At 43.1% G+C, this 288,358-nt stretch overlaps 3 protein-coding genes across 16 annotated transcripts; all 3 read left to right on the top strand.

Moving 5' to 3' along the window:
• Window positions 1–56,427: 56,427 nt before the first annotated feature.
• OPN4 (opsin 4) lies at window positions 56,428–66,547 on the top strand. Of its 2 annotated transcripts, XM_059053935.2 has the most exons (11): window positions 56,428–56,632; window positions 57,859–58,004; window positions 58,572–58,607; window positions 59,087–59,220; window positions 59,542–59,745; window positions 60,406–60,577; window positions 61,020–61,184; window positions 62,110–62,217; window positions 63,066–63,246; window positions 64,487–64,630; window positions 66,509–66,547. In XM_059053935.2, the coding sequence occupies exons 1-11, from the start codon at window positions 56,489–56,491 to the stop codon at window positions 66,545–66,547; spliced, it is 1,473 nt and encodes a 490-aa protein (XP_058909918.1). In that variant the 5' UTR covers window positions 56,428–56,488. The 2 variants fall into 2 exon arrangements, with proteins under 2 accessions (XP_058909918.1, XP_058909917.1); XM_059053934.2 differs by lacking the exon at window positions 58,572–58,607.
• A 2,538-nt stretch (window positions 66,548–69,085) lies between these two features.
• LDB3 (LIM domain binding 3) lies at window positions 69,086–129,071 on the top strand. Of its 8 annotated transcripts, none has more exons than XM_059053923.2 (15): window positions 69,086–69,245; window positions 69,372–69,487; window positions 79,417–79,568; window positions 80,048–80,123; window positions 85,676–85,698; window positions 86,775–86,978; window positions 91,437–91,606; window positions 92,105–92,141; window positions 104,468–104,650; window positions 107,847–107,989; window positions 113,390–113,804; window positions 115,446–115,626; window positions 116,242–116,362; window positions 121,881–121,996; window positions 127,330–129,071. In XM_059053923.2, exons 2-15 carry the CDS (start codon window positions 69,395–69,397, stop codon window positions 127,417–127,419), a joined length of 2,004 nt encoding a protein of 667 aa, XP_058909906.1. In that variant the 5' UTR covers window positions 69,086–69,245; window positions 69,372–69,394; the 3' UTR covers window positions 127,420–129,071. The 8 variants fall into 8 exon arrangements, with proteins under 8 accessions (XP_058909906.1, XP_058909908.1, XP_058909909.1 ...); XM_059053925.2 differs by lacking the exon at window positions 104,468–104,650 and adding an exon at window positions 88,954–88,968; XM_059053926.2 differs by lacking the exon at window positions 104,468–104,650.
• Window positions 129,072–148,589: 19,518 nt separating this feature from the next.
• Window positions 148,590–286,948, top strand: BMPR1A (bone morphogenetic protein receptor type 1A). 6 transcript variants are annotated; one of them, XM_067025217.1, is made up of 16 exons: window positions 148,596–148,866; window positions 205,497–205,564; window positions 219,148–219,212; window positions 224,663–224,777; window positions 252,084–252,302; window positions 256,733–256,895; window positions 259,480–259,582; window positions 265,971–266,067; window positions 266,231–266,330; window positions 271,148–271,292; window positions 276,054–276,246; window positions 278,880–279,177; window positions 280,807–280,982; window positions 281,921–282,051; window positions 282,139–286,174; window positions 286,812–286,948. In XM_067025217.1, exons 5-15 carry the CDS (start codon window positions 252,236–252,238, stop codon window positions 282,262–282,264), a joined length of 1,599 nt encoding a protein of 532 aa, XP_066881318.1. In that variant the 5' UTR covers window positions 148,596–148,866; window positions 205,497–205,564; window positions 219,148–219,212; window positions 224,663–224,777; window positions 252,084–252,235; the 3' UTR covers window positions 282,265–286,174; window positions 286,812–286,948. The 6 variants fall into 6 exon arrangements, with proteins under 6 accessions (XP_058909915.1, XP_066881318.1, XP_066881319.1 ...); XM_067025218.1 differs by lacking the exon at window positions 205,497–205,564; XM_059053931.2 differs by lacking the exon at window positions 219,148–219,212.
• Window positions 286,949–288,358: the final 1,410 nt, after the last annotated feature.

Genomic DNA, 288,358 nt, shown 5'->3' with positions numbered 1-288,358 from the left:
CCAAGACGACCCCTGGGATTATAGAAAAGGAATGAGTTGTCAGTTTCGGTTAAATGAAAACAATAATACCAGTCCCCCTTCCCCCGGCAGAAAGGGTTTTAGGAGGCCCCAGTGAGTTAAGGGCCACTGTACTTCAGGCAGTGTTGATAAACTGTAAGGTCCGATCCTAGGCAGCTTCCGAGTTTTATCTCACTCTGCCCAGAAGCAACAGTGGCTCTCAACCTCTGAGAAAATGCTGTGAGCTCTGTTAACCCTGTGCCCTGGAAGACGCACGTGATCTCTCAGCTTTGCATCCAGGTTCAGTCTCCAGGCCATGAAATTTGTCTGGGCCCGGATATAAGAATCCTATTCTAAAACCTTCCCAGCCTCCACTTCCCTGCTTATTCCCTTACTCCTGTCAAGATGGCTTACTTGTTATTCCCTAGTAGGTACCTGGACTGTCCAACTTCAGTGTCTGTTAGCAGTGTTGCCTACAGGAATGCCACCCCTTGCAACTCTCCCACCCCTCCCACCCTCCACTGCAGCCAGGGGTCATCACCTCAGAACTGCCACAGCAACTGACTGAACCTTCTGACCTGGAGCCAGCTGCCCCCTAGCCTTTGTCTTCATTGGGTTTGTCTCAGTTCCCATGACGGGCACACTCCTGGGACAGGGCCTTTACTTCGCTCTTCTCTGTTCCCTCTCCACCCACCTTAGTCCAGAGCTGACTGGAGGACCCCTTTGATAACTTCACTGTAGAGGTAACCTCCCAAATGCTGCTTTCAGCGGAGATGTCACCAAGGATGGTTCAGAAATCCCCAAACGGCACACAGAAAAAATTCAGAAACTTGGCAGAATTCTTCTGCCTAGGACAAGCAGCAGGGCTGGAGAACTACTTTGGGGCTTCCCACATTGAGGGCTCTGCTAATATTCTGTGGGCTACTCTGAGCTCAGTGGGGGGGGACCATCAGCAGGATGCTGATGGAGGACTGCTGTGGGCCAGGCAGCGGGTCAGGTTAGGGGTACCAAGAGCATGGTATTTAAAAGATGACAGCTACTGTGTCTGCACTCAAGCAGCACATCCTGAGCTACTCTCAAGGCTTGAAATTTCTTCCAGCTCCACCCCACTGCGTTAGTTTCTCCTTCTCTGCACCTTTACTTTCCTCTCCTTGAGTACTTACTACACTATCATTTGTTAGTTTTATCAATGCCCACCAGAGCCAGGCTGGTGCCCACCTGAAGGAAGGTCACCAAACAGATGATGGTCAGGATGACCTCCAACCCCAACTCTCAAAGGAAGCCGGGAAAGGGATTCCAAGGTTGGCCCTGGGAACTCAGGGTTGTGTTTGTTTGTTTGTTTAATTTGTGGGGGTTTTTTTGTTTTAGTGTAGCAGGATATAAAAATTACACAGAGCACTCAGCTCTTGGTTTCAAATACCATTCTCCAATAAAAGGAACATATGACTCATTCTAGGACTGGGGTTACAAATGTACAAGAAAAACCTGGAGCATCTTGTAGTGCCAGAAAGTAAGGGAGTGCTGAAAAACAAAGCCTCACAATTCTGGGAGTGTTAAGGGGACACAGACATCAATTGAAAGAGCTCCCAATGGCTAAAGCTGGAGCAATTTGATAAATAAAAGTAGTATGAGTGATAACCCAAAATATAAAATAAATATCCATGAGTCCATGCTGATATAAATGATTGAAATAAATAAATGGGAAAGAAAAGACAAATCTCCCATGCACAAGAATTTCAAATAATGCATGCTGCTGATGTGAGTTAGTTAAATCTTGAAATTATTTTCCATAAAAGGCTGCTCCTGTGTTTTATGTTGCAATCTGACCTCGGGACAAGCTGGGTCTGATCTCTATAGTCCAGTAGTTCTCAGTCTTGGCTGCAAGTTAGAAGGTCTGAGAGCTGCTAAAACCCCAATTAAATTGGACCCCAGAAAAATTTTTAAAAATTTTCTAGGCATAAAAGCCAGAGACAGTGTTTTCTAAGGTGATTCCAATGTGTAGCCAAGGTTGAGAACCATAGTTCTCATAGTAGGTCTAGCTACAGCACCAGGTAGGATTGGCCTTCTCTTGCATGTAACTTGCTCCAGAGTCTCTAACGGGTCTTCAAGCAAGGTGACTCCAGACAAAGGAGGCTGAGTATGGTTAGAAGTGTGAACCTCATTTCACTTTTGAGAATCCTCATCACTGCCTTGACTTTCAGCTAAAAAACAGTGAGGCTGGGGTTTCCCTGGTGGCACAGTGGTTAAAACCTGCCTGCCAATGCAGGGGACACACGTTCGAGCCCTGGTCTGGGAAGATCCCACATGCCGCAGAGCAACTAAGCCTGTGCACCACAACTACTGTGCCTGCGCTCTAGAGCCCATGAGCCACAACTACTGAGCCCACGTGCCACAACTACTGAAGCCCATGCTCCTAGAGCCCGTGCTCTGCAACAAAGAGTAGCTTCAGCTCGCCACAACTAGAGAAAAGCCCACGCTAAGCAATGAAGACCCAATGCAGCCAAAAATAAATAAATAATTTAAATAAATTAAAACAAAAACAAAACAGTGAGGCTGTGAATTCAACTGATCATGTAATTTATCAGATTACTGCTCAAACTTTGAGTCTGAATTTTGGTTACCTCAGCCAGTGGCTACAAGAGGTGAGAGATTCTTTTAGCACAGTCCCAGGTTATATGATTTCATTCCTCAAAGAATTCTCAGTCACTTTGAGCAAGTGGTTTTCCTACTGTATTCTCTGAATGGAGGCAATTTTTCTCTGACTTCGTTTTTATTAAATAAATGTCTTCACCATTAGGTGAGGTGGGTAGAAGTAAAACCATACATAACTTGAAATTTCTGAGCTAGCTATTAACTTATGGAACGAAAACAGTGGGCAGAGGGTTCAAGGGAAATTTGATGTGGTTTTTCTTCCTCAATCTATTTGCCCTGACCCTCTTGTAACAGTAATAATTGGTTTGGATATTCCAGCTGTCATCAATTTCTCCTTGATTTTATCAGAATTTCACTTTGTTTCCTGTGATTTTATTATATTTAATCCAAACCATTTTCCTGTATACATTTTTTAAGGAATACAATATTTGTAAATAAAGGTTTTTATCTTGTCTAATGTCAAAAAAATAATTAAGACATTTTCTTTCTTTCCTTTAACCTCGAAACAATCTCAGATTATTTTCTTTTTTCCCAGAACAATTTGAGAGTAAGTTGCTGACATGATCATCCTATAATATTAAAGTGCAGCGTTTCTCAACCAGGGTTCCTCAACTGAATGACAGAAGAGGAGGAAATTATTTGAGTGACTATTTATTCCAGTTCTCTCAAGGAGGCACATAATTCATATCATTATGCTCAGGAGAGAGTTAATTCATACTACATTATGGGTGCTTAGGATATTAGAGCTTACGTCTTTCATAGAACACTAAGTTAGGGTGTATTTCCTACGAAAAAGCAACCTACATCAAAGTCAGGAAATTAATATTACTACCATCTAATTCTCAGATCCCATTCAACGTTTGCCAAATGTCTGCATAAAATCCTTTAGAACAATAGGATCCAGTGAAGATTGGTACATTGCTTTTATTTTATTTATTTTTTACTTTTTTATACAGCAGGTTCTTATTAATCATCCATTTTATACACATAAGTGTATGTATGTCAATCCCAATCTCCCAATTCATCACACCACCATTCCCATCCCCCTACCATTTTCCCCCCTTGGTGTCCATACATTTGTTCTCTACATCTGTGTCTCAATTTCTGCCCTGCAAATCAGTTCATCTGTACCATTTTTCTAGGTTCCACATATATGCGTTAATATATGATATTTGTTTTTCTCTTTCTGACTTATTTCACTCTGTATGACAGTCTCTAGATCCATCTATGTCTCAACAAATGACCTAATTTCGTTCCTTTTTATGGCTGAATAATATTCCATTGTATATATGTACCACATCTTCTTTATCCATTCGTCTGTCGATGGGCATTTAAGTTGCTTCCATGACCTGGCTATTGTAAATAGTGCTGCAATGAACATTGGGGTGCATGTGTCTTTTTGAATTATGGTTTTCTCTGGGTATATGCCCAGTAGTGGGATTGCTGGATCATATGGTAATTCTATTTTTAGATTTTTAAGGAACCTCAGTACTGTTCTCCATAGTGGCTGTATCAATTTACATTCCCACCAACAGGGCAAGAGGGTTCCCTTTTCTCCACACCCTCTCCAGCATTTGTTGTTTGTAGATTTTCTGATGATGCCTATTCTAACTGGAGTGAGGTGATACCTCATTGTAGTTTTGATTTGCATTTCTCTAATAATTAGTGATGTTGAGCAGCTTTTCATGTGCTACTTGGCCATCTGTATGTCTTCTTTGGAGAAATGTCTATTTAGGTCTTCTGCCCACTTTTGGATTGGGTTGTTTGTTTTTTTAATATTGAGCTGCATGACCTGTTTATATATTTTGGAGATTAACCCTTTGTCCGTTGATTCATCTGCAAATATTTTCTCCCATTCTGAGGGTTGTCTTTTGGTCTTGTTTATGGTTTCCTTTGCTGTGCAAAAGCTTTGAAGTTTCACTAGGTCCCATTTGTTTATTTTTGTTTTTATTTCCATTACTCTAGGAGGTGGATCAAAAAAGATCTTGCTGTGATTTATGTCAAAGAGTGTTCTTCCTATGTTTTCCTCTAAGAGTTTTATAGTGTCCGGTCTTACATTTAGGTCTCGAATCCATTTTGAGTTTATTTTTGTGTATGGTGTTAGGGAGTGTTCTAATTTCATTCTTTTACATGTAGCTGTCCAGTTTTCCCAGCACCACTTATTGAAGAGACTGTCTTTTCTCCATTGGATATCCTTGCCTCCTTTGTCATAGATTACTTGACCATAGGTGTGTGGGTTTATCTCTGGGCTTTCTATCTTGTTCCATTGATCTATGTTTCTGTTTTTGTGCCAGTACCATATTATCTTGATTAGTGTAGCTTTATAGTATAGTCTGAAGTCAGGGAGCCTGAGTCCTCCAGCTCCATTTTTTTCCCTCAAGACCACTTTGGCTATTCGGGGTCTTTTGTGTCTCCATACAAATTTTAAGATGTTTTGTTCTAGCTCTGCAAAAAATGCCATTGGTAATTTGATAGGGATTGCATTGAATCTGTAGATTGCTTTGGGTAGTATTGTCATTTTCACAATATTGATTCTTCCAATCCAAGAACATGGTATATCTCTCCATCTGTTGGTATCATCTTTAATTTCTTTCATCAGTGTCTTATAGTTTTCTGCATACAGGTCTTTTGTCTCTCTAGGTAGGTTTATTCCTAGGTATTTTATTCTTTTCGTTGCAATGGTAAATGGGAGTGTTTCCTTAATTTCTCTTTCAGATTTTTCATCATTAGTGTATAGGAATGCAAGAGATTTCTGTGCATTAATTTTGTATCCTGAAACTTTACCAAATTCATTAATTAGTTCTAGTAGTTTTCTGGTGGCATCTTTAGGATTCTCTATGTATAGTATCATGTCATCTGCAAACAGTGACAGTTTTACTTCTTCTTTTCCAATTTGGATTCCTTTTATTTCTTTTTCTTCTCTGATTGCTGTGGCTAGGACTTCCAAAACTATGTTGAATAATAGTGGTGAGAGTGGACATCCTTGTCTTGTTACTGATCTTAGAGGAAATGCTTTCAGTTTTTCACCATTGAGAATGATGCTTGCTATGGGTTTGTCGTATATGGCCTTTATTATGTTGAGGTAGGTTCCCTCTATGCCCACTTTCTGTAGAGTTTTCATCATAAACGGGTGTTGAATTTTGTTTAAAGTTTTTATGCATCTATTGAGATGATCATATGGTTTTTCTACAATTTGTTAATATGGTGTATCACATTGATTGATTTCCGTATATTGAAGAAACCTTGCATCCCTGGGATAAATCCCAATTGGTCATGGTGTATGATCCTTTTATTGTGTTGTTGGATTGTGTTTGCTAGTATTTTGTTGAGGATTTTTGCATCTATATTCATCAATGATATTGGTCTGTAATTTTCTTTTTTTGTAGTATCTTTGTCTGGTTTTGGTATTAGGGTGATGGTGGCCTCATAGAATGTGTTTGGGAGTGTTCCTTCCTCTGCAATTTTTTGGAAGAGTTTGAGAAGGAAGGATGGGTGTTAGCTCTTCTCTAAATGTGTGACAGAATTCACCTGTGAAGCCATCTGCTCCTGGACTTTTGTTTGTTGGAAGATTTTTAATCACAGTTTCAATTTCATTGATTGTGATTGGTCTGTTCAAATTTTCTATTTCTTCCTCATTCAGTCTTGGACTGAACAGTTATACCTTTCTGAGAATTTGTCCATTTCTTCCAGGGTGTCCATTTTATTGGCATACAGTTGCTTGTAGTAGTCCCTTAGGATGCTTTGTGTTTCTGTGGTGTCTGTTGTAACTTCTCCTTTTTCATTTTTAATTTTATTGATTTGAGTCCTCTCCCTCTTTTTCTTGATGAGTCTGGCTAATGGTTTATCAATTTTGTTTATCTTCTCAAAGAACCAGCTTTTAGTTTTATTGATCTTTGCTATTGTTTACTTTGTTTCTATTTCATTTATTTCTTCTCTGACCTTTATGATTTCTCTCCTTCTGCTAACTTTAGGTTTTGTTTGTTCTTCTTTCTCTACTTCTTTTATGTGTAAGGTTAGATTGTTTATTTGAGATTTTTCTTGTTTCTTGAGGTAGGCTTGTATAGGTATAAACTTCCCTCTTAGAACTGCTTTTGCTGCATCCCATAGGTTTTGGATCATCGTGTTTTCATTGTCATTTGTCTCTAGGTATTTTTTGATTTCCTCTTTGATTTCTTCAGTGATCTCTTGGTTATTTAGTAACGTATTGTTTAGCCTCCATGTGTTTGTGTCTTTTACGTTTTTATCCCTGTAATTCATTGCTAATCTCATAGCATTGTGGTCAGAACAGATGCTTGATATGATTTCAATTTTCTTAAATTTACTGAGGCTTGATTTGTGACCCAAGATGTGATCTATCCTGGAGAATGTTCTGCATGCACTTGAGAAGAAAGTGTAATCTGCTGTTTTTGGATGGAATGTCCTATAAATATCAATTAAATCTATCTGCTCTATTGTGTCATTTAAAGCTTGTGTTTCCTTATTTATTTTCATTTTGGATGATCTGTTCATTGGTGTAAGTGAGGTGTTAAAGTCCCCTACTATTATTGTGTTAGTGTCTATTTCCTCTTTTATAGCTGTTAGTTGTTGCCTTATGTATTGAGGTACTCCTATGTTGGGTGCATATATATTTATAATTGTTCTATCTTCATCTTGGATTGATCCCCTGATCATTATGTAGTGTCCTTCCTTGTCTCTTGTAACATTCTTTATTTTAAAGTCTATTTTATCTGACATGAGTATTGCTACTCCAGCTTTCTTTTGATTTCCATTTGCATGGAATATCTTTTTCCATCCCCTCAGTTTCAATCTGAATGTGTCCCTAGGTCTGAAGTGGGTCTCTTATAGACAGCATATATATGGGTCTTGTTTTTGTATCCATTCAGCAAGCCTGTGTCTTTGGTTGGAGCATTTAATCCATTCACGTTTAAGGTAATTATCAATGTGTATGTTCCTATGACCAATTTCTTAATTGTTTTGGGTTTGTTTTTGTAGGTCCTTTTTTTCTCTTGTGTTTCCTGCCTAGAGAAGTTCCTTTAGCATTTGTTGTAGATCTGATTTGGTGGTGCTGAGTTCTCTTAGCTCTTGTTTGTCTGTCGAATTTTTGATTTCTCCATTGAATCTGAATGAGATCCTTGCCAGGTAGAGTAATCTTGGTTGTAGGTTCTTCCCTTTCATCACTTTAAGTATACCATGCCACTCCCTTCTGCCTTGTAGAGTTTCTGCTGAGAAATCAGCTGTTAACCTTATGGGAGTTCCCTAGTATTTGTTGTTTTTCCCTTGCTGCCTTTAACAATTTTTTCTTTGTCTTTAATTTTTGCTAGTTTGATTACTATGTGTCTCGGCGTGTTTCTCCTTGGGTTTATCCTGTATGGGACTCTCTGTGCTTCCTGGACTTGGGTGGCTATTTCCTTTCCCATGTTAGGGAAATTTTCGACTATAATCTCTTCAAATATTTTCTCTGGTCCTTTCTCTCTCTCTTCTCCTTCTGGGACCCCTATAATGTGAATATTGTTGTGGTTTAATGTTGTCCCAGAGGTCTCTTAGGCTGTCTTCATTTCTTTTCATTCTTTTTTCTTTATTCTGTTCCACAGCAGTGAATTCCACCATTGTGTCTTGCAGGTCACTTACCCATTCTTCTGCCTCAGTTATTCTGCTATTGATTCCTTCTAGTGTAGTTTTCATTTCAGTTATTTTATTGTTCATCTCTGTTTGTTTGTTCTTTAATTCTTCTAGGTCTTTGTTAAACATTTCTTGCATCTTCTCGATCTTTGCCTCCATTCTTTCTCCAAGGTCCTGGATCATCTTCACTACCATTATTCTGAATTCATTTTCTGGAAGGTTGCCTATCTCCACTTCATTTAGTTGTTTTTCTGGGGTTTTATCTCATTCCTTCATCTGGTACATAGCCCTCTGCCTTTTCATCTTGTCTATCTTTCTGTGAATGTGGTTCTTGTTCCACAGGCTGCAGGATTGTAGTTCTTCTTGCTTCTGCTGTCTGCCCTCTGGTACATTGCTTTTAGTTTTCACGTCCTTTTAATCTCCTTCACTCTGGAACAATTCTTCAGTCTTTCCCTAACCTTTATATGCTTGATATTTTGGGAGATTACAGTTCAGTTATTTTTATTTTAGCTCCCAATTTAGATTTGTCTGCTATTTCCTCATGATTAGATTTGGGTTATCACCAAAGTGATATTGTTTCCTTCTATTTTCATCCAGTCAGATGGTGCATGATTTTGATTTGTCACATTGCTGGTGATGTCCACTTTTTTTTTTAATAGGTTGGTTTTTTTGGCCTCACCACATGGCACATGGTATCTTAGTTCTCCAGCCAGGGTTCAAACCCATGCGCCCTTTAGTGGAAGCTCAGAGCCCTAACTGCTGGACTGCCATTTTGACCACTTAAGTAAGAAAGTGTCTGCCGGGTCTCACCACTGTAAAGTCACCTTTTTCTCCTTGAAATTAAGAAGTATTTTGTGGATGTTTTGAAACTCTGTAAATATCCCATTCATAATTAATTAATTTGTTTATTAATACATATAGACTCATGCTTTCCTATTTTATTTTAATGAGTTGTACTTTCTTAATGTCATTTCTTTAGACTGGCTCAAATTGTCCTAGATTTGGCCAGCAGGAACCCCTTCATGCTGGCTCACAGGTCCTTTTGACATGTCTCCAACATTCTTTGAGCAATCCTTGCCTTCTGGTACAAAAAGATGTTTTGCGCTCATCTTGTGTATTTCCTGTTCTAAGCCTGGAATCTGCCATTTCTCTAAGGAACACTTGTTGTTTTTTAGGAAAAATGGTATTTCTGACTGCTAGGTATGCTCATTGCTATTAGGATTCTCCTCTTCCAGGCCCCCTAGACAGCAATAGGAAACACACACACACACACAACACACACACACACACATCTATCTATCTATCTAGAAAACCATGAGTTAACATTCATACTTCCAACACCACAGGATTTATGTTATTTTTATCCCTTTCTATATTTGTAACTCAGTCTTCTGACAGTGAGAAACTCCAGTTATCCTTAATACACTTACTCATGTGCTCAATCCCCTGTATGCAAACTCTCTTCCGCCACTGCTCCCACCCCCACACAGACACAGATGACTTCCTCAAACACAGTTGGGCTCTAACTCCCCACACCAGTCTGTCTCTCCACATGGATGTCTTCTTCACCCTGCTTGGTCTCTGGAAACCCAGGCCAGCTTCCCCTTTGTGTGTATGCCCTTCTCACCCTGCTCAGACTGTGAGAGCCCATACTAGGCTGTCCGTCCATGGCTTCTATAGTGGTTTTAAAATATGTCTGTGAATTCTGATACTCCTGCCTTCAAAAGGTGGAACCTAATTCCTTGGCTGTGGGCTGGATTTAGCAACTTACTTCTAATGAATAGAACATGAAGGAAATGACGCCATATGACTTTTTAGGCTAGGTCATAAAAAGGATCACTTTGTCCTGACTCTCTCTGGGATCACTGGCTCTCCGGAAAGATAGTTGTCGTGTTGTGAAGACACTCAACAGCCCTGTGGAGGGCGCCACATCTGGATTGGCCCACATGGAGAGAAACCAACTCTTTACCACTGGCTTTCCAAGTCTGAAGTGAGCCACCTTAGAAGCAGATCCCACCAGCCTCAGCTGAGACTTCAGATGATTTCAGTTCTCCACCTATCAAGTGTGTCACCCAGGGCTCCAGATGTCATAGAACAAAGACAAGCCATTCCTGCTGTGCCCTGTCTCAGTGCTTGACCCACAGAAACTGTGAGATAGTAAAAGTTTATTGTTCTAATGTACTAAATGTGGAGGTAATTTCCTATGCAGCAAGAGGTAATTAATATACTTTCAGTGTCATGCTCAGGCTATGACGCCCTCACTGAGCATCTCCTTTTCAGGGCTGTCCTACTCACCCTTCTTGGGCTCTAATACCTATGCTAGGCCACCCTCCTGTGCCCTCCACAACCAACTCAAGTTCAGACTCTCTATGCCAGGCCACCCTCCTATACAAATGCTCTCCTTACCCAATTCAGACACCAATACCCGCTCTGTGCCTCCACAGTTCCTTTCACTCCAGGCACAAATGCCTTCCTTGCTCTGTCCTACCTAATGCCTTTAGGACTGAATTTTTCAGGAAGGTAAGGGAAAAGAAGAAAAGGGAAAAGTAAAAGTAAAAAGAAGTAGAAGAGAAACAAGAATTTATGAACTTGTGCTTATCAATCTCTTTCCTTAAATTGTGCAGCAGAGTTCAAAGCAATGGCATCACCCATAGCTCTTAAATTCCTTGCTTCTGGGCTTCCCTGGTGGCGCAGTGGTTGAGAATCCGCCTGCTGATGCAGGGGACACTGGTTCGTGCCCCGGTCCAGGAAGATCCCACATGCCATGGAGCGGCTGGGCCCGTGAGCCATGGCTGCTGAGCCTGTGCGTCCGGAGCCTGTGCTCCGCAGTGGGAGAGGCCACAATGGTGAGAGGCCCGCGTACCACAAAAAAAGAAAAAAAGAAAAAAAAAAATTCCTTGCTTCCTATACGCTGGTTTTTGGTGTCAGCCCTCCGGTCCCCCAGAGCCTTTCTCAATGGATACTTCATTGTAGGCAACCCTAAGCAATAGTTAAATTACTTATTTCATCACCACATGCCATAACTTGCAAGTTCCCATCCCTAAATAGTTACTGTTAGTTACCTTTGGTACATAACAAATTACTCTGCCATTTAGGGGCTTAAAATAACACACACTTATTATTTCACAGTGTCTGTGGGTCAGGAATCTGGGCACAGTCTATATGCATCATCTATGTCAAGGTCTCTCACAGGGTGGCAATCAACGTATTAGTTGAGTCTGTGATCTCACCTTGATGGAGAAGGATACATATTCAAGCGCTCTCACATATTTGTTCAGAAGATTCAGTTCCTCATGAACTATTGGACAGAAATCCCCATCAGTTCCTTGTCATTTGGACCTCTCCAACATGCCAGTGTGCTTCACTAAGGAGTGCAGACATATGGTAGGAATGTAAATTGGCGCAGCTACTATGGAAAACAGTATGTAGGCTCCTTAAAAAACTAAAAATAGAGTTACCATATGATCCAGCAATCCCACTCCTGGGCATATATCTGGAAAAGATGAAAACACTTAATTCAAAAAGGTACACGCACCCCAATGTTCATAGCAGCACTGTTTACAATAGCTAAGATATGGAAGCAACCTAAATGTCCACTGACGGATGAATGGAAAAAGAAAATGTGGTATATATACATACATATATATATATACATGCAATGGAACATTACTTACAATGGAACATTACAATGGAACATTGCTCAGCCATAAAAAGAATAAAATAATGCCATTTGCAGCAACATGGGTGGCCCTAGAGACTATCATACTAAGTGAAGTAAGTCAGAAAGAGAAAGACAAATATCATATGATATCACTTACATGTGGAATCTTAAAAAATGATACAAATGAACTAATTTACAAAACAGAAAAAAACTCACATAGAAAACAAACTTACAGTTATAACCCAAAGGGGATAGCAAGGTGGGGGTGAAGACGTAAATTATGAGTTTGGGATTAACATATATACACTACTATATATAAAATAAATGAGGATTTACTGTATAGCACAGGGAACTATATTCAATATCTTAAGCTATAATGGAAAATAACCTGAAAAAGAATATATGTATATGTATAACTGAATCACTTTGCTGTACACCTGAAACACTGTAAATCAACAATACTTCAATTAAAAAAAAAGAATGCAAACATAGAAGGCAATAGAGCAAGATAGAAATCATGGTCTTTTGTAAACTGATCTCGGAAGTGATATCCCATTATTTTGCCACACTCTATTTGTTAGAAGTGAGTCACTAGGTCCAGATTACAAAATAGCATGACTAGCAGGAGGCAGGGATCTTTGGGAGCCATCTTAAAGACCGCCTACCACAATTATCTTAACCCCAATAAGGGAAGATACCAGACTCAGATTCTCTCCATTTCCCTGAGAGTCTATTGCTTATACCTCACACCTCGTATGAATTGCTGTTACATTCAGGGTTCTTCATGGCAAAATAAAAAACCAACTCTGGTTAGCTTAAGCAAAAATGGTCTCTATAAAATTAGGGTTAGTGTTTTAAAAAGTTCTTGATATTCTCAAAACTACCATTAGGTATACAGCGAACACTTTGTGGTTTTTTGAATAAGCTAGTGAGAGAATGAATGTATAAATGAAAGAATTAATAAATTCTCCAGTAGTGGGTGGATGTTATCTGGTGGCATATTTAGCTTGGGAAAACTCTTTAAAAACTAAGCTTATTACCGTGAAGCTACTTTCTAAAAAGCATGATATCTATAATTACTCACTTGGGAAGTTGTCTACAATATATTTCTTGATGAAAAAAGCAAGTCCTAGAACATGAACTTGTTCTGAACAAAATTCAGCTACATTTAATCCCAAGAAGTTATCCAGGACAATCATGGTGAAACTAAAAATCAGAGCTTTGGAGATTTTTTAAAAGGATTAGAGAAGAGTAGTCTTCCAGAATACATTGGACACTCCAATCAATATTGGTGACTCCACCACACCGATGCAGAAAGGAGTTTGTAAATTCTCTATTGCCATGTCACACATCATCCCAAAGCTTGGTGACTTAAAACAAAGGCAATCATTTTATTTTATTTTACTTTTCTTGGTCACCGCCTAGCTCAGCTCAGCAGTTCTCGATGGTATCTCTCCCGTAGTAGCCAAACCACGGCTGGAACCTGAAGGCTTTCTCATGGTTAGAACCTCAGCTGGGGTTTCAGCTGGAAAACCTGCCTGTGGCCTTTCCCTGTGGCCTAGGTCTCCTCACAGCTAGATTCCATGAAGGAGTGTCCCAAGAGGACACAGGCAATCGGAAGCTGATCTACTTTTATGACCTAGCCTTGGAAGTCACACCATATCACTTCTTCTGTATTCTATTTGTTAGAAGCAAATTACTAGGGACAACCCATATGCAAGGGAAGGGGAATTAGACTCCGCTCCCGATGGTGAGAATCTCCAAGAATTTGTGGCCATGTATTTAAAACCACCACAGGAACCATTAGGGAGATTGCTCTGGGCTCTGCAAGCAAAGGCTTCCTGGACAAATGCAGTGTTTGAATCATGAGAAGGGCACACACCAACTTCAGGAAATACAGAGGGGGAAAGGGCTCAGGATTATGCAGCAGCCTAGGGCATGGAGGAGGAGGAGAGTCCATTCTCCATGCTCAGTGCTGGACCTCATCCCTGGTGCCCAACTTGCCCACTCCTCGAGTCAGCTCCTTCCTGGGCAGTGTACTCTGGCTTGGCAAAGGATGCAGACCAACCTGTTTCCCGGTGTGGTTCTGCCACCTACGAACCCTTAAACTTGGGTGAGTTACTCCTTATCTCTTTAGGGATTATATCGGTCAGGGTCCTGGCAGAAAACAGATGACACACTCTATGGGGTAATTTGAGGAGAGTTTACTAAAGGGACTATTTACAAAGGTGTGAATAAGGTGTAGAATAACCACCAGGGATAGTGTGGTCCTCTGGGAGCAGAGACTAGGGACTAGGAACAATAGGGCTGTCATCTCCCGTGGGCCTGAAAGACAAAAACTGGAGACAGAGAGGCTGTGAGGAGGGCTACCCTATGGGTGGTGGGGCCCTCGGTGGCTGGACGTAGCCAGCCAGTAGGGGTTCTTCAGAGGAAACTGGGGAACGAACACCTCAGGTGCTCTCTCCTCTGTGAGCCACCTCCTGCGGGTGCTCCCCATTGGGCAAACCCAAGGGGAAGCCAGACGCAGGAAGGAGCTGGCTGATGCTGTCTCAACAGCTCAGCCTCTGGGGGCAGAGGGTGGGTGGAGAGGGGTGGGGAGCGGATGAGGGGTGTTGTGGTGCAGATATTAAATGGAACATGAGTGAAGAGTGCCTGCCCGGCCCAGAGAAGACACTCAATAGTCCTTAGTTCCGACTCACTGCTCAAAAGATGTAGAAAAAATTATGCTTCCAATTTGCAGGTCTTTACTTGGCATAAAAATGCATACAGGTGTGTCCTAACACAAAACATTTAAATGCATGCTTGTCATTTCCCCACAGGAAAGAGGAAAGGCAAACACTGCCTGTCTGGGAAGCATATCACAGCCTACAGCAGCATCTAGTGGTTGTTTAATACATGGGGAAATGTGAGGATCAGGATATTCCCATCAAACCAACTGCCATAAACCTTAGTGATGGTTTGCATCCAAATGTGACAAATTTTTCTAGGACTCCTAGAATTTGGACACCATGTTTTTAGTCACACCTTTCCTGGAACCCATCTAAGGATGTAACTAGGCAAAAAATGCCAGCAGATGATTCAGAATAAATTTCAAAATCATAGTGAGATGGGCTGCCTAACAAAAATGAAAACTGATGTTGAAGAGAGATCTGCACTCCCCCATTCACTGTGGCATTATTGACAACAGCCAAGATACAGAAACCACCTAAGTGTCTTTCAACGGACGAATGGTTAAAGAAGATAACATTCATATATATAACAATACATAATAAAAAATAATACATAATATACATAATTCTATTATATATAGAATACTAATCTATTTTATTCTATAATATTCTAATATATGTAAATATATATACATGTATATGTGTATTAGTATTTTATATATATATATATATATTAGAATACTATTCTGCCATGAGAAAAAAGGATGTCCTGCCATTTGCTACAACATGGATGGACCTTGAGGATATTATGCTAAGTCAGTCAGAGAAAGACAAATATGGTATGATATCTCTTACATGTGGAATCTAAAAAACCTAGATTTGAAGAAAGAGTGGAATGGTGGTTACCAGGGGCTGGGGGGTAGAGGAGTTGGAAGAGATATTACATAAGGGTTCATACTTACAACTAATAGATAAGTGAGTCCTGGAGACTTACTTGTACAGTGATTATAGACCACAATATCATAGCATAAACATGTACAGAGTACAGTGATTATAGACAAAAATACCATTTTATAAACATCAAACTTGCTGATACTAAAGTTTTAATTGTTCCCATCACTTTGAAAAATGGTACTTATATGAGGTGAGGAACAGTCAGCTAATGCTACAATAGCAATTGTATTGCAATATAAATGTATCAAATCAACACATTGTACACCTTAAACTTACACAATGTTTTATGTTAATTGCATTTCAATTTTAGAAAGTGAGACCTGATATTCGGTTGTCACTCATCAGCCAACTCAGTGAAGTGTCTGGTTCACTTTGTCCTTCCCTTTTCTTACTGGAAATGCAATAAAAGACATGAGTGATGTTTTTTAAAAAGAAAATCACCTATAATCCCACACCCTAACATAGCAACTTTTTTTTGGAGTATGCTTTCTGGTCTTTGTTCATGTAACTTCATATTATTTTACTACAGCTATAGATCATTTTCTCCACTTAAGTGTTTTTCAGTGGTGCAATGGTTCAACAAAGACTTCATAATTATCATTCTTTAATCACTGCATAATATTCATTGAAAAGATACACTGTAATTTATTTGACCTGTTGTACATTTATATTATTCTAGGGGGTTTTTTCACTTTTATAAGAGAATAATGTCATGGACACTTTTATACATCAAAGTTAGTCCTTCTTGAGGCTTATTTTCCCACAGTTCCCGAAACAGGATTCCAGGGTATGGGGTTAAAGATGAGATACATGGCATCAGCACCAAACACTGCATGTCTAAGCTAAGTCCTGCAATGTTGGGAAACCTTCTGCTTTGTTAAAACAAACGTGTTTGTTTTAACAAAGGGCCAGGATTTGTAATGGAAAGATCAGTCAGGCACGCTTGGGTGTACATCCCTGGCTTTGTGAGGCTATGCATTAAAAAACAGTATACCACACTGAGATACCACTTGGGGATGGCTGTTATTTTTTTTTTAATGAAAAATAAGTGTGAGTAAGGATGTGAAGAACTTGGAACCCTCATACATTGCTGATAGAAATATAAAACAATGCAGTCACTGTGGAGAACAGCAGGGCAGTTCCTCAAAAAGTGAAATGTAGAATTACAATATGATCCAGACATCCCACTTCTGGGCACATACCCAAAAGAACTTAGAGCAGGAACTTGAACACATATCTGCACACTAACGTTCACAGCAGCATTATTCACAACAGCCAAAACATGGAAACACCCAAGTGTCCATCAACAGATGAATGAGTAAACAAAAGGTGGTACATCTATATAATGGAATATTATTTGGCCTTAAAAAGGAAGGAGGTTCTGACACATGCTACAACATGGTTGAGCCTTGAAAACATTATGCTAAGTTAAATGAGCCAGACACAAAGGGTCAAACATTGTATGATGCCATTTTATGAGGTACATAGAATAGGCAAATTCATAGAGACCGAAAACAGAACAGAGACACCAGGGTTGGAGGGAGGAAAGAACATGGAGTTACTGTGTAATGGGTGTGGAGTTTCTGTTTCAAATGATGAAATGGATAGTGTTGATGGTTGAACAACATTAGGAATGTACTTAACGCCACTGAATTGTATGTGTAAAAATGGTTAAAATTATAAAATTTATATTATGTATATTTTACCACAATAAAAAAGATAGATCCAAATGAAGAAAAAAGTAATTATAAATTCCTTTATTGTCACTTTATCGGGGTTTCCAGAGTCGTAAAATTAGATGCACATGTTTGGGCTTCCCTGGTGGCGCAGTGGTTGAGAATCTGCCTGCCAATGCAGGGGGCACGGGTTCGAGCCCTGGTCTGTGAAGATCCCACATGCCGCAGAGCAACTAGGCCCACAAGCCAAAACTACTGAGCCTGCATGTCTGGAGCCTGTGCTCCGCAACAAGAGAAGCTGCGACAGTGAGAGGCCCGCGCACCACGATGAAGAGTGGCCCCCGCTCGCCTCAACTAGAGAAAGCCCTCGCACAGAAACGAAGACCCAACACACCCCAAAATAATAAAATTAATTAATTAATTTTTAAAAAGAATATATAGATGCACATGTTTAATTCACTTTTTTATCTGCTCAGTGAATATGTATTAAATGAATAAATGAATCAGATCTAATGGAAGTGTTGTATATATACAGAGGAGCAATCACACAAACCTTCACAGCTGAATCCCTTTTTCCCGTCTGTCTTTTAAATTTCAAGAGCAATATATGAATTCATGGTTATTATTAAAAATTATACACGCTCAAACAGTAACTATGTGACAGTTCACTTTCACATATTCTCTAACCTACCCCCACTCTCAAGTTTTTACTTCCAATGATAATTGACTGAAATTAACACCCATGTGTACCTGTCAAAGCTTGCCTTCCAGCTTAAGCCAGGCCCCTGTTCCAGCAGCCTCTTCTCAGGAAAGCCTCTTGTGTTCTCATGTTCGACTCCTACCCCCACTGCTGTCCTATGAGACACACACACACACACACACACACACAATTTTAAGACTGAGGGGACTTCTGTAGCCTCTTTTTCTTTTCCACCAGCAGTACAGGCCTGGAGATCCCTGCTAGGTTGTGGGTTCCCTTATTTGCTCTGATTTCTATCTAGAGAAACCCTGACAAAATCCAGATACCTGAATCAGGGTTATTAGTTGCAAACAACAGAAGCCAACTCTGACAGATTTAAGGAAAATGGAAAGTATAGAATGAATAGGGGGAGACTTGGAGACCCAGGCCTGGAAAGTAAACAGGTCCAAGGGAAGCTGTGTAGCTAGAGCCACAGCAAATATTATGCTGTAAAGCGAAACCAGTGATATAAAATGAGGCCGCTGCGGCATCTACTTGGTCTGTCAACATGGAATATGGGACATCACCACTGGACCCACTGTCAGCCCTGGACTCTCTACTACCATTGTTTCTGGGATTCCTACACTGTCCCAGGACCTGAGTGGTACCCTTGTTGCAGCTGATGACCCTAGAAAGGATTCTTCACACCACTGGCTCTCACTTCAGGCTCTAAGGAGGATGCAGCTGATTGACTAAGCCTGTGTCATACGTGTCCATGCCCTGTCTGTAAAGGAAGCTAGAAAAGTGGGTATCTGGCCCTTATGGCTTCCATAGTGGAAAATGATAATCTTTGCCTCCGTTCATGCTTGGCAGCTTTATAAGAAAGTTAAAGCTCCATTTTACTCATTTTCAGCTAGATTTTTCCAAGCCTCCTGTGCCACTGTGCTAATCACTGCCCAGACATCACATTACTCTGTAGTGCAGAGCAGTTACTGAAGATTTAAAGAAAAATGAGGGAATTCCCTGGCGGTCCAGTGGTTAAGACTCTGCGCCTTCACTGCCGAGGGCCCGGTTGGATCCCTGATCTGGGAACTAAGATCCCACAAACTGTGCGGTGCAGTCAAAAAAAAAAAAAAAAAAATCAACTGAAAAATGATCTCTGATGCTGGCAATGAATGAATGATGCTTGCTTGGATGCAGATGGGGTTTGTGTGTGTGCATATGTGTGCATGTATAAAATAATTTTATTACATTCTTCCTAGATTTGATGATATCATTCTTGTTGGGTTTTTCTTAAATTTTTAAAAATATTAGTAATACATTTACCTGGTTCAAATACAAAAACAGTATATAAATGTTCATGCTCAGAAGTGTTGCTTGCACTCACATCTCCATCACCCCATTACCTCCCTATCTGTTCTCTGCAGAGAACCACATTTATTCATTTATTGTGAATACTTAGTGTTTATTTATGCAAATAAAAGAAAATACAGGTAAGTGTATATTACTCATCAAGTTGTATCATTAAATATGTACAGTTTTTTGTATGTCAATCACACCTCAATAAAGTAGTTTATTTATACACATGTTTTCTCTCTTTCTTACAAAAACAGGTAGTACATTATTTACACTGTTTTGTGCCCTGCTTTTTCATTTAACAATATTTTCTAGAGAAATTTCCATATCACTATATAAAGAACTTATTCTTTTTAAAAAATACCTGCCACTATATGGATGAAACATGGTTTATTTAATCAAAAACCCACAGAGAGACACTTGAGGAGTTTCCAATATTTACTATTAAAAGCTATCTTATAAGTAAGTAAACTTGTATACACATCTTTCTGTCCATATGTAGGAATATCTGTCAGATACATTCTCAAAAGTGATATTTCTGGGTCAAATGTATGTGCATTTGTAATTTGGTGGATATTGCCAAATTTCCTTCTTTGGGGAAGGTGCCATTCTGCATCTGGACCAGCTATGCACGAGCTGCATACACATGTGACTGTCTCATGCATGAGTGCTTTCCTACAGTCTCAGCGGGTGTGTTGGCAGTCTTTTGAATTTTTGCCAATCTGATAGGTGAGAACGCAACCCCATTGTGGTTTATGTTTGCATTCTCTTTTTATAAGTGAAGTTAAACATCTTTTTCATATGTGTATTGCTTTTTCTGAAAACTATATTCATGCCTTTCTACATTTTTCTGCATAAATGTTCTGCATAAATTGTTGGTCCTTGACTTCTTGATTTTTAGAAGTTCTTTATTATTAGAGAGATTGGCCTTTGTGATCTGAACTGCATACATATATATAACCACACCGTGAGGCTTGCAGGATCTTAGTTCCTTAACCAGGGATCAAACCCGGGCCCCCAGCAGTGAAAGCATGAGTCCTAACCACTGGATTGCCAGGGAACTCCCTGAATTGCATATATATATATATTTTTTTTTTCACTGCACTGAGTCTTCTTTGCTGCGTGCGGGCTTCCTCTAGTTGCGGTTAGCAGGGGCTACTCTTTGTTGCGGTGTGCAGTCTTCTCAATGCGGTGGCTTCTCTTGTTGCGGAGCATGGGCTCTAGGCGCGCGGGCTTCAGTAGTTGCAGCATGCAGGCTCTAGAGCATGCAGGCTTCAGTAGTTGCAGCGCATGGGCTTAGTTGCTTCACGGCATGTGGGATCTTCCCAGACCACGGATCAAACCTGTGTTCCCTGCATTGGCAGGCAGATTCTTAACCACTGCTCCACCAGGGAAGTCCCTGAATTGCATATATTTTAAAAACCAATTTGAAATTTTAAAAATCAGATTAGTTGAAGCATAATTTACATATAATAAAATGTTCCCATTTTGAGTACAATTTGATGAGTTTAGAAAAACATACACACAACATGTAACCAGTACCACAATCAAGATATAGAATATTTTTATCATCCCTAAATGTTCCCTTGTGCCCATTCCCAGGTGATCTACATGCAGCACTCTCAGATCCAAAATATCAAGTATCTTCTTTCTCTAACTATAGATTTGTTTTTCCTATATTTTGTATAAATGGAATGTACAGTATGTACCGTTTTCTGTCTGGCTGCTTTTGCTCAGCAGATTGTTTCTGAGACTTAACCATGTTGTGTGTATCAACAGTTCATTCTTTTTTTTTCTTCCTTTTCCTGCATAATATACCACTGTATGGATATGCAATCATTTATTTATCCATTTACCTGTTGATGGACATTTATACTGTTTCCAGGTTCTGGCTATTATGGATAAGGCTACTATGAATATTCATGTACAAGTCTTTATGTAAATATATATTTCCTTTCTCTAGGGAGTACAATTGCTGTATCTTATGGTAAGAATATGTTTCATTTCATTTTTTAAAAAAACTACCAAACTGTTTTCCTAATTGGTTTTAACATTTCATACTCCTACCAGAAATATATGAGAGTTCTAGTTTACCTTTATAATCATAAATACTTGCCAGTCTTTTTAGTTTTAGTTGATCTAGTGGGTGTGTAGTGGTATCTGATCATGGTTTTACTAGGAATTTCTCTGATGATTACAGATGATGAGCATCTTTTTCTGTTTTCTGGCCACTCATATGGTGAGATTTTTGTTCCTATTTCACCAGGCTTTTCTCTTTCTCCTTAATTGAAGGAGTTCTTTATATATATTGGAAATAAGTCCTTTGTCAGTTTTGTGTATTGCAGATATTTCCCCAGTCTGTGGCTTGCTTTTTCATTTTCTTCATGATGTCTTTCAAGCAGCAGTTTTACATTTTTGAAATTTATTTAATCATTTTTCCTTTTATGATTTGTGCTCTTTGTGTCCTATCTAAAATGTATTTGTTTACTCAAGGTTACAAAGATTTTCTCTTATGTTTTCCTCCAAGTGTTTCATAATTTTAGCTTTTTACATTTAGTCTATGACCCATTTTTTAATTATAGCTTTATCAAGATATAATTCACATACCATAAATGTCACCCTTTAAGTGTACAATTCAGTAATTTTAGTATATTCAAAGAGTATATTATAAAATTTTTGAACATTTTTATCATCCTTCAGAATAAACTCCATATGCAGTTGCTACCAATAAATACCAGTTACTCCCAATTCCCCCTCCCCAGGTCCTGCCATCACTAACCTACTTTCTCTGTTTTGGATTTTCCTATTCCAGGAAAGTCATATAAATGGAATCATACAATATGTGGCTTTTTGAGACTGGCTTTTAAAATTTAGCGTAATGTTTTTGATGTTTAGCCATGTTGTAACATGTATCAGTACTTCACTCCTTTTTATTCCTGAATAACAGTCCATTGTAGGGGAAGTTCCCTGGTGGCCTAGTGTTTAGGATTCCAGGCTTTCACTGCTGGGGCTGGGGTTCAGTCTCTGGCTGGGGAACTGAGATCCTGTAAGCTGCTCGGTGTCACCAAAAAAAAAAAAAAAGTCCATTGTAGGTATATACGACATCTTGTTTATCCATTCATCAGTTGATGGACATTTGAGTTGTTTCTACCTTTGACAATTATGAATAATGCTATGAAACAGTCATGTTCAAGTTTTTGTATGAACATGTTTTCAGTTCTTTTGAGTATATACTTAGGAGTAGTATCATCAAATGGTCAAATGGTACTCTGTTTACCTTTTTGAGGAACTGCCAAACTGTTTTCCACAGTGGCTGCACCATTTACATTCCCATCAGTGATGTATGAGGGTCCTCTACATTCTTTTCAACACTTGTCATTTTCTATTAAAAAAATTAAAGCCATCATAGTAGATATGAAGTGGTATCTCATTGTGGTTTTGACTTGCATTTCCCTACAGGCTAATGATGTTGAACAACTTTTCATGTACTTATTGGCCATTTGTATATCTTTTGTTTTTTTGGAAAAATGTACTGTGCTGAAGTTTAAATTGGATTTTTTAAATTGTTAAGTTGTAAGAGTTCTTTATAAATTCTGGATATAATCAGTCCTTTATCAGACATATAATTTGCAATTATCTTCTCCTATTCTATGGTTGTCGTTTCACATTCTTGGTGCCCTTTGAATCCCCAAAGTGTTTAATTTTGATGATGTCTAATTTATTTATTCCCCCCCCTTTGTTTTCTTGTGCTTCTGGGGTCATATCTAGCTTAAGGTCATGAAGATTTCATTCTACGTTTTCTTCTAAATGTTTATAGTTTTAGCTCCAACAGTTAGGTATATGATCCATTCTGAGTTAGTTTTTTTCCATATGATGTGAGCTAGTTCACTTTGGCATGTGGATATCCAGCTATCCCAGCACCATTTGTTGAAAACACTATTCTTTCCCTTTGAATTGTCTTGTCATCTTGTCTCTCAATTGACCATAAATGTAAGGGCTTATTCTTGGACTCTCAGTTCTACTTTATTTCTCTATGTAGCTATTCTTATGCCAGTACTACACTCTCTTGATTCCTGTAGCTCTACAGTGAGTTTTAAAATTGAGAAGTGGGACTTCCCTGGTGGCACAGTGGTTAAGAATCCACCTGCCAGTGCAGGGGACACAGGTTTGAGCCCTTGTCCGGGAAGATCCCACATGCCACGGAGCAACTAAGCCCGTGTGCCACAACTACTAAGCCCATGTGCCACAACTACTGAGCCCGTGTGCCACAACTACTGAAGCCCGCATGCCTACAGCCACAACAAGAGAAGCCACCAGAATGAGAAGCCTGTGCACCACAACAAAGAGTAGCCCCACTCACTGCAACTAGAAAAAGACTATGTGCAACAACAAAGACACAGCTCAGCCATAAATAAATAAATTTATTTTTTAAAAAATAAATAAATAAAATAGAGAAGTGTAAGCCTTCCAACTTTGTTCATCTTTTTCAGGACTTTTTGGCTATTCTGAGTCTCATTCATTTCCATATGAGTTTTAGAATCATCTTCTAAATTACTGCAAAAAAGTGGGGGCACCTGAGACTTTGATAGAGATTGTTTTGAATCTTTAGAACAATTTGGAGAGTACTGCCATCTTAATATTGTTTTCCAATCCATGAGAGTGCAATGTCTTTCCATTGATTTAGATCTTCTTTAACTACCTTAAACTACTGTTTTGTAGTTCTCCATGTACAAACCAGGCTCTTCTGTGAAATTTATTCCTGATATTTTATTCTTATTGCTGGTACTGTAAATGGTATTGTTTTCTTTTTCTTTCTTTCTTTTTTAAAAATAAATTTTATTAATTAATTAATTTATTTATTCATCTATTCATTCATTCATTTATGGCTACATTGGGTCTTTGTTGCGGGGCCCAGGCTTCTCATTGTGGTGGCTCTAGGCATGCAGGCTTCAGTAGTTGTAGCACACAGGTTTAGTTGCTCTGCAGCATGTGAGATGTTCCCGGACCAGGACTCGAACCCGTGTCCCCTGCATTGGCACACAGATTCTTAATCACTGTGCCACATGGGAAGTCCCGGGATTATTTTCTTAATTTCACTTTCAGATTATTCATTAGGAGTGTATAGAAATATAATTGATTTTTGTATATTGACCTTACATCCTGCAACTTTGCTTAACATGTTTATTATTTACCAGTTTTTTAGTGCAATTTTTAGGATTTTCTATGTAAAAGATCATGTCATCTACACATAAATATAGTTTAATTTCTTCCTTTCCAATCTGAATGACTCATTTCTTTATGTTACCTAATTACCCTGGCTAGAACCTCCAATACAATGTTGAATATAAGTGGGGAGAGAGAACATTCTTGTTTCTGATCTTAGGGAAAAATAGTCTTTCACTATTAAGTATGTTTGTTACCTGTGGGGTTTTGATAAATGCCCTTTATAGCTTGAGGAAATCTTCCATTCCTAATTTGTTGAGTGCTTTTGTCACAAAAGGGTGTTCAATTTTGTCAACTGCTTTTCTGCATCTATTCATGTGACTGTGTGGTTTTGTCCTTTATTCTATTAAATATGTATTCAGGAATTCACTGGCGGTCCTGTGGTTAGGACTCTGTGCTTTCACTGCCGAGGGCCCTGGTTCAATCCCTGGTCAGGGAACTAAGATCCTGCAAGCTGTGTGGCAAGGCCAGAAAAAAAAAGAAAAAAGGTGTATTAGTGTTTATAGTATTCCCTTAAAATACTTTTTATTTTTGTAAGGTTGGTAGTGATATCTCTTCCTTCTTCTTTTTTTTTTTTTTTTTTTTTGCGGTACGCGGGCCTCTCACTGTTGTGGACTCTCCCATTGCGGAGCACAGGCTCCAGATGCGCAGGCTCAGTGGCCATGGCTCACGGGCCTAGCCGCTCTGTGGCATGTGGGATCTTCCCGGACCGGGGCACGAACCTGTGTCCCCTGCATCGGCAGGCGGACTCTCAACCACTGAGCCACCAGGGAAGCCCATCTTCCTTCATTTTTGATCTTAGTAATTTTAGTCTTCTCTATTTCTTGTTCATTTTACCTAAAGATTTGTCAATTTTGATAATATTTTCAAAGAACCAATTTTTGGTTTTGTTGAGTCTCTCCATTTTTAAAAAAAAATTCTCTATCTCATTAGTTTCTGCTTTGATCTATATTATTTCCTTCCTTCTGCTTGCCTTGGGATTAGTTTCCTCTTCTTTTTCTATTTTCTTTTTCCCAGCTGTATTATGATATAATTGACATATAACATTGTGTAAGTTTAAGATGTACAAGGTGTTGATTTGATACACTTATCTATTGCAAAATGATTAACACTACAGCTTTAGTTAACACCTCCATCATGTCACATAATGACCATTTCTTTTTTGTGATGAGAACGCTTAAGATTTACTCTCTTAGCAACTTTCAAGTATATAACAGAGTATTATTAACTATAATCCTGAGACATGCTGTGTATTAGGTCCCCAGAACTTATTTATCTTTTACTGTAACTGGAAGTTTGTACTCTTTGACAACATCTCCACATTTCTTCCACCTCTGGGCCCCTGGTAACCACCATTCTACTCTTTGTTTCTATGAGTTCAGCTTTTTAAGATCCTACATATAAATGATATCACACACTATTTGTCTTTTTTTTTTTAAATGAGCTAGGTATCAGAATCTACATTGCTGTCCCACATTTTTGGTGGAGTTATTTCTGTTTTAATTTTTAAAATTTTTTTAAAGAAGATGTTGGGGGTAGGAGTTTATTAAGTAATTAATTAACTTTTGCTGTGTTTGGTCTTCGTTTCTGTGCAAGGACTTTCTCTAGTCGTGGCAAGTGGGGGCCACTCTTCATCGTGGTGCACGGGCCTCTCACTATCGCGGCCTCTCTTGTTGTGGAGCACAGGCTCCAGACACGCAGGCTCAGTAGTTGTGGCTCACGGGCCTAGTTGCTCCGCGGCATGTGGGATCCTCCCAGACCAGGGCTCGAACCCGTGTCCCCTGCATTAGCAGGCAGATTCTCAACCACTGCGCCACCAGGGAAGCCCCACTATTTGTCTTTTACTGTCTGATTTATTTCACTTAGCACAATGCCCTCAGGTTCTATCCACATTGTTGCAAATGGCAGTATTTTCTTCTTTCTCATTGCTGAATAATATTCCATTGTGTGTGTGTACATACATATATACATACATATATATATATGTACACCACATCTTTTATTTTTAACATCTTTGTTGGAGTATAATTGCTTTACAATGTTGTGTTAGTTTCTGCTGTATAACAAAGTGAATCAGCTATACGTATACATATATCCCCATATCCCCTCCCTCTTGTGTCTCCCTCCCACCCTCCCTATCCCACCCCTCTAGGTGGTCACAAAGCACCAAGCTGATGTCCGTGTGCTATGCGGCTGCTTCCCATTAGCTATCTATTTTACGTTTGGTAGTGTATATGTGTCAAGGCCACTCTCTCACTTTGTCCCAGCTTACCCTTCCCCCTCCCCACATCCTCAAGTCCATTCTCTACGTCTGCATCTTTATTCCTGTCCTGCCCCAAGGTTCTTCAGAACCATTTTTTTTTTAGATTCCACATATATGTGTTAGCGTACAGTATTTGTTTTTCTCTTTCTGACTTACTTCACTCTGTATGACAGACTCTAGGTCCATCCACCTCACTACAAATAACTCAATGTTGTTCCTTTTTATGGCTGAGTAATATTCCATTATACATATATGCCACATCTTCTTTATCCATTCATCCATTGACAGACACTTAGGTTGTTTCTGTATCTTGGCTATTGTGAATAATGCTGCAATAAACATGGGAATGTAGATATCTCTTCAATATTCTGTTTTTGTTTCCTTTAAATATATACCCAGAAATAGAATTGCTGAATCATATGGTAGTCTTATTTTTAATTTTTTGAGAAACCAGCATACTGTTTGGCTGTACCAATTTATATTCCCATCAACAGTGCACAAGAGTTTCCTTTACTCCACATCCTCCAACACTTGCTATCTCTTGTGTTTTTGATGACAGCCATTCTACCAAGTGTGAAGTAATATCTCATTGTGGTTTTTCATTTTTTAATTTTTGGCCACACCATGCAGCATGTGGGATCTTAGTTCCCTAACCAGGGATTGAACCTACGCCCCCTGCATTGGAAGAGCAGAGTCTTAACCACTGGACCGCCAGGGTAGTCCCTCTCATTGTGGTTTGGATTTGTATTTCCCTGATGGTTGCTGATGTCAAGCATCATGTACCTGTTGGCCATTTGCATGTCTTCTTTGGAAACATATCTGTTCTGTTCCTCTATTTTGTAATTGGATTGTTTGAATCTTTTGTGGTTTTTTTTGCTGTTGCGTTGTATGAGTTCTTTATATATTTTGGATATTAGCCCCTTATCTTTATTTTTTTCCTTTCATGTACTTATTTTAGATTTAATTTGTTGTTTTCCTAGCTTCTTAATGTACTAAATTGGATTTTTGATATTAGACCTTTCTTCTTTATGTTTTATTTATTTAGTTTTTGGCTGCGTTGGGTCTGTTTCTGTGCGCAAGCTTTCTCTAGTTGCAACAAGCGGGGGCTACTTTTCGTTGTGGTTCGTGCGCTTCTCATTGTGGTGGCTTCTCTTGTTGCGGAGCAAGGGCTCTAGGCACATGGGCTTCAGTAGTTGTGGCACACAGGCTCAGTCGTTGTGGCTCACTAGCTCTAGAGTGCAGGCTCAGTAGTTGTGGTGCATGGGCTTAGTTGCTCTGCAGCATGTGGGATCTTCCTAGACCAGGGCTGGAACCCATGTCTCCTGCATTGGCAGGAGGATTCTTAACCACTGTGCCACCAGGGAAGCCCCTTTCTTCTTTTTAAATATAAACATTTGAAGTTATAATATTCCCTGTAAGCACTGCTTTAGCTTCATCCCACAAATTTTGAATGTTGTGTCTTCATTTTCAATCGGTTCAATGTATTTTCTGATTTTCCTTGTGATTTTCTCTCTGATTAATGGGTTATATAGAAGTGTTGTTTAACCTCTAAATATTTGGAGATTTTTCTAGATTCATTTCTAATATTGATTTCTCTTTTAATTCAATTCAACTACTAATTCTTAATTTAATCTCATTCATACAAATGTTAGACTACTTGATACTGTCACATAGCTCATTGAGTACTATTCACTTTTTTCAGTCTTTCTTTTGCTCATTTTGCTTCATTTTGTATTTGTGTAATTTCAAACCTTTTAATATTATTGAGGCTTGTTTTATGGCATTTGGCATATTTTAATAAATGTGCATGTGAAAATTATATATTGAGTAGAGTGTTCTATGAATTTAAATTAAGCTGTTGATAATGTTTTTAGGTTTTCTACATTCTTACTGATTTTCTTCCTATTTATTGAATCAATGACCGAAAGAGGCATGTTTGTATTTCCAAATATAATTGTCGATTTATTCATTTATTTTACCTTTTCTGTTTATTTTTTCATGTATTTTGAAGCTTTGTTATTGGGTATGTACGTACTTAGTATTTTTGTCTTTGTAATGTCCCTCTTTATTTCTTGTAATATTCTTTGGGTGATATTAATTTAGCCATTCTAGCTTTCTTATGATTGGTGCCTCCATAGTATATCTTTCTACATTCTTTTACTTTATTTTGTCTGTGTCTTTATGTTTAAAGTGGGTTTCTTGTATACAGCACATTATAAAGTATTGCTTTTCTATCCAGTCTGATACTTCTGCCCTTTAACTGGAATGTTTAGACCATGTATATTTATTGTACTTATTGTTATGATTGGGTTTAAGTCTACTATCTTCTATTTGTTTTCTACTTGTGCCAACTGTTCTTTTTTTACTGCTTATTTTGGATTTTTTTTTTTTTTTTTTTTTTTTTTTTTTGCCATGCACATGGCTTGCAGGATCTTAGTTCCCAAACCAGGGATTGAACCTGGGCCCTTGGCAATGAAAGTGCAGAGTCCTAACCACTGGACTGCCAGGGAATTCCCTTGATTAATTTTTTATGCTTCCATTTTACATCTTCTATTGGCTTACTAGCTCTACCTCTTTGTTTTATTAGTTTTAGTGGTTGCTGTAGCACATACAATATATACCTTTAACTTTTCACAGTCTACCTTCAAATAATACTATATAACCTAATATAAATTGTAAGAATCTTACAACAGCACACTTCCATTTTCCTTGTTCCACCCACTTTCGCACATTTTACTTCTGCATTTGTCATGGCCCCCAACCATTTATGGTGCCATTCCTTCTTGTCTATAGATCAGGGTTTCCATGTGTTTCATTTTCCTTACATCCAAAGAACTTCCTTTAATATTTCTTGTGGTACAGGCCAACTGGTGACAAATTTACTCAGCTTTTGTTATTGTTATCTGAAAAGATTTTTATTTTATGTTCTTTTGTAAACAATATTTGATACATATGTATTCCAGGTTGATCATTTTTTTAGCACATTAATAATGTACCATGGCTTTATGACTTACATAGTTTCTGAAAAGTCTTCATTAATTTTTATCTTTATTCCTTTGTTTCTTTTTTCCTCTGGCTAATTTCAAGATTTTTATTTTATATTTGATTTATATTTGATTATATATTTATATTTGATTATAATGTGTCTTGATTCTGGTGCTGGTGCCGGTGGTGATGTGCATGTGTGTAGTCATCCTGTTTCGTGTTTGTTGATATTTCTGGATATTATTTATCACCTATGGAAAAACTTTTGACCACTATTTCTTCAAATATTTTTTTCTGTATTATTATCTCTCCTTTCTTTCTGGGTTTCCAATTAGAACTGTGTTAGACCATTGGATACTGTCCCACAAGTCACTAGGCTCTGTTCACTTTTTAAATTCTTTCTTTTTCTCTCATTATTTCATTCTGAATAGAATCTATTCCTGTATCTTCAGGTTTACTGATTGTTTTCTTCATTTTAATCCTGTCCAGTGATTTTTTTTTTCATCATAGGTATTGTTTTTCACCTCTAGGAGTTTCATTTTGTTCTTTTTTCCCTATCTTTCATCTCTTTCTTTATTGTGTTCATGCTTCCTCTCCTTATTATGTTCATGTTTTCTTTTAAATACATGAAATAGCTATAATAGCTGTTTTAATATTCTTATTTGCTAGTTCTATCAAATCTATCATTGAGTCTATTTGTATTGACTGATTTTTCTCCTAGTTATAGATCACATTTTCTGGCTTCTTCCGTGTCTAGTAAATTTGGATGTTAACCATTGTTTTACATTGTTGTGTGTCTTATTTTTGTTTTCTTCCTCTATAGGATGTTGGGCTTTGTTCTCATAGTCAATGAGAACAGCTTGTTCCTTTAATTCAACTTGATCCTTTGGGGGCTCCTCTACAGTGTAATTAAAGTGTGTTTAGAGAGGCCTATATTCTAGGGATAGTTGAGCCTTTTTACTAAGGCATGGCCCACTTAGGGCCCCAAGTGATCAATTAGATCTCTCTATTCTGGCTTGTCAGAACTCAGATGTGTTCCAGTTTTTTGTGAGTTTGGGGAACCATTCAGCTCATAGCTTCCCAGTTGGTCTCCATCCAGCCTCATGAAGTTTTATCCCATACATTCACATGTTAGTATTCAGCAAAGATTCATGGAGGTATCTATGGAGATTTCTGGAATTTTTTTTTTTTTTTTTTTTTTTTTTTTGTGGTACGCGGGCCTCTCACTGTTGTGACCTCTCCCGTTGCGGAGCACAGGCTCCGGACGCGCAGGCTCAGCGGCCATGGCTCACGGGCCCAGCAGCTCCGCGGCATGTGGGATCTTCCCGGAGCGGGGCACCAACCCACGTCCCCTGCATCGGCAGGCGGATTCTCAACCGCTGCGCCACCAGGGAAGCCCTGGGATTCTTTTTCTGCATAATCCACTCCTCTCTGAACTCTGCCCTGCAATTTCCAGCCACCTCAGATAATCCTGAACTCTGGCTCTTCATCTAAGCAAGATTGTTGGACTATGTTTGGACTCCTCTTCCATACTCTATAGTTTGAAATACGCCTCCAGGCAGAAAGCTGTGGTGATCATAGGGCTCAACTCATTTGTTTCCTTTCTCTCAAGCATCACAGTTGTGGGACTTCTCTGGTAGCACAGTGGTTAAGAATCTGCTTGCCAATGCAGGGGACACAGGTTCGAGCCCTGGTCCAGGAGGATCTCACATGCCACAGAGCAGCTAAGCCATGCACCACAATTACTGAGGCTGTGCTCTAGAGCCTGCGAGCCACAGCTACTGAGCCCACGTGCCACAACTACTGAAGCCTGCACGCCTAGAGCCTGTGCTCCACAACAAGAGAAGCCACCACAATGAGAAACCCATGCACTGCAACAAGAGTAGCCACCGCTTGCCGCAACTAGAGAAAGCCAGCGCACAGCAATGAAGACCCAATGCAGCCAAAAATAAGTAAAAACAATAGATAAATTTTTTTTAAAAGTATCACAGTGTGTGTTCCCTGTTATTTGATGTCTGAGATCAATTTCACATATTCTGTCCAGTATTTTGTTTAATTTGTCTTTTGGCAGAATGCTAAATCTGGTCCTTTTTATTCCATTACAGCCTGAAGTGAAAGCCTTTCATTTTTTTTGACAATTTGTTTCTAGAGTTTTTGTTTTGTTATTAATTTTTTTCCATGCAGAAATGTCTAGATTTTATGTAATCAAATTGATTGAATTTTAGTATATGACTTCTGAATTTTGAAGAACTTTGAAATTAAAAAGGGTGTCCCCACTCCAAGTTTAGGAAGGCATTCTAGGCCATTTCTTCACGCTGATTCTAATCTTGTTTTCCATGCAATTCATGTCCCTGTAACCTTGACTTGAACACTTCTAATCTCTTTGCCAGGTCATATTTGTCCTGCTTGTCCCCAGGGAAGTGGAAATTTTATCTCAAATGTGTGAAGTGGGGTTAATTTGGCATTTTACTTACAGTTCCCCAAATCAGTTATTTATGGCATAAGTTAGATGCCCTGAGTTCTTTGGGGCTTTATTTTTGACATCCTCGGCAATGGAAAGCTTTGGGAATTCTAAAACCCTTTCTATCAAAGTGGTGTCTTTGTCACAAATTCTAAAAACCTATTTTAGAACTCAAAGAGTTCTTTGATACCTATGCCCATTTGAAGTAATTGACCTCTCTTGAGACAGGATTGGGAGATGGGCCTGGCTGATTGGTCTGGGGAGCGCCACAAGGCACTAGGCATTGAAAAGGGAAAAGCACAAAGATTAATATATCAAAATATGTTTCTACCACACCCTCTGTCTTCTGCACTTTCTGATGCACCAGCAGAGTAACACCATCAAAAGAGCAAATGAAGTTAGCCTGATACTGTCTCTTCTTCATTCTGGGGTTCACTGCCTTTTAGGTCAGCTCATAAACCAACCTCTCCAAAAACTCAGTCTACAATATGACCTTGGGTCTGCAGGAAGTTCACTATGGAGAATTCTTTTTTGGAAACTGGAAATGGTAACCAATTAGTTTTGTTAGCTTATTTGCAAGTTTTCCAGAATGTAAGTCATCAGAGCAGGAGACCTGTATTATTTAGAACAGTTTTCTTATTAATGCCGTCACCCATCTTTGGATCAACTCCCTTTTGGTGAACTTGGTTCTGTACTTTTCAGTACCATAAACAAGGCCTTTCTCGCAGTCATCTATCAATATTGTGTCTTTAGCTTCCAACAGAAGACTCCATTTCTTGCTCCGTAAATTATTTGCAACCAAATTTTGTATTCCCTGTCTTATTTGAAACATCAGTTGAATTTACCATTTTATATGCCTTTTAAAATATTAAGCTGGGCTTCCCTGGTGGCGCAGTGGTTGAGAATCCGCCTGCCGATGCAGGGGACACGGGTTCGTGCCCCGGTCTGGGAGGATCCCACATGCCGCGGAGCGGCTGGGCCCATGAGCCATGGCCGCTGAGCCTGTGCCCCGCAATGGGAGAGGCCACAGCAGTGAGAGGCCCGTGTATCACAAAAAAAAAAAAAAAAAAAAAAAAAAAAAAAAAAAAAAAAAGAAATATTAAGCTGCTTTTCCTTCTGGTGGGGGGGCTGGATTTTTTTTTTTCTAGTGGGCAGGACTCTTCCCATTAGGAAAAGTGACCTATTAGCATAAAAGTGAAGCAGCTTGGAAAGTAAGACACTGAGTGCCCCACTGTCGACAGAGCTGTAGGAGTATTTCCGGACTTGGCAGCATAGCCATGGGACTCTCAGGCAGAGAGCCCTGCTGCTGGATTCATAGAGTCCAAGGCAGGAACGGGTTTCACCTCCCACCCAGCGCCCCATTCTGGCCAGCTGATTGCCCAGCCTCTCTTTGTTGTCCTGGAACAAGGGTCAGGAAACTCAGCCTGTGGGCCAAATCTGGCCTGCTGCCTTTTTGCAAATAGAGTGTTATTGGAACACAGCCGTATCCATTTCTTGCTGTATTATTTATGACTACTTTCATACCACAGTGGCAGGGCTGGGCAACTGCAACATAGACCATATAGTCCACAAAGACTAAAATATTTGATTACTGGCCCTTTACAGAAAAAGCTGGCCAAGCCTGTCCTGGCACACTGGAACTGTGAGGGAATTTTGGTATTCTCCTTTTTCTAGGTTATTCCAGAGCCCTAACTTGGCATCAAGGAGTGATTATTGCCCTCAAACCCCTTGGCTCCTCCATCCTGGCTGATTCCCATTTCCTGCTTGCTAACAAAGCAGAGCAGCTTAGTTTGAGTAGACCCAAGAGGAGATTCTGACATAAGGATTTAAATGAAAGTAACTTATTTGGGAAAGGCTCCCTGGAAACCCCATTAAGGGTGTGGGAAAGTAAGCTAGGGAAGGAAGTCAATATACTATGTTATCAAGCAAATTACCATTGTGGGCAACAGGAGGTCAGTCTGGTATGGAACTCTGGAAGTCAGTGTAGAACAGCTGGCTCAGTGTTCTGCCAGTTGAGGAGTGAGGGAGCTGGAGTGTTTATACACCAACTCCTGCCTATGATTAAGTAGAGGGCTGCCACCAGGAGGGATGAACTCTCTGTCACTTCTGGACTGTTTCTGAAGGCAGAGTGGGCTCTAGAGAATGGTCTCAGGCAATTAGATGCACATGCCAGCATTCAGAAGTCAGGCCAGCATACAATGAAATGATAAAGTTAAGAGGGTACAGGTAAGGTAGCATCTGCTACAGGAAAGTACAGAATACCAAGGTGACTGCCAGAAGATCCTCAGGGCAAAGGGGCTGGCTCTCAGAAAAAGAAAAACGAAAAGTTCCTTGTGAAACATCTCGTTGAAGAGAAGTGAGTGCTCACTTCTGACTGTGTGATCCTGGCCAAGCTCCCTACCTCCTGAGGGTTCAAGGGGCCCACCTGTAAGACTGAGGTGAACTGACTGACCTCCTCCCTGACCTGGTGAGGGGCAGTTTTGTTTTGGCAAAATTTATGCACAGCAATTTATTTAACAGAGGTTCACTGTGGGAATTTCACAAGCTAAGAGCATACAGGATAATGTCTCTTAATAAGCCAGTAATCCACTGACAGGTTAATCACACTATTGTTCCAGGCAAGGGGAGAGGAAAGGAATAAAGTCCAAATTCAGCATGAGGTGTACCTTTATACAAGCTGGCAGGGGACAGATGCCTTAGCCAACTACAAGCTGATGTCCAGCTGCCAGCACAAAAGTCAAAGTCCCTTGTTGCTAGAGCACGTTGCTAGGGAACGAAGGCACTGCTGTTGATGGGCAAGATGGCCTCCTTGGAAGAGCCGCTGAGAGGCTTTCCCTACTGCCAGTAAAAGACTCACCCTTATCTCACAGGAGCTAATGTCTAACAGTCCCCCAGACTATTTAGATCAGCAAAGGGCTGCCTGCCTAGACGCTCAGATAGCCCTACAAACACTCTGTATTTACAGGCATACCTCGTTTTATTGCATTCCACTTTATTGCGTTTTTCACTAATTGAAGGTTTGTGGCAACCTTTTGTTGTCAAATGATAATTAGCATTTTTTAGCTATAGAGTACTTTTAAGTTAAGGTATGTACATTTTTAAGAAATAATGCTATTGCACACTTAATAGACTACAGTTTAGTGTAAACGTAACTTTCATATGCACTGGGAAACCAAAAAAAAAGTATGACTCGCTTTATTGCAATGGTCTGGAACTGAATCTGCAACACCGTCTCTGGGGTATGCCTGTGTCAGTTCTTCACATGTTCTTATCAATAAGCTCCCAGTGGGGTCCCTCAGCAGCTGAGCTGCTGAGTGCTTACCAGTGACAACAGACCAGATGATGACTTCCTGACACTACTTACTTCATTCTTATATCAAAACAATTTTACCTCTAAAAACAACTTTTTTTTGGTCTTTGCCATAAACAAGTAGGTTAAAACAACTTCACTTCAGTTATAAACAAGTGGGTTTGAAATCATATCAAACCCATTCACAACAGGCAGATAACTCATGTAACATCCAAAGATATAAGGATTAAAGTGTTGGAATATTTGTTTTCTCCCCAGATGGAAACTCTTATTATTTTTACTGACCATAATACTAACAAATACTACAAAAGGTTTTTTTAAAATTTTAGGGGCTTCCCTGGTGGTGCAGTTGTTGAGAGTCCGCCTGCCGATGCAGGGGACACAGGTTCGTGCCCCGGTCTGGGAAGATCCCACATGCTGCCGAGCGGCTGGGCCCGTGAGCCATGGCTGCTGAGCCTGCGCGTCCGGAGCAAAAGGAGAAAGTTTGGGTAGAATTTCATTAAAAAAAATATATATATATAATAAAATTGTATTTATTTATTTATTTGCATTACGCGGGCTTCTCACTGTTGTGGCCTCTCCCATTGCAGAGCACAGGCTCTGGACGCGCAGGCTCAGCAGCCATGGCTCACGGGCCCAGCCGCTCGGCGGCATGTGGGATCTTCCCAGACCGGGGCACGAACCTGTGTCCCCTGCATCGGCAGGCGGACTCTCAACAACTGCACCACCAGGGAAGCCCCAAAAGGTGTTTTTTTTTTTAATGCAAAAGAGTAGAAATAGGAAATTTTAAATCTTTCCCAAAGCTAGCTACTTGCAAAAGTTTAATGTGCTCTATAACTTTCCAGATTTTCTATGTATATATAGATTTCTATTTTTACATAGAAGAACTCACAGGAACATACTAGTTTTTAAAATGCTTTTTTTAAACTTGATAATATATTGAAGATCTATTGGCATACATTAAGAGGTATGGATCTGGGCTTCCCTGGGCTTCCCTGGTGGCACAGTAGTTAAGAATCTGCCTGCCAATGCAGGGGACACGGGTTCGAGCCCTGGTCTGGAAAGATTCCACATGCCATGGAGCAACTAAGCTCGTGCGCCACAACTACTGAGCCCATGTGCTGCAACTACTGAAACCAGCGCCTAGAGCCTGTGCTCCACAACAAGAGAAGCCACTGCAATGAGAAGCCCGCACACCACATCAAAGAGTAGCCTCCACTCGCCACAACTAGAGAAAGTCCGTGTGCAGCAACAAAGACCCAACACAGCCAAAAATTTTAAAAAATTAAAAAAAAACAGGTATGGATCTACTGTATCCTTTTTAATAGTTATATGGTATTCCACTGTGTGCTTATACCATAGTTTAACCAATACAGTCTTTTTTTTAAAACCAATCTACTCTTGATGGACTTTTATGATTTTTCCAATTTGCCTATAAAGAAAATAGTACTCCAAGGAAAATCCTTGTATATATGTCTCTGCTTAGTTGGGCAGGGGTTTCTACAGGATGAATTTCTAGAATTGGAACTGCTTGATCAAAGAGCATACACATTGGGACTTCACTGGTGGCACAGTGGTTAAGAATCAGCCTTCCAGGGCTTCCCTGGTGGCGCAGTGGTTGAGAGTCTGCCTGCCGATGCAGGGGACATGGGTTCGTGCCCCAGTCCGGGAAGATCCCACATGCTGCGTAGCGGCTGGGCCCGTGAGCCATGGCTGCTGAGCCTGTGCGTCCGGAGCCTGTGCTCCGCAACGGGAGAGGCCACAGCAGTGAGAGGCCCATGTACCGCAAAAAAAAAAAAAAAAAAAAAGAAAAAGGAAAGAACAACTAATCTGCCTGCCAATGTAGGGGACACGGGTTCGATCCCTGGTCTGGGAAGATCCCACATGCCGCAGAGCAACTAAGCCCGTGCACCACAACTACTGGGCCTGTGATCTAGAGCCTGCAAGCCACAACTACTGAGCCCACATGTCACAACCACTGAAACCCGCGTGCCTAGAGCCCGTGCTCTGCGACAAGAGAAGCCACCACAATGAGAAGCCCACATGCCACAATGAAGAGTAGACCCCACTCGCCACAACTAGAGAAAGCCTGCGTGCAGCAACTAAGACCCAACACAGCCAAAAATAAAAATAAAAAAATTAACTGATTTTAAAAAAAAGAGTATACACATTCAACAATTTTTAAACTATTCTCAATTGAAAGACTGTATAAAATTACACACCTAGTCATAGAAAGTGAGGGCCAGTTTCATCTAAAACTGGGCATTTTAAACCTTTTGTCAATTGTATTTTTCATCCCTTTTGCCTATGTTTCAATTGGGGTTCTCATTTTTTATTTGATTTATATGAGCTCTTTATGTATTAAGGATAATACACCGCCAAGATACTGACAAAGTCAATAGTAAGCTCTTACTGATGAAATGACCAGACACAACATCAGTTGCTTAAATTTACATATCTAAAATGTATAAAAAGAGCTCAGTGGTGCCAGGATACCCCACAAAGGGATTAGAAGCATTCTGCAGAAGAGGTGAGGAATAAGATAAATTCCCAGCTTCCCCAAATCCTCTCCTGGAATCCACAGTTGCAGAAAACAAAATCTGTGCCTGGGGGTTGCATCATGCCTCTGGAAACTCAGTTGCCCCTCCTCCAAGGCCAGCTTCTGTGCTGAAGCATTTCTGCACCTAGTCCAGTCTGACCTTGAAGGCTCCTCATCAATTTGGGGATGAAATTACATACAATCTGACTACAGAGTGTGGTACCACAAAGCCTGGGCCAAGTGCATTTCTTGACCTTCTTGCTGCATGACTCTTTGTAACATTAAAAGGTAATTGTTTAGGAGCAAGCAGGCAAAGGCAGAGGAGAGGACCGGACCAGAGGGCTTTATCTCCCTTAACCCCCATCAGCTCCCCTCAGGCCATCCTCCTCCCCTCCCCTCATTACTCAAATAGATAGTTGCAATATATAAATTTTCTGTTGCTTTGCAGAACAACAGAAATGTGTAATTAAAAGCAACTTTGGAAAACTGCAATTTGTATTGATCTGTAATACACTATTTAAATGAAAAGGTTGTGCAGCCCTATACACATGTTGCTTGCAGCAAAGCCCCTTGTGCCTCTTCTGGAGTCTCTAAAAGGTGGCCTGGGCTCCCCAGCTGGGGTGGGCAAGTCTGGCTCTGGGGCTGGAAACTGGTGGAGGGGAGTGTGAGGAAGAGCCCTCCCTGGCAAACCCTGGGCACCTTCAAGCACCCTTATCACCTCTCACCAGCGTCACTTGTAAATGACAAAAAGAGGCGCAGAGTATCTGCTCGAAATGATACAGTGGGTCCTGGCCTGCAGCCTCCGACCCACCCTGTCCCTCCTGTGCCTGTAGGATTGGGGGCAAAAACAGGCGCCCCCTTCAAGTGATGGGTGTGCGTGGTAAGAGCCCACCAACCCCGAAGCTGACCACCTGCGATGCATGGGTTTGAAGTCTCCAATCACTAACCTCCGCCAGTCCATCTTCACTTGTATTTCTCTTTAGGAAGTCGATTTTAGTTCAGCCTTTGGAATGTGGGTTTCAACATCATGATGCATTAATTTCTGAATAGAAAATTTGAAACAGAGAGTCTTCGTTCCATCTTTAAAAACTTGATGAAAATATATCTAGTAGATATTAAACCATTTATTTCCCTGATGCAAAGCTGGGCCTATCAAATTTTACAGATTCTGTGGAGATGAACTGTGCTCCAAGAGCAAAGACATATTCTGGTTTTCCAGTGGGCCCTGGCCAGTCCTGAAGTGAACACAGGGAGTCTGCTGCCCCACCTCCCAAAAGAAGACTGGGGCGCACCTTCAGGTCAGCAGGAAACCATATGGGCTGTTCTGTTGCTATTTGACTTATTTTCCCCCACCCTGTGGCTTCTGACTAACATTTTGCATTTTCAACATATTTGTACACATGAAAGACCCATTTTACGGATGCAGTCACTGAGCCCCAAGAGCTGCGGCATCTGGGCCCAGGTCCTGCAGCAAGGTGGCACCAGAGCTGGGACTGGAGGCTGAGCTCCAGGAGGGTCAGGAAGCGAGAGGACAGGAGGCCACTTGTCTTCCATCCCTTCCAGGGGTTTCCAATATTGTCTAGTCGTCCTAACACCAGGGCCCTCTCCATGTCCTTGAATTAAGTGCTTCACGGAGGTAAAGAGCATCCCAGAGTGGGAGGGGGGTATGGGGTTGTGGCACTGAGGCTCCTGTGTACAGAGGTGCACCGCTGCTGATGGAGGCCTCCCGCCGCCAGCTGCCCTCCTAAGCGCCCTGCAGAATCCTCTCCCCCCCATACCACGTCAGCACACTGTGCCATGGGAGCCAGCACCATCACAGCCATCCTGTCCCAGAATGGCCTACAAGGAATCCTGTATCAGCATTCAAACACCTCCTCCTCCCTCGGGCCCTTCAGTTGGAACCACTCGTCAGAACAATTAATTAGTTATCCGTGTGTCTCTCTGTCTCACCATGGGCTCCTGGAAGGCAGGAACTATTTCTTGTCCCTCTTGTAACCCCAGTGCCCAGCACAGGAGGGCCCAGCATTGCTCCCACTCCTTTTTGTGGCTAGTATCCCTGCGGGCCTTTATCTTTCTTGAGGAGCCGCAACGCCACCCAGTGGCGGGCTGGCTGTACTGAGGATGCCGGCCGAGGGCTCTTCCGCTCCACCCCCTGCTGGTGGAGGCCGGTTACTGCAGGAGTTGAAGGTGATCGATGGGTCACCTTCTCGGCAGGGCCCTCCAGCGCTCCACAGCCAAAGTTAAAATGGGGGTGGAATGTCAGAGAATAGCAGGCCCAGTGCCTTTGGGATCCTTGGACACAGAGACTCAGCTCTAGGTTGCTGTATCTGCCTGAGGCTAACGTTGTTCTTCCCTTCCTGCTGTCCTTCCTCCCTTCCCACTCTACCAAAATGCACTTCCAGGCTCAGCTCAGACACCGCCTTCTTCCTTTGCCCCTCGTATGCATGCAACCACAAGAATCTAGCTTATTCAGCCTAGATTCACATCCCAGCTTTGCCCATTATCTGTTGTGAGACTACAAGCAAGTTACTTAATTTCACTGGCTTCAGTTTTTTTATCTACAAAATGGAGAATAATAATAGTACTGGCCCTGCTGGACTGTAAGGAATAAATGAGTCCTTACAGGTACAGTATGTGCAAGTGTTGTGCCTGTTTAGTTGGTGCTACTATTCCTCAGTCAGTTTCACTGCCTGGAGACAAGGACCAGGTCTAATCCATTGCATCCTCACAGGGCTGGCATGGCATATGGCAGGAACTCAAGAGCTGCTGCACCTGCCAAATGCATGGGAGCAGTCAGCCTTTGACTTTGGTCATAGTGAGCAGTGGAGATGCGGGAAGACCTTCATCCTAGTCCTGGCTGTGACACTTTATCATTGTGTATCCTTGGACATGCCACGCCCCTCCCTGGGCCTCAGTTTCCTTATGAATAAGTTAGGATATACTGAAGGAGGGACTATGCCATGGTGTGAATACTAGGAGCAGGGATCATAGGGGTCATTTGGGAGGCCGCCTACCACACAGACTCCTTAAAAATAGATAGAAAAATATTCTTATAATCTTGGTAGCTAAGCATGTCAATAAATCCAGAAGGCAAAAAAGAAATATTGATCATTTTATCTACTATATGGTAAAAGACATGACCGATACTTCATTTCTCTTTTTAAATATATATATAGCTTCCTGGTTTTCTTTTGTGAAATTGTTTCTCTCCCATTGTGTGCAGTTTTGGTGGCTGTGATAGTCTGGGTATGCTAACCACTGTAAAAACAACCTCCAAAACCGAGTCTCAACCCAGCAAAGGTCTCTTTCTGATTCACGCCAGAGGTGTCCAGTTAGGTGACTTTCCTGCAAGCAGACAGGGAGCTGATGTGTAATGGGGGAACGTGGAGGTTTGCATGAGAAGTTTAAGGGCCAGCCCTGGAAAAGGCACACATCACGTCTACCCACATTTCGTTGGCCAGAATTAGATATCTTGATGCCAGGGGCTTGGAAAATGTAGCTTTTTTTACTGTGTGCCCAGGAGAAAAACAAATCAGTTTGGTGAGCATGTGATTTTGTGTCTGCCATGTGGACCTGGAAGTCAGGATTTCTATTCTTCACCAGCCCAGGCTTGGCTGTCCAATGGAAGGACTCATTTTTTTCAGGACTTTGAACAATGAGCCAAGTGACTCCAGGACTGAATCAACTGGGAGAATTACTGGAACTCAGCACCTGAGCCTGCAAGGTCTCTGGGTTGGTCACGTGTTACTGACCCCTCATCTCCTCTTTTCCCAGGGAAGTCCTGCCTTGTATAAAGAAGTGCTAAGTTACATTCCATGCACAGTTTCAACGTCGTTAGAACCTTCTAAAATGCTACCCAAGGGAATTTTGCTGAATATCCTTCAATTTGCCTCCCCAGATGGACCTTTGACACTTCACCTTGCTCTGTTTCTCAGAAGCAGATCCAAATGCACTGCATCACGAATGCCCTGGCCCTCTAACTTCCAGCTGGGTTCGGCCAACAGGAAGTACCAGCAGGAGATCCAGAAAGTGGAGTCCCTGGAGGATGTCATACTTAAAAGCAAAGAGAATAGTGTAATCATCCCCCAAGTACTCAGCAACCAATTATCAATTGTGGCTAATCTTGTTTCCTCTTCACTTTCCCCTTCAACACACACACACACACACACACACACACACACACACACACACACACACACACACACACTTCCTCTCTGTCTCCTCCCCAACCTCTGCTGCTGGGTTATTTTAAAGTAAATTCCAGATATTACGTATCTTTAAGAAAAGTACTCAAGAATTCCCTGGTGGTCCAGTGGTTAGGACTCCACACTTTCACTGCCGAGGGCCGGGTTCGATCCCTGGTCAGGGAACTAAGATTCCCACAAGCCATGCGGCACAGCCAAAAAAAAAAAAAAAAAGACTCTTTTAACGTAAACACCATTCCATTACTTCATCTTTAAAGCAAATAATCATTTCTTAAAAACGTCTAATATCCAGTCACAGATAAAATTTCCCTGATTGTCTCCAAATGTCGGTTTGAGTCACACACTGCATTCTGTTGACATGACTTATATTTCCTTTAATCTATTGAAGTTCCCCCTCCTTTTTTTTTTAATCTAAGGAACCCTTTTAGATCCTTTGTTCATAACCTAACCTGCTGTGCCCATGTCACAAGTCCCAGGGTCATTTGCTTTTCCCACCCTTTAGTAGACAGTGCTTTGGGTGTTCCTTTGGTGTTACACCAGTCTCACACCTCCACAGAGTGGTCAAGTGGGTCCCCATTTCCACCTACAATAAGTGCACCATCTGAAAACTTATTTCCTTGAGACCTTTTTGATGGTAAGTGGGGAGCTGGAATTCTCAGGTTTTTTGGTTTTCTGTTCTCAAGAAATGACTTTTTCAAGAAACCTGTTGGATGACTCACCAGGAGGCTCTCGGGTGATAAAGACACTGGGTTGTTTCACAAAATGTGGAATGGAACAAAGAAACATTTATAGATTGAAGTATCACTTTAAAATATGGTTTAAAACATGAGTAACTAAATTAATAAACTAGATGAATGCAGACATAACTATTTCCTTTATATTTCAAAAGTTTTATATATTCATGATGAACAAAAATTGGAAAAATTGAGGTATTTTGATGAAGAGTTGTCATGCGTTGGGTTGTATAAGGTGCTTTTCCAGTTACAGAAGGACAGACTCATTTCCTAAGACTGCCTCCCCTTGTCCCTCTACATTTTTAAATTTTAAGTTACTTCTTCTTCCACTGCCCTTGATCAAGTGTCTCACTTCCTCTACACAAAGAACTCTGAATATGCTCTGGATGTGGTCCCTAGTTATTGGCCATCCTTGGATACCACGAGCTCTGTCCCCTTTTATCTGAGTCTCTGCTGGGTTCTCACCGATTCACTTCCCCTAGCTGCACACACCCTTCATGCCAGCTGGTAGCAATCGCTCAAGTTCAGGAGACAAGAGAAACACAGTCTCAACAACCTCAAGCCTTAGGAAGCAGGAGTTAACTTCCTTTTTGTTTCCTCTGTGGCCAGGAGGGATGCTCCAGCGGCTTCTACTTGGCTTTTCCTGTTACAGTAGACCTACTCTTTAAGTCAGGGAGCAGTTCCATGGCAATCAGGCCATCTGACCATTCAGAAACTGGGGAGGGCTTCCCTGGTGGCGCAGTGGTTGAGAAAACGCCTGCCGATGCAGGGGACGCGGGTTCGTGCCCCGGTCCGGGAGGATCCCACATGCCGCGGAGCGGCTGGGCCCGTGAGCCGTGGCCGCTGAGCCTGCGCGGCCGGAGCCTGTGCTCCGCAACGGGAGAGGCCACAACAGTGAGAGGCCCGCGTACCACAAAAAAAAAAAAAAAAAAAAAAAAAAAAGAAACTGGGGAAATGACTCTGATGATTGCTGCTTCATAGGGACTGCTGTTGACTCTAGCCAAAATTTCAGTTATCCTCTGATGCTCTTAAAGCCCTGAGTGGTGGACCAAGCTGGTGGCCTACGTATCAAGGAATTGGTTTTATCTCAGAGCCCGGGTCAATTGTAACTGAAAGTTTGGCAGGGGAGGTTCCTCTTTACCTGGTAGACTTACCTGGCAAAATCATCACAGGTTCCTCAGTGGAAGACTAGGAAAAAGTGCATAGTATGTGCTTGTGCTGTTAAAGCTGGTCAGGGGCCCCTTAAGTCTGGAAATGGGCTCATGAGGGGCTGCAACTCGAGTAAAATTGGGCCTCTATTCCCCAGACCCAGAGTACATTCAATTATACAGTTCATCTGCAGCTGAATTATGCTGTTGACCGAATATTTCCTGCTCTCCACCTTCGGGGGTCCTGGTGGTTTGCGCTTCCCTGCCACCTTGTGGCTGGTGGGGTACTACATGACTAGTTCTGGCCAATCTGCTCTGAGCAGATGTGCGTCACTTCAGGGACAGAACATCTAACGGCTGACTTGTCACCCTCTAGAACAATCCCTCTGTTTTTGAGTCTGGCAACATTCAAGATCATGACTGCTCCATCAGCCTATATCCTAGAGTGAGAAGGCGTAAAGTGAAGAGGACCTAGCAACTGGCAATAGATATATAGCATGAACAAGAAATAAACCTTTGTAGGGACTTTCCTGGAGGTCCAGTGGTTAAGACTTTGCCTTCCAGTGCGGGGGTGTGGGCTCAATCCCTGGTCGGGAAGCTAAGATCCCACCTGCCTCGCAGCCAAAAACCCAAAATATAAGACAGAAGCAATATTGTAACAAATTTAATAAAGACTTTAAAAACGGTCCGCATCAAAAAAAATCTTTAAAAAAAGTAAATAAATAAACTTTCATTATTTTATGTCATTCAGATTTTGACATAATCTAGCATACTTTGATTGATACAAAAATTGATGCTGCAAGACTGAGGGTGTCTTAACAAAATCTGACTTTTGTGACATTGATTAATGGGGCAAGGAAGGTGATTTTGGAAGCTATTTTACATGGGTACATTTGACAAAAGCATCACCTACAATAACTTGGAAGGTAAGACAATGAACCTAGTAAGCTTGTAGCTCCAGAAGAGGGAGACTAGCAAACAAAACGTTAATAGCAGGTGTTGGTCAGTGTTGGCTGCAGCCTGACACACCCACATCCCTGAGGCACAGGGAATGCTTGGAACCTCATTGGAGGGAGCTTCCTGAGCTGGGCACAGCCCTGTGGTACAGGCTGTGTCTGCCTAGTGTCCCCCTGTCCAGCCACCTGAGCCTGCAGCACACCTGCCCCCCCCCCCGCCACAATTCATGCTGCATGTCTCTTCCTCCTGTCCTGAAGCTTGTTCCCAGAGAGACACAAGCAGCTGAAGGCCCACTTGGCACCTCTGCACGCTTATTGGCCTTCCAGGCAGCCTGCGGAGTTTCGGGCTACAGGACGGCAGGTGGGGAGTGTCATTGGCTCCTGCCTACTGCCTGGCTTACCCCACAAGCTGTAGCCGGTGTTGAAGGTGCACCACCATGGCCTTGGGATACAGCTCTTCCAATGCCTGCTGGGGCCGCAGGGGGCACACACAAGCGCAGGGCTGGAGAGCTCCTGGCAAGGCCACCCAGTAAACACAGCAACCAGAGGATGGGAGTTCGTGGGTCAATTCTTCTCCCCCGCCCCAAACCCCGAGGCAGACTTTTTGGCATCGTGGTGGTTCCTATGGCCCCTCTGAAGATGGCTTACACAGCTGAGTGGTTGCTGTGCTTATCACAGTGCTGTGGCCAATTCAGTCATGGCTTCCCTCCCTCTTTGCCTGCCTCACTCCTGCTTCCCTGGGATTCGCTCCCTGCAAGAAGGGTTAACATCTCAACTTTTGCCTCAGACTTTTCCAGGGAATCAAGGCTGAGGCAAAGCTCATTCTTCGCACTTTGTTTTACAAAAATCGCTCTGTGACATCAGTTCTGCTCAACACACAGGCACTTAGCACCTCCTCCTGTTTTCTGGGCACCAGGAGAGACCTCGGTGAACACAACAGGTACAGTCCTTCCCCCAGAGCCTTTGGTGGGAGGCGCCAAGGGAGATGAGGGGGACAAATTTCCCATTATGTAGGAAGCAGGAAAAGCCAATTCTAGAAGCCTTTACACTTATTGCTGGTCAGTTCTAAAACCTGTGAGCATGGAGAAAGGGAGCAGTGGCTAGATTTATAGGAAGTCTGCATGCCAGATAATGGCTTTCCTGAAAGTCGACTAGAGTGGATGGGCAGGGGGGCTGGCGAGGTGAGCACTTGGGTCCTGGTAGTCGTCTGAGAAAACACTGGCCAAAGGCTCTTCCAGCAGCTTATGGTTCAGTTCGACCACACAGGCTGGAGGACAGGACACTCTGGTGGACTCAAGAGAAGATGACAAATCTGGAATGTTAAAGCTTCAAGAGGAAGGAACTATCCTCCAGAGAGGGTAGAGCAGAAGCTGGGAGTCTACCTGTGATGATCTCTGGCCCTCCTTCGCACTCTAGGATCCTGTGCTTCACTAAGCACCAGTTGTCTTTCGGAGAATTTCATTCCAATTACTTGCCCAACGTAGCAGAAAGTTTTGGTGCTCTGCCCAGGTCCTGTGGCCCAAATTCTCCGGTCCTGTGAACCCACCCCCTTCTAAAGACTGGCATCTGGGTTTCCTCGTCCCTGGGGCTCTGGAGTGAGCTGGGAGTGCTTGAGAGTTTATGTCCCTCCAGGGTAGCCTATAGCCAAGAACTGCTATTGAAGGAATACTAAACTTCCTTGCCTTGAGGCTGGGTCAACTCTCAAAGGTAATTTACACACCAGAATTCCCAAAAGAATCAGGCAGAGTCTAGGACTTTGCCTGAAATGGCACCTTTTTTATTTTATTTTATTTTATTTCTGCAGTACGCGGGCCTCTCACTGTCTTGGCCTCTCCCGTTGCGGAGCACAGACTCCAGACGCTCAGGCTCAGCGGCCATGGCTCACGGGCCCAGCCGCTCCGCGGCATGTGGGATCTTCCTGGACCGGGGCACGAACCCATGTCCCCTGCATTGGCAGGCGGACTCTCAACCACTGCGCCACCAGGGAAGCCCCTGAAATGGCACCTTTGACTGCCATTCTGCTGACCCTACTCCCAGGTCTGGTTGAGCCCTTTCCACCCTGATATTTCAGTGTTCTTGAATCTGAAGTACCAAAAATTTCAAATCAAAAGAGGCAATAGGGTTTTCTGGGTAGGCCCTTGAGAGCTGGCCAAGAAGAATGCCCCTGCCCCTGGGGCTCCATGCAAATGAGCAGGGAGCAGGTCCTAATGGCTGGCAGGGTGCAGTCAGGGCCTGCAGAGCTCCAGCCACAGTCCCTCACCTTGTAAAGCTGGAGGGACACAGGCAGGAAGTCTTTCCTGGGCCTCTCTGAGGTCAGCCCCAATCAAACAGCACCGGTGCATGGTCTGGTTGGGAGCCAGCTCTGAGCACAGGATGGGAGGTCAGGTGCAAGAGCAGGGCAGAGGGAGAGGCAGGGAGCTGTCCTGGGTGGGATATACTCCTGCTGATGTGGCCTTCAGTGAGGCACATATGTGCTCAGATGGGTGTCTCCACCCTTCTTAGGGGCGCAAGAGGCCCCCTTCCAAGGGGAGGCTTTGTCACCCCTGGTGCCAGTTTCCTCCTCAAGACCTAGCCCTGCCCCCACCTCCTGCAAACATCTGTCTTTTTGTTCAGCAGGTGCTGAACCCAGGATGGAGCTTTGACTATGCCAGGGGGCTCAGAGGTATCCGAAGCCTCACACCCAGGGCCCCTGGATTCTGGCCTCTTCAGGGACACTAACCAGAGGCAGGGGTAGCAAAACCTGTGATGGAGAGAAATGCAGCTCAACTTTCTTCCGTGATTTTGAAAACAATATACTCAGGGATCCTCATGCCTGGATTCTTTCTCATGGGGAAACATCATTTCTGTGCAACAGGTCCTCATGTTCACAGAACATGAGGAAATGCTAATTCAGGGCTGGGCTGTTTGGGGGTGGGGTGGGGCGATCTGCAGCTCTGATGGTGCTTTTTCATTAGACCTGGGTCTTGAGGAGGGAGTCGGGGGCGGGGAGAGGGTGGGTGTGCTTAAAAAACTTTTAGGTTTTTATGCTTAGGGTTCTATAAAATGTAAGTAATGTTTCCCCATCCTTCTGAACAAGATTCAGCACATAAGCCTTTTATTTATTAATATGGAGATAAATAACAGCAAAAAAAAATACTAAAGGGTTGAAAATGGTTGCTTCCAGGAAGTAGAACAGGGGTGTAGGAGCGACTGGACTGGACACTATTTTTGTACAAGCCTCTCAGTAAGATTTCATTTTTTTGTTTTTTTAGTATGATTTCAGTTCTAAAGGAAGTGCTGGTATTAATTAGATCACACAAATAAAAACTACAAAACAAGTCTAGGAATTTGCTTGCCCTGGCCCATTCTCGGGGATTCATGGGGGCCGGGGAGGGGTGGGGGTGGTGGGAGGAGGCCGTGAGCTCTCACTCTTTAATCCCATCACTTGGTTACTCACCCCTGCCCGCTGCTGCAGATGCCGAGTCCTGGAGCAGGAACTGCTGGGCAGGGTGTTGGGGTCAGCTGCCCTTCATGCTGGTGTGAAATCATAGCCTTTACAGTCCTGTGGGAGAAAGTTTTGCTCTTAGAACTAGGATTCCAAGAAGCTTTTAGATGATTAGGAAAAGGCTGAGGCTCTTGGTGGAGATGACAGCCTCTCGGAGTGAAAAGAGCAGAGGTGCAGGCCTGGCTGGAGGGTCAAATCTATGGGGCGTGAGTGGGAGCCTCTTTTTTTTTTCAAGTTTTAAAATTCTCCAATTTTATTTTATTTTTTTAACATCTTTATTGGAGTATAATTGCTTTACAATGGTGTGTTAGTTTCTGCTGTATAACAAAGTGAATCAGCTATACGTATACATATATCCCCATGTCTCCTCCCTCTTGCGTCTCCCTCCCACCCTCCCTTTCCCACCCCTCTAGGTGGTCACAAAGCACTGAGCTGATCTCCCTGTGCTATGCAGCTGCTTCCCACTAGCTATCTGTTTTACATTTGGTAGTGTATATCTGTCCATGCTGTGAGTGGAAGCCTCTTTTGTGTCAAATGGCAAGGGATAGGGGAGCCCCAGGCACTGGAAGTCAGCCCTGCACCTGGTTCCCACTTCTTGGCCTCTGTCTCCAACTCCACGCTCTGTCCAGCCCTCCCTGGAAGGCCCGGCAGCTCCTGTCTCTCCAGTGAGGTGCTGCCCTGAGTGCAGCTCACCTGCTCAGACTCTGTCTCGGGGCAACTGGCACACCCTGAGGCTCTGGGTGGCCCAGGCCTCCTGCAGACTCTGCACCCTCACAGTGTTCGTCAGCTCTGCTGGCTGCAAGGACTGCAGTTTATCGGAGGAAAGGGGAAGGCAGGCCCTGCAGCCAGGCGCCAGGGCTCAGGGGTTGGGATGGATAATGGGGGCTCAAGGCCAAGAGGTTCTTGTCAGACTCCGGCTGGCTCGGCTGGCTCAGGGGACCCAGGCAAAGCTAAACAACCGGGCCTGGCACAGACCAAGTCTCCCAGCAGAATGGCTAGTTCTTAAGACTCCCAGGCAGCCCTTGTGGGGGGTGACCCAAGGGAGGCCACTTCCAGCCCCCGGAATTATGGCTCCCATCTCCTGGTCTCTGAATACCCCCTGCCTCATCTTCTACTCCACTTCTACTTTACTGTGCCAGGGACCCCTTTGGGGTTCTGTGCAGCCTTAAAAGGAGCCCTCTTCCAGAATTTTTTTTTTATTGGCCGTGCTTCATGGCTTGCAGTATCTTAGTTCCAGGACCGGGGAATGAACCCGGGACACGGCAGTGAAAGCGCCAAATCCTAACCCCTGGACCGCCAGGGAGTTCCCCAGAATGTTTTCAATGCATGAAATAAAATACACAGAATTACAAAAGAAACCGATTACAGTGAAATACTGTTACTAAAATATTAAATAATAAACTTGTGATGGAGTTATATGCGTGCTTCTTAACGAATCATCCAAAAGACCTGGTGGGGGCTTTAAGCAGACCCATAATTAGGAAGTAGTGATGAGCAAGACCAATATCACGCCATTGTCTGCAACAACGCTAAGATCATAGAAAAGGAGTAGTGATTTCCAATGGTGACAAAGTCATGGGCACTACTACTTGGGGTTTTGTCCACATTCGTAATGAAGGGAACTGCTAGATTTCAGCTAGAGGTTAGTGCAAACAACAGCATCCTTTTCTTCTCACCCGAGTTCATGGGTGCCCTGAACGCTACCCGCAGACCCTGGGCTCAGAACCCTGCCTCCTCCTCCTGGCCCCGACCTCATAGCTACTACTCCTAACGCCCCTTGCCGCCAGACTCCTCTCCTGGGCTCCTCTGCCCCTCAGCGCCAGGCACTGGATGCCCCCGCACCACCTCTTTTCCCCACTTTTCGGGGGCTCAGACAGGCAGCTGAGGTCTGAATCCAGACCTTGCCCTGAGCAGTTGCAGGTTGGAGAGTGTTGGGCTGCACCCCTTGTAAGCCTGCACTTGCCCATCTTTAAGACCAAAGAAAGAGCCTGGGGTCAGCAACAGAGACATCAGTGGTTTAACGGATGGGGAGATCTTACATGTCTGAAGCAAGGTCCTGGAGCAACACCCCACCAAGTGCAGCAGACAGTGGGCAAGACATGGTGGCAGTCTTCACTCCTAGCGGGGAAGGGGAGATCACCAGTTACAGGGGAATTGAGGTCAGCTGGGCTCACTAGTTACCAGAGAAACAAGCACAGGGGCACGCCCCTCACTGCCCCTTTGATGAGAACAATCACCAGCTGGGGCCTGGGGTGAGTACTGAGAAGGTCAGCCGTATGCGTAAAATATAGGTGAAGCAGGCACTGGTCGGGCAGGGGAAGGACAGAGAGCAAGAGAACAGCCATCTTGAGTGGCCTGACCATACAGAGAGTTTGCAAAGCAGCAGCAACGTGCAGAGCAGACAGAGCAGAGAGCCAAGGTGGGTGGGAAGGCTAGGGTGGGGCCCACCTGTGTGTGAGTCCAGGTGTGTGCATGGATGGCACTGGCATAAAGATGTGAGTCAGTGCCTACCACTCTGTGTTCGGCAACGTTTTTAAAAATCCCAATGCCTAGACCCCACCCCGGGCCAGCTAACCCAGTCCCTGGAGTTGGGCTCCAGGTGTCACAATTTGTTAAACAACTCCCAAGTGACTCCAGTGTGCCTTGGGGGCTGGATGGGAAGGCAGAGGACAGGGTAGTGAGCAGGAGGAGAGGAGAGAGGCCTCAAAGGGCTCCCAGATGTACATCTGTGTGCTGATGGGGAGCTCATCCTGGAGCCAGAACTGGCCCGAGTAGGGAAGGAAAGACAGGACAGAGGACTGGGGCTCCCTGAAGCTTTCTGCCGAGTTTGCCATCCCTAACATGGAGGGAGCCAGCTATCACCAGCCACTAACTTTGGCTGCCTGGAAACTGCTAGCAGCTCCTGGAATTAGCTGGTCTTCCAAAAGGAGGGAGTGAGCACCTTTCCTACCAATCCGGTCACCTTCCTGAAAATAACTAACTCCTGTGGCCCCTGAAGGTGGGGAAGCTGGGAGCTCTGGATGCCGTGGGGCTGGCCGTGCTTGGCCATGAACTCCCATTCATGCCAGCTCACTTCCCGTCTCTGGGAAAAGGGCTGTGGCCCACATACCTGCCTTACCTCCTGCTGCTTCTCTGCCCCCTCCTAGAGGGTCTGGGTAGGGGCTCCCTCTGCCACAAAATGGCCCACGACAAGAGCTGCCTGGGCCCCAGAGGGAGAAGGGAAGGCCCCGTAACCACCCCCAGCCTCAGCAACCAGGCGAAAGACCTGGGGGCTGACACTGCCGAAGACTGCCGTGTTCCAGGCACTGTGCCAGGTGATTCAAGTTTCTTGTCAAATTTAATCGTTGCCACCATTGAGGCTGCCATTGCAATCTCCATTTTATAGGCAAGAAAGGAGGCTCAGAGGGCAAGAGTCAGCCAAGGTCACGTGGTTCCACACGGTGGTGCAGGCCGGGCTGACCCCAGTGTCCTCTGGTGATGATGCAGACATCAGTGCTGTACAGAATTTGCCCCCCACCCCAGGCAAGGCAGCCCCTGCGAGAGCCTCGGGGAGGCACGCTGGTGTGCTCTACGCACTTTCTTACGAATGAAGCAGTTTTAGTACCTCAATCTATGGGTGAGGAAACAAAGTCTCAGAGATGTTCCTTGTCACTTCCCAGACCCTCACGGCAGATAGGGGCAGCGCTGGGCTGGTGTGAGAGGGAATTCACAGTGTTTACAGCTTTGGGATTCTGCCGGCAAAGCTGACATGCCTATAGTCACATCAAAAGACAAAGCCGATTCCACTGCAAGGTTTTCGTTCAGAAATCTTCCAGTGCCACTCATGCCATGCTCAGATAAACGAGGGCTTGTGGGGGGGGGGGTCACTGGGAACACACCCAGACACACATTATATGCCAGAATCGCTCTTCACCAAGAACATCTTTGTGTTTCGTGTAGATTTCCATTCTGCCCTATGTATCTTCTATACCTGTGCTCTCTGAGCAGTCAGAAATTGCTCCAGGATGTCATAAATCAAAGTGGGTACCTTCCTCCCTTCCTCTCTCCCTCAGACAAATGCTCCACTTCATGGGAAACTAACTGCTAAGGAACATGGCTAAGATCAGCTAGAATATTTTAAAGAAGAAAGTTGTTTCTCCTGCCGTTCCAGCATATCACCAAAAGGTCAGAAAAAGTATATAGTAATTCCTAGGGTAGATCGAGCCTCTCTGTGTGCCCCAATTAGAGTGTTCTGTGTGCCAACTAGGGAATGTCAAAGGCACTAAGGAATGAATTTCATGTTTCTTTTAAATTGAGATACAATTGGCATATAACATTATATTATTCTCAAGTACACGACATAGTTCAGTATTTGTATATATATTGCAGAATGATCACCACAATAAATCTAGTTAACATCCATCAACACACGTACTTACAGAAACTTTTTTCTTGTGATGAGAACTTTTAAGATCTAGTTTCTTGGGCTTCCCTGGTGGCGCAGTGGTTGAGAGTCCGCCTGCCGATGCAGGGGACGCGCGTTCGTGCCCCGGTCTGGGAAGATCCCACGTGCCGCGGAGCGGCTGGGCCCGTGAGCCATGGCCGCTGAGCCTGCGCGTCCGGAGCCTGTGCTCCAGAGCGGGAGAGGCCACAACAGTGAGAGGCCCACGTAGCGCAAAAAAGAAAACAACAAAAAGATCTAGTTTCTTAGCGACTTCCATATACAATACAGTATTATCAACTATGCTGAACACTACATCTTAGGAATTAGTTATTTTATTACTGGAAGTTTGTATTTTTCAACTGCCTTCACCACGTCGCTCACTCTAAATTTCGTTTTTTAAGTCCAGTAGCAAATTCTTGCTTTTGATGGGCTGCTGGGTGTGCCCAAGGTAGGTGAAATACAAGACCTCCCACTCCATGGGTTTTTTTTACACCAACATGCCCCTCTAGGGTATGTTATCAGTTCTCTACTTAAAAGTTTATTCTTTTGGTCTTACTCATGTAAGACCCCCTCAACAGAAGCCTCCAGCTAAGGTGGCGGGGGAAGAGTCCACTTTCTGAGGAGTGACTATTACATAGCAAGCTCGCCGGGGACAGCCTCTGTGATGGATGCCACCCTAGGGCATGGCCCTCTGCTATAGTTGTTTGATGAATGCATGGCACTTGGATGGGTATGAAGTTGAAGTCCACCAGGATGGACTCGCTGAAACGACACACATGGACCAGTAGGAATGGCATAGGGGACAGCTCTAAGTGCCTGGGTCAGGACCCTAGGCCAGGAGTGTGAGCACCGAGTGGTGTCAAGCCCAGGAGCCAGCCACAGGATACAGTGCCACAGTGCTATGTAGACCCTGCCCCATGACTCTCCCCCTGCCTGCCCTCCTTTGGCTAGCATAGGCTGCGTAGGAGAGAACTCAGTGGGAGCACCCCAGAAGGGGAGTAAGGGTGGAAAGAGCAACAGAGAGAGAGGCTGGCCACAGAGACATTAACAGGACCACTGGGTCAATTGGTTGGCTCCCGATGGGCACGTGTGCACTTAGTTGGGGAGGGAGGGAATGGATGGCACTTCTAAGCCCAGGGCAGGTAAAAGGGCAGAGCTACACCTGCTGCTATACGACGTAAGGCAGCAGAAAAGCAAGGATTTTCTCAGTTTCTGCTTTTATGGTCCCTCCCTCAGGCCACAGGAAGAAGGAAGGGCCCTATTCTGAGAGAGTTTGCCTAGAGCCCAGCAGGATCCAGGTGAGGGAGGGTCCAGTTGAGCTGCTCGCCAGGTGCCTACAGGAACACATTCACTGAGACATTTAATATTCCCCTGGCAACAGCTCCAGGGAGTTTCCCAGGAGTCTCTGGGTAACCAGATAGCCCTGGCCAGCCCCAGGTTGAGGAAATTGATCCCCAGGAGTGGACAGGGTGGGAATGGCATTACTGTGCTGCCTGCTAGGCCATGCTGGAGGCCAGGAAGACCTGCCTCCCTCCCCAGATGCTGGGTGCTACCACCAGAAAACAGAAATGCAGGGCCCAGGGGCTTTTCTTACAAGGACTATCACGACTTCTCTACAAAGGACAGGAATTCTGGGGCTCAGGAGACCTGTATGTAAAGTCAGCATTGGGGGCCTGTGGACAGTGTCATGATGCTGGTTGATCACAGTCCCTCAACAAGTGTGGTTACATGTCTGCTGAGGGCCCACTGATTTAACATCAAACAAAAGCTGCCTCCCTAGCCCCCCCACTGTGCAGATGCCCAGGCCTTCTACATCCCCCCAGGGCAGCTTTCAGGCCTCCCCCTTCCTATGCCCCTGGTACTCCCCTGTGGGTGAGGGACCTGGAAAGCTTTTCCCAACTCCAGCCATGCCAGAAAAGCGTGAAGAGCAGACAGTGAGTCAGTGCAGAGCTGTGGGCGAGGGCTCCGGGTACCACAAGGCACACTTGACATCTTCGGATCTCCCTGGCATGGCAAGTGGGATGGTGGGGGGCATGGGTGTGATCACCTGTAAACCCCTAGGCCAGGCTGAGCAGAAGGGTGGCTCGGGCTGGTCCAGGGAAGCTATGGAGACTCACCAGGCAGACAGCTGGCACCACTGCCCACCCAGTGCATAGGACATTTCTCCATGAGCAACCCCTGGGGTGGGGTGAGAAAATTAAAGAGCAAGAACATCCACAGGTGAAGTGGGAGGGCTGATCTCCTGGCCAGTAGTGGGAGTGGAGGGGACCCACACTGTCTATTGGCAACAGTGGCGGGGTGGGGGTGGTGTGGAGGAATGATGCAGGCGGACTCCGTAACCCTTCCCTGCTCTGCTCTCTGTCAGAGGGAACCACATCTCTCATGCCCCCCTACCTCTGGCTTCCAGGTAGGTTTGGCCATTGCAAGGCACCTGAGAAGGACAGGAGATCAGAAAGAGAGTGGTGGGCGTTCATAACCCGCTTTCTGCTCACTGTGGCACTTCTGCCAGCAGTTGCATCCCCACTCAGCCTCCCGCTCCCACCTGAGAGCACCCTCCCTCTGTGACACCCTGCTGTGCAGCCCCAGCCCCTGGAATCCCACCTTCCTCCTGCTGTCCTCCCCCAAGAGGTAGGCGTGGCCTGGGGGTCCCCTCCACCTCTCTGATACTCAACTCACTCCAGGCTTGCAGGTCTCTACCAGCTTTGTGGGGTTTTTCTTTTCTTTTTTTTCAATCTTTCTATTTCATTAAAAAGTTTATGATCCAAAACCAACAAACAAAAGATGCCTCGTGATCTGCTCTCCCCCCTGATTGTGCTATATCCTGGTGTATCCTCTTAGCTTCTACATCTGTGACATGGGGGGACCAGCCTTGGTTCTGGATGGGATGGTTGTGAAGGTGTGATGGGTTATGTGGGCGGACACGAGGGGAGGGCGCCCCATGGAAAGGCTGCGTCTGGGCTCCACAGAGCCCTGGAAGTGGGGGGGGGAGCAGAGGCTGTTCTTGATGAGCTCAGGGAAGAAAGAGAGCCTGGCCAGAGGGGAGGACAAAGTGCAAGGGCCGGAGACTGGCAATCTCTTCTGAAATATACACATACACACACATTCACATGGACACACACTCTCATACTCACACACACACACACACACACGCACACTTACTCGCCCACACATTCACACATGCGTGCCGCCATCATCAGGGACCTGTGTCTGCGGGAGCCGAGGCGCCAAGTGATTGGGCATGTACACTCCCAACTCCTCTACTTAAAGGTGGGAACAGACCCTGTGACTGTGAGTCACCATAACTGTGACACTCTCTCCTTTGTGCTTCACTGGACACAGAGCAGCCACCAGCCGGACACAGGAGCAGGCAGCCGCTGGACCGCGAAGGGGTGCTGAGGATGGAGGAACGTTGGGAGGCTGGGCACAGCTAATATCCTGAGCTCCCCGTGCCCTTGACTTCTCTGTGGGCTTGAGAAGGGCCACCCCACATCAGGATGAACTCTCCTTCAGGGACAAGAGCCCCACCGGACCCGACCCAGGAATCCAATGGCATAGCCACCCCAGCTTCCCGCAGCAGGTGGAACAGCTCCTGGAGCAGCACCTCCAGCCTGGACCACCCTCCGCCCGTCAGCCCCACGGTAAGCCTGGGGCGAGCGAGTGCACGCCGAGCCTCCCTCCTGCGCCCTGGTGCTCTTCCTAGGGGCACACAGGGGCTTTGACAAGGTTCCACAGCTGTGCTGTGGGACCTTGGGCATGTTACTGAACTTCTCTGAGCCTGTCCTATGCGAAGAGACCAATAGAGGGGAGCGTGGGAAGTTTTCCTTCCTCATGGAGAGCATCCAAGGAACAAAAAGGCCAGCCCTGTGGGACAAAGGGCTGGAATGGCATGTCCATTTCTTTCTGAGGGTAGTAGGCTGCCCCCCAGAGCCTTCCTGAGAGGAAGGCCTGCCCTGGGCCTCTGGGTTTGTCCCAACCCAGAGTGAGGTACTTGGTGTCTTCTGCTGCTTCCATCATCCTAGCCAGGGCCCAGGGCCATACCCCAGCGACCCCACCATTAACTGGGGAGGGATGAGGGTACCCTCAAGACTGTGGGGTGCTGGCCTAGGTTCTGGACAGGATGGGAAGGCTCCAGTAGCTACAGGAGCCAGGGCAGGACAGAAATTAAACCACTCCCTTCCCTGGCAAGGAGCTGGGGTAGGAGGAGTCTTTAAAGCCTTTTGTACTGGCCTCATAGGATCATGACCTCCCTACAGTGACCGAGGAGGCCTGAATTTTCTTTTTAAAAGACAATTCTTTTTCTCACGCTCACACCAGGTGTCAAAGTCAGCCCTACCCAGTTATATAGTGGGAGAATACAACCTCCTTCTTTGAGGCTGGGAAGGGTGTGGGACTCCTGAGGAGAGGGGCTCCACCCCACTCTACGTCCCCAGAGTGCAAGGGGACTGGAATACCATTGCTGACTGTCTCAGGCACTTGGGATGGGGCCCATACAGAGGAGAGGAACGCACCCAGGAGATGGCTCTGCCTTCTCCCCAGGGAAAGATTAAGTCACTCCAGCCATGTCCTTGCTTGCCAAAGATGTGTCTGTCTGTCCTACCAGCCTCCAAAGGTGATCTGAGCACACTTCTAGAAGACTTTTGCACCTGGGCCGTGGTATAGGAACTTGGGCTCAACTTTAGGAGACCTGTGTTTCCATTCCAATTCAGCCACTTGCTAGATGTGTGGGCAAACGGCTTTGCCACTCTGAGCCTGCCCCCCTGCGGCAGGTTTTTACCTGCCCCATTGGGAACCCCAACTCTTCTTCTCAGGACTATTTGAAGGTGATGGAGTCATGTGACACCCTTGTTTCTCTGTCTCTTCACAGGCAGCCAGGGCTCAGGCTGCTGCCTGGGTCCCCTTTCCCACGGTCGATGTTCCAGCCTATGCCCACTACACCCTGGGCACGGTGATCCTGCTGGTGGGGCTCACAGGGATGCTGGGAAATCTGACGGTCATCTATACCTTCTGCAGGTGCCTGGTTGGCAGGATGGGGGCCTGGGCACTGAGGGTAGCCAGCCATGCAGAGACAGGGCAGAACACAGGGTGGATATTCTGGTGCCAGCTCTGCCAGGGCACTGTTGAGCCTGGGTGGGGAGGCCAGGGCCAATGGTCTCAGGCTCAGGCCTCCATCTTCAAACCCAGGAAAGGGGCCCAAATGTAATCCAGGGCAGCTTGAATGGCACATTTAATTGGGCCCCAGGCACACCATCTGTGTAGGGTATGTGTCCCTATGACACACACATCTCCGCCTATTCTGCCCTGCTCTCGGCTCACCTCCACCATCACCTGTCCCAGTGGGCATCCTCCCTCTGCCTCAAAGAGCAGCCCTGGTACCAGGGTCTTGAGTCCTCAAGCCCTTCAGCAACCAGCCCTGGCCACCACCCTTGGCTTTCTTCCCTACCTTCCCCACTAGCCGCCTGAATGGCTGAGACAGGCACGTGGAGAAGTGAACTCCTGGCTCTACCACGTATTAGCTGAAACGACCTGAGCAGGTTACTTATCTTCTTTGAGTCCCCTTTTCTTGTCTGCAAAATGAAGTTGTGATTTACTTCATGGAGTCAATGTGATGATTAAGTAAGTTTTTGTATGTGCGGTGCCCAGCACATGAGTGAATCCTGGCTGTGCCACTTACTGAGTCTTGTGACCGCAAGCCACTTCATGGGTAGGAGCCTCGCTGTTCTTATCTGCAAAATGAAATGGCGTGAGGGGGTAGATGTGAAGATGGATGGCTGTGGGAGATGAGGTTTGTGAAAGTACCCGGCCTGTGGGCACCATCGTCCACTCCTCTCCCCTTTGCCAGCCCCGAAGGTGAGGACTGCAGGAACACTGGGAGAAGGGGGACGGGAGAGGCATGAGTTGCTGCCTTGAGGGGGTCTCACTTCTTAGCCCACAATGCCAGGCTCCAGAGCTGTTTGGCTGGTACTTGCTGGGCAGCAGGATGGGCCTGTGGGCCAGCGGCTCGTGCCTGTGTGCAAGCATACATGTGTGTGCACATGTGTTGGAGGGAAGCTCCCCGGCAGAAGCGCCTCCTGACAGTTTCTGACCCCCCACAGGAGCAGAGGTCTCAGGACACCTGCCAACGTGTTCATCATCAACCTCGCAGTCAGCGACTTCCTCATGTCCTTCACCCAGGCCCCCGTCTTCTTCGCCAGCAGCGTCTATAAGCAGTGGCTCTTTGGAGAGGCAGGTAGACACTTGGGACTCCCTTGTGCTGGAGGGAGGAGGAGGGTTGGGACAGGGGATGCCCACAGTGGAGGGTGGCCCAGATGAGAAGGCGATGTGCTCTTCCTGGGCAAAGAGTGGGTAGTCACCCTCAGTCTCATGAGTTAGCAAGAGGTTTCCGTGAGCCTCTGTCAGATGCATGTAGGCGGGGTGGAGAGGAGCTGGGCCTGCTTTCCTTGAGAGGCGAGTGTAGGAGCTGAGTACACGCACTCCACAGACCCTCCTTCCCCTGGGGTATCTGATGGGCTCCCTGCCAAGGACTGAGGTCAGGGAGCTGTGCCCACAGGCTGTGAATTCTATGCCTTCTGTGGGGCTCTCTTTGGCATCACCTCCATGATTACCCTGACGGCCATCGCCCTGGACCGCTACCTGGTGATCACACGCCCACTGGCCACGGTCGGGATGGCGTCCAAGAGGCGGGCGGCGCTTGTCCTGCTGGGCGTCTGGCTCTATGCCCTGGCTTGGAGTCTGCCGCCCTTCTTTGGCTGGAGTAAGTGGGCTCAGGGAATCAGGGGAAGGGAAGATAGGCTGGGAGGGGTACGTTCAAGGGGCAGGTAGGTGGACTTGGGTTGACCAGCTGGCAGGAGGGGCCAAGGGACTGCTTAAGTCGCAGAGCAAGTGGACATTCAGGGGGCAGGGCTAGCAGCAGGGGAAACTGAGGCTGTACCATCAACAATCAGAGGGTAACCTGGGCTCCCATCTCCACGTACAGAGGGGAAGACCACGTGGTTCCTGGCTGGCGGGAAGTGACGGGTGCATCTGATGCCGAGTTTGCAATGAGTCAGACAGGCAGGAGTTGGGGTGTGAGGCCTCAGCAGGTAGGAGGGTTAGCAGCAAGGCACCCATCCTTCTGAGGCAGGACCAGGAAGCTGGCTGAAGTCTTGGGGGAGTAAGACCCTGGGGCTATGGTGAGGTATCTCTTCCAAACTGGCAAGACTGGGCAGCAGTGGACTTTGCCAGCTGTCTCCTGCTAGATAGAACCAGCTTGGAAAGCTCCCCTCCACGTGCCCCGGCTTCCTCACTCCACTGGGCAGGGCTGGGGCCGGGGCCAGTGTTTGAGAAGCTCAGAGCCCACATCCAAAGCCCCTGCTGGATGAGGAGCCTGAGTCAGCGCTGCCCTGAAGGCTGAGCACCTGCCCCTGACTCCCAGGTGCCTATGTGCCCGAGGGGCTGCTGACCTCTTGCTCCTGGGACTACATGAGTTTCATGCCATCGGTCCGCGCCTACACCATGCTGCTCTTCTGCTTTGTGTTCTTCTTACCCCTGCTCATCATCATCTACTGCTACATCTTCATCTTCAAGGCCATCCGGGAGACGGGCCAGTAAGAGCCGGGCATGAAGGAGGGGCTCCATGGGAGGGGGGCTGTGCCCCTTGGCCAGGGCTGCCCGTGACTCACATCTGTACCCACACCCCAGGGCACCCCCAGCCCCAAATGGGCAAAGACCAGCTCAGTACCTGTGCTTACGGGATGGGGTGCCGAAAGGCCAGTACAACCTGGGGGCTTAGAAAAGTCTCAGGAGACACGGTCTTCTGAAGCGTGGGCCTTCAGCCTGGGTCAGGGGGTGTGGGGGAAAGAGAAGACACGACAGGTAGAAGCGCAGGGAGGCAGCTTAGGCTGCATATATTGGGGAACTTTCTGGGAGTCGGGGCTGCCCGCACTGGAAGGGATGGCCGGGTCCAGGAAGGCTCCCTGACAGTAGCCATGACCCTGGCACTCACTGCAACCCGAGTGAGGTCAGACCCAGGCTCTGCATGCTTCCTAGAGCTCTCCAGACTTTCGGGGCCAGCGAGGGTGCTGGTGAGTGCCCCTGGCAACGGCAGCGTCTGCAGAACGAGTGGAAAATGGCCAAGATCGAGCTGTTGGTCATCCTTCTCTTTGTGCTCTCCTGGGCCCCCTACTCCACCGTGGCCCTGATGGGCTTTGCTGGGTGAGCTGTGGCTGAGGGGCTGGTGCAGGGTCTGGAAGGGTGGGAGGAGGGTAAGCGGACCCTGGGGCAGCCTCTCCCTCCCCAGCCCAAGCCCAAGCCGGCCGTCCCTACACCCTCAGTCTCTGCCGAGCATAAGCCTCACAGGCTTATTCTCTCCCTGCTATGAGATGTCCCACGGGAGCCGGGCCCGTCTCATTCCTGGAGACATGCCGGGGGAGTTCTGGGCCACACTGGGTTTGGTTTGAGGGCCTGCAAGGGCTGCCAGGTCCTGCCAGATCCCTTGGGACTATGCAACTTTCCCTGAGGTTCTGGTTTCCTCTTCACCCAGACTGTGGGCACACAGCCAGGGTGCTACTCCCCTCCCGCCCTCTAGTCCTTTGTGGCTAGAGTCTGCGGACTTTGATATCTGCAGCAGCATGGAGGCAGGCCAGACTTCAGGAGCACTTTGAGTCCTTGCAGGTGCTTGGGTATGAGACCTTCTCCTTGTGCAGCAACGGCCTGGTCCCCTCTGGGGCCCTCCTGTGCAGTTACTCTCAAGGAGCCAGGGGAGCAGCAGGCATCAGGGTTCGGCAGGGCATGGGGAGAGCTGGGCAGAGGGCCAGAGTCATTGGAGGTGGGGAGGGTTTACTGCCAGCAGCACAGGCTCCAAGGGACAGTGGGACCTGGCGAAACCCCCAACCTGGCACATCTTCTCAGCACCCCTTCCTCAGCTGCTCCCTGGGTTCCCACTCACCTCAGATCAGGATTCTCCCTGGCATTGAAGTCCCTCCCCCGGGGATGACTTGGTTATGCTGGTTTGGACCAGGCTGGGCTGTGCCCTGGCAGGGCTTGGCTGGCCTATGAAGAAGCTTCCTGAGAGGGCTGGTGGGTTGTGGAGTCCCCGGGGGGGGCAGCCGGCAGAGGGGCCACAGCTTCTCTGTCCTAGGTACGCGCATGTCCTGACGCCCTACATGACCTCCGTGCCGGCTGTCATCGCCAAGGCCTCTGCCATCTACAACCCCGTCATTTATGCCATCACCCACCCCAAATACAGGTGTGGCCCTCTGCCAGAACCCAGCCCCAGATCCCCAGTCCTACCCTCATGGGCATAGAGGGCCTGAGCCTATAAATGGGGGCAGAGGCCAGCCATCTTTCCTGTCCCTTGTGTACCTGCATTGGGTGGGGAACTCTAGCAGCTGAGAGCAGCCAGTGACACAGGATGGGATCTGGAGCTGGTGTGACCCTCTCTGCTGTCCCAGCTTCCTAGGAGGCTCAGCTTGGAGGGACTTCAGAGTTCCCTGGTCAGTGTCCAATACTAACTGGGATTTTCAGAACTGAGGCCAAAAGGCAGCCAGTATGGCTGATCAGCAGTGCTGCTTTTGCTACAAAGAGTGGCAGCCTGGAGAGATCACAGCAGGGAGAGCTCTACTCCACTTCAGGGGCCCTGGCAGAGGCCTGGGGCTTGTTCTGGCTCAGAGTGCTCTCTGCTGATAGAATCCCAGCACGGCTGGCCTCTTCCACGAGGGGGCCTTCAGTGCTTCCTTTTGCCTGGTGGTGTCAGTAATTCAGCACCCTGCGGAGGCCAGCCGTAGGCCTTAGCCCATCCAGCTCAGAGGCGGCTCAGGAGCATTCTTGGTCCCCATTTGCAGAAATGTGGCTTAGGTCAGCCACTCGAGAACTGAAAGCAAGCATCTGGCTGAACCTGCCACCCTAAGGCTCTCCCTCCATGCCCATGGACCCAGTGTCTGTCTGCCCATCCTCATAACCCCAATGTCTACACATCCCCAATTCCCCAAGTAGCTCTTTGTCCACTCCGATTAGCCCAGTATCAGTCTGTCCATTCCTCCTCATCTCCTCAAGTCTGTCTGTCCATCCCCCTAACCCTATGTGCTCTCCTTGCAGAATGGCCATCGCCCAGCACCTGCCCTGCCTCGGGGTGCTGCTGGGCGTGTCAGGCCAGCGCACTGGCCTGTACACCAGCTACCGCTCCACCCACCTCTCCACACTGAACAGCCAGGCCTCGGACCTCAGCTGGATCTCTGGACGGAGGTGCCAGGTGTCCCTGGGCTCTGAGACCGAGGTGGTAAGGAGGCTGGGCCCTCACTGACTGGCATCTCGCCATCCTTTCCTCTAGGCGGGGCTGCCTCTGAGACTCAGGGACCCTCAGGAACCTGGGATGCTGGCAGGAAGAGACCCTCACCACCAACCCCACAGCCTTCCCACACACCATCCTCCCTGCCAGACAGGGGCACTGGCGTCAGAGAGGCGACATGTTGGCCCAAGGTCACCCAGCAGCAGGGCCAGGACTAAACATGGGTCTTCCAACTCCAGGCTACCTCTTTTCCATGCCAGCACTATCCCAGGGCCTTAGAGCCTCAGATTGAAAAGACTAGCATTTCTGACCCTAGATGGGCCTCTAGAGAGACAGGCAGGAGCTAGCTCAGGACCCTTCATCCTCAGCGTTAAGCGCCCTCCTCCTGGAGCTCACAGGATACAGTGGAAGGAGCTCACAGGATACAGTGGAAGGAGCTCACAGGATACAGTGGAAGGAGCACTGGCTCTGGAGTCAGGGGAACCTGTGTTCAAGCCTGAGTTCAAGTCCTTATTGTGTGAGTTTGTGCAGGTCACTCACCCTCTCTGAGCCTCTGTGTCCTCCTCTGAAAGGGAAAATCATCATGTCTACATCTAAGACTAGATAGGGTGCCCATGGATGCTGACCCCACCGTTGTGGTCAGCCATGGGAGCTACCAGTCTGCCAGCCCCTACTTGGGGCCTGGAGCTCTGATGCCCCCTGATGTCACCAGGAGAGTTCCCTGTGACCTGAGCCCCTGTCCTCAGCTCCTCCATCAATGTGCCTACAGGGCCCACTCTGGGCCTCACCAAGTGCTTCCACTTACCTCCTCCCACTCTGCCCCCATCCCTGAGGGTCTCAGGTGAGGGGCTGAGGGAGGAGCTGTCAGAGGACCCAATCCCTGGACGAATGCAGTAAACATCAAGGAGTGAGTCTTATCCATTAAGAGGGCCTAGGTCCTCATGAAGACATACCCATCCTAAATGCTTAAGAAAGCACACAAGCATACACACACACACACACACACACACACACACACACACACACACACACACACACACACACACACATCCCAGCACATGCACGTACAGTTTGCAAGGGTTTGATGACCAGCAACCCTGCAAACAGTGTTGTGGGCTTCACCCTAGTGAATAAGTATAGAGAGGATGGAGAAAGGCCTGGTCAGGGAGGGAGCAGAAGCAGGGATGCAGAATGGCCCCCTCACCTCACAGGGACTCTCCCACTCCCCCAGGGCTGGACAGACACGGAGGCAACAGCTGCTTGGGGAACTGCCCAGCAAGTGAGTGGATGGTACCCCTGTGGTCAGGGCCCCGAGGATATAGAAGCCAAGGCCCCTCCCAAGTCCCAGGGACAGGAAGCAGAGGCTCCCGGAAAGGTAACTGGGCCCGGCACCTGCCAATCTATAAAAGGGTGGGGATAAGGAGCAAGTAGCCCAGGGAGCGGCCAGGAAAGGGGAGCAGGCCCAATGCCCTCTGGGAATCACCCCCTCCCTGCACCTCCCAGCTTTCCCTTGCTCACCTGGGGGTCCTGGGGGTCTCCGTGACTCCAAGGTGTTCTGAGCAGGCCTGAGTGTGACTGTGCCTGAGAATGTCTGTGTGTGTTTGTCTGACCTTGACTGTGCATGTACACAGCAGGTGGTGGTGGCTCTACTGTACTATGATGAATGTACGTCATGTATGTAAATGTGTGTGACCGTGTGCCTGGCACACGCATTCTGTCCCTGTGGCACTGTGGGGCATGGGATTGAGTGTGCCCTAACGTGTCTGCTCTAAGCTGTGCATGTGACCAAGTGTGGGTGGCACGTACCTCTCTGTGTTTGGAAACTGGGTGTACCTGGGGGTGTGGGGCTGCAATCGGTGTATGTGCTCACTGAGAATGCCCTGAGATTAGGGTATCGCCCAGAATACTTGTGGCTATTAAAAGAAGGCCAGCTGTCAGCCCGAGTGCCTATGGAACGGAATGTTGATGGTGATTAGAGAAGGCCATATTCTGGAACGCTGGAGACGCCGTGCGCACAGGTCCTGAGGCTGCCCTGCCACTCAGCTGACAGCCCCCCACCCTGCCCCTCCACTCACACCCACACCACACCCCCAGCTCCCGCGCTGTCTCGGGCAGCGAGACGAAGGCCAGAGGTGCTCTCCTGCCTTCCTTCCCCCAGGCTGTTCCCCTGCCTGTCCCAGAGAGGGGGAGCCCTGGGCTGCTCCCTGCAGTTGTGGGGCCCCTGCCTCTTCCAGCGTTCCCACCCCAGGGAGCACCACTCCCCAGGTGCCCCAGCCCTGAGCCCGGGAACTGTTCATGACCACAGAGGCCAGGGCAGAGGCCGTCAGCATCTCCCAGGCTGGCCGGGCAATGAGGAAAGGCACTGTGCCTCTCCTGGAGAGAATACTGGGCTGGGCTGGGGCGCTGGGCAGATAGGGACAGCACATCAGCAGTCACCTAACGTGTGTGATAAGCACTGCCAACGAGGTATCAGCACACAGGGTGCTGAAATCAGAGGCAAGTCCCCGAGGGCTCCCAGGAAAGGTGGAGGTAAAGCAGGGATTGCCAGGCAGGATGGGGCCGAGGAGCGGGGACTGGGCGGTTCAGGCTGAGGAAACAGCCTGTACAAACATAGCAGGGTGTCCCAGAACAGAATGTCTCTCTGTGACCCCAGGAGCAGCCAAGGGGCTCTGGGGGCTGGCGGTGGGGATGGAGGAAGGAAGGGGGCAGGAGGTGGTAGGAGCCATGGGGAGGCCCACTAGGTGTTGTCATGAGGGGTCTCCAGTTACGAGCCTGGGGGACAGGGAGCCCTTGGAGGGCTTCACAGGGCACTGAGCGGCTTGGTCAACTTAGCAGATTAGCCGGGCCTCCCCGTAGTGGCTGGGGAAGGACAGGTTGAGTGGAATGAGCCGGCAGAGAGAAGATGGGAGGAAGTCGGTAGGACAGGCAAGGAATGAGGCATTTAAGACCACAGGGAGAGAGGAGACACCGGAGCATGTGGAAGGGGACTGCAGGGAAGGGGGGAATTGGATGGTGGGGGTGAGGAGAGCTCAGTCCCGACCCCAGGAGTCCAAGAGCCTGGGGACATCCCAGAGGGACGGCCTGAAGGTGTCCTCGGACATCGCCTGGAGAAGGCCCAGCCCCCAGCCAGGACAAAACCTTGCCACACAACCCTCCTCTGTCACGTGGTGCCCCTAAACACAGAGGGTCTCTGGGAGCCTACTCCCAGTGGGATACTCCTCGAGCTAAACAAATGTCTGCTGTTTGCTTTCAGACCAAAGGGCTGCTCCCCAGCCTGGACCCCAGGATGTAGGGTACCCATCGGTTTGTCTTTCTTCTGGGACATGTCCAACCCCTTCACCTCCCCCTCACGCACACAGACCCAGGATTACCTTGTGGGCCTGCGGGCTTTGGAAGTGGCCCTGTCACCCAAGCTGTGCTGGATTAGCGGCCCTGTACTGCAAAACTCCTGCTCTGCAAAGTGGTCTGCACCCACTTCTCAGCTCAAGAGCCTGCGTCCCAGGCTCAGCCTGAAGAGTGGGCACCCAGGCCCTCCCGCGGCCCGGAACACAGACCTTCACTCGCTGGAACCCGTTACTCACCTCTGGCTTTCCCCCCAGAGTGCTATTTCCACCATGGCCCACCCTCTTCTGCACATGTGCATTTTCGGGCACACTCTCCTGTGTGTACATATTTGCATATGCACACCAAGTGCACGAGTGCACACACTGCACCTGTGGTTTGTTTCAAATCAGTGGTCTAATTCATCCCAGGCTGTGTGGCTCTGGCAAGATGTAGAAAAATAAAAAGCGGAGAAGGTCTCCAACAAGCAACAGTCTCTACCTATTGCTGCCACCGTGGGAGAGAGACCCAAGGCCTGGCCTCTAATGCCGACAGCAGCCTCTCTTCCTCCTCTCCCTCTGTCCCCCACCACGTGACTTTCACTCCTAAAACCCCATCTCAAACTGCAGGGAGCAGAGAGGAGGAGGGGCAAAGACCAGGCTTGCCCCCATCCCTACTCCCCGATGAGCTGCTGTTACTGGGAAGCAGCTCACGCCCCTGGCTTGTGAGTACCAGCTGCTCTCTGGCTGGTTTCTGATCTCCCAGGGGAGGCAGATGGAGGGAGGCTGGCCTTCCCCTTTAAGAGAGCATCCTTCTTGCTACCCCTCCCTTTCCCCAGAGGCAGCATCAGGCGGGTGCTTGAGTCCAGAGAAAGAGCCTGCAGCTCCAGGTATGGCCTAGCCCAGAGTTCCCCATCCCTGTGCAGGATCAGCTCCTTCCTTTCCCCACACTGGTCATGCACTGCTGCTGGATCCTCACCAGCCTGGCAGGGCAAACACCCTCCTCCCCTGGAGAGGAGATAAAGCTGGAGTCAGGGATGGATGGATGGGGCCTGGGGGAGGGGCAGGGGATGGGATGGGGGAGGTCGGGGTGCTGGCCATGAGCTGCTGGCCTCCTGGGCCAGACCTAGGCAGGCAGGACAGCTGGGCTGAATGACACAGAGCAGAGGAGGTGGTGAAGTGGGGGAAGGAACACAGGTCCCTCCCTGGCTTTTCCACTTGATATTTCTATGACCTTGGGCAAGTTACCAAATGCCCCTGTGAAGTGGGGACTCCTTCTTGTCATTCATGTTGTATGTGCTAGGCCCAGAGTTTGAGGTGGGGTGTTGGCAGCTGGGAAATTTCTCACACCCAGGCCAGCACTGAGTCCTCAGGGCCCAACTCGGGCCAGAGCCCTCCAGGAGGGCAGAGAACAGAGGGCCCAGTTGCCTTTCCTGAGCCTCAGTTTCCTGAGCAGGGTGGGTCTTGATCTACCTCCAGACCACACAGAGCCTGAGGTCTCTTCTGAGAAAGGGCTTCTGGAGGTATTTTGGCTCAAAGAGCACACTGGCAGGAGTCCTGAGGGGCCTAGGCCCCCATCCAGAACATACTGTCTCTGGGTTATGGACTGACCACAACACACACATTTTCCCCTCTCAGCCCCTTCTGGCCCCTTGTCCCAGCAGCTGAGCAAATGGCCTCTCCTCCTCTCCTCCCTGCCCCCTGCCATTCCGGTGCAAAGGGCACGGGGGCCTGGCATGCAACACTGGCAGCTGGAGCTTTCCATGCTGCTGTCAAGTTTTCAGAGCACAAATGAGACAGGAGAGCCAGGAATAACTGCTGGGCCCCAGAGGGTCTGGAGGGTGGGGGCCTGCCCCAGACCTGCTTTCAGACCTTGTGCTGAGGGTGCAGGCAGGGGTCCCCCACTGCCAGCTTTGGGTATCAGGAGGTGCCTGCCACCACCGGCAGCCCGTTATCTGGCACGAGTCCCCATAGGAATGAGCTCAGACTCCAGTATGGCTTGGGTCTACTACCTGTGTGACCTTGGGGAAGTTACTTAACCTCTCGGAGCAGAACAAGTGACAGCCTCTCAGGATCTGAGTAGATAATGGCGTGAAGGGTCCAGAGCTGAGCTTGGCCATGCCCAGAGCTCCTGCTATTATTATGATTGTTTTTATGGTTGGACAAAACTAGGCCCTGAAGTTGTCCCTTATCTTGGGCCACCATGAGGCTAAGAGGCAACTTCAGGGTCCTCACCAGGGAACACAGGGCAGCAAAGACCCAAGTCACAAAGCCCCTGGCCAAGGGAGCTCAACCACAGTCTTCTGGGCAAGGGGGTGGGTACAGCCAGGCAGAGAGGGCAGCTGGGCAGTCTGGGCTCTCCAGAGGGTGGAGGGAACAAGGAGAGGAGAGCAGGGGGGCAGAGCATTATCACTAACCTGGCCAGGCCCCTCTCCTGCCCCCTGGGGGGTGCTGGGTGCCGGACACCCCTCCCCAGGGGCTATATTAGCCTTGTGAGTCACAGTGGACCCGCTGGGAGGCTGAGGGCGGGCGGGCACAGTGTAGGGTTACAGTCCATTTATGGACGCAGCAGAGGGCAGATATCAGTGTCGATGGCATTCGTTCCCAGCTATTCTTAGGAGCCTCTCAGGAGCTGCACACAGCCCGGCCAGGCAGAAAGGGACGGAGCAGGCAAGGCCGAGGGGTTGGGGGCAGGGGCTGAGGTGCGGGCTGGGGAGGCAGGGTGCGTGAGGGCCCTCTCCCTCTACTCTTCTCTTCTTCCTTCTACTCACTCTACTCTTCTCCCTTCATCCGCAGAGGCCGCCGCTGTCAGCACCGGCATGTCTTACAGCGTGACCCTGACCGGGCCTGGGCCCTGGGGCTTCCGTCTGCAGGGGGGCAAGGACTTCAACATGCCACTCACCATATCCCGGGTGAGTGTGCACGGCCCACAGCCTAGAACCCGCAGGGGCGGGGCACGCTCAAAGGAGGGTGTGTGCGTCCATCCGTCCATCTGTCTGTCCTCCCTGAGGCTCTTGGAAAGCAGAGCACACTCTCCTGGTCTGGGGGTGAGACTGGACCCAGCTGGATACTGCCGGCCACAGGCCCCTGGTCTTGGCCACAGCTGTTGCCCACCCTCGTTGGCTGGCCTATAATGAGTATGAAACATGGGCAAGCGGCTGGTGTTTTGAGCAGAGAAAGAAATGCCAGATTTGCAGGCCAGGCAGGCAGGTGGACAGAAAGTACACAGCCTTCCTAAGCCTTTCTCTGGGAGGGTGGGCTCAGGGTACCCCCCAAGCCTGGAAGTGGGCAGCTTCTTTGGGGAAAGAGCACTCCTAGCATGGAGAGGTCAGGTGACAGGCAGGCAGATGGTTAGATGTACAGACTGCTGACCTTGGCTGCCCTGCTATCAGGGCTCAGAGCTGGGCTGGGCTGGTAACCGGGCTCCTGCATCCACTCCATCCCAGACCTGAGATAACAGCCCCTTTCTACCCCTGCTCTCCTGGGGCTGCTGTGGGACCTCACACTGGCTGGTTTCGTGGAGCTGGGCCTTCCTCTCTTGCTGGAGGCCCTAGCCATTCACCTACAGCTGCTCTGCCTGCCTGTCTCAAGTCTGGTTCGCCATGCTCACCTGGGGAAATGGCCTGTGTGTTCTGCAGTGTCTGTGATCAGGGAATGGCACTGTCTGATGGGAATGTCACAGATCTTTGGAGACTATCTGAGTAACTCTGTTGCCCAGCTGGAGACACTGAAGTCCAGAGAAGCAAGAAGCTAGATCTGCTTGAGAGGAAGTGGTCTGTGAGAAGGGACTTTGTTTTAAACACTGCTGTGTCCCTGGCACCTAGACCAGTACCTAGGACATAGTAGGCGCTCAGGCAACACTTCTCAAGTAAAGGGAAGTCCAGCAGAGGGGCACTGAAGGCCCCAAGGCTCAGGGTGGACTGTGAAAGGTGCCAGGGCGAAGACAAGCCCTACCTGGTGGGGTATGCTGAGACTGAGCCCCAGCAGTGCTGGTGTGGGCACAGGGGGACAGGCTGAGGCCCCAGGCTGTCATGGGAGGGTGATGGATAGGCAGGGATGTCTGGGTCACTGCTCACCTGGAGACAGGGAGACAGTTTCTTCTACAGGGCATGGAGACTTGCCTTGGGCCTGAGGGTGGGATGGGGTGGGTGGTGGGGAGGCACTGAGGTGGGCAGCTAGGTGCTTGGCAGAGGGGGCAGGGAGCCAATGTCCCCACTGGAGGCACAGTCCTGGCTGTGCAACCAAATGTGGACACCTGGGGGGACCCTAAGATGGAAAGCCCCACTCAGGGGTGTTATGGGAGCCTCATGACAGCAATAGCCTCACAACAGCCTCACAACTCCTCTGGGGTGCTGACCTGGCTCTAGTCCAGGGAGAAGGCCTTGGCTGCCATCCTGCTGGAGGTCTGGCTTATTCCAACCTGAGTCTCCAGACCCACTGCCCTGGAGACCCCAGGGTCCCATATTATAAGGGCACCCAGAGACTTACACACTCAGTTTGATGATATGGTGACACAGGGGCATTTGAGCCCCAGCAGACACACCCCCTCTGCCCTCAGGACCCTGCACCGCTCCCCACACCCCTGGTTACAGGTCTCCTCCCTGTACAAGGCAGGACCCTCCACCGTCACTCTCATGGGTCCACCAGCTTCCCACGCCTGGGACTGAGCCTAGATCTCCCCCAGCCCCACTATCCTCAAGGCCTCCTCCTGCTGCCCCCAGCCCCATCCCTGCTGGTGGGAATTAGCCTCCTGGCTCCATGGCACCCAGGATAGCCAATGACCTCATCCGGGGTCTATGCGCCACCTGGCCCCAGCCAGCCCAGGGCTTAAATTGCAGCACAGAGGCCTTAAGCTAGACAGCAGGAAGAGTGTCCTCACTGTAGGCAGGGGGTGTATTGGGATGTTCTAGAGCCAACGACCAGGGGGAACTTTTAAAAATAGAACCCACAGCTCAGGCAGGGCATCAGGGGATGGTTCTCTCAACTCCCTTCAGGGGCATGCCCCCTAATCACTGAGGCCATGGAACCAGCTGGACTGGGTGCTGGGGCCTTCCCAGGGCTTGGAGCCTCTTGATAAGTCCTCTGGTGTGCTGCTGATACCCTGGGCTCGGGCGTCCCAGGCTCAGCATTGCTGGCCAGGCAAGCCTCTGGACACTAGCCCTGCCCTCCCAACAGGGCTGGGGTATTTCCTGCTGGGGCGCTCGAGGTCCTTCTGTACCAGGAACTTCTCCCCTAAGGGGATGCAAGGCCAGAGCTCCCTGGAAGAATCCTATTTCCACTGCAGCCCTGACCTGCTTCCCACAGAGGGCCAGTAGATGTCCTGGCCCGAGTCTTTGTGATAGGGCAGTAGTGGCGTATTGCGGTGGGGGGGACTAGCAAAGGCGGGGCCGGCTCGTTCTCAGCAGGGACCGGCACCCCTGGGCACACGCACTGTAACCCTGAGGCAGATGGTCAGGCAGGCAGGTCTGGGATTGGCATCTCACTTCAGAGCCGGGCAAACTGAGTCTCCAACTTACTCATGTGCTCCTGTAACCTTGGTAACCACATGTCTGCTTCCTCACCCTCTGGCTAGGGGCTAGTAGAAAAGCACTGCGTGGGGCCCGTCCCCTGTGTGCTGCAGCTCCTCCTGTAAGAAGGCTGGCCACGTGCAGCCTGGGTGGTAGCCCCTGTACCCACCCCACCCTGCCCATCAGCCCCACAGAATCAACCTTGGGGCAGTTACAGCCCCTCAAGTCCTCCCGTCGGGTCTCAGCCTGAAGACCCACAGAGAAGTGGGTTGAGGAGGGAGACTCGGAGGGTGGAGGGGAAATGCCTTTATTTATCCTGGACAGGTGTGGCTGGGCCTGCAACATGAGCTGCCCGCCCACCCCCACCCTCCCCCAATCCCAGCCAGTCCTCCAGGAAGTGGGGGAGGGGTGGGAGCAGCCGAAGAGGGAACAGTTCCAAAGGCCCAGTCCCCACTCCTGTCGGGGCAGCTAGGCCTGAGGCCAGGGCCATGGTCTGGGGCCTTGCCTCTTGGCGCACAAGTTGCAGCCCTTGACTTTATGGCAGCAACGTATGTTTTTGTTTGGCTATGCTACTCACAGCTGTGTCACCTTAGAAAAGTTCACCTGCTCAGCCTCAGTTTTCTCATCTGTAAAATGGGGATGGTACGTCGGTAAAAGTACACGTGAGCGTTCTTTCTAATGTGCACTTATGAAAATACACTTATTTTTCCACATGGGCTGCTTGTGAGGATGGGGGAGTGGTGGAACTCAGCCTGAGCCCAGGGGGGTCCTGCCTTTCTGCTCCAAAGCCTCCACTCCTTACGGCCTTACCCACAGGCCCAGCAGGCTCACCTCTGCCCCTTTGCTGTTCTCGGTTCCAGTATTTGTCAGACTCTCCTGGCTATGGTGGCGACGCCGAGGACAGAGGGTCCCTGAGAGGGGAAGGGGGACAGGCTGAGATTATTCTGAGGCAGCTGCACCGGCGATTCCTGGAATTTTGAGGCCATGGTGCTGTTTCTTGAGCAGCGCCTAGCAGTGCTGACAGCAAGTGCTGTTTATAGCCATGCTCAAGGTCAGGCAAGCCTCTGGAAGGCTGCTGCAGGGCTGGCTCCCGAATGAACGAATGGGGAAGATAACCAGACAGTGGCCCACCGCTGGGGAATACATCCTTAGAGGTTCCCAGGCCAGGCCCTCTCCCAGCATGCTTCTTCTCCCTGGTGCACAGAGCTGTTCCTGACCCCGGGAGGTCCCTGAAGTGACTGGGCATGAGGCTGGCTGGGTCCTGGGGAGCAGACCTTCTGAGGTCCTGGGCTGGGACATAGGACAAGGGCAACTTCACTGGCAGGCCCCGGGGGCTCCTTGGGCTTAAGGTGTTGTGAGACAGCAGCAAGTGTGAGGAGGGCAGGGCTTCCTGGGTGATGTCTGCTGGGCCTGCTGGGGCAGCTGATCTGCCTGGGAGATATCTCCCCAGTTCCCTGAATCTCCCTCTTGTCCAGGGGCTAGCCATGATTGAAAGGCCCCCACCCAGGGCCCTTCCATTCCCAAACACAGCTTCTCCACCCCTTTGAAGCCAGGATCCACCTCTTCCCAGGAACCATTGTAAGTGGCATGAAGCAGACTTTGCCATCCAGGACCTAGAACTGGGAGACAAGAGGAGAAGAAAGAGACCCAGAAGGCCAGGGAAGGGTGTGGTCAGCTAGAGAGGGGGCCAGTGACCCCTGGCTTTGGCACAGGGAAGTCACTGGTATGTGTGGAGTGGTGGGGGCCAAAGTCAGATGGCTGATGTCAGAGCGATGGGAGATTGTAGAGGCCAGACCTGCTGGTCACTTCTTGGAAATGCCTGGTGGTGAAGAAAGGGAGAGAAACATGGCAGATGCCGGTTGGAGCAGCTAAGGCTTTTTTTTTTAAGACAACTTTTTGAGAGCAGTTTTAGGTTCACAGCAACGTTGAGAGGAAGATAAGGGGATTTCTCATAACCCCCTGCCCCCATGCATGCACAGCCTCCCGCATTACCAACGTCCGCCTCCAGAGTGTACATTTGTTATAACTGATGAAACTACACTGACACATCCTTATTACCCAGAGCCCATAGTTTACATTAGCGTTCATGCTTGGTGTGTACGTTCTATGGTTTTGAACCAATGTATTATGACATGTATCCACCATTATAGTATCACAGAGAGTATTTTCACTGCCCTAAAAGTCCTCTGTGTAAGGAGAGGCTTTTTGAGCATAGATAAGAATCTGGCTTTTTTATCAGCCAGGGTGGGGTTGGAGAGAGGGGCCATGGGAAGACAGAAGCTTCCAGTGAGAGGGCGAGGGATGGAGCAAGGCCCCAGGGGAGGCCAGATGGGAAAGGAACAGAGCATGGCATGACAGTAATTTAATCACACAATGTAAAATGCACTTAGGGCTCCCTGGAAATCTCCTGGGATGTCAGCCTGGGAAGGTCAGGAGAAGATGCTGGAAGCTGCACAGTCCCCAGCACCCACTGCCTGCCCTTGCCTCCCATCCCTTGCCACACCTACATTGGCAGGTCTAGAGGGAAAGGAAGTCAGGGGCCTGTCTGGCTTTAAGCACTAGGAGTGATGGCCGGGACCTTTTGCGGAGCCCAGTGGCCCCCTCTGCTGCCAGGGAGCTGGGGAAATAGGAGCCAAGGGCATGGGTGTGCCTGAGCCCCAGCCAGTGCCTTGCTTCCCTGGGACCCTGGACAGAACTTCTCTCCCCTCCAGCTGATGCTCAGGCCCCTCTAGGGACAGGAGGCTGGCTCAGGACTGATCAGTCAGGGCTGGCCCTTCGCACACCACCCTCTGCCAGCTCCCAATCTTGTTTCCTCTAGAGGCAGGGGCTGCAGCCTCCCAGACTCCAACCCCTGGCACCTCCCAGGGGAAGGGGTCAGGAACAGCACTTGCACCTCCTCGGTTGGGAGCTTCCCTGAAATTGTCTCAGCTCTGCACTGTCTTTGTATAATGCCCTATTTATTTACTTATTTATTTATTTTTATTTTTTTTATTTTTTATTATTATTATTTATTTATTTTGCGGTACGTGGGCCTCTCACTGTTGTGGCCTCTCCCGTTGCGGAGCACAGGCTCCCGACGCACAGGCTCAGCGGCCATGGCTCACGGGCCCAGCCGCTCCGCGGCATGTGGGATCTTCCTGAACCAGGGCATGAACCCGGGTCCCCTGCATCGGCAGGCGGACTCTCAACCACTGTGCCACCAGCGAAGCCCTTTATATTTATTTTTATTTTTATTTTTTATTTTTATTTTTATTTTTTTTGCGGTACGTGGGCCTGTCACTGTTGTGGCCTCTCCTGTTGCGGAGCACAGGCTCCGGACGCGCAGGCTCAGTGGCCATGGCTCACGGGCCCAGCTGCTCCGCGGCATGTGGGATCTTCCCAGACCAGGGCACAAACCCATGTCCCCTGCATCGGCAGGCGGACTCTCAACCACTGCGCCACTAGGGAAGCTCTATAAAGCCCTATTCAATGATGAAATCCTCTCCACAATCCCGGGAGAAAGGCATCATTGCTGTTTTTACGCAGAGGTCGTGGAGGCTGGCCCTGCAACCTCAGGTCTGGCTCAGACTACAGTCCATGGTCTTCGCTCTACTGCTTCCCCCCAAGGCACCTGAAGGTCATGGGGGCCACAGCTGCTCCCTGGCACCAGCTATCCCTGTGCCCCCTCTGGGGTGCCCTACACCATGGCCCAGCAAGGAGGGTAGGCTAGGTGGCGATCTTGGCCCCCAAACACCTAGAGCCTCCCTTAGGGGCTTCTGAGACAGGACCTCGGTCCTGGAGCTCTGCCCATGGCTGGGTTCCCTGTTGAGAGGGGGCTGGTGACTAGAAAAGGTGAAAAGTGAAATGGGAATGAAGAATGACATCATTACAAAGAATTTTTCAAATGCTCCAAAGGGGCTAGAAAGACTTTAAAGAAAAAAAAATCCTCCAAGGATTTAGGAGCGTTGGATCTTTTCTGGGACAAGGAAAGCAAAGGGAAGGGTCTAGGGAGTCAGACAAGAGGTACATGGGTACCTCACACCTGGACTGCACTCTTCACAAGCACTGGGCTCTGGGCAAGCGTTCAAGGGTGGCCACACCCTTCTACCAGCCGGGCTGCTCCTGCAGAGCGAGGAGTGATCTGACGGCCCTTGGGCAGAGCTGAGGGGCAACTTCCTTAGAGTCCCTGCCTCCTTCTCTAGGGAGACCTGGGCAGAACTAGCAGAGCACCTCTCTACAAGAGGATTATAGCATCCTCCACCCCACCAGCCCGAGGGGTCTTGAACCCTGCTCAGGGCAGCCAAAGGTCAGGCCAGCTGAGCCCTGACAAGCACACACAGGTGCAAGGAGAAGTGCCAGGGACAGGCTGGAGCCAGCTTGGTGGCAAATTCCTCAGGGGGGTTGGCTGTTGACCAAGCCTGGGGGAGCCTGGGCTCTTCCCTGGGAAAAGAATCATCTCAGTCTATACCTGAGGATGAGGGAGAGCCAGCCAGGGCCAGGCAAGGGGAAGGTGGGAGCCTTGTGGGAAGGTATGATGTTAGCTAACCCATGCCTGAGGGAGAAATAAGTCCTCAAGGCAGCTTGGAAGGGATGGCATTCCAGATGGCCCCCTGGTTTGCCGTAGCTGATCTGGCCCCAGCCTCTCTTGGATGTCATTCTGGTGTCCTTGTTCACACTTAATCCATCATCTCCTGGACACAGCTCTGGTCCTGCCTGGCAGGCATCACCTCTGCAGGCATGAGGCCCTCCCCTCTGTCTGGGGTCTCTGGCTGCCCTGCCTGGGAGCTCTCTGCTGCAGGCTGATGGCCCCCTTCTCTGTGGATGCTTAGAAGCATCTGGGGGAGCCCTGGGTCGGGAAGCCCTGGCATGGGGTGTCCTGCTGTGGGGGAACCCTGTGGGCAGTCCACTAAGACAGCAGAGGCATTGCGCAATTCATCCTGAATGGGAGCATACTGGCGTCTGCTACTTTCTCTGAAATGCTTCAAACATAATATGGATTGATGGATGGAGAGGGGGATGGACACTTGACCAGCAGGCTGAGTGAAATGCTACAGTAGAACTTCGGTGGTGGGTATTCGGGTGCTCCCCGTAGAATTAGTTCTGCTTTACTGTGTTTGAAGGTGTTTATAATAAAATACCCGGAAGAGCAGAGGCCTGAACATGAAGCTAGAAGGTGTAGGGAAAAGTGATTTTCTTGCAGGACAGGCCTGGCTGGGCAACTCAGTTTGCCCTCAGGAGTCCCCTCTCAGCCTAGAAAGTGTTTTGCTTTTCTTTGTTGTTGTTTTTTACCCTTTGCTTAACCGCTTAAATCAAAGGAAACAACACACTCCTGTCACTAGTAGAGGCTCTGTACGGCCATTGATTTGGGGATAAAGGCGACGTGTGTTTTGAGATGGCCTGAGAGCTTCCAAGATGCCCCTACGGGAGCCTGGAGAGTAGGCAGGACTTGGCAAACCGGACACGGTGGCTTCCTGACAATCAAGGCATTTGTTTCTCTATTGTCCTGGCCTCATCCCAGCAGATTCCAGGGGCAGTGGGGAGGCTGCTCAGGGCACAAGGTGGCCAGTGTTTAAGAAGGTACCACAGTTCCTGGGTCTGAAATGGCGGGTCAGCGGCAATTGACAAGAGTTCTGGTCTTGCTGTAATCACTGGGTTAACACACATGGCTCCTGACCTACCCTGTAGAGCCTGTCCTGGAATGGGCTGGAGGCTGGTGACTGCAGGGCTCTGGTTAGGATGGGAGTTCCCTCCGAAGGGCCTGGCAGGAAGTTTCCATCCATGTCTGAGAGCCCAGAATCTGGCCAGAGGCCCACCGAGGCCTGGCACCCAGGGTATGGGACTGTCCCCAGGACCTCTTTGGGCTCCTTCTAGGATGGTCCCCAAGCCTTTGCCAGAAAATGGCTTCTGCCAGCATTAGGAGCCAGCCTTGTCCTTGGGGTATAGCCAGGAAGGTGACAGGGATGTGCCCAGAGAAGCCAGGAGGACTGGCTGGTGGGCATGTTGGGGAGGAAAAGCCAAGGGACACCCTCTAGGCACAGCTCGGTGGGGGGTGACTCCCAGGGGCTCCTCTTTCCTATGATGTCACTGGAGGCAAGCCCTGCCCGGCACCCCATGTGATGTCACAGTGTGCTTCCACAGTGTGTCATGGGGGTCAGGTTATGAAATCATTCTATGTGATGTCAGGAGGGGGTGAAGCTAAAGTCTCCACGACATCCCATGAGACACCTTTAGGGGTGAAGCTTCATCACACTCCATGTAATGTCACTAGGGGCCGGCCCGCAAGCTATTTTAGGTGATGTCACTAGGTCTTCCAGAATTTTGCATTTCATGGGATGTCACTGCATAGGAGGCCACCATAGCATTCAGGGTGCTATTACTGGGGGCTGGACATGCAGAATTTGGCATTGTGCATGATGTCACTGGGAGTGGGATCTGAGCCATCTCAGCATCCCAGGTAATGTCCCTGGGAGTGTGGTCTTCCTGACATTGCAGGTAGGGCGGCATATCCGTGGCATTCTGTGTGATCACACTGGGGGTAGGGCCCCCAGACTCTAGCATTCTGTAATGTCACTAGAGTGCAGGATTTGGGAACTGGCCTCCACATCTGCACCTCCCCTTTGGGAAATGTGAAGGTAACCACAGAGCACTGAGCTCCATGTCCCAGCTGCCCTTGCTCCCGCAAGCAGGCCTGACAGCTCTGCCAGCCCTCTCTGCACACCTGCCACAGTAGAGTATGACACACTTACACTAGGATGCTTTTGTGAGGGTACATTTGGCCTGCCTGCTGGCCTGGCAGCATCTCTATGGTGGTGCTGAGTCTTAGCAGCTGCTGAATTCTTCTGGAGCCTGGAAAGTGTGCCATGGGTTTTCAAGGTGTAGATGTTATAGTAGGCTAATTGGTGTAACAAACAACCCCCAGTTCTCTTAGCACAGTGGAAGTATATTTCTCATTCATGCAACAACCAATTCGGTGCTCTTTAGTCATTTTTCCTCCAAGCAGTGACTCCATGATCCAGGTCCCTTGCAGTTAGTGGCTTGGCTGTCCTCCTCTGGGTCCTCTGCATCCAGTCAGCTGACAAGCAGAGAGAGTGCAGGATGGCAAGATGGTTGCTAGGGGCAGGCCTGGAAGTGGTGTGCATTGATTTCAGAGCTAGTCTCATGGCTGCACTCAGATACAAAGCACCAGGAAATGTGGTAGCTCTGTGCCAGGAAAAGGAAGCAGGCTTGGTGGTCATGGTGAATGAAAGACAAAATGGCAAGCCTCTACTGGATGATCCCTGGTGATTCTTCCCTGAGGACAGGCCCATCCTCAGGTCACCCTTCTTATGTTCACCCCCCCTCTGCTACCCTTTCAGATCACACCGGGCAGCAAGGCCGCCCAGTCCCAGCTCAGCCCGGGTGACCTTGTGGTGGCCATTGACGGCGTCAACACAGATACCATGACCCACCTGGAGGCCCAGAACAAGATCAAGTCTGCCAGCTACAACCTGAGTCTCACACTGCAGAAGTAGGTGGGAGCTCTCCAGAGCAGGGGGCAGAGGTTGGGTGTGGGCACCAAGGGCCTGGGAGAGGAGCTGTCCAGCATGGGCCCAGCCTTGTGCTACCGGACCACACAGGGAAGTGAGGACAGCCTCTGGACCAGAAGGACAGGCCCAAGTCATCAAGCACCTGCCATGTCTGTGCCTCACTTTACAGATGAGGCTCAGAGAGGGTGGATAATGGTGCTGCTGGTACGTGGGCAGCCGGGCCTGGAAGCCAGGGTCTTCCCTGCTTCCTCTGTGCACAGGCAGCCTCCCTGAGACCTAGCAGAGGCCCGTGGCTGCAAAGTACCCCAGAGCCGTGACTCCTCCATGCTGGTCAGGCCCAGGGGACACCCAGGTCCTCTGCCCTGGCTCCCTGGGTTCCAGATGTTCTCCCCTCTCCAGTCTTTCTCAGGCAGGAGCTCCTGGACCCAATGGCAACTGTCTTCATTTCTGGTTTTTCCAGGTCGAAGCGTCCCATTCTCATCTCCACGGCAGCGCCCCCGATCCAGTCCCCTCTGCCTGTGATCCCCCACCAAAAGGTAGGTGCTGACTGTGGGTGGCAGGCTCCACTCTGGGTTCCCAGAGTACAGCCCCTGGTCTGCCTGCCTGACCCTCGGCTGGCCTAACTCTGGCAAGGTGGAGGGATCAGCCCAGCCCCAGCCCTGCCGCTGCCTCGGCTGATGCCGGGGAGGTGGTGCAGACCCCCCCAGGAAGAAGCGTTCAAGCCCCATAAAATGCTGCATGTAGGGGTGCCCTCCTGGGTGCTTAGCCAACACCCTGGGCCTCATGGGAGGGCTGACAGGAAATCCACTTAGGCAGCAGTGTTTTCAGGAAAGGGACCATTCTCCCAGCCAAGTAGGGACAAATGTCCAGAAGGCTCTGACCCTCATCCTCCTAAAGGCACTGGAGAGGGGGGTGACCGTGGCATGAAAGCCGAGGCCCCAGTTTGAGCTGGTCACCCCAGGAGGAGCTCCCAGGCATGGGAGGCCTGCTGGCCCTCAGGGTTTCTCCTGTGTCACAGGCTCTCTCCCTCCCATTTCCCTTTCTCCTCCCAGTTGCACGCTCCTATACCACACTCAGAAGTGCTGGTGCAGCCAGCAGGTACCAGGCCCCTTCCCAGCTCCCTCTAAGCAGCTCAACCCTGAGGGACCCAGAGCATGGGAGGCCTCCCCCACCGCTCCTACAGGACTACACACTCCTGCCACTCTCCACCCCTCTTTGCAGGACCTCATACTGACCCTGTCTGTCCAGTGGGGCCGAGTGGGTGATGGACAGGGTGAGGAGAGGGGACAAGAAGAAGATGATGGGGGTCTGGGGTGGGTGACAGATTGAGGAAGTGGACAGAGGGCTGTTGGGGAGAAGCTGCAGAGGCAGACTGAGGGAAGCAAATGTCAGCGCCCCTCCTTCCTCAGTTTCCCCTCTGCCTGTTCACCACCAGCCCAGAAGACCCCCTCTCACCGGCCATGTGGGGCATTGCAGAGTGGGGTCAGCAGAGCAGGAGGCAGGGCTGTGCTCACCAGGTGCCCCCATTCAGGGGAAGGGGGAACAGATGTAGGATAGAGGGGTCTCCCCACAATTCCCTGAGACCACACCCCCCTTTCCTCCAGCCCTGAAGGCAGGCTGGCTTGGCCTAGCTTTCTGTGTGGGGCTCTGCGTTTTGTCCAGGTGGATGACAGCTTCAGGGCCAGGAGCTTCACCCCGCTCTTTTTGACAAAACTCTTCTCTTCCAGGTGTCCTTTCTATCCCCCAACCCCGACCTTGGTGCAGTGGGCTGCAGGCTCCAGGGTGGTGGGCTGCTAGGCGCTCGCACTAACCCCTCTGTTTCAGGTTCACGCAGAAGCGCTGGGATGGGCGTGGCCTCTAACTGCTCTCTTCTCTTTCCCCTGCATGGTGCTGCCCTGGGCCAGGACCCTGCTCTGGACACGAACAGCAGCTTGGCAGCACCCAGCCCCAACCCCGAGGCGAGGGCCATCCCGGGCACCCCAAGCAACCTGGAGCTCGGGCAGACCTTTAGCTCCTCCTTCTCCCAGACCTCCGTCTTCTCCTCACACACAGAGGCCTCTGACGCTGGCCCTCCATGGGGCAGCCCGGGGGCCAAGGTCAGCCTGGAGGGGGCCCTCGACTCTCTAAGCCCGAAAGCCCCGCGGGGTTCGAGCCAGCCAAGGCAGTATAACAACCCCGTTGGCCTGTACTCGGCAGAGACCCTGAGGGAGATGGCTCAGATGTATCAGATGAGCCTCCGAGGGAAGGCCTCAGGTGCTGGACTCCTAGGAGGGTAGGTAACGGGCTCACAGCTCTCCACTGGTGGTCAGGGGCCCTCTGGGTCCTCAGTGCTCGTAGAGGCTTGGTCAGGTAGTCAGAGCGAGGAACTGGCCTCATTCTGGCCAGCTCCAAGCCCATGAGGCAGTGCAGGCTAAGAGCAGTGAAATCAATCAATCATCCTATTGACATTTGCCATGAACCGGGCCCATCATTGCTTTACGCAAGCTGGGGCGATGTGTCAGATTTTGCAGAGAGGGAAACTGAGGCTCAGAGAAGGTTAAGTCAAGGTCCAGCTGTCCAGCTACTAAGTGGCCAAGCTGGGCCTGAATACAAGAGACTCTGACTCCCAAAACTTTCATATCAGGTTACCCACCAAGACAGGACAAAGCCTGATACCTCCAGGAACTCTGGGGCAAAGGGATAGGTTGGTTGCCACCCCTTTGGGAGTCCTGAGAGGTGGGAGAGCAAGTTCTCTAGGTCTGGCAGTGGTCTGGGAAGGTTGCCTGGAAGGAGGAGCACCTGAGCTGGGTACAGAGAGACTGGGCAATAGGGTGAGGGGAGTGGGTTGGCAGGACTGACCCTGGCTAGGGTGGGGAAGCAAGGGAGCAGGACCCTGAGGAGAAAGGGGCCCTGCAGGAGAACAGCAGGCCACCCCCTGCTCCCCGAGGTCTAGCTAATGGTACTCTTGGAGCACAGGAGTTAAAAGAACCTAGAGCCAGAGCCAGGGTGGGCATTGTGGAGGGGCTGAGGGGAGGGAGCCTCCCAGCAGAGCACATATTAGCTTCCAAGTCCTGAAGGTTTGTTATCTCATTGTAACTTCTTCCATAGCCCCATGCAATTGGTATAATCGTCTCTGGGCTGGAGGCAAAGCAGGCTGAGTCAAGGCATATGGCCCAGTGGCTAGGGGTTCAGGGCGCTTCCATGAGACTGTCCATATCTCAGGATTACGGGGAGGAATGAAGGAGATAACATGTGCATAGCGCTGAGCTCTGTTCTGGCACACTCACTGCGTGCTACCCGCCATCACTGCCTGTGGTCACACAACAGGTACACAGATGAGGCAGCATTGCAATCCAGGTCATGTGATCCAAGCCCACACCCTTCCTCTGACCTAGCCGCACTCGGTATCTGTGCTCTGCCTGTTCACTGCTCCCCTGGGGATCCCCAGCTCCCCCAGATCCCATAGCTCTTTCTGGGATCCTGAGTGAAGCTGGGCGCTCTACGGTGTGAGCACTTGGACCCTGGCTTCCCTGGACCAAGATGGCAAAGCTTTCTACTCCCAGGCTTTTTCCAGCAAGGGGCTTCTGCCAGAAAGCTCAGGGAAAGACAGAGTAGAAATGGATTCTTTCTCCTGCCTTGGATGGGCTGATAGATCTTCCTGGTTCTCTTTGGGCCTGGCCTCCAGCAGGGCGGTCCCGCTCCGGTGGACCTGGACTTCCATGGGGCCCGCCTTCAGTGATGGTAAGGTCTTCCCTCACGGAGGCCTCAGTCAAGGCTGAGGGCTGGTTAACAGTCCATATGCTTTATCTAACACAACTCTCTCAGCAACTTCTGGGGTGGGGGGCATCATTCCCTCATTTTATAGCTGGGAAATAGAAACCCAGCGAGAGCAAGTAATTTGCCCAAGGTCACACAGTTAATGAGTGGCAGATAGAACTGGCACTCAGGTCAGTCTGACTTCTCCCTGCATGGAGCCAGGGACCTACCTGCCTGCGCCACCCCTGTTTCTCCCGACAAGCCCTCCCATTGGCACAAGGGCTTCTCAGAACCTGACAAGTGTTAGATTATTACTTGACACTCAGAGCGGCAGGGTCCAGCAGTTTCTTCAAAGGGAAGATGGGCTAGGGAGGGAATATGGTATACGTGCTTCATTCAAAGTGAAGGCTGATGCTGTGGTCCCAGCAGGAAGGGCAGAGCCTCTGACCTGGGCTAGTCGAGGGCTGAGGGCACCACCTCACAGGAGATAGGGTTGGCAAATGCTACTCCCTATGTCTGTTCATCACACACTTAACCCACGCTGAGAGCTTTACACTCAGGGTTCTGTTCAGTCTGCGGAGGGCACCACCCTCTCGGTGTTATGAATGAGGAGACTGAGGCTAAGACAGGTGGGTAACTTGTCCAGTCACAGCTCTAGGAAGAGGCAGGGTCAGGATTTGAACTCTGTCCTGTCTGGCTCCAAAAGGAAGCTCCTTCCCATACTCTCTCTCTCTGGGTAGCTTCAAGGTGATCCCTTGGCAGCTTGTATGCCCTTGGGAGGAGTGGAGAGGAACAGAGGGGGTGAAAGAACAACCGGGCCTGCAGCCCCCTGCTCCTTATCCTCTGTGGGGCTGGTACTGAAGGGCAGTGTCCCTCAGGCCAGTTGGTGCAAGGGGCCCCGGGCGTTTTTACATCTTTGGCTCATTCTCCCCAAGATCTGGCTGGCCCTCTCTGAGCTATGTCTGTTGCAGGCATCTCAGCCTCCAGGTCCTCAGGCAGAAGCTAAGCAGGAGGCAGGAATCAATGCCAAAGAAGGAGCTGGCTACCTAGGTAGGGAAGGGCATAGGCAGCCCCTGAGGCCAGCACTGCCCTCTACAGGGGCCACTGGGCTGGTCATGGCAAGAGCTGATCCTGCAGTTGTCAGCACTGGCCAAAAATGGAGAAGGAATTGGAGATCTGTGATGGCCCTTTCCTAACATAGCTCCACTTGCAGCTATTTTGAGCCTGGGAGGACAGAGGGAATTTTATCAGCCCTGAGACAGAGTTGGGCCTCCTGGGACTGGCGGAGGTGGGGGTGGGGGGTCTCCCTGGCTTTGGTCTGGATCCCCAGGGTCCTGGCCAAGGGGTGACCAGGGCCAGGCCAGCTGAGGCCCAGGCTCTCCCAGCCAGAGCCCAGAGTGGTCAGATATGAGAAAGTGGCAGGATGTGGGGAAAGGGACGCCACTTTCTGAACTCTTATCCTCTCAGGTTTCTGACAAGGGTCTGCCACTGCAAGGAATTTGCATTTAAAGAAACAGAATGCAGGCAATGCCTCCCTCAAGGAGATGATACTCCAGGAGGCTGGCTCTCAGATAAGAGTGAGGGTGGGGTCCCTCTTGTAGTGTCCAAGCTGGGCTGCCTTGTCTGGGGGTTTTCCTGCAATAAAGGACCTGCACTTCTCCCAAGCCTCCTCACTCCTCCATCCTGCCTCACTGCCCACCCACAGGGCCTTTAAGGGCAGTTACTGGGAACTGCACAGACCCCTTACTACTGTGCCCCGGGAGGAGTGTCCAGGGCTGCCTGACCCTCCTCTGGGAAAGAGAGCATGTTCCCGGGGCTGTGAGAAACCCCACTGCACACAAATCCCGGCACCACTGCAACTCCTGCTCAGGGAACAGAACTCCTGGAGCTGTACCCCATTAAACAAGGGTAAGTCCAGAGCTACTGTCTGGCCAGGAGGCACCTCAGGCCTTGGCCATTCCTGGAGCAGCCATTGCTAGTCCGGTCTCCATCTACAGCTTCCTCTCCGGGGTCTACAGCCAAGGTGTATGTAGGAGATTCATGTACATGGTAAATGAGCACCTATGAAGATGGACAAAAAAAACCTTTCTCCCTGGCAAAGCTTCAGGTACTGTGGACCTGCGCTGCAGCTGGCATCTCTGACCCGAACTGAGAGGCTGTGATCGGGACGCTGAGCTCTTCCCCCTCCTCACTCTGCACTCTCCTCACCCAGTGCCAGTCTGGGCTGCCTCTGCCTCCACAACGGCCAGTCTGAGGACCATCCCTAGGTCCCTATGCTCAAACCCTCTGGCAGGACCCTCACTCTGATAGCCCTGTTTTCTTTGCTTTTTCTCTCCGCCCCCCCCCCCACCAGGTGGTAGCCAACTCTCCAGCCAAGTTAGTATCAAAGGAAAGCACGTGTGTGTGCTTGCCTGCATATCCCAGCATGCGACCGCGTGTCTGGCGGGCTGGGCAGCGTGCGTCTGTGTCAGCGGCATGTGTACGTGTATGTGCATGCGTGAATGGGGGTGCATTTGCGTCCCTGAGTGAGCCTGCATGTGTGTGGAGCTGCGAGTATGGAGTGGAGGCAGTGGGGAGGGGCGCTGGGGCTCCAGCAGATGCCCCAGACCATTGTGTTCCCAATTAGCTGCTGCAGCTGCTTAGACCGCCGGCTGACTCCAGGGGGCGGTGGGTGGAGTGCGTGCTGACGCCGGTTCTGGGAGAGCCTGAAGACATTTCTAGCCTGGCCGGACCACTCAGAAGGGCTGTACCTGACCTTGTCTTTGCCTGGGGAGCACGCTTAACTGTTGAAGGGAAAAGACTCCACGGGTAGAAGCTGGTGGGCCACCCAGCAACTTGGACTTGGGGGGGGCCTGAGCACCTAAGCCCTGCTCCGAGGAAGAAGCACATGCACTGAAGAGTCTGGAGGAGCAGAGCCCCGGGCCACCCAGGATGAATCCCTTCGTGGAGGAACCAAGCTCAGAATCCCTGTGGGTGCCCAGTGGGGCTGCTTTTTGCCTTTGGGCGTTCTGGACTCCGCTTGGGCTGCCGCTGCCTCTCACGCGTGGCCCAGCTCCTGTCCCCTAATCCCAACCGCCACTCCGCACCCCCTTCCGTTTCTGCTTCCCTGCGGGTGTGGTGAGAGAGCTTTCAATGCCTGGCGCCCCCTGCTGACCCTGGGCGGTAGCTCAGGCTGAGCCGGGGCCCCCAGGGATCTGGGAAAGCGGAGACGGGCAAGAAGAACCTTCCTCAAAGGGCTCTGGGGAGGGTGAGAGGATTTTCCCGACCAGACCCAGCCCGCCCACGTCGGTCGGGGGGACTTGGGTAGCCTTCCTGGGATCAGGCTTAGGGAGGTCTCTCTCCACACCCTACACCACCAGCCCTCACCTTGAGCCGTGTAACACCACCTGTTGCCCCTTCTCTCCTTCCACCTCCCTCCCTCGCTGCCCTGCCCCCATGCTCCCCTCCCCCAGCGCCGACTACCAGGAACGCTTCAACCCCAGCGCCCTGAAGGACTCGGCCCTGTCGACCCACAAGCCCATCGAGGTGAAGGGGCTGGGCGGCAAGGCCACCATCATCCACGCACAGTACAACACGCCCATCAGCATGTACTCCCAGGACGCCATCATGGACGCCATCGCCGGGCAGGCCCAGGCCCAGGGCAGTGACTTCAGTGGGTAAGCGTCTCCCCTCCTCCACTGGCGCTCGACGCCTCCACCGCGTCATCACCGAGGAGGGCACCGGGCCGCTGGGCGCCATCGGAGACTTCAGGCATCTGGACCAGCTGTCCTCCATCATCTTGATCCTCCCAGGGTACAGCCCTTGCAGGAGAGCCAGCCTTCGCCCGGGCCTCCCAGAACGTGGTGTTCTCTCTTCACAATCAATCTCATGGTCAGCTTTAGGAGAAGGGTGGAGAAATGCAGCATGTGCTTTTCACAGCCTCTGCATTTTCCCAGGCTCCATGAGGGGGCTGGTTTAGAAAGAGATTCTGGAATCCTGTTAACCGGGGTCACATTCTGGATACCTCAGCTTCTTACAACTAAGCCATTCGTTGGGGGAAAGTTGCTGTGTTCTTCCAATGATGAGGGCAATTCAGATTCATGAGTGGGTTTCTTGTTTGGGAAGGGGCCTCCGGACCAGCCATCCACAGTGCTGTTGGCAGTCAGCCCCGCCACAGAGCCGGGGAGCAGCCAGCACTGCCTCCTCCTGTTTGCCCCAGGGAAGCCCAGCCTCAGGGCAGGGGGACTTAGGACATCCTTGGTTCCTGACTTTGCTTGTTAGCAATGGTTGAAGAACTTGAGGACTGAGTAGGGAGAGTTGGCTGAAAATCATTTGTGGATGTAACAGGTAATAGTACAAACATTAATGTGGACCTCTCTCCCTCTTTCAGAATTTCTTTCTGTCTCTGCTCCTCTTAGTCTCTGTTTCTTCTCTGTATCTCTTTCTTTCTGTGTATGTCTCTTTCTGTCTCTATATCTCTGTCTCTTTTTCTGTTTCTGTCTGTGTGTCTCTTCCTTCCTTTCAAACACACACACAGACACACAGAATCCCTTACTGTATTCTACTTGGAAATACTGTTAGTATTGACTTTCAGAACTGATTATCTCTGTGGTAACATCTTATCCCTGAGTCAGGATCTCCAGCAACTCAAGGCAAGAAATCTTAAAATGATGGTTGTCCGTTTTTCCAAAACTAGGAAAAACAGATGTTGTAAGAGGGATAGAGGCGTTAAAAAGTCCCGAGAACTCCTGTAGCGTTTGGCCTTTGTAGAGCCCAACCCTCATGGCCATGACGAGTGTGCAGGTTATAAAGTGCAGGCTCCAGAGGCCAAAGGATGGAACGTGGTGTGGACTTCCCGGCGCTCCTCGTCAAAGGGAGCCTGGCCCTCTCAGGTGTGCAGTACTTCCTTCGGGCCACCAGGGGGTGGATGGTTGCTTGCCCTGGAGCCGTGAGTCAAACCCGCCAGGCTCAGGTCTGCAGTTCTTTGCGGAATTCTCTGGGCAGGGTTGATTTACCTAATCCCATCGTTCAAAGCAAAAAATATGACCGTGCAAGTTTAAAATGATTAAGCCAAAGAGTTAACGGGGATTTCCTGTTAACATTTGTTTGCCACGTGCGTCCTTTGTGTGCTCTTAAAAGTGGTAACATTGGCCAAAGGGAAGCACAATGGACGATAATGGAAGAACTGCTGTTCACTAACTTCATGTTTTCTGCACCTTGGGAAAAGACTACAAATCATGTGGTTTTACCTCTAGGTCGCCCATGATATATTTTTTAACATGATGCACTGTTGATCTAATCTAGGCTTCTCCTTCCTATCACCTCCCCTCCCATCCTTTTCCCCCTCCCTTGTGTGCCTGGGAAGCAACATGCTTCCTTTTCCTTCTAACTCAGCCCTGCTGGGTTGATGCTGCCGTGGTGCCAGTGGGTAAAAGCTGCCCTTGTCTGCCATGAGGTGTTCCGTTTCTGCTGTTAATTTCCATGATTCCTTCCTCACTGACAGTTTTCTTTTTGTCTTTCTCTTCCTCCTTTATCCACCCCACTCCCCCGTAACTCATTTCTGATCCTAACCCTGCTCCCTTGTGTATGCGCCTCCCCCTGCCCTCCCATGATGGACATGCACTCACTGCTGGGTTTTCCTCTGCTTGGCAGGGCGTCACCGCTGGCGTAAGTAGACCCCACAGTATCTGTTCCGTCGTCCGTCTGTCTGGTTGCGGGATGGTGTGTGGGTTTGGTGGGATGTGCCTGAGGACAGTGGTTCTGTCCACGTTCTTTCTCGCACCCACCTCACAGGTAGATGACGTGCCCTGCGGCCTCTACAGGCAAGTGCTTGTCTTTTGGGGTTTTCCCCAAATAATGTCACTATGGACATAGAAATCAGAGTAATGACACCACACTGGCTGGGGGTGTATCCCGTGTTCTCCTTGCTGTGCTTTGCGGGGGCTCCCCCTAGCCTTTCTTGTCTACACTGGGACAGCATAGATCTTAATGTCAGAATCCACATGGGGCCATTATTCGGGGAGAGGATGATAAGGGGGTCTATTGGAGGCCATTCCCCAGAATCCTCATGGAAGGTGGATCTGGAGGAGCCAGAGCCTTCCAGGACCACCCATAAGAGGCGAAAGACGAGTCAGACTTGGGGGCAGTGTACAGTGGAGTAAATGCCCACCGGTGACCTTGATGTTGCGGGGAACATGGAGTGGTTTTTTTGGCAAGAAGTTCATGCTGAAGTGGCTCCAGAGAGTGGCCTCGGACCCAGGGTCCCAGAACTGGAGGGCCTGTTCTATCCCCTCTCTGTATACTTCCTGAGCCCCAGATTCTCAAAAGGCACAGCAGTTCCTTCGTCTGGTTCCCAGTGCCTGTTGTGGCAGCACCACAAGTCCCTGGTCTTTGCACAGCATTTTGGGAAGGGAAGCCGACAGTGTGACTCCCAAGGGACTCACTCTTGGGGTTCACTTTCTTGAGCCCTTGGAGCTGTGGAAGGAACAGGGAGCACCTCAAGGGCATGTTCCAGGGAAATGGCAGCCAGTGCCTTCCATCTGTTTCAGGACCCCTTGAGACTCCTCCCTATGCCAGAAATGACCTCTCCAGCGAGATCCCAGCTTCTCATCCACTCCCTGGTCTTCCCTATCTGATCCCAACCACAGGCTGACAGACCTATAGTTTTCCAGGCCAGGGCAAAGCCTTCAGAAAAGTAGAGGTAGCTCCACCCAAACTTAGTCATTCACCTTCCATCACCTTTCTCCACCTCTGCTCTCATAGCCCACTCTGAGCTGACTTAGGGGACCAATCCTGGGAAACTAGGCCAATTCTTCCATCCAGCTCCTTGAAGAGAGGGTAGAAGACAGGGGCACTGGCGAGGTCCCCTCTCCAGCTAGCCGGCCCTCGGGGGAGCAAGGGCAGGTAGAGGCAGTCACAGCAGCAGGCAGGGTGATGCTGGACAGGGAGAGTGTCTGCGCTGAGCCATGTCTCCAGATGTGGAGCATATGGGGTGTGCAAGTCCCCACTAGGCAGAAGTGACCTTCCTGAGCCCTGTCACTAAAGAGGGTCTGATGGAAAGGACGCTGAGCTGGGAGCTGGGAAGCCCGGGTTCTAACTTAGTGGGCCCCCTACGTGACGTAACCTGGAGCTATTCGGCTAGCCTCTCTGGACCTCAGTTTGGGCATGTGTAAGAGGAGATGGCTGGGCCACCGGCCCACAGGCTGGGGAGACAGGCTGTTATTGCTGTGAGCTTCTCCTGAGAGGGCGGGCTGGGCAGCCTAGATTACCCAGCCCTCGCTGGTTGGGATGAGTGGTCATCCATGAAGCTTTTAATGTATCTTGCCCTGCAGTCTGATCTGGCTGAGAGACCCTGGACTCAAGGGGCTCTGGGGTCCCTTCTGATTCTGATCTAGGATTTGTTCATTCAGCTACGTTTTGAGCACCTACCACGTGCCAGACCTTGGGAGTCTAAGGGAAGGTCACCAGGTCCCCCTCAAAAAGCTGTGCTGCCCTGGGGCAGAGGACTAGTGACCCTCCCTGCAGCTCTATGCCCAGTGCGCTCTCCGTGGGTGATGTCAGGCTCTAGGGGCCTGATTGCCTTGTTTCTCCAACCACCTCCTCACCGAGCTTCCCTGTCTTTGCAGAGTGGGAGCCCGCAGTCCTCCTCCGGGGCAGTCACAACATTGGTGGCTCCCTGTTTGGATCCCAAGCTTTGAGGAGGCCAAGGGACTGACCGTGAGGAAGCCTCTGAGCCCCCAAATGGCTTGTCCTCACCCAGCCCCAAACTCAGGACCTGCTCAGGGAGGTTGAAATTACTTCCAGGAAACCTCTTCTTTCCTTAAAGGAGATACAGCTCCTGGGGGCAGGTTTCTTCAAGCCTGTGTCTGGAGTTAGCCTGAGGGCGGGGGGGAGGGAGACTGGCAGGAGAGTCTGAGCCTCCTGACCCTCCGTGAGCGGAATTCACTGTCTCTCTGTGACCACCCTGAGCACTGAGGACCCAGGTCAAGCCCTTGTTGCAGGCTCTCAGAAGGGCATGGTGGATACAGACAAGTAGGGGTTACCCACATGCATGGGGGGTGTGCCAGGGGGAGGCGCAGAGGTCGGGGGCAGGGTTCCAGCCCTGCCCTTGCCCATGGCCTCTCTCTGCATTGCAGGAGCCTTCCTGTCAAAGACCTCACCGTAGACAGCACCTCTCCTGTGTATCAGGCTGTGATTAAGAACCAGAACAAGCCGGAAGACGAGGCTGATGACTGGGCCCGCCGCTCCTCCAGCCTGCAGTCTCGCTCCTTCCGCATCCTGGCCCAGATGACGGGGACAGAATATAGTAAGGGACGGCTCTGGGGTGGCAGGAAGGGGCGACGATGAAGGGCCAGCGAGGGTCCTGGGCCCTACTCCACGGTCCCACGGAAGCCCGGGAGTCGAGCCCCCCACCCTTGAAGATGAGCTGGCCTCGATAGGTAGTTAGCGGCCTGCTGTGCCCCTTCTGGGCCCCCTGGGACAGGCACAGTGACATCAGCCTGCTGCTTGGGCTCCCGGACTCCAGCGGTGGGCAGCGGACTGGCTGTGGTGCTTTCCCGGATTGGGATGAGAGGACTTAGCAGGCCACACCTCTGGCTACTCCCTCCCACCTGCGTCTCTTCCTCTCATGCCCCCTTTCTCCCCCTGTCCTGTGCCCAGCACACAGCCTTTTCTTTCCAGAGGTCACAGGTAGGGAGCAATAACTGTCCCATCACGGGTGGGGACTCCGTGCCCACCGAGCTCTAGTAGCTTTTCTTCCTGATGTTCCCTGTGATTCCGCCTGACCTGCAACTTCTACCCACAGTGCAAGACCCTGATGAAGAAGCTTTGCGAAGGTCAAGGTAAGTGCCTGGACTCAGGCTCTGTGGCCTTGCCCGTTCTAATCCCATCCCTCCCAGGGCAGCCCCTAGGTCAAACGACTCATGGAAGGAACGTCTCAAGTTAATGCATTTGGAAATTCCCGACCCCTGAAGGGCTCCGGCAGATGCTGGCTTGGGGCGTGCATCCCGGGTCAGTGAGGTGGGTGCCTGGAGCTGAGTCTCTATCCCCTGGGCCCGGGCTGCACAAATGAGGACTCTGGGCTCTCCCGGCTCTGTCCCTGGGCAGCGGGCAGGGCTGCTTTGGCCTTTGCTGGGCTGTTGAGAATGAGGGCATCTCTCCCTGTGAGGCACCGGGCCAGCTGCCTGGCCTGCCCATTCATCTCAGGGCCTGTCCCCTGTGAGTCTGAAGGGTAAGCACTGGGAAGCAGGCACGCAGAGGGCCGTGCTGGGTGGGGGCCACTGACCCTTGGACTCAACTCTCCAGACCCATGTTGAGGTATCAGTTCCACAAATTGCTCAAAGCACCACAGCTGCTGCAAGGAAACAAAGCCCTGGGTATGAGGAGCGGCTTGTGCAGGGCTAGGTGTCTCTGCGTATGGTCTCACCGATGGTGGCAGGCCTGAGGCCCCAGCCACTGGCCTGACACCTTTGGCCTGTCAGGTGCTCATGGCCCTGTGCATGAGGGGGGCACACTGCCCCGGAACCCACTGGAACCCACTAGGGCCTTCCATTGGGAGGCATGAGGCTCAGTGTGATTGTGCTTACACTTCTGGAAGCAAATGTGTCATCTGCATGTCCTTCCTGGGAGAGTCTGCCTTGGGCCAGCACATCCTGTGGTGGCCTCCATGTGAGGGGCTGGGGCCCAGAGGTGCCTTTCCACCCTGGGCCAAGCTTTCTGTTCTTGCTAACCAGTGTGTAGTGGCCACAGGACTGTGTGGAGAGTGGGACTCTGGGGTCAGGTTAAGTTGATGTGGATTTTCTTTTCGAACCTCTATTTCTGCCAACTGAAGTTGCTCCCACTCTTTGGCTGGGGCATCCAATCCTGAAGTGTGGTCCTCCCTGGCCTGCTAATAGTGGCATGCGGTTCCAGTGGTGGTTCTTAACCTGTCGGTGCCTGCAGTGTGTCTGTAAAAAGCCTGAAATGCTTTTTGGTGCATTTCAATGCACCACTAAATCAAATGGTGTTTGATTTAGTGCAAATGGTAGTATGGAGCTACTGGAGCCATGACTAAGCTGTCAACTCTCCCCATCCTGCGCCCCTCTGCTCCTGCACCATTTCTGTGTTTGTCTCACCTCCTATTCAGAGTCACTCGCAGAGATGCTCCAGTGGGCAATGTACTCTTTACTGAAGATTTGATGGAGGGGCTTTCCAGTACATACCCCTTAGCAAACCACTTAAAAATCTCCAGGTCCCTTCCATCAGGAAGCCGGCAGGGGCCTGCACTTTTTTTCCAGCTGCCGTCACCCCCTCTCAGTCCTTCTGGTTACTTTATGTTTCTCCTGCCAGTCACTCTCAGTTCGCATCTCAGTAACCAGACACTGTTTAGAAGGTGGAAGGGTACTGCTGGAGGTAGATTACAGGGAACCTTTGTCTTTTGTATTTTCCCTGGAATATTTGCAGGCTCTGTGAAGTTATTGAGTGAGAACACAAAAGGCAGTATCAAGGGTGGTCCGCAGGCCTTGGCGTTGGCCTTCCCCTTCCCTCCTTTCAGAAGCATCTCTTGGGGCTTGTTCCATCTGGTCCTGTAGGCCCTTTCCCCCTGGGGCCTAACTGCCCACTAGCTCCATTCAGATCCCAGCAGAAGGCAGGGGGTCTTGAGAACTCTGCTGCAGGTCTTGGAGTCTCTCTCCCAGCCCCTGCAGGGTTTTGCTGGAGGGAAAGCTGGAAAGGGTGTGCCAAGAAGAAACTCTAGCCTGCTCCCTCCCTCTATTCAGACCCCCATCCTCAGAAAGCAGCTCCCCCTGCCAAGGCCCTGTGCCACTGTCAGCCTCTCCCTGTGGGGTCTCTGGCCCTGCAGTGTAGCCTCTGAGGCAACCAGCAAGCCTCCTACTCAGGACTGGAGGGGCCTAAGCCTGCTGCCATTCTCCTTTTTTCTGACTTTAATTTCTGGAAGGTTGTCTTCATGGCCTCCCCTAAAATGCCCATTCTTTCCATGGCCACAGGAGGGAGGTAGGTGTTTTTATTTCCCTGAATCCCAAGCAGCCTGTGGCCCAGAGGTGAGAGGTGGGGGGTCCAGTGGGTCCAGTGGTTCAGTTCTGTTTGTGATTAATGCCCGAAGTGGCGACTGGCCGCTGGTCACGGGTGGGGTCACAGACTCATCCGAGTGGCCATCTGAACAGAAGGGAACACACCCCCGCCCTGGGTCTAGGCTGGTTAGGGATCTTGCTCCCTGGGGATCTGAGCCCCACTGATATCCGTCCCCCCTCCAAGTTGGAATCTGCACCCCTAGATCCATCTTGTTGGCTGAGGGCAGACACGGCCTCTGCCCTTCCCCCTCCCAGTTTAGCCTGACTCGCAGTGGGGAATCTGAGGGTCTCTCACGAAGGCTGCACCTCCCCAGAGAGGCTTCACTGCACCCTGCTTCCAGGTAGCTCACTCCGGCATGGCCTGAGTTTGCCAAACCCAGGGCCCAGCAACCTGGGTACTGTGGCAGACTATACAGGCTTATATTTCTGCTGGGGCGCTTTTTCCTTCCTGTTGCTGTGTGCTGGGAAAGCTGGCAGGGATGCCAAGTATTCTGTACCAGGAAGGGCACTGGTGGCCTCAAGGGCAGTAGTAATCTGCATGTTAGAGGACCCTGCAAACTTGCCCCTCACCTGTCACTGCTCCACCTCCAAGGCCTGCCCCTTCAGAGTCACAGAGCAGCTCAGAGCCCTGCCCTGCCCTCCCTTCCTCTCCTCTCGGGCCCTGGCTCCTGGTACTGTGACGCTGTCTCTGTATCTGGTAGCAAGTAGCTTCCCTCCGAGGCTCTAGTGCCCACCTGCTGGCCTAATCTCCAGGGACTCTATCTTTACAAGGGAGGCAGGGGAGGCCCTGAACAGTCCAAGCATCAGCTGCAGACTTGGCTCACCTCCCAGGAAAGACCCAGCACCTTAGCAAACTGTCCAGGTGGGCTTAAACACCAGCCTACTGCCAGGTTCACCATGGGTACAGATGGCTCCCAGACTTCATCTGAAGTAGCAGAGCCCCATCCAAAGCTGAGCCTCTAATCTCAGAGAGGTCACCATGGCTTCTGTCTGACTTCTGGAAGGTGTTCCAGGGCCCAGATGGCTCAGAAGTTTCAGTCCACGTTGGGCAGCCCTGACAGGGGTGGGAATACAGGCAAGCCTAGCTTCATCCTAGGCAGGCCTTGAATCTGCAAGGCATCTGGAACCCACTGCTTGGGCGTAACCATCCTGGAGGGCCCCGGTGTGTAACTCAGGCATCTCCTGGCCCCCACCTTGTGGTGCCGCTGTCTACACGTTCAGTCTCTGTGTCTACATAATGCTCAGCTCAGTAAAGAACTCCGCATCTCTTCCTGGTCCCCAAGCATTAAGGAAAATGTTGATTTTAGTGACCAGTTCCCAGAGGAGTTGAAGGTGAGGGTTGCGTTGTACAACAGTGCATCCACAAACGATGTAAAAACCCTCTGAAGTCCTTTCTCCGACGTGCAACCGTCCAAGGTTCTGTTTCCTCCCCACGCCACCCCCACTTCCAACAGAACACCAGGACTCACTGGTTTCCCCTTCCTCCCACTGCAGCCTCCCTGGGCATGTCAGTGTCCTCCTCCTTCCCTGTGCACGCTCAGCTCTGTCCCGGCTCACGGGCAGACTCTCCTGGTGCCGGCGCAGCTAAGGGCTGCTAGCGAGAGTTTCGTGGATTTTTAGTCTTTGGTGTTCTGCCAGCCTAGCAAGTTCAAGAGTCACAACTGGAGAGATCAGGACACCCCTGGGTGTCACCTGAGCAGCCCTCATTTGTGTCCTGGGACCTCCCTCCCTTTCTCTTTCACCCACTCTCCAATCTCTTCCCGTCTCTTCTCTTCCTCCCTCTTCTTGCTCCTCTCTTTGGCTAGCTGTGAATTTCCCAACAGCTCCAAGCAGAGCAGACTCACTACCCTCGCCACCGATCCTCCAGTACTGTTCCTGACCCTGTCACTGAGCATTGATGAAAAAGGCTTGGGCCTGGCTGGGCAAACTGGCCGCGTCTGTGTCCTGGGTGGTCTCTATGGGCTGGTCCATTGTTGCTGCCTGTGGTGCTGTCTGCAGGGGTATGTGGGCTCTGCAGCAGGGCCTGGGCTTCTGCTGTCATTGCCCCTCCTCCCTGACCTAGGAGAGGCAGTAGCAGGGGATGCCTGGCACTTAGATCGTGGTTCTGCCTCTGAGTTTCCGTGTGGCTTTAAGCTATTCATGTGATGTGTCTGGGCCTTAGCTTCTTCTTGGTATTAGGAAAGTTTGGGCCAGTGGTTTGCAAATATGTTAGCAGGGGGCCCCTCTTGTCAAACAGGATCTTACACAGAGACCCATATGCAGGACTTAAGGTGCAGGGGGGAGTCTGTCAGGTAATGCAGATGTGGGAAGGTGGCCAGGTGTACATGTGGGGAGACAGGACTGTTACCATACAGAAATGTAAGACCAGCATTGCCCCATCCTCCGACTTTTAAAGACCTAAAGACGATCTTCCTGATTTTTTTATGCTGGCAATTCGTTTGTTAAACTATTCATCTTGAGACAATTGCAGATTGGCATGTAGTTATAAGAAATAATACAGAGAGATCCTATGTAGCCTTTACTCCCAATGGTAGCGTCTTGCAAAACGATAGTACAATATATCCCTACCAGGGTGTTGACACTGATATAGTCGAATGCAGAATACTTCCATCACCCCGGGATCCCCCCATGTTGCCCTTTCATACCACACCCACCTCCCTACTGCACACGCCCTGTCCTTAACCCACAGCAACCACTAACCTGTTATCCGTTCTCTGTTTCTATAATTTTGTCATTTCAAGGATGTTATGCAAATGGAGTCATACAGCCTGGGACTTTATGGGATGGGCTTTTTCAGTCCGCCTAATTCTCTGGGGGTTCATCCAAGTTTTGGAGTGTACCAATGGTTCATTCATGTCTTTTTATTGCCAAGTAGTATTCCATCATCTGGAAGGAGCAATTAATTTTTAAACTGAGTTTTCAACACTGTCGAGGTTAAACACACTGTGTTTGTGGCTAGATGTGGCCCCTGGGCCACAACAATTTGCACCTCTGTTCTGGAGGATGTTAGAGGCCCCACTGGCCTGGAGGATCTAGGATTCTGGCATCTGCAGCCCTGGCCTTTCCCAGGCACACTCTCTCCTCCATTTCTACATTTCTGGCTGTTCCTTACCTGCTTTGTCCTATGCCCTCGGCTGAGCAGGCTGTGGGTTGAGCCCCAGAGGCCCTGCTGGCGGGAAGTCCTGGCCCTCAGTATGTGTGCCAGCGGCCTTGTGAGTATGCGTTTGCACGTGTGTGCCTGGCTATGCTCAGGCCTAGGTGGGTGGGGCAGTCAGTGGTGTTTGAAGGCTTCTCTCTGGGGACAGAAAAGGGTTGGGAGAGACTGGGGCAGCACAGGGAGATGGCAGGTCTGCTCACCAAGCCTCGTCACGGGGACAGGCGTTCTTCCTTCTTGATGCCCAGCTAGGGGACAGAGACCATGCAAGGCTCACCTGCGTATGGGGTTCAGTCCCGAGAGCCCACAGCCAAAGCAGCCCTGCCCAGCCCTAACCACGTGGGCCAGGGAGAACCCAGAGACCCCCCGCCGCCATTTGCCCAGCCTGCCCTCAGGCTCTTTAGCCAGGCCCCTTCTCCACGGCTCACTCAAGCCGGGAACATCAGTCCCTCCATCCTGGTCCTTGCGACTCTGCCTGACCCCCTGGAAAGTACCCCCTGGGTGGCAAAGCCTCTCCAAACTGAATCCCTTCCTCCCTCCCATGCCCTCTGCCCCAGCTCTCAGATAGGGTGATGGCGGACACACCCCCTAACCCCTTTCTTTCTTCCTTTCTCTCTCTCTGTCTCTGTCTCTCTGTTTCTCTCTCTGTGCCACAGGGAAAGGTTTGAAACGGAACGTAACAGCCCACGTTTTGCCAAATTGCGCAACTGGCACCATGGCCTTTCGGCCCACATCCTTAATGTTAAAAGCTAAAAGGCTGTCTGGAGCCCCTCACCCCTCTCAGGCCGGACCCCCTCCCTCCTTCCCCCCACACAGATCTGGCATGTGAGCCCCACGGTGATGCTTGAGAATGTATAGCTATGTTGGGGGGCACCTTCGCTAGTCACCTGCAGCAGTTGTGCTCTCTGCCCGCCCTAGAGCTGATGGCTGAGGCCCAGCCCCAGGCAGCACTGCACCTACTCTACTCCCACCCTTCAGTGCAATCCTCACCGCCCCCCAGATAGCCCAAGCCTCTGCTCCCCCGTACAGGACCTTCCTGTAGATCAGAGAGAATGTGATGGGGTTTGCTGGCAGAACACCCCAGAACCAAGGGAAACAGAATGTGTCACTGGTCCATTTCCCACCAACCGCAGCTCCTGGGAGAGGCAGCCTGGCCTAGTGCCATCCTGGAACAAGCTGCCCATAGATCAGGGTCCTGAGAAGAGGCCAATTCTCCGCCCCCCCTCACTCCTTCGTGCCCTGGAGCCCAGGCAGCCCAGGACAGGGCTCCCTGTAGAGGAAGAGGAGGCCCCAGGGTGGATGAGGTAGAGGCCCTTCCTGGCCGTGGTGAGATTGGAGCAAGTGTTCTCCTCTCTGTGCTGTGTGTGTTGGCTCCCTAGTTCTCCCTCCTGTACATATAAGCATGCTCATTCTGAAATAAAGAGGATTTGAAATGAACCAAACCAGCCCCAGTCCTGCTGTGCCTGTGTGCATGTCACCAAAGGGGGCAGGTCTGAAACGGGGAGAGGATAGGTACCTACAGAAGAGGTGCAGGGGCAGTGCCCGCCGGGGCTGGGACCTGGTGAGCTCTGCCCACCACTGTTTTCCTGCCCCTAGGGCCCTGCTCATGGTTGCAGGGCGCAGGCAGAGAGGACGGCAGGTGAGAATCTGTGCTGTGGGCTGGTGGGCAGCCTTAGCTTCCCTTCAGGGTAGCGTGTGAGTGGACAGAGGAGTGGGATCTGAATGCCCCCGCCTTTCCTCCCATACCCAGCCACAGCCAGCTGGCCGAACCATCCCTCCCTCCCCATCAGAAAGCGTGCCACAAGCCCCTGGCCCAGAAAGGCGCTGTTCATGCTCAGCCCTGGTCCAGGAGGGAGACACACCTGAACTAAGGAGCGGCTCACAGGGGAACTGCTGGGGGTCCCCCGTGGGCTAGGCCCCGGCTCAGGGGAGAGGAGCTGGAAGGTATGCCTGGTGGAGTCTTGCTCAGGTGGCAGGAAGGAGGGGAAGGCCCTTGCTCCTGGCCTCCACACACCTATGGCCTTGTCCTGGTCCTGAGCGTTTGGGAAGCGCCGGGCTGGCAGGCTTATGTCCTCCCCACCCACCTGCCTGCCCATCAGCCTCACCCCTGACTGGGGGAACCACAAGCTGAGGACATGAGATCATCGGCACTTGGCAAATAATGACAGGTGCTGAGGCCCATCCCTCAGGGCTCCCTCACCACCCCTGGAGCTGGACTGGGCCACAGTCTTGTGCCCACCCCCGCTGCCTGGCCACAGGCTCTCTTTCTCACCCTGGGCACCTTGGCAATCCCGTCTAGAAGAGCTGGCCAGGGAGACTGTTCTGTCCTGCCTACCACCTTGAGATGCTCCCCAAAGCCCCCCACCAACCTGTTCCACCTTGGCCTCCCGTCTCTTCCTGCCTCTAGCAGTCTGACTCCAGGGCCAAGGTGAAGACCAGGCAAGGCAGGCTGGCTAGGGGGTCAACTGGGGAGGTGGGGGGGGATGTGCTTCTGCCTGCATCTAGGCATCCTGGAGCACACTCATATTTAGCTGACCTTTTATGGAGGACTTCCAAGGCCAAGGGTAGGTTGGGGGTTAGGGGCTGCCAGACAGAGAGAGGCCCCAGGTAGTGGGTGTCCTAAGGCTGGCAGAGGACCTGAGCCAATCCATCAGAGCTGGTGGCCTCCCCATCCCCTGTCCCCATCCCCCCCGGCCTGTCGGAGCCCTCTTGGATCCACCTGATTAAGCCCTGGAAGGCTCTTGTTTGCTTTCCAGCCTGCCTGGCGCCTCCCCAGTGACCCCAGGCCGCTGCATGCAGCACCTTGGGTGGCCCCAGGCCAGGGGTCTGTGTAAAGCCCTCTGGAGTAAATGGGAGAGATGTCCTTATTTAGCATTCTGTGTCCATGGGCATTAGTCAAGGCACTGTGCCTAGCTGCTGTAGGTGCAGAAGGAATCAGAAAGAGCTGATGTGATTGTGGCTGACCGTAATACAAGGCTGATCATGTGAAGTCCAGAGACAGGGAGCGCTCCTCCGACTGGAGGATCAGAGAAGGCTTCCTGGAAGAAGGGGTCTGTGTGTTTGATCTTCGGGAACAGTTAGGAGTGGGGCATGTGCAGTTATGGAAGGCTGCACAGGTACTCTAAGCAGACAGAGCAGAGGTGCTGGGTCAGTGTCCCAGAACCCTGCCTTAATCATTTTGGCTGGAATGGAGGGCGTGCAGAGGTTGTTATGGTTAGTAGAGGTCTGGAGCTGAAATGCCAGGCTCTGGATTTTGACTGTATTCCAACGCAATGTGGAACTAGTGAAAGCTGCAGGGCACCAGTCACACTACAGCCTGTGGGGATGGTTGTGGACCGCACAGTTCTTGAGGGGGTGTCATCACCTAGACTACAGTGTCCGTGTGGCCCCTGGAGTCATGCAGGGCAACAGCGACATGGTCAGGGCTGCCCTGAGCAATAGTCATCAGGCTGCAAGGTGGAATGCTAGGTAGGCGGGTGGCAGCCTGAACAATTTCAAGACCAACCACTTGACTGGCATTGTGTCATCATCCAATCAACAGAGATGTTCATATTCTATTCTCCATCATCACCCCAGTAATGGCAAACAGCGCCCAGAACCATCAGTCACAGCACCTCCACCATCGTCAACATTTCCAGCCTGAGCCCAACGACTACAAACCCCCAGGCCCAGCACCACCACCATCAACACCATCCCTATCCTTTCCATGCGTAGTACCATTGTCATCAGTAAGAGCATCAACCAAAGGCTACCACAACAGAGCAGGGCGCAGGGTTAGCACGCTGCACCCTGATGCCAGCTGGGTAGAGGGATGGGCTGAAAAGGGGACTGGAGCCAGGCTGTGTTTCTCCTTTGGCCTCACCCTCCCCATGCAGCCACCAGCAGTTAATATAGTTGGGTTGGTTTGGTTTTTGCTTAGATGTTTAAAGTGAATTATGACCAAGACAGGAGGCAGCTATAGAGTCCTAGACCAGGCTGGGGTGATCTAACGGGTACTGTCTTTAGGACTGAAGCCAGGGTCTAGTAAGTTCTCTGCAGTGCTTTGCTTTCTGAGACCCACCCCCTCCTTGGGATTTCTGGGGGCTCAGGGAACTTCAGGCAGGAGCTGACCTGGAAAAGAACCCAAGATCCTTCAGGATGCTCTTCAATGCCACTCCTACCTCCGCTAGGTCCTGGTTGCTTGGTGTCTGCAGACAGCGGTCCTAGATAGGATGTCCCTCAGCCAGAACCCTGAGCAGCAGGTTCACGTGCATGTCCTTGGTCCTGCCCTATGGTAGATGATGAGTTTTCCTAGGGTCATATCCAGCTCCAGCTTCACCCCACAGAATCCAGGGTTCACGTGGAGCTATGCCTGGGGAGAGCCGCAGGTAAGCTGGTCTGACAGGGAATTGGAGCGCAGGGGACAGGCAAAACCAATTTCCTATTTGCCCTGCAGAATACTTTCCCCAGCCTGGGTATTTTCATCACTGCTGTCCTCAATTCGCAGAAGCCCACTGGAAGCATTTGGCAGTGTCAGGGAGAAACAGTAAAGGAGAGGGGTGTCCTCTGTCAGGCAGAGCCTTCCCAGGCCATACGTGTCCACGCCATCGGGCTCTGAGCAGCCAGTTCAGCAGTGTGGTGTCAGGACCTGCAACTGTTTGTCTGAGCAGCGGCTTCACAGGCATGACTTCCAGAAGCCATGTTCTTTCATGAAGGGTGAGGAAGTGGCTTCATGGAAGGGCCAGGGCTGGGTACCACCACAGGCCCAAGAGCTGGGCTGTCCAAGGCTTCCTCTCTGAACCACTAAGCTGGGAAGGAGTTGCACAGGGCATGGCCACTGCCCTTGTCCACCCTGGATGCTTCCTATGCAGTCACAGAGAAGAATGGTGCGCCCTCCCCTGAGGCAGTCAACTCAGCCTTGCCTCTTCTCCAGCCCTGTTCTTCCCTGACCCTCTTATGCTATTTCATGCCTTTCTCTACCATACACTTCACTGGATGGAGGAGAGCACGTCGTGATGCTTTGGTACATAGCTCATGGCCCCCTGGCATCCCTACCTGGGACAGACCTTTGTAATACCTTGGTACTCAAAGTGTGGTCCACGGACCAGCAGCAACAGCATCACCTGAGAGCCTGTCAGAGATGTAGACTCTCAGCCCCACCCCATACCTACTGGGCCAGAAGCTGCATTTTAACAAGATTCCCAGGCAATTTGCCTGCATATTAAAGTCTGAGAAGTGGTATAGTGGTTAGCAATCATGCCTATCTCTGCCAGTTGGTAGCAATGTGATGTTTTAGCAGAGATTCAATCTTTCTGGACCTCAGGTTCCTCATCTGTCAAATGAGGATCTTGATACCAATCGCCCAGTGAGGTTGAAAGGATCAAATGGAGTAATGGGGTGCCGCTTATACAGCTGTTTAGTGCAAGGCATGGCATATGGTAAGCACTCAGAGAGGGAAGAGGATTATTCTAATTATTTCAAATAAGAATAGAGCCTTTTGTTGGGGAAAGATTCTACTTGACTGATTGCAGGAAGAAGGTTCTCTGTTCCTGTATGAGGGACCACTTGAGGTCCTAGGTTAAGGTTTCAAATTCACATGCCTCAGTCAGAGCCTGCTGTCACTACCGATAAGTTCTAGGAGCTCGAGCAATTCAATTCTCTCAGTCTCCATTCCTTCACCTATTAAAAAGAATTGATAATACCCACATCAGAGGGTTTTTGTGAGGATTAAAGACATAGGCCTGGCACATAGTAGGAGGTCAATAATTGAATTTCACAGCATAAGAAAAATCATTCCCACCTATAGGAGTTGCAGTATCCTGTTGCCATTGTAACAAGTACAGATCTTAGTCCAACAACCCATGTACATTTCTTTGCTTTCCTATAATTTAATTTTTATTCCCTCCCTCATTTCACAGGTGACCGAAATCTAATCTCATCGACCCAGGCTCTGATGCTCCTCTTGTCTGGGGTGGTTTTGGGGAAGAGGGGCTTGCAGAATGCCAAGGAGGGTGGGGTGGGGAGTCTGGGCACCTGGTCCTTGATCATGGTCCACCTGTGCTGGCATCTGCTGGGGTATCTCCATCTGTCTGGTCACACTGGTCCACACTGGCAGAACCTCTCATGTTCCCAAGTACAGGGACTTTCAGATGTGCAAGCGCTCAGGGCCATGTCCGTGTCACCCTCAGGTGTGTGGGAAACTGTCTACAACCCCCAGGCCACAGGATGGCCTACAGGTCTTTGGGCTGCCTCAGGCCTGCCTGCCCCTTCACCATGGGCCTGGGCATAGGGGACCCTAGGGTCCTGCCACTTCTCCAGGGTTTGCCCAGAAAACGGGCACAGCTGCCTCTATTCTCGAATCCCTCACACCACGTTGCCCCCTTTCTGGTCCAGATGACCTTGATCTGTCTGGCATGGTAGCTTTCACCCCTCTTCCAAATGTATCATCAGTGCCCTGAGTGCTTCGCAGCCTAAATCCCAGGCTGTCACAACTTCAGAGCTTAAGCCCTTGACAACAAAATATCTTACCTCTGCTTTTTACATTATATCATCCCTTCTCAAAGGCAAAGCATGCCTCTGACTAAATGAGGAAGGGTGAAAGAAAGGAAAACAGGATGGCGGAGAAACCTTGGTTGATAATTTAGACTACTTTTTGACCACACTGTTTTTATAGTACACGTTGAGAAAGACCAATTAGGAAGTACACAAAAATGGGAGGCAGGGGAATCTCACTAGGCTTGAAAATATTTTTGATGTTCCTGTGATCCTCCCTGTGGTCTGAGCCCTTCCCTCTTGGGGTCCTGGGTGGGGGTATTCTTTCCCTGAGCCTGGGGACAGGACTTCTGGAAGCTCCTGCTCTGTTGGCAGTAAGGCTGGTACCTTCCGCCCAGCCTGCCTCTCCTGCAGCCACCGCCGCCCAGCAGAGGGGCGCCCTTGACCTGTTGTCTTTCTCGGTCCGCCTCATCAGCACCCCTATTGAGCATGCTCCAGTGTGCACCAGCCAGGCCACCACCCCGCTGCTGCCCGCTTCTGCCCAGCCGCCTGCTGCTGCCTCTCCCAGCGCAGCCTCGCAACCCCTGGCCACAGCCGCTGCCCATGCTGCCACCGCCTCTGCCGCAGCCCCTGCCTCAAGCCCTGAGGACAGTCCAAGGTAACTGGCCCACAGGTGCCAGCCCTGACTGCGGGGAAGGGAGGCAGGAAAGGCCTCCCCCGGGTCCATCTGTTGGCAGCTGTGTTGGGCCCTCAGAAGGGCCCATCCAAAGTGGTTAGGACCCCAGGGCCCTGGGGACGCCAAGGCTCTGCACTGCTTGGTGCTGAGAGTGAAGGGGAAACTGGAGGTGCATTTCAGGGAAGTGCACTGGGATGTGTCACCCTGCCCCAGGGGCACATGCTCTAGGGAGAAAGGTGAAAGTCTCACACACACACATACAAAGTTAATTAATGAAGGGATACTGTGTGGAAAGTCCGTGTTCCTGGAGCTGGGATTACAGAGAAAGGAAATCAAGGAGGCCTCCGTGGAGGAGGCTGCGGTAACCCACTGAAGGCAGGTCAGATTTGGGCAGATATTTAGCAACTACCTTGCCTTCTTTTGATGGAGAAGCATGCTAACTCCAGAGGCACCTGGTGGAGTGGGATTTACATCTCTGCTCTACCACTTACTGTCTCTAACCTTCAGAAAGTGATGTAACTTCTCTGAACCTCAGTTTCCTCATGTGCTAAGGCATTAATGCAATGCCTATTTTATAAGGTCAGGATAGAAAAAGTATACATAAAACACCTAGCACATAATATGCTCTCAAGTATTGCAGGTTACTGCATTCCTGCCTGCCCTCATGGTTACTCAGCCAAGACGGGGGAGGGGGGTGTTGAAAAGGGTGTGGGGAGGCAGAGGGGTGGGCTAGTCGGGGCATTCTGGAGCCGCCAGGCAGTGTAACAGGCCAGGCAGGCCCAGCTCTTTCTGGGCTGTGTGGAGCTGCCAAGTTGGTGTCTGGGGTCAGAGCCAGCTTTCCCAGTCGCCACACTCCCCTCCCAGGGTTTTGCTGGAAAGACACGACACAGCTCTAGGTCAGGGTGCATAGTTCCCTGGTGCAGCCTGAGGCCCATGAAGGGTTGGCAAAGTGGCCTGTGTGCTGCACCCCTACCCCGGGGCTCCACAGTGACCCAGGTGGTGCTGAGCCCAGCCTTTCCCCAGCCCAACTCAAGCGTCAAGGATGAGCCCGGCCCAGGCTTCCAGGGCTCCTCATATCCCAGCTTCCTGGGGACATTTAGCAAGCTGCTTCCCTTCTGCACCGGAATCTCTTCAGGTAATCTCTTCAGAATCTCTTCAGGCCTTGTTCCCTGCACAAAGAAGAAACCTTGAGGAGGATAAGATATATCCCTGCTGTCTAGTAAGAAGTTGCCTCCCCAGTCTGAAGGGGGGGCTTTAGATGCTGCGGCCCCGTGGATGGTCTAGCCTTATCCCTGGGGCCCCAGCCCTGTTCAAGGGCAGGCTCCAGCACCCGCTTCAGGCCTCCGTGTCTGGGGGCCCTCGGGACTCCCTCAACAGGACAAACCCTTCCTCTACTTTGCCTTGCAAAGAGATGTGAGGCCTGGGCGGAGGTTGGAGAAGGACCTGGAGGGCTCCCTGCATCAGGCTGGAACAGAGGGGGCCAGGGGACCACGCTCTGGGCCCAGCTACCTTCCCTCCTTTCACACGGGCTGGGATGGAGCTAGAGGGAGCCAATGGGAGACAAATGGACACCCAACGTGGCCTCAGAATTCTTGCTGGGTATCTTAAATCTCTGCTTGTGGCCCCAGCACCAGTCTCTGACAGAGGACCTATAGCTCCTGGGATGATGGGAAAACATCCTCCACTGGTGGGAGAGTCTGGCCTTCTCCTACCACAGTGGAAGCTGGGCACCTCTTGGACACGGCCTCTTTCTCTTCCATTGAGGCTCCTACTCCACTGGTCTTAACAGGAGTATATCAGAGAAGGGCAAGCCCAGGGAGAGGAGACAGTATCCTCATTCAGCCAGAAACACGGCAGCTTGGTATGGCAAGCCCCCGGTCTGAGACACTGGCTCTCTGAGACTCATTCTACCTCCAATTGTCTGGGACATCACCACAGACCCTTCTGAATCTATTTAGGAGCCTGGCGGTGGGTTCCTAGCTCAGGGCAACCCACTCCCAGAGCCCTAAAGAAGGTATTCCCATATCCTGTGACTCTGCCCAGCAGAAATGGGCAGGCCCTTGGCCCGTGAGCAACAGGTGGAAGGCAGACAGGAAGCCATGGATGGGCAGGGGTCAGTATATTTTAAGGGGCTTACTTCTCCAGCACTCCCATCAATGCCCCATTTGCCCTGGGGGTGGTCATGTCATCCCTGTTAGGATGTGAAAGATGCAGGGAGAGACCAGGGACATGTTCTATAAGGTTTCATTAGTTTTAAATGAAAATAAAAAGGGGGGGGTTAAAAAAAAAGGGGGGGGGGTTTACTGACTAATGGAATTGGGAAACACTGGATCAGACAAAGTTAAACAGACTGCTTAGCTGTAGGAGTTCTTGGAGCCTTTAGTTCCCTAAGAGGAGAGGCTAAGCACAGCATTTCCTGAGGGCAATGAACTGGAACTTTTTTGTTTTTCCATCTCTTTGGTCCCATGGTCCCTGGGTCACAAGTGGGAAAAGGCTGCTTTAGGCTTCTTGGCAGCTATTGCACTGGGAGGAGGGCAACAGGAATCCTGTATGGAAGAGGAGCCTCTATGTGTGGGGTGGGGGGCAGGGGGGGGGTCTCCTGGCCTCCCATGAGACCTCCCTGGAGCACTCTTGCCCAGAAACCTGAGACTTTGCTGCTCCCTCCAGCAACAATAGAAAGGGGGAGGGGGAGGAGGCCAGGTGGTCTGAGGCTGTGAGGTGCCCCAAAAGGTCAGGAGGTGGAGGGAGTAGGGTAGCTCTGAACATCTCCATCTCGCCTCTCTCCTTCCTCTGCCCCCTTCCCTGCCCCAGCCTCCCCCTCCCCCCATTCCACGGTCTCTACCCAGGGGTCAAAGGGTTTTCGCTGCTCCCATCTGGCTGGTGCCTCTCCTCCCTCTCTCCTAAGGCAGTGGCACCAGCAATGGGCTGTATTTCTCAAGGTGTCTCTGCTGCTCTAACCAGACTCACCAAGACTCAGCACCCAAGGAGCAGCTTCCTCCCCCTGAGACCTCCATGGTCTTTCCTTCACAGCCTCTGGCAGCTCCCCAGGGACATCTTTGTCAGATTTCCTCCTGAGAGGCTCCTTAAAGATCTGGGAGCCAGCCTGCTGTGGCTCCAGTCCCCATGGCCCGGGTGGAGCTGTCCTTCTGGCTGTTAACTCTTACCCCCTTGGTTCCAGGCCCCAGGCCTCTGCCTACAGTCCCACTGTGGCCACCTCTCCAGCACCTGCAGCCCATACATACAGCGAGGCCCCAGCTGCCCCTGCACCCAAGCCCCGGGTTGTCACCACTGCCAGCATCCGGCCTTCTGTCTACCAGCCAGGTGAGAGGCAGAGTGGGAAGGGAGGCTGTCTAGGCTGGGTGTGGGCTCCAGGGGTCAGCTCCAAAGCCACATCCCCCTGAAGCATGGTGGTTATAGAGGTGCTGCTAATGAGGTTTCAGCCTTCCTTCCTCCACTTGTGGGCCAGAATCCTATGGAAGCTGCCTCTGGTGCTGGGGAGACAGGTGGCCAGTGCCAGGCAGGGATGGAGCCTCCCAGCTCGTGGGAAGAGGACATTCCTGCCTGGAGATTTCCAGGCTCCAGGTGAGGAAGAGAGGGTTTAGAGGGGAGGGGCTAGTTCCTCCAGGAGTATGGATCTGGCCCAAGGCAGAGGATAGGCAGTTGTAACAAAAATGCCACGTGCTTTGAACAGACCTACTGCATAATGTGATGCTGGGCAAACTGCTCACCTATCTGGTCTTTGGTTTCTTCAGCTGGGACAGGCTAACTGGAGGCATGGACAGCACATGTGACAGGCAGGAGAGTGGCCCACACAGGGTGTCCTGGTGGCTGGCCTCACTGGCTGTTCCATCGCTCTGGTCCCCATTCTCATCACCGCGGGGACAAGGGCTCAGCCTGTGTCTTCCCTTTTCCTAGGCCAAGTTGGGCCTCTCCCCAGAGCTCCAGGGCGGTTCTCGGGATGGCTTAGACCCCTCCTTCCCCTGCATGCCCCTGCTCAGTGAACTGAAGGGAAGATAAGACACGGACTGAGGCAGGAAGCACCTTGCTTGGGGGAGTTAACTTGATGTGTAGGGCAGAGGAGCCACAGTCAGCCCTCTGTTTTATAAACTATACTCTGACATTAGTGCTGAGTGTGTAGACGTGGCTTTCGCATCAGACTCTGGTGCCAGGCTCCGCTCTGCTATCTAAGGCAAAGTACTTCATCTCCCAGGCCTGTATTTTCTCGTTTAAAAAAAACAGGCATATTATGTACACCTGGTGCTCTGGGGATGAAATGAAGCACCCAGCACAGTGCTTGGTACACAGGAGGTGCCCTTCTCTGTCTCTTCACAAGCAAGAACACAAAGTTCTGAGGTTAAAAGTCCACAGGATTAGGAAGCGATTTGCAGCGGGCTGCTGTGGTGAAAAATCTCAGATGGAGGTAGAGGAAGCAGCTGCTCTGCGGAGATGGGGGGCACAGGAGGGAGGGTGATAAGGAGTTTGGAGGAGCAGCGGCGCATGGAGGGGGCGCAGGGAGAGTATTTCCGCCCGGGTGCGGCTCCGCTCCCAAGCAGGTCCTTCTGGGCATCTTCCGGGGCGGGCCCCGGGTTTCGGCGCCCCCGCCCCGGCCGCTGGCTCTCCTCTGCAGGCCCGCCAGGGGGCGGCACGGCTCCGGGGGCGTGCACCGCCGGCCCCCCACTGGCGCCCGTCTCCTCCTCCTTCCGGCACTGGAGCCCGGGGCGGGGCGAGACGTGCTGGAGCCCCGGGGCTACCGGCCTCCGCTGAGTTCCCAAGCCTTGCAGACGTTAACTCATTCCTGCCCAGAGGGAAGGAGGCAGCCGGGCAGCGCGCGCCTGAGCCGGCCTGCCTCTGCCCCCTCTCCTGAGGCTGGGGTCCCAGGGAGGCTGGCAGGTGGTTTGGGGAGAAACGAGGATCGTGGACCCGGGCCCTTCCCCTCCTCTCCTCCGCCGACCCCGGGCCCGGGGAAAGCGGGGAGCCCGCGTGCCGTCCTAGCTGCAGCTCCCCGCGAGGGCTCCTCCGGGTCCAGGGTGGCGTTCACAGCCCAGATCTTATCGCCTGCGCCGAGGCTGGGCGGCCGCTCCCCGGAGCACCTGGGGCCCGGGAGAGGGCCGTGGGCAGAGGGCCCCCCGACTCCCACCCCGATCCCCACCGCCGCGGGGGCTGGGCGCTCGCAGGGGCCGGGCCCGACCTGGAGTGAGTCAGAAATCACCTTGTTTAATTACACATCCCCGAGCCAACGAATGAGATAGGGGCTTTTGAACTTGCCAATTAGAGATGAAATATCACCTTCTAATTTGGACGGGCTTTATTCCATCAAGCAGAAATAGCAACAGCCCAGGGCTCGAAGATGGGATATCAAGTCTCTCTCCTGGCACGTCGGGGATGGTGGGGCCAGCCAGGCTGAAGGGTGCAGAGAGAAGGGAACTGGGAAGCAGCTGCTCCTCACCAGGGGCCTGATGGCTGAGGGAAGCTGCCAGCCTGCGCCTCGAAGAAGGGAAGGGCCCTAGCTCTGGGAGGGTGTAGTCTTGGGCAAGGAAGCAGCCCACCCGGGCCCAGATGCTGGCTGGTTGCTTCTGACCTGCTGAGACCTTCGTGTTGTGGGGATTTAGAAAAGGGGGGTGGATCATGGAGTCTGGAAGGCCTTCCGAGGAGGGAAGAGAATGGCTGCCAGGCAAAGGGAATAGGGCTAGTGTTGTTGGAGGGAAGCTGGAAGTGGGCAAGGGCCCGATTTGGAAGGGGCGATTTGGAAGGGGCGTGCTAAAGTTTGTTTTGCTGCCTAGAGAGTGGTTAAGCAGGGAATCTGGAGTTGAGACCTGCTGCCTGAGTGCCAGTTTCAGCTCGACGTTTCTTAAATTCTCCAAGCCTCAACTCCTCTTCTGTAAAATGGACTTGAAAATATTATCTGCCTCATTGGATTGCAGCGAATATTACATGAACTAGTGCACATAAAGGCCCTGGCATGTGGAAGCAGTCAGTACTTGGTAATCATTGTTCTGATTAGGACAGCACTGTCTAATGACAATACATTTTCTGGTAGCCACACTTTTTAAAAAGTAAAAGGAAGCAGGTGAAATTAATTTTAATGTATTTTATTTAACTCAGTATATTCAAAATATCATTTCAATGAACAGTCCATATAAGATTATTAGTGAGATATTTTTCTTTCTTTTCTTGTACTAAGTCTTTAAGAATTGGTGTGTATTTTATATTTATAGTATGTTTCAGTTTGGACTAGCTGCATTTCAAGTGCTTAAAGGCCATGTAGGGCTATGTATTGGATAACACAGGATTAGGGCTTTCATTCTTAATCCCTTTTAGCAGAGATTCCCACCCCCCCCCACTTTACAAAAAAAAGGAAATAAGATCTTGCACAGAACCCCATTATTCAGAGAGGGCTGAAGCTGCTCTAGCATTTTGAGACCCTTTGTTCCAGGCACTTGGGAGCTACGCAAGCTTGTTAGGGAGGGTGACAACACCTCAAATATGGGCTTCACAGGTTTGCTAGTGCATGCAACATGTCACTCCAGTAGGTCCCCACCCTGTGAGGCAGGCAGGGATGTCATACCTACCACCACTGATGTTTAGACTCAGTCCCAGGTTACTGACTTCACGAGTGCCACATCTCCCACAGTCTCCCTGGGCTGGGATCCCTCAGGTGACCATCAAGCTGTGAGATGAGCTGACAGTTCATCTGGACCATGAGACCCAGGAGTCACTCTCCTCACCATCTTCACTAACATTTAATGACACATACACAGTGCCAGGTACAAGGCTAAGCCTTTATAGTTCTTATCTCCCATCATCCTTATAACAACCCTGTGAGGTACTAAGAATTATTATAGCCATTTTTAGACGAGGAAATTTGGGCCTAGAGACGTTAAGGAACTTGCCCAAGGACACACAGCCAGAATGTTGTAGAGCTGGGACCTGAACCCAGGGCTCTTAATGGCTGTGCTACGTGCCAGACCATGCAGCCTCCTCCAGGTTGATAGGTACTCCTCCATAACATGGTGCACCCAAATCTTCTGGAACTTGGACTCATGTTTTTTACAGAGGCAGCTTGAGGTGATAGAAAGAATGGTTTTGGAAATACACTCTGCCACTTACTAGCTCTGTCTGAGCCTCAGTGACCTCAACTGTAAAAGAGATTAACCTAAATGACCTGTTATGTGCCTAGCCTACCCTCTTAGTAAGTGGGAAGATTTCCTTATGGAGAAAGTTTTACCTTTGGAAGCCAGCATCACTCCCAGAATGGCTCTAGGGCAGGGCTGGGGAGGGTTTTACCCCTTCTGCTTTCAATAACACAGGCCTGGTCCCTATCCATTCCCAGCACGGGGGTTTCCATGTCACCCACCTCTGAAGGGCCAATCATCTGGGAGTAGAAGGTATGGGGTTGAAGCAGCAGGCCACAGGATACCTAAGGTAATCTAGGGGTACCAGGTGGGGAGAGACCAAAGGCCAGGCCAGGAACTTCAGCCCTGAGAATGTCCTTCCTTTCCAGGCTGGAGCCTGATGGGGGCTGCCTCAGCATCTATCAGCACAGTCCATTCACCAGGCCAGACTCAGGAATGGGGAGGGAGGCTGCCCCGACACACTGCCTGGGGTAGGGGGAATGAGGCCTCTTTCCAGAGGAACAGACTATAAGCTGAGGTGAGACTTCTGGAACCTCCCTCCCTAGGAGGGGAAGCTGGTGAGACCATGTGTGCCGGACACAGCTGGGTCTGCCCTGGCTGGCTTTGCTATGGGAGGCAGCAAAACTTAGAAACCTGGGTTTTGAGGGCCCAGGCCTTGAAGGGCTTTGGGTGAGCAGCTGCTATGCTCCTTTGTGTTGCCACCCTAAACGAGTTTTCAGCTCTCAGTGGGCTGGAGGAGGGAGTTCTAGAAGCGGGGCAGTGCATTCTCATCCTGCACTCTGGCTTCCTTGGTAACCTCCATGCAGTTACTCAAACACTCTCAGTTTCCACCAAAGTGACGAGGGGGAGCATGTGTCCCCCAGAGGCAGCCACAGCCTGGGGGAGCAGCTACACTTGGGCTCTGTCACTCCAGTATCTCTGTCCAGCTTCCCTCCAAATGCTGCCTTCAAGACCCACCACCCAAATCAAACGAAAATGGAATTTCCCCCCAGTACAAATCAAGCCAAGCTGTTTTTCAAGAAAGCGATTGTAGCTAAACCTGAAACCTGAACCTGAAAACCTAACTGTCCCGTCATCTGCTTTGTCCCAAAGGCTGGACTAGGTCCAGGTTCAGCAAACGCTTGTGATTGAGGCATTTCAGATGTCAAATCACTGGTCAGAGTGCAAACAAAGGCATCTTCCAGTCAAAGCCAAGCTGACCCATTCCCACCCTCTTCCTGGCCCAGGGGATCCAGATATGAGCCTGGCCCGGCCACCCCTGCCCCCGTCGCTGTCTCCTGCAGGCCTCTGGCAGCCAAGGCCTGGCAGAGCCGCACCCCGCACAGCTGCAGATATTTATAGCCCTGTCCCTTCCCAGCCCTGTCCAAGCTCCCGAGGGCTCTGCTCCGACGGCTGTTTATCTCCCTTGGCTCCCTGCTGCAACTTCAAATCGAGGCCATCAAGAAGTTCAGGGACGCGTCTCCTGTAAAATCTGGCATGTGCTGCTCTAACGTTAAAGTTGTCTTTTCCAGTTCTCTGGTTGGGGGCGGGGGAAGCTGGGAGAAATGAATTCCTGACACATTTTTCTTTGCGTATTTTTGGCTTGCAGTGCCTGCATCTACCTACAGCCCATCCCCAGGGGCCAATTACAGTCCAACCCCCTACACCCCCTCCCCTGCCCCCACCTACACCCCCTCCCCTGCCCCCGCCTACTCCCCCTCCCCAGCACCAGCCTATACCCCCTCGCCAGCCCCAAGCTATAATCCTGCACCCTACAGCGGGGGCCCTGCGGAGTCTGCCAGCCGTCCCCCATGGGTGACAGACGACAGCTTCTCTCAGAAGTTTGCCCCTGGCAAGAGCACCACGACTATCAGCAAGCAAGGCCTGCCCCGAGGGACCCCTGCGTACAACCCGCCACCGGCTCCGCAGGTGTCCCCCCTTGCCAGGGGTACCGTCCAGAGGGCCGAGCGCTTCCCAGCCAGCAGTCGGACTCCGCTCTGTGGCCACTGCAACAGCATCATCCGGTAAGGGCCAGCTGTGCCCCTGTGCTGGGGTGCTGGGACGAGAGGGGGACGGGAGGGCAGATGTAGGGAGAAGGTCGCATGCAGGACAGCCTCAGGTCCCTCTAGCTCGCCATCTGGTCTGACCCTCACTGAGCTTTAGCTTCCATACCTGTGTGATACCCACTTCCCTGGGGAGTCGGGAGGATTCCACGAGGTGAGTGGGTGAAGCTCCCAGCATGGTGCCTGTGCCAGCACCACCCCCCCTGGGCTAAGGCTGGGTTCTGGGAATTGCAGGTCTGGATGGTAGATTTATTGGGCCTGTTGCAAGCTGGCTGACAGTGCTAGTTTTGACCCAGCTTTCCTTCCTTTCGAGGTGCTCCTGGGTCTGTCCACAGACAAGCCCACGCTGCTCAGGGCTTTGGTGGGCATCTGCCACACTAAAAAGAAAACAAGTCATTTCATGCTTAGAGGCCAAGGATTATGGGTGGTACTTGTTTGAATATAGTATGTTTACAGTATGTGCATATGTGTGTGGGGGGTGAGCTTGTGTATATGAAAAATACACTTTTATTTTAAAAAGTATCATTAGAAAAAATATACTCATTAGAGAAGAATTAGAAAATTCAGAAAAGTAAAAATTAAAACATAAAGCATGGGCTTCCCTGGTGGCGCAGTGGTTGAGAATCCGCCTGCCGATGCAGGAGACACGGGTTCGTGCCCTGGTCCGGGAAGATCCCACATGCCGCGGAGCAACTAAGCCCGTGAGCCATGGCCGCTAGGCCTGTGTGTCCGGAGCCTGTGCTCCGCAACGGGAGAGGCCACAACAGTGAGAGGCCCGCATACCGCAAAAAAAAAAAAAAAACAAAAACAAAAAAAACAAAACCATAAAGCGTTTCTTCAGTCCCACTGTCTGACTACTAATCTGGAGCCAGGTTTGTGTCCTGGGTCTACCATACTAGCCCTATAGCCTTGAACAACTTACTAACATCCCTGTACTTCAGTCTCCTTATCTGAAAATGGGTATCATAATAGTACCTGCTTCATAGGATTGTTGTGAGAATTAAACACGTTAATAAATGCAAATTTCTTCTTGAATGGTACCTGGCACAGAGTAAGCACTTAATAAACGCTAGCCATTGGCACCGTCATCATTGCTCTTCTTACTACAATTATCAGTAGTCAACCTAATGGATATTCCATAATATACTTACCCAGTCCCCTGCTAGTGGATGTTCGAGTTGCTTCCCCATCTGGTTTGTTGCAAGTGATGAAACAACATCCTTTTGCATGGAGCTTTATCTGAATTTCCTGTTATTTCATTAGAACAGTCACAAAAGTTATAGCGTTATAGGGTCAAAGTGAGAATATTGCTGAGCCTTTTTTTTTTTTTTTTTTTTTTGCGGTACGCGGGCCTCTCACAGCTGTGGCCTTTCCCGTTGTGGAGCACAGGCTCCAGACGCGCAGGCTCAGCGGCCATGACTCACAGGCCCAGCACGGCATGTGGGTTCTTCCTGGACCGGGGCACGAGCCCGTGTCCCCTGCATCGGCAGGCGGACTCTCAACCACTGCACCACCAGGGAAGCCCTTGTTGAGCGTTTTGAAATATCTGGTCTTAAGCTTTGGGGGCTGCCTTAGAGGAGATACTATTCTCTGCTTCCCCAGGGGCCCCTTTCTGGTAGCCATGGGCCGCTCCTGGCACCCAGAAGAGTTCAACTGTGCCTACTGCAAGACCTCCCTGGCAGACGTGTGCTTTGTGGAGGAGCAGAACAACGTTTACTGTGAGCGGTGTTATGAGCAGTTCTTTGCCCCGGTCTGTGCCAAATGCAACACCAAAATCATGGGGGTAAGTGGGCCGCTTTCCTCTCCTCTGACCCTTGTCTCTTTTCCAACCAATCTCTCCTCCTCCGCAAGGTTGTGGGGTCCTATTTGGAAGCCAAGAAGTTGCTGTGCTAACAGAGCAAGAACAACTCCATTTCTATCCTAGAAGGGAGTTGGTTTGCCACCAATGAACTAGGGAGTAAATGAACTTGAAGCAAGAGATCCGTGGGCCACATCCCTGGCTACACAGCTTGAAGTGTTGTCAGAGCTTCTGCAAAGCAAGTTACTGCTTCATAGCCTGACCTCACCGTGCAACTGCATGTGGCTTTGACCCTCGATGCCCCTTTGGTAAAGTGGCGGTAACATGTAGTACTTCCCTCCCAGGTTGGGTGGGAGGGTGAAGCATCACAGCTTATGGAAGCACACACAGAGCTTGGCACCCAGCAAGTTCTGCACGAGTAGGAGCCTCTCCTCTGCCACCCCTAGCCTTCCTCGGTGTGTTCAAGGCCCGCTTCCTGGGCTCTCCTGCCCTGCTCTCTGATGGGATGCTCCGACAGTGACTGGGGCTGGTGTGGAAGTTAAGCCTGCCTTCTTCTCCCTCCTGTACCTTTCTGTCCTGAGCTGTGGCTCTTTTCCCCAGGAAGTGATGCATGCCTTGAGACAGACGTGGCATACCACCTGCTTTGTCTGTGCAGCCTGCAAGAAGCCCTTCGGGAACAGCCTCTTCCACATGGAAGATGGGGAGCCCTACTGTGAGAAAGGTAGGACCTCTGTGCTGTGGGGAGGCCTCACAGTCTGGGAGAAAGGGGTAGGTGTTTCCTTTCACACACATTCAATCTGTGCTGTTTTCCCTGCACCAAATATGTGGACCACAAGTCGCCATCTCGTGACCGCTTGGGAAACCTTTCAGATGATTTTGATTTGAAGACCACAAGGTCTAGTTTGAAAAGGCTTTGGCTCTGGCCTTTGCCCTAGGTTCTGTTCCAGGCTCTGTTTCAGGCTAGCTTTGTAACCCTGATTGAGTTACTAAACTTCTCTGAGCCTCACTCTCCCCATCTGTAAGAGGGGGAGATCAACACCTGCCTCCCAGAGTTGTGGTGAGGATTAAACCAAAGAAACTTTGGAACTCGTCAAGTACATGCAGGTCCCCTCCCAGCTCCTGTGATGTTTACCAGACTTTGATGTTCTTTCAGAGTCCAGCCAACTCCCTGTCTGAATTCGGAGTTTTCTGTTCTCCCCATACACTATATGTTATCTTATAACTTGGAGTCAATTATGGTAAATTCTGAAGACAAAGCCATCTGTTAGAGTTGGGCATCCTGGCTAACTAGCTATTCAGTCCCTCACACATTCACACACTCATTTATTCATAGCCTGCCTCTCTCAGATAAGGATTTGAGGCAGGTTCCAACAAAGGTAACAAAAACATGAAAGTTAAGACAATAGAACTAGCAAAGCAGCACCAAGTAGAAGAGGGAAAAGGAAACATGCTGATTATGAAGAATAACAGAGCTGCACTGACTGGGTAGCAAATGTGAGAGTGAAAGAGAGACACAGTAAGTTAGTTTACTTTAAAACCAGAAAGGAGAGAACATTCCAGTTCTTCAAGGGGAAAAGGAGAACAAAATAAAACTTTTTTTCCCCTGACAATAAACTGTAAAAGAAACTTCTTGGGTTCTGAGGTACTGGTGAATTCTCTTTCCAGCTCTGAGGCTCACTGAATGACTTTAAATAAGTCACTCAGTCATTCTGGCCTCAGAGTTCATATCGGTAAAAGGGAGAAGATAACACCTGTCTTTTCCCTTCTTAGGAGGAAATGGTGATGATTGGTAATTAATAAAAGTGCCGTGGTACCAATACAAATTGCTATTGTTAGTCGACTAAAAGTATCATAACTTTCATAATGTGTGATAAGCCACAATTTATGCATGAGGCTTGTGAAAGAATGATAGATTAACACTATTACCAGTGCTCCTCTCCCTAGCACCCCCCAAAAAAAAGATTTTCAAAAATGATGTTTTGATAAAGAAGACCCAGGAAAAAAAAAAAAAAAAAAAAAAGACCCAGGAAAGGGATGGTCTACTGTTAAGAAAAGATAGCAAGGAAGCAGGTTTAGCCTCAGCCTTAGGCACACTGAGAGACCCTGACTGAAGGCCCGCAGGGGCCACTTCCAGGCTGTGTGACCATGCACAGGATGCTTGCCCTTTCTGAGTCTCTCCTCCTTCACTTAACTCTCAGAGGCTGTTGTGAGGATTAACTGAGATAATGGGTACACAGCTCTGTAATGGCTCTGGGAGACCCACAACTCTCCAAGAAGCACAGTTTGAAACCACTTCCTTAAGCAATGGGAGTCACTGTGATGTTTTAAGTAAAGAAATAGGGGCTTCCCTGGTGGCGCAGTGGTTGAGAGTCCGCCTGCCGATGCAGTGGACGTGGGTTCGTGCCCCGGTCTGGGAAGATCCCACATGCAGTGGAGTGGCTGGGCCCGTGAGCCATGGCTGCTGAGCCTGTGCTCCGCAATGGGAGAGGCCACAACAGTGAGAGGCCCGCGTACTGCAAAAAAAAAAAAAAAAAAAAAAAAAAAAAAAAGAAATAACACAATTTAATTTTTATTTTAGAAAGAGCATTAGAAATTTAATATGCTTGTTGAATGTGATAAAGGGTGATATTCTTATAAACAAAGTAAAGAAAGGAGAAACACAGACCTACTAGAGCATGGACTTGAGGATATGGGGAGGGGGAAGGGTAAGCTGTGACGATGTGAGAGAATGGCAGGGACATATACACACTACCAAATGTAAATTAGATAGCTAGTGGGAAGCTACAGCATAGCACAGGGAGTTCACCTCTGTACTTAGTGACCACCTAGAGGGGTGGGATAGGGAGGGTGGGAGGGAGGGTGACAAAAGAGGGAAGAGTTATGGGAACATATGTATATGTATAACTGATTCACTTTGTTGTAAAGGAGAAACTAACCCACTATTGTAAAACAGTTATACTCAAATAAAGATGTTAAAAAAAAAAAAAAAAAAAAAAAAAGAAAGGAGAGCTAGATGATCCAACAGTGAGGTAAAGTCAAGCCTGTTAGTTAACCTGCCCCAGAGATAAAATATCAGAGTCAGCCCCTGTCCCTGTACCGTGGGACGCTGTGTTTGGTTCTGACCTTGTCATTTTTTAAAAAAAATTATCGTGGGGGGAAAAAATACACATATAAAATTTACCATCCTAACCGTTTTTGGGGTTTTTATGGCTTTTCACTTTTTATTTTATATTGAAGTATCGCTGATTAACCATGTTGTGATAGCTTCTGGTGCATAGCAAAGGGACTCAGCCATACATATACATGTATCCATCCTAACCTTTTTTTTTTTTTTTTTGCGGTACGCGGGCCTCTCTCTGTTGCGGCCTCTCCCGTTGCGGAGCACAGGCTCCGGACGCGCAGGCTCAGCGGCCATGGCTCACGGGACCAGCCGCTCTGCGGGATGTGGGATCTTCCTGAACCAGGGCATGAACCCGGGTCCCCTGCATCGGCAGGCGGACTCTCAACCACTGCGCCACCAGGGAATCCCCATCCTAACCATTTTTAAGTGTACAGTACAGTAGTGTTAAGTATATTCACACTGTTGATTGATCTGAAACAGATCTCCAGAATTTTTTCATCTTGCAAATATGAAGCTCTATACCAATTAAACAACTCCCCTTTTCTCCACTCCCTCCAGTCCCAAAGAAAATTATAAAGACCTAATAGGGAAATAAAAGAAGGAATACATAAATGAGAACCTAGATTATTTTCCTGGTGGGAAAGGCCCATGTACAAACTTTATTTAATACCAATTACATTCCCCTTTTGTAGAATAAATGAGGAAAATACCAGCTTTAAAAATATATACATTAGGGGACTTCCCTGGCAGTCCAGTGGTTAAGACTCTGCACTTCCAATGCAGGGGGCGTGTCTTCAATCCCTGGTTGGGGAACTTAGATCCCATAGGCCGTGGGGTGCGGCCAATAAGTTAATTAATTTTTAAAAATGTACTAGGGTCACACCTGTGATACCAAATTATAAAACAAAGTGGCAATTTTCCAGATAGTACAAAATCAAGTTTAAAACAAAAAAATTAATCAGTAGGCAGGACTAGACATTCCAGAAATAAATTCGAGCCATTGAAAGAGCTTAATCTGTGAAAAAACGTAGGCTGCACAACAGGAGAAGGAGTCACTATTTAACAAGATTTTCTGAAACATATCTTTGTTTGTTCACTCATCATTTATCCATCAAATGTGTGCCAGTTCCTGTGAAGGGCGCTAAGCATAGAGCAGAGGACTCTGCCCTGAAAAGCCTCAAGCAGACCCATCAATATCTGATATGCTGGCACATAAATGGACAGTTAAGAGATAATGAATAGATAGATGGATGAATGAATGAGTGGGAAGGGAGAGAAGCCCAGGAGAAGCCCTCAGGAATGCTGTCTCATCTCTCTTGGGTGGGATGGGGATGAGGTCTTTCCAGAAGGAAGGCAGCCCCAAGGATTGCAGAGATTCAAGTAGACAAAGTGGGAAGGGCTTTCCAAGCCCAGGATCCAGTTCATACAGTGGCATGAAGATGGAGTAGAGAATCCAGGGCATCTGGAGACCAACTGGGCAGAATGAGAGAGAATTCAGAAGTGAGGTGCAGGGCCTGCCCTTGAATGGAGATGGGTTAGCCTATAGCCCTGCTTCTCACTCCACACTAGTAAGTTCCTACAGAGAACAGAGTGAACCATAAACCTGCCATAATTCTCTAAAGGAAGCAGAATGATGTTTTCCTAGCTCTGGTGAGGCAATAGATTTTTGCCCACTGAAGAAATGAAGTATTTTGTCAGAAACAAGATTGATGGACTGTGATGTATATAAGAGCATTTGCATGACAAACTATAATTAAACCCCAAAGGGGAAACCATACATTGGAAAAAATATGCAACAAATATAACTTATCTAAAAAGCTCCATGGCAAATAGATAACTGAATAACAGCCCCATGAGTTAGGTAGTATAGTTATTCCCATTATATAGATGAGAAAGTTGAGGCACTGAGAAGTTAGGTGACTTGCCCCAGATTTGAACAATTCCTGGATAGATGGGATTTGAGCCCAGGTCTTTCTTTCTTCAGAACCTAAGTTCATAGCCCTCACTGCACGTTGACTCTCAGCAGGTGGTCTGAGACAGTGACTAGGCATACTGTCCACAAGGAGATCTGAGCAGAAAACCTCTGTAAGAAAAAGACAACTGTGGCAGAGCTGTGGAGAGACAAGTACACTTCTAGGGGAATGAAGGCTTGGTAAAAGGCATCAAGATTCTTCTAGAAGAATCTGGGAGAATTCTACAGTGAGTGCAATGGGAGTGCTGCCCACTACCAGGCCCAGACAACTGGGGCTGAGAAGCACAGGCCTGGCCCGCTGTCTGACCTGTGTGGCTCTGGCTAGGCCCTTCACCTCTTCCAGCCTCATCCGCAAAACAAAACAAAAACAATTTTGCCAAGATTAAGTTTATTCATTAATTTATTGATTCAGTGATTCATCCATTCCCTCATTCATTTGACATATGTGTTGGGTACTGACTTGTGTGCCAAGCACTATGCTGGGAGTACAAAGAAAACTAATACATAGACCTTGACATTGAGATACTAGCAAATAATACAATCTATGTGAGGATGCTTGGTAAACTGTAAAGCGTTATGTAAATAATATTTGGTATTATTATCTCTTTGGCTGGGGGAGGGGAACATGTCCCAACAAAGTAGCTCAGGTGTTGTTTCTAGTAGTGAAAATTTATTATCAACACAGATGCCCAATGACAGAAGAATGACCAAGCAAAGAACATGCTATAACTCTAAAAAATGTTAAAGGCTCTCACTCTTCCAAAGTAAGCAGAGCTGCTAGGAAATAGGATTTTTTTTTTTCTTTTTTGGGATTGGTCTGTTTGGACCGTAAGAGGTGACAGAGCAGAGAGGAAAATCACCTTGCAGAAAGTTAATGACAGTTCCAGAAAGTGTTTGCAGATCAAACCAGCACAGGGTGGTGACTAAGCCTGAATCTGTACCACACCAGTGCAAGTTATTGGAAAAGGAAAAAACCAATCATGTAACTGAGTATTTTGTCTTCAAGATGACAAGTAACCAATTAGGTTTCATCCACTGCCCCCAGCCCAGTGATTTGGGGGGTTGTTCTGACACTGGGTCGATGTGGCTGGGACACTGCTCCCAGCCTGCCTGGATGTCTGGTCCTTACTCTGCCTTTTATTTCAGACTACATCAATCTGTTCAGCACCAAGTGTCACGGTTGTGATTTCCCCGTGGAGGCCGGTGACAAGTTTATCGAAGCCCTGGGGCATACCTGGCACGACACCTGCTTCATTTGCGCAGTATGTTTTTTTGCTTGGGGTTCTGACTTTCTGAGAAGAGGTAGGAGGGACCAAGTGGGGCCAGATGACGAACCATTTACATCTCTTTCCACTCTGGCATTCTAATATTCTGTCATTTTTAAAAGCCGGCAAACACCATGATGCCTTGATATGTCACAGCTGAGCAAAGTTTTATTACTAACAATGATTTATTAATCAATATGGCTTTGTTACTCTCCACTTCATTAAGGACAGAAGAGTGTCTCAGGATCTGGCAAACTAGCAGCTTTCCTCAGCAGCGACGCTCTCAATAGGTCGGAGGAGTGAATGATGTTGGAATTTGATAGGGGCAGGTGGCTTCCCATGGTTATAGGTCGTTTAAGATATGATGATGTGATTCAAGGGTTTTCCCCCAAATTTTCAGCATGAACACTAGATTGGAGCTTATTGACTAATCCTATGAAAAGCTGAGATAAGTTTTCTTTTGACTGAACCTTTAGAAATCAGGACTGAGTATCATTTCATTTTCCTAAATGGTCCTGTTCTCGAAATATAGTTGCCAGGAGATAAACCCTAGATTAAGTATTAACCATGTGCAGTTTATTTCTGCTGAACAGCCAGGTCATTTTTACCGTGAGATTGACGTTTTCCTTCCAAGGGCTTTGGGTTGGGGAAGGGACAGGGCAATGAGCCTGCCGACGTTTAGAGTCTGCATTAGAGTTAGAAAATAGTCGTCCCTGATAAAGCCCCGTAATGTGAGTCTATAATTGACTAAACTTTATTAGGGAAAATCAATGTACTACTACGGCTATTTTTTTTTTTAACCAGAGCTGCTCAAGGTAAATTTTGGGAATGTGTGAAAGGTCTACATAGTTTAAACTTGAACAATTATTATAGACTTATAACATAGGACAACCCTAGTCATAAAGTTTACTGCCATTCACTTCAGCTTTTATACTTCATTTCTATATCCCCTGCCATCTGTGGGGTGTATTGTATTCACTCCGTATATTAGTTTGCTAGGGCTCCTGTGACAAAGTACCAACAACTGAATAGCTTAAACAACAGAAGCTTACTCTCTCACAGTTCTGGGGTCTAGAAGTCCAAATTCAAGATGTCAGCAGGAACCTACTCTCTCTCCTAGCTGCTGGTGGCTGCCAGCCATGCTTGGTGTTTCTTGAATTGTAGCTGCATAACTGCAATCTCTGCCTCCATTGTCACAAGGCTGCCTTCCCTCTGTGTGTCTGTGTCTTCACATGACACTCTCCTCTGTGCAGGTGTCTGTCTCTGTGTCTCTTCCCTTCTTATAAGGACACTAGTCATATTGGATTAAGGGCCCATTGTACTCCATATGATGTCATCTTAACCTCAGTCTTAATTAAGTCTGCAAAGACCCTATTTCCAAATAAGGTCACTGCTATGTCCCTGTGCTGGATAGACTGGAGGTACTTGGTGTTGGGACTTTAACATGTGAATTTAGGGCGGCACAGTTCAATCCATAACACTTTTTCCAGCCCTTTGAACAGATTCTCTAATTGCCTTTTAGGGTCCTTAAGCTATAGCAGGACCTCCCCTCCAAAAAGGGACAACAATATAAATATACCGGCTTTGGGGTTGTCCCCTGAAGAGCCACAGCTCAGCGAGGCACCGTACAGGGCTTTCTGACCCTTACCTTCAAGCCATGGCTTGTCTGATCCTAAGATGCTGCCTGCAAATCTGGTTACCCAACTTCTAGAAAGATCTAAGAGACTTGGAGGAGGTCCAGGGAAGACAGAGGCGTAGAAGGCCTGGTCTCCAAAGGCAGGCTGATGAGAGGTCTGTGTCACATGGAGAGGGAATCACGCAAATGTGAGCGTGGGTCTGCTCCCTCAAGCTTGCTGTGTTTGGCTGAGTCATGATGGCACAAGTCCCAGAGAGAGACAAGAAGAAGTGGTAAAGCCTGGGGTTGTTCAGGCTGAGATTACAGATAAGTTCCAGTCAGGTGTGAAAGACCCACAGCACTGCCCAGAGGGTCTGCCCAAAGAAACCAGTCAGATCCCATCCTCTGGAGAATCAGCACAGAGAATCGTTACGCCTTCCCCCAAACTAGCCCTGTGTAGCACTCACTGCCCCATGAAGCTATATCAAAGTGGAATATGGTTTAATTTTTGGAAAGCAATATTTTGATTGGAAAACTTTCAGGTATTTTTTTCCTTTGGTCCTTTTTCCATCACTTTGTATTTCCAAATCACTTTTAATGAGCATATATTTTCCTGTAACTTAAAAAAAAAAACTAGTAAGAAAGGAAGTTCAGGACTAGCTCTTCCAGCTGACATGCTGTTTTCCCATCAGTTAGATCTCAGGGGAGTGCATACTTCAGACTAATTCAGTTGAGTTTTGAGAATACAAAAGTCTTCCAGAACAAGTCTCTACCTTCAAGGAATTTAGAAGCTTGAAAGGAAAACAAAGCTGACATATATGAGCAATTAATGAACAGAACAAGACAACATCTCTAAAATCCCAAGCATATAAAATGAAGGCTGAGAAGGACAGTGTGGCTCAGGGTGAGGATTTACCTCCTGTCTGGCTTTGGCACTTGAGTTCTAATGGAAAGGATGTGAGTCCCACCTTAGTTGGGGAAAGATGTCTTACTGGCCCTTCTTCTCCTTTAAGTCTAGTTGGTATCTAGTTGGTGTGGGTACCAGGAAGGGATATGCTGTGGTGTAACTTTTATGCGCAGTCGAGGGGCCTCTGCAGCTGGCCTATTTCATCGCCTTCCACTCTGTCGTCAGCACTCTATGGCCACCACTCCTTCCCAGCCAGGCCCTGCTGCCACTTGACCACAGAGCCTGGGGGTCGGACCATCCCTGCTGTGCCACTGTGCTGGGTACGTTGGAGGCCTCCTCCACCATGGAGCCCCCTTGCATCCCACCTGCAGGCTCCTGACCCAAGGCACTGAGTACGGCCTCTCTATGACAGTTCTTGCCCTCAGTCTCATCTTATCAGTGAGCCACCTCTGAGGCTCTGGCCTTTCCTCACTCCTTGGTCTTCAGTCTCCCAACACCCTCTCCAGCCTGACTCATCCAGAGTTTTCACAAGCGACCAGCACTGTCTCAGACCAGACAGGGTCTCCTAGCCAGAGCCCTGGCTGTTGACCAGCAGCTCCTTGCCAGCTCATTACAGAGCTGCCTTTCTATCTCTCCCGAAACCCATCCTTACCAGCTGGATCTTGGGTGCCACCATCTTAGACTTGTCTCCAAGTTGTCATCACAGCTTGAGGTCACCACAGGAGCCTGGTTACACTCAATATCACTGCATCTACCTGGGATGTTTTGAGACACTTTCTCAGGTCATTGGCTTCCAGAGCCCATTGGCAGCCCTGTGTGATCTCAGGTATATCATCCTCAACTGGGCCATCAGGGCCTCACACTTGGGACCACCATGATGCCACTTTTCTTTCCAGCTTTCTTGGAGCGGACACATGCTCAGTGGCCAAAGCTCATCTCAGAAGGGTGATTTCTTATCCTCATGCCTACCTGTACCTGGGAATTCCACCTGCACTTCCTCTCATGTCAGTGTCCTGGATGTGGTCCCCAATTCTGCTCCCCATTAGGGATCTTCAGTGCCCTCTCTGAGGCTAGGGCCTGTCCCAGCCTATGTGACTTCCCAGCTGACTGGCAATTGGCAGATTGCCCACCCAGGACCAGACCTCATACTGGTAGTCCAGCAAGCTTAGTGAACTACCTCGATACAAGTCCATAAACCCAGAACAATTTCAAGTAAACATAGCCCCTCTCTGCTATGAGGTGTGGGGAGAATGAGCTTAGAACTGGAGTCTCGCAGACCTGAATATGGATGCCCAGGTTCTACAACTTACTAGGTCTGTGACTTGGGCAAGACACTTGGGCTCTTTGAGCCTCAGCTTTCAATTGTGAAATGGGGAACAGTCATACCTATCCCATAAACTTTTTGTGGGAATTAAATGAGACCATGTAGGGACCTCCCTGGCGGCACAGTGGTTAAGAATCTGCCTGCCAATGCAAGGGACACGGGTTCGATCCCTGGTCTGGGAAGGTCCCACATGCTGCAGGGTGACTGGACCTGTGTGCCACAACTACTGAGCCTGTGCTATAGAGCCCGCTTGCCACAACTACTGAGCCCGCATGCTACAACTACAGAAGCTCGTGCACCTAGAGCCTGTGCTCTGCAACAAAAAGAAGCCACCGTAATGTGAAGCCCGTGCACCACAACGAAGAGTAGCCCCTGCTCACTGTAACTAAAGAAAGCCCTCATGCAGCAACGAAGACCCAACACAGTCAAAAATAAGATTAATTTTTTAAAAAATGAGACCATGTACACAGAGTGTCTGGCATCGTACTTGACCCACAGTAGTCTCAACAAATATTACTGATCTCCCTTCTTTTTGTTTTGTCAGCATCTTCAAACTGCACTCAGATATTGTCATCATGGGGATATATAATTTTGCCCCTTTAGTTTTTCAGTCAGTGTTTTCCTGAATACACTTGGCTAGATTTGATTTATTTTTTCGTGGTGACCTGTCATTGGAAAAATGCACCATAAAAATTAACTTAATCATCTCCCCATTGAGAGAAATATTAGTAGTTTTTCAGTTTGTAGTTGAGCGTATGTTGCTTTCCTGTTCTGTGCAATAGTTGCTGCAAGATGAAATTCTCCAGAGCGGTGTTACTGGGGTACAGGGCAGGCACATCTTCATGGCTTCTCTTCAGTGTTGCCGCATCCCCTGCAGAAGGCTGGGCTGATTCATGTGTCCCTAGCAGTGACAAGTAGTCCTGATCCCCTTTTGGCATTGCTGACTTTTGACTGATTACTTTTTTTTTTCATTTTCTGGCTCCAGTCATATAAGGTTAAAGGTGACAAGCTATTGAGGCTTTTTGTTTTATTTATTTTGCTAGATTAACAGGTGTCTAGTGATATCTCATGGAGGTTTTAATTTTTCCTTTAATTATTAGTGAGGATCATTTTTCTGACATTTTCTATTTCTTTAGGTATTTATCACTTCTGTGGATATTGACTTATGAATTTGTATTGTTTCCTTATAAATTTTAGATAGCATCAGTTGATCACCTTATTGTGTATATGTTCCATATTCCATTAATTTAATTTAATTTAACTTGAGTTTATTCCATGTTCCTCTTTGGAAGCCTTGACTTTTTGATAACTCAACGCATCTACACTGCTTTAGCTGTCAAGCACTTGTGGTAAGGAGAAGTAGGCTGTTGCCTTTTCTCCTGTCTGCCTGTGACAGCACTTTGTCTTAAAGGGGTGGCTGAAATCTTTTGTTTGTGTCCCACTGCCTCATGGGCTGTCTCATGCCTATCTGTTCTCTGTCCCAGGTCTGCCACGTGAATCTGGAGGGGCAGCCATTCTACTCCAAGAAGGACAAACCCTTGTGCAAGAAACATGCACACGCCATCAATGTGTAGGGAGCCCAGGGCGTCTGCTGGCAACGAAGGATTCAAGGAGGCTGATGTTTCTTTTTGGGGGGAAAAGGGAGAAGACAGGAAGTGACTGAGCCCTTTTGAAGTATAATTTTAGTCCTTTCTTCTGCACACAGATTGTGTATTTGCATAGTTCAGACTAGAAGCCAAATGAAGATTCCTGAACCAAGCTAGTAATTAATCCAAGACTGGAATTGTACTCCAAACGCTGAGGACAGAATTCCAAGAACTCAAAAGTGAAAAAGAAAAAGTAACTTTCCCCACGCGATACACTTCCCTGAGGTCACCAGAGCAGGGACAGAGCTCAGAGCAGTTATGGAGAATCTGAAGCATTCTGCGGAGTTCTTTAGAGCTCCTCCAGCAAACAAAATGAAGTGCCAAACAGCCCTCGCTGCAGGGTATTTTTAGAGCCATGGCTGAGCGCTTGTTAGCTAAGACCGATTGGGCTTTCCTCACCAAAAAAGGAAGTGTTATTCCATTACTCACGTCATGGAGCTACCTCTGCGCATCAGACTTCAGACCTTGCACAGGCTTGAACATTCTCAAGGGAGCCCAGACATCGGAGGGATGTCTTCTGGGAGCCTCTGGGCAATCGACAGGGCTTCAGGAAAGGGTCGGGCTCACACCACAGACAGCTGAAGAAAGAAGGGCTCTTCAGCCACCCTCTTTCAGTCTGGAACATCCAATGTCCCCAGAAAGCTTAGCTTCTTTTTGAGTTGTGGTGGGAAGGTGGAATTGGGTTTTTCCAGTTTTGCTTTGCTGTTTGTGAGAGGAGATTTTAAAACGACTCTGGGCTGTGTTTGGCCTCTGTTTGGCTTCACCAGGTTCATTAGCATGAACGTCTAGTGTTGTGCATGTGTTTCATTCCCAATACTATGACTGCTCACTGCTGAAGTCTTCCTCAGCACCCCTCCCCCCAACAGGCTTAGTGACCTGTGGAAAAGAAGAGAGAGACAGTGTCTGAAACAGGATGGCAGAAGAGGCTGAAAACATGCCCAAACTCTGGGTAGGGAAGAGGAACCTTCCTTTCTGCCAACCTCAGTAAGAACGCACGAGCTGGCAGGACCTCCCACTTCAGAGCTGCTCCATCCTTCTCGTATCTTCCTTTAAACGCAGTACACTGATTATATACAATTGTGTTGACTGCTGGAAGGGAAAGATGATATATGATATATACACGTTTGCCGTTTTGGCCAATATTTTGGAAAAGTATGAGCTGAGTTGATATAGCAATTATTTAAGCATTTATTGAAATAGAGTTGGGTCTTCAAACGTCCTTAAAGTATTAGTGGTAGTTTGAGTTAAGGAAGCATTTTAAAGCTGTTTGGTGATAAAGAGAGAAGCTTCGTTTTTGAGGTTGGAAGTGGTATAGTCTCTTTCCCTTTTAGGAAGTGCTGTTATGCTCATTGAACATGGCCTTGAAGCAGGTGGTTTGAGTGGATGTTTCTCACTTGAGCACAATATTTAGGCTCTCTTCCAAATCACTGCTACTCTCTCCTCACTCCTGTTTTGGATTTTCTCTTTGCATGTTTGAAATGTTTTATGAGAATGCATTAGAATACTTTTTCTTCTGAGAACTGAGGCTTCCAGGGAACTGCCTTTCTACCTGAGGGAGAAGGAAGCAGCTAGATGTGTCTCTAACAAAAGGCCTGAGGTTTTTTTTTTCCAAGGGTGAAGTCACCAACTTATAAGCGTGCTCCTACCACAGGACCCTTCTTTACTTCTGGTGCAGGGAAAAAGTCAGTATAAAGCACCAGACAGAGTAAAATCTGCAGGGAGTGGCTGGAGATTTTTCAAGAGTTGCAAACAAGCATTCTTTTATTTTTGGAAAGTTCAAATACACAGGAACAAGGAGGTTGCTGACTGTACAGAAAGGCTCTAGGCAGATTTCCTCTTAAAAAACAAAAAAACACAAAAAATACCCCACAACTTTTAAATTATCAGGGAATGGTCTCAAGGAAAGGGAAAAAATTTCCCTAGAGTTGTTTCCAAAAATATCATTGAAAAGATTTTACACACACACACACAAAGTGTGCCCATTAAAACGTGTATGATCATGAAAAAGAAAAGTAAAATCTCAAAGGAGAACTTCATCATAGTCATTTATTGAATTGGTTTTTCTGCATTTCAGAGCTAGTATAGATTCTGAGGGACTCTTTTATTTACCAAAACACAAAATCAACAACAGCAACAAACACTTTAAAGGTAGCCGGAAAAGGAGGTAGTTCTGAATATGGTTCCCTCGATGTTTGTAAGTTTGGCGTAGTGTTGGGTTAAGGTTGTGTCTATTTCAAGTTAACATCGTGGATGTCCTACAACACCAAACACAATTTTTAATAGTTCATGGTGGGGAGTACACTTTAGATCTACAGTTCTTGTCTCCTCATTGTTGACATTTATTTAACATTTATAAACATTAACTTTTTGCAACTGAGTCACTTATGTCTGCAGTGTTTGTGTTAGGAATCTAGCTTTTATAATGTTAACTTTTCAACCCAAGTACTCTTGCTTTGGGATAGTTTTTTAAAATTTTAACATTTCAGAAGTGGAATATAGTGTGTTAGAAGTGTGTGCAAAAATATTTTGCATGGGTTTTTTTTTTTTTGGCGTGTGAATTCTTTTTAGCAAAATAAAACCCTAAAACGGATGTGCAAATACAGATTTTTCTGTGTAAAGTTTCTTCATGTGACAAACAAAAGTAGGTTGTTTCTATATGGCCGCAAATAAAAGTTTGAGACAAAACAAAATGCCCTAAGGAGAAGAAACATATAACTCACTTGCTCTTTTGGCTATGTGGCCCAACAGCAGTTTAATCATCTTGTTTAAACAGACAAGGATGTGTGGATAATACAAATGTTTTGCATACAAAATGAATTTACCAAGTAAATAATAACCTGAAGACCAGGCTTGGCCTTTTCCTTTTGTAAAGATTTATTTATTTAGCTACTTTAGATTTATTTAGCTAGTTCAGATTTTTTTTTCTGTTCTAAATGACTTGATTTCTAGAAAAGTTGCTATATTTTCTTCCATATCTTTTGTCTTGAAATAAACTAGAGTAAAATCCTCTCACGGCATTTTAAAAAAATAATGAAGACCCCCTCGGCGGGTACTATGTTTAACACAACCAATTCATTCTTTTTCAAGGTATTCTATTTCTAGGCATTACTTTTTTTTTTTTTTTTTTTTTTTTTTTTTTTGTGGTACGCGGGCCTCTCACTGTTGTGGCCTCTCCCGTTGCGGAGCACAGGCTCCAGATGCGCAAGCTCAGTGGCCATGGCTCACGGGCCCAGCCGCTCCGCGGCATGTGGGATCTTCCCGGACTGGGGCATGAACCCGCATCCCCTGCATCGGCAGGCGGATTCTCAACCACTGTGTCTAGGCATTACTTTAAAAGAAAGGGATATTTTTCATAATTTATTTGATTTTTAGTACCCGAATTAGATTTTCAAAGAGAAATAAAATCTTCTTATTTTAGTACTTTGTAAAGCTATAGCAATTTTTCAAAGAGATGATGGAGAAAAAAAGGCTCATTGTCACAGAACTTAAAGTTGGAACCTAAGAGATCACCTGGGCATTTTCCAGATGTACGAATTGAGGCCCAGAAAGGGGAAGTGGCTTCCTGGAATATACACAACCAGCTAAGGAGGCAGCCAGGTGCCATGAAATAAACATAGACTTTGACATGATAAGACCAGTGTCTTATCAAGGCTGATCTAATACCACCTGAGTGATATCAGAAGCTTCTCTCTAAGCCTGCATATCTACCTGAAAATGAAGGTAATAACACCTGCATTTTGTTTTGAGAACCAAATGTAATAACTTTTGGAAGAAAATTGCAATGCAAATGTTCCTTGTTATTATCACCAATAGAGTGGGCTCAGAACTTCTCACTCCTGCTTCATTTTCTTAATGCCTTCAACTTGTCCATCCAGAAAAAGTACATTGGGAAAACCAGCAGCAAGAATAAATATTCCACAAATATCCCAGAAATATGAACCACGTGAATCAGAATTTGGTATAATTACCTGGTACAAAATTTCTGCCCTCTTCACCGAGGAACTGTGGACCAAATAAAAATTGCTTGTTCAATACTTTACAAAGCCAGCATTACCCTGGTACCAAAACTAGACAAGGACAACACAGAAAAAGAAAATTATAGGCCAATAGCTTTGATGAACATAGATGCAAAAATCCTCAACAAAATATTAGCAAAACAAATCCAACAACACATTAAAAGGATCATACACCACAATCAAGTTTATTTGAGGGATACAAGGATGTTACAACATCCACAAATCAATCAACATGATAAATCCATTGATAAAAGGAAGGCTAAAAATCATGTGATCCTTTCAATAGATGCAGAAAAAGCATTTAACAAAATTCAACATCCATTTATAAGAAAAATTGTCAACAAAGTGGGTATAGAGGGAAGATACCTCAACATAATAAAGGCCATACCTGGCAAATTGTCCCATAAGGGGTTAATATCCAAAATGCATAAAGAACTCATACAACTCAACAATAACAAGCCAGACAACCCATTTAAAAAATGGGCAGAGGATCTGAATAGATATTTTTCCAAAGAAGACATATGGCTGGCCAACAGACACATGAAAATATATTCATCACTAATTATTAAGAAAATACAATTCAAAACTACAATGAGGTATCACCTCACACTTGTGAGAATGGCCATTATGGGAAAGACAGGAAATAACATGCTGGCGAGAATGTGGAAAAAAGGAAATCCGTGTACACCATTGGTAGGACTGTAAATTGGTGCAGCCACTGTGGAAAACAGTATGGAGATTCCTCAAAAAATTAAAAATAGAACCACCATATGAACCAGCTATTCTACTTCTGGGTATGTATCCAAAGAACACAGACACTAATTCGAAAAGATATATGAACACCTATGTTCACAGCAGCATTATTTTTTTCATTAGTGCAGCTTTTTTTTTTTTTTTTTTAATTTATTTTTGACTGTGTTGGGTCTTTGTTACTGTGAGCGGGCTTTCTCTAGCTGCGGCGAGGGGGGCTCCTCTTCATTGCGGTGCGTGGGCTTCTCATTGTGGTGACTGCTCTTGTTGTGAAGCACGGGCTCTAGGCGCTCAGGCTTCAGTAGTTGTGGCACGCAGGCTCAGTAGTTGTGGCTCGTGGGCTCTAGAGCGCAGGCTCAGTAGTTGTGGCGCACGGGCTTAGTTGCTCCACGGTATGTGGGATATTCCTGGACCAGGGATTGAACCCGTGTCCCCTGCATTGGCAGGCAGATTCTTAACCACTGCGCCACCAGGGAAGCCCCTACTGCAGCTTTAAAAAAAAATTTTATTGAAGTGCAGTTGATTTACAGTGTTGTGTTTCTGGTGTATAGCAAAGTGATTCAGTTATTATACACACACATACACACACACAGATGTATGTTCTTTGTCGTATTCTTTTCCATTATGGTTTATCACAGGATATTGAATATCGTTCCCTGTGCTATACGGTAGGACCTTGTTGTTTATCCATCCTATACATAATAGTTTGCATCTGCTAATCCCAAACTCCCAATCCTTCCCTCCTCCACCCCCCTCCCCCTTGGCAACCACAAGTCTGTTCATTATATCTGTGAGTCTGTGTCTGTTTTGTAGATATGTTCATTTGTGTTGCATCTTAGATTCCACTTGTAAGTGATATCATACAGCGTTTGTCTTTTTCTTTCTGACTTACTTCACTTAGTATGATAATCTGTAGGTCCATCCATGTTGCTACGAATGGCATTATTTCATTCTTTTCTATGGCTGAGTAATCCATTGTATGTGTATATACCATATCTTCTTTATCCATTCATTTGTCAATGGACATTTAGGTTATTTCTGTGTCTTGGCTATTGTAAATAGTGCCAGAGCAGCATTATTTATAATAGCCCAAATATAGAAACAATCTAAGTGTCCCAAGTGTCCATCAATGGATGAATGGATAAAGAAGATGTAATATATATGCACATATATATGTGTGTATTTGTATATATACACACACACAATGGAATACTCTCAGCCATAACAAAGAATGAAATCCTGCAATTTGTAACAGCATAGATGGAACTTGAAGATATATACTAAGTGAAATAAGCTACACAGAGAAAGACAAATACCATATGATTTCACTCATATGTCGAATATAAAAAAACCAAATGAACAAAGAAAATATAGACACAGAGAACAGATAAGTGGTTACCAGAGGGGAAGGGGATTGGGGGGCTGGGTGAAAGGAGTAAAGGGGGTCAACTGTATGGTGATGGATGGCAACTAGACTCGTGATAGTGATCACTTTGTAGTGTGTACAGATGTTGAATCATAATGCTGTACACCTGAAACTTAAATAATAAAAAATGTTTATTCATTTGCTTATTCATTCATTCTTTCAACAAATATTTATTGAACACCGAATGTGTGCCAGGCACTGCTCTGGACACTGAGAACATGATAGTGAATAAAACAGACAGAAAACATTGTTCTCATGGAATGGAATCAGCCAAATTATGTATCTAATAATTTAGATAAATGACTAAATTATTTTGGCTTAGTTCTGAGGAGAAATATTTTGACTATTTAAAGTGGCTCTGCCCAGTGGCACTGGCGTTCAGCTGGACTTGAGCTCATGAATGATAACATGGCATGAAGAATGGGTTCTGGATCAAATGTTAGGAAATAACTGCATATGCTATTTACCCTAGAGATTCACAACACACATGGGAGCTGTGTGGGTACTGAGTCCCTCAATAAAGAAATCTGTTTAACTTATTTGAGAACAGAATATGGAACTCCAATTTGGGAAACGTTGCCTAAAGTTTTGATTTAGGATTTCCTGAGCTCTGACTTTCCCAGGACAATCCTAATGTCAAATAATCTTTCTCAACGTTCCACTTACACACTTAGTTAAACCATCAACAACTTGGGCAATATACCTTTTTTAAAAATAGACTTTATTTTTAGAGCAGTTTTAGGTTCACAGCAAGATTGAGAGAAAGGTACAGAGATTTCCCATATACCCCCTGCCCCCACACATGCACGGCTTTCCACATTATTAACATCCCCCACCAGAGTGGTGCATTTGTTATAATCAGTGAACCTACATTGACACATCTTATCACCCAGAGTCAGTAGTTTATATTAAGGTTCACTCTCGGTGCTGCACATTCTGTGGATTTGAACAAATGTATTATGGCATGTATCCACCATTATAATATCATATAAAGTTGCTTAAGAATTCACCATGCTCCATTTACTCATCTCTCCCGCCCCCTTAACCCCTGACAACCACAGATCTTTTTACTGTCTTCATATTTTTTCCTTTTCCAAAATGTCATATAGTAGGAATCCTACAGTATGTAGCCTTTTCAGATTGGCTTCTTTGACTTAGCAATATACATTTCATTCTCCTCCATATTTTTCCATGGCTTGATAGCTCATTTCTTTTTAGCAATGAATAATATTACAGAAGTATAACTTTTCATTCCACAAACACTCACTGAATGGCTAGGCTTTGTTGTAGGGATGGAAGATGACAATACAGACAAGGTTCCTGCTTTCATAAAGCTTACCCTCTAAAGGGAAGAGACAAGCAATAAACAAGTAGTATATAATCAATACACTGTAAGTTAGTGAGTGCTATGGGAACATAAAACAGAGCGATGTGTTGGGGGCTGGAGTAAGCTACTTTTGGTTGGGTGGTCAGTGGAGACCCTGCTGAGGAGGTGACATTTGGGCTGAGGTCTGAATGTTGAATAGAAACCAACCACACCAAAATTTGAAGTGGAGGGTAAGAGAAATGTGGAGGCTTTAGGGTACAGTTTGGGCACAATGAAGGCATGGGGCTTGAGAGCAGAGGTGAGGAGAGGGCAGCAGGGGAGGAGGAAGAGAGCATAGAGGCCCTTGGAGCCTGTGGTAAGGCAGGCCAGATGATGCCTTCTAATGCCTGTTAGTTGCAAAGAGATGAAATAAATATTTGACTATAAGTGAAGGACTTCACTTTTGGTAGAAGAATACATTTTATTTTTCCTATAAGACTTTTGAAAAAAATGTCAAAGCTGTTCATCAAGCAGTTCTGGATGAATACGGCCAAAGGTTGTATGCAGGGAATTCCCTAGCAGTCCAGTGGTTAGGACTCTGTGCTTCCACTACAGGGGGACCAAGTTTGATCCCTGGTGGGGGAATTAAGATCCCGCAGATCCCTCAAATCCCGCAAGCCGCGACGCACGGCCAAGAAAAAAAAAAACGGTGTCATGCAGTTGTCTAAAGTCTGGGAAACATTAGTTCTGTGTGGATACAGCACTGTTGTTTTCTGAAATCTAGGAAACACAGACCTATTCTTGTATATACAGTCACACAAGCTGCACACACACTTTGTGTTTACTTAATTGGAATCATACTATATATACTGTTCTGAGATTTGCTTTCTTTTTAAAACAGTGTATTTTTTTTTTTTTTTTTTTTTGCGGTACGCGGGCCTCTCACTGTTGTGGCCTCTCCCACTGCAGAGCACAGGCTCCGGACGTGCCGGCTCAGCGGCCATGGCTCACGGGCCCAGCCGCTCCGCGACACGTGGGATCTTCCTGGACCGGGGCACGAACCCGTGTCCCGGCTCCAGGAAGGCGGACTCTCAACCACTGCACCACCAGGGAAGCCCCAAACAGTGTATTTTTTAAACTATGAACTTCACTGTTTGATCCTACTTAAACCTCTCTAAAATACATTTTAAAGGTTATCTGAGTAATAATGATCGTGAGGGCTCCATCTACCGTTAGGCATTAGATTGGAGAGATTTAGAACTGAAATGACAAAAGGATGCCATCCTTGCTATCGGTTAGCTGGGATCTGTGTTCCTTTTTTCATGAACTAATTCTATTAAAAAAAACCAAAACATCTTATTAAGAAAATTCTTCAAGGACCTACTGTATAGTACAGGGAACTATATATTCAATATCTTGTAATAACCTATAATGGAAAAGAATCTGAAAAAATATATAAATACATATAACTGAATCACTTTGCTCTGCACCTGTAACACTGCAAATCAACTATACTTCAATTAAAAAAATTTTTAATGTTAAAAAAAAGAAAAAGTTCTTACAGACTACCTTTCCATTTGCAAGTCAGTTATCCCCTTACCTCTCTCTAGTTCAAAGTCGATTGATGCATAAAAATAGGTATAAAGAGACTATTTCAAAATAGTTTTTAGATTCAGGGGAGAAGTCAGCTAACAGAGGTTGTTTTCTCTTTTACTTCTAATGAAGTACTTGGGGATGCTAAAGGGTCCTAGCATTTGTGGAAGGAAATTGGTACAAGGCGCCCAGCATGTGCCTGTAGGAGAAGACGGAATGCAGGTAGTGAGGGTGAGTCTACCTCACATGGAGTCATCACTACAGAGACCCCTGCGGACCCTCCTCTCATACTTGTGACTTTCTGGTGAGCTGTAGGGTAGGGAGACATTGGAGAAAAGTAGGCACAGGTTTTGTGGAGCCATCTTTAAGAAAAAGAATATAAAATTTCAAACACAAAATTAATTACAAAACTGAGTATTTATTTAGAATGACAAGAAAGAATCACAACAAATTCCTGGAATCATGGCTCTCTGTGTCTCTTTCTTCTGAAATCTCTTAGGCAACTTATCAGAAAAGCCTACATAGGAATGCTCCGATTGCAACCTGACTTCCCCTCTCAACCTAGAGCATTTCAAGGAACTCTCAGCATAAAGAGGGGCCTTTGAAAGTGAGGGACCCTGAAGCTTAAGCTTCATTAGTTTCCCAGTTAATATACTCCAGACCCAGGACAATAGAATGAAGGACACAGCCATTTGGGGATCCTGATTCCCTGGCTCATGCTCTAAGTTAGGAACTGGCAACATTTGTCCTGGACCAGGTTCTGTCTCCAGAACCAGAATCAAGATATGCCTCAGAGTTGAGAGAACAAATCAGATTACTGAGTGAAGCAAGACTTGAAATGGGTCCTGACTCTGCAGCTCATACTCCTAACAGGTGGTTATCTTTCTCCCCTTCTAGTTGAATTATCTCTCTTATAAGCCCAGGCGTAATGGGAAGGTCACCAAGACAGTAAGGAAGCCGTTGGATGGTATGGTAATATTAGGTTGGAGGTTTAGGAGGAAGGACCAGGGTGCTGCAGAAGAAGCTCCAGGCAGTGGCTGAGACTTGAGCCATGGATACCATGTCCGTTTTGGGTTGCTTGGAATGACTGAAATGATCAGAATCATCTCTTAGCTTCTAGATTAATGACTACAATGTGACTTTAGAGAAAAGTAAAGAAGCTTTTTTCCATGCACCTTCTATGTGCCCAGCGCAATTCACTTTGTGAATCTTCTCTCATTGAGTCTTCACAACCCTACCAGGTTGGGAAGCCAAAGGTCAGATAGTTTAATACCTTTCCCGAAAGTACAGCTAAGATTGTGATCTAACAGGCACTCGATGTGAAGTCCTGTCAGTTAAACAATTTCAAAGTTCCTCTCCTTGGTGGAAATGCTATAGTTTCCCCAAAGTACTGGAGGAAGACGGAGAGTTGGGTTCAGCTCCACAAACTTTCATGGAGCCTCTACTCTGAGCCAGGCCTCATGCTAAGTAGCTAAATTTTGTGATTCAGAGGCAAATGAGGCACAATCCCTGCCCTAACAGAGCTCACGGTCTGCTGGAAGAAACAGACTAGTTACTGTGTGATTTCACTGTCATATGGCAATAAATGTTTCTCCAACTTCTCTGAAAAGCAGATCTAAAAGCAAAGGACAATGAACATATGTCTTCTAGAAACCCTCTACAATTGTGAATTTTTTTTTTTTTTTTCAAGCAGCACTGCACAGCTTGCGGGATCTTAGTTCCCCAACCAGGGATCCAACCCATGCCCCCTGCAGTGGAAGTACAAAGTCCTAACCACTGGACCACCAGGGAATTCCCTGAAATTTCTTATGTAATCTAAATATTTTGCCTTAAAAAAAGAAAAAAATATATATATGACCTTTGTTTTATTTATTATTAGATAAAATTGATGCTCTGGAGAAGATGCCTTATAACATCCCATGCTCCATGCCCAATGCTGGGTACCCTGCTTTGAGAAGTAGAATGCAAGGTAAATGATAGGACAGAAACAAGCTTGGGGTGCCACGGGACTACTCGGGAGGGACACTTAATCAGCTTGGAAGTGGGCAGCGAAGGCTTTCTAGAGAAGGAAATTCCTGAGCCAAGGCTGGAAACGAAGAACTGGAGCCCAGCCCAAGCTGAAGCAGAACTCATATACTAATTACTGAACTGCACTGGGCTGTATTTGAAGTAAGGCTCATTAAGAGTTTTACAGTTTGTTTTCCTTCCCCTTCAATAGAACACCAATGGACCAATCACTTCCTAGAACGAAAAGGAAAGGTAAGTGAAATTAATTGAGTGTGGATTCTGTGCCAACTGTTTTCCAAATACGCTCAGTTAATTCTCACATCTGCCTCATTAGATTGGTATTATTTAATCCTCATTTTATAGATGAAGAAACTGGGATTCAGAGAGGGTGACAAACTGCCCAAGGTCAAAAATTAGGAAGTTCAGCCAGAATTCTGATTCCAAAGTTGGTGTTCTTCCCACCATATAGTGTTGCTTAGCTTGTATCTGAAGTGTCTCTCTACTTGGCAGGTGTAGTAGCAGTCAAGAAAATTGTGGATTGGCTTCAAGTTTCTAGGACAAAAGGAAAGAAAAACAGAGGCTTTCCATGATCTCTTGACCCTCTCCTTTGGTCATGGAAAGTTCTGGAAGGGGACTTTTGGGATACTCCTCTGGCTGGCATTGCAGCACCCTACCTCACCAAGCCAGATCTGCTGAATCTGGACTTGGAGAAGTACGGGTTCATGGCACATCCTTTGGGAGTGTTCACTGAGGTCTGCTTTATACAGTTTATAATTTGCTGTAAACAGCTTGCTGTTCCTAATGAAACCTGTATGATCATGCCTGAACTTTTAGGAAACAAGGATTTCTTTTTTATGGTTCTCTTCTCAGTGGTAAAAATAGAGCTCTTTTCAGCTCCATGAGCCTCCTTAACCTGTTGGGCCTTGATTCTGAGACTCTAAACTATCTTCTAGAAATGCATGGATCCTGGCAAAATGCCCAAGAAGTGCCTGGGTGAGATAATTACCAGTGATCGTGAACCATCTCTTCCAGAGGGATGTTCTGTAATTCTATTTGTCAGGATTCTAGGACAGGTTCTCTGATGCTTTTCACGCTAGGATAGAAGGGAATACAGATCTCGCAACTAAAAGCTGTTGGCTGAGTTTAATTTTTAAAGAAACAGTTGCTCAAAATGACTACTTCCTCTCTTTAAAGGCAGGGGCTGGATAAAACCACCTTAGTTTGAAACTGGTGACAAAAAAAATGAATGGGTTTAAGTATCTTAAATGTGATTTTTACTAATTAAGAAAGGAATATGTGCTTATTGAATAAAACCGCCCCAAAACACATATAAATAGGAAGAAAAAAAGTAATCATGGTCCCACTACATGGAGACGCCACAAACACTATTAACATTTTGGTCAGTTTTCTACCATTAAGATATATACATATATATCTATTTATTTTATTGTGGTAAGAACAACACTTACATAAGTGTAACCTTATACCTGTTGAACAGCAACCCCCTATTTCTGGTGCTCTATATTTTCAGAGAAACTTCTCAAGTAACAAACTGTAGAGATGATCCTGAAAGTAGCCTTTCTACCGCTTGTCTTAAATGGTGAGCACAGAAACATCAATTCAGGAGATAGGCTCAGATACTGTTCACAAGGCCTGAACAGAGCAGCTCACAGTTTATGACAACACTGTCCAATAGAACCTTCTGTGAAAATGGACATGTTCTATCTCTGCACTCTTCCCATATGGTAGCCACTAACCTCATGTGGCTGTTGAGCACTTAGTGAGCCGAGACTGAGAAACTGAATTTAAATTTTTAATTTCATTTTAATGAATTCAGAATTTACATAGCCACACATGGCAAGTGGCTATTGCATACTAGACAGTGCAGGTCTATACAGAGGATTTATAAAAGAGTCACTTGCTGGTCTCAAAGTAAACGGTGGGCAGGGATTGAAAGCTGGCACTGAAAATGCTTCTGTCATTTCAAGTAATAACAGAACTCAGAATATTTCTCAGCAGTGAGAAAGGCCACTCCAAGAAAAAGTATAGAGATGGGCTCACAATTAGTCTCAGAAAAGGAAGTCAGTCATTAGCTACCTTCTGACATCCTAGCAATTAACCAGTCTTGGGAAAAGAGCAGGTATCTCCAGAGAGGTGCCAAATAAATAGGAGATAAGAGACTATAAAAATGAAAAGCCACTTGGTCTTTCATCACAGGATAATCCAATGCATGTGAATTAATGGCAAAAGGCTCAATAATAGCTTTTGTGAGGAAATAGGAGCAGTGTAGCAGGATATCCTTTTTCCGCACTAAAGCACCCAATTCTTTCGATTTTATATACAGCGGAAGCAATTAATTGTACTAGAAAGAAATCCACAGCTGGCTTTTCCTGATGGCCCCATAAGCAGCAAGCACTATTGTTCAGCTTCCAGGATAAATGTAAAGTCATTCTACTGCACCGCTGAGATTTTTCTGATTGTTTAGTTTGACTTTTTGCAAAGATAAAAACATGTCCATTCCTCTTGTCATTGCACATTTTCAGTATAAGCAGATGTAAAAAAGTTAATTTTTTATTTGTAATGTAATCCAAGCATGTGACTTGATGCTAGTATTTCTTCTAAACTTTATGTGACTGAATCATAAGTTATTCACTTTTGTTTTATGTTTCTATACGCAGTTGAACTGTACTGTCTCTGCTCTTGTGGTTAACATTCATAGTGTGGCTATTCGAGGATTATGCATAATAAACAACTAAGTTACATGTCAAAAACCCAGAAACCTAACGTTTCAAACTACTGGACTGCATGGTGTTGTTTTGCCTTTTAGATGCATTAAAACACACTGTATTTCATCAATTCTTAGATGCATATTTTTTGCCATTTTATCACCTCTGAAATTAGGATGTCTTACAGTTAATGATGTAACATAGTTTAATTGGCAGTGCTTTTCTTTCCTAGTTGTACATAAAATAACAGTGCTTTTAATTAATGGTATCTTAGTTTTGATGAAATATGGTATATATATATATAAAATTTGATTAGCATGATGCATTATTGCATGTATAACAACAGAATAAGTTTTGTTATTGAGCATTTACATTGATCAAATAAATGAACATTTTGATTAATTACACATCTTATATGAGATTCTAATTGACTTAATTCTAAAAAATATTCATCTTGCCACTTTCATTTCCCCCAAATGCCCTGAAAGGTATATAATGTTATACAATAAAATACAGTGTTATATCTATATCTATGTAATATATAATGTTACATATAGATATATAATGTTAATAATAATTTTAAAAAGCTGGTTCTTTAAGCAAGCTGGGGACTAGGCTCCCTGCCTGCAATTGGAGTGGCTCTTTTATGGTGTTCAGCGGGGCCAGGTGCAAGTTGTGCACCGCACAACTCCAGGGAGCATCTTTCACAAAAAGCAGGATGGCACCCCTTGGAGTCTTGCAATGTAGCCGCCCGAGGTGCTCAGTGCAGTGACTACAGCAACTGTGCTAACAATCCGGGCAGGGGAGGGTGGAAAGGAAGGAGGAACAGGAGTACCCTCTTTGACCTTGAGGGACAGAGCAGCACAGCAGATGCATTGAAAAGTATGTGACCACCCCTCCACCTCCAGTTGGACCTTGAAAATTAAGAGGCAAGAATTTTGACTATTACAATGGTAGGCTCCAGCCTGGGGCTGCTATTTTGATACCTTGTGTATTTTGATACCCTCTACACTGTCCTTCCCCAGGCTGGGAGGCTAGAAAGCTCCTATTCATATGTAAGTGAATAAAGGTATGAAATCATATTTGGGAGAAAGACATAGGAACAGCTAAACTATGCAAAAACATCAGTGATATAGACCATAGAGAGAAAAGCCTAAGGGGTTTAGGATGGAGCCGTCAAAGATGACTTCCTGCAAGACGTGGTACTTGGGCATTGCAGACAGGAGAATGGCATTAAAAGGAGAATGAATGTGGCCCATTCTGCAGGAAGTGGAGTGACCAGTCTAACAGAACACTGCCATACAGCAGTGGCTCTCAGATTTCGATGACAGTGGCATTTCATTAAGTGAAATCTGGAAAAACTGAGCAAGATCAGTTGAAAGAGGGAATGACCAATTAGGATAGCTGGCATAATTCAGGTATAGAGCAAGGAAGACAGATTTTAAGGTGGGTAGCAAACCAAATGTAAAGCCTACATTTTAAAAGAAACACTGACAGCTATTGATTACTGATTGGATATTTGATTATGTTTCCCCATGAGAGAACTGAGGAAGTTGTTTTTTATTTTTATTTATTTATTTATTTATTTATTTTTTTGCGGTATGCGGGCCTCTCACTGTTGTGGCCTCTCCCGTTGCGGAGCACAGGCTCCGGACGCGCAGGCTCAGTGGCCATGGCTCACGGGCCCAGCCGTTCCGCGGCATGTGGGATCTTCCCGGACCAGGGCTCGAACCCGTGTCCCCTGCATCGGCAGGCGGATTCTCAACCACTGCGCCACCAGGGAAGCCCGGAAGTTGTTTTTTAAAGAGCACATGGAACTTCAGAACTCAAGCACTGTTTGTTGAAGAGTTGGTAAATTTAAAGTCAGTGATAGGGAGCTCCCTGCTGGCCTAGTGGTTAGGATTCTGGGCTTTCACTGCCGTGGTCCCAGGTTTGACCCCTTGAAGCCTCATGGCATGGCCAAAAGAAAAAAAAAAAAAGTGATAGTCAGTGATAGTTCTGTGCTATCATTATAGCATTTCTTAGACTCTCATTCCCTCAAGGTAAGTGCTTTAACACTAAGCTTCGAAAATATTAAAAACAAAAGCCAAAAAACCAACCCTGCCTTTGTTGATAAAAATAGAAGAAACGAGTGAGGGCAAACTATCAGTAGAGAACAAAATGAATTAGCAGCTATCTTAAGGGCAATAAATCCTGACTCAGAAACAAACATCAAATAAAGGAATTATGTACACATCTTATTTTACTACATTTTAAGCTTTTAGGGGACAGGAGTCTACTATAATGCCTAGTACACTTAGTCATTCATTCATTCAGTATTTATTGAACACCTACTGGTGTGCCAGGCAGCGTGCTAGATCCTAGGGAAAAAATGGAGTGAGAAAAAGGCAGTTTCTGTCCCCTAGAATTTTGTGTCCCACACAGGGATAGGTACCCCAACATATGTGGTGGATAAACTAGTATGCCTATGCACGTTGGTGGCACCACACTACACCTAGGAATACATTTGGATAGCCATGTACAGCATGTACAGTTGATACAGTATGGCTGTTAATGACACAGCATTCCTGATCCAGGATTGTTATCTCCCCAGTTATCTCAGCTTGAATCTTTATCATGACACCTTGTCTTTCTTTGACTGGTCATTCACAAGGTAATCATACTCAGCTCCAGATTCTGGGATTTCTGGACTACTAGTGCCAAAGGAATTCTTGAGTAGAATCAGTGTTTAGGAGTAGTAAGTAGAGTCAGATGTGGGTTATACATGTACATATGTGTAATATAAATATACCTATACATATATATATATATATATATATATATACACACACATATATACATATAACAAGCACCTATTACACTTCATTTTTTAACCAAAACCAAAAACCAACTATATATATATTCTATCTATTCTATCTATCTTTATTTATTTATATCTGTTTTTTAACCAAACAAAACAAAAACCAATTATATATATTATATATATATATATATATATATATATATATATATATATATATATATATATACACATACACACATATACTTTCTATCTGTCTTTATTTATATCTGGTTAAAAGATAAAGTGTAATAGGTTATAAACCCACTGCTCTCAGGACAGAGAAAGGCAGGGAGATGAACTGCTACAGGACAGGGAAGGACAGATTTACCGTGGGCTGAGTGGAGCTGGGGTATGGAGGCCCCAGCTCCAGGTGTTGGGTGGGAGGAACTCCAGCCCTCTAGGCAGTACCTGATAGCCAGAGAGCAGTAAGCAAACAACAGGTGGTAGTCCAGGAGAGCAGCAGGCATCAGGATGTCCAACTTGAGGTAATGGGGGCAAGGAGGCCTGATAGATGGATATAATGTGGACTCAGAGAATCTAGGAAAAAAGCTGAAGGCAAACAAGTATTGCTATCAGTGCACAGAAGAGTCTGTGTTGTAGGGCTGGGGCAGTCTCCAGAGATCAAAGTCCAGACAACAGGCAGAGAAAATCAAGTTCCACACAGGCTAAAAGGCCATGGCTTCAAGAGCAAGAAAAGGGCTATAAGTCAGTGCTTAGAAGGGGGCCAAGGTTAGGGCTCCCCAAGTAGGTAGCAGAAGCAGCAGGAGGCTGAGTCCTGGGCTTGGGACTGGAGCTCTGGGAAGTCTTCCTGTCACAGGGCCAGGAGAGGATTGGGCTCTATGGTAAAAGGTGTACCGAGAGTAGGGAGAGGTCTACAGAGACCACGGACTAGGCAGGACCAAGTGGTGACTATTTTGTAGCAAGAGCCTCACTAAACCATCTTTTAATCATAGGAATCAAGTCCTTTGAAACAAGGAGAAGTGAAAATGGAAATGGGAAAAGGAGCAAGTTATTTATAAGTGAAAATAGAATGGGAAATCAAGTATTATACCATTAGAAATAAAAAACAAATTCAGATCTTTAAACTTTTCTCTATCTTGTGCACTGAGTTATATTTATATATAACCATCTTTTTTTCTCAAACACAATTTCTGTTTTGGCTTGGTCCTTCTAAACCATGACAGGGTATTATTAACCAATAAAATGATGTAGTAGTGTCCATGCTGAAAAATGTAGCTGTTTCCTCTACTCTTCACAGCACTCTTGTCCATTAATATTGGGTTTGAAACCAACCTAAAGCATCACTCTGCCAAGGGCATCCCTTCACTATTCCCTCCTTAGTGGACTCTAATTTATCTCCATACCCACGATGACTTTATGAGGCAAAGGCTGCCTTTGCCTCATAAAGTCTTTACAGCAGGAAAATGACTTTGGATGGATTAACTTGGATGAATCTATCAAACTAATGCCTTCCCTGAAAGCAGATGTCTCCTTTTCACTGAAGATGGTATAACCCATAGCTTCCCTGATCCACCCTCACCTTTTCAACATAGTCCAAGCCATTCTCTAAAACTTGGTGTTGGGATTCCCTGGCAGTCCAATGGTTAGGGCTCCACGCATCCACTGCAGGGGACCCGGGTTTGATCCCTGGTCAGGGAACTAGGATCCTGCAAGCCACGCGGCACGGCTAAAAGAAAATAGAAAATAAATAAATAAATAAATAAATAAATAAAAACCTGGGTTTTGATGACAAGGTTCAGAAATGCTTAGAGGAAATTCTATCCTTAACTCACTCATTCATTTAACAAATATTGAGCACTAGATACATGCCAGGGACTAGGCTTTGAGGAAACAGTTGAGAACAAGATTGACAAGGTCTTTGCTCTCATAGAGTTTACATTCTAGAGGGTCAGAGAAACTCAGACCATAAACAAATAACTAAATGAACAAGGTAATTTTATATAGTAAAAAGTGGTATAAAGAAAATAAAATTGGCTGTGTTGGGGTGCTAATTTAAGACAGGTGATCAGGGAAAGTGTCCTTGAGGTCCTGAGAACTGTAGGAGAAAGGTGATTTTGTATTCCAAACTAATGCTATGTGATTTGGGCATGCAACTACCAGTCTTGAGACGGGTACCTCAAACAGACTATGCAGAGAAAAAAGGCCCATTTCCAGATCATTCTATTAACTTACTTAAAGGAAAACCATCACATTAGAGAATGTTGAATTTGGACCTTGAGGTGTTGCCTTTGAGTTTGGGGGCCAGACTATACATGTCCAGATGTCTCCTTGGGCTTCCTGGCTGCTCTTGTTCATTTAGTGGGCAGGCAAATCAGAGAAACAGGCCAGCATGCATACACATGCCAGGAACCAGAGAAAACACCATGCCCTGCTCAGTTGTCAGTAGGTAGGTTGCCCACTGTGATAAAGCTAAGGATTTCAGCCTGGGCACTAAGGTGGGCCTTATCCAAGGAGAGCAAAAGGATGTCCAGTAAAATTTCTGAAAACTTGAAAAGGAGATCCTTTTGTAGAGAAGCAAAGATGTCATGACTTAAAATTTGATGCTTCAATTTTGCTCTTATTTCTAGAGTGGTATATAATACAACCTAGGCAACACAGATTTGTACATTTTGGAAACTTGATGTACTAAACTACCAACCTGAGGTTGTCTGTTTTATAGACTGATTCATATGTCTGAAAATTGAACTAGGCTCTAGAGGGTATATTAACACACTTGTCATAGTTTTATCTGCCATGACACATTGTTCAGCTTACATCCATGAGTTCTTTGGTCTATCAGTCTGAATCTCCTCGAGCAAAAGGTCCACCCTTCCCTTGATATCAAAGCAGTGTCCTATGTAGAAAACTTGAAAAAGTGACAAATTTTAGGAGATGCAGGGAAACTCATGTATCATACATTCATCCTGCATAGCAAGATCCATGACTCTCAAACCTGAGACAGGTATAGAGTTCAGGAAAAAAATGAAAGAATAAATAGAACTAAAAAATAACTTGGAATTACGGAAGGTATCTGAGGAATTAAGGGCAAAGGTGGATGTATAAAAGGGGGACAGAATAAAAGATGGACCAAAAAACCCGTTAAACAAGAATGTAAGGGAATTTAGCCATTTAAAGAAGAATATAAATGGAATCTAAAGGCCTGGAATCTAAACGTCTCTCAAGGGAGAATGTGTGTAAAACACAAACATCAGGGCCTGGCACATTCTTTTCCTTGCCTCTTTTTACCCACAGTTTAAAAAGTGATTTTATAAAGGTAACTTTAAAAAAGAGTATCTTTTGTAAAGAGACTTAATTTAACACCATACATTCGTGGAGAGTCTTACCAAAGAGATCAAGGTCACATTTGGTTGTTAAAAAGGGACCTAGACTCTTTCTTCACATCCAGGATATTGAATACTTTTAACGGCATTTTCCAAAGAATGAGGACAAATGGAAGAAAAGAGGTAGTGACAATTATTTATGTTTTCCAAATGGAGGGAATGAGACTCCGGAGTGTATCCGAGGTCCCTAGAGTGAGCCAAGGTAGAGAAGGGAGCAATATTTATAGTCCGCTGACTTCAGTTCTGTTGGGTTAACGCCGCTCATCTTATGCCTTTGGAATTCACGGGCTCCATCACAGGGTCCGCGGGCGGGCCAGGCCTCGGAGCTCCAGGACCGACGCGGAAATGCTCCTTTCGCCTGCAGCTCACTCACAGCCTGTCCACCTCCACCTCCCTACCTGCGCCTCGGCACGCTGGCAAAGAGCCCAGAAAGAGAAGCCGGGGAGCTGTGTGGGTGAATAATGGTTGTACTGTGGCTACATTATTCTTTTCTTTGTCGCAACCACTACTACCACGATCGGGCAGTTCCCCGCCGTGGCGTGTGAATTCTCAGCGATCAAGCTTATTCCGCAAGCGCTGACCTGCCCTCACGTGTCAGAGTTTTTGTTGCGTTAGAGTTTGTCGGGGTCCACACGAAGGAACCCCGGAACACTGGAAGTGCCGGGGGGCCCGGCCAGCGCGCAGCAAGGGGCTGCGATGTCCGCGCCTTTCCACGGCGCTCAGTCGTGTGCGGCGCGAGCACTGCGTCTGCTCTACACGGCTTCCGACACTGGCCAGCTCCGCCACAGCGGCAATAGGGCGTCTCGGTGAGGAGGGGCCGACGGGGCCGTGGAGGAGAACCCCCCCCCCCTACGGCAGCCCGGCGCCCCCTTGCCGGCTGCCAGCCCTCTTCCCCGGCAGTGGGGCGCCGAGCACCTCAGACCCTTCGGGCACTTCCGCCGCGCACTCGGCTCCTTTCGCGTCCCCAGCCGGGAGGGGCGGGCGCCCTCCCAGTGCGCGCGCGCTGCAACCAGTCTCGCGGAGGCCCGCCCCTCCCCCCAGACCCTGCTCCCGTGCCGGGCCCCCCCCCACTCCTCCCTCCTAGGCGAGTGGCGGCGGCGGCGGCGGCGGCGGCGGCGGCTGCCGAGATTGGAATCCGCCTGCTGGCGCTCGGAGAAGGAGGAGGGAGGAGGGCGGGCAGGAAGGCTCGGGCTGCGCCGCGTCCGTCCGCGCGAGACGAGAATCGTACGGCCGCGCGAGGGGCGACCGGGCTGGGGCCGCTGCACGCCCAGGGCGGAGGCCGAGCCGGGCCCCCGCCTTGCTCCGGCGGCTCGCCGCGCCCACCCCGCTCCGCGCCGAGGGCTGCAGGATGAGTTCCCCAGGGTCCGGGTGAGTTGGCTCGTCCAGAGAGTGCGTGTGCGCGTCGGAAGAGGCCGGCCGCGGCAGGGAGGCTGGGGCGGGCTCGGGGCGAAGTTTCGGGGGGAGCCGGGAGCGCGAGGGAGGCCCGAGCTGGGGGCCGCCGGGCCTGGCCTCTTCGCCGGGTCCCCGCTGCCCCGGCTGTGTCAGGCCGCGGCCGACTGGGCCCTGCCGCCCCGGTCCGGGCCCTGCCGCCCCGGACCTGGCCCTGCCGGAGACCCGGGCCCCCTGGCCGCCCCCCGCGACGTCCCCGCCTCTGGGCCCCTCTTTGTTCCCCACCCCCGGGTTTCAGGCCGAGTTTGGGGAGGCGGTGTGGGCGAAAGCCGCCACCAAGGACGATTCTTGAATCCTTAAATGGAAAAGGCGCTCACCTCCCCGCCTCGGAGCTGCGAGGGTGATATTCGCGATTTGTCCATTACGTTTCTGCAAAAAAAAAAAAAAAAAAAAAAAAAAGACAGAAAACGAATGTCTGTTTCGTGGGGCGGTAGAGCCAGGAGGAACTACCTAACAGCCCTCCCGCAAAACTTGCCCGCGGGAAGGTGCCAGGTTTCTCGGAGGTTCACCTGTTGTCCTGCGCTGCCTCCGCTGCCATGTCTGTTGTGATTCTGCACTTCAGTTTCTGAAAACTTTCTGCTGGATTGAATGTAATCCTCTTTTCCTCTTTCCAGACTCCTAGTGGAAAGGTTTGGCAAGAAAAAAAAAATAGCTTGCGTCGGGGAAGAAAAATAATGTGCTGTGTGCTAGGATCTGGCGTTTTGTGACTTGTGCTCTTTTAGGCTCTCGGATGTTTTAATTTGGTCAAAGTGCTGCAGGTTTTGTCTTTCAGACGGTTAGCAAACTGTTCTGAGTACATAGTACGAACTTGGCACGTTCACCTGTGTTACGTCATTTACTCCCTATGATAATCCTGGTTAGTATATTCCTTATTTTTTAGAAGAGGAAACCGAGACGCAAAGAGGTTGAATAACTTGTCTAAATGAGCTGGGATTTGAACCCAGGATTTTCTCTATTATTAAGGATCTGTTAAAGTGAGGCATGCGAAGAGTTAACTACAGAAAGCCTTTCTCTGCAGACACTCTGACGTTTGGGAGCGTTTTTCAGTAAACTCATACTTGAAATGATCGCTCATTTGTTGCTTGAGTTGAAAACAACTCCTTTATTGTATTTATTTCAAAAGAGGAGTTCAAGTCTGAATTAAAGTAGAATGTATCAATGCTTATAACTTTTCAGTTGTTGAAATAGAAAGTTTCTGAACTAGAATTTTATTTAAATATTTAAAATTAAAGCTAAAATACGGGCAGTTCTGAGCTAGAAATGGGTTGCAGTTTACAAAAGGCCAGTTGAAATTTAGAATGACCTCTTAACAGAATCAGTGTTCCCACTCCTGTTTTGCACCCACCCCTCCGCCCGCGCCCTCCCCCGCTCGCACATTCTCCGTAGAACTCATTTCAAACTTTTTCTGCTTGCTTCACTTCACATCCTTTCCTGAAAACATTGAGGCATCCATTGGGAGCTCCTTCCAGAATTTACTGGATTCTTTTTATCATCATCTTTCCTTCCATCTTAGTGGAAGAATATTTTTTGTTCTTCCTCCTGGTTAACACCTTATTTCATTTTTCTCTTCTTTCCCACTTAATGGAATATAAGTTACTCTATTGTCTTAGAGTTCTTACAAGTATGAATGTGCTTAAGATTTCTTCAATTTACAGAAACCTTCCCTTGAGTCTGCTACTCCCTCAACCTGTCTTGTTGCTGCCTTTCCTTTTCAAATCATATTAACAATAAAAAGAAATTATGTCCTTATAAAAGTGATACATGGGCTTCCCTGGTGGCGCAGTGGTTGAGAATCCGCCTGCCGATGCAGGGGACGCGGGTTCGTGCCCCGGTCCGGGAAGATCCCACATGCCGCGGAGCGGCTGGGCCCGTGAGCCATGGCTGCTGAGCCTGCGCGTCCGGAGCCTGTGCTCCGCAACGGGAGAGGCCACAACAGTGAGAGGCCCGCGTACCACAAAAAAAAAAAAAAAAGTGATACATGTTCGTTAAGAAAAACAGAGCAAAATGAAGTAAAATTATAATTCACTCCTTCATAATCCCAACTCTAGACATTGCCAAGAGTAGTTTACTTTTCCTGCCTTTACTTCCTGGCGATCCCTTCACTTCTTAACCCGTATTATCTGGATTTCACCTTCACAAAGGTCACCTGTAACCTAATAAACACTTTTAAAGCCCCCTTTCTAAGTCAGCTTGAGCTTTTTGTAGCATTTAACATCGACCCATCATTCTTGAAATACCTTTCCTTGTCCATCATTCACCTGTCCATTTCATTCAATGAATACTTACTGTATTCTAACGTAACACATGAGTCCGTAGGAGTCAACAACTGTTACGGCTCCTTGCCTTCATGGAGCTTAAAGTCTACTGAGGGAGACATATTGAAGAATGAATTTTATAATTAAATATAATTATATAGATAAAGTGCAGAGTATTTATAAGAGCTTAAAAGGGGGGCCTGACCTGGTGCTGGTGTATGTTGGAAGAATCTCAGAAGGCCATCTTAAAAATGTTACATTGGAACCCTGTGACAGTTCTGAAGGATGAGTATGAATTAACTAGATGAAAACAGGGCTTCTGTGACATTATACTGACCTCGTTACTCTTTGCCCCTTTTCACTTTCTGTTCTTCCTTCTTCCTCATTAATGTAAGTGTTCTCCAAGTTTCACTTTTCAGATCATTTTTCATACATCTCTGGTCCTTTGACATTGTTTCAGACCCTGCTGTCTGAATAATTCTCAAATCTCTATTCTTTATTTCCCTTCTGCCCTTGAATCCTGGTTTTTCAAATTGTTTTATGCGTACCTCTACCTGATTATTCAGGTTCAAAGTGAACTCGTCCTTCTTACCAAACTTGTTTCCCTGGTGTTCCTTATTTTTGTTGATGGTATTCCAAACCTAGTCCTTTTCCCCATCCCATCACGTTTTGTCTGTAGCCAACATCTATTGGTTCTGCTTTCATGGTATTGTCACTCTTCTCTCTGTTCATGCCAGCTCTGGTACAGTTCTTAACACATGTTGGTATCAAGGTTATAATAGATTACAAAATGAGTTGGGCCACTTTCCTTCTTTTTTTCTCTTTTCAGGAACAGTTTAGACTGGGATTATCTTTTACTTGAGAGTTTGGCAGAACTCACCTGTAAGAGCATTCAGGCTTATATATATATATTTTTTTCCTGGAGAGGAATTTGAGTACCATTTCAGTTTATTTAATAGCTGTTGATCTGTGTAGGTTTTCTATTTCTTGTGTGAATTTTAGTGTTTAATATTTTTTCCAGAAATTTATTTATTGAGTTTTCAAATCTAGTGTTATTTGGTTTTCACATAATTCTTTTTTCTTTAAATTTCTTTGATTCGATATACTTGTATACAATATTATGTCCTGTCTATATATTTGTATATTTGATAGTTTTCCCTCTTCAATCTTTTTTTTTTTTTTTTTTCCTGCTAGCCGAATCAGGTTCTCATCCCACCTGGCCTAATGTTATGATCTTCTTGCCTTTACTTCCACCTTTATCCAGGTTAACTTATGCATTTCTGCCTAAATTAATCTTGAATCCCATTCTTGTCACTTCCCCACTCAGAAGTTTCCAGTGCCTTCTATTAAATGAAATTGTTTCCTTGGGATTTGCCTCAGATTTGTCAGATTCTTATCTTCCACTATTTTTGCTTCCTGCACAAGTTCTTTCCACCCTTCTGCTGTTGCTTATAACTCTTCCCTCTACTGGGACGGCATAAATAGTTAATTGTCATATGTACAAGTCCTGCCTCCTTCAAGCTCCATTTCAAATTCCATCTCTTTTTGAAGTCTTCCCCATTTTCTAATTCTAGATGGAACCCCTTCTGAAGAAAGGGATTTTCTTTTTTTAAAAAAAATAGTAAATTTATATATTTATTTATTTATTTATGGCTGCATTGGGTCTTCGTTGCTGAACATCGGCTTCTCGTTGCAGTGGCTTCTCTTGTTGTGGAGCACAGGCTCTAGGCATGCAGGCTTCAGTAATTATGGTGTGCGGGCTCTAGAGTGCAGGCTCAGTAGTTGTGGTGCACGGGCTTAGTTGCTCCGCAGCATGTGGGATCTTCCCGGACCAGGGATTGAACCCGTGTCCCCTGCATTGTAGGCAGATTCTTAACCACTGCACCACCAGGGAAGTCCCTGGTGGATTTGCTTAATGCCTGAAGTTTTTAATCTAATATTTTCTTTTTGCACTTACTCATTTGTTTTTTTTTCTTCCAGTTTTATTGAGATATAGACATACAGCATATAAGTTTAAGGTATATAGTGTAATGATTTGACTTACATCATGAAATGATTATCACAGTAAGTTTAGTGAACATCCATCATCTCATGTAGATACAAAATTAAAGAAATAGAAAAAAAAATTTTTTCCTGTGATGAAAACTCTTAGAATTTACTCTCTTATCAACTTTCATGTATAACATACAGCAGTGTTAATTATATCTATCATGTTGCTGTACATTACCTCGCTAGTACTTAACTTTCCTTATAACTGAAAGTTTGTTGCCTTTTGTCACTCATTTGTCTTTTTAAAAAAACAGTCTTGTTGACATATAATTTGTATACAGTGATATATACACATGTTAAATGTGTACTTTCGTGAGTCATTTGGTCTTTTACAGCAATTTTTATACAAATATTAGTTCTGCTCCTAGACTGTAGAAGGGGTCTGTAACTGGCTTTGTTGCATATTAAAATGATAAATGGAAAAAGGTCCTGTTTAGCCTAGCAGTAGCTGGACATCAGTTATAGTTGTATTGATATGACTTTTGGATCTTGGGAGCAGGGAGCCATGGAGAGAAAGGAAAATGGGTTTCCTCTCAGGCTAAATTTTGGTCTAGAAAGCCTTTTCTTCTTCTCTCTTCCACATTTTATTAGTGTTTATGCTTTTAGAATGTCATTTTAAAACCTCAAGGTCCATATTGACCACATCAGTACAACTCTTTAACCCTAAGATTAAATGCTGAGTTGTGTTGAATTACGTCAACTATAAGATGCACCATAATTTTATAGACCATTTATACAGAAAATATGCTTCTAGTTAGTTTTAAGAAGCTATCGATTGTAAGATGCATCCTAATTTCAGAGATGCTAAAATATGAAAAATATATGCGCTTTGTAATTGATGAATAGGGTTTCTCTCACTTATCAAAACTCCCATCACTTTAGTGTAGATGTTGGGAAGAATTTAAACCACACTAATGTAGGAGTGACTTATAGCGCTACTGTTACTGTGAAAAGGCATTTTTTAAGAGAGGATGCTTGTTAAACCTCTTTAACAAGTAAAATGTTTCAGGCAGTATATATAAATATTTATTTTTCGATGGGGTCTCTCACAATGAGGTATGCCAGTCTGATTGCGAGGTACTTTGACACCCCCTCCCCCCACTTTTTCCTCTTAATTTCTTTTGCTCATTTTCTGAACTTACAGGCTATCTGAAGAGCTGGTAATTTTCACACAGTGGCACAGATTATGTAAGGGGGGAATTGTAGGAGAGTTGTGACAACCAATTTTGTGGGTTATTTTAAAGACAATATCCAGTATTTATATATCATCATTAACAATCATATACCTAATTTTTTTTAAAGTAGATATAAAAGTAATTGTAAATATTTGGGTAATTTACTAAATCATAGTTATAATGTTTGTCAATTTTATAGCCAGTTTTATTTCTTTTTTTAAAATTAATTAATTTATTTTTTTGACTGCATTGTGTCTTCGTTGTTGCGCGTGGGCTTCTTCTCGATGCGGTGCATGGGCTTTTTCTAGTTGTGGCAAGCCGGGGCTACTCTTCATTGTGGTGCGTGGGCTTCTTATTGTGGTGGCTTCTCTTGTTGCAGAGCACGGGCTCTAGGCACATGGGCTTCAGTAGTTGTGGCATGTGGGCTCAGTAGTTGTGGCTCGTGGGCTCTAGAGCGCCAGGCTCAGTAATTGGTGGCTGCGTTGGGCTTAGTTGCTCCGTGGCATGTGGGATCTTCCTGGACCAGGGGTTGAACCCGTGTCCCCTGTATTGGCAGGTGGATTCTTTTTTTTTTTTCTTAACATCTTTATTGGAGTATAATTGCTTTACAATGGTGTGTTAGTTTCTGCTTTATAACAAAGTGAATCAGCTGGCAGGCAGATTCTTAACTGCTGTGCCACCAGGGAAGTCCTTATAGCCAACTTTTAATAAATTTTATTGAAGTGTCATTGATTTACAATGTTGTGTTAATTTCTGCTGGATAGCACAGTTGATTCAGGATACTGAATATAGTTCCCTGTGCTACACACTAGGACCTTATTGTTTATCCATCATATATATAATAGTTTGCATGTGCTAATCCCAAACTCCCAATACTTTCCCCCCTCATCGCCCTCCTCCTTGGCAACAAGATGTCTGTTCTCTTTGTCTGTGAGTCTGTTTCTGTTTTGTAGATAAGTTCATTTGTGTCATACTTTAGATTCCACATATAAATGATATATGATATTTGATATGATATCAAATATCTTGGATATTTATCTTTCTGTGTCTTATTTACTTCGCTTCGTATGGTAATTTCTAGGTCTATCCATGTTGCTGCAAGTGGCATTATTTAGTTCATTTTTATGGCTGAGTAATATTGCATTGTGTATATATATATATATATATATATATATATATATATATATATATATATACACACCACATCTTCTGATCCATTCATCTGTAGATGGGTATTTAGGTTGTTTCCATGTCTTGGCTATTGTAAATAGTGCTGTATAGCCAATATTTTAAAGGCTATCAGTTCTAAAAAAATATTGATAGAAACAAAATGACATGCTCAAAGATCCCCAGTAGTGTTTATTTGTTTATTTATTTATTTATTTTTGGCTCTGTTGGGTCTTTGTTGCTGCGCGTGGGCTTACTCTAGTTGCGGTGAGTGGGGGCTACTCTTCGTTGTGTGTGGGCTTCTCATTGTCATGGCTTCTCTTGTTGTGGAGCATGGGCTCTAGGCGCATGGGCTTCAGTAGTTGTGGCACACGGGCTCAGTTGTGGCTCACAGGCTCTAGAGCACAGGCTCAGTAGTTGTGGCACACGGACTTAGTTGCTCCACGGCATGTGGGATCTTCCCAGACCAGGGCTCGAACCTGTGTCCCCTGCATTGGCAGGCAGATTCTTAACTACTGCGCCACCAGGGAAGTCCCCGCAGTAATGTTTTTTGAAGAAAGCACTAGAGTAGGGTCTTAAGGAGATCAGATGATTAGTGGAATCCATCTTGTAGACTCTGGGGGGTCCTTAAACCAAGTTCATAAGGGCAGTTAATACAGAACTAATAATGGGGGCTTCCCTGGTGGTGCAGTGGTTGAGAATCTGCCTGCCAATGCAGGGGACACGGGTTCGAGCCCTGGTCTGGGAAGATCCCACATGCCGTGGAGCAACTAGGCCTGTGAGCCAAAACTACTGAGCCTGCGCGTCTGGAGCCTATGCTCTGCAACAAGAGAGCCCGCGACAGTGAGAGGCCCGCGCACCATGATGAAGAGTGGCCCCCGCTTGCCACAACTAGAGAAAGCCTTCGCACAGAAACGAAGACCCAACACCGCCAAAAAATAAATTAATTAATTAATTAATTTAAAAAAAAGAACTAATGAATAGGCACGAACTAGATAACGTTAGATATTCTTGAGTATCTTTTATTAAAAACTGGTGAATTTGAGCTACCCTGATATTATGGACGTTGTTACTCTTCTATACTTTTATGTTTCTGATGAACGTTTTTTTCTTACTGTATACATTTTTTATACCACTAATAACATCTGAGGCTGTGGAGCTTGGTTGTTGCTCTATCTGTATGTAATTTGGTGTTCAGTTAAGGAGGATAGTGGTATGTCAAGTGTGGGGATAAAATAGTCAAATTTGCAGTTTTGTGAGATTAGTTACATAGCAGAGAATCAGTTTGAAGAAAAGAAGACTGAAGACACTGAAACTTGTAGGGAAGCTGTTCCATCCTGGCTCAGACTAGGATAGTGGCAGGTAATTAGGGCGTAGAATGGGCAGGACTTGGTAATTAGCTGGGGGAGAGAGGAGGAATGGGATTGTCAAGAATGACTCCCAGGTTTCTAGATCGGAAACCTGGTAGGGTAGATGTGTGTTGTTGGCTGAGATGAAAAAAGTGGAAGGAGAGCTGGCTTCTGGAGGAAAATAGTTTCGTTTTGATCCTCTGAAACACCAGGTAGAGAGTTCTACTTGGCAGTTGCTTGCATATATTGGTCTGGAGTTTGACAGCGATTTGGGCTCGAGGTAGACATTTGGGAGTGATTACTATATAAGTTGTATATTTCAACAATGGGAATTGGGTGGCTCTCTCAGGTGACTTTTGCTTGCAAGTGACAAACCTAACTCATAGCTTAAAGGGGAAAAAGGCTCCCCTCCTACCCCGCCTCTCACGTTTTTGAAAAGATTGGAAGTAGGTATGGCTGGATCTAAGTGTTCAGATGATGTAATCGGGGGTCTGTCTTCTCTGCTTACCTCTTTTTTGGCCTCATCTGGCAGAGAGGACCACTGGTAACTCTAGGCTTATAATGGGCCTTATTGCTATGGATTCAAGAGAGGGAAAAAGCAGTTCTTTCCCAGGTGCATGTATTCTGTCTCATGGAGAGATTGTTATCGGGTCTACATGGAGTCTGGGGTACCATCATTGGCCAGAACTGGCTTATATGCCCACTGGAGCAGTCAGGGACCAATAGCCTTCTTGGAACCATGTGAGATGGGCAAGTGGTTGTTTCCCCAAAGAAAGGATGGCTCTGGGTAGGTACACAACATAAATCTACTATTTTGGGTTCTTAACCCTTTTAAAGGTCATTTTTTGAGTATCTGAAGAAAAATACACAAATGTAACAAGCATATAATTTCATGGTTATGTTATGGACCTCATTTCAGGAACTCCTGGTATATAACAGCAGAGAGCCTAGAACCGCCCTGAGAAACAGCAATTTAAGACCTAGGTAGAGAAGATAGACATTAAATAATTTCACAAATAATTATCTAATTATAGTTATATTAAGATATACAAAATGGATATACAGGGAGCTTATAAGAGCATGTAATAAGGGAACCTGGTCTGTTTAGGGTGCAGGTGCTTTTGAAGGCCTTCCTGAGAAAGTGGCCTATAGAGTGAGAACTTGGACCAGAAAGGAGAGGGAGAGGGCTCCCAGAAGTATTTAGTAATTTTTAAAGCAAACATTTTTTGCTCTTTCAAAAATTATAAAAGCAGGACTTCGCTGGTGGCATGGTTGTTAAGAATCCGCCTGCCAATGCAGGGAACATGCGTTTGAGCCCTGGTCCGGGAAGACCCCACATGCCACAGAACAACTAAACCTATGCACCACAACTACCGAGGCTGTGCTCTAGAGCCCATGAGCCACAACTACCGAGCCCGTGCACCACAACTACTGAAGCCTGCGTGCCTAGAGCCCGTGCTCCGCAACGAGAGAAGCCACCGCAATGAGAAGCCTGCGCACCACAATGAAGAGTAGCCCCTGCTTGCCGCAACTAGAGAAAGCCTGCGCGCAGCAACAAAGACCCAACGCAGCCATAAATAAATAAATAAGTTTAAAAAAAATTATAAAAGCAGTACACCTACTGTGGATAATTTGGGAAATATGAAAAATTTTAAAGAAGCACCAGAACACTTAAATATTGGCTTCTAATTTTTTATCAACTAACATCTAGTACTGGTACTACCACTAAGCTAACTGTGCAGTCTTGGATACTACATTAACTCTATCTGATCTCTGTTTCCTTATCTTAAAAAGTGAAAGGACTTGATAAACTTTAAGGTTATTTTATGCTTAAAGAAAAAAAGAAAGAAAATTCCATGACTTTAATGTAGAGCATTTAGTCACTGAAATTGCAGATCTTGTAATGCTTTTGGTCCTGATGACAGCACTGGATTTCTGACTTTTGGCTGAAAAGTCACTCTTCCTGTCCTGGCAGTCATTTCAGGTAATGAAGGGAATAGCGTATGACCAGTGGTATTCTTCCGTGCTCAACTTTCTTATCTCCTCTTTTGAGCATAGCCTTGAGGTAAATTATCTGCAGTGTTACAGGCTCTCAATTTTGAAGTTAAATCTGGAGGAGACTTGCGTGCTTGTCATACTGTTTTGTGTATATTGAAATTTTTAGGTAGTTTTCTTATTCGAAATTAAAATTTTTATAATATATTTTAGAAATACAAGATCATAAATATCTTAAATTTGTATTTAACTAAAAATATTTTAGATTTCTAGCTGAAAGGAGCTCCTGATAGGAAATATTAAAGTAAAGACTGTTAAATTTTGGTGAGGTTGTTAAACTTATATATTTTTCAAAAAATCATTTAAAAATGTCATGAAATAAAAATATTTCAACAGTATCCGGAAGTATCTTAAATATACACCAAATCAACAAAATATGGTCACTTGATAACAGATAACTTTTATTGTCTACCTTGCAGTAATATGCTGTGTCACCTGCATTGACAGGCGGATTCTTAACCACTGCGCCACCAGGGAAGCCCCTCTTTTTAATATTTAAGATTTGTTAGAAACTTTTCATGGGCAACTTTCTGACTGGCATTCTTTGACTTTCCTAATGTTTCCTGTGCATCGTAGAAAAGGATATTAAAAGGTCAGTGGAATACAGTTACTTTTTAAACATCCAGAACCCTTCTCATAAATATTTTTTTAAATTAGTGTCCTGGGACTTCCCTGGTGTTGCAGTGGTTAAGAATCCACCTGCCAGTGCAGGGGACATGGGTTCAAGCCCTTGTCCAGGAAGATCCCACATGTGGAGCAACTAAGCCCGTGTGCCACAACTACTGAGCCTGTGCTCTAGAGCCTGCGAGCCACAACTACTGAGCCTGCGCACCGCAACTACTGAAGCCCGTGAGCCTAGAGCCCGTGCCGCACAACAAGAGAAGCCACGGCAATGAGAAGCCTGCGCACCGCAGCGAAGAGTAGCCCCTGCTCGCCACAACTAGAGAAAGCCTGTGAGTGGCAAGGAAGACCCAATGCAGTCATAAATAAATAAATAGATAGATAGATAGATAGACACTCTTCGCAACTAGAGAAAGCCTGTGAGTGGCAAGGAAGACCCAATGCAGCCATAAATAGATAGATAGATAGATAGATAGATAGATAGATAGATAGATAGTGTCGTATATCTCATTTCTGAGACACATATAAGTTTAATTATTGATGATGATCACACAGACAAGCCTTTTTCACAGCTTTACCATGGCTTTTACTCTTAAAGTAGTTGAAATTGGGTAGATATCTGTAAAACATAATTATGTTATTTGTATTGTTTCTTAGAATACATTTAAAATCTCTCCTGTGAGAGAACAGGAAGAAAAAAATTTAAAAATACTGCCACATCAATTGAAAATGAAAGTGAATAAGCTCATCTAGGGGGCAGTTTTGGGAGTAAAATAGGTTGAGAAATGAAACCTGATTTTTACCTGTTAATGATGCTGAGACTGTCCTCTGGAATATTAGTAAGTGGCTTATGTTGTTCCATAAAAAATTTTAAAACATAAGTGGTTACGGCATGTAGACATTTAAAAAGAATCCTTTTCCTCGCAGGTTTCTCTTTAAAACAAAACAAAAGCCTTTTTTGCCTTCTTATTACAGAAGTGGTGCTCACTGAACAAATTTAAAACATCGAAAAGCCCCGAGAAGAAAGTAAAAATCTGTCATATTCATGCTACTCAAAGGTGACATCTGTAAACATTTTGGTATACACAGTGTAAGTTTAAAAAAATCTTACTGCTTAATGTTTCTGCTATAACTTAAGAATTTGATGAAATTAGGTGAGTAAAGCTGAAATTCTGTGCATACATTAAACTTGTATGTCTGAACCTGAAATATGAGAAACTTAGAATTAAGGGGATGGGGTTGGGGGGGAGTTATCTAAATAGAAATAGAAAGTTTTGGAAATTTGGCTGTCTTGTTCTAGTTCTCTGTTCATCTTTTTTTTCGTGTATATTCTCTTTTCAGCTGTGCAAGTTTTAAGCTTTAAAAAAAATTAAGATGTTTCAAATTTGAAGTGTTTTTCTATAATAATGGACTAAAATAGAGTAAGATGTGGGGAGGTAGAACCTAAACTGAGGAAGGTCAAAAACCATATGGAAATAGAAAATCCAAAATCTCTTGCAGAATGAAGCTAGGAAGAATGGAATCTAAACACTGAAATTATACATCTGCGAGGCAGCTGTGCATTCTTTGTTCATAGGTTCTGTTGCAGAAATAGCAGAGAAACTTTGAAAGAGAAACATATCCTAAATAGACTGAGCTGATATTCTTACAACTAATTATGATATGGACAGTTTTAGTGTTACAGTGTGTATTAAGTCATCTTTAAACGAATTATTCCCTTTTCTTAAGGAGTTATAAAAATTCTTTTCCAAAAGTAACAGATCACTTTGGGGGGTTAAGTTTGGGTTTCCTATTTAAATCTTCAGCACTGAATCAACATTTTATTAGATTACAGATCAGGGGATTTTTGGTGATTCTAAAAGAGTGTGATCTGTTGTAAATTTGTTGGTTGCTTTCGTTTTTGTTAGTATTCAGGGATGTGTGGTACTTTAATGTTCTGCCCTTCAAAAATCAGCTCTTATGAATTTGTTTAGACAAAATATTTAAGTTTTAAAATAATCAGGCATTTAAAAACGGTTGAGGGACTTCCCTGGCAGTCCAGTGGTTAAGACTGCCTTCCAGTGCAGGAGGTGTGGGTTCGATCCCTGGTCAGGGAGCTAAGATCCTACATACCAGCGTGGTGCAGCCAAAAACTAGAAAAACTAAAAATTAAAAAATAAGTAAAACAGTTGAAATTTAAAAAGGGAAAGACATAAAAAGGCTTTTATTTGGTTTTGGGATGCTTAAACTACTAACATTTGAATAGCTTTATAGTTTACAAAGCACCTTTTAGTATCCATTATCTCTGGTGATTCATTGTCTTGCTAACATTTTTTACCTCTTGAAAATTAAGGCAGAACACTGTCAGTTAAGTCAGTGGTTATAGAATGCTCTTTAGTTTTTACTTACTATAGGGATGATACACATTCAGGACTGAGAAAACATGGAAAAGTAGAACAAAAAGGAAACACATCCCCAGCGTCTCATAACAACCATTATTATTTTTGGTCTTCTTTTTCTACTCCTATTTTTTGTGTAGTTTGCCCTGATGCTGAGGATGCAATATTTGTATCCTTTTAAAATTCACATTTTAAGCATTTCTAATAAAAAAATAGTTCTTAACCATTTGGAGGGGGGGTACTGTTTCACTAAAATTATTTTCTACTTGAGGGAAAATATTTTATCCTAGGATCATGTGTTGTAAATATATAGTGGTTAAGAGCATGGACTCTGGTTGGGTTTAAATCCCAGCTCAGCTTCTTCCTAGCTGGGTCATCAGCAGTTTTGGTAAATTGAGTAACATCTCTGTGTCTGTTTCCTAATCTGTAAAATGGGAATAATGGCTCCTACCTCATGGAGTGGTTGTAAGTTTATATATATATGATATATATATATGTCATATGTATATATAAAACACATATATAATATAAATGTATTTTATATCTTAGAACTGTATCTGACCCATTGTAAGCACTGTGTACATTAACTAAAATTTTAGATCAGGGACCATGACCACACTGACTGCTGATCAAACTGGCAGACAGAACATTAGTAAAGATACAGAAGGTCAGGTGATGCAACGAAAAAGCATAATTAATATATAGTGAACATCACACCCAGTAAGGATAGAGTGTGACCCATTTGCTGGGTCATTAAAGCAAGCCTCAGCAAATATCAAAGGTTTGAAATCATTCACAATGTCCTCTAACAATAATGGAATTAAGTTAGAAACCAATAACAAAAGATAATGAGAAAATCTTTGAAATTAAACAGTGCACTTCTAAATAACCACACATGGATCAAATAAGTTACAAAAGAATTAGGAATTATTTGGGATTCAAGAATAATGAAAATACATGTCATATCAAAATTTGGGATACAGTTAATTCTAAACTTAGAGGAAATGTTATAGGTTTAAAAATATGTTAGAAAAGTAGAAAGCCTAAAAATAAACGATTTAAGTGTCCGTCTCAAGAAATTTCAATGATTGGGATTTCCTCTTTCTCAAGTTTGATTGGATGGATTGTGGGGGAATTTTAGTTTCATGTTTTACATCAAATTCCCTTTTTAATAGAACAGGAGGAAAGGTGTGATTGACCAAAATAGGTGTACCTTGTTTTCCTGTTAGTACATTTGAACTCCATCTCCTCCGCAAAGCTTGATTCCTAATTTACTTGATTTATAGGAGGCAGTACCCTTTATGAAAACTCCTATTTTCTTGGCACTTGCATAGAGCCCTTAACTTTTGTAAGGAGAAAGAAACAGTCTTTTTGAGGAAGCAGAGACAAGAATTCTGAGATGATCAGTTTAGTGTTGGTAATTATTTCTAAGTCTTTAAGACTTGGAAGTATAATTCAACTTGATAAGTATGTAATGAGCATCTGTTACAGAGTAGAGACTGTTCAGACTTGGTTATACAATAGTGAATTAAAATAGCCCTGAGTTCTGCTTTCATAGAGCTTATGCTCTAGTGGGGGATACCAAAAAACACAAACCCACCCAGTTATGTCATGACAATGCAGTATTGGTGCTAGGAAAGAAAAGTATAGAGTACTAGGAGAGTGGTTAGTAGGGGACCCAACCTTATTTAGGTTGAGAATGTGGTGAGATATGTAAAAATTAGAATAAAGCAGGGGAAAAGACCCATGGAAAATCGTAGAAAGTATATTTTTAAAAGATAGAATAAATCTTAAAATGTGTTATCTTAACTGAGTTAAACAATCCAGAGGCCTGAGAGGTTATCCTTAGTCCAGTATTGACTATTGGATAGTCTCATTCAGGACATGCTTTAGGTCTCAGTTCTCTGTTCTGTAGAATGGAAGTGGTCAGGATTAGATGAGATAATGGCTAAGTTTCTAGTTCCAAAGTGCTAATTCCTTTGAAACTTTTATTAGCTCTTTAAAGAGTATTTTTCTCTGATTGTGAAAAAAAAAATGCTATTTTTAGAAAAATTTGGAGACTAGAAAAGAAAGACTCTGTCCCTCAAATTTCATTTGTACTGGTGATGTCAATTTTATTATAAATGGAGAATATAGAGAGAATTTGACCTCCTTGCAGCTTTGGGAGATATTGGTTAACAGGACAGCATTAATCAGGATAGGCTAAATTATGCCACATTAAGGAAAAAAATTCTCAAATTTCAGTGGCTTGACAGAGTGAAAAGTTTGTTTCTCATTCCATATTCAGCTTGGGTCAAGTAAGCAGTTGAGAGAAAGCCTGTCAGAGGCTCTACCATCTTGTAGCTGTTCCTCTGGAACGCATGGCTTTCTTGGTTGCTATGGAAGGAAGGAGAACATTGGAGGATCTTGTAACCAGCAATTATGTATGTAACTTTAGTAGTAGGAACTAGTCATTTGGCCTTACCTAACTGCAAGGGGGTAAAGAAGTGTAGTTCTTCCATGTCCCTGGAAGTAGAGGAGACCTGGCTATGGGTGAGCTTTAAAAAGTCTTCACAATAACGACCTTGCTTTTCCTGGCCATAGTTGAGTAGACTGAAGATGGACCTCTAATTCAAGTGGGGCCAGTTGGATTGTTTTGCCTATGAGTTTGCTTTTGGGCCACTGGTGACTGGAGTGTTCAGGCCATTAGACACAGAGGGTTTGCTCCCAGTCAGGGTGGTGGGATTCAAATACCTAAGCAATCAGAAATTTATTTGTAGAGAGAAGAATGAATCAAATGCATTGAAGAAATAAGGTGTTGTGTACCTTATTTGGGGAGAAAAAATAACTATTTGTATTCAGTGGCTTTGGGGGGGGAATAACTATTGGTATTCAGTGGCTTTCCATTTCTCAGTTCAAGATCCATAATGAAGACTGACTGTAGTTCCTACACATAGATTACAAAAAAATTAATTAATTAATTAATTTATTTATTTTCGGCTGTGTTGGGTCTTCGTTGCTGTGCGTGGGCTTTCTCTAGTTGTGGTGAGAGGGGGACTACTCCTTGTTGTGGTGTGCAGCCTTCTCATTGCAGAGGCTTCTCTTTGTTGCGGAGCACAGGCTCTAGGGTATGCAGGCTTCAGTAGTTGTGGCACGAGGGCTCAGTAGTTGTGGCACAGGGGCTTAGTTGCTCTGCAGCATGTGGGATCTTCCTGGACCAGGGCTTGAACCCATGTCCCCTGCATTGGCAGGTGGATTCTTAACCACTGCACCACCAGGGAAGCCCCCTACACATAGATTTCTTGAGAATATATATGCTTTTGCAACACACGGAATAGTCCCCAAAAGTGAGTATCTTTTGTTCCATAAAGAAAAGCAGTAGATTTTCAGAAAGCAAAAAATAAACAGGTTATATTTTCTGACCACGGTGCCATAGAAATGTATAGCAAGAGGATGCTTTACTTCCCCCAAAAAACAAAAACATACAGAACAAACAAAAACATAAATCTAAAACAAAAACACTGGCGGTGGGGAAGAGACATAGCTTTTAAATAGCTTAAAGGGACAATCATAACTGAAGTCACACAACTTAGAAGTAAATTACAGTAAGACCACACTGTAATACCAGTGTAGCCAATGTGAAACTTTATGGGAAACTCATAGCAATTACATATTAATTAGTAGATAAGAAAGATTAAAACTGATTGAACAAGGTGTATTGGTTCAAGATGGTGGAGTAGAAGGACATGCTTTCACTCTCTTGCGAGAGCACCAGAATCACAACTAACTGCTGAACAGTCATCGACAGGAAGACACTGGAACTCACCAAAAAAGATATCTCACATCCAAAGACAAAGGAGAAGCCACAGTGAGACGGTATGAGGGGCACAATCACAATAAAATCAAACCCCATAACTGCTGGGTGGATAACTCACAAACTGGAGAACACTTATACCACAGAAGTCCACCCACTGGAGTGAAGGTTCTTAGCCCCACGTCAGGCTTCCCAACCTGGGGGTCTGGCTACGGGAGGAGGAATTCCTAGAGAATCAGACTTTGAGGGCTAGTGGGATTTGATTGCAGGACTTTGACAGGACTGGGGGAAGCAGAGACTCCACGCTTGCAGGGCACACACAAAGTAGTGTGTGCATCGGGACCCAGGGGAAGAAGTGACCCCGTAGGAGACTGAACCAGACCTACCTGCTAGTGTTGGAGGGTCTCCTGCAGAGGCAGGGGGTGGCTGTGTCTCACCATGAGGACAAGGACACTGGCAGCAGAAGTTCTGGGAGATACTCCTTGGTGTGAGCCCTCCCAGAGTCTGCCATTATCCCCACCAAAGAAGCTGGGTAGGCTCCAGTGTTGGGTTACCTAGGCCAAGCAACCAACAGGGAGGGAACCCAGCCTCACCCATCAGCAGACAAGCGGATTAAAGTTTTACTGAGCTCTGCCCACCAGAGCAACAGCCAGCTCTACCCACCACCAGTCCCTCCCATCAGGAAACTTGCACAAGCCTCTTAGATAGCCCCATCCACCAGAGGGCAGACAGCAGAAGCAAGAAGAACCACAATCGTGCAGCCTGTGGAACAAAAACCACATTCACAGAAAGATAGACAAGATGAAAAGGCGGAGAGCTAAGTACCAGATGAGGAAACAAGATAAAACCCCAGAAAAACAACTAAATGAAGTGGAGATAAGCAATCTTCCAGAAAAAGAATTTAAAATAATGATAGTGAACATGATCGAGGACCTCGGAAAAAGAATGGAGACACAGATAGAGAAGGTGCAAGAAATGTTTAACAAAGACTTAGAAGAATTAAAGAACAAACAAATAGATGAAGAATACAATAACTGAAATGAAAAATACACTACAAGGAATCAAAAGCAGACTAACTGAGGCAAAAGAATGGATAAATGACCTGGAAGACAGAATGGTGGAATTCACTGCTGTGGAACAGAATAAAGGAAAAAGAATGAAAATTAGACAATCTAAGAGACCTCTGGGACAACGTTAAATGCAACAACATTCGCATTATAGGGGTGCCAGAAGGAGAAGAAAGAGAGAAAGGGCCTGAGAAAATATTTGAAGAGATTATAGTCGAAAACTTTCCTAACATGGGAAAGGAAATAGCCACCCAAGTCCAGGAAGCTCAGAGAGTCCCATACAGGATAAACCCAAGGAGAAACACACCAAGACACATAGTAATCAAATTGGCAAAAATTAAAGAAAAATTATTAAAAGCAGCAAGGGAAAAATGACAAATAAAATGCAAGGGAACTCCCGTAAGGTTAACAGCTGATTTCTCAGCAGAAACTCTACAAGCCAGAAGGGAGTGTCATGATATACTTAAAGTGATGAAAGGGAAAAACCTACAACCAAGATTACCTGGCAAGGATCTCATTCAGATTTGACGGAGAAATCAAAAGCTTTACAGACAAGCAAAGGCTAAGAGAATTCAGCACCACCAAACCAGCTCTACAACAAATGCTAAAGGAACTTCTTTAAGTGGAAAACACAAGAGAAGAAAAGGACCTACAAAAGCAAACCCAAAACAACTAAGAAAATGGTCATAGGAACATACATATTGATAATTACCTTAAACGTGAATGGATTAAGTGCTCCAACGAAAAGACACAGGCTCGCTGAATGGATACAAAAACAAGACCCATATATATGCTGTCTACAAGAGACCCACTTCAGACTTAGCAACACATACAGACTGAAAGTGAGGGGATGGAAAAAGATACTCCATGCAAATGGAGAGCAAAAGAAAGCTGGAGTAGCAATACTCACATCAGATAAAATAGACTTTAAAATAAAGAATGTTACAAGAGACAAGGAAGGACACTACATAATGATCAGGGGATCAATCCAAGATGAAGATAAAACAATTATAAATATATATGCACCCAACATAGGAGTATCTCAATACATAAGGCAACAACTAACAGCTGTAAAAGAGGAAATCTGCAGTAACACAATAACAGTGGGGGACTTTAACACCTCACACCAATGGACAGATCATCCAAACAGAAAATTAATAAGGAAACACAAGCTTTAAATGACACAATAAGACCAGATAGATTTAGTTGATATTTATAGGACATTCCATCCAAAAACAGCAGATTACACTTTCTACTCAAGTTCACATGGAACATTCTCCAGGATAGATCACATCTTGGGTCACAAATCAAGCCTCAGTAAATTTAAGAAAATTGAAATCATATCAAGCATCTTTTCTGACCACAGCGCTATGAGATTAGAAATCAACTACAGGGAAAAAAACGTAAAAAACACAAACACATGGAGGCTAAACAATACATTACTAAATAACCAAGAGATCACTGAAGAAGTCAAAGAGGAAATAAAAAAATACCTAGAGACAAAAGACAATGAAAACACGATGATCCAAAACCTATGGAATGCAGCAAAAGCAGTTCTAAGAGGGGAGTTTATAGCAATACAGTCCTACCTCAAGAAACAGCAAACATCTCAAATAAACAACCTAACCTTACACCTAAAGGAACTAGAGAAAGAAGAATAAACAAAACCCAAAGTTAGTAGAAGGAAAGAAATCATAAAGATCAGAGCAGAAATAAATGAAATAGAAACAAAGAAGACAGTAGCAAAGATCAGTAAAAGTAAAAGCTGGTTCTTTGAGAAGATAAACAAAATTGATAAACCATTAGCCAACCTCATCAAGAAAAAGATGGAGAGGACTCAAAATCAATAAAATTAGAAATGAAAAAGGAGAAGTTACAACAGGCACCTCAGAAACACAAAGCATCCTAAGAGACTACTACAAGCAACTCAGTGCCAATAAAATGGACAGCCTGGAAGAAATGGACAATTCTAGAAGGGTATAACCTTCTAAGACTGAACCAGGAAGAAACAGAAAATATGAACAGACCAATCACAAGTAATGGAATTGAAACTGTGATTTAAAATCTTCCCACAAAAGTCCAGGACCAGATGGCTTCACAGGTGAATTCTGTCAAACATTTAGAGAAGAGCTAACACCCATCCTTTCTTCTCAAACTCTTCCAAAAAATTGCAGAGGAAGGAACACTCCCAAACTCATTCTATGAGGCCACCATCACCCTAATACCAAAACCAGACAAAGATACTACAAAAAAAGAAAATTACAGACCAATATCACTGATGAATATAGATGCAAAAATCCTCAACAAAATACTAGCAAACAGAAGCCAACAACACATTAAAAGGATCACACACCATGATCAAGTGGGATTTACCCCAGGGATGCAAGGATTCTTCAGTATACGCAAATCAGTCAATGTGATACACCATATTAACCAACTGAAGAAGAAAAACCATATGATCATCTCAATAGATGCATAAAAAGCTTTTGACAAAATTCAACACCCATTTATGATAACTCTCCAGAAAGTGGGCATAGAGGGAACCTACCTCAACATAATAAAGGCCATATACGACAAACCCACAGCAAACATCATTCTCAATGGTGAAAAACTGAAAGCATTTCCTCTAAGATCAGGAACAAGACAAGGATGTCCACTGTCACCACTGTTAAACAACATGGTTTTGGAATTTTTAGCCACAGCAATTAGAGAAGAAAAAGAAATAAAAGGAATACAAACTGGGAAAGAAGAAGTAAAACTGTCACTGTTTGCAGATGACTTGATACTATACATAGAGGATCCTGAAGATGCCACCAGAAAACTACTAGAGCTAATCAATGAATTTGGTAAAGTTGCAGAATACAAAACTAATGCACAGAAATCTCTTGCATTTCTATACACTAATGATGAAAAATCTGAAAGAGAAATTAAGGAAACATTCCCATTTACCACTGCAGCAAAATGAATAAAGTACCTAGGAATAAACCTACCTAGGGAGACAAAAGACCTGTATGCAGAAAACTATAAGACACTGATGAAAGAAATTAAAGATGATACCAACAAATGGAGAGATATACCATGTTCTTGGATTGGAAGAATCAATATAGTGAAAATGACTATACTACCCAAAGTAATCTACAGATTCAATACAATCCCTATCAAAGTACCAATGGCATTTTTCACAGAACTAGAACAAAACATCTTAAAATTTGTATGGAGACACAAAAGACCCCAAATAGCCAAAGTGGTCTTGAGGGAAAAACATGGATCTGGAGGAATCAGACTCCCTGAGTTCAGACTATACTACAAAGCTACAGTAATCAAGACAATATGGCACTGGCACAAAAACAGAAATATAGATCAGTGGAACAGGATAGAAAGCCCAGAGATAAACCCATGTACCTGTGGTAAAGTAATCTATGACACAGGAGGCAAGGATATACAATGGAGAAAGGACAGTCTCTTCAGTAAGTGGTGCTGGGAAAACTGGACAGCTACATGCAAAAGAATGAAGTTAGAACACTCCTTAACACCATACACAAAAATAAACTCAAAATGGATTAGAGGTCTAAATGTAAGACCGGACACTATAAAACTCTTAGACTCTTAGAGGAAAACATAGGAAGAACACTCTTTGACATAAATCACAGCAAGATCTTTTTTGATCCACCTCCTAGAGTAATGGAAACAAAAACAAAAATAAACAAATGGGACCTAACAAACCTTCAAAGCTTTTGCAAAGCAAACTACAAACAAAAGGAAAAGACAAGTCTCAGAATGGGAGAAAATATTTGCAAATGAATCAATGGACAAAGTATTAATCTCCAAAATATATAAACAGGTCATGCAGCTCAATATTAAAATAACAAACAATCCAATCCAAAAATGGGCAGAAGAGCTAAATAGACATTTCTCCAAAGGAGACATACAGATGGCCAAGAAGTGCATGAAAAGCTGCTGAACATCATGCAGATCAAAACTTACAATGAGGTATCACCTCACACCAGTTAGAATGGGCATCATCAGAAAATCTACAAACAACAAATGCTGGAGAGGGTGTGGAGAAAAGGGAACCCTCTTGCACTGTTGGTGGGAATGTAAATTGATACAGGCCACTATGGAGAAGAGTATGGAGATTCCTTAAAAAACTAAAAATAGAATTACCATATGACCCAGCAATCCCACTACTGGGTAGATACCCAGAGAAAACCATAATTCAGAAAGACAGATGTACCCCAGTGTTCTTTGCAGCGCTATTTGCAATAGCCAGGACATGGAAGCAACCTAAATGCCCATCGACAGATGAATGGATAAAGAAGAGGTGGTACATATATACAATGGAATATTACTCAGCCATAAAAAATGAATGAAATTGAGTCATTTGTAGAGGCATGGATGGATCTAGAGACTGTTATACAGAGTGAAATAAGTCAGAAAGAGAAAAACAAATATCATATATTAACACATATGTGGAATCTAGAAAAATGGTACAGATGAACTGGTTTGCAGGACAGAAATTGAGACACATGTAGAGAACAAATGTATGGACACCAAGGGGGGAAAGTGGTGGGGGGAGTGGTGGTGGTGTGATGAATTGGGAGATTGGGATTGACAGGTATACACTGATGTGTATAAAATGGATGACTAATAAGAAAGTGCTGTGTAAAAAGTAAATTAAAATTCAAAAAAAAACTGAACAAGATAATCAATTCACACTGATTTTAAACAATAAAATAAATTAGAATAAAGGAATTAATAAATATAAAATTATAAGTTAATGAAAACCAAAACAACTCGATGAGTAAAATCCAAAGGTGGCAGACTCTGGGCCAGTCTGCTTAAGAAAACAAACTAGAAGCAAACATTAAAAACGAGCTAGGGATATCTCTATAAATAGCAAGATGAAAGCCTTATAAGAGAATATTATGCATAACTTTATGCCACATATCCTAGAAATTGGATGAGATGGATTATTTTCTAGGAAAATGTAAATTACTGAAATTGTTAGAAGGAATGGAGAAGCTTGATAATCCAGTAGCTGATGAAGAAATAGAAAAAATTGTCAAAGATACAACTTTTAAAAGGGCCAGATGTTTTACAGAACTTTAAAGTAATTGATAATGCCTATGTTACACATTATTTCCAGAGGAAAGAAAATATGCAAAAGAGAAGATACTCTTTGAAACTAGCATAACTCTGCTAGCAAAAATGATAACACAAGAAAAGAAGACAATAGGTTCTTCTCATCACCTAATTGTAAAATCCAAAATAAAATATTAGCAAACCGATCCCAAAAGTATATTAAAAGTATAGGGTCAAGCTGTCCCAGAGATTTAAGGATGATTTAACGGTAGGAAATCTATTAGTATCATTAAGACTACATCGATATGGGCTTCCCTGGTGGCGCAGCGGTTGAGAATCCGCCTGCCGATGCAGGAGACACGGGTTCGTGCCCTGGTCCGGGAAGATCCCACATGCCGCGGAGCAACTAAGCCCGTGAGCCATGGCCACTAGGCCTGCGCGTCCGGAGCCTGTGCTCCGCAATGGGAGAAGCCACAACAGTGAGAGGCCTGCATACCGCAAAAAAAAAAAAAAAAAAAAAAAAAGACTACATCGATAAATCAAAGAAGGAAAACAACATCATTTTAGTTGATGACAAAAAAGCTATTATATTTAAAATAGATAACCAACAAGGACCTACTATATAGCACAGGGAACTCTGCTCAAAATTCTGTTATAACCTAAATGGGGAAAAAAGTTGAAAAAGAGTAGATATATGTATATGTATAACTGAATCACTTTTCTGTATACCTGAAACTAATACAACATTGTAAATCAGGTATGCTCTAATATGAAATAAAAATTAAATACAAAATATGTGTGTGTGTGTGTGTGTATATATATATATATATATATATATATATATATATATATATATATATATATATATATAAAGCTGTTAGATAAAATTCAGTAACCAGTTCTGATAGACTAGGTTTAGGAAAAGAAAGAAACCTCCTTAACCTGATAACAGGTGAAACTAACTGAAGCATATAGTAAACTCAACTGGTAAGATATTTTCTAAGAAAAAAAGAACAATAGTAAGAGCTCATTTAAAAAGATATATTTATTTTGGCCACACTGGGTCTTGGTTGCAGGATCTAGTTCCCTGACCAGGGATTGAACCTGGGCCTCCTGCATTGGGAGCTTGGAGTCTTACCCACTGGACCACCAGGGAAGTCCCTAAGAGCTCATTTTTAATGCTGCTGTTAAACGTTTAACTGGAGGCCTCTTGCAGTGGAATTTTGTGTAACAAGGTATACAGGCATACCTTGGAGATTTTGTGGGTTTGGTTTCAGACCACCGCAATAAAACAAATTTTGTAATAAAGAGAGTCAAACAAATTTTTGGTTTCTTACTGCATGTAAAAGTTGTTTACACTACAGTGTAGTCTACCAAGTGGGAAATAGCATTGTCTAGAAAGACCAATATGCATACCTTAATTTAAAAATACTTCATTGCTAAAAAATGCTGTCACCTGCAACTTCAGCAAGTCAATCTTTTTGCTGGTGGAGCATCTTGCTTTGATGCTGATGGCTGCTGACTGATCAGTGCGGGGGGTTGCTGAAGGGTGGGGTGGCTGTGGCAATTTCTTAAGACAGCAGTGAAGTGTGCTGCATTGTTTGACTCCTCTTTTCGTGAACAGTTTCTCTGTAGCGTGTAGTGCTGTTTGATAGCATTTCACCCACAAAGTTTCTTTCAAAGTTAGAGCCAATCCTGTCACAGACTACTGCTGTTTTATCAAATAAGTTTATGTAGTAGTCTAAATCCTTTGTTGTCATTTCAGCAGTTTTCATAGCATCTTTACCAGGAGTAGATTCCTTCTCAAGAAACCACTTTCTTTGCTCATCCATAAGAAACAACTCCTCATTTGTTAATGTTTTATCATGAGATTACAGCAATTCAGTCACATCTTCAGGCTCCACTTCTAATTCTAGTTCTTTTGCTATTTCCACCATATCTGCAGTTACTTCCTCCACTGAAGTATTGAACCCTTCAAAGTCATCCGTGAGGGTTGGAATCTGCTTCGTCCAAACTTCTGTTAATGTTGATACTTTGACCTCTTCTCATGAATCATGAATGTTCTTAATGGCATCTAGAATGGTGTATATTTTCCAGAAGGTTTTCAATTTACTTTACTCAAATTCATCAGAGAAATCACTGTGTATGGCAACTATAGCCTTATGAAATGTATTTCTTTTTTTTTTCCCCTGCATGTGGGCCTCTCACTGTTGTGGCCTCTCCCGCTGTGGAGCACAGGCTCCAGACGAACAGGCTCAGCAACCATGGCTCACGGGCCCAGCTGCTCCGCGGCATGTGGGATCCTCCCGGACTGGGGCACGAACCTGTGTCCCCTGCATCGGCAGGCGGACTCTCAACCACTGCGCCACCAGGGAAGCCCATGAAATGTATTTCTTAAATAATAAGACTTGAAATTTGAAATGACCCCTTGATCCATGGGCTGCATAATGGATGTTGTGTTAGCAGGCATGAAAACAACACTAATCTCATTGTACATCTCCATCAGAGCTCTTGGGTAACCAGGTGCATTGTCAATGAGCAGTAATATTTTATTTTTTTACTTTCAAATTTTTTTAATTTTATTTTTTTATTGAAGTCTAGTTGCTTTACAGTGTTGTGCCAATCTCTGCTGTACAGCAAAGTGACCCAGTTATACACATGGAGGTGTTTTTTTAAATATTCTTTTCCATTATGGTTTATCACAGGATATTGAATATAGTTTCCTGTGCTATACAGTAGGATCTTGTTGTTTATCCATCCTATATATAATAGTTTACATCTGCTAGTCCCAAACTCTCAGTCCTTCCCTCTCCCATCCCTCTCTCCCTTGGCAACCACAAGTTTGTTCTTTGTCTGTGAGTCTGTTTCTGTTTTCTAGATAGGCTCATTTGTGCCATATTTTAGATTCCACATACAAGTGATTTATGGTATTTATCTTTCTCTTTCTGACTTACTTCACTTAGTATGATCATCTCTAGTTGCATCCATGTTGCTGCAAACAGCATTATTTCGTTCTTTTTTAATGGCTGGGTAATATTTCATTATCTATATGTACCACATCTTCTTTATCCATTTATCTGCTGATGGACATTTAGGTTGTTTCCAAGTTTTGGCTATTGTCAATAGTGCTGCTGTGAACATAGGGGTGCATGGATCTTCTTATATTCCCACCAGCAGTGTAGGAGGGTTCCCTTTTCTCCATACCCTCTCCAGCATTTATTTGTAGACTTTTTAGTGATGACTATTCTGACTGGTGTGAGGTGGTATCTCACTGTGGTTTTGATTTGCATTTCTCTAATGATTAGTGATGTTGAGCATCTTTTCATGTGCCTACTGGCCATCTGTATGTCTTCTTTGGAGAAATGTCTATTAAGGTCTTCTGTCCATTTTTCGATTGGGTTGTTTGGTTTTTTGTTGTTGAGTTGTGTGAGCTGTTTGTATATTTTGGAGATTAAGCCCCTGTCTGTTGCACCATCTGCAAATATTTTCAATGAGCAGTAATATATATATATATATATATATATATATATATATATATATATATATATTATTTGTGGTATGCAGGCCTCTCACTGCTGTGGCCTCTCCCGTTGCGGAGCACAGGCTCCGGACACGCAGGCTCAGTGGCCATGGCTCACGGGCCCAGCTGCTCTGTGGCATGTGGGATCTTCCCGGACTGGGGCACGAACCCGTGTCCCCTGCATCGGCAGGCGAATTCTCAACCACTGCGCCACGAGGGAAGCCCGAGCAGTAATATTTTAAAAGGAATCTTTTTTTTCTGAGCTGTAGGTCTCAACAGTGGGCTTAAAATATTCAGTAGACCACGTTGTAAACAGATGTGCTGTCACCCCGGCTTTGTTGTTTCATTTAGAGAGCATAGGCAGAGTAGATTTAGCATAATTCTTAAGGGCTCTAGGATTTTCGGGATGGTACATGAATATTGGCTTCAACTTAAAGTCACCAGCTGCATTAGCCTCTAATAAGAGAGTCAGTCTGTGCTTTGAAGCTTTGAAGTCAGGCATGGATTTCTCCTCTCTAGTTATGAAAGTCCTAGATGGCATCTTCTTTCAAGATAAGGCTGTTTCGGGACTTTGCTGGTGGTCCAGTGGTTAAGACTCTGTGCTTCCGGTGCAAGGGGCACGGGTTCCATCCCTGGTCGGGGAACTAAGATCCCATAGGCCATGAGTCGTGGCCAAAAAAAAAAAAAAAAAAGCTGTCTCATCTACATACATTGAAGATCTGTTGTGTAGTCACTTTCATTAATTATGTTAGCTAGATCTTCTGGCTAATTTACTGCAGCTTCTTCATCAGCACTTGCTGTTTCACCTTGCACTTTTATGTTATGGAGATGGCTTCTTTCCTTAAACCTCATGAACCAGCCTTTGTTAGCTTCAAACTTTTTTCTGTAACTTCCTCATCTCTCTCAGCCTTCCGAGAATTGAAGAGAGTTAGGACCTTGCTCTGGATTAGGCTTTGGATAAAGGGAATGTTGTGACTGCTTTGATCTTCAGGTCAGACTACTAAAAGCTTCTCCATATCAGCAATAAGGCTGTTTTGCTTTCTTACCATTTATGTGTTCACTGGAGCAGCGCTTTTAATTTCCTTCAAGAACTTTTCCTTTGCACACACAACTTGGCTAACTGTTTGGTGCAAGAGGCCTAGTTTTGGGCCTGTCTTGGCTTTCGACATGCCTCCCTCACTAAGCTTAATCATTTCTAGCTTTTGATTTAAAGTGAGAGATGTGCGACCTGTCTTTCACTTGAACACTTAGAGGCCACTGTAGGGTATTTAATTGGCGTAATTTCAGTATTGTTGTGTCTCAGGAAATAGGGAGGCCCAAGGAGAGAGAGAGAGAGAGAGATGGGGGAATGGCTGGTTGGTGGAGCAGTCAGAACACACACAACGTTTATTGATTAAGTTTGCTGTCTTATGTGGGTGCAGTCCATGGTGCCCCAAAACACCTACAGTGGTAACATCAGAGATCACAGATCACCATGACAAATATAATAATAATGAACAAGTTTGTCATTTTGTGAGAGTTACCAAAATGTGATATAGACATGAAATGAGCAAAAATACTATTGGAAAAATGGCATCAGTAGACTAACTTGACACAAGGCTGCCACAAACCCTCAATTTGTAAAAAAACAAAAAACAAAAAAAACAAAAACACACTGCAATGAAACAAAGGTATGCCTGTAAATATTTGAAAGGGGAAGTCAGAACTTGTATTCTGCATACGCCCTTTGCAGAGCATATAATCTACCTAGAAAAACCAAGAGAATCAGTTGATAAAGTTGGAAAACTAATAAATGAGTTCAGTAAGGTTTCTGTACACATGATGAACAAAAAAGTCAGGCTCCCTATACACCAGCAATAGCAGTTCAACTTGAATGTGCTATCAGTGTTTGCTTTGTTTGATAAGAAGTACCTATTAGTCCCAGCCTGCTTGGCAGTTACCTGTTCCAGAATGCTTTGAATCCTGAAGAGAGAGCTGCAGGAGATGAAGCTTCCAATTTCCTGCTTGCTTCAGCACAAAAGTCAAATGTTTGAAGGGCTAACACAAGGCTGATTGTTTCATGACACCCCCAAATAGCTAAAACTATTCCCTATGATGCCCATCTCACCCTGCTGTAAAAAATGTTTCTGGACAACATTCCCTCGAAGAATGTATCACTGAGTTCCCTGGAGAGCCTGGAGGCCTAGCCTCCTACTAGTGTCCTGCAAGAATACCAAAGAAACTATTAAGGAAAACAGAAAAGGGATTCTCCTAAAAACAACTAGTTTTGTTTTTCAGTTTGTTTTGTTTTGTTTTTAGTGTAATACATGCTTATAGTAAGTAATTCAAACAATACAGAAAAGTGAAGTTTCCTCTTCTCTCTTTCTGCTCTGTCCCTTTCTCGGTTTACTTTTCATTGGTAACCGCTGTTGCTACTTTATGTATACTAAAATTTCCTCTCCATTTACAAAAATATATTTCCATTTCTTGTGTTTTATACAGGTGGTATCATGCATTTTGTGTTGCAGCTTGCCTTTTTCATGAAACATTTTCTGTATCTCCCTCATTGTTTTTAACCTCACATTGACCTTTATTCTCTAAGGCTCTGTATAATCTCTTTGGCAGACCCTTTCTTCCTGCTGCTCTCCAATCCCTGAAGCCTTTTCATGGTGCTTCTTTTTCTGACCTTTCTATTCATCTTCTTGCTCTCAAGCATTCTTCTGTTTTTTGGACAGACTAATGTTTTTAACTGTGTGTAAAATAAAATACATTGGATTACAAAGGAAACCAATTATATTGAAATACCACTATTAAAGTAATTTAAAAAATTTTAAGATATAGTAATATTTATTTTCTTTTATTAACTCATTAAATAACCCAGAGATGGGTTTTAATAACTGCCCTAATTTTTAAATAATGATGAACATAAATAATACTCTGAGTTATCTGCAACAGTGTAATTTGATGAGACTGTGATTCTTTTGGTAACAAGGTTACAGGTACTTCTAACACTACTGTGGGCTTTGCCTACTCTCATAATTAAATAATTACATTTAAATTTCAGTTAGGGGTTAGTGAAACTAAAGATGTAATTTTTTCTCATCTAAGTTCATGGACCTCCTGAATTTTTTGAGGTCATGGGCCTCTGATTAAGAATGCTAGCAACTGAAACTTGATTCACACTGGAGGACACTGATTTTTTTGCAGCCCACTAAAGTGTTGGAAGTTTCTCTTCCACACCACCTCTTCTTTGGGCCTGGAGATGGGTTATCCTCCTTGCCCCTCTTTGCTACTTCTACACCACTCTCCCTCCAGTCTTACTTAACGTCAAACAAAAGAGATGGTTTTGAATCATCTCATTAGATAATACTGCTGCTTCTTGCAGTTTTCCATTGAACCTTGGCTTACTCCCCACCTATTGCCCCTTATTCTGTGAAGATTTTATCTTATGTAGCTCACTATCTCCAGTACTACTTTATTCTAATTCTTGAGGATCTCAACATCTAAGTGGGTATTCTTCTACTACCTTCCTGGTCTCTTGGTTTCTTGACCTCTTCCAGTGTCTTCCACTCTACTTCAGCCACCTGTGGTCATAGCTCAGATCTGTTATTCAATAATAATGTGCTTATAATTATACCCCCCCTCCATAATTTCAGTTTCAAGTATTGTACTCTCTGATTTTCACTTCTCACCTTTTCAGCTCATGCCTTCTAGTATAAACTATGCTTTTACCTCACTGGGACCATTGACCCTTTTAGCGTTTTATCGTTTCTTACCGCAACCCCCCTTATGTCCCATCCCTTCTCCTTATTCATTTTAAATTCTATGGTCAGTCACAATTGTTCAGTTGCAAATACTCTCAAGACCCTTGCCCTCGCTTGCTACATTGCTTAGTTGAGAAACTCCACTGCTAGATAAATCCAATTGTGCCTACTCTTCACTTTTGTTATTGTTGGGGAAAAAAAACCCATATATTTACCCCCTTAACTATTTTTATGTGTACAGTACAATATTGTTAATTATGTGTACATTGTTATACTAGAACTTTTTCATCTTGCCCTACTGAAACTTTACCCAGTGAACAACAGCATCCTGTTTTCCCCTTACCCCAGCCCTGGCAACCACCATTCTACTTTCTGCTTCTATGAATTTGATTACTTTAGATACCACATGTTACTAAAATCATGTAGTATTTGTCTTTTTGTGATTGGCTTATTTAACTTAATGTCCTCATGGTTCATTAATGTTTGTAGCATATGGCAGGATTTCCTTATTTTCAGAGGTTGAATAATATTCCATTGTGTTTATATACCACATTTTCTTTATCCACTCATTTGTTGATGGACATTCTGGTTGCATCCACTTCTTGGCTATTGTGAATAATGCTGTAATGAACATGGTTGTGCAAATATCTCTTCAAGATCCTCTTTTCATTTCTTTTGAATATATACCCAGTAGTGGGATAGCTGGATCATACAATAGTTCTATTTTTAATTTTTTGAGGAGCTTCCGTACTGTTTTCCACAGTGGCTGCACCAATTTACGTTCCCTCTAATAGTATAAGAAGGTTCCCTTTTCTCCATACCCTCTCTAGTATTTATTATTTGTAGACTTTTTGATGATACCCATTCTGACTGGTGTGAGGTGATACCTCATTGTGGTTTTATTTGCATTTCTCTGATGATTAGCAATGTTGAGCATTTTTTCATGTGCCTGTTGGCCATCTGTATGTCTTCTTCGGAGAAATGTCTGTTTAGGTCTTCTGCCCATTTTTTGATATTGAGTTTTATGAGCTGTTTGTATAATTTGGAGGATAATCTCTTCTAGGTCACATCATTTGCAAATATTTCCTCTCATTCCATAGGTTTTTTCATTTTGTTGATGGTTTCATTTGCTGTGCAAAAGCTTTTAAATTTGATTAGGTCCTACTTGTTTATTTTTGCTTTTATTTCTTTTTCCTTGGGAGACTGATCTAAGAAAATGTGGCTACAATTTATGGCCAAGAATGTTTTCCCTATGTTCTCTTCTAGCAGTTTTATGGTGTCCTCTCTTATATTTAGGTCTTGAAACCATTTTGAGTTTATTTTTGTATACGCTGTGAGGGAATGTTTTCATTGATTTACATGTAGCTGTCCAGCTTACCCAACACAACTTATTGAAGAGATGGTCTTTTCTCCGTTTTATATTCTTGCGTCTTTTGTTGTAGATTGACCATAGGTGAGTGGGTTTATTTCTGGGCTTTCTGTTCTGTTCCATTGATCTATATGTCTGTTTTTGTGCCAGTACCATGCTGTTTTGATTATTGTAGCTTTGTGGTATTGTCTGAAGTCTGGAAGGGTTATGCCTCCAGCTTTGTTCTTGTTCAGGATAGCTTTGGCAATTCTGGGTCTTTTGTGGTTTCATATACGTTTTAGGATTTTTTGTTCTAGTTCCATGAAAAATGTCATGGGTATTTTCATCGGGATTGCATTAAATCTGTAGATTACTTTGGGTAGTATGGACATTTTAACAATATTAACTCTTCCAGTCTAAGAGAAATGGGATAGCTTTCCATTTTTTTGAATCATCTTCAGTTTCCTATATCAGTGTTTTATAGTTTTCAGTGTATAGGTCTTTCACCTCCTTGGTTAAGTTTATTCCTAGGTATTTTATTTATTTTTTTGATACAATTTGAAATGAAATTTTTTTTTTACTTTATCTTTCTGACATATCATGGTTAGTGTAAAGAAATGCAACAGATTTCTGTATATGAGACTTGTATCCTGCTACCTTGCTGAATTCATTTATTAGTTGTAGTAGTTTTTGTGTTGAGGCTATAAGGTTCTCTATATAGAGTATCATGTCATCTGCAAATAGTGACAGTTTTACCTCTTCCCTTCCAATTTTGGATACCTTTAATTTCTTTTTCTTGTGTGATTGCTGTGGCTAGGACTTCGAATACTGTGTTGAATAGAAGTGGTGAGAGTGAACATCCTTGTCTTGTTCCTGAATTTAGCACTAAGACTTTCAGCTTTTCACCTTTGAGTATTTTATTGGCTGTGGGTTTGTCATAGATGTCTTTTATTATGTTGAGATATGTTCCCTCTGTACCTGCTTTGGTGAGAATGTTTATCATAAATGGATGTTGAATTTTTGTCACATTCTTTTTCTGTGCCTATTGAGATGACCATGTGGTTTTTGTCTTTCTTTTTGTTGATCTGTTGTATCACATTAATTGGTTTGTGTATGTTGAACCATCCTTGGCAACCCTGGAATGAATCCAGCTTGATCATGGTGTATGATCCTTTTTATGTACTGTTGGATTTGGTTTGCTAATATTTTGCTGAGGAGTTCTGCATCTACATTCATCAAAGATACTGGCCTCTAATTTTATTTTATTTTATTTTATTTTGGTAGTGTATTTGTCTGGTTTTTGGTATCAGGGTGATGGTGGCTTCATAGAATGAATTTGGGAGTGTTCCCTCCTCTTCAGTTTTTTGGTATAGTTTGAGAAGGATAGGTATAAGTTCTTTTTGTATTTGGTAGAATTCCCCACTGAGGCCATCTGATTCTGAATTTTTGTTTACAGGGAGTTTTTAAAATTATTATTACAGATTATAATTCACTTCTAGTGATTAGTCAAATAATCTGTTTCTTCTTGACTCAGTATTGGCAGGCTGTATGTTTCTAGAAATGCATCTATTTCTTCTAGGTTGTCCAATTTGTTGGCATATAACTGTTCTTAGTATTCTCTAATGATTTTTTGTGTTTTTGTGGTATCACTTGTTATTTCTCCTCTTTCATTTCTTTTTTTTTTTTTAAATTTAATTTTTTATTTTTTTGGCTGAGTTGGGTCTTTTTTTTTTTTTTTTTTTGCGGTACGCGTGCCTCTCACTGTTAAGAGCACAGGTTCCGGATGCGCAGGCTCAGTGGCCATGGCTCACGGGCCCAGCCGCTCCGCGGCACATGGGATCCTCCCGGACTGGGGCACGAACCTACGTCCTCTGCATCAGCAGGCGGACTCACAACCACCGTGCCACCAGGGAAGCCCTGAGTTGGGTCTTTGTTGCTGCATGCAGGCTTTCTCTAGTTGTGGTAAGTGGGGGCTACTCTTCAGGTGCGCAGGTTTCTCATTGCGGTGGCTTCTTTTTTTGCAGAGCATGGACTCTAGGTGCACGGGTTTCAGTAGTGGTGGCACTTGGGCTTCAGTAGTTGTGGCTTGCGGGCTCTAGAGCACAGGCTCAGTAGTTGTGGTGCACGGGCTTAGTTGCTCCACAGTATGTGGGATCTTTCTGGACCAGGGATCGAACTCATGTCCCCTGCATTGGCAGGCAGATTCTTATCCACTGCCCTACCAGGAAAGTCCCTCCTCTTTCATTTTTTATTGCATATATTTGGGTGTTTTCTCTTTTCTTCTTGGTGAGCCTGGCTAGAGTGAGTTTTTGTTGCCTGTGCTTTTGATGTCATATTCAAGAAATCATTGTTCATTAACAGTGTCATGAAAGTTTCCCCCTGTATTTTATTCTAGAGTTTTATAGTTTCAGATCTTATGTTTAACTTCTTAATCCATTTTGAGTTAATTTTTGTATAACTTTATAAGGTAAGGATCCTTCTTCATTCTATTCCATGTGGATATCCAGTTTTCCCAGCAGTATTTGTTTAAAAGGCTGTCCTTTCTCATTGTGCAGTGTTGGCAACCTTGTTGAAGATCATTTGATCATATATGCAAGGGTTTATTTCTAGGATATCAGTTCTGTTCCATTGATCTGTACGTTTGTCTTTATATTTGATCTGAATGTATGGCAGCACCATGATTTTTATTACCGTAGGTCTATGTAACATGTTTTGAAATGAGGAAGTGTGAGGCCTCTAGCTTTGTTCTTCTTTCTCAAGATTGTTTTGAATATTAGGGGTCCTTGAGATTCTGTATAAATTTTAAGATGGCCTTTCCTGTACGTGCAAAAAGTGCCATTAGGATTTTCCTAAGAATTGCATTGAATCTGTAGATCATTTTGGGCAGTATGGATATTTTAACAGTGTTAAGTAAGTTAGTGGTTCTGCATTCATGGTTCTGCATCTGAGGATTATGTAGTACTGCAGTACATATTTATTAACAAATATAAAGTATAAGTGGACCTGTGCAGTTCAAGCCCACATTGTTCAAGGGTCAACTCTATGATCTTTATTATTTTGAAATAATTTCCTTCTATTCCTAGTTTGAGTGTTTTTATCATGAAAGTTTGTGGAATTCTGTCAAATGCTTTTTCTGCACCTGCTGAGATAATCATGTGGGTTTTTTTCTAAGTTGTGTTAATGTAATGTATCTCATTTATTGATTTTCTTATGTTGAATAATCCTTGAATTACAGGGATAAATTCCACTTGGTCATGGTGTATTACACTTTTAATGTGCTGTTGAATTTGGTTTCCTACTGTTTTTTTTTTTTTTTTTTTGTGGATTTTCCATATGTATTCATTAGTGATATTGGTCTGTAGTTTTCTTTTCCAGTAGTATCTTTTTCTGGCTTTGGTATCAGGGTAATGCTGGGCTCATAAGATGAGTTTTGAAGTGTTCCTCCTCTTCAGTTTTTTGGAAGAATTTGAGTGTTTGGTAAAATTTTCCACTGAGACCATTTGCTCTTGGGCTTTTGTTTGTTAGGAGATTTTTTTAAAATTGAAGTATAGTTGACTTACAATATTATATTAGTTTCAGGTGTACAACATAGTGAGTCATTATTTTTATAGATTAGACACCCTTTAAAGTTCGTATAAAATATTGGCTATATTTCCTGTGCTGTACAATATATCCTTGTAGCTTATTTATTTTATACACAGTAGTTTGTACCTCTTAATCCCCTACCCCTATCTTGCCCTTCTACACTTTCTTCTCCCCACTGGTAACCACTAGTCTGTTTTCTATATCTGTGGGTCTGCTTGTGTTTTGCTTTATCTATTCATTTTATTTTTTAGATTCCACATATAAGTGATATTATACAGTATTCGTGTTTTTCTGTGTGACTTATTTCACTAAGCATAATACCCTCTAGGTCCATCCATGTTGTTGCAAATGACAGAATTTCATTCTTTTTTATTGCTGAGTAATATTCCATTGTATGTATGTATATATATACCACTTCTTTATCCATTCATCTTTTGACAGACACTTAGGTTGCTTCCATATTTTGGCTGTTGTAAATAATGTTGCTATAAGGATTGAGGTACATGTATCTTTTTTAGTTAGGTTTTTAGGGACTTCCCTGCTAAGGCAGTGGTTAAGACTCTGCCTGCCAGTGCAGGGAACACAGGTTCAAGCCCTGGTCCGGGAAGATCCCACATACCGCAGAGCAACTTAAGCCCATGTGCCACAACTACTGAGCCTGCACTCTAGAGCCCGCAAGCCACAACTACTGAAGCCTGTGCTCCGCAACAAGAGAAGCCCGTGCACCGCAATGAAGAACAGCCCCCGCTTGCTACAACTAGAGAAAGCCCGCACACAGCAACAAAGACCCAAATGCAGCCAAAAAGAAAAAAAAACAAAACAAATATTGTTTTTGTTTTCTTCAGATATATAAGCAGGAGTTGAATTGCTGGATCATATGGTAGTTCTGTGTTTAGCTTTTTTGAGGAAGCTGCATACTGTTTTCCATAGTGGCTGCACCAATTTACATTCCCACCAACAGTTTATACAAGGGTTCCCTTTTCTCCACATCCTTGCCAACATTTGTTATTTGCAGACTTTTTGATATAGACAGGTGTAAGGTGATATGTCATTGTGATTTTGATTTGCATTTCTCTGATGATTAGTGATGTTGAGCATCTTCATGTGCCTGTTTGCCATCTGTATATCTTCTTTGGAAAAACATCTATTCAGGTCTCCCTTTTTTTTTTTTTTTTTTTCCTGGTACGTGGGCCTCTAACTGTTGTGGCCTCTCCTGTTGCGGAGCACAGGCTCTGGACGCGCAGGCTCAGTGGCCATGGCTCACAGGCCCAGCCGCTCCGCGGCATGTGATCCTCCTGAACCGGGATACAAACCCGTGTCTGCTGCATCGGCAGGCGGACTCAACCACTGCGCCACCAGGGAAGCCCGAGGTCTCCTTATTTTTTAATCGGGTTGTTTGTTTTGTTGGGAGATTTTTGATTACTGATTCAATCTCCTTACTAGTTATAGGTCTGTTTGGGTTTTCTTTTCCTTCATGGTTCAGTTTTGGTAGCATGTATGTTTCTAGAAATTTATCCATTTCTTCCTGGTTATCCAAATTGTTGTTGTGTAATTATTCATAGTAGTTTCTTAAATCCTTTCTATTGCTGTGGTATCGGTTGTAATGTCTCCTCTTTCATTTCTGATTTTAGTTATTTGAGAATTCTCTCTTTTCTTTTTAGTTAGTCTAGCTAAGGGTTTGTAAATTTTGTTGATCTTTTCAGAAAACAAATGCTTCATTTCATTCATTTTTTTCTTTGTTATTCTGTTTTCTATTTTATTTCTGCTGTAATCTTTATTAGTTTATTTTCTTCTTTTCCTAGTTCTTCTCTGAGGTGTAAACTTAGATTTTTAATTTGAAACCTCTCTTTTCTTTTTTAATTATAGGCATGTAGTGCTGTAAAATTCCCTCTTAGAACTACTTTTGCTGTATCATATATAAGTTTTGGTATGATGTTTTTGTTTACATTTGTCACAAGATACTTTTTAGTTTCCCCTGTGAGTTCTTCTTTGACCCATTAGTTGTTCAAGAGTGTGTTGTTTAATTTCCACATATTTGTGATTTTTCCAGTTTCCTACTATTGATTTCTAGTTTCATTTCATTGTGGTTAGAAAAGATACTTGGTATGATTTCAGTATTTTTAACTTTGTCAAGACTTGTTTTGTGGCATAACATGTGATCTGTCCTGGAGAATGTTCCATGTGTGGTTGAGAAGAATGTGTATTCTGCTCCTGTTGCATGGAGTGTTCTGTATATGTCTGTTAGATACAGTTGGTCCCTAGTGTTTTCAAAATTCTTTGTTTTCTTATTGATCTTCTGTCTGGTTGTTCTACCCATTGTTGAAAGCAGGATAGTGAAATTTCCCACTACTGTTGTGTTACTGTCTGTTTCTCCCTTTAGTTCTATCAAGTTTTGCTTCTTATTTGGGTGCTTTGATTGTACACTTGCACTTTTGCAGCTGAAAGTGGCTGGATAATTAACTTTGCTGTTGGTCTTCCAGTTAATGATCATTAAGGTCAGCCTAGCCCTTAATGTTGTTGAGCAGTAGTTCCTAATCCATTTATCTCCCTGACCTGGTCTGACCTAGGTGATCATTTAAACTTCTCTTCCTCAAACCTCCAACACCACCTTCCACATTCTTTACTCTCAGTATACAACTTTGCTTTTCATCTCTCTGAGAAAATAGATGCCATACAAGAAAACATCCATAAAGCTCCTGCTACTATATCTATCTGTCTTTCTTCATCAGTGCTCATGTATCTGACTTCTCTCTATTATTATTTAATAACTGACCATCCTTCTAGGAAGTACCACAACCTCCACTGTGCTCTAATTCCATCCCTTCTCTCTTACATGATGCAGGATCATTCTCATCAGCACACCACTCTACTCTTTCTTATCTCATCTTAAGCAACAGCAGCGTAAAGTCTCTTGACTCCACTTTCCCCTCGAACTGTTGCTCAATTCTCACCCCCCGCCTTTTTTTAGAGGAAGTGTCTATACTTTGCTTCCAGTTTTTCTCATCCGAATATCATAGGTGTCCACCTGCTTTAATTAGGCTTTCCTTCCTAGCACCCTGCCTAAACTGCTCTTGTGAAGGTTAACCATGACTTTTCCTTTGTCATCCTTGAATTATCTGACCTGTTAACAGTATTTGACACAGGTGATCATTTATTCTCTCCTCCTGGAAACACTTTCTTCACTTGGGTTTCAAGACTGCATACTCTTCTTAGTTTCCATCTCAGTCTTTTTTGTCATGGAGTGCCTCCAGGGCTCAGTCCTTGCACCTCTTTTTTAGCCATTCTCATTCCCTTTTTGAGCTTGTCTGTCCTCAAGGCTTTGAAACCATCTGTGTGTTGATGATGCCCAAGTTTTAATCTCCAGCGTGAACCCCTACTCAGAAATGCAAATTTATACTTTCCTTGGATGTCTGACAGGCAATGAGGAATGTAAGTTTTCCTAACAGGAACTTATCATTCTTTTCCTTAGTAATTTAATGTGTCAGGCTTAGATGGCCTCCCCTTATCTGAGAATAATATTAAAATACAAAACAAAAACAAAACTATTTTCTTCTATTTTAAATATCTTATTAATCTACAGTTTATTTTTGGTCTAAGGAGTGATGAAGGGCTTGAATCTCTTTTTACAGCCAGATGGCTAGTCAGTTTTTCAACAATTTTTATTGAATAATCAGTTTTTATATGATTGAAATGTCATCTTTATCACTCTGTGAATACCAGGCTTAAAAATTACAAATTGCCGGGACTTCCCTGGTGGTGCAGTGGTTTAGCATCCACCTGCCAATTCAGGGGACATGGGTTCGATCCCTGGTCTGGGAAGATCCTACATGCCATGGAGCAACTAAGTCTGTGCGCCACAACTACTGAGCTGGTGCTCTAGGGCCTGCGAGCCACAACTACTGAGCCCATGTGCTGCAGCTACTGAAGCCCGCATACCTAGAGCCCATGCTCCACAACAAGAGAAGCCACCGCAATGAGAAGTCTGCGCCCCACAACGACGAGTAGCCCCCTCTTGCTGCAACTAGAGAAAGCCTGTGTGCAGCAACGAAGACCCAATGCAGCCAAAAATAAATAAATAAATTTATATTAAAAAAATTACAGATTGCCATCCAATATTTGCATTATAGATTTTATACTCTTGAAAATGCTGTCTATATTTAATCCCAATTAATTAGGCACAAGAAATGAAATAACCCCAAGGTTACATACAGTACACATCTATTAAATTGGCAACTATGTGATAAGAAGAAATAGATAGCACATCTGTTTTGCCAGTATCATAAAATGGATCAATCTCGCGAAAATAATTTTACTACACATAGTGGTGTACTGTGGGGCTAAGGGTTTGACCTTAAAATTTCTATTCAGTGATGGCATCCTATATCCTTGGTCTAGCTAGGGTTTGTTTCAAGGGAGTGTAGGCATAAGGTGAGTAAACTAGTGGGCTCAAGGCAGAATTTCTTAGTGCTGTTTTGTTGTTATTACTCTTTTTTTTTTTAAGTTTTTGGCCGCACCCCATGGCATGTGGGATCTTAGTTCCCCAACCAGGGATTGAACCCACACCTCCTGCATTGGAAGGCAGAGTCTTAACCACTGGACTGCCAGGGAAATCCCGTTATTACTCTTTTACTAATAAAATAAAACTTAAAAATGAATTCTGTCCCATTAATGCATACATTGAACCAGATATGTTTCATGTAAAATGGGGAATGGAAATGAACTTTTCTATTTGGCTGAGTGGTATAGGGTGAAAAATCTGTAGGCCTCCTTGTATCACTAGCTTCATCCTAAGCCCTGTCTCATTTTATTATTCTCACCATTAAAATATAAAAAGTTATTCACAAATGATACCTTTCCCCCTGGAGTTTAGGAAACAGTAGTATAGAGCAGTATTTAAATGTTGGTCTTGGGCATAGAGTGGGGACACAAACTCCTTGAGGTACCCACACAAATGGGTAATTTCAAGTGAATTAATTTATAGGCCCTAAACTTCCATGTGCTCTTTCCTAAAATTGACCTTCCTGTGAATCAGTCTTTCAAGCAGTTTCTTCTTTCCCACATTCCTTTCTACCATCCCCCTTTTCATTTTACAAAATAATGGCATAACTCTTCTCCTGTTGCTACTTTTTACCATGATGCATTTGCTGTGTGGTGGAAATACCTCAGGGAATAAAAGACAATTCCAAGACACCAAAATAGTGATGCTGGGCAACTGGATATCCAACTGTAAAAGAATGAAGTTGGACCCCTACCTCATACCATATACAAAAATAACTCAAAGTAAAGACTTAAATTTAAGAGCTAAAAGTGTGAAACTCTTAGAAGAAAACATAGGTGTAAATTTTGTGGCTTTGGATTAGGCAGTGATTGTTTAGATACGACATCAAGGGAAAAAACAGATAAATTGGACTTCCTCAAAATTTTAAAAAACCGGTGTACCTCAGAGGACACTTTCAAGAGAGTTGAGAAAACCCACAGAATGGGAGATTCATATGCAAATCATGTCTGATAATTGAGTTGTGTCCAGGATACAAAAAGAACATTTGTAAGAATTCCGCCTGCCAATTCAGGGGACATGGGTTCGAGCTCTGGTCTGGGAAGATCCCACATACCATAGAGCAACTAAGCCTATGCACCACAACTACTGAGCCTGTGCTCTAGAGCCCGTGAGCCACTACTGAAGCCCACGTGCCTAGAGCCCTTGCTCCGCAACAAGAGAAGCCACCACATTGAGAAGCCCGTGCACGGCAACAAAGAGTAGCCCCCCTCTCGCCGCAACTAGAGAAAGCCCGCACTCAGCAACAAAGATCCCACACAGCCAAAAATAAATAAATTTATTTAAAAAAAAAGATCAGGTAAGGAAAATGTTTAGCACAGCACCTGGCACTTAGCACTAGTCACTAACATTTATTCGACACTTACTACGTACCAAGTACTTTTCAAAGTGCTTTATACATGTTATCACTTTAATCTACCACAAATCTTTGAGGTGGAAGTTATTCCTGTTTTGCATAAGAGGTTAGGTGAGAGGCTTATGCTCTGGAGAGCAACACAATTCACTGGTTAAATGCACCAGCTCTGAAGCCCCACTTATTTGCGTTTGAATCCTGCCTTTGCCACTTATTAGCAGTGTGACTTTGCTAATATATATATAATATTCTATGCTCTGTTTTCCCACCTGTACAATGGGATAATAAAAGCACCTAAGTCAAGGACTAACTTATTACTATATCTAGCACTGTTCATTGTCAAATATTCTTTGAACTGTATTTGACTCCCTACTCTGTTCAGTAGCTCACTGCCTTGTTCCTTTCTGAAAACTCTTCTGCCACCTGTGCTTAATAAATTGATCCCATTCTTTTTTGGTCATCACTACAGTCTTTTCCCCAATTACTCCTTGCCTTTTGATCATTTTCTTGACTTTTGTACGTGTGTATGCATGCTGATGTGGACAAGGCAAAGGAAAGTTAGTTGTATCTGTGCTTTGGGATTTTAGAGTTTAGTATTTAACATTTAACTTGTGAGGGAAGGAGGAAGGAAAATTAAAAGGTATAGCATTGGGCCAGAATGTCATTGGCAACCAAATCACATCCAGTTGTATAGTGATGGGTACCTGTATTTTTATTTCATCTACACTGGGTGGGCAGGATTTCTGATTACATATTTACTCACTGACAGAATGTCTTTTGGTATTGTAAAATAGTGTTCGGTTAATTTAAAATACAAAATAGTCAATTGTCTTAGTCTGTTCGGGCTGCTATTACACAATACCATAAAACTGGGTGGCTTATAAACAACAGACATTTCTCACAGTCCAGAGTCTGAGAAGTCCAAGATCAAGCTGCTGACAGATTCAGTGTCTGATGAGAGTCCACTTCCTGGTTCATAGAAGGCCATCTTTTCTCTGTATCCTCACATGGCAGAAGGATCAAGGGAAGTCTCTGGGTTCCCTTTTATAAGGGCTCTAATTCCATTCATGAGGGCTCCACCCTTATAACCTAATTACCTCCCAAAGGCTCTACCTCCATATATCATCACATTGGGCATTAGGATTTAACATATGAATTTTGGAGGGACATGAACATTCAGTCTGTATGTCAATTATACAGTACAATTGGTATTTTACAGTACAATTGGTTTTTGATTGCTGCTGTAATAAATTACCACAAACTTACTGTTTTAAACAGAAAAAATTATTATCTTACACTTTTGTAGGTCAGAAGTCCAGCACAGGTGTCACCAGACTAAAATCAAGCTGTCTGCTGGACTGTGTTCCTTTCTGGAGGCTCTAGGGGAGAATCTGATTCTTTGTCTTTTTCAGCTTCTATAGGCCAACCAGTATCCTTGGCTTGTAGCCTCCTTCCTCATCATTTTCAAAGCCAACAAGGTCTCATCCGATGCTCTGACCCTTTGTCTTCTCTTTCTCTCTCTCACCACAGCTGGGAAGGGTTCTCTGCTTTTAGGGACTCGTGATTAGGTTGAGCCCAACAGGATAACCTCCCCATCTCAAGATTTGTACCCTTAATCACATCTACAAAATCCCTTTGGTCATGCAAGCTGACATTCATATGTTCCAGGGATTAGGATGTGTATGTCTTTGAGGGGACCACTGTTCTGCTACCACAGTTGGTTTTTAGTCAGTTATATAACATTAAACATAATTTTATCTATTTATTTTGATAAACGTGAGGACTACAGTAGTGGTTAAGTGGTAAGAGTTTGGAGTTGTGACCGTAGGCAAGTTATTTGCTTCTGAACCTGTTTCCTCTCTGGTAAAAGGGGCGTAATAGTGCTTACTAGTATATATTGAAATACAAATAACAGTTTAGGGCTGTAGCCTGGAGTCAGGAGACTTCTACCAATTTTTTTGTGACTGTCTCAACTAAGCAAATTTGTGATCTCCTAACTCACAAGGTTGTTGCGAGGGTCAAATAACTCATGACTATAGAATTGATTTGAAATGTATAAAAATATATAAAATTTCCGTGGTATTAATTTTAGAATACCTTAAAATTTTTTTGTCCATGGTGGGAATGTTATTAAACATTCCCAATGTATTAATATTCTTTGATCCCTGGGTAGCAAATTTTTTATTGTTCTTTCCCATGTTTTCGGACTTGTCTCCTTTTTTTTTTTTTTTTTTTTTTTTTTTTTGGTATGCGGGCCTCTCACTGCTGTGGCCTCTCCCGTTGCGGAGCACAGGCTCCGGATGCGCAGGCCTAGCGGCCATGGCTCACGGGCTTAGTTGCTCCGCGGCATGTGGGATCTTCCCGGACCAGGGCACGAACCCGTGTCTCCTGCATTGGCAGGCAGATTCTCAACCACTGCGCCACCAGGGAAGCCCGTCTCCTTTTTTTAAATAATGATAAATGAAAAGATAATGTGAGAAAAGTACATAACCTGTATTTATTTTTAGTCACTAAGATTTAAAACTCAAATTTATCTAGATTATTTGTATTAATTTAAAATTATTTTCTCTTCAGAACTTCTTAGGAGCTAATTACTGCCTTTGTTATAGAAGCAAAATAAATACTAACTCCACCTTGTATTAATAAAACTAATTGTTCTTAAAATCCGAGCTGCATTTGTTAATCTTGGGTAGTAGACATTCAAGTAATGGAAATGAAGTCTTCATTTATAATTGGGTTTTCTTTGTACTTGATGTTTGAAACAAAAATATCACTGTATATTAAGCAAAAACCATTTTTAAAAAGTGATTTGATTTCTTATTTTTTCCCTTACACTATAATAGTGAATAGATGTTTTTCCCCGAAGCAGCACAAAGATGCCATTTTGAGAGGTTAAATTACTTTCTAAATGTTGCTGTGAAGGAGGAGAGAAGGAAAAGAGATCAGGTTACACATTCTTTGTTCCAGAGCCTACCACTGCACTTGAAGTTTGGAGCCACAGTGGTGAGGCTAGAATATGCATTTGCCACAGTATCTTCAATCCCGCCCCCACTTAGGGAGCCAGAAACTTAGACATTTTCCCTGGCGGGGCCCCAAAAGAGAACCATTTTAACTTAAATATTTGTAAAAATTGCTACTTAGCTTTTTCTTTTACAGTCTTTACTTTTATATAGTTTAGCTTCCAAGTGAGCCTGAAGATTATTTCTTTGTCTAGTCAAAGGTATTTAAAAAGTGGTAATTTTTTGAGAGGCCTACAAATTATATTTTAATACTGCAGTTAAACACAGATTTAACTCAAATTCATGTTGAGTTAAACTTTTAAAGTATTTTACATTTTATTTTGAGAAAAAAAAAAACCTTCCTGGCATAAAATGGCATGAATTGGACTGTTCTTATATTTCACAAATGTGATGGGAAAAAGTCCCGAAAGCAGTTACAATATTTCTTTTGTTCTATTTCCTTGCTGCTCTTAGATAAATGAAGACTTCAAAAAGATTTTTCACATAAAAACTGTCATAAAATTCCCAGTGTCATATTCTGAATGTTAATTTGACTGTTTTGTTATAATTTTTTGAGTTCTAAGTTTTAGTTAGAATATATATAAACTTTTTTTTAACTTTTAAGGAATCACTTTAAAAATTTGGTTATTAAAATTTGAATATATTTCATAAGTATATGTTTATATGTAACTGGTCCCATTTCTGAGGGTTTAAGAAACTTAAGCATTATTTGTAAACTAATTATACCTCTGTTAAACATTATCAGTCCATTAAAAAGTATTGATTTTTTTCTCCTTATCTAGGTCATTTTAAGTATTAGTAACGTGCATCAATCTGCTTAATACTCTTTAGAAAAAAGTCACTATTATTAGTAATCAGATTATGTCATAGAAATACAGTCCCATTTATATCAACCTTTTTAGTATTTTGAGAGTAGATGTCATATTTTCTAAACAAGACTATTGTCCCCTCACACTTTTTCCAAAAGAGGAAAGATATAGCTGATAAAAATTTGTGGCTGCGCATTCGGACTTGATGTTCTATTGTATACTGTTCATACAGGTTTTGTTCTCTCTAGCTCATGATTTAGTTCTAATTTGTTTACATATTTTTGCTCAATAATAAGATGTCGGATTGGCTTTATATTCTGTGGCCCTAATTCTGTAGTCTTATCTTTGCTTCTCTGTTAATCCCCTCCTTCTCTTCTTATCTAATAAATCCAAGCCTTCTCAGTAGGTTCAACCTAAATCTTACCTTTTCTGTGAAGCCTTAATTTCATCTGAGCTCTTGATCATTTCTTCATTTTCTGTGCTTCTGTATGGCTTTTTTTTTTTTTTTTTAATTTGCAGTACGCAGGCCTCTCACTGTTGTGGCCTCTCTCGTTGCAGAGTGCATGCTCAGCGGCCATGGCTCACAGGCCTAGCTGCTCCACGGCATGTGGGATTTTCCCGGACCGGGGCACGAACCCATGTCCCCTGCATAGGCAGGTGGACTTCTGTAGGGCTTTTAATGACAGTTTGTACTATTTTTCTTTCTAAGTATTTGTCCTCTGTCTCTGATTTAAAATAATTATACTAGCTATCATTTGTGTTTCTATGGTATTCTGTGCCATTATTGTTAATCTTAAAAATAGCTGGTAAGGTAAGTATTGACCTACTTACATGAGGAAAGTGAACAGTTATGCTGTGCTGGAAGTTGAGTCATGTCTTTTCTCTTTGGCTCCTATCATGCATATTGGGAACCTTAAACATACTAGATTCTTAATAAATATGGTGTGATTAGATGACTGATATTTTGGTTCCCTCTTCCTTTTAAAGATGGTTTTTGGAAAGGGCAAGAAAAGCTGAGTCTATTAGGATTTGTGAATTTTTCGTTCTTTGAGTTGCATGGCATATCAAGCACCATTGTGGGTTTTTCTTCTAAACTTCCATGTGTTCAAGAATAGAACGTGTTCCAAAACAATTGACGTGTGGTTCCCTACATTGCTTAAAAATTTATGACTGCATGAAGCAGGGAAGATGTTTGAAAGTAACCTGTGAGAATATAGAGTATGCTGCCGTAGGATCTTGTTATTTAAATCATTAAGTGAATATATTTAAAAAACTGGATGTAGATAAATCTCATGAGATATTTTTGAGTTTTGAATCTTTTATTGTATTTGAACACTTTGTGCATTTGCTATTTGTTATTGACATAAAAATCATTAATTGCTAGTGAGAGTTGAGACATTTTGGACACATTTTCTTTTTTTAAAAAAAATTAATTATTTAATTAATTTGGTTGCGTCAAGTCTTAGTTGCGGCACAAGGGATCTTTGTTGTGCCTGCGGGATCTTTCATTGCAGCGCATGGACTCTTTGTTGCAGCATGCAGGCTTAGTTGCCCTCCGGCATGTGGAATCTTAGTTAGTTCCCTGACCAGGGATCAAACCCATGTCCCCTGCATTGAAAGGCAGATTCTTAAACACTGGACCACCAGGGAAGTCCCTGGACACATTTTCTTAAGCATATTTTAAAAATTTTTGTATTTATTCCTATGGTACCAATTTTTTACTAGAAAACTGTGCCCCATTTTAATGCTTTACTTTGTAGTTTCCTAACCCATGTTATTTTTATATCTTTGCAAAAACCAAGTAATTGACAAATTTATTACAATATCCATACTTCAAAACTTAATATTGTTTAACACATTATCAATAAAAGCATTTTAACCATTTTCCCAACATTATTTGATAAATGTTATTGGTTTTGTCTGTTTTTAATTTTTATAAATACATAATGTATTAATTATTTTTTGTTCATTGAGCTTTAGAATTAAATCCTGATAAGAGTTTTACTTTTTATTTATTTATTTATTTATTTTTATTTTTTTTGCCATACGCGGGCCTCTCACTGTTGTGGCCTCTCCCGTTGCAGAGCACAGGCTCCGGACGCACAGGCTCAGCAGCCATGGCTCACGGGCCCAGCCGCTCCGCGGCATGTGGGATCCTCCCGGACCGGGACACGAACCCGTGTCCCCTGCATCGGCAGGCGGACTCTCAACCACTGCGCCACCAGGGAAGCCCCCAGAGTTTTACTTTTTAAATATTGAGGTTATCTGCGTGTGTCTTGCAGGGAAAAGAATGGCTTTAAAAACATCAAAGTGAAGACTTACACATAGAAACTTAACATTAGCATATATGAAATATAAATAGAATTATGTACTAATAGCATTTTAATGTAAGCCTTCAGACTGTAATTTTTTTTTTTGGCATGGCCAAAAAAATTTATTCAGGTAAATTTATATATACATTTATAGTAACAGTCATTAGCATACAAATTGGTTTTATTGTTTAAACATTTCTACCATGTCAAATTTCACTGATGGTTGTAGTAAATAGCAATTCTTTATTAAAATTTAATAAAGACCTATGTATTTCTAGAGGGTCTCATGACCTGGAACTATGTATTCATATGAATTATATTAAATAATTTTTTAATTTAAAAAACACTATTTTACAATTATAATACTATATCAAACTTCAGTAAGAACTTTTGCAGCATCAATTAAGTAACAGGAGCTAAACTAAAAAGAGGAATCAGGGCTTCCCTGGTGGCGCAGTGGTTGAGAGTCCGCCTGCTGATGCAGGGGATATGGATTCATGCCCAGGTCCCTGAAGATCCCACATGCTGTAGAGCGGCTGGGCCGGTGAGCCATGGCCGCTGAGCCTGCGCGTCCGGAGCCTGTACTTCGCAGCGGGAGAGGCCACAACAGTGAGAGGCCCGCGTACTGCAAAAAAATAAAAAATAAAAATAAAATTAAAAAAAATAAATAAAAAGAGGAATCAAAATGACTTTAGGGAAGAAAGCACAGGCAGATGTTCTGCTGTGGTTGAGGGTGTCCAGGGCCTGGCTGCTGTGAAGTTGAGCCAAACCTGCGGGTGACCCTGGGTCCCAGAGTGCTCTCAGCATGACCCTTCTCTCTCCTGGGGGATCTGGGGACCCAGGGGAGCCCCTGGTCCTTCTGGGCCCAGACTGTAATATTTTTAAAGGAGCCACTTCACTGTAACAGAGCAGTTGTCTTTTTATCCCCCTTATTATATTGAGATTTTGCCCAGTAATGTCTTTTTACTTAAACTTACACATCTTTGTCAAAGCTATCATAATACCTTGTTTTACATTTCTTTTTTGGCACTTATTATCATTGTAATTAAATTATAATTTGTATGAACATTTTTAGAAGGATCTGTTCTGTTTCCATTCTTAGAAAGTGTTAAGGCTCTATCTATGTGAGGAGGGAATCTTACTTGGTTCCTTGTGTTGCTGGGCTGAGCACAGTGCCTTGCCCACCACACATGTTCAGTAGCTCCTTTGTGGCAGCAACCAGTGTTCTTTTTTTAGTCCTCTTTAATTAATGAAAAAAGCTTTGATTCTATAAAACTTTTAGTCTTTTTAGAGACCCTGGAAAGAAACATATTAACCAAAAAGCAGAGCTGACTTCAATTTTACTTGTCTTAAAAATAACTGGCTATTTCAATGATTGTAAGATCAATGAAAGTGAAGAATTTATTAGTTGAAATTAAGGTTTAGCTGTATTTTCAAAGGATATCATTCTTCAGTACTTTTGCTTTGCATTTTTGTTACTGTGATTTAAGATGGTTGTAATTATTCTTGATTGATGATACCTGTCAAAAAAGAAGCCTAACCTGCTGGATTCTGAGTGCTGAGAAACAAAAACTGAGAAGTTTGTGAGCTGTTGCAAGTTGTCTCTAAAATGAGATAATAAAATCTAACTTCACAAGGTAATTTAGGCTTTAATGAAATACCCAAATGTGAGTGTTTAGTAGTGTCCCTTGCACACTGTAGGTGGGCTGTAAATGTTAATTATCTTGTAGGTGTAAGAAAACTGCCCTTCACAAAAGCAACTGAAAATTTACAGATGAATTTCTTTCCCATTGCAAACTAGTATCAAAATGCAAATGTGGTATATTACTTTTAAAAAGACAGATGTTAAATGGCACTTGGTGATGGTGGAGCTTATTCAACATTGCTTTGAATCTCTGAATGGGTATATTTTAGAAAAACTTGTGATATCCCTTTTTGGAGGGAAGAATTACCTAAAAACAAGAAAAATGTGAAAAAAAAAATAAGCAGACCTACTATGATTCTTTAACCTTGAAGTTGTAAACTGGTGGCCTCGCAGGTGGATTTGGCCTGTGGGCATGCTATATTTGGCTTATGCTGTATTTCTTTAATTAGTTACAAACAATTAAAAGTTGGGAGATTTCCCAAAAAGAAAATCCAGCTCTCTGGCTTATTTTGAAAAACTGGATGGAATATGGCAGCATAGGACCTACGTTCCCCAGTTGCAACAATCAGTGGGGCTGAGTAGAGGATGCTCTAATCTGGCACTCTGTGTTGTCTCCCCAATCCTAAAGTGACAGTGCTTTTTTGACTCTATCAAAAAAGGGAAACCTAAAATAGAGCCGTTTGTGTTTTAAGAAAAATAGGAAAGCTTCTAATTCTTTGTGAAAATAAAGAACATTTTTACATACATCTGTCAAAGGTCACAGTTTAGGACTTAAAAAATCACAGTAGGAACTGTGATTAATATGATGTGTGGAAAATATGTGTAATGAAAAACTTTTACTAGAACACGAACTCAAACATCAACAGGGATTTTTTTAAAAATGAGAATAAAATAAAATTAGTGAAGCTGCTATGAAGGAAAAAACTCATATTATTAAGAGAAATTTCCTGGGCATAAAATCTCTTACGTATGTTGAGTTACTTAAGAGTGTTTAGAGAGCAAAGAAATTAGTATGTTTTAGCACCAATAATTTGGAGACATGAGTTTATATGGAAATATTGCTTAAGTGTTGAAAATATGACCAAGAGGGACTTCCCTGGTGGTCCAGTAGTAAAGAATCTGCCTTACAATGCAGGGGACTTGGGTTCAATCCCTGGTCAGGGAACTAAGGTCCCACATGCTGCAGGGCAACTAAGCCAGCACGCCACAACTACTGATCTCGCATGCCTCAACTAGAGAGCCTGCTTGCTGCTAACTGCAGAGCCCACGTGCCCTGGAGCCTGTGTGCCACAACTAGAGAGAGAAAAACCCGCATGCCACAACTGGAGAGAAGCCCGCATGCCGCAACGAACGATCCTGCGTGCCTCAACGAAGATCATGCATGCCGCTACTAAGACCCAACATAGTCTTAGTAAATAAAAATAAAATAAATAGTAAATAAATCTTTTCAAAAAAAACTTTAAAAAATATGACCACGAAATTTACAGGGCAGCTTCTACAAAAATGCTAAATTATTTCTGTTGAGGTTGATGTAAGCATAGAGATAAATAAATATCACCTCGTTAGCTCTATTTGGTTTTGATATCAGTGAGAATTTTGACTATTTCTCCTCTCTTTTCTCTAGTCTTTGCCTCTTCGTTGGTTTATTTCCATCAGCAAATAATCTCTAGTATAGACTTAGTAAGAAAACAGTCATCTTCCAGCTTCTTGCTTAGTAGCCACATATACATCGGGGAGTTGTTTACTTGCAGTACCTTCTCTCCCTCACCTTCCCTTGACTGTTTAACCTGCTCCTATCATCGATCTACCTGTTTGCCATGAGTAATATCTCAAAAACCATTCTTGTCAGTGTCATTGATGGCTTCCATGTGCCAGATTTTCTGTCCTCATTGTCAGCTGCTCAGTGGTATTTGACATAACTGACTCCTCTGCATGGAACTCTTATCTGCTGTAATAATCTGTTGCCTTCCCGGTCTTTCAGCGAAGTCCAAATGGTGGCTGAGGAACATGCTAAGTCAGGGCTGAGGAATGGACTCTTGCTGGTTTAAGCCTTTACACCTAAGCCCTGAAGTCCTGTGTAAATTCTGTATCATAACTCAGGTTTTATACCTTTTATCCTGCACTTTAGGCAAATTTATGAAAGGACAAAAAAGAGGATTTCGAAAGTAAAAATCATGTTAAAGAATCTGAACTCCATTATGAATACTTCTTACCTCTGTATTGCCACTGCAAATGTTTGAATGACTGTGATGTAAAGGGAAGGGAGAAGAATCTAGGAATTTGACATGAAATATCACATTTAAATAAGCATTTTTTCCCCCCTGCAGAACAAACATTTGCTTATAACATAAGTTGAGGTGCAAGTAGCACTCAGATCCAGTGGGTCTGAAGCCGAAAAAAAAGTCCTTGTAGGTACTTATTATTTCTTCACCTAGAATATTAAATAACTTCAGTCAATTTAAAAAACATAACATTTTATAACTTGGTGTCAAATTGTAGGAAGTTACCCAAATTTTAGATTTTTTTTTCATTCCAACTAAAGATAACAAACACAGAAGTGTGAAAAAATAGGAGTTAAGTACTTTTTGTTACTCAAATAACTCCTAAGCATTACAGGAAAAGCCAATTGTCAAATCAAAGTAGAAAATTGTTCCCTTTAAAATGAAATCAGATGGGTAGAATAACATACTCTGATGTTACTGCCCTAGCCACAACTCTAAAAGCATAATAATAAGTGTAATAATGTTACAGGTTTATTAAGATTGCTACATAAAACAAAAAAATATATTCAGTGTTGTCTTTAATAACAATTTACACCAGCCATTTTCTTTATGGTTTCTGCTTTTAATGTCAAATTTAGAAATTACTTCCCCATTGCAATAGTATTTTCAAGTTCTTTTATAGTTTCACATTTTAAATCTTAACCTTTTATTTATCTGGAATTAATTTTGTTGCATGAGGTAAGGATCCAATTCAGTTTTTCCTCAAATGGTCAGCACATTCAGCACCCTTTATTGATTTGAGATGCTGCTTTTATTACATTCTTATATATATCTGGATCTACTTTTGGCCTTCTCTTATAATGTGTCTCTTGACAGTAGAACACATTGTTTATATTGATGTAGCTTCCAGTATATTTTAATACATGCTAAGGCAGATACTTCTTTGTTACTTTTCCAAAAGTTTAGGATACTCCAAAGTTTATTTTTCCAAATGTCTTTAGAGTCCTTTTTGTCTGATTCCATTCAAAACCCTGTTAACATTTGTTGATAGATTTGGATAGAACTGATGTCTTTACAGTATACAGTTTTGTAACTCATAAAGTGGTATGCCTTCTTTTATTAGTCTTCTTTGACTTTCAGTAAAATTTTTAGTATATTTTTAGGCGCTGTTGTGAGTGAGATTATTTTTTCATTATATTTTGTAAACTTTTGTTAATATATGAAAAAGTGTATATTTAATACTTTACATGTTTAACTCTTCTTTTAGTTTTAATAATTTTTTAGTTGATTCTTATGGGAGCTTTAAAAAAGTATGTCTTTAAATAATGATACCTGTTAAATCAATTTTAGTATACTTATTCTCATGGGATTTAGTTTACATTAAAAGCACTTATATCGATAGGATAGTGCATTGAGTTTGGTTAGTTCTTTTTTTTTTGGTTAGTTCTTTATATCACATGATTTTCTTTACAGTGCAAGATTGGTGTTTGATGATTTCTTCAATATTTGTTGAATAGTAGTGAGTAATTAAAATATCTGTGCTTTTTAAACATCTTTATTTGGTGAAAGTATATCTCAGATGTCTGTAAAAATTATTTAATTTATTTTAGCATAATGTCCTGTAGGTGTGTTTGTTTGTTTGACTATTTTAATTCTTTTGTTTGTTTCTGCTTATGATAGTAGAAAATTATTTTCTCCCAGCTCTGGAGGCTAACCATCCAAAATCAGGTTGTTGCTTGAGCCATCCTCCCTGTGAGGGTGCTAGGGAAGGATCTGTTCCAGGCCTCTTTCCTAACTTCTCATAGCTGCAAGCATTCATTGGGCTGTATATGGCCATCTTCTCCCTGTGTCTCTTCACATGTCTTTATACAAATTTCCCCCTTTTATAAGGATACCAGCCATATTGGATTAGGGCCCACTCTAATGATCTCTTTTTAATATTATGACCTCTATAAAGACAATATCTTCAAATCAAGGACATGTTCTGAGGTACTGGAGGTTAGGACTACAACATATGAACTTATTAATTCATTTATGTTTTTATTTTTACTTTTTATTTTGAAATTACTTCATACTTAGAAAAGATGCAAGAATAGCATAGTATCCATTCATCTGTCGATGGACATTTAGGTTGCTTCCATGTCCTGGCTATATAGAATCTAAAAAAAAAAAAAAAATGATACTGATGAACCTAGCGGCAGGGCAGGACTAAAGACATAGACATAGAGAATAGACTTGAGGACACGGGGTGGAGGGCGAAGCTGGGGCAAAGTGAGGGTAGCATCGACATATATACACTACCAAATGTAAAACAGATAGCTAGTGGGAAGCAGCAGCATACCACAGGGAGATCAGCTCCGTGCTTTGTGACGACCTAGAGGGGTGGAATAGGGAGGGTGGGGGGAGGCTCAAAAGGGAGGGGATGTGGGGATATATGTATGCGTATGGCTGATTCACTTTGTTGTACAACAGAAACTAACAGCATCGTGAAGCAATTATATTCCAGAAAGATGTATTTACAGCTCTATTTATGATAGCCAGGACATGGAAGCAACCTAAGTGTCCATCAACAGATGAATGGATGAAGAAGATGTGGCACATATATACAGTGGAATATTACTCAGCCATAAAAAGAAATGAAACTGAGTTATTTGTAATGAGGTGGATAGACCTGGAGTCTGTCATACAGAGTGAAGTAAGTCAGAAGGAGAAAAACAAATACTGTATGGTAACACATATATATGGACTCTAAGGAAAAAAAATGTCATGAAGAGATTAGTGGTAGGACAGGAATAAAACACAGACCTACTAGAGCATGGACTTGAGGATATGGGGAGGGGGAGGGGTAAGCTGTGACGAAGAGAGAGAGTGGCAGGGACATATATACACTACCAAATGTAAATTAGATAGCTAGAGGGGTGGGATAGGGAGGGTGGGAGAGGGTGACGCAAGAGGGAAGAGATATGGCAACATATGTATATGTATAACTGATTCACTTTGTTGTAAAGGAAAAACTAACACACTATTGTAAAACAGTTATACTCCAATAAAGATGTTAAAAAAATAAAATAAAACCTTAAAAAAATAGCATAGTAAAACTCCCATATACTCTTTATCTGGGATTTATCAATTTTTAACATTTTTCCACATTTGCATTGTTCTCTGAGTCTCTACTTCTTTCCTTTACCTGATCTACACGTACACAATTTATTTTGATGAACTCTTTGAGAGAATTAAGTTGTATGTATTTTACCCTTACTATTTCAGTTTCTGTTTTCTAAAAACAAGGGTATTCTCATGTGTAATCACACTTAAGTTATCAAATTCAGGAAATTTAACATTGATACAGTACTTTAACCTATTACACTTTTGTCTGTTATCTCAACTATCTCAAGTCTTTTTTAGACTCCGCCTCCCCCAGCAGAGGATTTAGTTTGGGATCACATACTGTTTTTAGTTGTCATGTCTCTTTAATCTGGAACAGTTCCTTAGCTGTCCTTTGCTTTCATGACAGTAACATGTTTTAATATAGTCCATGGGCTTCCCTGGTGGTGCAGTGATTGAGAATCCGCCTGTCAATGCAGGGGACACGGGTTCGATGCCTGGTCTGGGAGGATCCCACATGCTGCGGAGCAGCTAGGCCTGTGCGCACAACTACTGAACCTGTGCTCTAGAGCCCGCGAGTCACAGCTATTGAGCCTGCATGCCACAACTACTGAAGCCTGCACGTCTAGAGCCTGTGCTCCACAACAAGAGAAGCCACTGCAATGAGAAGGCTGCGCACTGTAGTGAAGAGTAGCCCCCGCTCGCTGCAACTAGAGAAAGCCCGTGCACAGCAACAAAGACCCAGCACAGCCAAAAATGAATAAATAAAATAAATAAATTAAAAATAAATAAATAAATAAATAGTGCTAGAAATTTTTAAAAATGTATATAGGCCAGTTATTTTATACAGTATTCCTCAATTTGGAGTTATCTGATGTTTTCTCACTGTTAGATTTAGGTGATGCATCTCTGGCCAGAATTCTACATAAATGATGATGTGTCCTTTCTCAGGCCATCACATTCAGAAGCATGATATGTCTGACCTTACTTGTCATTAGTAATGTTGGTTTTGATCACCTGGCTAGGGTGATGTCCAGTTTCTTCATTGTATAGTCACTGTTTCCCCCTTTACAACTAATAAACAAACTGTGGGGGGAGATACTTGAATATCTTACTGTCTTATGTCTTTATTTATTCTCTTTATCTATCTAGCTATCATCAATATGGACTGATGGACTTCTACTTTATCCAGTGGGTTATATTCCATTACAACCCTTATTTTTTGTTGTTGTTATTTGTATTTAATTTTTAAAACATTTTTACACAATTTTAAAAGTTTACTTTTCCATTTACAGTTATAACAAAATATTGACTATATTTCCTGTGTTGCACAATACATTCTTGAGTTTATCTTACACCCAGTAGTTTGTACCTCCCACTCTCCCACTCCTATATTGCCTCCCCTCTGCCCACTGGTAACCATTGGTTTGCTGTCTCTCTGTGAGTCTGCTTCTTTTTTGTCATATTCACTAGTTGTACTTTTTTTAGATTCCACAAAAAAGTGGTATCATACAGTATTTGTCCTTCTCTGTCTGACTTATTTCACTTAGCATAATGCACTCCAAGTCATACATGTTGACATGTTGCTGCACATGGCAAAATTTTGTTCTTTTTTATGGCTGAGTGGTATTCCAGTGTGTGTGTGTGTGTGTGTGTATGTGTGTGTATGTATATGTGTATATATATATATATATATATATATATATATATATACCACATCCTCTTTATTCATTTACAACCTTTATGTTTTTTGATGTTCATGTTGTCCCAGGTTCTGACAGTGGGAGTCCCTTCATCCTGGCTCTGGTGTCCTTTGGATGTGGCCCTATCATTTTCTGACACAGTGATGTTCCAGGCTCATGTTATACCTTTTGTGCCCCATCTGTGGGGCAGAATCAGTCATGTCTCTAAGGAGGCCAGGTTCCTCTTAGTGGAGAAACAATATATAGAAACCAAGATCTGGGCATTAGGTATTCTCATTAGTACTGGTGTCATTGCTTCCAGTCCCTTCCAGTGAACATAGTTAGGAACTATATTTTTTATTATATTATTTTAAAAATAATAATTTTAGTTTATACTAACACCATCAATTCTCATCCAACCCCACAGGATTTTTTTTTTTGCTTTTCCCCATTCCATGTTCTAATTTATTAAGTTTTAAAAATTGAAGTATAATATGTATATATATGTAAACATATAAAGTGAAGTGTGCAGATCTTATGTATACAGTTCAGTTTTGGAAAATGCATACCTTTGTAATCCATACCCCTATGAAGATACTGATTATAATTTTTAAAAACTGTTTCTCATTGTGGATAATATTGATTTGTTTACTTTTAGATACTTGATCCTTGAATGTGCCCATTCACAAATTCATTTGCACTTCAGTTGAACAGCCATAAGCCAAAGTAAGTTTACTGGTATTTCACCAATGAAACAGACAAACCAAAAAAGGGTCTTCTATATTCTGGGGGTTAATGCAGATATAATTATTTCTCACTAGTCATTTGCATTTTATTTTGTTAGAATTGGGCTGAAAAAATGTTGATGTTTCTTCAAGGATTGTATCACTACATTTTTCTAATTGCAAATTGTGATGGTAAAGAAAGCAAATTGTGTATTTCCTTATGAGTGGGTGAAGTACATTGTAGTTCCTGGAGTACTGCCAGGTTTTTCTTGAACCCTTCTGTCAGTTGGTGGCACTGTCCACAAAAATATATAATTTGCAACAGCAGTCTTTTATTAACAAGTGGAATAGGAATGAACAGAATTGATGAGTTTTATTTTTTATTTATTTATTTTTGGCTGCATTGGGTCTTCGTTGCTGCACGTGGGCTTTCTTTAGTTGCAGTGAGTAGGGGCTACTCTTTGTTGCGGTGCGCAGACTTCTCATTGTGGTGGCTTCTCTTGTGGAGCACGGGCTCTAGGTGCGAGGGCTTCACTAGTTATGGCTCGCGGGCTCTAGAACACAGGCTTGGTAGTTGTGGCGCACTGGCTTGGTTATTCTGTGGCATGTGGGATCTTCCCAGACCAGAGTTCAAACCCATGTCCCCTGCATTGGCAGGCGGATTTTAACCACTGTGTCACCAGGGAAGTCCCGATGAGTTTTATTTTTAAAGGATATTTCTAGAGTGGAGAATTCATTCAGTTCTTTGAGTTAATTTTACAGTTGACTCTGTAAAGCCAGATCAGGAAGATTTTGCAGGAGTGGAGATATTACCAAAAAGATAAAAGAGAATTGGCAAAAAGTTAGTAATTATGGTAGAAAGAACAGTAGTTAATAAAAAGCCAGGTTTTGCTAGTACTTACATTGTATTAATAACACTATAAACCTGACAAGTTTTATATATATATGTGAGAAATATTTGGTTGTTAGTACTAGCAAACTCGTCCAGTTCTTTCTGAAGTTGAGGTATACATTCTGGAATGTATTATATCAACCTTAAAATATATATCTGTGTAATTCCTAGGCACTGATGTACTGTTACTCTGTGTACCATTAAGAAAGAAAATAAATGATACCTATTAAACAATGATGTGATATTAATCTTAAGACGTATCTTGATTTTACAGTTAAAATGTGAAAAGATCCATTAAGAAAGAAAAATGATGCCTATTAAACAATGATTATATCAATTTTAAGACACATTCTGATTTCACAGTTGTTAAAATGTTTAAAATGTGTTGATGAATTATATTAATCAATGAATAGTAGTCCATTGTCTGGATATACCACAGCTTATTTATGCATTTACCTACTGAAGGACATCTTGATTGCTTCCAAGTTTTGACAATTATGAATAAAGTTCTTTTAAACATCTTTGTGTAGGTTTTTGTATGGACACAAGTTTTCAACTCATTTGGGATACCAAGTAGCAGGATTTCTGGATTGTATGCTAATAGTATGTTTAGTTTTTGTAAGAAACTGCCAAATTCTTCCAGTGTGGCTATGTCATTTTGCATTCCCATCAGCAATGAATGAGGGTCCCTTTGCTCTGTATCCTTATTAGCATTTTATGTTGTCAGTGCGTTAGATTTTGACCATTTTAATAAATGTGTGGTAACATCTACCTGATTGTTTTAATTTATAATTCCTTAGTGACATATGATGTTGGCTGGGATTGTATTGACTTAATAGATAGTAGGGAAGAACTGATATCTTGAGAGTATTGAGTCTTCCTATTCATTAACATGGACTGTCTTTCCATTTATTTAGTTCTTTGACTTTTTTCATTAGTTTTATAGTTTTCCTCATATAGATCTTATATGTATTTTTTTAGATTTATACCTAAGTATTTCATCTTGGGGTGCTGATGTAAATGATATTTTTTAATTTCAAATTCCACAAGTGTATTACTGGCATATAGGAGAGCAATTGACTTTTGTATATTAACCTTGTATCTTGCAACTTTGCTGTAATTGATTATTTTAGGAGTTTTTTTGTCGTTGATTCATGTAGATTTTCTATATAGATGATCACATCATCTGTGAACGAAGACAGTTTTTTCTTTCCAATCTTTATACCATTTATTTCTTTTTCTTGTCTTATTCCATTAGCTTGGATTTCCAGTGTGATTTGAAAAGGAGTGGTAAGAAGGGATATTTTGCCTTGTTCCTGATCTTAGTGGGAAAGCTTTGAGTGTCTCACTGTTAAATGTGATGTTAGCTGTAGGTTTTTGGTAGGTGTTCTTCAAATTGAGGAAGTTCCCCTCTATCCCTAGTTTGCTGAGATTTTTCTTTTAATTGTGAATGAGTGTAAAATAGTCTCAAATGCTTTTTATGCATCTAATGATAGCATCATGTGGTTTTTCTTCTTTAGTCTTCTGATGTGATGGATTGAATTAGTTGATTTCTTGAATGTTGAACCAGCCTTGCGTACTTGGATTAAATGCCAGTTGGTCATGGTATAAATTCTTTTTATACATTGTTGTATTTGATGTGTTAATATTCCTTTTTTTTTTTTTTGGCCACACTGCACAGCTTGCAGGATCTTAGTTCCCTGACCAGGGATTGAACCTGTGCCCCAGCAGTGAGAGCACTGAGTCCTAACCACTGGACCACCAGGGAATTCCTGATGTGCTAATATTCTGTTCAGGATTTTTGTATATATGTTTATGAGAGATTGGTCTCTAGATTTTTGTAATGTCTTTATCTGGTTTTGGTATTAGGGTAATGCTGGCCTCGTAGAATGAGTTAGGAAGTATTCCCTTTGTTTCTATCTTCTGAATAAGATTATAGAGAATTGTTATAATATCTTCTTAAGTGTTTGCTATAATTCTCTAGAGAACCCATCTGGGCCTGGTGCTTTCTGGTTTGGAAGATTATTAATTATGATTCAATTTCTCTAAAAATGTAGACCTTTTTGGATAGTCTGTTTATTCATGTGTGAGTTTTGGCAAATTGTGTCTTTCAAGGAATAGGGCCATTTCATCTAAGTTATCTAATTTGTTGGCATAGAGCTCATGGTATTCCTTGATTAACCTTTTAATGACCATGGGATCTGTAGTGGTGTCTCCTCTTTCATTTCTGATATTAGTAATATGTGTCATTTTTCTTTTTATCAATTTTATTCATCTTTTCAAAGAATCTTTTCAGATAACCTTTTCAAAGAAGTTTTGGTTTCATTGATTTTTCTCTATTGATTTCCTGTTTTCAGTTTTATTATTTTCTGCTCTGATTTTTATTACTTCTTTTCATCTGCTTACCTTGGATTTAATTTGCGCTTCTTTTCCTAGTTTCTTTTTTTTTTTTTTTTTTTTTTTTTTTTTTTTTTTTTTTTTTTTTGCGGTATGCGGGCCTCTCACTGCCGCGGCCTCTCCCGCTGCGGAGCACAGGCTCCGGACGCACAGGCCCAGCGGCCATGGCTCACGGGCTTAGTCGCTCCGCGGCATGTGGGATCCTCCCGGATCGGGGCACGAACCCGCGTCCCCTGCATCGGCAGGCGGACTCCCAACCACCGCGCCACCAGGGAAGCCCCCTAGTTTCTTTAGATGGCACCTTAACGTTATTGATTTTAGATCTCTTTTGTTTTCTAATACATGCATTCAATGCTGTAAATTTTCCTCTAAGCACTGCTTTCACTGCATCCCATCGATTTTGAAAATTTATGCTTTCATTTTCATTTAGTTCAAATTATTCTTAAATGTCTTGAAAGTTTTTGGCCCATTTCCTTTAGAAGTGCATTGTTTACTCTCTAAGTATTTTGACATTTTTCAACTATCTTTCTATTTTTGATTCTAATTTAATCCTGTGATGGTCTGAGAAGAGGTATTGTATGATTTCTATTGTTTTAAATTTGTTAAGGTATATTTTATATACCACCATAAGGTATATTTTATATACCACCATAATGTGGTCTGTCTTGGTGAATAGTCCATGTAAGGTTACAGAATTCTAGGTTGGTTTTTTTTTTTTCCTCTTGACACTTTAAATATTTCATTGCACTCTCTTCTTGCTTGCATGGTTTCTGAAGAGAAGTCAGTTGTAGTCCTTATCTTTGCCCCTCTATAGGTAAGGTGTTTTTTTCCCTCTATTTTCTTTCAAGATTTTTTCTTAATCTTTTACTTTCTGTAGTTTGAAAATGATCTATATAGGTGTAGTTTTTTGGTCATTTATCCTGCTTGGTGTTCTCTGAACTTCCTGGATCTGTGGTTTGGTGTCTAACATTAATTTGGAGAAATTTTCAGTCAGTGTTTCAAGTATGTCTCCTGTTCCTTTCTCTTTTTCTTCTCCTTTTTGTATTACTTCTCCTTCTTGTTATGCATATGTTACATCTTTTCTAATTGTTCCACACTTCTTTGATACTCTGTTCTTTTTTGGTGTTTTTTTGGTTTGCTTTTCAATTTTGGAGATTTTCCCTGACATATCCTTAAGCTCAGAAGGTCTTTCCTCAGCCGTGTGTAGTCTACTGAGAAGTTCATCAAAGGCACTCTGAAAACAGGTTTAAAAATCTTTATAAGAAAACAGTTATACCCTGGGCTCTAGGGCTTATATCATCTTCTAACACTTGTCCTCAACAGCCATGTGCCTGCCTGTGGTAATGACTTCTTAGTACTCTTCTACATTCAGTTCTTTCATTCCAGGCATATGGGAACATTTAATTCCTTTGTTTCCTTGAAGTTAGGTGGTATCATGTGACTGATTCTGGCCAGTGGACTTTGAGGGGAGGTGTGTGTTATTTCTGTGTTGACGTAGTGAAAGGTCCATGAAGAGTTGCTGGTCTTTTTCTTTATCTGGAAGGTTCCTACCCATATGTTTCATTTGATACAAGAACAAGATAGTCAGTCTGGGTCCTTGGATGACTGTGAAACAGATCCTGCTTGTTATGTTGGACATTTTACATGAGAGAGAAGTAGACTTTTGTTGTGCTGAGCCACTGAAATTTTGGAGTTGTTCAGTGGCTACTGAGCACTTAACATGTGGCTAGCCCTAACTGAGATGTGCTTTAATTGTAATGTACATACCAGGTTTGGAAATTTAACTATGAAAAAAGAAAAGAAAATATCTTATTAATAATTTTTATATTTATTATATTGAAATAACATTTTGGATACATTGGGTGAAACAAAATCTATTAATTTCAGCTTTTTTTTTCTAGTTTTTTTCATGGGGGCACTAGAAAATTTTAAATTAACACATGTAGTCGCATTTGCAGTATTATATTTATCTTGGACAGTGCCGAACCAACCTGGACAAATTCAGTAGTCCTGGCAGAAGATGGATGTTTGAGTGTTTAGAGAAACTAAGCCATTGAGACCCTAGATTTGGAGAGAATACAGAATAGGAAAACACTGTAAATGAGGATTAAGCAAAAGTCTGCTTACTGTATCAGAAGATGTGCCCTTACTTTTTGTCCCATGTTACTTTTCCCACTTGTTTGCAGAGCAGGGGCAGTCAAGTGTATACTCCATCTAGGAGACTGGAGGACTCTTCTAAGAAACTGACTCCAGGGAAAAGAGCAGCAGAGCCTAACATTCGAGGGTCTCCATATCTGTACAGGCAGGTGATTGCCCAGTTACCCTACAGTGAAGCCCACTAGTTTACAAGCTCTCCTATACCCACAGCATTGTCCAGTCAGAGTTCCTGTGCTTCACTGTTAGATGAACAGTACCCAAGGATCACCAGGTATTTGCTGGAAATTTCTAATAGGAAAGCAGCTCCTTAAGGGAAAGAGAATAATAATCGTAGCAGTGAGTTGTTTGCATATTAAGATAATGCAGATAATGGTAATACAAATAAAAGGAAAAGATTAGCACATACTCTTTGTGATGAGGCTCATCTCTAACATTCCCCTATCCCGCATTCCCCCAATATATTTTAAGAAGTGTGCTGAGGCATGAATGGTTCTTTGGCTAGTAATTGAAGGGAGCAGGTGAGAAGATATTCTTATTACTTTCAGCTAGCTCAGTTTTCCTTTATATTAAAATTTACAAGTTGATGGAAGGAAAAGTGTGCCTATAGTGAGAGAAGTAGTACAAGCAAAATGGTACAGTGTTCGAAATTCTTCTTAAAATAAGTGTTATTGAAAAGTATAGATAAATGTAGAAGTTATTTTTTTTCCCTCTGTTAAGCAGTGGTTTATATATGCTGGAATCATACCTGAGTGTAATAGCATGTTCTTGTGATCTAACATATCTGAATTTGAATCTGTCTCTGCCACCTACTAGATGTGGCTGCAGAGAGAAATTACTTAACCTCATAAGACACAGACAGTAAAGCAGAATGTAATTTCCAAGAAGGCAGGACTTTTTTCGGTCTTTTTGTTCATTGCTATATCCCTAGGCTAGAATTGTTCATGTGATGCATAGTTAGCACTCATTAAATATTCATTGTATGAAAAGAGTCCCTACCTCATAGATTTTCTTTTATTCCATCCTCGCATACAATGAAGAGCTTGATTGCTACTTATTTTTTTTAAAGCTGCTTCAGAAAGATTTGTGTATATGTACAATTTACCTGTCTTGGGAAAACTTTCCAGTTATACCAAGTTTCAGATCTTTGCAACTTGATTTTTCCTAGAAAACTACCTTCTTATTGTCAAATTAGAAATTTATGCTTGAACTCTGGTGCTTCCTTTGACAATGCATGTCATCTGCTAAAAGTGACGGCACTTTATAACATCAACTTCATAGATTATTATAGTGGTTATTATCCTAGAGATTAATAATAGGGTATTGTCTCTAGGTATACCACAGATTCTCCTGGTTTTGAATGGTGCAGTTTAACGTGCATGCTAACTGTGAAAAAGAAATGATTTTCCTACCTTCCTTCAGTACTTTCTTTTATGGTCATGTGATAATTAGGTAGATGGTTTCTGCTAGTTCTGGCAAATTCGTAAATCCAATTGCTTTCCAACATTTTTTCCCACTACTCCGTACATCTCTCCCTGTGCCTAATCCCCACCCTTTCAGTTATTGAAGATGACTTCATTCTCTTTCTTAGAGAAGTTTGAAGGTACCAAATATAAGTTCTGTAAATTTCTTCTCCTCATCTCAAAGATCTCTTTTTATGTGTCTTTCTCTTCTCTCTCTCCTATCTCACAAGAAGTTTCCCCTTTTCTAAGGCTAAATCCTTGTCTTCGTTGAGACCTCCCGCTCCATGTCTGTTTTGACATGCATCCTTGACAGGCTATTTCCAGTTAGATAACAACCATGATCAGATTTCCTTGAAATTGAAAATAAACCAGCAAAACCTTCCTTTGACACTGTTATTACCTTGAGGCTATATACCATTCTTCTTCTCATCTTTGAACTTCTCAAAATGGTAGTCTATACCTGAATAGCTCCTGTCACTTTTTAAACATACTTCTTCCTTGCCATTGCCATTTTGCCTCTACCACTTCCCTTGAATTCGTCAGCAACCCATTTAGTAAATTTAACAGCTTCTTCCATGTTTTTTAATTACTTGTGCTTTCTGCAGTATTGAAATTGTCATTATCTTTTTACTTTTTTTTAAAGAACCTCACTTTAAAAAATTTACCTTGCAATACAAAATGTAGAAAATACAGAAAAATATAAGAAAGGTCATGATCCACTGTAATGTCACCTCTCAGAGATACCCACTGTTAAATTTGGGGCCATATCTGTTTCATCTTTTTTTTTTAATGCATTAAACAAAAGAAGGATCATACTATGCCTGTTGTTTTGATATCTGATTTTTTTCTGTTTTAGTATATTGTGAGTATATTTCCAAGTCCTTACTTATTCTTCTGTAGTACAATATAGTAGCCACACAAATTGGCAGTGTTGAAACTGCCCAGGTAGAAATCCTGGCTCCAAATACTCACTAGCTGTGTGACTTTGAGCAAGTTGCTACTCTGGGTTTTAGTTCCTCATCTGGAAAATGAAGATGGCATTCTTATCTAATTCTTATCTAATTCCTAGGGTTGCTGTAAGTAATAAATGAGATTGTACATAAAAAATAATTCTTGGCACTTAATAAATGTTAACTATCATGATAATAGTATGTGAATTTACTATAGTTTGTTTAGATTATTTCTGTTTTATTTCTTTTGCTGTCATTAAGAGTGTAGTAGGACCATTCATATAGCTAAATGAATGTCATGATTTTTTTGGTAGATTTTTATTAGTGAAATATAAAAATCTCTGTTAACTAAAAGTGCTGGGCTAGTGGGTGCATGATACATGTTGCTAAACTGCCCTCTATAGAGGTTATCCTCATTTATACTCAAGGGTGGTATAAGAGATCATTAGCTTCATTACATTTTTCAAAAATTTCATGTTATTGCCTACATTTTGTACTGCACCCCTTGCTAAAAGTGAGTATCTATGTGACGAATGTGTTATTTTCCCTCTCTTGTCAAAATGTTGGGTTTGTTTAGAAGGGGATCACTGTTACATCATGGTTACCCACAGGTATTTCATTCATTATTTAGGTCTAATTTAAGTATAGGTATATATTTAATATTTTCTTAATGATTATAAATCTTTCAGTTCTGAAAATAATTATTTTTCTATCCTAAATAAATTCAAACATCTCTCAATCTGTATCACTTTGTGTGTGGATAAAACCCTAATTACCATCTACCCTAATTTTACTAAGAATATTTTTTAAAATAAATTATTTATTTTGTTTATTTGTTTTTGGTTGCATTGGGTCTTCGGTCTTCATTGCTGTGCGCAGGCTTTCTCTAGTTGGCGGCGAGCAGGGGCTACCCTTCATTGCGGTGCGCATGCTTCTCATTATGGTCGCTTCTCTTGTTGCAGAGCACTGGCTCTAGGCACTTGGGCTTCAGTAGTTGTGGCACGCGGGCTCAGTAGTTGTGGCTTATGGACTCTAGAGCTCAGGCTCAGTAGTTGTGGCGCACAGACTTAGTTGCTCCGTGGCATGTGGGATCTTCCCAGACCAGGGCTCGAACCCGTGTCCTCTGCATTGCCAGGCGGATTCTAAATCACTGCGCCACCATGGAAGTCCATTAAAAATATTTAAAAACAGCTTTATTGAGCTACAGTTCACATAACAGAAATTAACCCATTTAAAGTGTACAGTTTGTGTACATATTCACAGATATGTGCGGCATCACCGTAGTCAATTTTAGAACATTTTCATTACCTCAGAATGAAACCTTCATTTAAAAATTGCAAATCAAAAAATGTGAATCACTATATTGTACACCTGAAACTTGTATAATATTGTACAACTGTACTTCAATTAAAAATTTTTTTAAATGAAACCTTTATACCCTTTAGCTATCACCCTCCCATAATTTTATTATTTTAAAATAGTATTTTATATTTATCTCATTGTTATGTCAAAGCCTGTTGGTTCAGAATTTGGAAAGAGAAAAGCATAGTTTAGACTAAAAGTACAGTCTCTGGAGTCTGACTGACCTGGGTTAAATCCCAGCCCTACTTTATATATTAACTGTGTGACTTTGGTCAGGTTATTCAACCACTCTGAGCCTCAGTTTTCTTATAATATGGAATTAGTAGAGGTACCTGCCTCAAAAGTTTATTTTTAAGATTAAATAAGATAATAAATGTATAGAATTTAGTACAGTAATTGGCACATAATAAATGTTCAGTAAATATAGAGAATGATATGTTTGATGTTGCACTTTTGTTCTTAAATCAACTAGCAAGTATTTGATGCTATTAGGCATTGTTAAGTACTGAATGTTGTTTCTATCAATGATTCAGAATGTTTTCTGTACCTAAGCAACATTTTTATACATTTTATATTATTTTCCCTCATATAAAACTCTCATTACTCTCTGAGAATACAGTTGATTTCCTGTTGATAGAAAACAGTAATAGTAGCTTACACTTAGAAAGTACTTACATTTGCCTGGCACTGTTCTAAGTGCTATACCTGCATTAACTCCTTTGATCCACACCCTTCAGACACATGCAGTTATGTCCCTGCTTTGTAGATTGGATACCAAGGAGGTTAAGCAACTTGGTCCAAAGTATTACAACAGGTTAGTGGTGGAGCCAGGATTCTAACCTTGGTACTTAGTCTGGCTACAAAGCCCATGCTCTTAACCCTGTGTTCTTCTCTTTATTCTCTCCTTCTTAAAGGAATGGTAGGTGGATTTCAAACATCTTGGCATCTTGGCTTTTGGGAGTTCTATATTAAGAAGGACTGTGAAATCTTTGATGCTTAATTGTAAGGAGAACTAAAACAAGTATTGATATCTGCTATGGACATGGGCTTCAGGGTGGCTGGGAATTTATCATCTGGTTCAGACCATGCATTGATTATTATGTTCCACCACTCTAGAATCTGGGCCCCAGGTGGGACAGTAGCCAGGCACAGTGCACCCTCCCAGCCCCCAACACCCCAGCCCTCCCAGTAAAATGCCCATCTGAACCTGTACCCCTCTCTCCTTGCATACTGTCAAACCCTGCCAGTCTTTAGAAGGGCCACTTTAAATTCCGCCCACAGTGGTCTCTCCACCTGTGAAGCAAGTCTTTTTTACTTCTCAATTAATTGTCACGTGTGGTGGTACAACAGTATATGTATTGTCATCTGGTGCTGTTGTTTAAGCTTTAAAATATTATGGCTTGACTCCTCAAGTTGATTAAATGTTGCTTGCCAGCAGGGAACTATGTCTAAAATGTTTTAAAATTTACTGTAGTGCCCTCAGAAGTATTATCCAGTAATCTTTTTTTCTCTCTCTTTCAACCTCACTTGCTTATTGATAATAGAGCTGTTCTCTGAAATTCAAACATGTCTAGCTTCACAAACTTAGTCCCTAAAGTACAGGTGTGTTTTAAAGAAGGTAATCCATAGTCAGGCTGTTGTATTATGTGCATTATATTGGGGTAGTTGCTTCTAATTGTCTGTCTGAAACTCTTCAAAACCTGATGTTGCTTCTCTTTGAAATCTTACTTGATTGCCCTGGTTGTTGCTCATCCTGCTTACAAGCCCCTCCCTTAAGCATGTGACTCACTGATTTAAAAGACAGTGTTGTTCAGTAATTGACTACCTGCCTCTCATCACATAGAAATGAGAACTTAAATGCAGACTTCCCACCTAAAACTTTCTTCCCTATGTGTTTACCTATCTGTGAACATGTAGCAACACTGTCCTTTTGTAGGAAATACCTGTAGTCCATTTCCCACTCCTGTCGGAAATGATTAGTTTGCATGTGCCTGTACAAGTGATGAATTTTATATGGGTGCTCTTAATTGAAAATTGTATTTTCTATAATTTCTAGAATGTTGTTTAGTTTCATTGATGCACACGTTTGGGTGAATGACAATTGAGTATTTAATGAAGGTAGTTTTTAGTTTTTAATAAATAGTAAGAAAGCCAAATATTGAACACAGGTTAACTGGATTAAATTCTGACCATCAGTAAGTACATCCTTAGGTAATAGGATGGTTATCCATTTTAATGATGTATAATTTTTTTTTATGGAAACTACCCATGTTTTAAAGAAATTCATTCCATCCTTACTGCCTTGCCTTAGCAATCCTGAAAAATATGGGTATGCATCTTTAGGAAGTAAATCTGTTCTGAGAAAAAAATTTTATTTTATTTTACTTATTATTTTTTTTTGCGGTACGCGGGCCTCTCACTGTTGTGGCCTCTCCCTTTGCGGAGCCCAGCCTCCGGACGTGCAGGCTCAGCGGCCATGGCTCATGGGCACAGCTGCCCCGCGACATGTGGGACCCTCCCGAACCGGGGCACGAACCCGCGTCCCCTGCATCAGCAGGTGGACTCTCAACCACTGCACCACCAGGGAAACCCTGAGAAAGAAATTTTAAAACATTCTTCTATTTGCTATGTAGGACATTTAAGAGTACTGTGTTCTAATATATTGGTATTGCTATATGTATTTAGGCAGTATCAAATATAATCTTTGTAGAGACTTCCCTGGTGGTCCAGTGGTTAAGAATCTGCCTGCCAATGCAGGGGACACAAGTTCGATCTCTGGTCCAGGGAGATCCCACATGCTGTGGAGCAACTAAGCCCACGTGCCACAACTAATGAAGCCTGGGCGCCTAGAGCCCATGCTGTGCAACAAGAGAAGCAGCCGCAATGAGAAGCCCACACACTGCAACAAAGAGTAGCTGCTGCTCGCCGCAACTAGAGAAAGCCTGCGCACAGCAACGAAGACCCAATGCAGCCAAAAATAAATAAATGATAAAAATAAATTAATTATAAAAAAATTTTTTAAAGTCTTTTATAGTACAGTTGACTTGCTAAACAGTTTTTTTAAGCCCATATGCCTTTAAATTGATTATGATACTCTGTTTCTGAAGCACAGCTGTAATTCTCAACCTGTTAAGATAAGAACAACTTCCAATTTATAATTTATAGGAAATAAATTTAAAAATTTGCTGATGGAGGAAAGATCTCTGGGACTTCCTTGTAGATCTGTCAATATTTGATTTTAATAATCTCTCATACTGACATTGTTTACTAAAAGCTATGTGTAAAATTATAACTCATAACGGATAAAGTACCTCTTTTTCCCCAATTTTTTTACCTTAAAAACTTTTAAATTGGTATAATATTTGAACAGATAGTAAATTACCCATTTCAGCTATATTTACCAGTTCACTTGCTAACATTTTGTCTCATCTGCTCTCTCTCTCTTTGTTTATAAAAATACACCCCCCCCCCTTTTTTTTTCTGAGCCATTTGAAAGTAACAACAAAGGAGGAGTTATTTGAGATGGATCTTTGTGAGGACAAATGGAACTTCACTTTGACAAAAGACAAAGATAAGAACATTTTGATTTTTGAATTAGAATAGCAAGTTTGAAGAAAGGTAGAAGCATTAAATAGCCTGGCATATTTAGGAACAGCAAATAGTTTAATATGGCCAGCAAGAGGCTTTTTGGCAGAGATTGTAGCAGAAGATAAAGCAGGTTAAATAGATTGAAAGCAGATTATAGCATTCTGTGAATGTCTTCCTAAAGAAATTGGACTTCATTTTGTACATAATTGGAAATCAATGAAAAATTTTAAAACACACTTGTATTTTTATTATTTCTAATAAAGTTTTAGGGTTGTGCTATGAATATTTCAGAACATTTCGTCGCCACCCCAAATTTCCCACTTCTACCCCTTGCTCTAGGCAACCCTACCCCTTGCTCTAGGCAACCACTGCTTTGCTTTCTCTCTCTCTCTTTTTTTTTTTTGCGGTACGCGGACCTCTCACTGTTGTGGCCTCTCTCGTTGCGGAGCGCAGGCTCAGCGGCCATGGCTCATGGGCCTAGCTGTTCCGCAGCATGTGGGATCCTCCCGGACCGGGGCACAAACCCGTGTCCCCTGCATCGGCAGGCAGACTCTCAACCACTGTGCCACCAGGGAAGCCCCTCTCTCTCTTTCAATTTGCCTTTTCTGAGTATTTCATATACATGGAATCATACATGTAGTATTTTGCATCTGGCTTTTATTTAGCATATTATTGAGGTGCATTCATGTTATAACACGTATCAGTATTTTGTTCCTTTTTATTACCTGATAATATTCCATTGTTTGATGATACTACCCTTTGTTTATCCATTCATCAGCTGATGGATGCTTGGATTGTTTCCAGTTCTTTGCCATTGAGTAATGCTGCTGAGAACATTTGTATGTAAGTCTTTTTTTTTTTTTTTTTGGTGGGGGGTGGGTGGCCACTCTGGGTGACATGTGGGATCTTAGTTCCCCCACCAGGGATCAAACCCATGCCCCCTGCATTGGAAGTGTGGAGTCTTAACCACTGGACCGCCAGGGAAGTCCCTGAATATAAGTCTTTATATAGACACATATTTTCATCTCTCTTGGGTAGTTTCCTATGGAGGGAATTTTGGAATTTTGTTGAGTTTATGTTTATATTTAACTTCTTAAGAAATTGCCAAACTGTTGTCCAAAGTGGCTGCATCATTTTACAGCAATGTGTGGAAATTCCAGTTTCTGTACGTCCTTACCAACATTTGGTTTTGTCTGTCTTTTTGATGATGGCCATTCTGTAGTGGTATCTCATTATAGTTTTAATTTGTGTTTCCTAATGACTTATAATGTTTATAATCTTTTCATGATGCACAGTTGTATTTTAGAAACATGAGTGCAGTGCAGAGGCAAGAATGGAGGTGTGTTCCACAAGAGATGGGAGGCTGCACTAGATGTGTATAGAGTTGAGAGAGACAGATTTCAAAGATATATCAGAGTTAGAACAGGCAGCAATTAATAACTGCCCAATACAGTAAATAAAGCAGTGGGATGTGGGACTAGTGACCCAAAGATTTTAACCTTTGACAGGTAGCCGGTGCTGTTATTAGCCAGAAAAGTTGAATATGGGTGCATAAACAGTTTTTGTGCTGGTAGATGATGGCTGTTATATTCTGTTCTCTGACGTGTCACTGGAATAAATATTTAATACAGCTGTACTATAGTATATCGTTTGTATAGTATATAGTATATATTATAATATAGTTTGGAAATATGTATCTAATTCAAAAGAAGGATATGGATTAAGCTATAAATTTAAGAGAGTTACCACTGTATAAATAACAGTTGAATTCATTGAAATAGTGTATCTATTCCTAAATGGCTGTATCCACTTGGTTACTTTTGGTAATTGAAAATTACATAAATAATATAAGGGTTGAATATACTATAATAAAAATATCCAAGTTAGTAAAATGATTCTAGGATTATTTCATCAAGCGTAGCAGCATCACCAAGGACCACCCAGGTTTTTTCCATCTTTTAACACTGCCATTCTTTTTCTATTGGGCTGTCCTCTTAGGCTGTTTCTTTCCCCATGGTCCTAAGATGGCTGCCATTGTTCTGCTTAACAATTCAAACCCAAGTTACCTGCAAAAAGTACGTGTTTTCACCTGGGTGTCTTTTTTTTCATCAGCCTGGGAAAACCTTTCCCAGAAGCTCCCCAGCAAACTTAGTGTCTTGTCTTGTTGGCCAGAATTGCATCGGATGCTTATTGCTAACCCTCTCATTGGCGCGTGGGGTGGGGGGGATGGAAATTGACACTATTGGCTTAGACTAGAGCTTTCTAACCATAGTGTTAGGCATCCTTTTGTCATATCTCTTTTGGAAGAAGCTTTTTTTCCCCATGCCTTTTGGTTCTCTGTTCTCTAGACAACTAAGTTTCACTAAGTTTTTGCTATTCAGTACTTCAGATCAGCTAATATTTGTTGAAATCCTACTCTGTGTCATTAGCTGTGCTAAGTTCTAGGATATAGCAATGAATAAGAAAGTTACCGTTGGATACGGAAATATGCTTAAGCAGAAGAGTGCTGTCATAGAATTATACACTAAAGTTCATTTGTATTTTGGGTTTAATGCCACTGTTTATATCTTTAGTTTTATGAGAAAAGGCATCTTGAGTTTCAAAATCAAGTTTATATTCAATTTATGAATGAACTTTTGGAACATTTACAATATAACTTGTTTATAAGTTTGACCCCCCCCTTTCTGTATTAAGTGGATTACATCCTTTATTATAGAAATGCATGATAAACTAAATTATACTCTTCATTTGAGTTACAGCTAAAACTGTATTATATTTTTCTGAAGCATAAGGTTTGAGTTTTTTAGCTAATGTACTGAAAGTTTTAATAGTAATACCTTTAGTTTAAGAGCCCAACTGAAATGTTTTATAAAATGATTATATTGTAATTTGCTATTTTAAAAAATGGTTTTATAATTGCAGCTGTGATGTTTATAGCAGTACTTATACAGTATGTGGGGTGCTTTTTATGAATGCTAAGAGAGGGGAAATGAAGAAAGAGGGGATTTGGAGTGGTGGAAGGAAAAATGTACAATCAATATTGCTGATTTTGTGAATACTAAGAAATCTACTTTTTTTTTTTTTTGGCGTTACACGGACCTCTCACTGTTGTGGCCTCTCCCATTGTGGAGCACAGGCTCCGGACGCACAGGCTTAGTGGCCATGGCTCATGGGCCTAGCTGCTCCGCGGCATGTGGGATCTTCCCGGACCGGGGCACAAACCCGTGTCCCCTACATCGGCAGGCAGACTTTCAACCACTGTGCCACCAGGGAAGCCCAGAAATCTGCCTTTTGACATCTGGTACAAATAGAAAAGCAATCTTAAATTTTGTCTTAGACTGAGTATTTATCAAAAGCATATTTATGCTAGTTCTTTTTGCAAATCTTACTAATATAGGAGTTAATGGTAATGTCAAACACCTCAAAGATAACTAAAATATCCACGATTGATGTTTGTCACTGATGGATTCTGTATGGTTAGTGATCTTTAAAGTATCCCAGTGCTTTAAGATTTAACCACTTTAATAATTTTGAAAACTGAGAGGGATGTGTACATTTTTATGGCAAAAAAAGATTTTTGTAAAGGCAATTTGGGATTAAAATGAACTTTTCCCATGTTTGAAAATGCTTATTAACTTTGAGGAAATTCCAATGTTCGCTCTGAATTACAGAGTACTAGAATATATCCAGAAAGATTCGCTTTTCATTTATTATGAGTCATTAAGAAGCTCTAATGTGTTTTTAAAAGAATTACCTTTTCTTAAAATGTTTTCTAGAACTAAGAAGCTTGAAAATTTCAGGCACAAAATCTTTGGTGAAAATATTAATCCTTACAATTGTTCAGTGTTTGGTTCTGACTGGATCCCTTGTCACTGTTAAACACAGTTTATAGTGCTAAAAGCCTGTGGCAAATTACCTTATAAATTGAGTGATTAAAGTTGTTGCAGGCATTTTGCCTATGTAAATCCTATTTCTGTGCATGTACATATTTATAGATCTCTGCTTAAAGGACTGTAGTTGCAAAGGTTAGAAAACGCTTTACTTTGACTCACACAATTTCTAGTATGTAAAAAGTGACTTGCAGACCTGTATCGTGAAGCACATCCTGTCCTTTGATTGCCTTTTATTTTCCTCTTAGTAATGAAATCAAATCTTACTTGGTTTTCCTTAGCCAGTCTTAAATTCAATCCTTAGAAAAGGTTTTCTGAAGTTTATGATTTGCCATGTATTTGTACATATGAGAGAATTGAGGGAGGATAGATAATTCAGGGTCTTGGACTTTGCAGATGGTATATTTAAAGATTCTTTGTGATTATGTATTTTCCTTTTTTTAAAATTAACTTTAGATTTAGCCTAAAGCTTGTAACTTTATTTTCACACCAAGGAAGCAGTATTGTAATAAATAGTGCTATAATAAACAATGGTTGATAAGTGGTTTACATGCTAATTTTATTTATTATTTGATCCATTGTAAGTATCTGGTAGAATTGGAATCAGGCCATATATATTTTTAAAATAAATTTATTTATTTATTTACTTTTGGCTGTGTTAGGTCTTCATTGCTGCACGCGGGCTTTCTCTAGTTGTGGCGATTGGGGACTATTCTTTGTTGCGGTGCATGGGCTTCTCATTGCGGTTGGCATCTCTTGTAGCGGAGCATGAGCTGTAGGCATGCGGGCTTCAGTAGTTGCGGAGCATGGGCTCAGTAGTTTTGACTCGTGGGCTCTAGAGCGCACGCTCAGTAGTTGTGGCGCACGGGCATAGTTGCTCCGCAGCATGTGGGGATCTTCCCAGACCAGGGCTTGAACCCATGTCCCCTGCATTGGCAGGCGGATTCTTAACCACTGTGCCACCAGGGAAGTATGAATGAGGGCCATATATTTTTAAACATAGTCACTTTGATGGACTGTTTAAAACTTTATGAGGCTATGTTAATCTGCGCTTTGTTTAATGTAGTGATTGCCTCCCCTCTCTTCCGTACACCCTTAGGGAAGAACGGAGTTATTGGCAAAGAATGGCTTTGGAGGAAAATCTTTATGCCATTTCTAAAGTGGAAACACAATGCATTTATTTTTTGATTAGTATAAGGTAAATTTTTTAAGATTATGATCATTTCAGAGGAAGAAAAACACCTAAATACCAGGTCTCCATTACTGCTCTCCCTGATTTCTCTGAGTGATGGTCTAAGAGTTTTATAGTCATATGAATACCCTGAAAAATGTCAGGGGTCTGGTGAAGTTGTAGGTAACTAGTGCATTGAGAAGACTGTTAAAAGGCTTCTAAATGCAGACAAAGCATTACTAATTGCTTTCAGGGTCAGTCTGTCTTTAGTTGGACCATGAAAGATTTAGCATGGCCCTATGGCAGCCTGTCTGCTGAGTGGAGACTCTTGTCCTTAAGAAAGGCTATCTGATATGCTAGACCGTTTCAGGTTGCCCCAGTTTACATGAATTTAGTCATTATTGCCAAGACTACTAAACCTCAGTGTGACACAAGTGATACTTCTAAATGGGCTTGAAGACAAAGGCATTTTGACCTTGCAGTGGGACATAAGTAATATTCATACAGATTAAAATTTTTCTTTTTAAAATATGAAACAGAATACTGTACTACTTGACATTTCAGTTAAAAGATATTCAATGAAATTATTTTTATGATCTCTAAGTAAACAGCACACCTGCCTTTCAGTAAATTAAAATTTTTAACATTTTTCCTTGTTTAGATTTATGAACGTTGTCTCTTAAAGCAGTAGGGTACTAATGGCAATAGTAGCACAGTTGAAACCTATGCCATGGACTTAGACCAAGCAGTGCAATTAATTCTTGACCCTCACAATTCCTAATGTTCTAGGTTGAAGTTTGAAATTAAAACTGCTTACTGAGACTTTGTGATAGAAGATGAAATACTAGCTGGGTGGTCCAATTTTTGTTCAAGTAGGAATCTGAATATTGTAGAATTGTACATTTTAGTGCTGCTTCTGGCTGCTATCATTTTTCAATTTGAGATGTGATTTTTTTTTCAAAAGCTTAGGCTGATACAGAAATTTTACATGTGAGTAATTTTTTCTGCAGAACTACTATGTTGTAAAGTTGAAAATACTCAAAATGTGAAACTTCTTTGGGCAGAAGTTTGTTAAAGTGATAGATTTCTAAAGTACTGTAGAAGTTTTCGTTGACTTTACATTGAAAATGTATAGTTTTATGCATGATAAAATTTTGGTATTTCTTCTACATGTGTTATTCTGACAAATAAACATTCTTTCAGTCTTGAATATGTTCCCTTTTTCTAAACAGATTTATGAAAATATGCATCAGTTTAATACTGTCTTGGAATTCATGAGATGGAAGCATAGGTCAAAGCTTTTTGGAGAAAATTGGAAGTACAGTTTTATCTAGCCACATCTCTGAGGTAAGAAAAAGACTTTTAAGAAAATAATTAGAATAATATGAAAATTCTCATTTCTTAACAATTGAAAATAGTCCTTCTGGTTAGCTTCTTTATTCTTTAATCACCTTCCTTATGAGTTCATAAGTATCAATAGTTATAACATTTTTCTGTCCTTATAAATGTTGAACCTCTTCAGGAGTAAAAAGTATTTATTACTAATACAACTTTCTTTAATTGTAGAAAATAAGCATTAAATGATGTATATAATAATTTCTTCCCTCTGATGATGACAAAACAGGTTAGAATGGAATATTACATTAAAATGAATGTTTACATTATTCTGAAACTTTCACCTATTTAGAATTTAGGATAAAATTGTTACTTTGAATAATAGATCTTTGGAGGTAGAGTTTATTCAAAGAAGTGGGAACTGCAGTAACATCAGGGACAGGGGAGAAGAAGCTGTTCTAAGACAATATGTACAGGGAAATCAAGTTCATTATTTTCAAATCCATAGAGACACAGATTATCAGGTAAAAGGTTTAATCCTTCAGAGATCTGTACTTTAAAAAATAAAAACCAGAACATACACTTTTGTGAAGTGGTCTATAGTTTTTCCTCTTTTTTTTTTTTTTTTTTTTTGCGGTACGCGGGCCTCTCACCGTTGTGGCCTCTCCCGTTGCGGAGCACAGGCTGCAGACGCGCAGGCTCAGCTGCCATGGCTCACGGGGGATCTTCCCGGGCGGGCACAAACCTGTGTCCCCTGCATCGGCAGGCGGATTCCCAACCACTGCACCACCAGGGAAGCCCCACTTTTTCTTCTTTAAATAGTAGGTTCTGCTTCCTTATAGCATTCATTCATCATCCTTCTGTCCCTTCCAAGCTGGTCTATTTGTTTTTTTGAGAAATATTCATGACTTTATAATTGTCATTTGTTAGGTTTCATACTCTTTAATCACTGTAGTAGTTGCCATTTTTCCTTTCATGAAATGCTGTTGGCTTCTATGACCCTGTGCTCTTCTAGTTCTACTTCTTTAATTACTCCTTTAAAATTTTTTTCTTTCTCCTCCTATTTTTATTTTATTTTCGGTATGTGGGCCTCTCACTATTGTGGCCTCTCCCGTTGCGGAGCATAGGCTCCGGATGCGCAGGCTCAGTGGCCATGGCTCATGGGCCCAGCCGCTCCGCGGCATGTGGGATCTTCCCGGACCGGGGCACAAACCCGTGTCCCCTGCATCAGCAGGCGGATTCTCAACCACTGCGCCACCAGGGAAGCCCTATTTTTTTAAATTAAAGAATAGTTGTCCTCCTATGATTAAATAATGACCATCCCTAAGGTTTTATATTTGAAATTCTTGTTTTTCTTTTTTATGTCTTTCCTAATCTCTTGATTTCAGCAATTACCTCTAAAATGATGTCTCTCAACCTCACATCTCTGCTGTGACACTTTTCTAAGCTTTGACATGTATTTTCAACTTCTTGCTTCACACTCAGTGTTCCCACTTCTATTACTGGACCTCTGTCACCCACACTCAAAGTCTCAGTGCCAAATCTGATTCTTCATCTTTTCCTTCCTACTCTTAGTAAGAGATCAAGTCCTATCAGTTTTACCTTTATAATATATCATTAATGTTTTCATCATCTCTTTTCTAATCCCCTCGTCATCATCCAAGTTTAAGTTCTTATATCACATTTCACCTGAAATATTGCAGGACTTTTCCCACTTTGTGCCTCTCCTCACTCTTTTTTCCATCTGTGTGTTGCTACCAGCTTAAATTTTCTCAAAGGTAATTCTGCATGTACTGTCAGTAACTCTTTGTTAGCCTACCAAAGTAAGGACGAACTCCTGTAGTAATAAAGTCTCTCAACAGTGTAGCATTAAGTGAGTGACACCTTTGCCTGCATCCATCCATTTCTTTCTCCCTTTAAACACTTACTAAACACCTACTCTACTGCAGGCACTGTGTTAGGTGCTGAGAATATGCAACATTCGGTAAAGTGAGTTCCTTACTTTACTCTCAAAGAATAATCCGTTTAGAGATGAGTATACAGAGTTAATGCAAGTGCAAGTTGAGAAGTGCTATATGAAATTAGAAAAGTGTATTGGTATCATCTAGAAAGGCTCTACCAACATTGTTAGAGGCGAGAATTGTCAGGGAGGCTTCACATAGGGAATGGCATTTGAGTAGAGTCTTAAAGGATAAGTAGAAGATTGCTGAGTGTAATTTGGAGGCAATAGAATTTCATGCATAGAGCCCAGTGTAAGCAGGGGAAACTTGAAATGTATAGAATGTGCAAAAGACAGAAGAAATTATTTTGTATGGTTTGAATTCAGGACATGAGAGCAGGTTTGAGGGACAAGGCTGGAAGAGAGCTTGTTTGTGAAGAACTCTGGGTGCCATGATAAGGAGTTTAGACTTCATTTTGTGAATAGTTGGCAGTCTTTGAAAAATTTTAACAGAGGTATTTTGGATCATAATCGTGTTTTGTTACAATTAACATGACAGTGATGTGAATGATAGTTTGGAAGGGGAAATACCGAAAGCAGAGAGACAATTAGGATAATCTTAATTGTTGCAAGCAAGAAATAATGAGAATCTTGATTAAGGTAGGGATCAACTTACCTGAAATTATGAAAAACTTTAAGCATTGATTATTTAGCAAATGTTTAATTTTCTTCTATACCCCTTGCATGTACGATACTCTTCAGCCAATGATTTGAAATTGTCCTGTCTTTTTTCTCCCTTCTGCTCATATTATTTTTTCTCTAGGTGTGTTTTTCCCTCTTTATCTAGTTTAAGGCCCCAGAGCACTTATTTTTGTCCTTCAGAATATTACTTTTTTGAGTCCCTCTTAAATTATGTAACAATAAGTCACAAAGGAGGAATCAGAAAATAAAGAACATGGTCCCCAACCTCTGCTTATAGTCATATCAGTAAAGTATATATATAAGTAATACAAGTAATGATAACCAGCATCGCCAGGTGAAAGTGATAAATGTCAAAGGAGTCATTTATTACTTCCAGTCAGAGTTCTGTAGCACTGAGAAGTACAGATAGAACATAGAAGAGGTTATTTGATCTGGGCTTTGAAAGATGAGTAGAATTTGGTAGGTAAAGAAAGAATTAAAAGATGTTTCTGGAAAAGCTGATTGATAGAAAATGAATATTTCCATAGCAGTGTAGAAGAGGTCTTGGAGAGGGTAGGAAGTATGACATAGAGAAAGCTATATTTTAGGGGAATTACTCTAGCAATGATGTATGAACAAACATCATTAGAGAACTGGAGTGAGGAGTGAGGGAGCTTGGAAGGCTGGAGTAGTTAGGCATGAGGTAATCAGAATTCAGTCAGAGTGGTGCTAGTGGAAATAGAAAAGAAGGACTAAATGGAGTAAGGTATGTTGTGAAGGAAGAAGGGACACTGATTTGTGACTAGATGTTGAAAAGAGATGATGATGCCCACATTTTTTATCTGGACAGCAGGGATAATATTGGGCATTGTTAATAGCAAACATAAGTAATTCTTCAAATCTAGTTAAATCCAAGTTTTCTAAGTTTAAAGAAACACTAAAATTGATGTTCTGCTGTATTGTTGGTCTCCTCATTTGTTTACATACAACAAATATTTTTGCACATTGTTTTTCAAGCCTTAGCATACTGAAAAGGAGGTATTGTGAAAAAAGCAAAGTATTGTCTCTTTAGAAGAGTAGTTTTTAGAGAAATAAATACTATTCTCCTTATATTTATCTCTTTCGTTATTATTTTAAATGCTGTATAAGATTTAGTAAAATTTAAGAATGTTTAAAGTATTTCTGCAGGTGTAATTCTGACACTTACTGAAAGATGGTATCTCATTTAATAGAATTATTGCTAAATGAATGGAGACCTGTGAAGATGCTCATTAAGCAGAATTTGATGGTTTCACTCTAACAAATAAACATTAGTATGATAATGTCCTTAGAGAAATACCTTATAGTGAGGTAATATTACCTTATAATATAAAACTAACTACTTTTAATGCTTTTATTAAAGTTCTTTTCAACTCTTAATTGATGATTGATTTAGGGCTTTGCCATATTCAGAAATATTTCAACACTGTATGTTGAAAATAAAGTAGTCACTATTTGTTTTGTAATTACACATTGTGTAAAATTGGAAAACGTCACATTATTGAGGAAGGAAACATCACATTAAGAAAAGGCTTTATGGGCTTCCCTGCTGGCACACTGGTTGGGAGTCCGCCTGCCAATGCAGGGGACATGGGTTCGTGCCCCAGTCCGGGAAGATCCCACATGCCGCGGAGCAGCTGGGCCCGTGAGCCATGGCCGCTGAGCCTGCGTGTCCGGAGCCTGTGCTCCGCAACTGGAGAGGCCACAACGGTGAGAGGCCCGCGTACCGCAAAAAAAAAAAAAGGAAAGGCTTTATGATTAAACTATGTTTTCAAGTTATTTCCTCTCAAACATAAATTCGGTTAAGCTCTCAAATTAATTAATATTTGTACTATATATATTGTGTATGTATGTGTGCGTATAAATACATATGTATATGTATTTTAAGATCTCCTCTATCATTCTTATCTCAGAATAGTCACAACAGTATTTCCCAAAGTGTTGAGTATGTATCACTGGTAGTATTCAGGATGATTTTAGGTAGTACACAGATGAATCTGTAAACTTTTCCAGTTATATATTTATTTTGATAACCTATTTGTGACAAGTAATATTTAACATAGTGACAATTATGTTCACCTTTATTTTCTCTCTGTTTTGAATCAGAAATTAGAGTTAATCATACCTTCAATTTATGGCAGTAAAATTACTATCTTTGTTCTTTATAAGGCCCTTGAGTTGATATATTTTGTCTTCTTTATTCTTGACTTCCACTCCCATTTTCCTTTCCTTCCGCCATAGGAAACCATTCTACTTTGTTTGCTCTATATCTTTGAATGAATGTATCTTTATAAAACATAGTGTTGTTGGTGTGTATGTGTTTAATTGACTTAATTAGGCTTTGCTACAGATATTCTGCCCTTTTTTTTGTCCCACTGTTTTCTTTAGCACCAAGAAGTTATATCTCTTCATGTTGCTGTGTACATTCTTACTTGTTGCTTCTAACTTATGTTTAGTTTCCCATAGTGTACTGCACTACACTCTTCTACTTAGAGGCAACACACTCTTCTTTTTTTCTTTTTTTTCTTTTTCTTTTTTTTTTTTTTTGCGATACGTGGGCCTCTCACTGTTGTGGCCTCTCCCGTTGCGGAGCACAGGCTCCGGACGCGCAGGCTCAGCGGCCATGGCTCACGGGCCCAGCATTGCAGTAAAGCAGTTATAGCGCCAGGTTTGAAGATGAGCTTCATCTTTCCTATTGGTCTTTCCTTGGACTCCATTGAAAATGTATTCCCACACCTACTGTCTTCTGTAGAGAAACCTAGAACTCATGGTCGCAGAAACATCCTACAGGCCTTGCCCTCAGGCTCTTTGGTTATTGTGCTCCTCCTGAAAGGGAGACAGAGGAAGTTTATTCCCATTCTCTTCAATTCAGACTGCCTCCTCATAACTCAGATATCTTTATTCTTTTCTTAAGTTAAGTTTGGTGGGTATTCTCCTTGCTTACTTATTTGATCATTCTCCGGTTTGGATGCTTTTAGATTCCGGTGGTGGTTTGTGTTATTGCAACTGCATATGGTACTGTAGGAAGAGCATGCCACAAGATTTCCAGTAGCATCTTTTCATAATCTATAGTGACATTTCAATTCCTGTCTTTATCCTCCATCCTAATACTTCTCTCCTGTTCTACTTTCTTATATTTTCAATAGTTTCTTTCTGGATGTCTCAGATAGAAATTCCAGTTTAACTTCTGAGCTCATCTACTTCCCACCTTTTCATCCTTTCTTCCCTTCCTCCCTCCTGTCCTCCCTCCCATCCATTTTTTTGTGGGTTAAGGGCTAGAGGAGGCTTAATTGTCTCTTTTCAGAACAATTTTTTTTAATTTTAAAAAGACTACATAAATGAGGCATGAATAAGTTCTTGCATACAATTTTGAAACAGTATGCACCGAAGCCTAAAGCCCTCTTCACTACCCTCACCCCACTTGCCCTCCTTACCACACTCCCCTCCACCCCATTTGCACCTCACCAACCTTTACATTACAGGTTATTGATTTGGGGGATTTATTTTTATAAAATTATGCATAATGAGAATACTTGCCTCATAAAGTTAGTGTGAGGATTAAATGAGTTAGTACATGTCAAGTATGTATAACATGTTAGAGTTCTTACTTCATAGTATAAAAAACAATATTATAAGAAAAAGCTAATAAACTTAGAGCAAAGATAATTCAAAATATGAAATAAGGCAGAAATATTTTGGGGGAAAGGGCTTTTGCATATACTAAGGTTCCCCGTTTGATGACTTGAATGTAAATTTCTTTTCTCTAACATCTAGAAATCACCAGAGGGGTGGTGATTTGGGGAGCAAAGTTATTGAGCTAGTACTTGGATTGTTGGGTTAGTAGTAGCTGGCTATAACTGTAAGGTTTGGAGATAACATTTGTAGATGTTAGTATACTTACAAAGAACTATTAGAGTTTATTATGTGATTTTATAGTTGATTTAACTCCCCAGTTATGTTTCCCTTAATATATTAATATTATTTTTATTCATTTCATTCACCTATTGAACATTTATTGTTTTGCTTAGTAACATGCTAGAAAATAGAGGTTACAAGTGCCGCAAGATAAGTCAGAAGAATCACCTGACTAAATAAGCGTTGTGAGAGGAGGGATCACGTCTGTTTCATTGACTGTTGTATAAGTGTGATGCACGTACCAAGTAATTAATAAATACTTTATGAATGAGTGTTAGTCAAGAGCTAAGGTGCAGCTATGGTTCATGTTCTGGGTACACTAGAAGTACAGAGATGGGCCGGCTCACTCAGCCTGATATGTAGGGGTCAGGGATTGCTTACACAGATGATGCATAGACCAAGTCTGAAGAGTGAACTGTAGTTAACTTGGTTAGAAACAAAGGGAAGAACAAAAAGGGTGTGCAAAGGATGGGAGTCTAAAAGGGATGCCTGTAAATATAGAGGCTTTAGTGATTTCAGTGTAGTTGGATCATTGTAAAGGTGTGAGGAGTGAATGGGAAGATGGTGTTAGAAAGCCTGGCGGAGTCCAGATCATAACAATTCTTCTTATGTCTTGGTAATTCCATCCTATGAAATGAGACTATTTATAGGTTTTTTTAAGCAGAGAGCATGACAAGGTCATTTAGTTTTAGAAGTTAGGTTTGGTTTAGAGGTTAGCATTTTATTAAAAGTGATCATGTACTGGGCTGTACAGCAAGTCCTTATACAGTTCAAGTGACCATATCAGCCATACTTTTTGTCAACAAATACACTTAAGTTAAAACTGAGTAACAGGCGCTTCCCTGGTGGCGCAGTGGTTGAGAGTATGCCTGCCGATGCAGGGGACGCGGGTTCGTGCCCCGATCCGGGAAGATCCCACATACCGCGGTGTGGCTGGGCTCGTGAGCCATGGCTGCTGGGCCTGCGCGTCCGGAGCCTGTGCTCCGCAACGGGAGAGGCCACACAGTGAGAGGCCCGCGTACCGCAAAAAAAAAACGCCCCAAAAAACCTGAGTAACAAACAGTATATACAGGCACACATTTGGAAATTTAAAAACCTACCTCCGTAAATCCCACAGGTCAAAAATAAAATAATGCACGTCAGAAAACACCCAGAACTAAACAATAAAGAAAATTAGGACTTACTAAACTTGTGTGACATGTTGAAGCCTTACATACTCATATTAAAAGATTAAAAATATTAATAAGTACCTAATTTAAATTAGGAAAAGAACAACAGAATAAATTCAAGTGAAGTAAAATAGTTGATAAAAATAAAAGCTAACACTTGTAGAGTACGTGTTATATGTACCAAGCACTGTTCCATGTGCTTTACAAGGATTATCTCATTTAATCTTTGCAACAGCCCTGTGAGGTAGGTACTCTTTATTATTCCCACTTTACAGATGAGAAAACTGAGGCATAGAGAAAAACTTATCTGCACTTCTAGCTAATAAGTGATAGAATTGGGGCTAATTGGAAAAGTTTTTTTTTTTTCTTTTTTTAGGATATGATGGAGAGAGTTAACATAGCCAAAAGTTGGTTTCTTGAAAAGGCTGATAAAATAGACAAACCATTTGATAACTGATCAAGAAAAACCCAGAAAGCACAAGTAGTATTGGGAATGGAAAGGAGGACATAACTTCAGATATAGCAGAGATTTTTTTAAAAATAAGAGATACCTTGAATAAGTTTATGCCTATACTTTTTTTTTTTAGTTTTCGGTATGCGGGGCTCTCACTCTTGTGGCCTTTCCTGTTGCGGAGCACAGGCTCCGGACGCGCAGGCCCAGCGGCCATGGCTCACGGGCCCAGCCGCTCCACGGCATGTGGGATCTTCCCGGACCGGGGCACGAACCCGTGTCCCCTACATCGGCAGGCGGATTCTCAACCACTGCGCCACCAGGGAAGCCCCTATGCCTATACTTTTTAAAAAAATTTATTTATTTATGGCTGCATTGGGTCTTTGTTGCTGAGTGCAGCCTTTCTCTAGTTGTGGTGAGCAGGGGCTACTCTTTTTTGCGGTGCACAGGCTTCTCATTGTGGTGGCTTCTCTTCTTGCAGAGCACAGGCTCTAGGCACGCGGGCTTCAGTAGTTGCAGCATGCTGGCTCAGTAGTTGTGGCTCGCAGGCTCTAGAGCACAGGCTCAGTAGTTGTGACTCACGGGCTTAGTTGCTCCGTGGCATGTGGCATCTCCCCAGACCAGGGCTTGAACCCGTGTCCCTTGCATTGGCAGGAGGACTCTTAACCACTGTGCCACCAGGGAACTCCTACATTTTACAATTTAAATAAAACAACACTTTTAAAAATGTGACAATAAAATTGATTAAAGTGAAATAAAAAACCTAGATATTTCTGTAATTATTAGAGAATTTTAATTTGTAGTGAAATATCTGCCTCCTCCCATATACTCACAGATAAGCTCTTGGCTCAGATGATTTTAAAGGTGAGTTCTATCAAACTATTCAAGTGGTAGATATGTCCAGATATACAAAGACTGTTTGAGAGAATAACAAAATAAGGAAAGTTCCTCAGCTTATTCTGTGTGAGTAGTATAACCTTGGTACCGAAACCAGACATGGATAATATGAGAAAAAAATTATAGGTCAGTCTTTCTTATGAACATAGATGTAAAACCTAACAAAACTGTTAGCAAAACAAATCCAGTGGTGTATCTAAATGTGATCATGTCTACATTATTGCAATATAGTTCTGACACTGCCTATCCACTGTTAGTGTCAGACTCCACAGTTTTAAGGGCACAGTCCCCAACAAGACTGCCCTCACTTGAGATGCCTGTCACAAGTTTGGAGGTCCCCAGGCTACTCACACTTCTGACTAACTGGCTACAAATCCAGGAGGATTCCCATGACCGCCCCTCCACATTTGACAGTTCATTTATATGACTCACAGAATTTAAGAAAGTGGTAGGCTTATTTTTAAAAATAAATTTTATTTATTTATTTATTTATTTTTGGCTGCGTTGGGTCTTTCTAGAGAAAGCTGTGTGAAGGCTTTCTCTACTTGTGGTGAGCAGGAGCTACTCTCTTTTGCAGTGAGCGGGCTTCTCGTTGCCGTGGCTTCTCTTGTTGCGGAGCACGGGCTCTAGGCACGTGGGCTTCAGTAGTTGTGGCATGTTGGCTCAGTAGTTGTGGATCGTGGTCTCTAGAGCGCAGGTTCAGTAGTTGTGGCGCACGGGCTTAGTTGCTCCGAGGCATGTGGGATCTTCGTGGACCAGGGCTCAAACCCATGTCCCCTGCATTGGCAGGCAGATTCCTAACCACTCGGCCACCAGGGAAGTCCCAAGTGGTATACTTACGATGATAGTTGTGTTTTTTTTTCAAATTTTATTTATTTATTTATTTATTTATTTATTTATTTATGGCTGTGTTGGGTCTTTGTTTCTGTGCGAGGGCTTTCTCTAGTCGTGGTGAGCGGGGGCCACTCTTCATCGCAGTGCACAGGCCTCACACTGTCGCGGCCTCTTGTTGCGGAGCACAGGCTCCAGATGCTCAGGCTCAGTAGTTGTGGCTCACGGGCCTAGTTGCTCCGCAGCATGTGGGATCTTCCCAGACCAGGGCTCGAACCCGTGTCCCCCTGCATTGGCAGGCAGATTCTCAACCACTGCGCCACCGGGGAAGCCCATGATGATAGTTTTATCAATATAAAGGTTACAGATTGGGACCAGCCAAATGAAAGAGACACACAGGGTGAGGTCAGGGAGTCTTCCAAATGTGGAGCTTCCGTGCCCTCTTCCCCTGGGATTGGGGTGTGTTGTCCTAGGAAGCTTATCTGAGACATGGTGTGCAGTTCTTATTGGAGTTTCATTATGTAGGTGTGATTGAATAATTGGCCACGTGACTGAACTCAGTCTTCTGCCCTCCCTATCCATACTCCCTGGAGGCTGGGCTGGCTCAAAGCCCCAACCCTCTTCTAATCACATCACTGGTCATTTTGGTGACCATCCCCCATCCTGAGTCATCATTAGCATAAACTCAGGTGTGATACATGAGGCTTGTGAATAACAAAGACACTTCTGTTACCCAGGAACCAGGTACAGAGACCAGACAAAATATTTATTTAACAATGACAAAACAGAATTTATCCCAGAAATCCAAGGATGTTAATGTGTTAGTTATTGTTGCTACATAACAATTCATCCCCAAACGTAGGGAATTGAAATAATGAAAGCTTAAATTAACTTACAGGAATTTGGGAGCAATTTACTGGGTGGTTTTGATTCAGGATATTTTGTGAGATTGTAGTTTTGTCAACAGGGGCTACATTCATTTAAAAGCTTGACTGGAGGAGAATCCACTTCCAAGATGACACATTCTCATGGCAGTTGGCAGGAGGCCTCTGTTCCTCACGTCTCCACAGATTCCTTGAATATCCTAACACCATGGCAGCTGGGTTTCCCCAGAATAAATATCCAAGAAAGAGAGCAAGGAGAAAGCTGCATTACCTTTCAAGACCTAGTCTCAGAAGTCTTACTTTGTCACTTTCACTTTATTCTGTTTGTTAGGAGGGAATCTCTCAGTCCGGCCCACTCTCAAAGTAATTAGGTTCCACCTCTTGAAAAGAGGAATATGAAAGAATTTGTGGACATATTTAAAAACTACCACAGATAGCTTACTCTTTGAGAGAGCTCTCAGGGACTTCCCTGGAGGTCCAGTGGGTAAGATTTTGCCTTCCAATGCAGGGAATGCGGGTTCAATCTCTGGTTGGGGAGCTAAGATCCCACATGCCTTGCAGCCAAAAAAACAAAACATAAAACAGAAGCAATATTGTAACAAATTCAATAAAGACTTTAAAAATGGTCCACATCAAAAAAAAATCTTAAAAACAAAGAGAGCTCTTAATTTGGATTATTACTAATTAATTTATACATGAACACATTGAAGGAGGAAGCCACTGTGATTATATCAATAGATTGAGAAAAAGCACGTGATGTAATTCAACCCCATTTATGATGAAAACTCTTATTAGCAAATGAAGAATAGAAGGGAACTGTAATGTGATAAAGAATATCATTAAATTTATAATTAATTTAGGAACAATTGATATACATGATCTTGAAGTTTTCTATACATAATGTGGTATGTTTTCCCATGTGTTAAAGTTTATTCTGTATCCTTCAGCAGTATTTTAAAATTGTCCTTGTATCAGTGTTGTACACTTGGAAGTACAAAATGGTACAATCCCAGAGGGGGTTACCAAAATATCTACCAAAAGTACCATTAGACCCAGAATCCCACTTCTAGAAATCTATCCTTCAGAATTATTTACCCAAACAACAATAACAAAAGCATCTATTCAAGTTTATTTATTGCAGCATTGCTCATAATACCAAAACCTAGGAACAACCTAAAATGTCCATCAGCATAAGAATGGATAAATATAGCTATAAAATAATCACAAAATGGAATACTATATAACAATGAAAATGAATTGAAAGGAACTATATGTATCTATGATGGAAATCACTCACAGCTTTGAGTGAAAAATAAGCAAATTATAAAAATATACATATAGAATGATACAATTTTTATACCTCTATAGCAAATTTAACAGTATGCAAAGCAATATTATTTGGGATATATACCACATATTGTATAAAAACATGTAAAGACATGAGTGTTAAATACCATAATCAGAATAGTGGTTCCCTCAGAACCAGGGAAAGGGTGGCGCTTCAGTGGTATTTGCCCTGCTTTACTCTGTATCTATATAATTAGGTGAAGTCTTTGAGGCACTATATTCAGTGAGTGTAGTTCATAGACTCATAGGATATGAGACGTAGAAGTCTTCATGGTATTATTTATCTTACAGATGAGGAAACTAAGGCCTGGAGAGGGAAGTGAGTGGGCCAAGATCAGCTAGCCAATTAGGCAGAATTTGCAACTGAATCCTAGGTCTCCTGACTCTAAGACTATGTTACTTAACAATCCTTTCTTTAATAAAAATATAAGTTGATAAGTATTTAAAGTAGGAGCTGGAAGAAAGATACTAAAAGGGAAAAAAAGGACAAGTTAATGTCAAGTCTGCCACAGAATTTTTTCATGAAAACGCTCTAAACCAGCACATTTTAACCTAAGACATGTTCTGACAGAGTAAAGAAAATAAAATGGAGGTGTTTCATCCAAAACGGGGAAAACTCTTTCTGGATTTCCAAGCTCTTCTCATTAATAAACCTGAATTTGTAATCTTGAGTGTTGTTTCTCAGACCTATAGGTTTGCATGGTTTAGTTTCCTATAGTTTGTGGTTCATGCTTGTCAGGGCAGAACTGTTAACAATCTGATTTTAACACCCTGGTCTTATTCAGGGCCTTTTGTTACTTACAATTTACATATAAATATTACCTTTGAACCTTTACTTAATTGAAAGATTGCAGTTGAGTTTAGATAGTGCTTTGAAGTTCCCTTTGTCAGACCACATTGTTTGTACCAAAGGACTGTATTTTCTTTTCGCCTGTGGTTATTTCCACAATTATTTAACTTGCTGTAACTATGTGGTACTGTCAGAATATAACCCAAGCCATTGTTTGCCTTAAGCAATATTTTAGATCTTGGGAAATAATGTTTACTGATACATGTCTTTCTTAAAGACCTTTTAGTATACTCAAATATACTCAAGACATACTCAAGACCTTTAAATTTACTCACATATACTCAAACTTGAGTATATCCAGTGAAAACAGTGGAAGAAAGTTTTTTTTACTGGATCTTGACACAAGTCAGGGCTCAAAGTGAGCAAAAGGAAGTGGTGTGGTTTTTGTATCATTTCAGTTGTGTTGAGATAAGGAAATGGAATAGTTTATCCATAGCATAGCCCTTATGGGAAAGTCTCATTTGTATGTGAAAGTAAAAGGAATTGGCATAACGTTTTAATTCCTTCTGCTATACTCAATCATTCCCTCAGCAGATGTTTATTTAGTACCAAATATGTGCCAAGCACCATCCTAGGTGCTACAAATACAGAGTGAAAAAGTAGACTTATACAGCTGCCCTTACAGAGCATACATTCTGGAGCAGGTGGCAGGCAATAAACAAAACAAATAGTAAATTATATGTAAAATTACAGGTGACAAGTGCTAAAGAGAAAAAAATATATCAGGGATGGAAGATGGGAGTGCCAGGGATGTGGATGGGATTACAGTTTTAAATAGGATGAGCGGGAACACTAAATAAGAAAGGGATACTGAGTAAGCACTTGGAAGAGGTCAGGTAGCAAGTCATACGGATAGATGTCTTGAGGAGGAATGTTATACACAGAGGAACTTGCACATGTAAAGGTCCTGCAGCAGGGCCATCCCTGAGATGTTTGAGGAACCAGGAGGCCCATGCTGCTGAAGTTAGAGGAGTTTGGAGTCTTGTTGGCCATGGTAGACTTCAGCTTTTACTCCGAGTTGGGGAACGATTGGAGGGTTTTGAAAAGGGGAGTGATGTGATCTAATATGCTTTTTATCACCACTTTGGCTGCTGCGTTGAGAATATATTGTAGGTGGATAATGGTAGCAGCAAAGAGTCCAGTTCTAGGAGGCTTTTTCAGTAATCCAGGCAAAAGGTTAGTTAGTGACTTGGACCAGAGAGATAATAGTGGATGTGGTGAGAAGTGCATAGGTTCTGGATATATTTTGAAGGTAGAACCAACAGGATTTGCTGACCCATAGCCTGTGGAGTATGAGAGGGAAGAAGGGAGTTGCCAAGAATGACACCAAGACTTTTGGCCTGGGAAACTAGAAGTAGAGAGGCTATTAGTTATGGTGAGAAAGACAGGGTCTAGCAGATTTAGGGGGTAAGAGGAGAAGGACCAGGAATGATAAATTATATAGCTGCTGATTACATTATTAAGTAAATTTTTATACTATTTGAGCTATCTTAAAAGTAATTCTATCTTGTACCAGTCTTTTTTTTTTTTTGCATATGTGTTACCGAGTATCTTTTTCTGAGATATTTGACATTACTCAGAAGTACTAATTTTATGCTGATCTAACCCAGAATACTCAAGTGTACCTTTTCCTTTAATCTTTGGTTATATCAGAAAAATTGTCTCTCTCTGACCTAAAAAATAAAGAGAATTTATTGGCTGTTAACTGAAAAGTCCTTAAGTAATTCAGGTGTTGGGCAGGGTTGTTTGAGCAGCTCATTGATAGCTCCAAGGATCTGGCTTCTTTTACTCTCCCAACTCTGCCTCTGGTTCCCCTTCTGGTCCCAACGTAGCTGCCAGCAGCTGCTATTTTCTTATTCATGTTCAATCTGAAAGAGTGACTTTATCTCTGCAGGTCCAGCTGAAGTCCTTAGACCATGTTAGTACGGCTCACCCCTGAACTTTTCATTGTGGCAAGGAGATAGAATATGCTGATTGGCTTGGCCTAGGACAGAGCCTCTACTTCTCGTGCTTCAGGGAAACCTGTGTACAATGAATTTTTTAAAGTTGTAGATAGAGGAAAAAAAAGTGGAGAAAAATGGTTGATTTTTAAATTACTTTTACATTGTATAAGCACTGTGGTTAACACAGCAAGTATATGATTCCTTTTGTAAAGTGGTCAAATGAGAAGGAAAAAAAGTAAAATAAAAGTAAAGTTGCATTCAAACATTAGTTTGATTAAGATAATTTTTCTTCTGAGAGGCCTAAAACTATTGCTTTTTGAATATCTGGAACCTCAGAGGAAATTTCCTGGCAGTCCAGCAGTTAAGGCTCTGTGCTTTCACTGCCGAGGGCCCAGGTTCGATCCCTGGTCAGGGAACTAAGATCCTGCAAGCCTTGTGGCGTGGCCCAAAAAAATGGAATCTGATAGGTCGTTCTAGTTAAGAATAGTTGTTTCTTCACAGGAGAGCCCTGTTGGCATTTGGTTGAGACAGTTCTTTGTTTTGAGGGATTGTCCTTGCACATTGCATTGCATTTTCCATTTTGGGCCCTTGTCACTGTGTGTCCTGTCATTGTTCCAACCGAAAAATCACCTGTTTATTTCCATATCTTCTTTTTTGTTTGTCTGTTTTTTGTTTTTGCGGTACGCAGGCCCCTCACTGTAGTGGCCTCTCCCGTTGCAGAGCACAGGCTCCGGATGCGCAGGCTCAGCGGCCATGGCTCACGGGCTTAGCTGCTCCGCGGCATGTGGTATCTTCCCGGACCAGAGCACGAACCCATATCCCCTGCATTGGCAGGCGGACTCTCAACCACTGCGCCACCAGGAAAGCCCTTCCATATCTTCTTAGGGAGGTACAAACTTGCAAAAACTTGTGACACTTTGAAAGGGTGTTTCATATTGAGGACATAAATACAGATATACTTTGATTTGGTTTCCTGAGTGAAAAATGGATTTGTTATTTGTTATTCTTGAAGTTCTGTTTTGACTTTTTTCCCCCAGTTCTAGAAGTTAGATTTATTCTCCTTAAAAATTGGTTTAGCATTTGAATTAATTTTTGGGCCATAGGGATTTACTGAGTTAATTCCAGAAGTTTTTGATTAAATGTATTATTGCTAAGGAAAAGAGAAATGTTTTGATAGCCAAATTTTGGTGCTCTTTCAAGCATTTTGACTTGGGTCACATAGGTTAGAACAGAAAGACCAATCTTGAACAAATTTCTAACTTTAATAGGTTAAAATTATTTGTAGTGAGAAAAGTGAAATAGCTACTGAGTCTAGAAGAATTCATTCCTAAAGTCAGAATATCTTAGAATACTCTTTGAATATATATTAAAACACACTTTATAAGCACTTAGGAAATGTTAGACCTCTTTGGTGAAGTGAATATATTAAAAAATGTGTATGTGTGGATATAGTCAGTCAGTTACCCTCTGAGATCTGTTTTCTGAAAGTATTTGTATCAATCAGGGCCCAGTCAGGAAAGCTGAAACCACACTGGTTATTTTAACAGAGAATTTGGTGTAGGGAGTTGACTACACAGGTATCAGAGGATTGAAAAAGCTAAAGGAACAGTGAGATTAAACTGAAATACTAATTGTGGGAAGCAAATACCACCCTTAAGAGGCTGAGGTTTCAGAACCTAGAAGCTCGGAGAAAGAGTGCCCCTGTGGAGCCCTGACCCAGTCCTCTGTGGAGGGAGCGCAGAGCTCAGCTACTTCTGGCTCCTGAGGACCTGCTCTGGGGTCTTGAGGCGCTGGCACTCAGACCCTGAGGTGTAGGTACGGCTGGGTCTGAACAGGGGCCATGAGGCTGGTTCTGGGAGTGTGGAAGGAAGCTGGAAATGGAATCTACTGCTGCTGCTATGGCAAAGGCTGTTGTTCAGATAACTCTGACAGGAACAACAAACAAAGTCAGGAAGATGAAAGTCCCTTTTCCCTCCAGCCTTCTCTGGTTCCCCATTTGGCAGAACCTATCAAGGAACCAGCTGGTAAAAGACTTGTTAGTGGTATCCCAGGTCAGCATCACAAAGCAGAATAGTTAGGTTTTATTGGGGGGGGGGGGGCTTCTTATTGCTTTGTTTTTGCTGAAGTGTAATAAGGAGCATAGTAGTTTCCATTTTTTTCTCATTACCTGTCGCACCTGACTACGCAATAGTGAATGGAATTTGAGCTTTCTCAGCAACAGACTTGCTACTTATTGGTTGTGTGAACTTGAGCAAGTTTCTTAACTTTGCTGAGCTTTACTTTTTCCTTGCAGAGTTGTGAAGATGAAATAAAATCTTATGTGGCTCAATAAAAAATAACTTCCTATTTGCCTTTTGATGTACTTACTCATGTACTTACTGGATAAAACACTGCACTTGGGAATAAAAGACCTGGGTTTTAGTTTTTCCTTCAAGTTACTAGCTGTATAGAATTCAGCAGGTCACTTTAGCTTCCTGAACCTGTCTCTTCTCTGTAAAAGGAGGAATCATTTTACTTACTGTAAGGGTCATACACATATGGTATAAGGCATGTAAAACTAACTTGCAAATTATTAAGTTGGTGATGTGCTAACATAAATTGCCACTAAACACTATATATGATTTTCTCTCATTTAAATGGCACAAAAGACCTAGATCTATATTATGCTAGACCCTGAACTGTTCACTTACCACATTATACTGATTTTATCTCTATAAAAATATTGTGCAGAAACAGACAGTATTGTTTACCATTACTCATAATATACCTATAGGGATGACCAAATTCGGTTCCCTCCTAGGCATTTCTGCGACTACTGATTCACTTTACCTGTTTTTTTTGTCATTTGTGCTATTCCAGAAGAGAGACAGAAGAATAACACCCAGACCCCCTCAATTAACTGCTGGCATTAATAATTTCTTCTGAGCACTGATGTACCAAAGATTGGTATATAGCGTAATCTAGTTCTAATTATTTGTGAGGTTTTTTTGTTTAATAAGATTAAACAAACAAAAAAACTTTGGAGAAACTAGGTTAGTGAATTTGTAGTACAGAGTTGAATGGTGTTTTGAAAATAGATTATTTCCTGTTTTTTAAAATAGTTCATAAACCAAGAAGCATTATTGTGCATCTAATATTGAGGCCCCCACTGAGGGGTATAAAACATCTAAGTGCATCAACTATAATAATGCCATACTAGTTTGTCTTACCTCTCTGTTCCTGGAAGAATTTTACTTGTGTTGGGGAGAACAGTTTCTTGGCACAGGAGGAAAGTGAAAGGTTTTGAATGAAGAGAGGACAATTGAGCAGAAATACAAAGGTTAAATGACAGAAGTCTGGAAGGCATAGTCAAGTCAGAGTATAACAATACAAGTATAACATAAATAGGGAATTCCCTGGCAGTCCAGTGGTTAGTACTCCGCACTTTCACTCCCAAGGGCCGGGCTTCAATCCCTAGTAGGGGAACTAAGATCCCACAAGCTGCGTGGTGTGGCCAAAAAAAAAAAAAAAGTATAACATAAATAGTCACAATGCCCAAAGAACTAACTGGATTATACAACTAACATCTTTCTTTCAAAGGAGTAACCAGAGTATATTCTTTGTTTTTAAACTACCTCAATAAGTAAGGCTCATTTTTTTGTGGGGGAAAAACTGTCCCTAGTTCCACACTATACACTGTTACATTTGCCCTTTTAAACTATGGATTCCATAACGATGACATCACTTTTGTGTTCTAGGTAAAGGCACTTTTCACATTAATATCCTGGCAAATTTAAGAAAGTAAATTCTGATGTCAGTCTCTTGGTTTCAAAAATCAGCTCCAGGATTTATTTGCTATATAATTTTGGGGAAGTTACGTAAGCTATCTAGGTCTTGGTTTCCTTAGCCACAAAATAGGGACAATATTACTAACCTAAATGAGTTAGTGCCTTGCATCTCAGTATTAAGCACTCAATAAATGATAGATGTTAGTTGTTATTGTTGTAACTGTTGTTATTCATAACAGAAATACTGATGATTTCCCCTTTATTTGTCCTAACTTTGAATAAATAATTGAGCATTGGGGAAAGGAAGGTCTAGTCAGAAGGTAATTTCAGGGGTGATGATGAAATTAGTGACCTCAGGGTGGATAAAGACATCACAGTTAGAAATGTCTTTATAAAGTGGAACTTCCCCATCTCTACTGTAGGTCAGAATTTAGCTAGATGGTTGGTTCTCTTAGCTCCTTTTTCAGACTTTACAAAAGTTCTCATTATGAATGTCTCACCCATCACAAGTTCTCACAGCATGGACTCCAAGGCAGGCTTTTTGGTGAGATTCCTGTGTATTACCACAGATAAACTCATAACTATTTATTTAAGCATGTTTTTTTTTAAGGATTTATGTTTAGATTTGGGTGACTGTTTTTTACACTGATATAAAAATAACCTGAGTAGTGTTGCTCCATTTGTATATGTATATATTAGTTTAGGAATTGATGGGGTTGGAGGTTAGAAATGGGGAGGGGATGGATGAGTTGCTTGTTAAGGGAAAAGACAATATTCTTATGCTAATCCAAGCTCTGGATCAGGAGCAAAGCAGCCGTGCAAACAATGGCTGTGGAGCCAGAAAGTCTGCAGTGAGTCTAGTCCTCAGAAAGCTTGTCAGACCAGGCGCCTGGAGCTGCCTAGTGGGAGGGACCCCTGGAAGGGGGAGTTTTCTCCTTACTATTTTATGGAGTTGGCAGTTAGCCAGCTTGTTGAAAATCCCCAAACCTCACTACTAGAAAGTAAAAATTAAGGGTGGGGGGCTTAACAGGAAGAGGAAAGAATGACTTTAGTCTGTTTTTTCAGCTGACTTCAGCCTTTTCCTGTTTTTTTTTTTTTTTTTTTTTTAAATCCTGATTGAACTGTTGATGTAGCTTTCTTGCTGTTTGCAAAGCTTTAAATTTTTTTTTTATTTAAAAATAATTTATATTTTATTGAGTAATGTTGTTGTAGTCTTATTTTCCTGAAAAAGAAGCCACCAACCTATGTATATAGCAAAGGAAAGTAAATGTATTTAGGTGCCTTTTTGGACTATTTAATAATAGCTTTTAAACACAAGAATTATTTTAAAATTTTGATCATGTGGCATTTGAATGTCTGCATTTCCTTATATTCTTAACATTGCATGATCAGATATTTTTAGTTTTCATATAAAAATTCCAATGAATTATTCTAGGAATTTAAAAATATTTTTTATTTTCAGATGTTAGAATTATAAAATACTCAGTTTCAGGAATGGTTGCAAAATAAGGCTACTATTTTTGCTATATCATGATTGTAGAAATAGTTAATATGCTAGGACAAATAAAGGGGAAATCATCAGTATTTCTGTTATGAATAACAACAATTACAACAATAACAACTAACATCTATCATTTATTGAGTGCTTAATACTGAGATGCAAGGCACTAACTCATTTAGGTTAGTAATATTGTCCCTATTTTGTGGCTAAGGAAACCAAGACCTAGATAGCTTACATAACTTCTCCAAAATTATATAGCAAATAAATCCTGGAGCTGATTTTTGAAACCAACAGACTGACGTCAGAATTTACTTTCTTAAATTTGCCAGGATATTAATGTGAAAAGTGCCTTTACCTAGAACACAAAAGTGATGTCATCGTTATGGACTCCATAGTTTAAAAGGGCAAATGTAACAGTGTATAGTGTGGAACTAGGGACAGTTTTTCCCCCACAAAAAAATGAGCCTTACTTATTGAGGTAGTTTAAAAACAAAGAATATACTCTGGTTACTCCTTTGAAAGAAAGATGTTAGTTGTATTATCCAGTTAGTTCTTTGGGCATTGTGACTATTTATGTTATACTTTTTTTTTTTTGGCCACACCACGCAGCTTGTGGGATCTTAGTTCCCCTACTAGGGATTGAACCCTGGCCCTTGGGAGTGAAAGTGCGGAGTACTAACCACTGGACTGCCAGGGAATTCCCTATTTATGTTATACTTGTATTGTTATACTCTGACTTGACTATACCTTCCAGACTTCTGTCTTTTGGTTGACTGTGCAACAACTTGGTGATTAGGCTTTTATTATTTCAACAAATTTCTTGGAATGACTGTATTATAGCAATGAATGTTATCTACTGCTGCCCAACAGATTACCAAAAAACTTAGCAGCTTAAAACATCCAGCATTTATCATCTCACTCTGACCATCAGGAGTCCACCAGAGGCTTAGTTGGATGGTTCTAGTTTAAAGTCTCATAAATTGTGGTTAAGATGTCTATGAAGATACAGTTACTGGAAAGCTTCCCTGGCACCGATGGATCCACGGCCAAGGTGGCTCACTCACATGGCTGTTGGCAGGAGGCCTCAGTTCTTTGCCACATGGGCCTCTCCATAAGGCTGCGTGGGTGTCCTTATTGACATGGCAGCTAGCTTCCCTCAGAGTGAGTATTTCAAGAGTGAGCAAGGAGGAATCTGAAGTGCCTTTTATGATATAGTTTCAGAAGACAAACTGTTGTTTCCACCTTATTTTATTTTGTTAGAAGTGAATCATTAAGTCCAGTGGGAATTCAAGGGAGGAAATTAGGCTTCACCTTTTTTTTTTTTTCCCGTGGTACGCGGGCCTCTCCTGTTGCAGAGCACAGGCTCCGGATGCACAGGCTCAGCGGCCATGGCTCACGGGCCTAGCCACTATGCGGCATGTGGGATCTTCCTGGACCGGGGCACGAACCTGTGTCCCCTGCATCAGCAGGCGGACTCTCAACCACTGTGCTACCAGGGAAGCCTGGCTTCACCTTTTGAAGATAGTGTCAGAGCATTAGTGGACATATTTTAGATCACCATAATGATCTTTTGGTAGATTGGTGGGGTTTTTTTAACTGTGAAAAATACCACTTATGAATATTAGTTTATATTCCAGCTGTGGTAATGTACACTATGTTAATATTGTACATGATGGATCCTGGACCATGAACTTATTTTTATCAGTGAATGCCAAGTAAATATATATGATGTTAATGCTTTTATTAATCTAATTTTTTTTTTTTTTTTTGCGGTACACGGGCCTCTCACTGTTGTGGCCTCTCCCATTGTGGAGCACAGGCTCCGGACGTGCAGGCTCAGAGGCCATGGCTCACAGGCCTAGCTGCTCTGTGGCACGTGGAATCCTCCCGGACCGGGGCACAAACCCATGTCCCCTGCATCAACAGGCGGACTCTCAACCACTGCACCACCAGGGAAGCCCTTTTAATCTAATTTTTAAATGAACATTGGTGTTCTGGTGCCTTCTTCTCTTTTCATTCTAGAAGGCCATCTCATACAGAACTGTAGCTTTAAATATCTCTGTGCTGTTGACATAACAGATTTATATCTTCAGTCTCAAAAGTTTCCATTAAGTTTCAGAACCAAATGCCCAGTAGACATTCCCTTTGAATAATTTCAAATGTCTAAAATTGAACCATTGATCTCTTCTCCCCACTTCTTTCAAAATCCAGTTGTCCCCATTTTCAGTAATTGCTCATGCTGGAAATGTAGGGATCTTTTTTGACCCCTCACTCTCCCTTACCCCCACATTTAATCCATTACCAAGGCCTACTGAATCTGTTTGTGAAATATATCTTGACTCCATCCACTGTACCACCACCACCCTAAGCTTAACCACCATTGTCCCTCTCCAAAACTGCTACAATATCCTTCTTAATGGTCTGTTTGCTTCTGCTTTTGTCCCCTCCAGTTCATTACAGAGAAACCAGATAATTGCCTTCCCATCTCACTTATATTTAAATCCCAAATCCTTCATATGATCTTGCCTGACCTGATCCTTGACTTTTCTGTCTCTTCAGCCTCATCTTCCACTACATTAACCCTTGTTCTCAACATTTCAGAAACATTGTGTTCTCCTTTGCTCTTCTCTGCCTCAAGATCTTTGTGCAGGCCGTTCCTTATGCCTAGAACAAGCCCCCTCCCCAACCTCATTCCTTTACCTGACTAAATAACTCTTTTATTCTTCAGATTATGCCTTAAATGTCACTTTTCTACATTGCTTCCCTTGACCTCGCTATCTGGATTAGATTAGGTCACTCCCCATGTCCCTCGAAGACCTGGCACTTTTCTTTTTTGCACTCACCTCAAGTTGTGATCACGTATCATTTCTATTGTCTTGTTCGATGTCTGAATATCTTAATTGTCTTATTTAACTGTGAACTCCATGAAGGCTCAGTATGTTTTGCTCTCTCACTATATTCTCAGTGTCTCATGCAGAATCATGTATATAATAAGCACTTAATAAATATTTGGGAAGTAAATTGACATTCAATAGTGAGAACACTATTCACTCAGGGCTTCAGAGCTGGAAGGAATCTGATAAGTCATTTAATTGGTCTAGTCTTGTTTGCATCATGCCTGTCATGTCCTTGACAGAGGTACATTCACACTTTATTCCTTTGATACTCTGTGAACAAAGATCCCTGGTCCTTTCAGTTGTATCTCAAGTGTAGTCATTTCTCTATCCTTTGCATTCTTGTCATTCTTCTCTAAAGTATTTGAGGCCTGACCAGGTGGGATAAAGTAAGGTAGTTACCCTCTTTGATTATGGCAGTGTGCTTCTATCAATGCTTGATTAGATTGCCTTCATGTCTTAGAAGTGTCATAAGCACCGATGCTTATTGAGCTTATCGTCAGCTAAAACCTAACATTTTTCTTTTGAAGGTTAGGGGCTTCCATTGTTAGATTACAAATGAGGCACCTGAAGCCATTTTAACTTTAGCCTTCTCTTGGCTGACAGCTGTTCTCCATACAAGTTGTTGCAGGGTTTTTAGTCTATAAAAATGTCTTGCAGATGGGATTGTCGTGGATAGCACCTGTTACTTCCTGTTTCAGGTTGGCAAGTATGTTATAAACATGTCTGAGAGGAGGAAACTTTTATTAAGTACCTACTCTGTGCCAGGCTTTTCTAAATACTTTATAATGTATAGTTTACATTATGTAGTGTATGTAAAATATCCAGCAAGGCAGCATAGGGTAGCAGTTAACACATGGGCTTGAGAATCAGATCTTCTTGATTAGAATTAAGGCCCTGACACTTACCAGCTGTTTGATCTTTGATAAATTCCTTAAACTCCACTTGCCTTAGTTTCCTCATCTGTAAAATTAAAATAATAAATTGTGCCTGTCTTACAAGGTGGTTGTGATGATTCTATAAATTAATATTAATATATTCAAAGCATTGTAATGGTCTGCCACATAGAGATGAATATATGTTAGCTATTACCTCATGTAGTTCTCAAAATAATTGTGAGTTAATATAATTCCAGGTTTACAGATGAGGAAACTCGTCCAGAGACGTGTAGTTACTTATTTAAGGCAGATCCAGGATTTAAACTTGTGCTGAGAGTTGCAGATGTTTGTGTAGAAGGAATCACACATGATCCCTTTCCTCTGAAAGGGACTGTGAGTGTGGCAGGTGCTTAGGGTCTCATTGACTGCACTGCAGGATGCCTTGGTTGTACCTGTAATGAGACAAGACCACATATTAGCTTAAATAAACTGATGAATAAGCAGTGACACCGAAAGATGGAACCAGTCATAGCAGTCAGTTTCCTGACCAAGAATATGAGGCCCTTGAAGTAGAATCTGTCATACTCATATTTTTATTACTAGCCCCTTGCATTGATGTGTAATACACTCAGAAAACACTGTTGGTGAATAAGTGAGTGAATGAATAAATGAATGAAGGTATGGGGAGAGAGTGAGAGCTAGGAAGAGAGGCAGAAATGATGCCAGGGTTTTTGGCATGGGCGATTGGAGAGATGGCACCACCCTCCTCTGTGATAGCAAATGGAGGAGGAGGAGGCAGGTCTAGAGGAATGAGAAGGAAAGTTAGTGAGTTTGATTTGGACAGGTGGGATGTAGTCCTAGTAGAGATATTTAATAGGTAAATAGAAATAAGGAGAGAGTTCAGTGTTGGAAATATACTGGAAACTTCTTTTGAATTTGAAACCTGGAACAAGTATCCCTAGAGTCACAATCCCATAATTTCAAGAAGTGAGTTTTCTCAAATACTGTTAAATCATATTACAGATGTTATTCTGTAATAATTTTAGACTTTACATCTTACTCTCTCAGCATTATGTAGATGGAAAGCAAATTAATTTCATAGTAGAGAAATTACAGAGATTTTAGAATAAGCCATATATAAAATGCACAATATAAATGACATCTCACTGTAAACCTTATATTTCCTCAATACTCTGAGTGCCTTTGGAGAGCTAATTAAAGTGAAAAATTCTTAGTTAACATAGAAGGCTTGGGTTATTTATGGTAGAAATCATGCCAGGATAATTGTGTTACAAATAAATAATATTTTCATTGAGGAATAATTCAGGCTGAAGTCAGTAAAATCAGTTGCCTGAACCAACAGGATGGGAGAAGAAACAGAATCATATTCATCTTTACACAAACTAACCTTTTTTTTTCTGTTACATCTTTATCTTATAATTGCCAAACCTTAATTGGAGAGGTTATGTTTCATGTCATCCATATGAAAAGCTCAGTTTTATCCTAATGAATTCAGATTTGTAGTATTTTAGATAAATAATTTCATTTAAGATACATTTCTGGGGCTTCCCTGGTGGCGCAGTGGTTGAGAATCCGCCTGTCGACGCAGTGTACGTGGGTTCGTGCCCCGGTCTGGGAAGATCCCACATGCCGCGGAGCCTGCGTGTCTGGAGCCTGTGCTGCACAACAGGAGAGGCCACAACAGTGAGAGGCCTGCGTACCACAAAAAAAAAAAAAAAGATACATTTCTAATGTTTTTGCTTTAATGAGGAAGCATGCTGCATATTTAAATGTTTTTCTAGGTAGGCCTTCTATCTATAGAATACTTTTTTTTTTTTTTTTTAAAGCCCAAACTCCCTGATGCGTTTCAAAGAGGCACTTTTTTTTTTTTTTAGATGTTGGGGGTAGGAGTTTATTAATTAATTAATTAATTATTGCTGTGTTGGGTCTTCGTTTCTGTGCGAGGGCTTCTCTAGTTGTGGCAAGCGGGGGCCACTCTTCATCGAAGTGCGCAGGCCTCTCACTATCGCGGCCTCTCTTTTTGCAGAACACAAGCTCCAGACGTGCAGGCTCAGTAGTTGTGGCTCACGGGCCTAGTTGCTCCGCGGCATGTGGGATCCTCCCAAACCAGGGCTCGAACCCGTGTCCCCTGCATTAGCAGGCAGACTCTCAACCACTGCGCCACCAGGGAAGCCCTAGAATACATTATTTGTTAGAAAGATTCAAGGTGTTTTTATCACATCTACTAGGATTGAAAAATTATTGATGAGTAGCTTAGTGTTTTATTTTTTAATTAATAAATTTACTTATTTATTATTTTTGGCTGGTTTTTTTTTGGTTCTTTGTTGCTGTGCTCAAGCTTTCTCTAGTTGTAGTGAGCAGGGGCTACTCTTCGTTGTGGTGCGGGGGCTTCTCATTGTGGTTGCTTCTCTTTTTGAGGAGCACGGGCTCTAGGCACGTGGGCTTCAGTAGTTGTGGCACGTGGGCTCAGTAGTTGTGGCTCACAGGCTCTAGAGCGCAGGCTCAGTAGTTGTGGTGCACGGGCCTAGTTGCTCTGCGGCATGTGGCATCTTCCCGGACCAGGGCTTGAACCCGTGTCCCCTGCATTGGCAGGCAGATGCTTAACCACTGCGCCACCTGGGAAGTCCTAGCTTAGTGTTCTAAATTCAACTCTTCCTGTTTTATTCTTAATATATTTAGGAATTTTCTTAATAGCAATAAAATAATTACTTTAGAGCAGCCAGAAAAGACTGTTAAGATTATTAGTGTTCTTATCTTATTTTACATATGGTTAATCTAGGGTCAGGAGAGGTGGCAACCTATTAATAAATTGTTTAAGCTTTTTCAAAAATTTTATTTATTTATTTTTGGCTGCGTTGCGTCTTCGTTGCTGCACGGGGGCATTCTCTAGTTGCTGCACATGGGGGCTACTCTTCCTTGCGGTACGCGGGCTTCTCATTGCAGTGGCTTCTCTTGTTTCAGAGCACGGGCTCTAGGCACGTAGGCTTCAGTAGTTGTGGCACGTGGGCTCAGTAGTTGTAGCACACGGGCTTAGTTGCTCCGCGGCATGTGGGATCTTCCCGGACCAGGGCCCGAACCCGTGTACCCTGCATGAGCAGGCAGATTCTTAACCACTGTGCCACCAGGGAAGCCCTGTTTAAGCTTTTAAATTACAGTGCCTTTTTTTTTTTGAACAACGATAGCATTAATCTTTAAAAATGTATTTCATTGTTCAACGGTATGTTTGGGCATTTGTTTTTCCTCTTCTAGTTTTTGAAAAGTTTCCAGAATTCAGTTATATTCATTTACTTCTTAATATTTTTATCTTTCAGGAGTCAGGAGAAAGCAGTGGAAGTTGGAGTCATTGTCAAGTGATTGAGACCTTTTACAAGAAAATCTCATTGAATGAAAGTCTTTTAAATTAGTGACATAACAAGACTAGTTATTAAAGGTGACAGTGTACAGGGACCGTTAAAATTGAACAATGACTCAGCGGTATATTTACATCAGATTATTGGGAGCCTATCTGTTCATCATTTCTCAAGTTCAAGGTAAATCAGTGTTCATTTTAGCAATCTTATCTCTTTATTAGTAATTTATTTCTGTATATAAAAAACACTCATTCTTAGGACTGCTCTTTCAACTCATGACCCATTTTGAACAATTAGGCCCAGTATGCCAATAGCTTTTAAGTATAGAGGCAAAGAACAAACACATGCCAAATAATTTTTGAACTTGACTATGATAGAAACATTTTCAAGTTTGTATAAAATCTCATCCTCTTTGAACTTTGTGCATTATCTGTAACATAGGCATTATGATGTACAATACCAGGTCTTATGAGGATTAAATGAGATAAAATATAAAATAAAGTAGGTGACCTAGTGCCTAAGGGTAATAGGTACTCAAGACTTAGTTTTAAAATTCCTCTCCCGTTTAAAATACAATAAGGAATAAATGTCAATTTTTAAAAAACATTTTATTGTTGTTAAAAGAGTTGAGAAACATAAATGGAATTTCTGTGTGCCAAATATTGAAATTTCTTCAGAGTACTCAAAGTTTTACTTATGACTAATTTTGTAATTTTACACTGTGCATTCACAGCTTAGAACTCCCAAACAGGAAGTTATTTTGATGACTCTTAGGATCAGGTGGGCTATATATTTGCATATGAGCTTTTCCCTGTATGGTTTAATTAGGACAGTGTTTCAAACTGAAGAGATAATGGTATTTGGCAAAATGATTTTATATAGAACTTACTGAACATCTCCGTTCTCTTAAGTTTATATCTTCACAGATTGTTCTTCATAATGTTTTGTTCACAGTGATGATTAAAATCTGCTAATAAGAATTATGATTAACAGCATAAATCTTTTCATTTGAGTGAACATAATAATGAAATCTGTAGCTTCTTTGTATTTTGTCTTAGGTTTAGTACCCTTATGTAGTCCATGCTGAGAATATAAAAGCACTCTTGCAAAAGCTACTTTTTTGTGTGAAACACCACATTATTTAATAAAACATCTTTATTTTAACGTCTTTTGTTACATGCCTTGTTGATCAGTATCAACCAAAGCTGTCATAGTTTTGAAGATGAGTTAAATTAATAGTAACATTTGTATTTGCTACCTTACTCCCAGGTAATCAGTATTTAGTATTAAAATTTTCTTAATCTATATAGATCACACAGAGGCAATATGATACAAAATTCTCATTCCCCATCCTAAGTTGTTATATAATAAACTTTTTTTTTTTTTTTTTGCTCACACTGCACAGCATGTGGGATCCTAGTTCCTCGACCAAGGATCGAACCTGTGCCCCCTGCAGTGGAAGCACAGAGTCTTAACCACCTGACCGCCTGGGAAGTCCCAATAAACTTTTGTCAGATGAAATAAATTGGTAATTAGTTATCAGGCATAAGTGAAAAATCTTAGTAAGCATTATATTTCTCTGAAATATAAGCAAAATTTGTTACATTTCCTTTCGAAGATTAGTTTGATAGTTCCCTTCAAATAATAAGATAAAAATATTTGCTTTTAAGGAAAAGAACAAAACCAATGTAGAAAAAATGGTATTTCAAACTTGCCCAGTGGTTAAGACTCCCTGCTTCTACTGCAGGGGGCATGGGTTCAGTCTTTGGTTGGGAAGTTCCACATGCCGCGAAGAGCAGCCAAAAAAAAAAAAAAGTTATTTCTTAGAGATTACTATGGATTGCTAGAGTGGCGTTATATATGTAACCTATAGCTCCAGCTCATACCAGGACTCATAATTTTATGCTTTGTAAACACAGGACTTGTGTGTAGAAAGAGATTGGCGTGTTCTAGGAACTGACACAGGGCTGTATATTTGGGAATGATGGAGAGAGAGGTCCACAGGGTCCAAATCCTGCGGGACTTCAGTAGGCATGGTGAAGGAGGTTGGATTTTATTCTGAGTGTATATGAAGCCATTAATTGGTTTTAAGAGGAGAATGACAGGATCAGATTTATAAGATAATTCTGGCTGCTATGTGGGAAATGGGTTGGAGGGGGCAAGAACAGAAGTAGGGAGATCAGTGTCTTATCTTGGAAGTGACATGATATGATGGGCCCAGGTAATAGCAGGAACTAGACCAAAATGAGAAAAAGTGAGATATATCTTGGAGGGTGAGCCAAAGACCTGGGGAGAACCAGGTTTGAGGAGAAAAGTCAAGCATTCCATTTTAGACGAGTTAGTTTTGAGTTACTTAAGCAAGTCAAGGCTGAAGGGATAAATCTAGGAACCGTCAATGAAAAGATTTATTTAAACCATGGGAATAAGTGCTGTCATCTAGGGAGAGAGTACAGAGAGGCTGTTGCTAGCTATTTTTCTTTGTATCCATGCCTCTACTTAGTGAAATTTTACAACTTTAAGGTATAGCTCAGGTTTCTTTGCTTTTGATGCCCTAGGATGAGTTTGTGTTATTGGCTCCTTCCTTTGTTTACATAGCACCTTTGTATTATATCACTCTTTGAATTGTGTTTATTTATGTGCTTATCCCCTCCACACACATACACCTTTGTCTCCTTCCAAGTTTCTTAAGGACCACATCAGTTTCCAACATTCAGTAACTTGCCTGCACATAGTTAGCCTCTAATCAGTGTTTTGTTAATTAATACTTGAGATAATATAAGCCTCAGATGCAAATTATTACAATTAAAATATTTCTATCTCTTGAATTCAAACAGTGTTCTAGGAAGTTATGTGTATTAACCATCTGTAACTTTGAATTTTCCAGGTATTGGTGATCTTTTAGTATGATCTTTGTTATTAGTAATATCTTCATTTATACACTTTTATATTTAAACCCTTTATTATACATTCATTTGATCTATATGTAATCTCTTGAACTGGGCAGAAATTATTATCATCGTTTTTTATAGATAGAGACCTGAGGTTCAGAGACTAAATACCAATGGAGATATTCAAGACTTGAACCCTTGACTTCTCACTGTTATTTCAGTGTTATTTCTGCCACACTATACTGGTTTTTCTGTGTATCATTAGATTTTTGAAAAACTAATTGCGTGTATATATTATTTGTCATTTGGTCTCCATAGTTAAATTGATGCTTCCTTCTGTTGTTGTAATAGGATTTTAAAACTGGTTAAGAGACCTCAGATATGCTTTAGTCCTATGGTCTTATTGAGTAAATGAGGCTTGAAATGACATGGCTTGTCCATGATCATCCAACTAGATAAACGGTGGAGGAACATAGACCAGAATCTAGATTTCCTCCTTTCTAACCCAGTGGATTTCTTCCCTTCCTGAAACTCTTCTCCACCCCTTTTTTTGTTGTTGATGTTCTTAACATAAATGAAGTCTACATTTTGTAGCAATTTAGAGGATTAAGTGAACATTATTGAAATTTATAGCATGGAATCACTAAAATTTATTTAGCAGCACATACTTTTCCTGTTATCAGTGTGTGTGTATGTGTTACTTTTTGTTTTTTCAATTCATCTCACCAGTATGGCTAAATTTTAAGTCAAGTTCACATTATGCCTTGAACCACTTATTTAACGTCTATAATGAAATACATACACAGTTCTCTTAATATTTTATACTGTTTTAGCTGTACATTTCATTCCATGAAGATCAACTCTACAAGGAGTAACCTAGCTGATTCAGAGGGAGAAAGGAATAACTAAAACGTTGTTTTAGTTCTGTTCTGCTTTCAGCCTGAAAGAATCAGTACCAAATATGACAGTATCTGTCATTTAAGGCTACGAGACTCTAATGCAAGAACACAGTTCTGTTTCCATGCGCTAACTACTGCCCTACAGTAACCTTCATTTTCTGGCAGCATAGTCTGGATTTGAACCAATGACTTTGAGATAAAAGGTACCAGATAATATGATTAGTCCCCATGCTCTCACAATTCCCTTACTTAAGCAATTAAAATCCAGAGCAAGATGCTTAGTAATTTCACTTCCACATAGAGGTACAAATAAAGGACTTTACTTTTTTTAAACTAGTCACAAGTTTTGAACCAGAGTCTAAAAAAAGAACTGTAATTTGTCTTTTTTTTTTTAAACCTCCTTATTGGAGTATAACTGCTTTACACTGGTGTGTTATTTCTGCTGTATAACAAAGTGAATCAGCTATACTTATTTTTTAAAGATTGGAAATAATCTCGCTCTTCTCTGAAACTGCTTTCCATTTTGTACCTTTCTTAACAAGTTATGACCATAGTCTACCTTGTGCCACTCTTGTTTGTCTTTCACTAGTGCAAAAATTGTGACATAATCATCTCCATATATCCCACAATACCTGGGATAGTTTTTCTATGCATTTTAAGCTGTTAATAAATGTTAATCATATGAATGAAATTTATTTTTAATTAAAATACAGATTAGCTGCAATTAATACAATAAGAAAGCTTAGAAACTTCTCACTGAAAATTGGAATAAAAGAATTAGCTTTTCAGAATGGTTTATTTACAACTTCATGTTTTAATACAGGGCAGAATCTAGACAGTATGCTCCATGGTACTGGGATGAAATCAGACTCCGACCAGAAAAAGTTAGAAAATGGAGTAACCTTAGCACCAGAGGATACCTTGCCTTTTTTAAAGTGCTATTGCTCAGGACACTGCCCAGATGATGCTATTAATAACACATGCATGTAAGTATTTTATGCAGTTCTTCTTCTTCTTTTTTTTTTTTTTTTTTTGCAGTTCTTCTTAAAGTTAGGAGAATAGGGTTGCACTTAGTGCTATTTTAAAATTGTTTACTTTGTCTGAATTTTTTTTCTTTAACTTTATATGGTTTTTCCAAAGAGCCAAAAGCTTCTTGTTTTTTATATAGGAACATTTATTACTATTAAGTGATTGATGGTTATTTCCTTAGAGTAACATTGTAATATAGGTTTTAAAGAGTTAAAAGGCATCTGGTATTTGTCTAGCATTTTGGGTTTATTTAGTGATCTTTTTATCATAAAGTGATTGATATTCATTGTAGAAAACTTAGAGATTACCAGAAAGAAACCTTGAAAATTCACCTAAAACCTTGTAATTCTAAATCGGTTGAAATAGGGGCTTCCCTGGTGGTGCAGTGGTTGAGAATCCGCCTGCCAATGCAGGGGACTCAGGTTCGAGCCCTGGTCCGGGAAGATCCCACATGCCACGGAGCAGCTAAGCCCGTGTGCCACAACTACTGAGCCTGTTCTCTAGAGCCCCTGAGCCACAACTACTGAGACCACGTGCCACAACTACTGAAGCCCGTGTGCCTAGAGCCCATGCTCCACAACAAGAGAAGCCACCGTAATGAGAAGCCTGCGCACCGCAATGAAGAGTATCCCCCACTCGCCACAACTAGAGCAAGCCCGCGCACAGCAACAAAGACCCAATGCAGCCATAAATAAATAAATAAATAAATAAAGGGTTTTTTTTAAAAAAAAACCCTTCCTATTAAATAAATAAATAAATAGGTTGAGATATTTTGCAGTTCTATAAGAATGATATTGTGATATTTAATTAATTTTGTGTTATTTTCTTATAAGTGAACTCCCAAATCCAAATCTGATTTATATAACTGCTTTAATTTTTCTACTTAATTTCATGTTAACTAATTACATGATCATATGATCATGTAATTCTATTCCGTATTCTTGGGGGACATTGGAGAATTGACTTACTAGCCAAAAAAATTCCCTGAACGACTCAATCTCATCAGTCAGTTGTCTCCCTGTTATAAAGGTGTAATAATCAATAATTATTGATTTGTTTTGCACTTTCCTAATAATTTTATGCTCTTTGAATATGACCAGATATAAAGCCAAAAAATATACATATAAAACACTGAAATTATATGATGGTTCACCATGTCTTAGGTTTGTTGTTTGTGCTGGTGGTGGTTGACTTTACTGTGACAGACTGGGTGATCTGTTTTTAGGGGAGTGTTCCCTGTGTCACCAAGAGGCTTCTTGCCAGACTTCTTGTCTGTAGTTCTTGCTTGATCTGTGTGGGCTATTTGTTAGAGGCTTAGTAACCCAGAGTAAAACTGGGAATCAATTTTAACAGAATTTCACCTCACACTAAACATCTTCTCATTTCAGAAAATGAATAATTCTGCAGTATTCTTTTAACTGTAAGCAGTATACTTACTGATATGAACAGTGAGGAGGGACACAAAAAAATCTTTTAGATGTTTCTTCCTACCCATGAAAGCCTAATGAATATATTAGGAGAAAATTTTGGCATACTAGTACTAAAATGATAACTTTTTAAAAAAAGATACTCCCCTCTGGGGTTTTCCAGTTTTTTATTTTGTTTTATTTTTATTTATTTATTTATGGTTGCATTGGGTCTTCGTTGCTGCGTGTAGGCTTTCTCTAGTTGTGGCGAGCAGGGGCTACTCTTTGTTGTGGTGCACAGGTTTCTCACTGCAGTAGTTTCACTTGTTGCGGAGCATGGGCTCTAGACACGCGGGCTTCAGTAGTTGTGGCTCGCAGTCTTTAGAGCGCAGGCTCAGTAGTTGTGGCACACGGGCTTAGTTGCTCTGCGGCATGTGGGATCTTCCTGGACCAGGGTTTGAACCCATGTCCCCTGCATTGGCAGGCGGATTCTTAACCACTGCACCAGCAGGGAAGTCCCAATAACATTTTATTAAATACAAATACATTTATATAAATTTCTTGAAAATTCATCTATTCAAAAGTTCTCCCTTTTTTCCTATCATGTTAAATAAAAAGTGCCTCTCAGGATCTTAGTCAGTCTGGTCTTCCCAAATATACTTTTCTTTGTCATTGAATCTATTTTTATGTTTCACAGGAAAGTTTATTTTTATTTATTATTGTGTACAGTATGGGAATACTGAAAATCTTATGGATGAAAAGAGACAAAGTTATTTTTAAGTATATTTTAAATGTTAAGATTATTTACTTTATAAAGTTGTATAAATCATCTTTCTGTGATCACATGACTATGATTAGCAAAGAGAAGTTACATAGTATTTCATATTTGGTGGGACTTGTTTAATAGAAAATCCTTTTCTACCTGACACAGAATTTTTATTAGACCTTTATGTTTTAGTTCAGATGTGACAATTTTCATTTGCCTTAAAACGCATACGGTTTTGCCAGTAAGTCAAATGTGAATGTAAATCTAATTCAGAACTAAAAGCCATCAGTAACTGGTCACATTCATACTGAGATTTAATTAGTACTTTCCGATGTGAAGTTGGTTTTTGGTTTTTTGGCTTTCTTTTAGAACTAATGGGCATTGCTTTGCCATCATAGAAGAAGATGACCAGGGAGAAACCACATTGGCTTCAGGGTGTATGAAATATGAAGGATCTGATTTTCAGTGCAAGGTAAGACCTAATTTGAGGCCTATGAAATAAAGGGAGGGGCCGCAGGAAAAGCGTTGATTCCCCAAGGAGAAGTGTGCCTGGTCTGCACATGGCTGTGTGTTCTGGAAGCAAATATATTGGAGGAAGCTTAGCTCTTGCTTCAGGTTATATGATTGTGCCAATTGAAATTACAGATTATTTTACTTAAAAAAAAAGTTTTAGGGCTTCCCTGGTGGCGCAGTGGTTGAGAATCCGCCTGCCGATGCAGGGGACACGGGTTCGTGCCCCGGTCTGGGAAGATCCCACATGCCGCGGAGCGGCTGGGCCTGTGAGCCATGGCCGCTGGGCCTGCGCGTCCGGAGCCTGTGCTCCGCAACGGGAGAGGCCACAACAGTGAGGCCCGCATACCACAAAAAAAAAAAAAAAAAAAAAAAAAAAAAAAAAAAGTTTTAAATCATCTTTTTTTAAATTGTCAAGCCTGTAAAAAATGATACTGTCACACTTATTTCTGGATTATAAAATTGACTGGAAAGACTTTAAGGTGACAGGTAAATAACCTTTATATCTCTCTGAGACAACTTAGAGACCTTAAGTCCTTGTAAGGAGATCTCATTGGAGTTACTTTAACAGCACAGCAAAGGAATCAGAGGATCAGTAATAGTTTATGAACATATTGATGGCTTTGGGTTATAAACCTAATTTCTTCAAAATCCTGTATAGTAATTTTACCCCAGGGGATCCTTCCAATGTTTTTGAAAACAGCTCCAGAGAGAGCTGTTTGTTAAGAAATTTAAGCCTCAGCTATTTTAGAAAATTATTCCAATTAATGAGAAATTCTCAGGATTGATAGAAACCAGACATGCACGCACGCGAGCACACACACACACACACACATACATACACGCTCGCACATATTGCATCCTATCTATTTTCTGTTTGCTACACCTCTAGTGACAGGGGCTCATTACCTCCCAAGCCCACCTTTTTCATCTGTAGTAATGACCTGACCTTATCCTTAGAAAGCTTTTCCTCTGAATGACTGCAAGTCTCTCTTCCTTTGTACTTCCTTGGACCATAGAGAACAAATTGAATCCCTTTTTAATATGGTAGCCCTTTACTATGTGAAGAAATTTTTTTGTGTACCGCTTTACTCCCCATACCCTATAGTCTTTGCCCAATGAAAATAATTGTTCAGAATGACTTCAACTGCTCCTTATCATCATCAGCTTTAGAGTTACTCACTCTTCAGTTTCTCAGTGTAAGATGCAGAATTGACTGTGGTTTGGCCAGAAAAAAAGAAGAAAAAAAAAAACCAAGAATTAGTAACTCTTTCCCTTTTCCTAAATGCAGCCAAATCTCATGTTAGAGGTTTGATTGTCATACCATATTCTTGAAATATATGGAGTTTTCTGTCGGCTGAAATCCCCATGTCTTTCACTCATGCTACTGCTCATCCTTATCTCTTCCATTCTTTATTGGTGCTGTTGGTTTCTTGACACAAACAAGTAGGTCGGAATGGAATGAGTTTTGTTACACAACTGTCACATACTTGTCTAAGTTAAATTTCATTGTATTAAAATTAATCCTTTGCTCTAATTTGTCAGGATTTGGGGGATGCAGATTTGTCTTTTCCAGTTTTATGCTATTTGTATATTTATCAACCACACTACAGTACACTGTTTAATCAGTTTAAAATGTTGAAGAAAGACCTCTCTGTGGTTAAAGCACTGAGCTGGACAGTAGTAACCAGTGTCTCGCAGGCCCCCTCAACTAGATGTGTCCCAAATGAATTTATCAACGTAATTTAGTTGTTCAGCTTGACAATCTGTGTTCAGATGGACATGCTGCCTCTTGCTAGCTGTGGAACTTTGAGCAGGGAGCTTTACTCTCTTGTTTTCTCATCAGCAAAGGAGTTCTTCCCCCCACCACCCCGTGGTACGCGGGCCTCTCACTGTTGTGACCTTTCCCGTAGCGGAGCACAGGCTCCGGACGTGCAGGCTCGGCAGCCATGGCTCACGGACCCAACCGCTCTGCGGCATGTGGGATCTTCCCGGACCAGGGCACGAACCCGTGTCCCCTGCATCGGCAGGCGGACTCTCAACCACTGCGCCACCAGGGAACCCCCAGCAAAGGAGTTCTTGTAAGGGTCAAATGAGAGGTAGCATATATGCAAAGAGTTTAGCACAACTGGCACATAGTAAGGACTTAGTAAATATTAGCTTTTACCATATTGATGATGTAACCAAGCAGGCTTTAAACTGGGTTACGTATATACCTGGGTGCACACAGACTAATTACACAAGGATCGCATAGGCACATAGATAGTTTTAAGGGGATCGGTTTACCTATCATGAACTTCCACAGGTCCTATTGCTTAATATTGATCTGCCTGAGACCAGAGCTTCTTAAGCAATTTCTCTTTTCCTTCCTTCCTTTTCACAATCAGCCTTGTCACAGTTTCCAGATTAGTGGCCTGGAATGTAAATACTCAAGTTTCCAAACAGTGTTATAATTAGAAATCTAGGTATCAGTGTGGGGAACTTGGGGATAGCAGATATATTTGTGTATCTGGTAGTTTTTCATTTTTTGCTTTCAACCAATTTGCTAGATCATGTAAAATAATTTTTCCTAATAGGATCATTATAGGAGTTTTAGCATACGATTGGAAGGTCTCTAAAGAATTATGGGACAATGGTATAAACTAGTTCCTTCCGTTATCATCTTTTTGTTTATGTGAACAAAGAATCTTAGTACTGACCCCAAATAAAGAAAAGATAAAAATAGGATTAAAGTTAATGCCAAACTTTCTCTTTCTAGCAATAAGTAATTATCCATGAATTTATGAGGTAGTTTTTTTAAAAGTGTCATTCATCTCATACCTCTCCAATAAAATTTTCTTTTTATATTAGTATTTTAATAAAGATTATAATATATATACAGTTTTGATTAATTTAATACTAATAATAATTGTGATGATAAGTCAAACCAAAATAATTTTTTAAGACTTAAAGACATACTATCACAGGAAATAAAATAGATTATATATGTTTATTTTTCATGTGGAGAATTATTTATCAAGATACATATTACATTAGGACAATTTTTTTAACATCTTTATTGGAGTATAATTGATTTACAATGTTGTGTTAATTTCTGCTTTGTAACAAAGTGAATCAGTTATACATATATCCCCATATCTCCTCCCTCTTGCGTCTCCCTCCCACCCTCCCTATCCCACCCCTCTAGGTGGTCACAAAGCACTGAGCTGATCTCCCTGTGCTATGCGGCTGCTTCCCACTAGCTATCTGTTTTACATTTGGTAGTGTGTATATGTCCATGCCACCCTCTCACTTCAGCCCAGCTTACCCTTCGCCCTCTCCGTGAACATTAGGACATAATTATTGTGGAAAATGTGGAAATGGAATAGGAGCTCAAGGAACAAAAGGAACACTATAAAATTTTCAATTGTTAAAGAAGCATTTTGACCATTTATTTTTTTAAATAATGATAATGGGTATTGAATTGCTATATTATTTAGATTCTACTGAACAGATTTGAGTTATTTTAATTTTATTTTAAAATATCACGTGCAATATGCAAGGAATTATCAATACATTCTTTGCAACTATTTATGATGAAAAATTTTAGGTGTCAGTCTAAAAACATTTGAGGGGATACATTGTTTTTCCGAATTCATTTAGGGGTTACACAGAAGAAACATGCTGACCACCACTTATCTCACTTTCTGTGTATCTTGCTATATCTCACTCTTAATTTACCTGGCGCCTAACCTGAGCAGAACAGCTCTGCTACTTTTACCTAAGCTTTTTCCTCCCAGTGCTTTCACATACTGTCAGGTTTGAATCAAAACAAGTTCAAGTGATAATCACCATGCCTCACCCAGACCTTGATTTTCCCTCACACAATCCAGTCTCTGTAGGTAAATCTGGCTTATTCTGTTTCTTCCAGTAGGATGAATTATTTCTCAGAAACCGCACTGCCATTTCTTGTAATTTGGTTTCAGTTCCTTTTTTGTGTACCACTCCCCCTCACCTGCAACCCCCCATTCAAGCTCACTAAATAAGTTAGAATCTCTTATTTTGTGAATGCCAAATGAGTTTTTTCTGCACAAGGATTTTTATTGCCCACCTAAATCCAGAGGTACAAATGGACTTGGGTGGAGCATGGGAGTGGGGAGTGCAGGAACCGGAAAGGTTGTGTCACCCAACTTCATAATCTAGACATACGTAACTTTTGCCTACCCAGATATATAGTTAACCTACATAAGAAAGATGTGAGTTTCATGTTGCTTGTTCTCAGTGAAGCCACATTGAGTCTTCCAGGAGATTAGAAGCATTTGTGACTTATTCTAGAATGTCAACTGGGATCTGTGTCACATTCACTAGAGGAAGAAGAATAATTTATTTAACATTTACTATTTGCATTTAATATGCTAAGTGCTTGGTATATTTTACCTCATTTTCTCCCAGTTACCCTATAAGGCAGGTATTTTTTATCCTCCGTCTTATAGCAGAGGAAACTAAAGCCCAGAGAGAAGTAAGTTCATTGCTCAGGGTCACAAAGTTAATAAATGGTAAAGCTATGATTTAAGCTATTTGATTCCCAAACCCTTGTTTCCATAATACTGTGCTGCCCCCAATCTGTTGTTGGCAAAGTCTTTCTTTCCCTTTTAAAAGTAATGTAACATTTAGCTATCTAGTTTACAGCACTCCTCGTTTCTAAAATCTTTAAATCATACCGCTTTCAGCCTTTTCCCAAGTGCTCTCAACTTCCTGTGATGTAATTCACCTAGTTGAGAAGATGGGAATTCAGACAGAACACAGAAACATTGTAGGGTCTCTGCATACTTCTGGGATACCAATCCCACTACTAACGTTTGGTCTGCCTTCTTCATTCCTGTAATCATCCTTGATAGAGAAGACTGAAACAAAACAAGAGTTAAGGAAGTGTTCATTTTCTTTGTCCTCCATTACCTGGTATTTTGTCAGCAATACTACATCCATTGCTTGGTGGTCTTTCTTCTAGCACTGCCAAAAACCCCTTCCTGATTTTTCTTTACATTTTCTGTCCTGCAAGGCTGAGCTCATTTTGAACTTTAGCCATACTGGGACTATTCTTGGATGCTTCACGCTTCTTTTATTCATCTTTAGTTGTATACTCTTCATTCCATCCTTCATGTAAGTTTTCTCTAGATCTGGGATATTTTTTTCAGAGTCACCTGTGTAACTTCTGACATGTCTCTCTTTTTCTTTTTATGATCATTTAAAAGTAAAAAAAAAAAATTGTTAGAAAGTTTAAAATTCAGTTAAAATGTAAAACTTGTGCTTTTGGAGGTTTCCAAGTACTCTTGACCCATCTTATCTTATATAATCTCAAGTCCCTTATAGAATCCCATATAGATTACCCTGTGGAATCTCATTTTCACATTTTTAAAGGAATACCTGATTATACCGGGGTTTCTCTTTTCTGCCCATCTGATATTTAAGAAGAAGAAGGTTGATGTCTGCTTATATTCTTGCTACTTCTATGATGACAGACAGTTCCTTTCTGTTACTGTTTTGGTTTGGAATGGCACTTCCTCCAGGTAGTGCTGAAATGTCAGCATTTAAGTTAAGAACTTCTCAAATACTATACTTTTAATCAAATAAAACTTCACATATAATTTTTGGTATCTGTTCCCATGACTACAGTCTTTCCCTGTGCTCATTTTCTGATCTGTTAGGGACACATACCTGGTTGGTGGTCTCCCAAAAACTCTCAGAAGTATTGTTTCTATATTTTGCCCTTATCCTCATCACGTACACTTCAACTTGCTTCCATACCAGGTTCATTAGTTTCAACATAGTTGTTATAGGCAGAATCAACTGTATCTTCTGCCTACTTGACTACCTTTTCTAACCTGTCATTTCTTTGGCCTAGGACACGCTCCACTTTCTAGTCAGATCTTAAGTCTCATCCAACTAAGTCTCAGTACTACTATGAGATCATATTTACCCTGCTAGTTTATCACTGTAATAAAATGTATTACCCATGTTTTTTAGGAAAAGATCTCATGATTTTAAATACTTTTTTACTAAAAACAAATGAATAGTCATATCTTAAGATATGCCAAATTTTGGGTGAAAAATATATATAAACTTTTGTTTATCTGTAATTAAGTTATAGTCTAGTGTTCTAACACACCATGCACATACATACATTCTCCTTAAGAAAAAACATTTTAGAGTCTTTACAACACTATTTCACGATAGATTTAAATTTTTCAATAATCACTTTCACACAAACTTAGCAGGTCCTTTTCACTCACTGAATTAGAAACTGTATTTTATGAATATTTTTAAAATTATCAGTTTCGTGTATCAAATTATTTCTAATTTTCTTCCTTTAGGATTCACCAAAAGCCCAGCTACGCCGGACAATAGAATGTTGTCGGACCAACTTATGTAACCAGTATTTGCAACCTACACTGCCCCCTGTTGTTATAGGTAGGTTAGCAGAGAAAAGTGCAATCATGATTCTCAGTAAAATATTTTCTCTGGTTTTAACAATAAGCAAGCTTTCTAGAGTTCAACACTACAAGTTATTTTTTCCTTTTAAGGTGCAATCGAAAGGTAATATGTCTTTTTCATTGTTTACTTCCATTATCAGGTCCATTTTTCGATGGCAGCATTCGATGGCTGGCTTTGCTCATTTCTATGGCTGTCTGCATAATTGCTATGATCATCTTCTCCAGCTGCTTTTGTTACAAGTAAGATAATTATTTTGATGCAAAATATTTTGTTGAATATTAGATATAAACAGTTGTTCTTAAAGCCAGTAGGCAGAAACCATTGACACTGAATGTATTTCAGGAACCATTAACTTGTATTTTCTGGTTATCTCCTTTAATTAACTATATTATAGTTTTCTTAAGGGAACAGAGGACCTTACTACTAATCAATTAATTGGACACTACATTATACTTCTTGTTATGTTCATGAGTACTTAAGATATTCTTATTTATAGAATATTGAACTTTCTTATGTCTAAATTTAAAAACCTGTCCCAAGAAATCAACTGTATGTATTATCATTCTTTAGTTATTTGGTAGTTCAGAATTGTTTGCATTTAGTCATGATTTCAAAAGACAGTTGCCAGAAGAGCAATAAGAGGAGGGCATAAACTTCAATAATAAAATATTATCTTACTGGCATATGAATAAACAGAGAGATCAATGGAATTGGTTACTAGACCCATAAGTAGACCCAAGTATATAAAGAAAGTTAGTATATGATAAAGGTAACATTTCAGATCACTGAGGAAAAGTTGGCTTATTCAGTAAATGGATTTGGGAGTGGATAGCTATATGGAAGAAAATGAAGTTGAATCAATTCTGTACACTGAAATAAATTTTAGCCAGATTGGGGTGCTCACTCTCCCTTTCTCTCTCTCTTCTCTCTCTCTCTCTCTCTCTCTCTCTCTCTCTCTCTTTCTCTCTCTCTCTCTCTTTCTCTCTCTCTCTCTCTCTCTCTCTCTCTCTCTCTCTCTCTCTCTCTCTCTCTCTCTCTCTCTCTATATATATATATATATATATATATATATATATAAACTGAATTGATTACAGTACTAGAACAAACCTTGGAAGAATTTTTAAAAATAATCTGAGTCTGACACAAAACTTACAAGCAAAATAACCAAAAAACAAAAACCTTAAAATTAAAAAAGAAAAGATTGGGCTTCCCTGGTGGCGCAGTGGTTGCGAGTCTGCCTGCCGATGCAGGGGACACGGGTTCGTGCCCCGGTCTGGGAAGATCCCACATGCCGCGGAGCGGCTGGGCCCATTAGCCATGGCCGCTGAGCCTGCGCTTCCAGAGCCTGCGCTCCACAATGGGAGAGGCCACAACAGTGAGAGGCCTGCGTACCGCAAAAAAAAAAAAAAAAAGAAAAAAGAAAAGAAAAGATTGATGGTGTCAACTACATAAAGATAAAACTTTACTATGTGGTAGAAACCACCATAAATGGTCAGAAGACAGACCAACAGTGAAAAATATCCACAGCTTATATTACAGAGAGCTGATTTCTCAAATATAAAGAACTTCTATAAATCAAAAAGAAAAAAAATCAATTCAGTGGGAAATTAGGCCCCCAAAAATGAGCATATGTTTTACCTAAAGAGAAATACATATGGCTGTTAAAAGAAAAATAAAAAGATGACTCAAGAATACTCATAATATGAAAAACATAAATTAGAATCATACTGAGATTTTTTTTACCTATTATACTGGCAAAGATTCAAATGTTTGATAATAGACTTTTTAGATAAAGAAGTAGATTGAGCATACTTACTTTTGTTGCCCCCCACTAAAACAGCAATAAAGAGTTTTTAACTTTTTTGTCCAACTAGGACAAGGAGACAAGATAACAGCAAAAAGCTGTGGAACCTGTGAAGCTTATGGATGAGTAGTGACTTTGTAGACCTAAGAAATCTGAATCCCAGGCTAGAAAATGAGAAAGACAAACAGCAACCAGTGTATACTATAAAACTCCCCAAGAAGCTCAAGAATTGGCAGTAGCAGTTATCTATGGTAGTGAAGTTGAGGGGGGCAGTAAAGCCAAGAGGATTGCTTGAAAGTCTGTTTTCAGAAAGTCAGATGCTGTATTAGTTGGGCAATACTGCATTAAGAAATTACTCCCAAACTTAGTGGCTTGAAACAGCAGTTATTATCTCTCATTGTTTCTGTGGGTCAGGACTTCAGGAGTGACTTGACTGGGTGGCTCAGATGTCAGCAGAGGCTGCGTTCACCTGGAGGCTTGAGTGGAGCTGGTAGATCCCCTTCCAAGATAGCTCACTTCCGAGGCTCACAAGTTGGCAGGAGACCTTAGTTCCTCTGATGTGAGCCTCGCTACTGAGCTGCCTGCATGAGCTTCCTCACAGCATGAAGCCTGGCTCCCACTGCACCCCCCAGAGTGAGTGATCCAGGAGACCAAGGTGGAAGCTGCAGTGCTGTTTATGATCTAGACTCAGAAGTGACACCATCACTTCTGCCATATTCTGTTGGTCACAGAGATCAGCCCTGTTGTATGGAAGGGAAGTAAACAAGGACAGGCATACCAGGAGTTAAGAAATTTTGTGGGCCATTTTGGATGCCAAGTACCACAGATGTTGAGATCCCTACTCTTTTTCTGAATAATGATGTGACTTTCCACCATCTCTCTAACAGAAGGCTAGAAGTGTAGTCTCTGAAAAGAACAAAAATGTTCTCAGCTATGGTATCCCATTATTGAGGGTGAGGTATTATAATAAAAATAAGGAGGTAAAGTGAATATTTACATACTAATTTGTGGGCCCCCCTACCCTCCAGAACCCTGCTAACCAAGCATGTTCCCTCTAGATAACATAAAAGAAGATTGTTCTTGGGGAAAATCCATCTAGCCCAAGAAAAAAGACCTGAGTATTCTGTCTCTGTTAAGTCCAGTGAAATGGCCCAAGCAGATTGTCTTACAGTAAAACCTGTAATCAGTAAGCCCCAATCGCATACTAATAGCTGCCAATCAGCCAGTGAAGGGCACTGATCCCTGAGAAACAGGAAACAAATGAGGTGAGTCTTGTGATTGCCCAGCTTACTCCGCGAAGAGAGTTTCTGGCTGTGGGACACAGGAAGAACTCAGGTGTAGCCCAGCAGACACCAAATCGAGGAGATACAGCTGAGAGTCAGTCTGGGGAGCGAGCAGCAGCTATAGTTCACAGGTTCAGAGTACTGGAAAGGAGAGTTTCACGGAGAAAGAACTCCAGACATCTTCAAAACGTTCCCATAGAATATTCAGCTGAATCTTGATCGGTGTGTTCAAGTGAGAAAACCACCTAAGGCTGGGAAAGAATGGCTGAAAAGATTGAAGGAAACAGTATTCAGAGCTCACACAAGGCTGGGGATAGTATCTGTTCCCACCAGCTATGTGACTTGAAAACCTCATAATTCATGGGGTTTTGGTTATAGTACTCAGAAGGGTCTTGTCTCAGTATTGGAGAATAATTAGCCAGCTGTCTGACTTGGGACAAATGATGAGCCTCTGGGCCATGCTTTTCTCTTTTTTTTTTTTTTTTTTTTTTTTTTTTTTTTTGTGGTATGCGGGCCTCTCACTGCTGTGGCCTCTCCCGTTGCGGAGCACAGGCTCCGGACGCGCAGGCTCAGCGGCCATGGCTCACGGGCTTAGTTGCTCCGCGGCATGTGGGATCTTCCCGGACCAGGGCACGAACCCGTGACCCCTGCATCGGCAGGCGGATTCTCAACCACTGCGCCACCAGGGAAGCCCTATGCTTTTCTCTTTTGTAAAATGGAAACAATAGTACTTACCTCTTAGGAGTTTAATAAAGATGAAGTAAGTCATAGAACAGTGCCTGACACACACTCAACATCAATAAAAATGAGCTATTGATTTTTTAACATGTATCAACATGGGTAAATATGTAATATGTAAGGAGTTTTTAAAAGCATGATGTAAAATATTAATACAACATATACCATTTGTGTCCAGAGGAACGATGTTGTTTATGAGTATATACTTTTATGGTAAAGGTATAAATATATAAATAGGAAGGGTATAACCACCTTCAAGACAGTGTTTTGTCTCTTAGGAGTAAATGAGGGAAATGGAATTATGAAGGAAATGGCTTCAGCTACAAATATTTTAATGTTTATTTATTTAAAATATATCTAAAATAAACATAGCATGTCAATATTTATTAAATTTAAATGGTTTACACATGGGTGCCAAATAAATTAATCTCTCCCTTCCTACATGTTTGAAACATTTCATAATTTGAAATTTTTTTACAAAGCCTTTGAAAATATTAGAATGAATTAAGAGAACTTGTTTGATTTCTTTTCCATAAACTTTTTTAAAATGGAAGTATATTTATTGTTCATTTTGATATAAAACTACATGCTTACAAATTCAGAAGAAATACATATGTAAAGTAGAAAGTAAATATTCCTACATTCCCAGCAATAACTATTATATACAGCTTGATATATTTCTGATCCTTTTAGACAGGTATAGATACATGTAATTTTAAAATGTTTATAGCTAGGATCATACTTTATATGCTGTTTTTTAATCTGTTTTTTTCACTTGCCAATGTACCATGGACGTCTTTCCATTTTAAGATAGTATATAGCTCTCTACCTCATAAACTCCATTTCTGGACATTATTTTAACAGAGGATATATTTTTCTATGATAAGACTAATTTGGATATGATCCCAGGTGATGCAGGAAGGATGATAGTGTCAACAACCTCAAGATTTTATTTTATTTTTTTTTGCGGTATGCAGGCCTCTCACTGTTGTGGCCTCTCCCGTTGCGGAGCACAGGCTCCGGACACGCAGGCTCAGCAGCCATGGCTCACGGGCCCAGCCGCTCTGCGGCATGTGGGATCTTCCCAGACCGGGGCATGAACCCGTGTCCCCTGCATCGGCAGGCGGATTCTCAACCACTGCGCCACCAGGGAAGCCCTCAAAATTTTTCTTACCTTAGAATTTTATAGTTTTAGAATGTTAATGCAGATTATTTTCTGCTTTTTTAAAAGACATTATTGCAAGAGCATCTCAAGCAGACGCCGTTACAATCGTGACTTGGAACAGGATGAAGCATTTATTCCAGTTGGGGAATCATTAAAAGACCTTATTGACCAGTCACAAAGTTCTGGTAGTGGATCTGGACTACCCTTATTGGTAAGCTGAAATGTCATATAAACATTAGTGGTTTATTAATACAGAATGTGTTGTCATATGATGGTAGACTGCATAATAATTACGTGTTAGGGGACTTTACTAGACACACTTTTTTCCCTTATTTATAATGCAAGATGAAATTAGTTAAAATAAGAAATATGAAATAAGAAAAAATTAATAGACAAGTAAGGTAGAGTCACAAGCAAGGTTAAGAGAGAAAATGTGGTCATGAAGTGCTATGTAAGTGTTAACATTAACTCACAGGTTATTAACAGCCAACTTGAGGAATCAGGTCTAAAATACCTTGCATCTGTAAGGTTAAACTGATTGGTTGGGAGAACTATAACTATTTCAGATTCTGAAATCAAAAGGAAGTTACTCCCACAGATCATCTTCATAGAGAGGATACTTCCCTCAATATAATACTATATTACCTAAAAACAATTCATAAAAATGATGTTAAAGCCAGTTGTAAATAATTCTGAGAGAATTTTATGTATAGAAATATTCAGACTTAGGGGTCAAGGGGACCCTTATAATAAATACTAGATATCTAGATAGATTTTAAATTCTGTGTTTAGTTGGTTTGTTTAAAGTAAACACATTGATCTCTAATTATAAAATTCATTGAATCAGGTAATTCTGTAATTGAATTGGAAAGGACAGTGGACATGATTGTCTACATAGAAAATCTCAACGATGATAACATAAAGCTACAACAACCAATAAGTGAGTTTATCAAGGTCATTGTACAAAAATCATTGAATTTATGTACACTGGCTATAAACAATTAGGGATTAAAATTTTAAAGCACTATCATTTAAAATAGCATCAAAAACATGAAATATTTTGGAGTAAACTTAAAATTTATGTAAGACCTATACACTTAAAATCAGAAAACATTGCCAAAAGAAATGAACAAAACCCTTAATAAGCGTTAAGGTTTTTAACCTGTTTTTGAATCAGAAGACTCAGTATTAAGATTTCAGTTATGCTAAAATTGATTTATAGTTTCAATTCAATCCAAATCAAAATCAGAGCAAACTTTTGTAGAAATCGATGAGTTTATTCTAACAATTATTTGGAAATGCAGAGGACCTAGAAGAGCCAAAACAATTTTGAAAAAGAAGAATAAAGAGGATTCACTACCTGATTTCTGGGCTTATTGTACAGCTACAGTAGTCAACACTGTGTGATCCTGGCATGAAGATAGGTATGTATATCAGTGGAACAGAATACAGTCTAGAAATGGTGCACACATGTGTGACCAATTGATTTGGATGCCAGAGTAATTAATTCAGTGGGGAAAAGAGTCCATTCAACAAATGGTGCAGGAAAAATTGGGCATCCATTTGCCCAAAGTGAATCTTGACCCTTACCTCGCTCCATATACAGAATTACCTTGAAATGGATCATAGACCTAAATGTAAAAATTAAAGTATAAAACCTTTAAAAGAAAATGTTTTAGAAAATTATTGTGACCTTGAGTGAAGATTTCTTAGGACACAAAAGGCAAGAGTCATTTTAAAAAATGATGAGTTGGTCTTTCTTTAAATTAAAACTTTTCCTATTCAGAAAACACTTAAAAAAGTGAAAAAACAAGTCACAGACTGGCAAAGGAGTTCTGGTAAAGAATTTGTGTTGCAGAATACATGAAGAATTTTTACAACTCAGTAATGAGACAACCCAATTTTTAAAAAATGGACAAACGATTTAAACCGACACTTGCCCAGAGAAGATATAAGAATGGCAGATAAGCACATGAAAAGATTCTCAGCATCATCAGGGAAATGCAGATTAAATACAGTGAGATACTACACATTCACTAGTATGACAAAAACTGAGAATATTAAGTGTGGAAAAGAATATAAATCAGGGGCTTCCCTGGTGGCGCAGTGGTTGAGAATCCGCCTGCCGATGCAGGGGACACGGGTTCGTGCCCCGGTCCGGGAAGATCCCACATACCGCGGAGCAGCTGGGCCCGTGAGCCATGGCCGCTGAGCCTGTGCGTCCGGAGCCTGTGCCCCGCAACGGGAGAGGCCACAACAGTGAGAGGCCCGTGTACCACAAAAAAAAAAAAAAAAAAAAAAAAGAATATAAATCAGGGGGCTTCCCTGGTGGCGCAGTGGTTGAGAGTCCGCCTGCCAATGCAGGGCACACGGGTTCGTGCCCCGGTCCAGGAAGATCCCACATGCCGCGGAGCGGCTGGGCCCGTGAGCCGTGGCCGCTGAGCCTGCACATCCAGAGCCTGTGCTCCGCAATGGGAGATGCCACAGAGGTGAGAGGCCCGCGTACTGCAAAAAAAGAAAAAAAACAGGAAAGAATATAAATCAGGGCTTCCCTGGTGGCACAGTGATTAAGAATCCGCCTGCCGAGGGCTTCCCTGGTGGCACGGTGGTTGAGAGTCCACCCGCCGATGCAGGGGACGCGGGTTTGTGCCCCGGTCCGGGAAGATCCCACGTGCCGCGGAGCGGCTGGGCCCGTGAGCCATGGCCGCTGAGCCTGTGCGTCTGGAGCCTGTGCTCCGCAACGGGAGAGGCCACAACAGTGAGAGGCCCGTGTACCGCAAAAAAAAAAAAAAAAAAAAAAAAAAAAAATCCGCTTGCCGATGTAGAGGACACGGGTTCAAGCCCTGATCCGGGAAGATCCCACATGCCTTGGAGCACCTAAGCCTGTGCACTGCAACTACTGAGCCTGCGCGCCACAACTACTGAAGGCTGGACACCTACAGCCCGTGATCCACAGCAAGAGAAGCCACTGCAATGAGAAGCCCGTGCACCGCAACGAAGAGTAGCCCCACTCGCCGCCAACTAGAGAAAAGCACACGTGCAGCAACAAAGACCCAACGCAGCCATAAATAAATAAATAAAATAATATAAATCAACTGGAAATCTCATACATTGCTGATTGAAATGCAGAATACAGCTACTTTGGAAAACGGGTTGATAGCTGACTAAAACGTTAAGCATATACTTTTTATACAGTGAAGCAGTCTTTCTGCTAATTGTTTACAGAAGGAATATGCAAACATGTTCATACAAAGACTGACTGTGAATGTTCATAGCAGCTTTATTAATGATAAATTGTAAACAACCCAAAAGTCCATCAGTTGGTAAATGGATAAACAAATTGTGGTATATTCATTGAGTAGAATACTACTTGTCAGTAAAATGGAACAAACTACTGATGCATGCAATAACAACACAGGTAAATTTCAAAGTATTTTATGCTGAATGAAAGAAGCTAGATACGGAGGCTGTCTATTGTATGTTTCCATTTATGTCATGTTCAAAACTGTAGGGAAAGAAAAAAGATCAGTCATGCCAGGGACTCAAGGTAGGCGGAGAGGTGATTGACTTTCAAGCGGTAAAGGGAACTTTTTTGGGTTGTAGAAGTGTTCTGTATCTTAATTGTGATGTTGGTGGTTACATAACTGTATACATTTCTCAAAACACAGTTCTTGAAAAGAGTACCTTTTAGTATATGTAAATTAGACCTCAATAATTCTGGCTTTCTAAAATGAAATCACAAAAGGATTTTGTGATAAGTGATACATAAAGTAAGTCAGTTTAGATGTTCATAAAATCTAGCCCATTTTAACTACATTTCCAACTGGGACCTTAGTGTTGTTTTTTTTATTTAGAATGGCTGCTAATGCTTCTGAAAATGAAAGGTAGCAACTTACCTGCCTGTTTCATCCAACAGATATTAATGAAAGCAGTATTGTACTTCAAGTATTGTCCTAAATAAATATCTGTATTCTGTGAGTAGTGGGGGATGGAATTCAAACAAATATGTATATAAATAATTGTGATAAGTGCAGCAACTGAGAAATATGTATGTGCTATGAAGGTGTTTAAGAGAGAAACAACACTCTTAAGTAAAGGGAACTGCACATACAAAAAGATTGAGACAGGAATGAGCTTGAGTGAATTCTAAAAATTGAAACAAAGTAAATAAAGAGGGGTGAGGGTAGGGGATTAGAGTCAATGATCAGGCAGGAGAGTTAGGCAGGGACCAGATCATGTAGGGTCTTACAGACTGAGTTGAGTATTTTTAACTGTCATTTAGATTTTGCTACATTATAAACCACCCCAAAGCTTAGTGGCTTGAAACAACAAACATTTGTTATTTTTCATGATTCTGTGGGTCTTCTGGGCAGTTCTTTTTCCGAATTTGCTCAGCGGGAGCCAAATGATATAGTTTATGTACATGGCCAACAGTTGGTATGGTTTTACTCGTTTTGGTCACAGCGTGCCCTAGAATGGCAAGAAAGGGCAATCCCCGGTGCACAAAGACTTTTCACTTGTTTTACAATTGCTGTTGTTCTTTTGCCCAAAACAAGACATGTAGCCAAGCCCAGAGTCTGTGGAGGAGACTACCCAAGGGTGTGTGTAGTGGGAGGGGAATTATATAGTCCATTTTTGCAAACAATCTGCCACATTGACTAATCTGTTATTTTGTGATTTTAGAATATACTGTATATTGTTACATCTCCTTTTGAATACAGTACAGTCCTCCCTCAGGATCGACCTCAGGGGTTGGTTCCAGGACCCCTTGCAGATACAAAAATGTACAGATGCTCAGGTCCCTTACAGTCGGCCTTCCACATCCAAGGCGGCAGAATGGATATGGAGGCTGACAGTATATATTTTAATCTTCGAGTTGGTTGGTTGTATATACCATCCTTTTTGATGGGATGGCCTATTAAACCACTTTCTCAATCTTAATGTTCTTCTCATTTTACTTTTTCCTGTGAAGGTTCAGCGAACTATTGCCAAACAGATTCAGATGGTTCGGCAAGTTGGTAAAGGCCGATATGGAGAAGTGTGGATGGGTAAATGGCGTGGTGAGAAAGTGGCAGTCAAAGTGTTTTTTACCACTGAAGAAGCTAGCTGGTTTCGAGAAACGGAAATCTATCAAACCGTGCTAATGCGCCATGAAAACATACTCGGTGAGTACATGTTTGATTTTAGTCAGTTCCATATTCTTCAAGGTTAGTGGGATGCCGGTGGAAGCCTGGCACTTGGGCTTTGAAAACATATGTGAGTTCAGTTGTGTGCATTTGGCTAAAGGAAACCTAGTGGAATATACAGTTAAAATACAACCCAGTCCTGAATGGCAACCAACCACTTTCCAGACATGGCTCGGAGATATTTTGGGATTGGGTTCCAGACCACTGCAATAAAGCAAATATCACAATAAAGCAAGTCCCACAAATATTTTGGTTTCCAAGTGCATATAAAAGTTATGTTTATGCTGTACTGTAGTCTATTAAGTGTGCAGTAGCATTATGTCTAGTAAACAATGTACATACCTTAATTTAAAAATACTTTACTGCTAAAAAGTGCCAAACAATTACAATAGTAACATCAAAGACCACTGATCACAGATCACCATAACAAATATAATAATAATGAGGGCTTCCCTGGTGGCGCAGTCGTTGAGAGTCCGCCTGCTGATGCAGGGGACGTGGGTTCGTGCCCCGGTCTGGGAGGATCCCGCATGCCGCGGAGCAGCTGGGCCTGTGAGCCATGGCCGCTGAGCCTGCGCGTCCGGAGCCTGTGCTCCGCAACGGGAGAGGCCACGGCAGTGAGAGGCCCACGTACAGCAAAAAAAAAAAAAAAATTATTTTAAATAATAATGATGAAAAAGTTTGAAGGTTTGTGAGAATTACCAAAATGTGGCACATGAAGTGAGCAAATGCTGTTTGAAAAACGGCTCCTATAGACTTGTGGCAGGAGTTGCCACAGAGTTTCAATTTGTTATAAACACAGTATCTGTGAAGCTCAGTTAAACAAGGTATTTCTATATTTACTACCCAGCTGAGGAGAAACAGCAGTGAGTTTCAAAGTGGAAGTAATACAGTTTATTGGACTTAGTCATATAGTAACAAAAAACAAGTCTTTTAAAGGTAATTTAAGCAATTTTCTAGGGTAATTTGAACTATATGTAGCTTTGCCTGTTGCAAATTAAATCACCCTCCTCCCTCATAAGATGTAGCTTCATTTATTATGTTCTATGCTTAGTAGGTCTCTCTCCTCACCCCCATGTACACAGTAGCAAAATAACCTAGGTATGATCTGATCAGTAGGGTGCATAAACTCATCTACCTTCCCTGACTTTCTATTCAGGTACTATTTCCTTGCCCTTTAATTTAGAGAGTACATAGCATGTTGCTAAGAATATAGTTTCCTATACTAATTATATTCGTTTCCTAGGACTGTCCGTAACAGAGTACCACAGACTAGGTGGCTTAAAACAGTAGAAACTTAATTCTCTCAGAGTTATGGAGGCCAGAAGTTTAAAATCAAGGTGTTGGCAGGACCATGCTCTCTGAAGGCTTTAGGGGAGGACTCTTCCTTGCGTCTTCCAGATTCCGGTGGTTGCCAACTATCTTCGGCATTCCTTGGCTTGGGAGACCACACTCTGTTCTCTGTCTTTGTTGTCACGTGGCCTTCTTCCTGTGTGTCTGTATCCATATTTCCCTCTTCCTATAAGGATACCAGTCATTGATTTAGGGCCCACTCTAACCTAGTACCACCTCATCTGAACTTGATTATATCTACAAAGACCTTGTTTTCCAAATAAGGTCACATTTATAGGTACCAGGTGGACATGAATGGGGGGGGGGCAACATTATTCAACTCAGCACTCACCTTTTTCTGAAGAGAGGGAGGAGAAGAGAAAGGAGAAAGAAAGGAGGCCAGTACTGTGAACTTGCTTGTCAGTGAGCCAGGCTGAAAAGGAAAATGTGATAAGGCATTGATGGGCAAGTGGGAGTTGGCTTAGTTAGGAGTGAACTCTCAGTTGAACATATTTAACTTTATTATTATTTTTTTTAATTTTATTTTTATTTTATTTATTTTTGGCTGTGTTGGGTCTTCGTTGCTGCATGCGGGCTTTCTCTAGTTGCGGCGAGCGGGGGCTATTCTTCATTATAGTATGCGGGCTTCTCATTGCAGTGGCTTCTCTTGTTGCAGAGCATGGGCTCTAGGCACACAGTCTTCAGTACTTGTGGTGCATGGACTTCAGTAGTGTGGCTCACCAGCTCTAGAGCGCGGGCTCAGTAGTTATGGCACACGGATTAAATTGCTCCAAGGCATGTGGGATCTTCCCGGACCAGGAATCGAACCCATGCCCCCTGCATTGGCAGGCGGATTCTTAACCACTGCACCACCAGGGAAGCCCTAACTTTATTATTTTAATGGGTCCACTTTTCAGTTTGAAATGAAGAGCCTTTTCCACATTCCTTCTTTATAGTTCTTCATACTTACAGAATCATGTAGATTAATAACATTTCCTTAGATTATTATATATGTGACATTTTTCTTAGTCATATTATCAAATGATAATAATTATGATTATCATTAAGATTACTTTAAATTAATTACAAAAGTATAGACTTTTATATGTAAATGACAGAAATAAAAATTTTGGTAACATATTCAAGAGATTTTGTCAGGCAAGTTAAATTTTTATTACCTGTAGATTATACCTAAGTTATTCTCAATATCCTAAATGAGCATTCGTTATTCTTCCTAGCCACATCTGATAACTAACCTTTTAAATTCATTAATTGAACAGGTTTTATAGCAGCAGATATTAAAGGTACAGGTTCCTGGACTCAGCTCTATTTGATTACTGATTACCATGAAAACGGATCTCTCTATGATTTCCTGAAATGTGCTACACTAGACACCAGAGCCCTGCTTAAGTTGGCTTATTCAGCTGCCTGTGGTCTGTGCCATCTCCACACAGAAATTTATGGCACTCAAGGAAAGCCTGCAATTGCTCATCGCGACCTAAAGAGCAAAAACATCCTCATCAAGAAAAATGGAAGTTGCTGCATTGCTGACCTGGGCCTTGCTGTTAAATTCAACAGGTGAGTGGTTCTTTACCATTGTTTTGAAATTATTGTAATCTCCTAAAGATATTTACCTGTTTGTATTCAGGACAGTGGATTTCCAAACATGTATTTGTGCTTATATAATTATATAAATTGGGTTTTGGGGGGTTTTTGTCTTCGTGTTTTGTTGTCATTGTGTTTTCTGTTTTTAACAAAAATTACATCCTACTCTACATAATTCTTGATTTCCTACTTTTTATTGTCTTAGACATCCTTCCGTTTCAGTATATATAGATCTACTTCATTCTTTTTAACAGTGTTAAGGAAAGTTTTCCATTTTATAGATGTACTATAATTTATTTCATCTGTGACCCAACTGATGAACATTAAAGTTGCCTCCAGTTTATCTCTATCATTTAAAAAATGCTTTAATGAATATTGTATTTTATCCATATATAATATCCTTGAATACTTGTACAAGTATTTCTTCATGATGAATTGCTAGAGAAGGGGCTATACAGAGAGTATGTACATATTAAGTTATATTAATAGTATGTTGTAGGTTATCCCTTTAGAAAGCGTGCATCAGTTTACACTCCCATAAACAAGATATAAGTACGCCATTTCGTCATCACTAGTTGATATTGTCAGTATTTTTAAACAATGAGAATATCAAATTTTTAGAAAACCATTTAAATTGTTTTAATGTTATAATTCTGGAATACAGCAGCCATTTCACATTTCAAAACTCATTTCAGGCCATAAAATAGAAGTACTAGTCCATAATAAAGCAAACATTTTAAAAATTTAATCTTCTTCCATCATTTTTACAGTATTCTAATCCTGTTGTTTTTATCAGTGGAGTGTTTATTGGCTCAAATATTCATCAGATGCTAATTTAAGAAAATATAAAATACATTATATTAATCTCTGCCTCAGAGTAGTTTTCAGAACCTAATAGATCTGGGGACCTAAAAACAAATCATTTATGTCTTCTAACTCTAAAATTTACTCCAAAAATTGAAAAAAAACAATAAATATCATTTCAATATGATTATGTAAACATTACTCACAATAGAACTAAGTTGGTTGGACCCATAAAGAAAAAAAATGTAATCCTAAATCACAAAGGATCACATGAGAATGATAAAAGCAAATGATTCCTCTCAATTAATTTTCACATTCACTTGTTCTGGGATATAATTATATACCACTTTTTTTATATTCAGTATTGTTCTCTTTCTTAGAGAGGCACAAAACTTGTTTGGTGACAAAACTTGACCTGAACTGATGTGAGGTATTTACTGACTTTATTTATCCAGCTTAGTATGAATATTCATACTTAATTTTTCCCTGTGTACTTACTAATGATTTTGATTGAGTACTGCTGGAGACCCTGCTGGAGATTTATATAATATATAGCATATATTTAAAGGGTGTATTACTTTTTTAAATCTGAAAGTTGCTGAATTTCAAAATACATCTGACCCCAAGGATTTCTGATAAGGGAATGTAGACATATTAGATAGATAGATAGATCTTTATTTTATTTTGTTATATATATACAGAGAGAGGACCCTGACTTTTACAATATGCGACAAAAATAGATGAGAAACGATTTTGTTCTTGGCCCTCAACCTGGACGTTGTCTGTCTTCTGTTTCAGTGATACAAATGAAGTTGATGTACCTTTGAATACTAGGGTGGGTACCAAACGCTACATGGCTCCAGAAGTGCTAGATGAAAGCCTGAATAAAAACCATTTCCAGCCCTACATAATGGCTGACATCTATAGCTTTGGCCTGATTATTTGGGAAATGGCTCGTCGTTGTATCACAGGAGGTAGGAGTTTAGGTAGCATGTTTCTGGTTATGTTTGTACACTCATCATTCAAAAAATAACAGCTCCAATTGTATAATTCAGATGTCATGTGTGTCAGGGATCCCCAAGACCCCTCCCCGGTTCTGTGATTTCATTAGGACTCCCAGGACTCAGCATATAGTTGTCTTCACAGCTAAAATTTGTTACACTGAAAGGCTACACATCAAAATTAGCAAAGGGAAAAGGTGCACGGGGCAGAAAGTTTAGAGGAAATCAGGTACAAACTTCCAGAAGTCTTTTCCCAGTGGAGTCGCTTGGGATTTGCTTAAGTTACTCCAGCAGTGAATTGTGATAATGTGTAAAATATTGTCATCCAGGGAAGTTAATTAGAGATTTAGTACCCAGAGATTTTTTTGGAGGCTGGTTATGTGGGCATCCTCTGCCTAGTACGTATCAAAATTCCAAATATGAGTGTAGGGAGCTGTTTACCAGGCAGGTACCCAGACACCAGTCAAGTGCCAGTCTTGAAAGCAGGCCGCCTTTTAAGAATAGCAGTTTCAGGTCTGCTTTATTGTAACTCTTTTCTGCATATATGTTGTCTTTCTACTGCAGAAAAAAAATAATTAAAAAAATTAGAACCTCATTCAATTGTAGAAACAATTGTGTACATAAATAATTAGACTGAAAATTTAGGGTAAGTGAGTGGTTCACCTTGCTTATTTTAAGGGATGTTGGTATGTCCAATATGGACAGCTATGGTGGGGGTAGAGAAAATAATTAGACATAAAAATAAGAGAACATACATTTACTATTAAAAGTGAATCATCCACTCTGTAGTCTTTTCTTCTTTATGGAGGGATTTGTTTCAGTTCCATAGTTCAGTAGGAGGTACTGAATGGATTGATGTATTTTGTCCAGCCACCGGTTTTGTGCCCACTATACTTTCTCACTCACTACAGGAATTGTAGAGGAGTACCAATTGCCATATTATAACATGGTACCCAATGATCCATCATATGAAGACATGCGTGAGGTGGTGTGTGTCAAACGTTTGCGGCCAATTGTGTCTAATCGATGGAACAGTGATGAAGTAAGTGGAATTCAGTCCCCTTAGGAAGTGATTGCTGAGTGTTGCCAACGATATTTACCTACTCACTACATTCTCTTTACTTTTCAGTGTCTACGAGCAGTTTTGAAGCTAATGTCGGAATGCTGGGCTCACAATCCAGCCTCCAGACTTACAGCTCTGAGAATCAAGAAGACACTTGCCAAGATGGTTGAATCTCAAGATGTAAAGATTTGACAGACAGACAATCATGAGGAGAAATTCTAGACTGCAAGAACTGTTTTCACCCAAGGAACGGGTGGAATTAGAGTAGAATAAGGATGTTAACTTGGTTCTCAGACTCTTTCCTCACTACACCTTCACAGGCTGCTAATATTAAACCTTTCAGTACTCTGTAGAATACAAGCTGGGAACTTCTTCTAAACACTTCCTTCTTTATATATGGACAGCTTTATTATAAATGTGGTTTTTGATGCCTTTTTTTTATTGGGTTTTTATGAACTGCATCAAGACTTCAATCCTGATTAATGTCTCCAGTCAAACTCTGGGTGCTGAATTACCTGTTCATAAAATGGTGCTTTCTGTGAAAGCCTTAAGAAGATAAATGAATTCAGCAGAGATGGAGAAATATACACTTTTACCTTCTACCTGAGAAAATTTAATCTATTTGTATTCTACCTTTGTAAACAGCCTATGGATCATGATCTGTTTGGGATACTGCTTAGTTTATGATAGTTAGTCATGCCTTGATAATGGGGTGTGTGTGTCTGTCTACATACATGCATACCAGAATTCCTCTGCTGCCATTTGCATTAGAAGAAAATAATTTATGAATGCACAGGAAGATATTGGTGGCTGTTGGTTTTGTGCTTTAAAAATGCATTATCTGACCAAGATTTGCCAATCACATAAAAGCCATTTATTTACCTTGCAAGTGAGCTAGCTTCTCCACCAACTTTATTTTTTAACATTAAAGTTGATATAAAGGCCAAAAGGAGTTTAAAGTGTATGTAAATTTGGACTATTTTCCTCCCATCACAAACTCTTTTTTTCTTTTTTTTTTTTTTAATAATCATTTTTGTCATGAAAAGCATGCTATCCAAAGTTGGATCTTCCAATGCCATGAACCTTCTAAAGAAAACACTTCTTATTGAAGTGAATACTAATTACTGCATTTGATAGCAATTTAAGTGCCTATAACCATGTTCTGTATTCTTTTTTCTCAGTAACTTTTAAAAGGGAAGTTATTTATATTTTGTGTGTAATATGCTTTACTTGCAAAACACCTGCTCCTTTACAACCATATTTTATATATGTACATACATTCATACTATAGAAACCAGCTTATGTGTACCTCATATCCCATCCTTAAGGGAAAATAAAAGATCATCAGAAAAAAAATGTTGTAAAGTAGAACTACATGTAAATTTTTCAGAATTAATTCAAAGTAGTTATCAAGTCTAGGACTTTGTTTAAATATCAAGAACTAACCATAGGTATAGACTTTCATTAAGATGCCATCATCTCAATTCTCCTTTATGAAAGGATCCTCCAATTAGAAATTTCTGTCTCACAGTTAATATACATTTGTCAACAACTGTTTTAGACATTTAAATCATTTGAGATTTTTGGTTTTATGATTCCTGTTCAGTAAGTTTGTGAAGACGGTGAAGAGTCAGGCAAAAACTTCAATATCTAGTCAGTACCTATATCTATACCATATAGCTGTTATTCAATAAAATGCTACATATTTTATGGATGCCTTGTTTCCCCAAGGAGTAATTCTGATCTACTTAAACTTACTATACTTCTGTAATGCCTTTTAAATATTAATGTCTTATTCTGAACAAACAACTCATGGGTGCATAAAGTGAGACAGTTTTCTTGAATATAGCATAAAATAAACGTGATTATATCACAAAATAGTTAAAAACATCTTTAAAGGGGAGGAATCAGAGCATGTATCTGTCCATTGCCAAAAATGTGACTGACATTTAAGGATGAAATGCTTACATATTTGTCTATACATCAATCACAAATTTGAGACTTGCTTTAACAGTTTTGACCAAGTTTAATAATTTTCATCTTACATAACTAAAGCTTGAAGTGTTCATCAAGATAAGTAAATTTATATATTGAAATATATAGTACCCAATAACTTCCTGTTTGAGAATTGTTTTCCCCATCTCTGTACTGAGAAGTACAGGTATTTTAATCTAAATTTCCAAGTGATTTAAGAATACTTATGAGCTCTAATTTACTTAGTGTAAGGTTAACCTTGATTTATTTTTTATTTGATAAACTATAAATCTTGAAAATAATTTGTCACCTTAATAAAGAAAAAAATGTAAGGAAAGGCAAACTATTCTTAGAAATGTTAAAATAGTATATGGAAGCAGACAATTGCAGATAATATATAAGTACAAGAGCATTATAATGATTTTTTTAATTAAATTGATCTATTAAAAGTGATATCAAGAAACTTGTTCAATAAAAATATTTTCTAATATTACATGTTCTTTAAAAAGCAAATGATTCCATTTTTGAAATCCTAAAGTTGAAAAAAAGTTGCATGAAATCTATTTTTTCTCTCCTTTTATTCTTACTCTTAAATTTCTAAGTTCATATTTAAATATTTAAAGAGTAAAAGAATATTACATAGTACCATAAATAATAATTTGTAAAACCCTGGAAGCCATTATTTGGTCCTGCTTACAACTTAGCATCTTAAAAATGTGTAGCTTCTGTCATCCCTTTAAATAACTTAAAACATCAAAACAAACAAAAAACCAAAACTACCTGAATATAATAGAAGTTAATCCTCCCTCAAAGAAAATTCTCCTTATGAATTCTCTTTATACTGGTAAATATCAGTATCTCTAGAATTAAAGGCATGCATGCTAGGAATTGGCTTCAGTGTGTCTCTTCCAAGCTTTCCCTGTGCTTTCTTATTGGACAAGTTTCTGAAGCATAAAATTCGAATCTGGTTTCTCTGGAAATGTTTTCACAAAAGATATTTCAATCAACATTTTGTGTTGCCTTTCCAATTTCAGGAGTGTTTTTGAGCTTAGAAAGTGACCTATAGTTTTTGAAAATTACGTTTTCCTGGAATGTGCCAGATTTTTTATTTATTCACTCTAAAAAATATTCAGTACCTTTTTTTGCCCAGATGCTTTGCTTCTGTTTAGAACAAAAATGCAATACAATGTTTAAAGAGTCATGCATCTCTAAGTTGGCCCAAGATCAAATTTGATATTGAATAATTTATTCCAGGCAAGATTTTATAAATTAAATTATTTATTTTTCTTTTCATACACGTTTTGAAATGTTTCTAAATATCTAAAATAATTTCAACAGAAATAAGAATTGATTTTTTTAAAAAAAAGATTGTTGCAGCTCTTGTACTGTTTAAAAGTGGTAATATTTATTATTTGCTTGGGTCAGATATTAAAATAGTAGTGTATCAGTTCGTCTTCTTGCCTCAGTGCTATTATGAGAGTCACAGTGAAAACTGCAGAGAGCTGATACGTTCATAAAGAGCAGATTAAATCTAGGGCAGCATCACATGAAGCTATGTGTAATCATCCTATAAGGAAGGTATGTGAATACTGCTTTTGCAAAGGATTAAATACTTTGTAATTTTAGCTTGTGCTCTATACTATGCTTTCAATGGAATTATTTAAGCCCTTTTAGTGACTGTTGTCCTTGCCCATTTAAAAACAAAATGTAGTATATATTGTATAAAATGAAAGTATCATTATAGCTTAATTAGGAAATTTGTACATAGACACTGAAAGAAGGTTAAAAACAAGCAGTTTTATTTTGCATTTGTAAAACACCAAAAAATACAGATTCATCTTTGATATGTAACACTAAATGTATTTTGTACAGCATCTGGTTTAAAAGGTGCCTTATTAAGTTTACCATTAATTGCTTTGTTCTCTATATAGATTACATCCAGTGTATCATTTTTAAGTAAATAACCTTATTTTAGTATACTTTAGTGATGTGTTTTGTGATACTCTGCTTGGACTGTATTGTGTATAGTCATGTATCCAGTGAAATTTTATAACAAGTTAGTGTACATACAGATGTCCCTGAGATGTGCATTTCAGCCACCAGAAACCCAGTGTGGGACACAGGGCAGGTAAGTGGCCACACACTCTTTCCTTTGTGTAGATAGAGAAGTTATAATAGTTATTATTTTTTATTTTTTTATTTTTTTTTGCCGTATGCGGGCCTCTCACTGTTGTGGCTTCTCCCGTTGCGGAGCACAAGCTCCGGACGCGCAGGCTCAGCGGCCATGCCTCACAGGCCTAGCCACTCTGCGGCATGTGGGATCTTCCTGGACCGGGGCACGAACCCGTGTCCCCTGCATTGGCAGGCGGACTCTCAACCACTGCGCCACCAGGGAAGACCAAAACATTTTTTCTAATTCTAAAAATATGTACTCATTTGCAGAAATTTTGGAAAACATAGGAAAGAATAAAGAAGCAAATCATTCAAAATCGTATTGCCAGATAGTACAACTATTTACAGTTGAATGTTTCTTTTTGATCTTTTTTGCTGCTACATATTTTTTTACAATGTTAAGATATAGTATGTCATTATATATCCATTGGAAACATTTTTTTTAAAAATTGACTATGTAGCATTCCACTAAGTAGATGGAACAGTTTATTTTTATAATTCCCTGTTGAATATTTGGGTTATTTTCATTGGGAAAATATAACCAATATATTGAACATCCTTGTACATAAATCTTCATATATTTATTTTCTTAGATTACACTCCTAAAAATGGAACCAGTGGATATGAACTTTTTAAAGATTCTTTAAGATGAAAAAAAAATCTGAGATTCTTGATAAATATTGCAGTCTTGCTGCCAAGAAGGGTTTCTCATTTACACTCCTAAGAGCAGTGTAAGAGAGTGCTCATCTCACTACCTGGCCAGGTAATTTCTTCCAAGTTTTTTCTCTTTCTGCTAATAGAGTGCCTGATTTCTTGCCTGTAACTAGCTTCTTTTAGTCAGAATAGTGTAATCCATTTATCTGGCCTTATGGTGTTCCTGCTGCAACAAATGCTGTTTTAAAAGCTTAAACTTCAGGGAAGTAAAGGTAGTTTTCCTTCTGTTCTGTAGCAATATTGTTCTCACCACCTGTCAGAGCTGTTTTCAGTTGTGTGTAAATTCACTCAGTGTGCCTTGTGATGCCTTTTTGTAGGCATTTGAACATGTTAAATCCTTATAAAAGATTTGTTACTAGTTGATGTCTCCCCACCCACCCCCGCAAAAAAAAAAAGTTTGGAGATAGCCTATTATAGATTCCTTACTGGAATCCTCATTTAGTGTCACTGTAAGACAGTTTCTTGAAACAATAGCATGTACTCTTGTGCAGCTTGATAAAGAAGACTCGGGGATTTCTTGGGCCTATCAAATACTTCCTAGCTTTTTTTCCATCTATGAAAAGCTGACTCGGGCTTCCCTGGTGGCGCAGTGTTTGAGAGTCTGCCTGCGGATGCAGGGGACGCAGGTTCGTGCCCCGGTCCGGGAAGATCCCACGTGCCGCGGAGCGGCTGGTCCCGTGAGCCATGGCCGCTGAGCCTGCTCATCCGGAGCCTGTGCTCGGCGATGGGAGAGGCCCCAGCAGTGAGAGGCCCACATACCGCAAAAAAAAAAAAAAAAAAAAGCTGACTCAAAAACTGGGTAAATATATTAATTCTTCCTTCTCAGCATAATGTTACTCTCCCTGTTTAGTTGAAAGAGTGACTATTTCCAAGGTTTCTTTAACGTTATTAGTAGCATTAATAGAGTAGACATTAAGAAATGAGATACTCTTCTTCCAGAATAGTCTAATCCTTGTAGGTAATTTTAAGCAGACGTTAATTTGGTCATTAAGTCTTCATTCTCTTAGAGAAATATTTATCTGCCTGTTCCTAATGCATGGACCATTTCTTGCACTTCATACTTCAGTTGGATGCATATTCCTAAGAAAGCCTGGCTTTAGCCCTGGAGCAGTACAGCCTAAGTGGACACAGTCCACTGCAGGTGGTTGGCCAGGAGTGTAGGCAGAGGCCACCTAATGGCAGTGGCACTGTTCTAGTCATGGGGAGTTAAACACTGTGAGCCCAGGGTAAGAGCAAATGGGCAAGTCACCCTGAAGCTGGGAATCAGTAAAAGGAAACTTAGTTCAAGTGCAAAGGCACATGAAAAAATATTTCAGATGCAGAGACTAGGGCTGAAAGGTTATTGAATTGTTACTGAATTGTTCTCTTCTTTAGATGCAATATATGTGGCCTACCTGGTACTCCTCTGATCTTTATCTTTCTGGTC

The sequence above is a fragment of the Kogia breviceps genome, chromosome 2, assembly GCF_026419965.1.
Source record: "Kogia breviceps isolate mKogBre1 chromosome 2, mKogBre1 haplotype 1, whole genome shotgun sequence".
Lineage (NCBI taxonomy): Eukaryota > Metazoa > Chordata > Mammalia > Artiodactyla > Physeteridae > Kogia > Kogia breviceps.
This window is presented reverse-complemented; position numbering and strand designations above follow the sequence as displayed.

What these genes read in the sequence shown, in the direction of transcription:
- OPN4 (XM_059053935.2), top strand. Translation starts at nt 56,489, where the DNA reads ATGAACTCTCCTTCAGGGACAAGAGCCCCACCGGACCCGACCCAGGAA. An exon ending in GTGGCTCTTTGGAGAGGCAG is followed by an intron (nt 59,221 to 59,541) that starts GTAGACACTTGG and finishes CTGTGCCCACAG; the next exon opens with GCTGTGAATTCTATGCCTTC. An exon ending in TGGGCTCTGAGACCGAGGTG is followed by an intron (nt 63,247 to 64,486) that starts GTAAGGAGGCTG and finishes CCACTCCCCCAG; the next exon opens with GGCTGGACAGACACGGAGGC.
- LDB3 (XM_059053923.2), top strand. Translation starts at nt 69,395, where the DNA reads ATGTCTTACAGCGTGACCCTGACCGGGCCTGGGCCCTGGGGCTTCCGT. An exon ending in CACTGCAACAGCATCATCCG is followed by an intron (nt 113,805 to 115,445) that starts GTAAGGGCCAGC and finishes CTGCTTCCCCAG; the next exon opens with GGGCCCCTTTCTGGTAGCCA. An exon ending in GGAGCCCTACTGTGAGAAAG is followed by an intron (nt 116,363 to 121,880) that starts GTAGGACCTCTG and finishes CTTTTATTTCAG; the next exon opens with ACTACATCAATCTGTTCAGC.
- BMPR1A (XM_059053932.2), top strand. Translation starts at nt 252,236, where the DNA reads ATGACTCAGCGGTATATTTACATCAGATTATTGGGAGCCTATCTGTTC. An exon ending in CATCATTTCTCAAGTTCAAG is followed by an intron (nt 252,303 to 256,732) that starts GTAAATCAGTGT and finishes GTTTTAATACAG; the next exon opens with GGCAGAATCTAGACAGTATG. An exon ending in GCGCCATGAAAACATACTCG is followed by an intron (nt 276,247 to 278,879) that starts GTGAGTACATGT and finishes TTAATTGAACAG; the next exon opens with GTTTTATAGCAGCAGATATT.